The following is a 288,358-nucleotide window of genomic DNA, read 5'->3' on the forward strand; positions in this document are numbered from 1 at the left end:
ATCTTAAGGTTCATGAGGCATGTTTCTGCCAATGTGATTTATTTTAGATGCTTATATGCTGCATGAAGTCTGAGATGTCATGCAATGGGTTTCCTAGGAGATTTCCAATCTAGGTCCTAATCAGCTCCATATCTGTTTAGCTCAGAAACATTGCTACAATTAGATTTAAGCAGTTTTTCAGTAATCTGGGGAAGATTTGAGTTTTTGTCAGAACAAACATATATATATTTACTATTCAATGAGTTCTGCAGAGTTCAACAGGTCTTACTACAGCATAATTGGTTAGTGGATTACTATCTGAAGTGCTTATCCTTATATGTGTTATGCCCATTGTTGTTGTTTTTTAAATTCTGGAAATAATATATTTTGGGTCCCTTTCCTATATTTCAAGGGCTTTGATATTTTGTAAGTTATTCTGAGAGCCTTTTGGGTCAAGAGGGGTGGAAATGCTTTAACGCCAAGGACTTCCGGGGAGGCGCCTCCGGCAATGGCTGGATTCCTCTGATCGGGAGGAATCAGCTCCGTGAAAATCTGGGTCTGGCCGCCACGGCGAAGGCGGAGACCCATTAAAAATCACAGGAGGGAGAAGCCTGTGAGTGTGGGATTCGGCGGGTACCTTTTGTGCCTCCCCCACTCGTGGAGAAACCCGGTTTCGGGGATCCGGAGCGACGTGGGGTGAGCGGCACGATGCTTCAAATCATTGCTTCTTCCACGGAGCGAAGCCGCATAGCTGTTGTCGGAGAGCGCTGACTTTTTCCTGTGGGCAATTTGACTCTAAAGTAACTACCCGTGAGTAGAGCTTAATCGGGAAAATTGGATTTTTAAAACGTCTAATTTGGCATCGAAACGGGGAAGGTTCAATACAGGAAGTCCGCCTTCCCCTTTTGTAAATAGACTGAAGCAATTGAGGCTGCAAGCTGAAGTCTTGGAAAACTTTTTGTAAAAGACTAAATTTTCATAAGTAAAGAATATAATCCCCCCTTGGAGGCAGGAGAAGGGGGGGGGGAGTTGTGGACTGAGTTTGCCTGCGGAAGAGACCAAGAGAGGTAAAATACCGCCGCTCGGACCCTGGGAATGGGCTGCTAGTAGGTCCGGCGTTTGGTGGGATATTTATTGACAGCGTCTGGATCGTTCATTGACAGTTAGCATAAGAGAAGACACATTGTTTCTACTGTCTCCAGCAGTGAAAGTAACTGAAAATTGAAATTAGTTTTGGGTCGTTTGAACTGTGCCTATAAGAGGATATTATTTATCAATACAAATAGAAACTGTTTCCTTCTAGTGGAAGTTCTTGAAACTGGCGGCTATATAAGATCTGGGCTGGGAAATTTCCAGCTGTAAGATAAAAACCGTGAGACTGTGAGACTGACCTTGAATCTATTGAGTGTTATGGCAGATGGGAAAGACGGAATGTCGCCAGAAGAGGCCTTAGTGGTTGTATTAGTGAAAATAAATGACTCGCTGGAACAGCTTCACAAGAAAACGGATGTGATAAATATGAAAGTGGATGCTGTAAATATTAAAATTGACTTAATGGCAGAAAGTTTAAATAACCTGGGACAAAAGGTGAATACCAATACAGAAACCATCCAGAAATTGATACAGGAATCTACCCTGATACGGCAAACTGCGGATGACGTTAAGGAGGAAACCCTTGCTGCTGAAGTTAAAGTAATTCAACTGGAGAGAGAGAGAGTCCCATCCATACAAGGACAACTTGATGAATACAAGCTGACACTTGTTATGACTGAACTTAAAGAGAAACAGATGAAATTGAGGATCAGAGCCCTACCTGAGGAAAAGGAAAGCTTGATAGAGTTTCAGGAGGAGATAAGACTAACATTGGTTGAGAAAGAGAGGTATTTGGGGGTTAGTATGACCGCCAGAAATGTGAATCTATTCAAGGGCAACTGTGAAGGACGTTGGCTTGAAGAGAAGGGGGATTTGGAAATAGGGTTAAATTGGAAGTTGTTATTGTTGGGCCGAATTGCTGTGGTGGGGACGAGGGTTGCTGTGATGTCGGGGATGTTGCTTTTGTTTAAAACATTGCAAGCTTTGAATGGGAGGGATTGTCTCAGGAGGTGGCAGAGGGACGTCTCTAAATTTGGTTGGCAGGGCAGGAAGCCTTGAGTAAAATTTAAGATATTAACGGATGCTAAAGAAGGAGGTGGACTTGCCCTGCCAGACCCCTAAATTTTGTTGTGAATCATCTGCTTTTTGCTGGCTGAGAGAATCGGCAGAATCCGAGACCAGGGAGAAGAGCTGGTGGAAGAAGACTGGAAGTTTAAAGAATATTTATAGAAATATTGCAAAATTAATGAATGTTAGAACAAAGTTGGAATGGAGTTATATGGCTTTAGCAGAAATGTTATACGGAATTAAGTATAAATAGAGCATTAAAGGGAACAAAAGAAGGTTAGAATGTGTTAAGATAATTATAGGATAGAAAACAGAGGAAGATGGAAAGGAATTGCTGAAATAATTAATTGATGTGGAATACAAAAAGGGAGGTGCAAGGAAGTCGTGGAAATAAGCGAACGAAAGATATAAAATTGAAATTGTTTAATGTGCTTTAAATGGTCTTTGTTTTGTTTTATTTGTCTTATGTGTTAGTGTTTTGTAGTGTTTTTGTATTGTATTGTGTTGTTTTTTGTTTGTTTTTTCTTTTTGCTTTTTTGTTTGTAGTGTTAAAATTTTTGGAAACTCAATAAATATTATTTTTTTAAAAAAGGAAATGCTTTAACTCCAGGATAATTATTGTGGTGCCCTGCAGGTTTTGTCAGCTACAATTTCCAGGGAGCCCTGGCCAATAGTCAGGGATGATGGGAGTTGTAGTCCAAAACATTTGAAGGGCACCATGTTGGCTACCCCGCTTTAAATAAATTAAAAATTATTTGTAGACACACAAACATATTTGCCACTGTTGCTTCCTGTGGAAGCATAGTGGTTTAACTGGTCAGCTAAATACCCTAGAAGCTTTTGAATGTAGCCTGAGTGTTATTGTAACTTAAAAAAAGATGGTACTTTTTTCAGGCATGCTATTTTCATCCCAATGTGGCCATTATGACCACATTAGTAATTATGACCACAACAGTGCCTGTTGTTGGTAATCAGTTGTAGGAGTGACCACATCATTTTTTCAGTTTAACAAGCGTTTATCACACTTTCTCACAGAGAAGAGCTTAAAGTGAGGAAGAACCAAGAGTATGTGGTCCCCTTTAAAGGACTACATTTATTTAGAAACAGTAAGTGTGCGATAGGTTTATTTAACTGAATACAATCTTCTTCACAAGTCAGAAATGTTTTCCTATATATAGTGTGTGACTGAACAACACAGAAGACACATCTTCCTGAATAAACTACACAGTGCTATAGCAGCCATAGTTTCCAACATCAATCACTGGATGATTTCAGTTTTGTTATTGACAAAAGTGTTCAGAAACAATGATCAGTGAATTTTATATAAGTTTATTCAGAAGTAAGTCCCTTTGATTTCAATGGAACTTACTTCCAGGTAAGTGCATACAGGATTGCAATCTCAAGAGTCTCTTGTCATCTTTAAAAAGAACAAAATTGATTATAGACCAGGAAAGTATATGCCATAATCAAAGTTGTTAGTTTTTATGTGCCGCAAGGCTTATTGTTTTTGCTGAAATGGTTGAACATACTGTACTTATCCTTCTGAAAAAGAATTCAGTATGCTAATTCACCATTGAACTACACTGAACACACTGTATCTCTAATCTCCTCTGATCAGTAGGCTAAAAACTTTAATCAAGAAATTTTAAGGTACAATGAGATCTACATACAGTGGTGCCTTGGTTCTCAAATGCCTTGGTTCCCAAACGCCGAAAACCCAGAAGTAAGTGTTCCAGTTTTCGAACGTTTTTCAGAAGGTGAACATCCGCTGTGGCTGTCGGCGATTGTTTCCAGAGCGCTCACATTAATCAGAAGCTGTGCCTTGGTTTTTGAACATTTCAGAAGTCAAATGGACTTCTGGAACAGATTAAGTTTGGCATGTTTGTTATTGTTATTTATTTTATGCTTTTGTTTTTGAGGCTTTTTTGGTTAATTTGTTTTTGTGACTGTGTGGAACCCAGTTCAGCTACTGATTGATTGATTGATTGATTGATTGTGTGACTGCGGAAATGGATAAAAGCCCCCCATCCAAACAATGACTATCATCTGTGCAGGTAAGAAAAAAACCTAATTTTAATTTTTATCATCTACAATACTGTCTTATTTATTTTATAGTACAGTACATTGATTATTGCTTTCATTTTATGGATCAATGGTCTCGTTAGAAAGCAAAATTCATGTCAAATTCCTGTTTCAGGGGTTGTTTTTAAAAGTTTGGAACAGATTAATGCATTTTGTAATACTTTCTATGGGAAAGCGCGCCTTGGTTTTGAAGCGCTTTGGTTTTGGAACAGACTTTGTATGTGTGATGGACCTCCATGGCATTTGATCATCTCTGAGATTCAGTGCTACATTATTTACCTGAATTATTTACCTGAAGAGCAAAACTAATGTATCCAACTGAGTAGATTAAAGGTATGTGTGTGGGATTTTACATGACACTGTAAAAATACATCATAAAATTTGATTTCAGGAATAGATAATGGCAGCATTGTAAACATTTAAGTTCCCAACTTTTGTAAAATAATATTTGTTTTTGTCTATCAGATATTAAAAACTATTATTTGAGGCAACTTATCTCCTCTAAATCCAAGATCAAAATTTGATTTGAGAATCTAGAGATTGAAATATTCCCATTCTTTGCTTAGATATCTTTTTAGCATGTTTCTATGTTCTGTATAAAGGAATGTTGCATGTGGTTTTGTCATTGAAGAGATGATGGAGAAAACACTTCTGTCATCTAAAGTCCTTATTTCAACAATCATAGGCTTCTACTGAACATAGTACACAACAAAGCAGCTGATAGCATAAGGCACAATATTTGGTTATTCCAAGAGGGGTTTATTTAAAAAACATGTTTTTGGCTTGCTAGATCAGAGTGTATGAAACATTTTGTTAGTTCTGAAATAATGGTGTTCCAGTAGACATTTTTTCAACCATCTTTCCATACAGTGGAAACCACTAGAAACTTGAGATTAAAGCACTATAACACTTGAAATCTGGAATTCAAGGCTTTCAAATGATATCAGCATTCATTTCTTTTGCTGACAGTTCTTAAGTTTTCTTACCTTAAAAAACTGTCACTTTGGGGCAGAGTAGGAAGGGGAAAGGAGTTTCCTGGCTCTGTTCCAAGACAGGAATGACTATCAACAAACCAACCAGCTATAGACCTCAAGCCACAGCAGTTCCTTTCCCAGAGGAGAGGTCTTCATGGCTCCTGTAATGAAATGAACCACTAAATGTTATATGTGAAAGGTCTCTTAGAAGTTCTGCTATTAAGCTTTGTTATGAACTGGAAGCCTGGCTTAATTGCTCAAGGGCACATACTTGTGAAGAACTATGTTTGTCAACTAGGTTGATAAATGTATAGACCTTAAAAGAGCCCAACAGGTTCAAATTGTTTTACAAGTTGAACCTAGTAGTCAAAAGTACAACTGCGGCTGTCAGGCCCACTGGACAGCTCAGTCAGTAGAACATGAGACTATTACTCTCAGGTGGACGTGAGCCCCACCTTGGGCATCGCAGGGGTTGGACTAGATGACCCTCGAGGTCCCTTCCAGCTCTACAATGTGGACAGGTCTGGAAACGATGCCTTATGAGGAACGGCTAAGGGAGCTGGGCATGTTTAGCCTGGAGAAGAGGAGGTTAAGGGGTGATATGATAGCCATGTTCAAATATATAAAAGGATATCACATAGAGGAGGGAGAAAGGTTGTTTTCTGCTGCTCCAGAGAAGCGGACACGGAGCAATGGATCCAAACTACAAGAAAGAAGATTCCACCTAAACATTAGGAAGAACTTCCTGACAGTAAGAGCTGTTTGACAGTGGAATTTGCTGCCAAGGAGTGTGGTGGCGTCTCCTACTTTGGAGGTCTTTAAGCAGAGGCTTGACAACCATATGTCAGGAGTGCTCTGATGGTGTTTCCTGCTTGGCAGGGGGTTGGACTCGATGGCCCTTGTGGTCTATTCCAACTCTATGATTCTAGGTGCCCTGCCATTGGCAAGGATATGGTACAACAGTGATTTATCTGAGATGCTGAAGTCACTGAAGCCATCAAGGAACAATGCCTAGAAGTACTTTGTCAGAATAGGCTCCAGGCAGGGAGCAACCCAGCACCTACTTTGCCCTCCCAAACATGTGAGAGGCAAGTTTAACCTTTAATTGCAAGTTATTGGGCATAGCCCTGTTCGGTGCGCAGATATAGGCTAAACACCCATTTTGCACGTATGGTAAGTTTCTTCAATGTGTTTTGCTTTGATTTTGTTATGTTGTATTGGTTAGATTTTGTACACTGCATAGATATTTTTAATGAGTTTGAGGTACAGAAAAGAATGAAACGAGCACCACTGGGTTAGCAGACATTACTTCCAGGAAACTATGCACAGGATTGCGGTCGTGTTAGGAATCATGGTATGTACTGCTGCTCTTTAGAATTCAGTGTGTTCACATTTTGTAGAGGAAGTCCACACAGCTGCCTCCATCCTGGACTGTCCTTGGAGCGTGAACATGGGAGCTCTCCTGAGGAACGACAGACAAATGGATTAATATTGAAAATGCTTCTAACATTTAATTTCTGCATCTTGTTTTAGATGAGAGAACTTGTACGTCCTCTGCCAGGCATAGGCAAACTTGGCCCTCCAGATGTTTTGGGACTACAACTCCCATCATCCCAGGACCAGTGGTCAGGGTCCCAAAACAGCTGGAGGGCCGAGTTTGCCTATGCCTGTCCTCTGCCTTCCACAGCGATTTGTCAAATTGTCACATCTATACCCCATCTTTCTGCCAAGAACCTCCAGGCTCAAGGTCATCCTGAGAGCCTGATGGCAGGTTCAGAATTTGAACCCGGGCCTCCCTCTTTTATCCCACTCTCCACACCCAATATCCTTGACCAGTCAATATGTGTCCGCCAGGCCTCTGAGAGTGAGAAAGCAGTTTTATGCCTCAAGTGTAAACTTTGCTTGAGGATGTGGGTGGCAGTTCAACAGGTCTGGCTTTCCGACACTTCCTTGCCCAGCTGCTTTCCTGTGAGCTTTGGAGCTTAGGCAGGGAACACAGGAGCAGCTGCGCTTCAAGTGGCCTCCAGTGTCCTGCCCCCGGCACACGCGGAGCGGGGCGGCCCTGGGCTGGCCAGGCCCTCGCGAAGGCCACACTGGCATGCAGCAGCTGGCCAGGCGCCCGGCCGGCGGGCGCCCATGGCAAAGAGCAGGCAGCCTGAGGGAGTGCTGGCCTCGCTCCAGCTCAGGCCATGGGCAGCCGCTCTCCCTCGGCACCGGCCGCTTTTCTCGGGGCTCCAGAGAGGGGTCTCCTCCAGGCAGGGCCGGATTTATGTATCGGCTAAGTAGGCTGAAGCCTAGGGCCTCCAGATCTAGGGGGCCTCGCCAGCCTGCCCGCTCCCCAGCACTGCAGCCTCCCCTCTCCCAAAATTGCAAACCCATGACTTCATGCGAGGGCATTTCTCCCCCATTTCAATGACATTTTGCTTCAAAGGGAAAGGCGGACTTGGACATCATCTTCCTCCATAATCCTCTAAGGGAGAGGTCACGTACTCAACTTGGATACCACCCTCCCCCATGATCCTTGGGATATACAGTCAAGTACACAGCACCCCTCCCTTGAGGGGAACAATGAACATCCCCTGATGGGTTTCCTGAGGTTGGTGTTCCCACAGCCCATCCTGGGGAAGCCAGAAGGCAAGGATATGCAGTGATAGTTGTCTTGTTCTTTAGGTGGCGGGTACTTAAGGTGTTGGGAAGCTGATCTGATATCCAGGGCAAGTTGATGAACTTGGGTAACCTCACGACTCCCCCCGCTCCTTGCGACATGATGAAGATGTATCAGCGATGTATAAATTATGGTTCTGGATAGGGAGGGAAGGTAGGGAGGGAAGGTCTTCAAAGAGCTTGTAACCCATGTTCGGGGTTCTTACTCTGTGTGGAGACCTGTTGCGCAACAATAAAGATTGTGGTCTACTGACCGCTGTTTTGCTCCTGTATTTGGCTTCTTCTGCTAACCGCAGAAACCTGTGGGGACTTTCACCCTGTCGAGTATCCTCGCACCCCAGAATTTTCCATCTCAGAATCCAGAGCCAGCAGGCCCAGAGAGTCAACAACCAGCTGCACAGCCTTCCTCAGCTCAAGGGTCAGTCAGTAGTGGTACGTGCTACACTTTAATCAGTGGAAGGCTGCATGGAGCAGATAAGACTAGGCAAGCAAGCTCTCCCAAGTCTCTTCCATTCCTTCCCTCGTCCTTGGCTTGAACAGAGCAAGGCAAGCACACATGACTGGCACTGGCCTCACCCCTCCCAGGCAGAGAAGTCTATCTTTCACACTGCACAGAGCCCTGTTGGTGCCTGCAGCATGCACTGCAGATTGCCCACAGGCAGAGAGAGGCCTTGGGGACCAGGGAAGGCAGCAGTGGGAAGGGATCCTCGGAGGGATCCAGAACTACCTGTAGAAGGCAGGAGGCCAGGCTGAAGGTTGGTAACTGGACCTCATCCTGAGGGCGGACAGAAGTATAGGGATCAGTTCAGAGTCAGAGGAACTGTGTCTTATTTGATTTGTGCCCAGTGGTGTTTTCCTTTTCCGTGTTTAATTTAAAGGGCCTTTTGTGTTTAAAATCCTGTTACTTGTAGATGGTCAAGAAAATATTTGTTCTTTGTTTAAAAGCCCAGTCTAGTGCTGTGCCTACAGAGTCTCACCCGCTCTGCCCACTACCAGTGCCTTAAGAAGGGTCCTGGGAGGGAAAAAGCCCCAAAATGTGCAGGTGCCAACCCTCCAGGAGAAACCCAAAGTTCGGGGTTTTCATCTCCAAACCCCAGGAGTCAGCCCGAGGGGTCTCACTGCCCCTCAAGAAAGGCATAGGGAAGTCAGGGAGTGGCGGCAGCTACTGAAGAGGGACAGAAGCCCAAGTTGACCCAGTTGAAGATTAAATTTTATTCTTATTTTTCTATTTTAGATTCTTATTTTTAGATTCTAATCTAATCATGAGTAAAAGATTTGAAGATGGTGCTAGCAAGCGCAAGAGACAGAGACTCGGAAATGCTATGATAATGAAGTTAAGACCAATCACTGCTTTTGTGCATCAACCACTCAGTGAAGCAACAAGAGTCAGCAGTGAAGCAATTCAGTCTGAACCAGCTACAAGCATTCAACCAGACAAAAACCTCCCTGAAAGAGAAACAGTGAAGCAGGATGTGGAACAGCAAGACGATTATGAGGAAGCAGCCATGAAAATATAGAACTAATTCAACAGTCACTTACTGGGCAGGGAGAGGTTAAAGAGCCACAAGAAAAGAATGTGAATAGTCAGATTTTGCAGTTCACACCTGATATGATAGTAGGCCAAGTCCAAGGTGTTCCAGATGCAAGAGAAAGATGATGCCAAACGTAGATCTACCGTACCAGATGTTGGTTTGTGGTCAGAATAATCACATGAGGAAGTATCCTACTGGGTGGAGGGGGTCCCTCTCACGGTCTGCATCATCGTGGACCATTTTCAAATTCCAAATCAGTGTACAAAAAGCAGTCCAGGTTTTGCACAAAAGCTTTTTTTTATCCAACAAAAGTAAATGGGGAAACATATAGCCGAGAGTGGCTTGCATATTCTCCCTCAAAAGGGCAGATTTTTTGCTTTGTTTGTAAACTCTTTCCAGACCTTGCATCTTCTTCCACAGCTTTGGCTACCGAAGGGTTTGAGGACTGGCACAACCCCCATCTTATCCAAAGCAATGAAAACTCAGAGAAGCATAGGAATGCCATGTTGGCCTACCTAACAAAGAAGTGCAGGCAAACGTTTACTTCCAAGCTAGAGGAAGAAATAAAAGCAGTACAGCAATACTGGCAGCATGTCATGGAGAGAATCATTGCTGTAATATGCACTCTTGTAGAATGAGGCTTACCATTCAGGGGAAACGATGAACACTTTGGCTCACCAAATAATGGTCTTTTACAACTAGTGGCAAAATTTGATCCATTTTTACATGCTCATATCAATCGGTATGGACATTCTGGATCAGGCAATCCCTCTTATTTGTCAAAAACTGTATCTGAGGAAATTTTTCAGCTCATGGCAAAAAAAGTTAAGGATGCAATTCTGGCTGATGTGAGAAAGGCTGGATATTTCAGCTTTTCAGTAGATTCCACTCCTGACATTTCACATACTAATCAGTTGACTTTATTTATCAGATATGTATCACCTGAAGATGGTTTGCCAACTGAGAGATTTTTAACTTTCCTTGGGCTGAAAGACTACTCAGGGGAAAGCATGGCTGATTTGGTGTTCAACTATTTTACTACTGAGCTTGAAATTGACTTTAGAAAATGCCATGGGCAGTCTTATGACAATGCTGCCAACATGGCTGGCAAGTACAATGGTATGCAGCAAAAAATCATTAAAAAAAATTCTTTTCATCCTCCACAAAGAGATGGGCAGTTCTAAAATCATTTTTGCCACCTCAGTCTAAAGTGCCTTAATATTTGTCAGACACTAGGTGGGATGTACACACAAAAGCCACAGAAGCTGTTTTGTAAAGTTACAGTGCTATCACCGATGCCCTCAGTCATTTGTACTCTGATGTTAAGGGGAAGGGCGAGACCAGGCTTCAAGCTAACAATCTTTTGCAGAAAATGGAAGAACTGGAATTTGTGTTTATGCTGCATTTTTGGACCTGTGTGCTTGGTCATTTTCACATGGTCAGCAAAGCCCTTCAGAAATCAGACCTGTTATTGAGTTCTTGTGCAAGTTTGTACAGTTCACTCCTAGATTTTAAAGGAAAATTAGACTTGTTTTTGATGAGCTTGAGAAACAAGCAAAAGCCACCTTGCCAAATGTCAACTACAAAACAAGGAGACAAAGAGTGAGGGAACGGCAAAGAAATGACAGAAGTGCACCTGATGCGCTATCCAAGAGATAGGTTTAGAAGAAAATCCTTTATTAGATGCACTTGAAGCCAATTTAAAAAGAAGTAGTGTGTTTAGTGATACTGCACAATTGTTTGCCATTCTTGCTAATTTGACAGCATCTAAGCAAGAATTTCAGCAAGGTGTTGAACTGTTGATGAAAGCATACCCAGAAGATCTTGACCTGAAACCTATTGATGAACTTTTGCACTTTCACCTGTTCATGAGACAAAGCCATAGGCTTACAGCAGAGCACTCTCTGTCTCATACAGACCTTTATCAAATTATATACAAGGAAAAAATTCAGATAGCCTTTCCTAACGTGGAAGCAATCTTGTGGCTATTTCTTAGCTTTATGGTCACTAACTGCTCAGGAGAAAGGAGTTTTTCAAGACTCAAAAGAATTAAAAATGAATTAAGGGCCACAATGTCTCAAGAGAGGTTGTCCACACTGAGCATTCTGTACATTGAAAGCGACAAACTTAGACAGACAAATTTTGATGAAGTTTTGGATGATTTTGCTATGAGGAAGGCTAGGAAAAAAACATTTTAGCCTTACTGTATTTGATGGTTGTAGTTTACTTCCATTTTAAAACTGACTTTTTAATAACAGCATAAAGTAGATTCTAAAAGTGCCACACTGTCAGGTAATCATAATCATATTATTTACACTTCCCAGGCAATATAATTTGTAATCTCAAGGTGTGTTTTTTAAGGATAACATTACAACTTCATTTTCCTAAAACATACTTATTCCACATCAGGTTTACAAAGTTTAGTAAAGTGGTACCTCGGGATAAGAACTTAATTCATTCTGGAGGTCTGTTCTTAACCCGAGGTACCACTGTAATTGCAAAAGTTTTTCAGTGTTAGTTCTATGCATTTTTAAAAATCACCATGGTATTTAAGGTCACAATAACATCTTAGGTCCTTTATGAGAATTGCAGAATTTTAAATCTCTTCTCTTCACGCAATCTTGTTTCGAACACTTCCATTGCCTTCTAGTCCGGAGGGGGGGGGCTGGGGGGGCCTCTCTCCATCCCGGCCAGGCTGAGGGGAAGGCCGGCCGGCCGCCCTCTTCTCCCCGGCCCCTTCCGGGGCCCTTGGCCTCTCCTCTGCCCAGGCCTGCGGGCGACCCAAGCGGCGGCGGCCGCCTCCTCCTCCTCCTCCTCCTCCTCGGCGGATGCCTTGGCGAGCGGCCACTCGGGGCGCCGCCGCCTCCTCTTTGGGGGCCGAGCCTGCGGAGCGAGCGCGGGCGGGCGGAGCGGAGGGCGGAGCGGAGGGCGGGCGGGCGAGGCGCTGGCCGGGAGGCTGCGGAGCCGAGCCGGGGAGGAGCCGGAGGAGGAAGATGGTGGAGCGCGAGGCCGGGCGAGCGGCTCCGCGGAAAGCTGCTTTCCAGGTGGGCCGCCCAGCCCAGCGCCGCCGCCGCCTCGGCCTCCGCTGGGCGCCCTGAGTGCGGCGGGCGCCGCGGCTCCCCAGACAGGTAAGGGCCGGGCGGGCGGGGGCGCGGGAGAGATGCGCGGCTCCCTCGGGGCCGGGAAGGGGCTGAGGGGGAGCAGGCGCCGCCCGCCCGCCCGCCCGCCCGCCCGGGAGCCAGAGCCGCCGGGTCTCCTCAGCCGCGGCGCGGGAATGGCTTCTCGGAGGCTCCTGGCTGGCGCGTCGGGCTGCGGGCATCTCGGCGGCGGGGGCGCGGCCGGGTCTCCTCCTCGCCTGAGGCTGCGGGGCCCGCCAGGTGCCGCATCGGAGGGGAAGCCGACCTTCCTCCGTCGGAGCCGCGGGTGCGCCCGCAGCGCCCCGCAGCCTCCTCCTCCCGGCTCCGCCCGGGCGCCTCCCTGGGGCTGCAGCGGGGAGCTCCCGCGAGCGCCTTCTCCCCTTTCCTAAAGGCTCGTCTTGAGAAGACTTGGCGCAGCTCTCCCATGGCTGCAACGTCAGGTTTTTAAAAATGCTTCTCGACCATCTTATCTCCAAAGGAACGGTACCCACCGCCAAGAATGAACGGAAGGCTCGCCCTTTTCCTGCCTCCGAACAATCCTTCATATTAAATGTATGCAAATGCAGGGGTGAGGGGCAGATCAGACATGTGACATTAATTTCTCGCCTCAAAGTATGCGGCTTATTTTGGTATGGATGTGCACATCCATCAATATGCATTTAGGCATCCCTTTGTTTATGTATTTCCAGAGACCCAACTACATCATCTGAACAATATCTGAGTCACAGTACGTTGCATTCTACTGCACTGCTGTCAAAATGCGAAGTGTTTTTTCTGTGTTTCCAGAAGCACACATACAATGCCATATTTATTGCAGGCTGAGAAATGGAGAAAAAAAGCACAGTATTGTATTTTTGTTGCTGCATTAACAATAACACAAAACAGGAGCAATTTCTGCTTAGTCTTAAATCTGAAAGTCATTCCAGAAACTTAGTCTATCCAGCATATCCCTAGTGACTTTTTTGGGGGTATTTTTTTTGGGGGGGGGAGCTGTGGAGGGGCAGATCTGCATAACATCCATGCATCTCCATCCCTAAACATATTAAGACCAAAATCCTACGCATGCTGTCTTGGAAATAAGTCCCGTGGGTTTTGCTTATGAGTGAGCAATGACAGGATTGTGCTGCACAGCTGTGGTCCTTCATACACCAAGTTTCACATAAGCAACAGAAACCACAGTGTGGCTTACTTTTGAGTAAATATACAGCGGGTAGGACTATGTATGACCAGTTAAAGAAAGTACAGTTAAATCCATGGGGGATATTTCCAGTTGCGTGATTGACCATGGCCTCAAATTAAGTCAATCTTTGTAATAATACTGTCCAAGATTTGATTGTCTTTTAATTCTAACTTATATACAGTGCTATTTTTCTAGAAAAAGGGGTGCTGGAACCCACCATGAACACCTCACTTGTTCTCTTATAATGGCAATGGTGCCCAACTGAGAGGTGCCAGAACTGAGTTCAGGTGAGTTCCAGCTGAAAAAAAGCCCTGGGTATATATTTATTCTAAATAGGCAATCTAGGGTTCCTCATCACCACTGAAAATCGTGCTGTTAGCCTGTTTTAAAGCACAGCATACTAGCCAATAGTATTTAGAAAATGAAAGCAAAATAGGAGTACTGTGTGCTGTATATAGCTTTATTATAGCACTACATTTTCTGTATATGCCTCTGTTGCAGCTTTTTTGAGAGCAGTTTTGCTTATAAGTTTGAAATCTAGAAAGTATGTACACGTCAGCTTCTTTTTGTCCTGCTGCGTTGTACCTTTAATAACTATGACTAGCAGAAATTCAGCAGGTGACTTTCTTTATGGTTTGTAGGTTCTGCATTGGGGAATACTGCTACATTTCTCTTTGTCTCTTAGCTGTAAACGTTTTAGGAATCCCATCACTAAAAAGTGGGCAAGCTTAATAGAAAGTTGGGTTTTGTTGTGGGAGATAATCAAATACTATGGAGGTAGCTGAGTGGCTTTGGGCTAATCATGTTAACTTACTTCCGATGGTGTTTATGAGACTATACAGTACATTGTGATAAAGTTGAGAGCCAGGTTGATTGAAAATATCTATTGTGTTTGCTATAAAATGATTGAAGAATGGTTGCAGTAATCTGAATTTAAAAGTGCCATAAACATCAGATTTGAACTGGTTTGGCCAAGTAATAGTAGTACTAGACATGTATCCTATAATTCATGGAGGTATAATGCCTCTTTTGTAGCTGTTCTAGCTTGCAGCTACATTTTTGTTATGCACTAATGCGCCTGGCTTGATTTGAAATAGGAGTAATGTCTTTTGACTGTTGTTTTGTCTTCAATGTAAAGCCTCACATTTTAGAAAGCTGGTATAGAAAAGATATTTGTAGTTTGAGTCATTGGTTGATTCATTGAAAGATTGCCAGGGGAGGTAGACTCTAAGAGAGTGCTTCTTTAGAGAAGCAGAAATGTTTTTCATATTGCATGCTGAAAATTTATTTTGTATTAGCTCAAAATGAATTCTGCTGTTTGAAAAATGTACTGTTCTTAAAGCTATGATCCGAAGCATACTTGCTTGAAATCAGTGGAATATCTAAATGGATGCATTTAATACTGAGTTATAAACTTAATTTTTTTGAAGCTTCTAAGTGGTTTTTTAAAAATTGCAAAAATTGCAAAACCAGCAATAAGTAAAAAAAAAGAAGCAATAAAATTCATTGGGAAAAACCCTCTAAACCTTCTAAATATGAATATGTAAAGTGGAAGGCAGCGATGTTACTTTTGCTTTTGTAATAATTGTTTTTTATTTGCTGGGATTAAAATAAAATTTAAAAATATGTAATGCATTAAATCATCAAGAATAAGTATTTAAAGAGCTGAACTGTTTGATCATTGTCATTCTCAGTTCAACCCTTAATTGACATAGCTGCCTCTCTGATGTCTGATATCTTATAAAAGAAGCCTTAAGAATGAAAGGTGATACAAGCAAGAGACATTACACATACTTCTGAAAATCAAGAAAATATTTAATAAAAATACAAAAGAAGAATGAAAGGTGTTGTCTGTGACCTTCAAGGAAATGTACAAAGGTATCGTTGACTAAATGTGGGGAACTGACCAAAAGCAGGCCGGCCAGCTTGCCTATCATGGAAAGGCAGGAGATGAAGGTCTTCCTTCCCCTCAAGGTTTCACAGAAGGTTGTTCTGACTCACAATCACTGAATTAATTTGAACTCTGCATTTAAGAAATTACAACAGTGCACCATTGTAACATTTTAGATATAATACCTCTTCATTCTTCCCCTTCCAGTTCCATCCTGTGGTAGTACAAAATGAAATTTAGGTCTCTTCTACATAAACTCAGGCCACATATTACAGAGTTCTTTCTGTGTGCAGTTGTACCTTTTTCAAAAAACCAGAGCAAGACCAGATGGAAATGGAGGTTATGCGGACCTTTCCCATCTGGTCCCCAGAGGACCCCATATGTTTTCTCTCATATATATAAATGGTAGAAGCAGCTTCAAAAGGTTGCTTTAGAGCTGAAAAAAATGATCAGAGGGGAGAGGATTAAGCACGCTCTCTACTTTCAGTCTTTCTCTGCTTAGACTGATTTTGGTTTTAAAAAGAAGAAAAAAACAGGTAGAAAGAACCTCATGGAGTTAGACAGAATCTTTAATCAATGCTTGTGTATTTTCTTAAGATTGCAGAAATATCTCAGCCTGCCATTCTTTGTGTTGTGTGATGTACGGCACACAGTTTTGCTTAAATTTCACTTGTGCTGGTATGGTTCCCTTCCACCTTCCTCTTGGTTTAGTCTACAGTTGGTTTCCCTGGCCTCTCCAGATGTTGATGACTACATCATCCCTGCTGGAAGCAGGAGTCCAACAGCATGGGGAGGGCCCTAGTGTACCTGCCTTGATTTAAATAGAACAAGGAACAGGATCTGGGAGACCCTGGAAGCACACATTTTCTTATTTCAGTGTGAGAGCTTGTTTGTGGTGTTTTCAGGAGTTTCACAAGAATGTATGTGAGGAAAAATATGTGGAATCATATATGTGTGTATATATACATACATACATACATACATACATACATACATACAGTTTTATACATTTTATTATGACCTTGTTCAAATGTGATACCAGGTCTTCAAGAAGAACTGAACCTAATGGGACACTGAAGGCGCTCAGATTCTTTTGTTAAACAGATCCCTTGACCATGATTAATAAAATATTGGCCTGCCAACACCTGGGCTACAAGTTTTTGGTCCGCTCACAATGCACATACTGGCAAGGCTAACTGGTTTTGAATGAAACACCAGGCATGTATTAACACTGTGTGGGTAAGCTATTCTTGATCACCCAGAAACTTAATTAAATCAGGGCCAGACCAAGTTTGGTGTCAGTCTTCGTAAAAAAAAGCTGGAAATGTCAGATTCGGCCGCTGGACTAAAATCTATGGGAAAACAAGAGTGTACCCCTTGACAACCAATTGATAGGTTTGTGCTTACTGGTGGGTTATAATAATGGCTGAAAAGCATTACTAGGGTGTTGGAATGATGACACTTGACTATGACTTGACTGGGTAGACAATGTCACTGTGCTCAAGAGTTGCTTCCTCCAGTGTCTGTAAATACTGCAGTGAAGCAACACCCTCTAGTGCCCATTAATTCTTGCTTCCAGACTAAAATATGTGAGAAAACAAGGGGCTCACACATTAGAGCTCACAGGTTTGGCAGACTCTTAGCAAATACATTCTTGTCAGCCACTGTGAGGTGAAACCCATCACAAGTGGGGTCTGCAGGGTTATGTCCTGGGTCCTTTGTTGTTCAACATTATAAAATACTTGGATGAAGGTCTTGAGATGCTTGGGAAGTTTTTGAGGTTTGACGTTTTCTTATGTTTGTATATGTGCTGGAAGCTGCCAGGGTAGCTGGGGAAACTGATGGGTGGAGTATTGTTGTTGCTGCTGCTATTATCATCATCATCATCATCATCATCGTTGTCATCATCATCATCATTATTATTAAATTTGCAGATAACACCAAACTGGGAGGGGTAACTAATGCTGCAGAAGACAGAATCAGAATTCAAAATGACCATATAACAGATTGGAGAACTGGGCCCAAGTTAACAAAATGAATTTCAATAGGGACAAATGTAAAGTTCTGCACTGAGGCAGGAAGAACCAGATGCACAAATATACTGGATTTCCAGTAGTACATGTGTAAAGGATTTAGGGGTCTTAGTAGACCACAAGCTTAACATGAGTCAACTGTGTGATGCAGCAGCAAAAAAACTAATGCTATTCATAGAATCATAGAGTTGGAAGAGACCACAAGGGCCATCGAGTCCAACCCCCTGCCAAGCAGGAAACACCATCAGAGCACTCCTGACATATGGTTGTCAAGCCTCTGCTTAAAGACCTCCAAAGGAGGAGACTCCACCACACTCCTTGGCAGCAAATTCCACTGTCAAACAGCTCTTACTGTCAGGAAGTTCTTCCTAATGTTTAGGTGGAATCTTCTTTCTTGTAGTTTGGATCCATTGCTCCGTGTCCGCTTCTCTGGAGCAGCAGAAAACAACCTTTCTCCCTCCTCTATGTGACATCTTTTTATATATTTGAACATGGCTATCATATCACCCCTTAACCTCCTCTTCTCCAGGCTAAACATGCCCAGCTCCCTTAGCCGTTCCTCATAAGGCATCGTTTCCAGGCCTTTGACCATTTTGGTTGCCCTCCTCTGGACACGTTCCAGTTTCTCAGTGTCCTTCTTGAATTGTGGTGCCCAGAACTGGACACCGTACTCCAGGTGTGGTCTGACCAGAGCAGAATACAGTGGCACTATTACTTCCCTTGATCTAGATGCTATACTCCTATTGATGCAGCCCAGAATTGCATTGGCTTTTTTAGCTGCCGCGTCACACTGTTGGCTCATGTCAAGTTTGTGGTCAACCAAGACTCCTAGATCCTTTTCACATGTACTGCTCTCAAGCCAGGTGTCCCCCATCTTGTATTTGTGCCTCTCATTTTTTTTGCCCAAGTGCAATACTTTACATTTCTCCCTGTTAAAATTCATCTTGTTTGTTTTGGCCCAGTTCTCTAATCTGTCAAGGTCGTTTTGAAGTGTGATCCTGTCCTCTGGGGTGTTAGCCACCCCTCCCAGTTTGGTGTCATCTGCAAATTTGATCAGGATGCCCTTGAGTCCATCATCCAAGTCATTGATAAAGATGTTGAATAAGACCGGGGCCAAGACAGAACCCTGTGGCACCCCACTAGTCACTCTTCTCCAGGATGAAGAGGAACCATTGATGAGCACCCTTTGGGTTCGGTCAGCCAGCCAGTTACAAATCCACTGAGTGGTAGCATAGTCAAGACCACATTTTACCAGCTTCTTTACAAGAATATCATGGGGCACCTTGTCAAATGCCTTGCTGAAATCAAGGTAGGCTACATCCACTGCGTTCCCTTCATCTACCAGGCTTGTAATTCTGTCAAAAAATGAGATCATATTCTAGGCTGCATCAACAGAAGTCTAGTGTCCAGGTCAAGGGAAGTAATAGTCCCACTCTATTCAGTTTTGCTCAGACCACACCTAGAATACTGTGTCCAATTTTGGGCACCACAATTTAAGAAGGATGTTGACAAGCTGGAAGGTGTGCAGAGCAGGGCAACCAAGATAGTCAAGGGTCTGGAAACCAAGCCCTACGAGGAGCGCTTGAAGGAACTGGGTATGTTTAGCCTGGAAAAGAGGAGACTGGGAGGAGATGGCGTCAGTAGGATAGCTCAGTTGGATAGAGCATGTTAATAATAATAATAATAATAATAATAATAATAATAATAATGATAATAATACATTTATTATTTATACCCCGCCCTTCTGGCTCAGTTTCCCCAGCTACTCTGGGCGGCTTCCAATCAAGTGTTAAAAACAACACAGCATTAAATATTAAAAACTTCCCTAAAGAGGGCTGCCTTCAGATGCCTTTTAAAGATAAGACAGCTGCTCATTTCCTTCGCATCTGAAGGGATGGTGTTCCACAGGGCGGGTGCCACTACCGAGAAGGCCCCCTGTCTGGTTCCCTGTAACCTCACTTCTCGCAATGAGGGAACCGCCAGAAGGCCCTCTGCGCTGGATAACACCAAGGTTGCAGGTTCAGTTCCCGTCTGGGACAGCTGCCTATTCCTGCCTTGCAGGGGGTTGGACTAGATGACCCTCAGGGTTCCTTCCAACTCTATGATTCTGTATTATAACTGTCTTCAAATATCTAAAGGAATGTCGCATGGACGATGGAACAAGCTTGTTTTCTCGTGCTCTGTAGGCTAGAACCCAAACCAATGGCTTCAAGTTACAAGAAGGATGATTCTGACTAAACATCTGGAAGAACTTTCTGAGGGTAAGAGCTATTCAACAGGGGAATGGACTCCTTTGAGAGGTGGTGGACTCTCCTTCCTTGGAGGTTTTTAAGCAGAGGTTGGATGTCATTTATGTTCTAGTTGAGATTCCTGCAGGATCCCTCTCCTTAGCAAAGATCTTAGCAGGAGCGGGGCGGGGATCTCTCAGCTGGGAAGGGAGGCTTTGCCCTCCCCAGCTGAGCTGCCGCGAGAGATCCCTGCCCCTGCTCCTGCTTGCACAGGAGTAGGAGCTGGATCGGGCTGCTCAGCTGGGGAGGTGCAGGCTCCATCGCACTTTCCATTGAGGGGTTCCCGCTGGGAAGGGAGGCTTTGTGCTCCCCAGCTGAGCTGCCCCGATCCAGCTCCTCCACCTTTGCAAGCAGGAGCGGGGGCACTCAAAACAGAAGTGTGGCACTGAAAAATGAAGTGTAACACTCAAAACGGAACAGTTCGGATTCTGAAAAAAGTTCACAAACTGGAATACCTACTTCCGGGTTTGCAGCGTTCGATTTCCAAGTTGTTCATGAATTAAGCTGTTCGAAAACCTAGGTACCACTGTATATTTCAGTGGGCAGAGAGGCAGACAGGATGCGGTGGACACCCCAACAGAGCTATAATGGCTTGAGTGTGCTTCCTTGGGCAACTTCCTTATTGCCCATCTGAAAAAAAGAAGGGAACTTCCTAGGGGAATGTTACAATGCCTAGGGGATTGTAACATGCATTGCTCTGGAAATGGGCCAGGGCTAGATCTCTGGGTGTTCTTCAGTAAATCAGCAAATGTTTCTAAATTCCAATAGTTTAATAGAAAATTATAATATATGTGTATGTGTCAGAGTTGCTCCCCGATCCTAGCTCACAGAGGATCACGCTAGCCAGCGATCATTAAGTAAAAGTCTTTATTGAGTTACAGTTCCCATTCTCAAGCTGCTGCGTGCAACTCTACGTCTTATGGTTAGATCGGCGAAGCTCTGTCTGGGTCCCCGCCTCCTGTACACCAACTTAATATCCTAGCCCTGCTCCACCTTTTCCGCCTGACTGTTCTCCTCTGGGTCCCTCTGCCCCCCGGGGTCTCCTCCCTCCGGGACTCCTCCGACGCCGACCCCCCGGACCCTTCTGTCTCCTTGCGCCGGGCTTTAGGACCTGGCTCCCTCTCCGGGCTGCCTACTGCGTCACTTCCCTGTGCATTTGAACTTGGCGCGCGCGCCCAACCTTCCACTTTCCGTCTGACCGTTTCTTCGCTCCCTGATGGAGGTGTGGCCACTCCTGACTCGTGCCCTCCCTCCTGTTGTGAGCTGCCAGCGCTTGATCCCTGGCCCCCTTCCTCTTCCCTGCTCTCTGGCGGTGACGCTGGTCCCGATCTCCAACTGCTCCCCTCTGAGTCCCCTCTGGCTCTATCTTCCTGGGGTGTCCCCCTAGGCTCCCCCCTTGCCCTGGCCACTGGTGCTCCTTTCTGTGAATCTTGTGATTCACTGGAAAGACTCGGAGATCTCGGGTCGTCGTCATCACTCATCTTTTCTTCTGCCTCCTCCTCCTCGCTCTCTGTTTCCTCCCTTGCCCTTGCCTCTGCTCCTGAACCCCTGACAGTATGCTATAGCTGGATGGCTTGGTGCTGATCTCTTAACCTTCATGTTCCCACCTGGTTTCCTTGACTGTGTCTTACACACCCCAGTGCCATGACTCAAAATTTCCCAGAACATCTGCCTCAGTGAGATTGCTGTTGAAATGAGAAACAGGTAATAAACATTTTAAATATGTGCTTAAAAGTTGTACAATGTGGCTTTTACAGATGTGTAGTCTGTATTGATGGTGATTGGAAAAAATGGTGGGGTTTTTTGGGGGGGGGCGATACAGATCATTGATCAACATAATAAACCAGAAACTCAAAGCAGTACAAAGGCATTTTTAATAGCCACTAAAAAGAAGTATTCCCATTCAAGTCTGATTATTGCCAATGGACTCTACAAAATGATATGCTGTTTTCAAAAAGGAAATCAATTGGTGTTTTCACCTGCACTTTTCAGTCGCAGCTTGCAGGAAACACCATCAGAGCACTCCTGACATATGGTTGTCAAGCCTCTGCTTAAAGACCTCCAACTACCTGATAAGCATATGTTAGGATACTGAAGATAATCATTCTTTTATTTTTAATAGAGCTAAACCCAGTCTTTATGCTAGAGTTCGTATCGGTTCAATTAATGCTCATTTGAATAATCTGAATGTAGATACAGTGCTATTTGATAAATAAAATTATAGGAATTAATTCGCTGAATTTCATGTGAGAAAAAAAAGTTTTCCTGACTGAAGCTATTCCATAAGTGTTTATGATACATGGAAAGAAAATGAATTGGGTTGTTTGAAATATTTATATATTTAAGCTAAATAAGTTTGGAAAATACAGGCCTGCAAAATTTTCAGCAGCTCCAAAAGTTCAAATATTATTCACCTAATGAAAGGCTTGGGCTTCCTTTGCCAAACGCTTGGTATTTTACAAAAGTGGTAAGGGGATAAATTCTTTATTATGAGATGACAAATTATTTTATTATTTTATTAGCAATAGAGAAGGAGAATCATAGAATCATAGAATAGAATCATAGAATCATAGAGTTGGAAGAGACCACAAGGGCCATCGAGTCCAACCCCCTGCCAAGCAGGAAACACCATCAGAGCACTCCTGACATATGGTTGTCAAGCCTCTGCTTAAAGACCTCCAAAGTAGGAGACTCCACCACACACCTTGGCAGCAAATTCCACTGTCGAACAGCTCTTACTGTCAGGAAGTTCTTCCTAATGTTTAGGTGGAATCTTCTTTCTTGTAGTTTGGATCCATTGCTCCGTGTCCGCTTCTCTGGAGCAGCAGCAAACAACCTTTCTTCCTCCTCTATGTGACATCCTTTTATATATTTGAACATGGCTATCATATCACTCCTTAACCTCTTCTTCTCCAGGCTAAACATGCCCAGATCCCTTAGCCATTCCTCATAAGGCATCGTTTCCAGGCCTTTGACCATTTTGGTTGCCCTCCTCTGGACACGTTCCAGTTTGTCAGTGTCCTTCTTGAACTGTGGTGCCCAGAACTGGACACAGTACTCCAGGTGTGGTCTGACCAGAGCAGAATACAGTGGCACTATTACTTCCCTTGATCTAGATGCTATACTATTGATGCAGCCCATCAATAGATGAGTAAATTAGTCTGCCTAACTGCCAGCGTAAAATTTTATTTTAGAGAAGAAAGGTTTTTAAACTTTTCTATGGAATTACTCAAAAATGTAATGAAAATATTGGCCTCGTTCAGATTACCATATCTTGGTGGAATACTAAGGTAAGCCAGAGCCTTTTGTCCCCCCCCAGCCCCCTCTCTCCTTTATTAGCCATGCACAGTAATGAAACCTGCAAGTCTCCAATTTGAACTACTCAATGATTTAAACCACTGTTTGAAGCTGTTGCTTCTGATAAACATAGTTTCCTGGTTTCGACAAAATGGAAACTTCTGAGTCAAATTGCTGCATGCTGCAAAAAGAGGAGAGAAGGGCAAATGCCCATAAGGCTCAAGCTGAGATATAATTTGTTCGAGTGGGGCTGCCCTATTTGAGCATTTTGTGTCTGTATACATGGAAAGTGAATACTCTACAGTGATACCTTGGTTCTCAAACATAATCCATTCCAGAAGTCCGTTCCAAAGCCAAAGCATTCCAAAACCAAGGTGCGCTTTCCCATAGAAAGTAAGGCAAAACGGATTAATCCATTCCAGACAATTAAAAACAACCCCTAAAGCAGGAATCTAAAATTAAATTTAACAGAAATTTTAGTACAGTGGTGCCCCGCAAGACGAATGCCTCGCAAGATGGAAAACCCGCTAGACGAAAGGGTTTTCCGTTTTTGAGCTGCTTCACAAGACGATTTTCCCTATGGGCTTGCTTTGCAAGATGAAAACGGCTTGCGAGTGTTCCGATTTTTTTTCGCTCCCCCCCTTTTTCTAAGCTGCTAAGCTGCTAATAGCCTTTTAGCCGCTAATCCGCTAAGCCTTTAATAGCCACTAAGCCTTTAACAGCTGCTAAACCGCTAATAGTGCTAATCCGCTAAACTGCTAATAGGGTTGCTTCGCAAGACGAAAAAACCGCTAGACGAAGAGACTAGCGGAACGGATTAATTTTGTCTTGCGAGGCACCACTGTATCTAATGAGACAATTGATCCATAAAATGCAAGCGATAAACAATGTTAACGGTTGTCTTGCCTTTGCTGCTTTTATCCATTTCTGCAGTAGCACAATCATTCAGTAGCTGAACTGGGTTCTACACAGTCACAAAAACAAAAAACCCGCACAAACAAAAACACAAAAAATAGCAAAAACAAAAGCACCAAATATAAGCTCCAAATATCACCTCAGAACACTGCAATCAGAAATGAAATGGTAGGATGCAAATTAGCAGCGAAACAGTAAAATTAGAAGAGGAACTTATCAGTTACAAGTGTACGATGCAAATTGGCAGTGCAAGACTCAAAACGGAAGCTCAGGACTCAAAATGGAGCCTATTCAGCTTCCCAAACAAAGTTCGAAAACTGGAACACTCACTTCCGGGTATTCAGCGTTCGGGTTCCAAGTACCGTATTTTTTGCTCGGTGAGATGCACTTTTTTCCTCCTTAAAAATAAGGGGAAATGTTTGTGCGTCTTATAGAGTGAATGCCTACGGACGGCGGTGGGATCCCGCTGCAGTTGCGAGCGGAGGATCCATGGCTCCCCTTCCTTCCCTCCTCTGAGGCTCGCTTTAAAGCAACAAAGCAGACAGGAGCTGCCCGCTTTGCTGCTTTAAATAGTTTAGTACAACATTTGATTCAGAATATTTTTTTGTGTGTTTTCCTCATCTAAAAACTAGGTGTGTCTTATGGTCAGGTGCGTCTTATGGAGTGAAAAATACGGTAGATACTCAAGTGCTTCCATCAGGGTTAGTTTGTGTCTTTATAAGGACGGATCGGGTACAACCTTTTCAGGTGGTTCAAAATTGACTACTTCAACCCCTCATTAACCTATTTGCAGAGAAACAACATTTTAGGAGGTTCTTGTTCAGAGTTCAAATGGTGGTAGTAGTGATGTGAGGTGAGAATATTCTCCAGAGAATATTCTCTGCTAGAAAATTCTCCAGAGAATATTCTCTACAAACTGTAAATTCTAATGTAAGAACCAGTTTTACAACCCACATTAAAAAAATCTTGTAAGCTTTGTTACCAGTGGAAATGAAGATGGTGACATCCTCTTCAGATGTTTGAGTCAATATAAATTTATAAACATTGTTACTTAAAGCCTATTTTTAAAATAAATTTCTTTCTTGTGTCAATTTATCAGTTATAATTTAAATATGTTGTGTGTCGCCTTACTTGTCTAAGCAGATAGTAATTTGTATTTCTGATTTATATAACTTGTCATTACTGATTGTGTTTTATTTTCTGGAAATAATAGCATATATTTTAAACTTTATATTGATTTTATTAGTGTTGCACTGAAAATACTGTACCATGTAGATATGCTTATTAAAGAACATACTCATGTAGCAGACCTGAGTTTCTTTTATATTCCTTTTACTTTTAAAGCTACATTTCATACATATACAACATAATTAGAATTCAAAGTTGATGGTAAATATACGGTTAGTAGCAGGCTTAGTGATTAACGTGAGTCATTCATGTTGAATTTTCAATTTCAAGTTTGGTGCAAAAAAATAAAAGAATGTGAATTCACTTCATTGCCCCATTGAATAAAAGTATCTGTACAGATTTTGGTTGCCATCTGAACAAGTTTATCCATGAATAAACATTTATATTAACTAATAATATTTTCAATTCATTAAAATGAATAATTTCCTATTTTAAATGAAAATTCTCTAATATTCTCATTAATCGTGAATATTCTCGAGAATATTCTCCAAAAAAATATTCTCGATAATTTAATATCACTAGGTGGTAGTAGCAATTGCTTATATTTTCCTTGGCAATCGTGATACAGACCAACTCACCTAGAAAGGAATACTGTGATCACCAATAGTCAGCATGGATTTCTGAAAAATAAGTCATGTCAGACTAACCTGATCTCGTTTTTTGACAGAATTACAAGCCTGGTAAATGAAGGGAACGCAGTGGATGTAGCCTACCTTGATTTCAGCAAGGCATTTGACAAGGTGCCCCATGATATTCTTGTAAAGAAGCTGGTAAAATGCGGTCTTGACTATGCTACCACTCAGTGGATTTGTAACTGGCTGACTGCCCGAACCCAAAGGGTGCTCATCAATGGTTCCTCTTCATCCTGGAGAAGAGTGACTAGTAGGGTGCCACAGGGTTCTGTCTTGGGCCCGGTCTTATTCAACATCTTTATCAACGACTTGGATGATGGACTCAAGGGCATCCTGATCAAATTTGCAGATGACACCAAACTGGGAGGGGTGGCTAACACCCCAGAGGACAGGATCACACTTCAAAACGACCTTGACAGATTAGAGAACTGGGCCAAAACAAACAAGATGAATTTTAACAGGGAGAAATGTAAAGTATTGCACTTGGGCAAAAAAAATGAGAGGCACAAATACAAGATGGGTGACACCTGGCTTGAGAGCAGTACATGTGAAAAGGATCTAGGAGTCTTGGTTGACCACAAACTTGACATGAGCCAACAGTGTGACGCAGCAGCTAAAAAAGCCAATGCAATTCTGGGCTGCATCAATAGGAGTATAGCATCTAGATCAAGGGAAGTAATAGTGCCACTGTATTCTGCTCTGGTCAGACCACACCTGGAGTACTGTGTCCAGTTCTGGGCACCACAATTCAAGAAGGACACTGACAAACTGGAACGTGTCCAGAGGAGGGCAACCAAAATGGTCAAAGGCCTGGAAACGATGTCTTATGAGGAACGGCTAAGGGAGCTGGGCATGTTTAGCCTGGAGAAGAGGAGGTTAAGGGGTGATATGATAGCCATGTTCAAATATATAAAAGGATGTCACATAGAGGAGGGAGAAAGGTTGTTTTCTGCTGCTCCAGAGAAGCGGACACGGAGCAATGGATCCAAACTACAAGAAAGAAGATTCCACCTAAACATTCGGAAGAACTTCCTGACAGTAAGAGCTGTTCGACAGTGGAATTTGCTGCCAAGGAGTGTGGTGGAGTCTCCTACTTTGGAGGTCTTTAAGCAGAGGCTTGACAACCATATGTCAGGAGTGCTCTGATGGTGTTTCCTGCTTGGCAGGGGGTTGGACTCGATGGCCCTTGTGGTCTCTTCCAACTCTATGATTCTATGATTCTATGATTCTATGATTCTATGATTCACTGTTCGTAGAATTTGGCAATAACTCCAAGTTTCTGTGTTTCTCCAGCTAATATGAAAACATAGGCAGTACAGTCATACCTCGGGTTAAAGTCTCTTAAGGTTGAGCGTTTTCAAGTTGCGTTCCGCGGCAACCCAGAAGTAACGGAACAGGTTATTTCTAGGTTTTATTTTGGGCATGTGCAGACGCTCAAAATGACGTCATGTGCATGTGCAGAAGCGGCGAATCGCGACTTGCGCACGTGCAGACGTGGGTTGCGTTCTGCTCAGGATGCAAACGGGGCTCCGGAACGGATCCTGTTCGCATCTAGAGGTACCACTGTATTGCTGTAGGTTCAAATATTACGGTTATCTAGGGTTACCTGCCAACCACTTGGTGATGTTGTTTGCTTAGCATCTCTTTACACATCTGCATTGATTTGTCATGCATTTCTGCACAGTATTCCAAGATGGCAAGAAGGGCAACATTGCCTGACTGAATACAATAGTGTTTCGGGACTTTAATAATTGGTTAGAAATAGTTGGTTCCTTGCACACACTGGCTGCGATGAACACTTGCTGGGCCTTCTGGTCACATTTTGGCACTTAGTTGTGAAATTATGTATTCCAGTTTCTACAGATGCTGGAGACAGTTGCAACAGCTTTTTATACATAGCAGCGGTAAGTTATGATTATTTTTCATCAGCAAAGAAACAGGTATCTGGTAGAGTTTTATGATGAGAAGTTGCAGGTATGGCTGAGTGAGAGCAAGAGAATATTTATTTCCCCCCATATAGAAAATGCACTCTTTCTTCTGAAGCAGAAATTATAAAGCATAGTGGAGAGTGTGATTAAAAAGGGGGAAATATTATAGCAGAATATACAGGCAAAACTGCTACAAGAAAGAAATTGAGATCTTTACTGGATAGCATAAATGGTCCTTTCTTATTTTTGTAGCTGATATTTTGGGACTATGATTAAACTAATCACATTTTAAAGAAATCTTTTATTCCAAAGCATTTGTGATATTATGTAAGAGGTATAGGTTGGTTGCTCGAGAGCAATCAGGCAGTATGCTCCAGTAGTCTGTTTTAAAGTTTTCTTATCGGTGGTAAAAACCTTTGGAATGCAGAGTGCCTCTATTCGGTGTCTTGCTCATTCACTGGCAGAATCTGAGAGTGGGCGGTCCTTAAACCTTCCCCAACAGAGTAGTTTCTTGGTGTCCAGTCTGCGCCTCCCCTCTTGGCGCGGAAGCCTGCTGCACAAAGAAGGCGTGGGTAACAGGGGACCTCTCTCCTCCCCGCTTTGCTCAGGCAAGGTGTCCTGGCACTGCCTCGCTTCCTCTGAGCCCTGCATTTCCTCTCCACTAGAGGCGTGGCTACTCTCCTCCGCTGAGGAGGTGCTGCTTCCCACGATCTTTGGGGGCTCTCTGTAATCCATCTGGCTTTCCCCCTCTCGCCCCTGACCCGATGGCAGTTCCCTGACATATTATTTCCAGTTACAGATAGGTAGCCGTGTTGGTCTGCCATAGTCAAAATAAAAAAATTCCTTCCAGTAGCACCTTAAAGACCAACTAAGTTAGTTCTTGGTATGAGCTTTTGTGTGCATGTATCTGAAGAAGTGTGCATGCACACGAAAGCTCATACCAAGAACTAACTTAGTTGGTCTTTAAGGTGCTACTGGAAGGAATATTATTTCCACTGTCTTTTTCCAATTAACTTTCCCATCCTGCATCATGTAATTCAACATTTGTAGTTTCAATATATTCACTTTCACAGCTGGCGTTGACGGGGTCTGGATCTGACATGACCAGGTGGATCCTTGAGTTACTGACCCTGGATGGGTTTTTAGGATTGGACTCACCAGAACAGTCTGAGAGTGGGAATTAGCATATTAAAATTTGTATCCTGTAGGTATTGCAATAAATGGTGCTTGCAACTGCTGTTCTGTGCATGTCCATGTTTGCCTACCCAGGTTCCTTTTCCTTCGGGTGATAGGTCCCAAGAAAAAAAGAAAAACATGAAGGAGGGAGATGACTTTTTAAATTTGTGAAGAAGTTACAGAGGTGGTAGAAAGGTGTTTGGAAGGTTACAAACACAGCTTCGATCAGAAGGGTACAAGCACAGCCTCAAGCCACTTCATGGCTATTTTTAATTTCTTGCGTTCCACAAAACAGATTAAAGGCACTGTAATTTGCCTAAGAAAATAGTTAGCAGCTGGTGCACTTTCAAAAGAAATAAATGCCTCACAACTGACATCATTCTGACTTAAATATTTGGTTTCTTCTTCTGTTTATTTCTGTTTACGTTTTCACTAATTGCTTTCTTTAGGCACCCTCTGAGAAATGCCCCATAAGCACTGAGTGCATTGGCATTCCTAGAGTAATGAATAGGCCTTCCGAATGGCAGCTGAGATGGTGCTTTTAAGCGATGACATCCAAGCCACTGGAGTGGAAACTGGTAAAAGGAAAAGACATTATTTTCTGTGTTCATTCTGCTTCAAGTTAAGGGGTTTCCCCTGCTACTGTTGACAAACTTAGGAACCGATCAGCAATGGCATAGAGCAGATTGAAGCATTAAGAAAAAAATACGTGGTATATCCTTCCTGGAACCATATGGTCAAAATCCTTTGCACATGGAAAGCCAGCCCAGTTTTGTCTTTGGTGTTCTTTTTTATGTATAGGGAAGGTTTTATTTGGGAGAGCATTCAAATATACAACATTCCACTGGCAGAATAGGATGCCAGGATGGAGCAAAGGGAGATTGCAGTGTGAAATTGCTGAATTAGGCATTGAGGTTCAATGCCATTGCTTTTGGACTGAACCAAGGCAAAGGATTTTTAGCAGATTATATGTGTTAATTGGCTTACTAGCATCAGGCTGTCTGTGTTATCAGTAGGGGGCGAGGATCTGTCCATTTCTGCTCTTTCAGTTTCTCATTTTTCTAACCTTAAATTTAGTTTTCCACACTTCTACAGCAATTTGTGAATGTTGTGTTTTTTAAAATCCTCATTCAATATTTTAGTACAAAGTTCTAATAAACACTTTTGTAGGCAGTTTTGACAAATGTGCACATTTTTGCAAGCTATTTCTAATAAAATGCATTTTTGCATGCTATTTTCACAAATATCTTTACTGGTTGGTTGGAAAACTACAGTGCAAAATTTGGAGAACAATGTGAATTTTGAAGAATGGCCATGTTTCGGGTCTCATATTATTTCAAAAAGTGCAAATATGATAGATTAGACCAAGAGTCTTCCATGAACACAGTCTTTAACAGTGAGTCTGTAAGTGACTGTGGAGGCCAATTCTGGATCCACATGTCCTTCCACAATGAGGACAGAAGCAGCGGCGGAGGAAGCCACTCAGGCGCCTGGGGCGGTTTGAACCTCCCATAGGGGTGGGGCGCACCACGGGGCCTCTGAGGTCTGGCTGCCTCCTCCCACTCAGGCGCCCTACAGCTGGGGGAAGGCAGCGGACGGACCATTTGGACAGCGTGGAGGCTGCACACCCCCAAGCCTCTCCCAGGCGTACTGCAGGCACTGTGGTGAGTGCTGCCTGCCATTTTGTCACCCGCCCCCAGTGGTGACACCTGGGGCAGCCCGCACTCACTGCTCTCCCCTTCCTCCTCCCCTGGACATAGGTTTCCAAGTGGGAGTTGATCACGGTGAGGGTTTGCCATGCGTGCCTTTTCTCCTTTTCGCCCTGAGTTCATGCTTCTTCAAAGTCCACAGCACCTTTGGTAAAGGCTGTTCTCCAATTGGAGCGCTCGCAGGCCAGTGTTTCCCAGTTAACAGTGCTGATACTACTGTTTTTAGATTTGCCTTGAGAGCATCTTTAAACCTCCTTTGTTGTCCTGCTGAAGTTGTAGTTGTACTTCAGTTGGCATATTAATGCATAGCAGGTTTGATTTGCTATGTTGTTGTTGTTGTTGTTGTTGTTTAGTTGTGTCCCATGGACCAGAGCACACCAGGCACTTCTGTCCTCCACTGCCTCCCGCAATTTGGTCAAACTCATGCTGGTAGCTTCAAGAACACTGTCCAACCATCTCGTCCTTTGTCGTCCCCTTCTCCTTGGGCCCTCAATCTTCCCCAACATGAGGGTCTTTTCCAGAGAGTCTTCTCTTCTCATGAGGTGGCCAAAGTCTTGGAGCTTCAACTTCACAATCTGTCCTTCCAGTGAGCACTCAGGGCTGATTTCCTTCAGAATGGAGAGGTTTGATCTTCTTGCAGTCCATGGGACTCCAGAGTCTCCTCCAGCACCATAATTCAAAAGCATCAATTCTTTGGCGATCAGCCTTCTTTATGGTCCAGCTCTCACTTCCATACATCACTACTGGGAAAACCATAGCTTTAACTATATGGACCTTTGTTGGTAAGGTGATGTCTCTGCTTTTTAAGATGCTGTCTAGGTTTGTCATTGCTTTTCTCCCAAGAAGCAGGCGTCTTTTAATTTCGTGGCTCCTGTCACCATCTGCAGTGATCATGGAGTCCAAGAAAGTAAAATCTCTCACTGCCTCCATTTCTTCCCCTTCCATTTGCCAGGAGGTGATGGGACCAGTGGCCATGATCTTGTTGTTTTTTTATGTTGAGCTTCCGACCATGTTTTGCGCTCTCCTCTTTCACCCTCATTAAAAGGTTCTTTAGAATCATAGAATCATAGAATCATAGAATCATAGAGTTGGAAGAGACCACAAGGGCCATCGAGTCCAACCCCCTGCCAAGCAGGAAACACCATCAGAGCACTCCTGACATATGGTTGTCAAGCCTCTGCTTAAAGACCTCCAAAGTAGGAGACTCCACCACACTCCTTGGCAGCAAATTCCACTGTCGAACAGCTCTTACTGTCAGGAAGTTCTTCCTAATGTTTAGGTGGAATCTTCTTTCTTGTAGTTTGGATCCATTGCTCCGTGTCCGCTTCTCTGGAGCAGCAGAAAACAACCTTTCTCCCTCCTCTATGTGACATCCTTTTATATATTTGAACATGGCTATCATATCACCCCTTAACCTCCTCTTCTCCAGGCTAAACATGCCCAGCTCCCTTAGCCGCTCCTCATAAGGCATTGTTTCCAGGCCTTTGACCGTTTTGGTTGCCCTCCTCTGGACACGTTCCAGTTTGTCAGTGTCCTTCTTGAATTGTGGTGCCCAGAACTGGACACAGTACTCCAGGTGTGGTCTGACCAGAGCAGAATACAGTGGCACTATTACCTCCCTTGATCTAGATGCTATGCTCCTATTGATGCAGCCCAGAATTGCATTGGCTTTTTTAGCTGCCGCGTCACACTGTTGGCTCATGTCAAGTTTGTGGTCAACCAAGACTCCTAGATCCTTTTCACATGTACTGCTCTCAAGCCAGGTGTCACCCATCTTGTATTTGTGCCTCTCATTTTTTTTGCCCAAGTGCAATACTTTACATTTCTCCCTGTTAAAATTCATCTTGTTTCTTTTTGCCCAGTTCTCTAATCTGTCAAGGTCGTTTTGAAGTGTGATCCTGTCCTCTGGGGTGTTAGCCACCCCTCCCAGTTTGGTGTCATCTGCAAATTTGATCAGGATGCCCTTGAGTCCATCATCCAAGTCGTTGATAAAGATGTTGAATAAGACCGGGCCCAAGACAGAACCCTGTGGCACCCCACTAGTCACTCTTCTCCAGGATGAAGAGGAACCATTGATGAGCACCCTTTGGGTTCGGTCAGTCAGCCAGTTACAAATCCACTGAGTGGTAGCATAGTCAAGACCACATTTTACCAGCTTCTTTACAAGAATATCATGAGGCACCTTGTCAAATGCCTTGCTGAAATCAAGGTAGGCTACATCCACTGCGTTCCCTTCATCTACCAGGCTTGTAATTCTGTCAAAAAACGAGATCAGGTTAGTCTGACATGACTTATTTTTCAGAAATCCATGCTGACTATTGGTGATCACAGCATTCCTTTCTAGGTGCTCACAGACTGTTTGCTTAATGATCTGCTCCAGAATCTTCCCTGCTATTGATGTCAGACTGACTGGGCGGTAATTATTTGGGTCCTCTCTTTTCCCCTTTTTGAAAATAGGGACAACATTTGCCCTCCTCCAGTCTGCCGGGACTTCGCCTGTTCTCCAGGAATTCTCAAAGATGACTGCCAGTGGTTCTGAGATCACATCTGCCAGTTCTTTTAATACTCTTGGATGCAGTTCATCTGGCCCTGGAGACTTGAATACATCTAAACTAGCCAAATATTCTTGTACTATCTCCTTAGTTATTCTGGGCTGTGTTTCCTTTGCTGAAACATTTGCTCCAAATTCTTCAGGTCGGGCATTGTTTTCTTTATTGGAGAAGACTGAGGCAAAGAAGGCATTGAGGAGTTCAGCCCTTTCTGTGTCCCCTGTTTGCATTTCACCATCTTCTCCTCTGAGTGACCCCACTGTTTCTTTGTTCTTCCTTTTGCTACGAACATACCCATAAAAGCCTTTTTTGTTGCTTTTAACCTCTCTAGCAAGCCTGAGTTCATTCTGTGCTTTAGCTTTTCTGACTTTGTGTCTACACGTGCTGGCTATTTGTTTGAATTCCTCTTTGGTGGTTTCCCCCCTTTTCCATTTTTTGTACACATCCTTTTTTAATCTTAATTCAGTTAAAAGTTCTTTCGATAGCCACCCTGGCTTCTTTAGGCACCTTCCATGTTTCCGTCTCATTGGTATTGCCTGACGTTGTGCTTTTACTATCTCCCTCTTAACAAACTCCCAGCCATCATGAACTCCCTTTCCTTTTAGTATTGCTGTCCATGGGATCTCACCCAGCACTTCCCTAAGTTTTATGAAGTCGGCTTTCTTAAAGTCAAGAAATTGAGCCCTAGTATGCTTGGCTGCTTCTTTCCACTGTATAGTAAACTTCAGAAGAGCATGATCACTCGCGCCTAATGATCCTTCCACATCTACCCCACTAACCAGGTCATCAACATTGGTTAGGACCAGATCTAAAATGGCTGTTCCTCTTGTTGCTTCTCCCACTTTCTGGACAATGAAGTTGTCTGCAAGGCCAGTGAGGAATCTGTTTGACCTTATGCTCTTGGCTGAGTTTGACGTCCAACAAATATCCGGGTAATTGAAGTCCCCCATTACTACTATCTCCCTTCCTTTTGCATGCTTGGCCATCTGTTCCAGGAAGGCATCATCTATGTCCTCCGTTTGGCTTGGGGATCTATAGTAAACTCCCACAATGAGGTCTCTGTTATTCTTCTCTCCCTTAATTTTGACCCAAATGCTCTCACTTTGGCTTCGAGGTTCTAAATCTTGGATCTCTTCACAGGTATACACATCCCTGACATATAACGCCACTCCTCCTCCTTTTTTGTCTGGTCTGTTTCTCTGAAATAGATTGTATCCCCCCATTATTACATTCCAATCGTGGGACTTATCCCACCAGGTTTCAGTGATGCCTATTATGTCATATTTAGTTTGCTGTACCAAGAGCTCAAGCTCATCTTGTTTATTTCCCATGCTTTGCGCATTAGTGTACAGACATTGAAGTCCATTAATCATTCCCCCGTGTCTCTTATTTAAGGATTTTTTCCTCCCACCACTAGGTCCGCGTGCTGTTTGCTCCATTTGGTCTATGACATTTGGATGATCATCTTCATTAATTGATAGACTCCTACCTTCAGGAGCACTGTCTCCCTCCCCCACATTAGTCAGTTTAAAGCCCTCCTGATGAGGTTTCTGAGATTTTTGGCAAAAACATTTCTCCCAACCGTTGTGAGGTGCAGCCCATCACTTGCCAGAAGTCCATCTTCAAGAAACTGCAGTCCGTGATCTAAGAATCCAAACCGTTCCTGTTTACACCATTTGCGAAGCCAGCTGTTCACTTCCACTATTTTCCCCTCTCTCCCTGGGCCACGTCGTTCAACTGGGAGGACAGACGAGATGACAATTTGTGCATTTAGTTGCTTCAATTTCCTGCCGAGAGCCTCGTAGTCTCTTTTGATCTTCTGGAGGCTATTGCTTGCAGTGTCATTGGTTCCCACATGAACCAAGAGGAAGGGGTATTTGTCAGTGGGTTTTATGATTCCTTGCAGTCTTTCAGTTACATCTTGGATCTTAGCCCCAGGGAGACAGCACACTTCCCGAGACATCTTGTCAGGCCCACAGATCACTGCTTCTGTTCCCCTCAGTAGGGAATCCCCTATCACCACTACACGCCTCCTCTTGGGTTTGGTCGGGGTTCTTCCGTGAGCTGTCCGTTCCAAGGTCGCCTGCACATTCCCTGAGGACTGACTTTGCTGCTCGTCTTCATATACCTGATCGACTGTAATGAGGGAGAGATCCTCAAATGGAGTCTGCTCTTCGTCTTCCATGCTAGGGGAAAGGACCTCAAAGCGATTGTGTATTTCTAAACAATCAGAGTGAACCCTGGGCCTCCTACTTCTTTGAGTCACGTTTCTCCATATATCTGGCTCCTGAGTTGGTGAATTAGCCTCCTTCTCAGGGGAGTCCCCTGTCTCCTCCTTGGTGGGGACGGTGTGCTCTGTTGCTTCCAAGAAGAGCTCCAGCTCTCTAATTCTTTGGAGCGTAGCTACACGTTCCTCCAGTTGCTGGACTTTGTCTTTTAAAAGGGCAATCAACATGCAATTGCTGCAGGTAAAGCTGCCTGCAACCTTTGGCAAGATGGCAAACATTGCGCAGGAATCGCAGGCGACTGCAGCTGTTCCCTCCCCTTCCATCTTGAGATTGTGTCGTTGGGGGTGGCTACAGAGGTCCTCCATCATAAAAAGCTTGAAGACAGGACAAATAACTTCCCCCACAAAAAAAACCTAGGTCTCCCCCAACAAACGTTTGAGACTAGCTCCCCTAAATCTAAAAGATGGGTTGAACTGCGCGCGCCGCTAGGCGCGCGCCGCTGCCCTACAAACTCTGATAAGCTCCTCCCACAGCTAATCCCCTGCCTCAACAGAAACCCTGCCCCCTCTGACCTTTACACAGGGAAAACAGCTAATCAGCCACAAGGAAACACACACACACAAGAAAACCCTTTTTGCTCCTTCAACTGCTGCCCTTTAATTCCTCCTCACTTTCTGCCATCACGGTTGTGTCATCTGCATATCTGAGGTTGTTGATATTTCTTCCAGCAATCTTAATACCAGCTTGGGATTCATCCAGTCCAGCCTTTTGCATGATGAATTCTGCATATAAATTAAGTAAGCAGGGAGACAATATACAGCCTTGTCGTACTCCTTTCCCAATTTTGTTTTTTTTTTTATAAGATTTTTATTGGTTTTACAAAGTTTTTTTAAAACAAACACACACATAAAAAGACATACAAACACGTATAGTTTCATAACAATTTTTTCATAAACCTCTCTTCTCGGACTTCCCCATACCTCCCCTTTCTGCATCCCAATGTCCATAGTTTTTTAACAACTTCTAAATATTTCTTTCCAACCTCTGTCATCTTAATCTTTTCTTTAATCTAATCTTATATCACTGTAACCCTTTCTTTCTGAAAACCTTGACATTCTAGCATTCATCAAGTTTATAGTGGTCCTTAAGATAAATTTTAAATTTCTTCCATTCCTCTTCTGCTGTCTCTTTTCCCTGATCACGGATTCTGCCAGTCATCTCGCCCAATGTCATATAGTCCATCACTTTCATCTGCCATTCTTCCAGGGTGGGTAGCTCTTGTGTCTTCCAGTACTTTGCGATAAGTATTCTTGCTGCTGTTGTAGCATACATAAAGAAAGTTCTATCTTTCTTTGACACCAATTGGCCGACAATGCCCAAGAGAAAGGCCTCTGGTTTCTTAGGGAAAGTACATTTAAGTACCTTTTTCATTTCATTATATATCATTTCCCAGAAAGCCTTAATCCTCGGGCATGTCCACCAAAGGTGATAGAAAGTACCTTCAGTTTCTTTACATTTCCAACACTTATTATCAGGCAAATGGTAAATTTTTGCAAGCTTGACTGGGGTCATGTACCACCTGTAAATCATTTTCATAATATTTTCCTTTAAGGCATTACATGCCGTAAATTTAATACCGGTGTTCCACAACCATTCCCAGTCAGCAGACATGATGTCATGACCAATATCCTGTGCCCACTTAATCATAGCCGATTTAACTGTTTCATCTTGTGTATTCCATTTCAGCAGCAAATTATACATTCTTGACAAGTTCTTAGTATTGGGTTCTAACAATTCAGTTTCTAATTTTGATTTCTCCACCTGGAAGCCAATTTTCTTGTCTTGTTTATAAACCTCCATTATTTGATAATAATGGAGCCAATCTCGTACTTTAGGTTTCAATTTCTCATGACTCTGTAATTTCAATTTATCTCCATCTTGTTCCAGAATTTCCCAATACTTTGGCCATCTGGCCTCCATATTGAGCTTTTTCACTGCCTTAGCCTCCAAGGGTGACAACCATCTAGGGGTTTTGTTTTCCAACAGATCTTTGTATCTTATCCAAACATTATATAAAGCTTTCCTAACAATATGGTTTTTGAAGGCCCTTTGCACCTTGATTTTATCATACCATAAATATGCATGCCAACCAAATTCATTGTTAAAACCTTCCAGATCCAAAATGTCTGTGTTCTCGAGGAGCATCCATTCTTTCAACCAGCAAAACGCTGCTGCTTCATAATACAGTTTTAAGTCCGGCAGGGCAAATCCCCCTCTTTCTTTTGCATCTGTAAGTACTTTAAATTTTATTCTGGGCTTTTTGCCCTGCCAGACAAATTTCGCAATATCTTTCTGCCACCTCTTGAAACAGTCCATCTTGTCAAGAATCTGCAAAGTCTGAAACAAAAATAACATTCTAGGCAATACATTCATCTTAATAACTGCAATTCGGCCTAACATTGACAGTTTCAAATTTGACCATATTTCTAGATCTTTTTTAATTTCTGACCAACATTTTTCATAGTTGTCTTTATACAGGTTCAAATTTTTAGATGTCAAATGAACCCCTAGGTATTTGACCTTCTTAACCACTGTCAAACCTGTCTCTTCTTGAAATCTCTCCTTCTCCATGACTGTTAAGTTTTTTCCCCTAAAACTTTAGTTTTTTGTTTGTTCAATTTAAATCCGGCTACCTGGCCAAATTGTTGAATTATCTCCAACACCCTTTTCGTACTAGTGTTTGGCTCTTGTAAGGTCAGTACTAGGTCATCTGCAAATGCCCTTAACTTGTAATGTTTAGCTCCGACCTGTACACCTTTAACCTGCTGGTCATTTCTAATCATATTCAGCAACACCTCCAGAACCAAAATAAAAAGCAGTGGGGAAATTGGGCACCCCTGTCGTGTTCCTTTTTCTATCTTAAGTTCCTCAGTTATCACATTATTTACAATCAGCTTGGCTTTTTGTTCAGAATATATCGCACCCATACCATTCTCAAATCCTTGGCCTACCCCCATCCCATGAAGATTCTTTTTCATAAAACTCCAAGAAATATTGTCAAAGGCTTTCTCCGCATCCACAAAAATCAGCACTGCTTTGGTGTTTATATTCACCTCTAGCAATTCCAGAATGTCTATTATATTCCTTACATTGTCTGATAAATGCCTTTTAGGGAGAAAGCCTGCTTGGTCCTTATGAATCTTCTCCATCAACACTCTTTTAAGTCTTTTTGCTAAAATGTCTGCAAAAATTTTGTAATCCACATTAAGTAATGATATTGGGCGGTAGTTCTTAAGTTGAGTCTTTTCAGTCTCTGTCTTTGGTATGAGTGAAATATACGCTTCTTTCCATGATTCTGGTGCCTTCTTTCCCTCTAGGATCTCGTTGCAGACTTCCTTTAACGGTTGAACCAACCACTCCTTCAATGATTTATAATATCTGGAAGTCAGTCCATCTGGCCCTGGAGATTTGCCCAATTGCATGTCCTGAATGGCACCCTCTATCTCTTGTTCTGTTATTCTCTGGTTTAAATCCACCTTGCTTTGATGAGAGATTTTTTGTAATCCATATTTGTTAAGGAATTTATCTATGTCCTCTTCGTTTTGTGATCCTTGAGAATAAAGTTTGTTGAAATAACTCAAAAAGCAATTTCTAATCTCATTAGTTTTAGATATATTCTTTCCGTCCACTTCTAGGCTTGTAACTGTATTTAATTTCTGCCTTTTCTTCAATTGCCATGCCAGAAGTTTACCACATTTATTTGCCGATTCAAATGTCTTTTGTTTCATTTGCTTTATCTTCCATTCAATCTCTTGATTCATCAATTCCATATATTGTGTTTGATATAACTTAATCTCTCTCAGAATCTCCTGGGACTTTGGTTTTAATCTTAATTTTTTCTCTCCTTCTTTTATCTTTTCCAAAATCTTTTCCTTCTTCTCATTCTGCTTTCTCTTCTTTATTGAATTTTGTTGAATCAAAAATCCTCGCATCACAGCTTTACTTGCGTCCCAGATCACTCTTTTTTCCACATCGGCCTTTAGATTTATTTCAAAATAGTCCTTTAAAGTTTTTTGGGCCTTCATGTGGATCTCCTTGTCTCGAAACAGGGTGTCATTCATCCTCCATCTAAATTGACCAGTTGTTGTAAGTTTCATTTCCATCTTCACGGCGCTATGGTAGGAGCAAGTTTTTGGGCAGATTTCTACCTTCTTAATCTTTGGAGCCATCCCACTAGTGATCCAGATTTGATCAATTCTGGTCCAGGTCATCATTGCTTGAGAGAAAAAAGTTCCCTCTCTCTCAAGAGGGTTCCTTGTTCTCCATATGTCTATTAAGTCCATATTTTCCGTCATTTCAAAGAAGGTCTTCGGAAGTCTCCCTTCCTTGGAGATTGTCAGTCTTTGTGCCTTGTCCATATTTGTAGAAACCACACCGTTCATATCACCCATAATTATCATATTATAATCCAAATAGTCCATCAGAGTTTCATGGAGTTTCTTGAAGAATTCCGCCTTGCCTTCATTTGGTGCATAAATTCCAACTATTAAAAATTTTTCTCCTTGTATTTGTATCTCAACTGCCAGGTATCTTCCTTGTTCATCTTTAAACATCATTTTTGGAGCCCACTTCTCTTTTACATAGATCACAACTCCTCTTTTTTTAACTTTGTCTGATGAAATAAATTCTTGTCCTAATCTTTTGTTTATGAGTAATCTCCTGTGGGCTCTGGTTATATGAGTTTCTTGCAAGCATATCAAATCCAGTTGTTCTCTGTTCAAAATATGAAAAACTTGTCGTCTCCTCAAAGGCATGTTGAGCCCATTACAATTCCAACTAAGGAATTGCAGGGCCATCTTGTTATTTTTCTAATACTCCTCCAACAGCTCCAAGTTGTTGCTCTTCCTCTGATGGTGGTGGGTTATGTCCAAACGATAGGTTCAAGATGTCTATTGCCCTCCTCTGTTCTGCAATTGGGTCCACAGTTCCCTTCTGTAGGTCCTCTCGGTTTCTTTCCAAGAATCTCTCTTTATCTTGTATCGTCTTTATTTTCACCTTCTTTCCCTTGTAATCAAAAGACAGTCCCTGTGGGAATTCCCACCTGAAAAGGATAGTGTTCTTCTTTAGCAGATACACCAAATCCTTGTAGAAAGCTCTCAGATCCAAAATATGTTTAGGGATATCTTTGAAAATCTGTATAGATGAGTTTTCAATTTGCAAGGGCTTTTCAAAATGTAGTCTTAATATTTTATCTCTTTCTTCCTTGGATCTAAGAGTAATCAAGCAGTCCCTCGGAGTCTTTCTACTCTGTCTTTTACCCAGTCTGAACGCTGTTGTAATTTTAAATTCGTCCTCCTCCAGGGACGCGGACTTATAAAAAATATTGGGGGGCCCCGGGAAAGCTCATGAATAATAAATAAGCTCATGAATATGCAAATAAAGTGGCTCCGGCCCTAAATAGGGCAAGCCACGCCCCCAGCCAGCCGATTGGCTTGCTGGGAGGTGTGGCCAGTCGGGATTACCCTGTTCTCGCGGGGGCTGAAATTCCCCCTGGCAGTGCCTTGGCAGTGGCGGTGGTGCTGCGAAGCAGCGAGGCAGGAGCCCCCGCCCCCGGGGATTCCCTAATCTCGCGGGGGACGGCCGGGGCTCTCTGACTAGGGCGCGCGGCTGGCTGGCTGGCGAGGGAGCAGGTGGGGAGGAGGCGGGGGACGGCGGCGGCGCTCTGCTGGAAGGGCGCCCGAGATTATTGGGGGGGCTGAGCCCCCCCAAAATTTTTTTTGAGGGGGCTCAAGCCCCCTCAGGCCCCATGGAGTCGGCACCTATGTCCTCCTCCAAATCTTCCCAGCAATCAGCGAACTCTTGTGTTAAAAACTCCACGAGGTTGTCTCCTTCGTTCTCTGGAATTAGTCTCAATTTCAAATTTCTCTCTTTTCTCTGTAATTCCCACAAAGCCAGGGTTGCATCATGTTCATGCACCTTTTTAGCAATCGGTTCTAAATTCTCTTGGGTCTCTCCAGCAATGGTTCTAGCTTCTTCTGCAATTTTACGTGTAGCAGAGTTTTCCTGAACCAGCTTGTTTATAGATTGTGTGTTCAAGTCCAGTCTTGCTGTTAATTCTGTTAATTTCTGTGTATTTTCTGAACTCTGCTTTGTTAGAGTCTCCAGGGATTGGTTTATCTTAAGTAGAGCTTGTGTCACTGCATCCATGGAAGCGGCTGTCACTTTTTCTTGTCCTGTTGTTCCTGTTGTTCCTATAGGAGTTACTCCTGTAATCGAGCCTCTCTTCTTTTGTTGCTGTTGCTGGTGCTGGTGCTGTTGTTGTTGTTTAGCCTTAGCTCTTGTGGTTATCTCTTCTGTTGGAGCACTCATATCCCAAGGTCGTTTCCCACGGGAACAGTCTCCTGATGAAAAATTCCACTGTCCTGGGCTGTAACAACCTTTGCTTTGCCCTCTAGGGGGAGCAAATCAAAATGTCCAAGTACGGAGACAAAGAAAGTTTAAAACAAGTATATCAGGAGGCTTGTAAATATGTATTTCAACACTTTTCCAATAGATACTGTCTCAGCCTACTCTAATATACTGTAGCAGCAAAAGTCCAAGAACTTTGTAACAAGCAAAACTTCCACCTTGTAACTTTCACAGAAGTTTAGAGTCAGTTCAGTGCCCTATTGTCTTATTTAGCAGTCCGTTTCAGGTTATTGAGGCAGCAGAAGACTTTTTTCTTTTAAATAAATCATGCAGTTCTTAATGTCTCTTTTTCCTCCCCTCTGCCCTGCTAGCAAGAGGGGGGTCCGAAGTCCAAATGTCAGATTTAGATAGTCAAAAACAATGTCTCTTGCGGATGCAGTTTTAAAATTTCGTTGCTTTAGTTGTCATGCAGTCGGGGGAAGGCAGACTTCCTTAATTTTCCCCTTCCCCGTTTTCAGCCAAATTTCAAATGTAGGATTTAATTTCAGATAGATGTTCAATCTTACTCACGGGTTTTTTCAGTCCAGAATTTACAGGAAGGAATCGGCGCTCTCCGCTAATGGCGACGCGGCTTCACCCTGCGGGCTGGGTAGCGATTCTCAGCACCGCGCTCCCCCGATGTCGTTCCGGAGCCTTTAAAAAGGCTCTTTCTGCGGTAAAGAGGGGCGCTTCTGGTGCCCACCAAATCTCCTTGTTCACAGGCTTCCACGCCTGTGATTTTAGGGGTCCCCCGCTTGCGTTGCGGGTCAGACCCGAACTCGCAGAGCAGTCCTCCTCCGGAGCTCGGAAAGAGGACCGCCATTAGCGCTGGCGCCGACCGGAAGTCCCACTCCTTTCCCAATTTTGAACCAATCAGTTGTTCCATATCCAGTTCTAACTGTAGCTTCTTGTCCCACATAGAGATTTCTCAGGAGACAGATGAGGTGATCAGGCACTCCCATTTCTTTAAGAACTTGACACTTCTGGAAATGTTTATTGGGAACAGTCTCTCCAAATGGAAGTCTCCTTGAGCCATCAAAGCCATCAGGTATTGCCTGTCTTTCTCCTCTCCCCCTCCGCCCCATTTCTTTTTGTAATGTCTACGAGTACTATAGGGCTTCCTAGAGGAGATTTTGTGCTGTTTGGCTCCTTTACATTGAAAAAAATGGCTCAGACAATTCATATTTTTTCCTTAGTGCTTTTAAATATTTTGGTACATGTTTGAATATCCAGTAAAATAGTACAGAGAAGACTTTGCAGTTGATTACATGCAGAGTATTCAATTCACCACTTTATATGTTAACTAGTAATTCATTCTTTTTAGCAGTTTTCACTTGTTTCAACACTTCTGTTTTTACTGTTGAGTTGCTAGTTTTTATCTGGGTGATAAGAAAAAAATGGCAAAAGCAATGCTACATTTTTTTCATTCTTCTCTAAGTAAAGAACCTTGCCACTTTAGATAAGGGCTCCATCAAGACTGAGGCAGGCACATCACTCATGTATGGAGTGATCCCTCATAGACACAGAGGCTTCAGGGGGACCTTGGGCCCCACAACAGGCACAGATCCCTGGCAGCTGAGGCGCAGGTGGGTTTGTCTAGTGGGTAGGTGGATGGAGGCAGCAGCAGGTGAGGACCCTGCTGGAGGTAGGCTCTGTTCACCCTCCAGGTACCCTCTGCCATGTGCCCCCACCCCAGCTGCCCAGTCCTCCAGGGAGCGCAACACTTGCCCTGCCCTGGGCACATCATGGGGCAACTGATAGGACACGAGAGAGGCTGGTTCTCCCCTCCCCCACCACATGGAAGCCGCCTTCCCTTGGTCCAGTTCACTCAGCATTATCTCCATTGACTGGCAGCGGCTCTGCAGAATTTCAGGGTGTCTCTCCCAGCCCTGCCTGGAGATGCTGGACATTGAACCCAGGACCTTCTGCATGCAAAGCAGATTCTCAGTTATAAAATTCATATCCCGTGGGTCTCGCTTGCTCAAGCGCCAAGGAGTCTCAGTCCCGGCAGTGCCTGGAGCAGGACCTGCCATGGGCCTCCAAATTGCTATTTAGTAGAACGGAGTAAGAAGCAGATCCACCAGTAAAAGTTTTAGAACTGTTGTGTTGATTACAGAAAATGAAAAAAACTTCCCCATTTACTAAGTAATAGTAATAGTAGCTTAATTACTGATTTATATCACTTGTTAAAATATTTTTTGCCTTCACGGCACTGTTCTAGGATACATTACAATTACAGTGGTGCCTCGCAAGACGAAATTAATCCGTTCCACGAGTCTTTTCACCTTGTGGTTTTTTCGTCTTGCGAAGCACGGCTATTAGCGGCTATTAACGGCTTAGCGGCTTTAAGAAAAAGGAAACAAACTCGCAAGAACTTGCAAGACGTTTCGTCTTGCGAAGCAAGCCCATAGGGAAATTCGTCTTGCGGAACGACTCAAAAAACGGAAAACTCTTTCGTCTTGCGTGTTTTTCGTCTTGCGAGGCATTCGTCTTGCGAGGTACCACTGTAAGTATAAAGCATTCAGTAAAGTATACTTCTTATTATTTCAAAATACCAGCAACTGGAGTACCTGAAAACAAAAGGGAATGGCTTAAGTGTCAAGAAGTTTATTGATCTATGTAGGATTCATGTTTTTACATTGATACAATGTGCATTTCTTTTAAGTTGTGTGTGGGGGGTGTTTAACTGTAAGCTTAGTACTCTTGTTCAACCACTTTGGGGTTACCAGCTTCCTAGCTGGTAAGTAAAACATGTTTTTACACCAGATAATTTGTAATTATCTTCCCATAATGTGTATGGTTTGGGAAGCAGAAAAGGTACTGGAGCTGTTTGAATTCTATAATGGCAAAGTAGCACAGATTAGTGAGATATGTACATTCATCCAGGTCAAAACTATTTCAGTGGTATTTTGAGCTTTTGTATGAACTCTTTGTATGTTCAGTTCTGCAAATAGGTTCTGTAGTTTAACAGATGAGACAAAAGGCAGTAATTTATCGTATTCATAATGTGAACAACCTTTAACTTGTTTTAAGAAAATGTGAGGACTGCATTTGTTGATACAAACCCAAAAAGTGTATATTTCTACAGTAATATTTAGAATATTAAAATGATGAGTAATGTTGTTAATGCTTATTTAATTTTGCAATGTTGGATTTAATTTGGAAAGGAGAATCTCTTTCTGTTTTTGTTTTTGTGCAACCAATTTGAAACTAACACATGCCAAAGAAAGTTGTTCATGGCCCTTGGGAAATCTTTGTTCAAATAGCATCCCTTTTTGAAAATGCCTGCCAATAAACTGTCACTCAAAATTCACACACCTGCCAATTACAACTCTGCTCTAAACATTCTCTTCTTTATGACGGGAGAACTCTCTGGATACAAGTTGGATTCTGCCAGAATTGTATCATATATAGTCATACCTTGGTTCTCAAATGCCTTGTGACTCGAACGTTTTGGCTCCTGAATGCCGCAAACCTGGAAGTAAGTTTTCCGGTTTGCGAACTTTTTTTGGAAGCTGAATGTCTGAAGCGGCTTCTGTGGCTTCCCCTTGAGTGCAGGAAGCTCCTGCAGCCAATCGGAAACCGCACCTTGGTTTTTGAACGTTTTGAACGTTTACAGAAGTCGAACAGACTTCTGGAACGGATTCCGTTTGAGAACCAAGATATATCCAAGGTATTTGGATATGCTTGTTCTCAATAAAGGAAAAAATACCAGCAGTCTGGGCTAATATAACTTGTGATTTCTGTTGTCTATGTTCCAGTAACCTCTAGGCAGGACCACTGGAATGTGTTATATATTGGGCTGCCTTTGAAGACAGTTCAGAAACTGCAGCTAGTGCAGATTTAGTGGTCAGATTGTTGAACATGACAGGATGGTCTGAACATATAACACAAACTATAACACCACTTCTGGCACAGAAGTGACAGTTTAAAGGTAGGAAAACCAAGTTTTGTTTGTTAATAGGAATCTGGAATCACCAAACGTTCAAGATAATGTGTGGTGACCTTCTGCCATTAGAATTTGCAGCACTACCTGAAAGTTGTTTTGCCTTTGCTTTTTTGCTTTGACTCAAGAAACTTGGAGTGGAAGGAGAGTAATTTATTGGTGTAGTTTTGTTATGTCTGAGTGGAGGGCTTCTTGCAGAACAGCTCTGGAACATATTGGAGTTTGTATTGCATTATGAGGAACATGGTAAATCCAGAAGATCCAAGAGACTCTACCATATAATCTTGAGAGTTTAATGGGTCATTAAAAGGTCTTGAAAGGGAGTTGTTCAAATTCTTGCATGTTAGTTTGTGCAAATGGAAAGAACAATGTTAAACAACAATTGATGACCTCCTTCTACCGGTCCACAGTAGAAAGTATCCTCTCATATTGTACCACAGTGTGGTACGCTGGCTTGACAGCCGCAGACAGAAAGTCTTTACAGAGCGTGGTGAACACAGCACATGATATAATGGGCTGTCCCCTCAGCCTGCTAGATGACATCGCAAGGGATCATTGCCTTAGGAGAGCAAGAAAAATTCTCAGGGACGATTCACATCCTGGCCAGCACCTCTTTAATCTTCTACCCTTGGGCAGGAGATATAGAAGTATAATCATACCAACAGGCCTAAAAAACAGTTTCTATCCGTGGGCTGTTAGGCTGCTGAACGGAAAATAATATAGTGCAACTGACTTTTGGGGTTGGTGTGTTGTGCGACAAGAACACAGAGTGAAATGAGACTGAGTGTTTGGGGGGGAGGCTCGGTTAATTTCATTGTACACAGGTTGTACATTGACGATAAAGGTATTATTATTATTATTATTATTATTATTATTATTTTTCTGGTTTTGGAGTCACTTTTGTCACACAGTGATCTTCAGGTAAGTTAGAACCACCTTTCCGGGGGTAGGAGTTTTTCACTAGCCACTGCTGGATTCAAGCTGTCATTTTGTACAAGTGTGGAACAACATGTTGGAGGGCATGTACCACAGACTACTGTTGGATGGTTAAGTAACCAACAAACAAAATACTTTTAGGCCAAAATTATTACTATTTATAAAGCATCAACAGTGTATTTATTTAAATGATGTTGAAGCCGTCCATTGGTAAAATTATCTGGGACATGATTAAAAATAGGAAAAACAATATAGAATAGCAATAAAATAAAGTAAATGAGAACCAGTGTAGAAGAAAGTCAGCATAAAAATTCAGCAGAGCAGATGAAATTTAACCAGCCAGTTCACATTCCATGGCCCAAAGCCTGGACTAATAAAAACATATTTATCAGGCCCTGAAGAAACAACACCGGCTGCCTATGTAACATGGGCAATTTAGCTCCATTGGACTCTATATGATTTACTTTTGAGTATGGATTGTATGAATGGTGCCTGGTGAGCCATCCTGGAGAGGGAATTCCATGAACCTGGTGCCATGACGTTTCACTACACGCCAGATGATGAGAGGGAAACTGGAGGTGAACATCAGATGTTGCGCATACTCCTGTTGAGGAAGGTAGTCCCCTGGTTCCCACCACACATGATGTTTTACAGCATATGCAAAAAACATGCATCTGCAGTGGCTCCCCACTTGCGGGATGCTCTCCCCGGGGAGGTTGGCTGGTGCCTTCATTAAGCGCCTCTAAGTGCCAGGAGAAAACATTGCTTTTTAACCACGTCTTTGGCTGATTGACATCCAGTGCCTTTTTAAATGTGTTGTGGAAGGGGGATTCTTGGGTGGTTGTTGCTTTTATTTTTATTGTGCATATTGTGTCTTTTATGTTGTAGTTTTATGTTGTTAACTGTCCTGAGATCTATGTGCATAGAGTGGATGATGATGATGATCCCAAACAATTTATACTCTGAAATCTCAGAGAGGGAAGAGAACAAAAGGAGGGAAAAGGCAAGGATAATAAAGGATATTTGTGAACCAATGCCAATACTTGTACAGACTTGTACATAGTAAATGTTTTCATACATGATTAAGATTTAATTGATTTTTTAAACAATATTTGATTGATATCCATAACTCTGGAGCATCTATATGCACAGCTTTAGTTGTGACCTATTGTCAATACAAAACAAATTACTGCTCCTACTACTACATTGTGCCTGGGGATTCACAGATGGGATTCATTTTGAGGTCAGGATTTGAAGGAAGAAGAGAGGTAACCCCTTTATATTCTTATAACTTGAATTGAAACAGCTTTTGAAGACTATGAGAACTACTTTTTTGGACAAAATAAAAAAATTCCTTCCAATAGCACCTTAAAGACCAACTAAGTTAGTTCTTGGTATGAGCTTTCGTGTGCATGCACACTTCTTCAGATACACTGAAACAGAAGTTGCCAGATCCTTCTATATAGTGAGAAGGTGGGGAGGGGTATTACTCAGAAGGGTGGTGGGAATGGGAGATTGGCAGATAGCTGAGATGAGCCTGTTGACGACTCTTAACGACTGTAATAGGTCTTACAGGAAAAGGCAAGGGGTGAGAAGGTGAGAAATGGCTTAGTCATGTATAATGGGATAAGAATCCAATGTCTTTGTTCAAACCAGGTCTCTCCATGGTTTTAAGTTTGGTAATGAGTTGCAATTCAGCAGCTTCTCTTTCCAGTCTATTTCTGAAATTCCTTTGTAGTAAAACAGCTACTTTGAGATCTTGTATAGAATGTCCTGGGAGATTGAAGTGTTCTCCTACTGGTTTCTCTGTTTTGTAATTCTTGATGTCAGATTTATGTCCGTTTATTCTTTGGCATAAGGTTTGGCCTGTTTGTCCAATATACAGAGCTGAAGGACACTGTTGGCATTTGATGGCATACACAATGTTAGACGATGAGCAATTGAATAGTCCCGAGATGATATGTGTGATGTTGTTGGGGCCAGTAATGGTGTTGTCCGGGTGTATGTGGCAGCAAAGTTGGCATCTGGGTTTATTGCAGGCTCTGGTGCCAGTGTCCGTGTTAAGTCTGGTTGTAGTATTATTGTGGGTTAGGAGTTGTTTAAGATTGGGTGGCTGTCTGTAGGCAATGAAAGGTCTTCCTCCCAGAGCTTGAGAAAGAGAACTGTCATTGTCCAGGAGAGGTTGTAGATCTCTGATGATACTTTTTTGGAGTCAGTTTTGTGACATGTACATAACATAAGTGACATGTACTGCCTCCCTTAAATTTTCACGTTGGAAAAAAATCTTGCTCCTTTGCCAAGAACATGTTTGTATTTTTTGTTTATTTCAAGATAAATTTGTAGATATAAACAAGTAATGGTGTTAATAAGTAAGCCACCTGTCACTGTGAGAATGCAACTGATCCTGTTAGAGATTGCTACTACAGCCATTCTGTGCTTAGCAAAGGAGGGGAGCTTTATAACTCCGTGTTCTGTTCCTGGTACTTGTAGTACACAGATATTTGATGGAGTGAAAAATTTAGTGGCAGAATTAAGACAACGGAGACAAATGACAGAAGTTACATGTGGTTCTTATTATCAACCAGTGTCTGAGTTTTACAAAATCTGTTTACAAGTTTAGGGAACTGTTTCTTGCTTAAGGAGGAAAGTCATGAAACCAGCAGAAACAGCCAGATGGCACCTAGTGGGAGATGCAGTATTTTCCTCACGAATTGGGCTGTCTGTGCTTGGAAACAATCATGTTAATTATACTGAGAAATTGACAAATTTTGTACTTCCTTCTCTAACAGCAGTAAGTGAAAGGTGAAGTCTTTAAAAGCAGGTTACCCATTTTCAAAGCATTGCGTGTTTACCCAGTTTATGCAACTTAACCAGTGTTCCTCTCTTTTGGCTGCCCAGAGGATAGGTGTAGCTGAAATGGAGAGGAAGTCAAGAATCAGCACTTACTATAAACCAGGCTCCCTCAACCTCTGCCCTCCAGATGTTTTGAGACTACAATTCCCATCATCCCTGACCACTGGTCCTGCTAGCTAGGGATCATGGGAGTTGTAGGCCAAAAACATCTCTGGAGGGCCGAGGTTGAGGAAGCTTGCTATAAATGGTAAAATGGTTAATTACTTAGAGGGCTTTTGTTATACTCTTCATAGAAGACAAGACACAAAGGTATGGTGGCAGAGAATCTTGAGCTACCTAAGGCAGCAAAAGTACTGTGCACAAAAAGGAGACAGTAGCTCCTCATTCCCCGCAGTTTGCCATTATGAATTTGCTAAAATTCCAAAGTTTCTTGGAATGGTACGAATAATAATAATAATAATAATAATAATAATAATAATAATAATAATAATTACTTATACCCTGCCCATCTGACCAGGCCTCCCCAGCCACTCTAGGAAAGCTTTGACTTGATATTATGATATTATAGAGTGTGACACATAGGAAAGATGGCCCTCTAGGACCTTGGGAGATCTAATGAGGCAAAGATCTTCACCATGCTGCTGATGGCTGAGAGTCAAGCCATCCATCAGATGCTTACTGCTTAGAGGTCTTTTGCTGTGAGCAATCTTCTGTAAATGTTGCTGTTCATTTTTGGGTCTAAGCCAATTTCATTTCTTTCTTGCTTACTTTGGTTGATGCAGCTGCTTGTCATGTATTTGACGTGTCCTTTTGATGTTGGTGACACGGACGGTTCCCCCCTCCAACAGTGTTTGTACTTCTTAAGTGGAGCTTGTAGCTTGGAGCTCCACCTTTGTTAGACTTTATAAAAGTCATCCTTCATTGTTTCCTAACATATACTGGGGCACCACACTGAGGTTGTCTGCTCATAGTTGGTTCACACTTTGCCAGACAAATATGAAAACTGCCGGTTTTTGGGGAACAGTATGTATACATGGCAGGAGTGGGGACAAACAATGACACGATGACTGTGATCTGGGGAATACAGTGGTACCTCGGGTTAAGTACTTAATTCATTCCGGAGGCCCGTTCTTAACCTGAAACTGTTCTTAACCTGAAGCACCACTTTAGCTAATGGGGCCTCCCACTGCCATTGCACCGCCAGAGCACGATTTCTGTTCACGTCCTGAAGCAAAGTTCATAACCTGAAGCACTATTTCTGGGTTAGCGGAGTCTGTAACCTGAAGCGTATGTAACCTGAGGTACCACTGTACAAACTTTCTTTGTTGCATTGCTACATCATCTCTATGTAGCAGTAAGCATAGAGATCTTTTCATCATGAAGGGCTCTTTTTGCATTTAGAATCATAGAATCATAGAATCATAGAATCATAGAATCATAGAGTTGGAAGAGACCACAAGGGCCATCGAGTCCAACCCCCTGCCAAGCAGGAAACACCATCAGAGCACTCCTGACATATGGTTGTCAAGCCTCTGCTTAAAGACCTCCAAAGTAGGAGACTCCACCACACTCCTTGGCAGCAAATTCCACTGTCGAACAGCTCTTACTGTCAGGAAGTTCTTCCTAAGGTTTAGGTGGAATCTTCTTTCTTGTAGTTTGGATCCATTGCTCCGTGTCCGCTTCTCTGGAGCAGCAGAAAACAACCTTTCTCCCTCCTCTATGTGACATCCTTTTATATATTTGAACATGGCTATCATATCACCCCCTAACCTCCTCTTCTCCAGGCTAAACATGCCCAGCTCCCTTAGCCGTTCCTCATAAGGCATCGTTTCCAGGCCTTTGACCATTTTGGTTGCCCTCTTCTGGACACGTTCCAGTTTGTCAGTGTCCTTCTTGAATTGTGGTGCCCAGAACTGGACACAGTACTCCAGGTGTGGTCTGACCAGAGCAGAATACAGTGGCACTATTACTTCCCTTGATCTAGATGCTATACTCCTATTGATGCAGCCCAGAATTGCATTGGCTTTTTTAGCTGCCGCGTCACACTGTTGGCTCATGTCAAGTTTGTGGTCAACCAAGACTCCTAGATCCTTTTCACATGTACTGCTCTCAAGCCAGGTGTCCCCCATCTTGTATTTGTGCCTCTCATTTTTTTTGCCCAAGTGCAATACTTTACATTTCTCCCTGTTAAAATTCATCTTGTTTGTTTTTGCCCAGTTCTCTAATCTGTCAAGGTCGTTTTGAAGTGTGATCCTGTCCTCTGGGGTGTTAGCCACCCCTCCCAGTTTGGTGTCATCTGCAAATTTGATCAGGATGCCCTTGAGTCCATCATCCAAGTCGTTGATAAAGATGTTGAATAAGACCGGGCCCAAGACAGAACCCTGTGGCACCCCACTAGTCACTCTTCTCCAGGATGAAGAGGAACCATTGATGAGCACCCTTTGGGTTCGGTCAGTCAGCCAGTTACAAATCCACTGAGTGGTAGCATAGTCAAGACCGCATTTTACCAGCTTCTTTACAAGAATATCATGGGGCACCTTGTCAAATGCTTTGCTGAAATCAAGGTAGGCTACATCCACTGCGTTCCCTTCATCTACCAGGCTTGTAATTCTGTCAAAAAACGAGATCAGGTTAGTCTGACATGACTTATTTTTCAGAAATCCATGCTGACTATTGGTGATCACAGCATTCCTTTCTAGGTGCTCACAGACTGTTTGCTTAATGATCTGCTCCAGAATCTTCCCTGCTATTGATGTCAGACTGACTGGGCGGTAATTATTTGGGTCCTCTCTTTTCCCCTTTTTGAAAATAGGAACAACATTTGCCCTCCTCCAGTCTGCCGGGACTTCGCCTGTTCTCCAGGAATTCTCAAAGATGACTGCCAGTGGTTCTGAGATCACATCTGCCAGTTCTTTTAATACTCTTGGATGCAGTTCATCTGGCCCTGGAGACTTGAATACATCTAATCTAGCCAAATATTCTTGTACTATCTCCTTAGTTATTCTGGGCTGTGTTTCCTTTGCTGAATCATTTGCTTCAAATTCTTCAGGTCGGGCATTGTCTTCTTTATCGGAGAAGACTGAGGCAAAGAAGGCATTGAGGAGTTCAGCCCTTTCTGTGTCCCCTGTTTGCATTTCACCATCTTCTCCTCTGAGTGACCCCACTGTTTCTTTGTTCTTCCTTTTCCTACGAACATACCCATAAAAGCCTTTTTTGTTGCTTTTAACCTCTCTAGCAAGCCTGAGTTCATTCTGTGCTTTAGCTTTTCTGACTTTGTGTCTACACGTGCTGGCTATTTGTTTGAATTCCTCTTTGGTGGTTTCCCCCCTTTTCCATTTTTTGTACACATCCTTTTTTAATCTTAATTCAGTTAAAAGTTCTTTAGATAGCCACCCTGGTTTCTTTAGGCACCTTCCATGTTTTCATCTCATTGGTATTGCCTGACGTTGTGCTTTTACTATCTCCGTCTTAACAAACTCCCAGCCATCATGAACTCCCTTTCCTTTTAGTATTGCTGTCCATGGGATCTCACCCAGCACTTCCCTAAGTTTTATGAAGTCGGCTTTCTTAAAGTCAAGAAATTGAGTCCTAGTATGCTTGGCTGCTACTGTCCGCTGTATAGTAAACTTCAGAAGAGCATGATCACTCGCGCCTAATGATCCTTCCACATCTACCCCACTAACCAGGTCATCAACATTGGTTAGGACCAGGTCTAAAATGGCTGTTCCTCTTGTTGCTTCTCCCACTTTCTGGACAATGAAGTTGTCTGCAAGGCCAGTGAGGAATCTGTTTGACCTTATGCTCTTGGCTGAGTTTGACGTCCAACAAATATCCGGGTAATTGAAGTCCCCCATTACTACTATCTCCCTTCCTTTTGCATGCTTGGCCATCTGTTCCAGGAAGGCATCATCTATGTCCTCCGTTTGGCTTGGGGATCTATAGTAAACTCCCACAATGAGGTCTCTGTTATTCTTCTCTCCCTTAATTTTGACCCAAATGCTCTCACTTTGGCTTTGAGGTTCTAAATCTTGGATCTCTTCACAGGTATACACACCCCTGACATATAACGCCACTCCTCCTCCTTTCTTGTCTGGTCTGTTTCTCTGAAATAGATTGTATCCCTCCATTATTACATTCCAATCGTGGGACTTATCCCACCAGGTTTCAGTGATGCCTATTATGTCATATTTAGTTTGCTGTACCAAGAGCTCAAGCTCATCTTGTTTATTTCCCATGCTTTGCGCATTAGTGTACAGACATTGAAGTCCATTAATCATTCCCCCGTGTCTCTTATTTAAGGATTTTTTCCTCCCTCCACATTTTCCTCCCTCCATATTTCCCGAATATTGCAGAGTGTAGAGCATCCCTCTCTTCCAACCTTTCTCTTCCATCTCTCACTTGATGGTTCTCACTTTGGGAGACCAGGAGGGTTCTGTGAGGGCACATCTTCAAAGCAGTTTTGTGTGCTTGGATTTTTGCATTGTACAAACATCTGGCTGTTACTCTTTCCTAGTGTGGACATGCAGACTTATGTTTCCAGGTTCAGATATGCATAAAAGGCACTGCTGAACCCTTCTAAGCTCTCCATTGATTCCTGTTTAATATCTTCCGCAGAACTGGAAGTATTCCTGTTGCTGTAATTATTTAGGTAATTTCTGTACTTGATAAAAAGAGTTTCCCATAGGTAACGTTTTTCAAGCTTGACATTTTTCTATCTATCGCTCTTTCTCTTCTGAACCTTGAGGGAATGGCTACCTAACGGCTCCTTATGCAGTGCTTGCCCCTTTTCTCTTCTATTTCATACTTCAGAAGTTGCCTTCTAAGGAGCAGTTTTTGCTCCATGTTTCCAGATGATCTGCAGTTGACATGCAGCAGTCTTTGCTACACTAGACATGAGACCTTTCATGCAACAGCAATTGCACAGTTTATTTGTTTTTTAAGTAAAAAAGTAAAAGATCAGTAAAAGTAGTCAGTTCCTACCCTCTTACACCAGCTGTTTTCCTGGTCAGTATTCAGGATGGAAGCTCCTGCACTTGATATTTGGCAAGAACCCTCCCATTGGCACTAATGGAAGCTTTCCTTGCAGTGCAAATAGTAGATGCTGGAGGGCAATTCAAATAATAATAATAATAATAATAATAATAATAATAATAATAATAATTTATTATTTATACCCCGCCCATCTGGCTGAGCTTCCCCAGCCACTCTGGGCAGCTTCCAAAAAAATATTAAAATACTATAATACATCAAACATTAAAAACTTCCCGAAACAGGGCTGCCTTCAGATGTCTTCTAAAAGTCTGGTAGTTGTTGTTCTCTTTGACATCTGGTGGGAGGGCGTTCCACAGGGAGGGCGCCACTACTGAGAAGGCCCTCTGCCTGGTTCCCTGTAACTTGGCTTCTCGCAGTGAGGGAACCGCCAGAAGGCCCTCAGAGCTGGACCTCAGTGTCCGGGTAGAATGATGGGGGTGGAGACGCTCCTTCAGATATACTGGACCAAGGGCGTTTAGGGCTTTAAAGGTCAGCACCAACACTTTGAATTGTGCTCGGAAATGTACTGGGAGACAATGTAGGTCTTTCAAGACCGGTGTTATGTGGACTACAGTGGAAGAGTCAAAGAGTTAAAGCCTGCTTCCTCTCTCCAAGTTCATAGTCTGGATCAGGGCCCCTGCACCTATTTGCTTTAAAAACAAAACAAAACAAAACAATTTAAATTGCTGATTGTATGAAATTGTGTCACATTTAGTTTGGTACTTGGTTCTGCTTGTATCCTCCAAGAGCTGCAGAAGGTTTGGCTCGATTATTCTCTGATGAGGAGCCATCAAAATGGTAAATGATATTTGGTCTGCATCAGCCATAAAAGAGGAGGAGAGTGACAGAATTTTAATATTTCCTGTGACTGGGACTTGTCCAGACAAGGATCCTCTCTTCAGCACCAGCTACATGTTAACTGAATTGAATTCCAGGGCCAAATGCTGGAATTGAGTCAGGAAGTACCGTATTTTTCGCCCTATAGGACGCACTTTTCCCCCTCCAAAAATGAAGGGGAAATGTGTGTGTGTGTCCTATGGGGCGAATGCAGGCTTTCGCTGAAGCCTGGAGAGTGAGAGGGGTCAGTGCGCACCAACCCCTCTCGCTCTCCAGGCTTCAGGAGAGCCCCACCGCCAGCCCCACAAGCTCGGGGGACAGCGGGGAGGCGGAATGCCGCCACCCCACTGTTTCCCGACGTGGTTTGGAGGCTGGTGGCGGGGAGAAGCCCGCTTCTCCCTGCCGCCAACCCTGATAGCTCGGGGGACAGCGGGGAGGTGCAGCGCGCCATCCTGCTGTCTCCCGACGTGGTTTGGAGGCTGGCGGCGGGCTTCCCCCTCCCCCAGCCCCGCAAGCTCCCAGAGCGATGCTGAAGCTTCGCGCAGCTTCGGGATCGCTCTGGGTCCCGTTCTGGAGGCTGGGGACGGGGGAAGCCTGCTTCCCCCTCCCCAAGCCCTGCAAGCTCCCAGAGCGATCACGAAGCTGCGCGCAGCTTTGCAATCGCTCTGGGACCCGTTCTATAGGCTGGGGATGGGGGAAGCAAAGCTTCCCCCTCCCCCAGCCCCGCATGCTCCCAGAGCGGGCTTCGTGCAGTTCTCCGCGAGCTGTGGGAGCCCGGCGCGACTTCGAAGTGGCCTCCAACGGCTTGCGGAGAGCTTCCTGTTCTGGGGGCTTGGGTGGGGGATGCTCGGACCTCCCCCGCCCCAGCCCCGTGCCTGGGGGGGTAATTTCCCCCCTTTATTTCCCCCCCCAAAAAAATATCTAGGTGCGTCCTATGGGCCGGTGCATCCTATAGGGCAAAAAATACGGTAAATTTCTGTGCAGAGCAGCCACGGTGTGGCTCTAAGCATAATAATTTGATTTTAAAAGCTATACAAGCCTGACCCTTGTAGACTTCGATCTGGAGCCTATTTCCCTGCAATTATAAAGGTAAAAACAGCATTGGAACTATATATAAGTGATAAAGCGTCGTGGAGGCAGCAGCAAAAGCATTTCCCTTTCCTCCAGTGTTTTAAACAAAATTGCAACCTTAGATATTCTCCTCAGTCCAGGAGTCATGTAATTTCCTGAGCTCGATTATTACCTGCCAGACTTTCCAGTGGTAAAGAGCCATGGCCAGCATTTAAGGTCGTCTTGGTCTTTTGGCTCCCTTCACAGACACCTTTCGTTTATGGAGGTGAAAGACCCTTGAAGTTGTGCAGACTATATTTTCATACAAGTCATTATCACTACAAAAACAAAAAAGCTTGCTGTTTTGTCTTTATATTCTGAGCATGTCTTAATTTCTATAGACTACCACTCATTTTCTATTATCCGAATTTCCCCCCTGAATTAAATATGTCCTGTAGTTGGTAATATTGCAGCCAACTAGTACAGTAATCTCTAACTTCTTTGTAAGGTTTCAGTTTCAATTGACCATCCTCCTCTATTAGGAGCTGTTTGTATGTTGCCCAATTTCCCCCCATATTCCTTTTTTAAACTGAAAACGCTTCCAGTGGTGACACTGTCTTGGGCTCTAACAAACTTTGGTATTTTATCCACACTTTATATAGTGCATTCCTAATTATGTGATTAGTAAACCCTTTGTGTGTTTTGGCCTTGTTATACCCAAGATATGCATGCCAGATGTGCATTTTATTCCAGCCCTCTAAATCCAAAATATCTGTATTGTCTAATAACATCCAGTCCCTAATCCAACATAAGCATGAGGCTTCATAATAGATTCTTAGGCCTGGAAGTGCAAAGCTCCCCCTTTCTTTTTTGTCTGTTAATAATTTGTATCTTATGTGTGGCTTCTTTCCCTGCCAAATGAATTTAGTTAAATATTTCCTCCATGTTTCAAAACACTCCATTTCCCCTATAATAGGGATCATTTGAAAAGAAGTAGCATTTTTGGGAGTATATTCATTTTAATGACAGAGATTCTGCCCCATAATGTCAATTGTAACCTAAACTAGATATCCATGTCATTTTTTATTTCTTTCCAAATTCTTTTATAGTTGTCTTCAAACAGATTGATATTCTTAATAGTGATGTCAATTCCTAAATATTTGGCTTTCTTGACGATTAGTAGGCCCATTTTTTCTTGTAATTCCCTTTTCTCAGGATCCAGCATGTTTTTGACCATTAATTTCATTTTAGATTTATTAAGTTTGAACCTTGAGACCTTACCAAATTCCATCATTTTTTCTAAGGTTTTTGGAATACTTTCTTCTGGCTGTTCCACCATTAATATTAAATCGTCCGCGAAAGCTTTCAACGTGAAGGCTTTCCCCCCAATGTTATCCCTTGTATACCTTGGTCTTTCCTTATGTCCAGTGTGAGTATTTCCAGGACTGTAATAAACAGTAAGGGGGAAAGTGGACAGCCCTGCCTGGTCCCTTTTTCTATTTGGATCTCTCTCTCTCTCTCTCTCTCTCTCTCTCTCTCTCTCTCTCTTTCTGTCTGAATATAATACAGAGCAATTTTCTTGAATGCCACAAAACTTCAGGTCTCTGTGCTTTATGTGTTGGCAGTGAGAGGTTGGGGAGAGAACTCTTAGTGCTGGAGGGAGCTGATACTGTTAACTCGTGTGTTGTTGCATTTCTTCAAACTGAAATGTCTTTCTAGCCCGTGGCATTTTGTGCTCGGTAATGGACATAGTTGGGGGTGCTGGGAATATTTGCCAGCCTTTATTTATTGGTTCAGATCCTTATTCTTTAGGGAGGCAGGTTAGTTTTTTATTTTTCTTTTGGAACAGAATGATTTCTTCCAGTCTCTTGCTCAGCGAGGAAAGGCACCTTCTAATACAGCCATTTTCACTTCCTCAGTGTCTTAGAAAGATTTTGGCAGTAGGTTAATTATATCAGTAACAGTTCATACGAATTAGGAAATGGATTTTTTATTTGTAAATCAATAGTTTTGTATATAGCAATAGCATTTTGACCACAGAGACCTAATGGATAGAATGTTGTATTGATGCCACGAGGCCCTTGCTTCCTACAGCATGTGATAGACTCAAACATCCATGGGAGGAGGTACCTGTCAGGGACAGGGCTGAGGAGGAATGGTGGGGGCCACTTCTCCTGAACCTTCCCGAGAACAGGAGGACAGTATAGATTTAGAAGAGTGGTTTGCAGACGGACATAGTTCTGAGACTGCAGAGGGGGAAAGCTGGGAAATATTGGAAGAGAAACAGCAGGAAGAAAAAACACTGGGGGAGAGATAGCTGACAGACTCTGGGTCTGTGGAGAGCATTCCTGACCTCCACCCCCAGGACTAGGCATGCATTGAGGGTAGTAGAACCGAAAGCTCAGAGGCAGAAAGCCCAGATCATCCGGTGCAGGGATGACATACAGGTGAAACTGGAAAAATTAGAATATTGTGGAAAAGTTCATTTATTTCAGTAATTCAACTTAAAAGGTGAAACTAATATATGAGATAGACTCATGACATGCAAAGCGAGATATGTCAAGCCTTTATTTGTTATAACTGTGATGCTTATGGTGTACAGCTGATGAAAACCCCAAATTAACAATCTCAGGAAATTATAATATTGTGAAAAGGTGCAGTAGCTATTCAATCCATAACACCTGCAATGGGATCCTGAGCCTTGAAATGGTCTCTCAGTCTGGTTCAGTAGGAAGCACAATCATGCTGACCTGACAGTTGTGCAGAAAGCCACCATTGAGACCCTCCAAAAGGAGGGAAGGCCTCAAAAGGTAATTGCAGAAGAAGTTGGATGTTCCCAAACTGCTGTATCAAAGCACATTAATGGAAAGTTATGCGGAAGGGAAAAGTGTGGAAGAAAAAGGTGCACAAGCAGCAGGGATGGCCGCAGCCTGGAGAGGATTGTCAGGAAAAGACCATTCAAACGTGTTGGGGACTTTCACAAGGAGTGGACTGAGGCTGGAGTTAGTGCATCAAGAGCCACCACACACAGACAGATCCTGGAGATGGGCTTCAAATGTTGTATTCCTCTTGTCAAGCCACTCCTGAACAAGAAACAATGTCAGAAGCGTCCTACCTGGGCTAAAGAAAAAAAGAAGTGGTCTATTGCTCAGTGGTCCCATGTTCTCTTTTCTGATGAGAGCAACTTTTGCATCTCATTTGGAAACCAAGGACCCAAAGTCTGGAGGAAGAATGGTGAGGCACGCAATGCCAGATGCTTGAAGTCCAGTGTGAAGTTTCCACAGTCTGTGTTGATTTGGGGAGCCATGTCATCAGCTGGTGTTAGTCCACTGTACTTCATTAAGTCCAGGGTCAACACAGCTGTCTACCAAGAAGAGAAGAAGAAGAGTTTGGATTTGATATTCCGCCTTTCACTCCCCTTCAGGAGTCTCAAAGCGGCTAACATTCTCCTTTCCCTTCCTCCCCCACAACAAACACTCTGTGAGGTGAGTGGGGCTGAGAGACTTCAAAGAAGTGCGACTAGCCCAAGGTCACCCAGCAGCTGCATGTGGAGGAGCGGAGACACGAACCCGGATCCCCAGATTACGAGACTACCGCTCTTAACCACTACACCACACCAGAAGATTTTGGAGCACTTCATGCTTCCTTCTGCAGACGAGCTTTATGGGGATGCTGATTTCATTTTCCAGCAGGACTTGGCACCTGCCCACACTGCCAAAAGTACCAAAACCTGGTTCAGTGCCCGTAAGATTACTGTGCTTCATTGGCCAGCAAACTCGCCTGACCTGAACCCCATAGAGAATCTATGGGGCATTGCCAAGAGAAAGATGAGAGACATGAGACCGAGCAATGCAGAAGAGCTGAAGGCTGCTATTGAAGCATCTTGGTCTTACGTAACACCTCAGCAGTGCCACAGGCTGATAGCATCCATGCCACGCCGCATTGAGGCAGTAATTGATGCAAAAGGGGCCCAAACCAAGTACTGAGTACATGTGCATGCTTCTACTTCTCAGAGGTCCAATATTGGTCTATTTGCAGTCCTTGTTTTGCTGATTTCATTTAATATTCTAATTTTCTGAGATTGTTAATTTGGGTTATTCATCAGCTGTATGCCATAACTATTATCATTATTACCGTATTTTTCGCTCTATAGGACGCACCTTTTCCCCTCCAAAAATGAAGGGGAAATGTGTGTGTGCGTCCTATGGGGCGAATGCAGGCTTTCGCTGAAGCCTGGAGAGCGAGAGGGGTCGGTGTGCACCGACCCCTCTTGCTCTCCAGGCTTCAGGAAGCTATCCGCAAGCCGTGGGAGCCTGCAGGAATCCCCCCCCCCGGGCTCCCACGGCTTGCGCAGCCCTGCCTGCACCTCGAAGCCCCGGCGTGCTGAGCAGTCGCACCGGGGCTTCGGGTAGCTCTGCGCAAGCCGCGGGGGCTTGCGGAGAGCAGCCTGTTCTGGGGGCTGGGGTTGGGGGAAGCTCAGGCTTCCCCCGCCCCAGCCTAGCGCCTTGGGGGGGGAATAATTTTTTTTCTTTATTTCCCCCCCCCCAAAAAAAAACTAGTTGCGTCTTATGGGCCGGTGCGCCCTATGGGGCAAAGAATATGGTATTATTATTTATTATTTATACCCCGCCCATCTGGCTGGGCTTCCCCAGCCACTCTGGGCAGCTTCCAAAAGAATATTAAAGTACTGTGATACATTAAAAGATTAAATTATAACAAATAAAGGCTTGACATATCTCACTTTGCATGCCATGAGTCTATCTCATATCTTAGTTTCACCTTTTAAGTTGAATTACTGAAATAAATGAACTTTCCCACAATATTCAAATTTTCCAAGTTTCACTTGTAGGACAGGGATGCCCAACCAGTAGATTGTGATCTACTGGTAGATCCCTGGCTGATCCTGGTAGATCACAGGATCCTTATTGTGTACAAAAAGTTACCGGGGGAGAGCTAAAAAACTCTTTGCAATACTCCCCCTGAAAAGCTCAACAACTCTGGGCAATCCACCCATCTCACACATGCTCCTCCTCCCTCCAATGACAGTGGGTAGATCACTGCCAGTTTTTTTATGCCAGGAGTAGATCACAGTCTCTTGGGAGCTGGACATTCCTGGCATAGGATAAGAGAGACGGAGAAGGTTGGGCTTTACTCGGAACAACGCCATTGCACCGTTACCCCGGTTTTCGAACAGCTAGTTCACAAACAACTTGGAACCCAAATGCTGCAAAACCGGTTTTTAAACTTTGTTCCGGTTTTTAAACTTTGCCTCGGAAGCTGAATGTGCTCCGTTTCCATGTTTCCTGTTGCGCTGCTAATTTGCGTCCCCCTCATAGTAATTCAGACTTTCCGTTTCCAACTGCAGTGTTCTGAGGTGATATTTCAAGCTTATATTTGGTGCTTTTGTTTTTGCTTTTTATTTTGCGTTTTTTTTTTAAGGCTTTTTCCGTTAATTTGTTTTTGTGACTGTGTGGATCCCAGTTCAGCTACTGTTGGATTGATTGATTGATTGATTGATTGATTGACTGCGGAAATGGATAAAAGCCCCCCATCCAAACAATGACTATCATCAGTGCAGGTATGATTTTTTAAAACTTTTTTTATCATCTACAATACTATTTTATCTATTTTATAGTACTGTGCAGTACATTAATTATTGCTTTCATTTTATGGATCAATGGTCTCGTTAGATGGTAAAATTCATGTTGAATTTTACTATTTTAGGGGTTGTTTTTAAAAGTCTGGAATGGATTAATCTGTTTTGCATTACTTTCTATGGGAAAGCATGTCTTGATTTTGGAACGCTTTGGTTTTCAAACAGACTTCCGGAACAGATTAAGTTTGAGAACCAAGGTACCACTGTATTGAATAAGGACTACATTCCTTTGTCTCTCTGTGTGAATATTGAATAAATTATGTGGCAAGGACTCTTCGTGTTATCTGCTTCTTTGGCTGCTACTAGGGGAGCGATAGGATTCCCTGAACCTTGACAGTACCCTGTCCTGTAAAAGGAGGTACTTGCTTCTCCTGAAAATAGCTAAATCCATGCCTAAACACAGCCAACTCCATATGCATAAGATCAACTTAGCATCCGCACCCAGTATGATAAGGCAAATGCTGAGGACTTGCAAGAGTTGTCATTGCTAGCCTTTTCCTGAAGATGTGTTTTCATAGAATCATGGAATCATAGAGTTGGAAGAGACCACAAGGGCCATCGAGTCCAACCCCCTGCCAAGCAGGAAACACCATCAGAGCACTCCTGACATATGGTTGTCAAGCCTCTGCTTAAAGACCTCCAAAGAAGGAGACTCCACCACACTCCTGGGCAGCAAATTCCACTGTCGAACAGCTCTTACTGTCAGGAAGTTCTTCCTAATGTTTAGGTGGAATCTTCTTTCTTGTAGTTTGGATCCATTGCTCCGTGTCCGCTTCTCTGGAGCAGCAGAAAACAACCTTTCTCCCTCCTCTATGTGACATCCTTTTATATATTTGAACATGGCTATCATATCACCCCTTAACCTCCTCTTCTCCAGGCTAAACATGCCCAGCTCCCTTAGCCGTTCCTCATAAGGCAGCTTGGCACTTGCCATGGAAATGATAAGCAAAGGAGATTCAGCTGCCTCGTGTTCTTTGCTTTAAGTCCACCTTTCTGAAGCACGCTAGCTCTGAAATGTGTAGCACACCCATAGGTTTTCCCAGGGTGAGGCTCATCCATTGCACAGTGCGGGTGTGCTGACCCCTGCGATATCCCCCCCAAAAAAGAATGAAATATTTAGCATACCTATATTCATTTGAAGTAACTTCTGTGTTCCATTTGCTGTCCATTAGGGCTGGGTGATACCTGGTTTTCAACATTGTGATATATCACCAGCTAAACATCACAATATACTGATATATCATGATGGAGGATGGAGCTATGGAGAGGCATTAGCTGGCTTCACAGTTTTTCCTGCATCGTGATTTTTGCTGGTGCCTGCTCTTGTGATTCCTGCAGGAGCCGGCTAAGCTGGCAGAGTTAATGGGCTGCAGGAATTGAGAGAAGCGTTGGCTGGCTTCACAGTTTTTCCTACATTGTGATTTTTCCATAGCACACCCACACACCATGATTTGCGATACATTGCCAGGTCAAAAATTATGAAACCAATACAGTCGTACCTTAGAAGTCGAACAGAAGTAGAATTCCGGAAGTCCATTCGACTTCCAAAACGTTCAGAAACCAAAGTGCGGCTTCTGATTGGCTGTAGGAAGCTCAGAAGCCGCGGAAGCCCTGTCAGATGTTTGGCTTCCAAAAATAGTTTGCAAACCGGAACAGTCACTTCCAGGTTTGTGATGTTTGGGAGCCAAAACGTTTGAGAACTAAGCTGTTCGAAAACCAAGCTGTATCACAATATGGACTTCAAAATGTTTTTGGACAATATGTTCATCTATTGCCCAGCCCCATTGTTCATTTTACAAAAGGTTTGGTGATGCAGCTGCTGTTTTTGATTGTGCTGTGGAAATCAGATGACCCCCTTCTTCTTTTTTTCTCTTACTAGTAAAGAATGCAGATTGTGAAAGCCAGGCACAAATGTGATTAGCTGTGTCCATTCTGCTTGCTAGAGGAAAAGGTCAAGAAATCTAAAAGACCTTTCTGGATAGACTTGCATTAAGGGCATTGAAAAGTATTGGGGAACAGACTTCTATGACTCTTGAGCAACTCTTAAGCTGTGACTTCTCTTGATTGTTTTGAATTGAAACCCTCCATGTGTTCTTCTTTATGTTTGTAAGATAGTTTGCACTGCTTGCGGAGAATTAACTGGCCCACAGAAGTCACATAAGCATTTATTATTTGTGTGGCAGAGTGTAGCCAGCAGAGGGAGTGCAAGTTAACAAACAGCCCCCATTTGAAAACTCCATACTAATAAATTTTCATACTTCAGAAATATTTGCCTGCTTGCAAGGAACTGATGGAGCTGTAGTGAAGCAATTGAGAGGCGAGATAGCAGTGTTTTAAAATAATTTTGGTAACTCTGGCTAGGTGAGTGAAGTATGCTCTTGGATCCCTGGGGCATTGTAACTTTTGGTGGTGTTTCCAGACTCTGAAAAGAAATTGTTGCACTGTTGATTATGATGCACCACAAAATTTATTTTCCCAGCCAACCCCAAACAATTACATATACATGTATTTTTCGTTTATTCACCTCTCAATTTCTGTCCCATTTCTTAGTCTTCTTTCCAGTTCCTTTATAAGGGAGGTGCATTTTGAGTTCTCATATCCGTTCCCTCGAGACATGACAGCAATTCCCTTATCACACTGAGAGCTCTTGTTCACACATGAAACAATGATCAGAATTGAAGATTTTGGGTGTGGGAGCTGCTGCCATCTTTGGGGTACTTAGTGTGTATTAGTAAAATTAAGAATCCACTTTAATTTGAGCGCGTGAGATCTGTAAAACAGCACAAACAGGAGAGGCCTGGTGCTTAAATGGGGCAATAAGGACACCAGGCCCTCAGCAGTACAGGAAACACAACAGACAGTAATTGTGAGGAGCGGTACAGACAACTCCCCATTTGCGTTCCAAGGACCTGCACATGTCAGTGGGGCGCATGTAAGCCTGTTCCACCTCCACCCTGCCCCCTATTTGTGCCACTTCTGGGTTCTTGGCGATGCATGTGTGCATGGTTGCATGTGACTTGCATAAACGGGGAGTTGCCTGTATGTTAAATCCCTTCTTTGGAAAGAGAGTTGTCTGTCTATCTATTTCGCTCTCACAACGATCCTGTGGTGTAGGTTAGGCTGAGAGATTGTTCATGGCCCAAGGTCATCCATTGAGCTTCATGGAGATTTGAACCCTGGTCTGCCAGGTTCTAGTCAAACACTAATAGCTACACCACTCTCACTGTGTTTATTCTGCAGTTATGCAGTTGTATTTTAAGGAATCTTTTGGAAGGAGAGGGTGGTGTCTACGCTATTTGACACACTCACATACACAGAGAAATAGACCATGCCTGCACTAAACGCTGGACCTGTGTAGAATGCTTCCATATATGGATGGGTTAGTGCTCCATCCATTGGTTTCCCCCCTCAATTGACAAACGTTTTTATGTTTATAGCAGAGCAAAATGTAAGAAAACATTAGAGCTGGTACATATTCAGGGCTTAACCATCAAGCCTCATGTATTTGGAATGTGAGTTGGAAAAGCTACAAGTTAGAAATTGTATTAATCTCTTAGGTTGAAATGTTAACAGATTTCTGTTAAATCCGAGTTTTCTAGGGCAGTTTTCATAGAGACCTCTTAAACGAATCCCTTGTGAATTCTGAACTGTTTTCAAAGGCCAATGCATGCTTGCTGATTTTGTTAGAAAACTAAGAACATAAATACAGTAAAGGCAATTTTTTGAATGGCAAAACCTATTTGGAATGTGTCCTCAGTTGAAGGTTAATTATTTAAAAGTTAGGACAAAATAGTTTCTCAATATCAGCTTTGAAGAGAGGCAAATTGCCCCTCTTCATATCAGTAAACTGCCCCTGAAGAATACAGATTTAAAACTTTTAGTAGTGGATTTAAATTTGCAGCTGTAAAAGTAAGAATGATCCTTTTCTTGGAATAGAAACAGATACTGGTCCATGGGGTCACGAAGAGTCGGACATGACTAAATGACTAAACAACAACAAAACAACAAAAAGTGAAATGCCATAAATTATCTATTATCCCAGGTTTACAGTATCCTCCTACATAAACTTCATGGAACTGTTTTAAGATATTTCTCTGTCTAATAATTCAGGCTATATTCACATGCCTTCCCTTGTTACAATCCATGTTAACCTTTTTATTACTATTTTTAATATTTTATTAAGCAATTTTCATTTATAAGAAGATAGAGTGAGAAAAAAGAAAGAAAAAAGTGAATGAGAATGAAAAAAAGAAACAATACCATACATTAATATACAGATGTGTATATTCTTATTCTCCTAATTCTGCTATTCTCCTAATCCACATACATATATAATGGTCAATAATCTAATATACTCTCTGTAAACTAATTCCAAATATCATTGTATTTATCCAATATAAGCTGTCAGTTCATATGTTGCTAATGTTGTCATGTCGTCAAGACATTGGTTAAGGGGAAATGTATCTCTATTCTCCCTATTCATCAGTATCATTCTCTTGGCCACCATTAGGGTGCATAGAATCCATTTTCACTTTCCTGTTGTCCGTTTCCATACAGTGGGTATATAGTCCAAGAGCATATTCACCTCTGAAAAGCCTATTTTTTTCCATAGAGTCTTGCTCATATAGTCCAGTTGTTATTGCTGTTTAGTCGTGTCCGACTCTTCGTGACCCCATGGACCAGAGCATGCCAGGCGCTCCTGTCTTCCACTGCCTCCCGCAGCTTGGTCAGACTCATGCTGGTAGCTTCGAGAACACTGTCCCACCATCTTGTCTGTTATCCCCTTCTCCTTGTGCCCTCCATCTTTCCCAGCATCAGGGTATTTTCCAGGGAGTCTTCTCTTCTCATGAGGTGGCCAAAGTATTGGAGCCTCAGCTTCACGACCTGTCCTTCCAGTGAGCACTCAGGGCTAATTTCCTTCAGAATGGATAGGTTTGATCTTCTTGCATTCCATGGGACTCTCGAGAGTCTCCTCCAGCACCATAATTCAAAAGCATCAATTCTTCGGTGATCCGCCTTCTTTATGGTCCAGCTCTCACTTCCATACATCACTACTGGGAAAACCATAGCTTTAACTATACGGACCTTTGTTGGCAAGGTGATATCTCTACTTTTTAAGATGCTGTCTAGGTTTGTCATTGCTTTTCTCCCAAGAAGCAGGCGTCTTTTAATTTCGTGGCTGCTGTCACCATCTGCAGTGATCATGGAGCCCCAGAAAGTAAAATCTCTCACTGCCTCCATTTCTTCCCCTTCCATTTGCCAGGAGGTGATGGGACCAGTGGCCATGATCTTCGTTTTTTTTATGTTGAGCTTCAGACCATATTTTGCGCTCTCCTCTTTCACCCTCATTAAAAGGTTCTTTAATTCCTCCTCACTTTCTGCCATCAAGGTTGTGTCATCTGCATAGTAACTGTGGGACACAGTAAAAGTATATGTTTCAAAGAAGCATTGTCCATATTACATTTCCAACAAAAAGCTACATTAGGCAGTTCTTTCTTATACTAACGTTGGGGAGTCCAGTAGATCTATAAAAAGTAACCGCTGGCTTTTTACTTTCAAATGAATTATCCAATTGCTCCAAAATTCATGTTAACTTAGGCAGTGCAAGATGTTCTCAAGGTATTGTGAACTCCTTTCAGCAGTTATGTAGAAATTGTAAATTAATTTTGGTCATAAATAATTTTAACATAATTTTCCATCATGAAAGGCTGACTTTCAATGCAAAGCAAACAGAACAAGACCCCACCCCTTCAGTTGTTTCAGCTTATATATAATTACTCCCTGTGCATTTCATATCTTAAAACATCTTTCTTTGTAATATTCAGTTATTCTTGGCAAATTAAAATGCAAGCATTTCCTTGCTGGAATAAAGATCAATCTAGTTCAGTAACAGAATTGCAGTACCATATTTTTCGCTCTATAGGACGCACCTTGTTTTAGAGGGGGAGAACAAGAAAGAAAAAATCTCCCCCTCTCTGCTCAGCGCCCCTTCAGCAAAGCGGCAGGAGAAACGGAGCCCCTTCCATTTCTCCTCCCGCTTCGCTGAAGGGGCGCTGCGCAGCTCACCCTCTCTGCTGAAGCCAGGAGAGTCTTGCTCTCCTGGCTTCAGCGAAAGCAACGCGAAGCCTCCGGAGTGCAGAGGGACCTCCCGCTGCACTCCGGAGGCTTCAGGCGGCTATCCCTGAAGCCTGGAGAGCAAGAGGGGTCGGTGCGCACCAACCCCTCTTGCTCTCCAGGCTTTAGCGAAAGCAACGCGAAGCCTCCGGAGCGCAGAGGAAGCGTTCCCTCTGCACTTCGGAGGCTTCGCGTTGCTATCGCTGAAGCCAAGGAGCCTGCATTCGCTCCATAAGATGCACACACATTTCCCCTTAATTTTTGGAGGGGGGAAAGTGCGTCTTATAGAGTGAAAAATATGATAACTTTTTCTTTCTTTCTTTCTTTCTTTTAGTTTTGAACTCTGCTGGTCCCCAAAATGTCTAATTACAAAGGTAAGAGAGAAGGCCTGGTCTATTACCTCTTGCTAGCTAGGGTTGCCATATTTTGAAGAGCAAAAACAAGGACACCTTTGCTGACTTCTACTTTTAACTATGGATCGCTATGACGAGACTCATTTTACATACGCATGAAAAAAGGGCATGTCCTGGAAAAGGAGGACATATGGCAACCGTTATAGCCCCCTTAGCGACTGCTTTGGGAAAAGTATAGAAGGCATGATTTGGTTGGTTGTAATTTTTTTATTATTATAAAATTATTTAAATACCACATTTACAGGCATAGCACTCCCAAGAAAGCTCACAATATGCAGTTGCAATTGAAATTATTCAACCCCCATTGCAAATCAGGTTTATTATCAAAATTTACAGACTTTTAGTTGCTTGCAATGAGCAAATCAAACAAAAGCAATTGAAATAGCTCAGCACAACAAATGCTTCAAGCTGTTTCCCCAATTTAGCTGAAATTGCAGCTCATTTTTGTATTAGTTCCTACACAATAAGGTGAAATGCCCATTTTTATAAAACTATGAATGTCTTTCTTAACTTTGTCCCTGACCATTTCTTTCTTGCATCCCTGACTGTTTCTTTTCTTGGATAGGTTTTAAAGATCTAAAACATTTTAAGTTTATTTTCATTTTGTTCACCTTTTTCTAATCAGCTAGCTTTAATTCTGTATAATTTTCCATTTGCAGTTACATCCCTCCTCCAGGGCATGATCAATCTGTATTTGAAGTGGGGGTGGGGAGGGGAAAGAGCTGTGGCATCATTCGGACATGGCATCCTTAGAAAACACATTCCTCTTTCTGCTTGGAGATGTAGATTCAGAGACTGCCATTCTTCATTAGGGTTTTAATTATGTTTAGAAAGCAAGCTGAATGTTTGCTCAGTTGTCCCTGATCAGCAAATTCAAGAAACAGAAAGCCACCCACTGCTTGAATGAAAGAGGAATGTGTCCTCAAGAGATGAACATAAGATGCCCAGCTCCAGATGCACTTTGTAACGGCAAGAGAAGCAAAAGAGCCCCGCCATGGGAACATGTTCTGCGCTTTGAAGCTCTGGCTCCTTTTGCTGCTCTTTGGAAATGCACATGTGGATTGCTTCACATATTAGACATATTTGAACAATTATATGAAGAAACTCCCCCTCCCCCCTGCCCTCTGATCAACCATAGTTTACCGCTTTTGTCTGAACTTAGAAATTACAGTTCCTTGTTCCAAAATAAGCCACAATCGTTCTATTATTATTAATTAATTTTTATACTGCCTTTTATTGAAAGATCACAGGTGTACAGCATAAAAAACCAAAATGCATAACAACAATACAAAATTTAACACACACCCCTGACACATTTTAAAAGCCATAAAAGGATCTTAAACCTACTTCAGATTGTGGTTTATTCTGAAACTGGCTTCCGTACTTTCCTGGAATGGGGAACTATGGTTAATTGGAGGGTTACTGGTTTGATCACTCGTGCTGTGAAGAGAAGAGCAAGGGGGCTTCGCAGGGGTGGGGTGAGGAGCAGAGCAAAAACATCATTCCTATCTCAGCTTAAGATTCTCCAAACCAGGGCATCATCTTCTCAGTCTTCTTGATTTCTTTCCCAAAAGAAGGTCTATTAGCAACCAGTAAGTAGATTAGTTGGTCCAGAGTGGGTTTTGTAAAGGAGCAGTTGCCAGACCGCTTCTTTCCAAGCACCAGCCACTTTCTCCCACATTCATGGCAACTTAGGCCTACCCAGTCTATGTTTCCTGAATGTGAGATCATCCCTGCCCATGATGAGTATCTGGAACAGTTGTCAAATTGTCTCTTCCACCACCTTCCCACAGCCAGTCTGGACTAATTTCCTTTGCAGGGATGGTTAGACCGGTGTGCAGTGCTCCACTGAATTGTTGCATTCTGGTCAGGACTCGAAGGAAGCCCTCCAGCTGTGTTGTTGAACTTTCACCAGAGGACATTGCAATGTCAGCTCAAGACATAGCCCTAAACAGGAGAACCTTCTGCATAGAGATCTTGCAATGTGTGAAGCAACCCTAGATGCTTTTTTTTATTCCGGCCTAGAGGGGTGGATAATGTATCTTAATGGAAGATGTGCATGCCATGAACACTGTTCTGATCATTGCTGGTCTGGAGCTGCTGTCACAAAAGCTGATGCACAAGTGTCTGTTTCTGGGATGAAATCTGTTGGATGATATCCTGTGTTGTGAGATGGGGAAGCTAAACAAATTCATCTTCCAGACAAATGCAGGAAAAAAAGTATTTTATGTATTCAGTATTTTTTGTAATGTCCAAACCCTTAACATGTGGAATATGTTATGTACCAGAATCAGAACTGTAGAGTTGAGAGGGACTGCAAGGGACATCTGGTCCACCTCCTGCAATGCAAGAATCTTAGCTAAAGCATTGGTGACAAACGGCCATCCAGCTTGAAGCCATGGGTTCAAGTCCCACCCTCCAGAGCAGGAGAAAACAAGCTTGCTCCAATTAATGGAGAAATTGTGGTGGGTCGGAGGATAGTATGGAAAGGTGCAGGATATTTAATAGCTTCTGGATGCTGCTGAGAATGTTGCTTATAACTCAACATTAATGGTAGTGAAAGTTTTGACCCTCATTCTCTCCAAGGAGTAATATCATTCCCTTTTAATACTATTTGTGGATGAAGTATGCTTGGGCCTCTGAGGAATACTGGCAGCTGGAACTGGAAGAAGCTGTTGGGATTAACGCCTGCCTCTTGACAGCATTATTTTCAAACAAATGTCAAATCCTTTAAACCTAGCAACAGGGAGGTGCTCTCTCTTTCGTCTGAGGGATAAGGGAGCAAGGGAAAAAGAAGAATGTGCTGATCCCTAATCCATTGCTTTCCACTAAAGCTCTGCTTTCTGGAAAGAGCCAGTATCACCTCTCCCCTCAAATAATATATTAGCAACCTAATTCTAAAATTAATAATCAGAACATCAGCATTAATGTTGCTGCCCTTTGGGGCTGTTGTTTTTAATGTAAACATTCACAGCAATGTTAACATTTTAAAGGTATTTTTAATTTTCAAAATGGTCTGCTTTTGACCATACAAAAAGTTGTAGCAGCTTTTGTCACCCTGATGCATGATGCATGTTCTTACGCCATTTGCATGCTTGCTTTTATTTTTTTTCAACAGATATTAGACTGCTTATGATGACATAACTCACATTTGAAATATTGTTTGAAATATGAAAGATACAAAATTTGAATGCTAAAATTCATTTCCTTGTTTTCATTGGGTTGCATTCAACAACTTCATAGTCAAAATAAACCCAATCCAATCTATGTAGAGTCCATTGATAACAGTGAGTATTCTGAGTGGGACTTTGCTGGACACATTCCAGTAAATCCTAAGTGATTCCCCCAGGAGTGACGTTATTTTAAACATTCTGAAAAGCAAAGAGGGTGGATTCAGTTCTCCAAATGCAACTTAGAAGCATAGAATCACATGATGTGTAAGATTTTTCTTATTTATGGATTAAATTTGTATACCACCCTTTCTCTGCCTGTAGATCCCAGAGTGGTTCACAACCGGCCACCCTTGGACTGCTGCTCTGGATTTCTGATCAGATGCCAAAGTGTGGATAAGACTTCTGTCCACCATTTGGCAGGAGAGCACAGTGGTCATAAATTACTGTTTGTGAATGTTTATCTACCTCCTCTACAGCGTCTAAAGTATTCTTACTTCTGATTGAATTGCTGTTATTGAAAGGAGTGTCAAAAAGACATGTTTTCATGAAGGGCCACTTCACATGGTAGTTTTGTTTAGCATGTACATCCTAAAAACAAGTGAAAGGGACAAATGGATGTTTTGAAAGAAATGTACATATGCTGACATAAAAGATGTGTACAGATAGCAAAAAAGCTAGAATTTGTTGTGTATACAACATTCATTTGCACTGAATTGCATTTGCCGTTTTACTGCTCTTTTCCAGAGTTTAAAGAGCTCTTTTTACACTACTTCATCCGCCTGCCAAGGCGCGCCATCGCTCCCTGAAAGAATCCCAGGGCTGGGTTGCATCCATCTCTTTTTCATATCTTTGGTTCTCCTGTGGCTTTAGGCCTAGTGGTTGGTGTGTGTTACTAAAACAGGAAATTAACAGTGCACCAGCAAGACCCACTGAAGTCACAACTAACTTGCCCCATGCAGTTTTTAGTTATTAAATTGTAAGTTACTTTACAGTTCCTTCAGTATCATAAACGAGCCCTATATATTGAATCCTTGGCAGTTAGCAAATGTATAATTCAGTTTCTTAAAAGGCAGGCAATATATTGATTAAATTATGTATATGTATATGTAAATTATGTATATATATTTGCATATATTTTAAAATTGTTCTTTTTAAAGTTTATCCTAGCTTTATGGTAACTGAATTTTGGCCATTGGTTACAGCTGTATCTTAAGCCCACTGCCTCATCCACAGGGAAAAGGCTGAGGCTCAGTGGGACAGCTTGTGATTTTTTTTCAATTCATAAGTTCAATCTTTGGAGTTTCCAGCTGGAAAGCTGGAAAAGGCTTTTGTCTGACATCATGAAGAGCTTCAGCTTACCTTGGAGGTAAGATGAAATATTCACTTGCAGTGATAAGCTGAAAGATGGGAGCATGGGGGTGGTGGCCAAGGAAGCCCCACAGATTGGTTTCTTAATCTTCAGGGGTTTGGATATGTTTCTTAATGTGCTGAAGGCAGAGAGTTACCACTGCAGATATGAGGCAGCAAAAGGTTGTAGCTGGTCTCTCCTGAATTGTTTTTAACAAGCTTTGCTGCATCTTCTGTACTCAGCAGTTGCCTGGCAGCATTCCTCATGGAGAATGGCCCAGTAGGAATGGCAGTGTTAGGACATAGCATTGTTCCCAGGGGACATCTTTGATAGGGGGCAGGTTTTTTTATTTCTTTATAAAGAATGCCCCTGGAAGGGCACTGCAGCATGATGTAGCATTCCCATTGCTCCATGCTCAATGAGGAACACTGCCCTGTAGCAGCTGACACTTTTTGTCATGGTGTCACAGCTTGAAGCAAATCTTTTTTTTAAGAAAGACCAGCTGCAGCCCTCTGTCGCTTCAATATCTACAATACTGAGCTCCCATGAAAAATTAAAGAAATCCCCCACCCGCTCTGGCCCTTCCCCCCCACTCTTTGGTGGGTAGAGCTGTCCTGCTCTCTATCCTGGTTTTGTTGCAACCATACTTCAGTATGATGGCAGCAAATTGTGATTATTGTTAACCAAGAATGGTCAGCCCTGGTGAATGCTAAACATTAGGTTGTCTGTTTTGGATGTGAAAGTTGCATATGATTAGAGCAGGGGTCTCCAGCATACTGCCCTCTAGATATTACTGGACTCCCATAAGCTTCAGCTAGCCTGATGGGATGATGGGTGTTGTGGTTCAACATTATCTGGTGGTGCAATGGCTTCCTCTGGGTTAGAGCAAATCTGAAGGAATGCTGGGAATCCATGCGGGAGAAAAGGAGAAGGGGACAGAGTCTGTGGCACATTTTAGTCATGGTTTGAACCCTGAGAAGTGTGACGTCTGAATGGAGACATTCTGCTGCCTGTGCCTCCCTAAGCATAGGCAAATTGGAAATGGATGGTTCAGTTTGTCTTGTCCAGGGCCTGAGAAAAAATGGAAGCAGGAGGGAAGGAAACAAAGGCTGTGATGAAAAAATGCCCAGAAACTCCAGAAGACGTGAAGCAAATAGCTTTATTTTGTTACTGTCCTGGTTTAAAAGAGGAAAGTTAACAGTCTGCTTTTTGCCCTCAAACTATACTGTCCTATCAAGAAAGGCTGTGGTGACTGTGAGGGCCAATGAATGAATACTGATTTTAATCTCTGGAATACAGATTTTAGCTGAGGGAGTGTTATTTTTAATGTAAATAAGTTTATAGGGAATTTTTAATTACATACACTTCTTCATGCAGAGGTGGCATATGTTGCTGTTGTTCACTTTGCTGTCTGGTCTTTGACTGCAAGATAGATAGATAGATAGATAGATAGATAGATAGATAGATAGATAGATAGATAGAGTCTGCCCTACCTTTTGAGCCCTATTGTTGGTCTTTGCTGGATGGTAATAGAACATGTGTGGAATGTGGAATGATGTCACAAACTGACAATACCATAGTTTTTTTAAGTTATGTAGAACTCCCACTAGAAGCTTCGTAGGAGATTGCTCGGCATATATCATCCTAAGATTCCACATGGAAAAAAAGAGATGGTAGGCAGAGGCTTATATTCAAATCCTTTTTACATTTGCTAAAATATGCAAACAGATGTCATTATATAGACATCTTGTGGACTTGAAGATGGTACATTTAAGACTGAATTTATTAGTTTTGTCTGTCATGTTTTGTCTTTAAGTTGGACACTTTGAATGCTGGATTTGGTAGAAATGTGTGAGTACCTTTATTCAATCATATACATGTGAACTACAGAAATTATTTGAAAGCCTTAACCAAAATAGCCACCTTGGGGCATCTTTGTACAGAGTGACAGGATAGGAATACTTCAGCTAATAACGACTTTTCTTTATGAAGAGTTGCTGTATGAAATTCCTTGATCTTTAAAGTAAAAAATAATTCTCCTTAACCTGGTTAACATGACTGCTTTTGTAATGAGCTTTATACATGAAGGTCGTTAACTATATGCACTAGAAATAGTATCGTGAATGAAAGGCAGATGGTGAGATTTTGCTCTCCATCAAAAGGACAACAATAATACATATACAATATTTGAAAGCCTATGTGTTATCCCCCCCCCCCATGAAGGAAATTGTTTTCATGCAAGAGCAAGAAAAATTGTATATGGGAGCAATGGAGGAGTGTGGAACACAATTAAAAATTCTACCTTTGAAAATGTATTTCCCCACATGTTGGATTCATTCATCACTCCATGTCTGTGCTGCTCCCATTACAAAAGTAATTGAGGTTGTTCCTTTGCAACAAGAGAGCTACATATCTGTGCTAATTCCTTTTACCAAATAGCATTTGTCACAGACCATCAGAGGAATAAATTGAATTTCAGACAAACCTAGATTCCCTGTGAAATAGTTCCATACAGACGCTTTCAAACTACAAAAATATGTACAAGCAAATACAAATAATGTATGTTTGTGAAATTAGGCAGAAAAGCGATCACTTGTGTCTTGGAGCTCTCTTAGCCATTGGCTGGGCTGCTTTGATTTCACAGTATGCCACATTTGCCAAATCCTTATACAGTGGTGCCTCGCAAAACGAAATTAATTCGTTCCGCGAGTTTTTTCGTCAAGCGAATTTTTCGTCTTGCGAAGCACGGTGTCGGAAAAGTTTTGGGAAAGCTTCAAAAATCACCAAAAACCTCAAAAAAGGCTACCACACCGCGTTCTATGAGTTGCTCCTCGAAGTCAAGTCGCAACTGTATTAACGGTGTTAAAAAAAAGGAAATAGTGGATATAGCCTACCTTGATTTCAGCAAGGCATTTGACAAGGTGCCCCATGGTATTCAGAAATGATATCTAAAGAAGTGGAAGAGACTAAACAAGAAAAAGAGAAAGTAAAGTTGGAAAGTACCAACCAGAAGCTGACATCTGTGGAATACAAGCAAGGAGACTTTTGGATCATATTTACCACAAATCTGCGAAAGATGCAAAAGACGAAGGAGGAGGTCCCGGGAGTTTATGGAATACAGGAACTTAAAATAAAGAAATATGATTGGGGCCTCCACTCTGACTTTGACTCTGAAGATGCAGGCTTTGTGGAAATTTTCCAGCAGCTGTTTGCAAATGTCCTTGTGGGAAGAGAAGATGGTCTGATGGTGACAGAACTCTTTCCAGATTTGATGACCGACATAAAGGACTACCAACAAGACCGGCGGAGAGGGACTGAAAGAGACTTGAAAGCCTCGGACGTGAGGAACCCAGGCTAAGAGCTGCTATTCTGGACATGTATTGGGAAGGGACGAAAACCGGGGATGGGAGGGAGGGAAGAATAGAATTTTAAAAACACTCAAGACTTTTGGGTTTAGTTAATACGACCTTTAACTAAGATAAAATGAGAAATCGATGGAAGAGAATTTGAGTCCAACTTAGGAAAAATTTATTTTCTTTATAAAAGAGGTAATATTAAGATGGTTAAGAGGAGAAATACCAATTTGCTGACACAATTTTGGGAATTGGGATGCATGAGGGTGGGTGGGGGGAAGTCAGGGAACAGGGTTAGGAAAGTAGGATTTTCTGAAATTATACATGTTTTTGTCTTTTGTCTTTTCTGTGTGTGTTTTGTCTTTATAAAAGGTGAAAAACCAATAAAAATTTTATATATATATAAAAAAGAATAAGAGAGACCTCATTGTGGAGTTTACTATAGATCCCCAAGCCAAACGGAGGACATAGATGATGCCTTCCTGGAACAGATGGCCAAGTATGCAAAAGGAAGGGAGATAGTAGTAATGGGGGACTTCAATTACCCGGATATTTGTTGGACGTCAAACTCAGCCAAGAGCATAAGGTCAAACAGATTCCTCACTGGCCTTGCAGACAACTTCATTGTCCAGAAAGTGGGAGAAGCAATAAGAGGAACAGCCATTTTAGATCTGGTCCTAACCAATGTCGATGACCTGGTTAGTGGGGTAGATGTAGAAGGATCATTAGGCGCGAGTGATCATGCTCTTCTGAAGTTTACTATACAGCGGAAAGGAGCAGCCAAGCATACTAGGACTCAATTTCTTGACTTTAAGAAAGCCGACTTCATAAAACTTAGGGAAGTGCTGGGTGAGATCCCATGGACAGCAATACTAAAAGGAAAGGGAGTTCATGATGGCTGGGAGTTTGTTAAGAGGGAGATAGTAAAAGCACAACGTCAGGCAATACCAATGAGACGGAAACATGGAAGGTGCCTAAAGAAGCCAGGGTGGCTATCTAAAGAACTTTTAACTGAATTAAGATTTAAAAAGGATGTGTACAAAAAATGGAAAAGGGGGGAAACCACCAAAGAGGAATTCAAACAAATAGCCAGCACGTGTAGACACAAAGTCAGAAAAGCTGAAGCACAGAATGAACTCAGGCTTGCTAGAGAGGTTAAAAGCAACAAAAAAGGCTTTTATGGGTATGTTCGTAGCAAAAGGAAGAACAAAGAAACAGTGGGGTCACTCAGAGGAGAAGATGGTGAAATGCAAACAGGGGACACAGAAAGGGCTGAACTCCTCAATGCCTTCTTTGCCTCAGTCTTCTCCGATAAAGAAAACAATGCCCGACCTGAAGAATTTGGAGCAAATGATTCAGCAAAGGAAACACAGCCCAGAATAACTAAGGAGATAGTACAAGAATATTTGGCTAGTTTAGATGTATTCAAGTCTCCAGGGCCAGATGAACTGCATCCAAGAGTATTAAAAGAACTGGCAGATGTGATCTCAGAACCACTGGCAGTCATCTTTGAGAATTCCTGGAGAACAGGCGAAGTCCCGGCAGACTGGAGGAGGGCAAATGTTGTCCCTATTTTCAAAAAGGGGAAAAGAGAGGACCCAAATAATTACCGCCCAGTCAGTCTGACATCAATACCAGGGAAGATTCTGGAGCAGATCATTAAGCAAACAGTCTGTCAGCACCTAGAAAGGAATGCTGTGATCACCAATAGTCAGCATGGATTTCTGAAAAATAAGTCATGTCAGACTAACCTGATCTCATTTTTTGACAGAATTACAAGCCTGTTAGATGAAGGGAACGCAGTGGATGTAGCCTACCTTGATTTCAGCAAGGCATTTGACAAGGTGCCCCATGATATTCTTGTAAAGAAGCTGGTAAAATGCGGTCTTGACTATGCTACCACTCAGTGGATTTGTAACTGGCTGACTGACCGAACCCAAAGGGTGCTCATCAATGGTTCCTCTTCATCCTGGAGAAGAGTGACTAGTGGGGTGCCACAGGGTTCTGTCTTGGGCCCGGTCTTATTCAACATCTTTATCAACGACTTGGATGATGGACTCAAGGGCATCCTGATCAAATTTGCAGATGACACCAAACTGGGAGGGGTGGCTAACACCCCAGAGGACAGGATCACACTTCAAAACGACCTTGACAGATTAGAGAACTGGGCCAAAACAAACAAGATGAATTTTAACAGGGAGAAATGTAAAGTATTGCACTTGGGCAAAAAAAATGAGAGGCACAAATACAAGATGGGGGACACCTGGCTTGAGAGCAGTACATGTGAAAAGGATCTAGGAGTCTTGGTTGACCACAAACTTGACATGAGCCAACAGTGTGACGCGGCAGCTAAAAAAGCCAATGCAATTCTGGGCTGCATCAATAGGAGTATAGCATCTAGATCAAGGGAAGTAATAGTGCCACTGTATTCTGCTCTGGTCAGACCACACCTGGAGTACTGTGTCCAGTTCTGGGCACCACAGTTCAAGAAGGACACTGACAAACTGGAACGTGTCCAGAGGAGGGCAACCAAAATGGTCAAAGGCCTGGAAACGATGCCTTATGAGGAACGGCTAAGGGAGCTGGGCATGTTTAGCCTGGAGAAGAGGAGGTTAAGGGGTGATATGATAGCCATGTTCAAATATATAAAAGGATGTCACATAGAGGAGGGAGAAAGGTTGTTTTCTGCTGCTCCAGAGAAGCGGACACGGAGCAATGGATCCAAACTACAAGAAAGAAGATTCCACCTAAACATTAGGAAGAACTTCCTGACAGTAAGAGCTGTTTGACAGTGGAATTTGCTGCCAAGGAGTGTGGTGGAGTCTCCTACTTTGGAGGTCTTTAAGCAGAGGCTTGACAACCATATGTCAGGAGTGCTCTGATGGTGTTTCCTGCTTGGCAGGGGGTTGGACCCGATGGCCCTTGTGGTCTCTTCCAACTCTATGATTCTATGAAACAAACTTGCAAGACGTTTTCGTCTTGCGAAGCAAGCCCATAGGGAAATTCGTCTTGCGAAGCAGCTCAAAAACCGCAAAACCATTTCGTCTAGTGAGTTTTTTGTCTTGCGAGGCATTCGTCTTGCGGGGCACCACTGTAGTTGCTGAAGGGGAAGGGTCAGTTATCACATTTTCCTGAACACTGACAAGGAAGAGTATTTTCCAAAGACTAGCAATCAGAGTCAATTGGTATAAGGAAAGTAAAAGTTCGGTTGGACTAAGCAATAAATAACAATCAATCAGCAAGCAAGCAAGCAAGCAAGCAAGCAAGCAATAAATGTCATGTATAGACATTGGAGAAATAAAACCTTGAGAGCTTTGGTGGGGGGGGGTCACAGGGGCAGGGGGAGGTGACTGTAGGATGTTGGTTTGGAAAAAACCCTGTCCGAATTATGAATTGTTCTTGTGCAGTCACTAGAGAAGTTCTGCAAGAAGCCAGGAACGCCAGAGGCCAAGCCATCCATCAGGGTCTGAGCTCAGAGCCAGGAGTGCTTAGAAAGCCCTTCCTGCTATGTGCCGTCAGCAAATATTGGGAGAGAGAGCTACATTTTCCTGCAATGTTGTTTGTCTTTATTTGCAAAGCCATGTGATACCTAATACTTCTCTTGTCGATGGAAAATTACAGGAAGGCATTTGAATATAATTTTATATGTGTTTAGGAGAGAGGAGAGCATCTCATAGAAATACGATGCCTGCAGCAAGACTACTTTTTGTGACCATTTGAATGATTAATCTGTGTCCTTTAATTTAGTCCTCTTGTAAAAATGGGTTTCACTCTTTTACATTTGTTAGGGTAAACCTCTGTATTAAGCAGCCATTGCCAGAAAAGCTTTCTATAAGGTTTCACACCAGGTTCCCCCTAAAATAGTTTAGTGTCAGACTTCGTGATATAAAATATTTTATCAAATTATTGACTTTCTGCTCTTCCCCATTGAAGCCAGAGGCTGGGATTGGCGCATCTAGTGACAAATGTCTGCTTCTCTCATGGGCTTGTTGCCTGGCCTGGGATTTTTTCCCTTATTGTAAAATGGGAATAAGTATGCTGTATCTCACATTATTCTGAATGCAGTAAAGATGCTAAAATGCTCTAGGAGCTAAAAACATCATAAAGTTAATAGTAGTTTGGTGAGAAACAGTACTTTGAAAGATGTCTACCATTTAACTTCTTGTCCTAGGGTGGCGTGCAGGCCGTGGCCTAATTGCAAAAGCTCTGCAGAGCTCTCAGTTCAGGCCTTGGGCAGGGGCTGCTCCCTGGATGGGCTGGGGGGGGGAGAGGAAAAAGGGGGGGTCCTCCTCTGGCCCCTCTCACGGCTGACATTAGCTCTGCCCACAGAGGAATGTGACTCTCAACAGAAAACAGGTTGCCCACCCCTGATTTAAATTAAGATGTATTACACTTGATCTTAGCCAAAAGGCCGAGAAGCCTTTATAAGATGGAAGCAAAATCCTGTGTTCAGTCCTGGGCACTTCTTACATATGATTGTGCATATGACTGCTTGTTGGATTGCTCTCTCTCTTGCTACTTTTTCATTTGTAGCTGCTTCTACTTAATATCTGGTTTTGAGGTGGGAAGCTTTCATGCCTGCTTATATCCTTCTGCGTAGCTTCTTTACAGAATTTGTATGGAACAAATGGTACTCTTGAGTCACAGAAGCCTCTTGATAGCTGATTAAAATCAAGTTGGACATTATGCATGTGTGTATGTTTTACAATGCATACTCAAGGTGATACTGCTTATTTTCATTTTAATTCAGCATTAAGACAGCTCTGTTGCATATATTAAAGTATGCATTCCTAAGTTTAACATTTTAATTAGCCATGACTTGAAAATAGTGTTGGTATGTTTGGATGAATTAGGTTGTTTTCAGGTGTCTAACCAAGGACTCTTCACACAACCTGGCTCACTGGATGGTATTCTTCTAATGAGTTTCATCAGTGCAAGGATTTCCAGTTGTGCAACAAGGCCTCTCCTTGTGTGGGCCCTCTGCCACCCCCAAATCAGCTCTAGAAGGTGGGGGAAACTCCTAGAACTGATTTAGGGGGTGCACAGAGGGAGGGGGAAAACATCTTCTTGCACTAGGAGAAATCCTTGCACTGAAAGAATGTTCACCTTAGCACAGTGTTGGATTTTACCCATTATTTCTTCTAGGCTCCAAATGACTGGCGTTGATTCCTTCAGATGTGTCAAATACACTGTTTAAAAGATTTATATCCTGCCTTTCCGCTATTACTGTACAGTACTCATTTGAGATCACAAAGCATACATACATCAAGTGATGTTATAAATCCCAGCTGCTCTTGGATGTCAATTTCAATTAAATTTAGAGGACGTGAAAGTGCTATGTAAAAAGCCCCTTGAAGTCTACTCAGGTGCCAGTATCATGAGACATTTATGAAAATTACAGACCTTTCCCTGGATCCAAGTTGACCAATTTGTTACTGAAGGTGTTTGTATGTGGAGACATCATAATAAATACCACAGCTGCCTTAAAGTGCAGAGACATAAGTGAATGTGAACATTCAGTGCAAATACAGAAACTTTGAGTGTGCATATTTTTAATTTGTGAATTTTGCAAAATTATTTTGATGGCAGCTATTTCCTAAAGTTGATTTTAGCTGAAGTGTGCTTATTCTTTTTTTTTAATGGGATGGGATTGCCTTTGCCCACACAATTGCTAAAGTTAGTTTGCAGTTATTCTTGGTCTGTGGAATGAATTTATGGGGTACACACGACCACATTTTCACTCAGTGTTCCCTGAGATGTGATTATGATGGAAGAGGAAATAAAAACCATCTTTCGACTTCCTTCAGTGAGACCAAAAGTGCCTTGCCCCTCTGCTTATGCTCTCGTATCCTCCTTCTCTCTCGATTGAAAGGCTGGTAGCTAATATATAGATGGGGGGGGGGAGAGAGAGAGAGAGAACACCCTCTTATTGACCTCTGCCCATGCCCAGGGAATCCTCAGAGCCTGGCAGTGGTGACCTGTCTAAGATGCACACCTTGGCTAGGAAGCTCTCTCCCATCCCAGCCTTGGAATTTGGTCCCACCATTTTGAAATTGTTTTTCTTATCTCTGTAATGAATTATCCTGGCAGCTGCTTAGAGATGGTTGTTGCCGCTTCTTCGTACAGTAACCGAGGGATCAAATATAGTGTGTGCTTCCAGACTATCCAGTGCTAACAAAATTCCCCCCCCCATGACATAGCAGGAGCATTTAAGTGTTAGATTCACAGATTTCTGGCTCTACATCAGTGCTATCGGTGTGCTAAATATTTATTGGCATAGCACATCCATTTATAGTCATTTCAAGTTATAAATGTTCCTGTTTGACAAACACCTTCCCCCCTTTCTCTAAATGGCCATAAACCAAAAGCTGTAATTTTTACTTCCCCTTGAGTGTATGGCATGATGACTCTTTGTGTTCCTCATTTATAATGCTGCATATCAGAGACTTCAGCTTTGCTCAGAAAAGCAACATGGCTTCCAGCAGCTTGCCGGGGGGGGGGGGGAGAGAGAGAAGAGCCCATTTATTTTCTTATGCCTCTTTGTGGGGCTCTCTTAACAGATCTGAGGTGGAGTTCTTTACTTCAGTGCGGAGAAAAGAAAAGGCTCAGGGCAGGCCATTAAGTTTTTAGAGACAAGAACTGTTCATTGCATGTACTTCTCTGGCATTTTCTTCCCCTCGGATTTATTCAGTGGGTCAGAGTCGGACCATTGAAATGGCTTGTCAGTGGTTTCAGTGGGCCTCCTCAAAAGAGTGGCTTAGTTGGCTACCAGCTAGTGAGCTCAGTTTTCACTTCCCTGTTTTTTTTTCTTTCTGTTTCTGTCTGATCACTTTTGTATAATCTTTTGTTCTGTTATTCTCCACATCTGCCTACTTAGAGCATTTCCCAATTGTTCTGTTAACCATATTACCCCAGGCGGCCTCTGTCCTCCCTGTGCTCTTCTTCTCTTTTGCCCTCCTCCTCCGGTCTCTTATTCTGAGCACGTCTCCTTGGCAGAAGAGGCCTCACGCTGTCCATCTTGTCTGCTTGTCTGTTAAATTCTGGCTAGTCAAATACATTCTCTCCATTCTTGCTAATATCTTAAATTAATTTTTGGTAACACTTTACTTAAATTTTCAGCTTATCAGAACTCACATGTCTGATTCTTTACAGCATATAAGGCAACAGTTGATGTGAACCGCCCAGAGACCTTTGGGTATAGGGCTGTATAGAAATCAATCAATCAAATGAATAAATAACAGTTTATTTTATGTAAAATCAAAAAAGCCAACTGATACTGTATTGTTATATTAATTCTACAGGGCTTTAAGAAGCTCCTTCCTTGTTCCTGTGTAATAAGAGGTGTTCATTTTTTGTCCTTCTTTACAGCCTCAACACACAAAATGTCAAGAGAATAAGTGAGGCTCCCTCGAGAACCTGCCATGAACCATTTTGAGGGACCAGCTGGAGGAGAGGGGAATGATGAACTCGGGAGTAGAGTGGTGAATGAATCTGTGGAGGCTGACCTGGAACATTCGGAGGTAGAGGATGAGCAGCCCCAGTATGCCAGCCATCACCCGAGATGTGCCAACAGCAGCCTTGAAGGACGTTCTCGACAGGAAGAGGAGGAGGGCACGTTGGCCCGCTCAGCTAGCACGGAGAGCGGCTTTCACAACCACACGGATACTGCTGAGGGAGATGTCATAGCCCCAGTGGAGGATGCCTATGAAGGCGACCGCGTGCTGGACAATGAGGATGAGAGTGCCTATGCAGTGCAGTACAGGCCCGAGGCAGAGGAGTACACAGAAAATGCGGAGGCCGAACATGCGGAGACGATTCGTAACCGAACTCTCCCCAACCACTTGCACTTCCACTCCATTGAGCACGAGGAAGCCATGAATGCTGCTTATTCAGGCTATGTGTACACCCACCGGCTCTTCCACCGGGGGGAAGATGAGCAGTACGCCGAGCCCTATGCCGACTATGGGCTGCAGGAACATGTCTATGAGGAGATAGGCGACACGCCTGACCTGGATGTTCGGGAAGGCCTTAGACTCTACGAGCAAGAGAGGGAGGAAGCTGACAACTATCGGAAGGAAGCTCTCGGTGCCCGACTCCACCACTATGATGAGCGCTCTGATGGAGAGTCTGACAGCCCTGAGAAAGAGGCAGAGTTTGCTCCCTATCCAAGGATGGACAGTTATGAACAAGAGGAAGACATTGACCAAATTGTGGCTGAAGTCAAGCAGAGCATGAGTTCTCAGAGCCTGGACAAAGCTGCTGAAGACATGCCAGAAGCAGAGCAGAATGTGGACCCTGGTGATGCTCCTGCTCATGTTCACCATGAAAGCAACCGTCCGCTGTCTGTTGGCGCTAGACCTACAGTTAATGTGGGAGATCCAGTGCAGAGATACAGCAAGGAGAAAAGGGATGCAATATCCCTGGCTATCAAAGACATTAAGGAAGCTATTGAGGAAGTGAAGACTAGGACCATCCGTTCTCCTTATACCCCCGATGAACCCAAAGAGCCCATTTGGGTGATGAGACAGGACATCAGCCCAACCAGGGATAGGGAGGATCAGGGTCCACTAGAGGGAGATGTGAGTATACCAAACAGCTCACATAATAAGAAAACCAAATGTTAAGGCTATGCAGTCAAAATCGCACAAAACTGCATAGCCTAAACATTCGGTTTTCTTATTGTGCTTTTAACTACTTGCGGGGGATGACGACACATAGTTAAATGTTATTTTTCCTTATTAATTGTGTTTGGAAATCAGAATTATTACACTACAAATTCTCCTTTGGCCTTAATAACCTTCATTATTAAGCATTGGCAAAAAAAGGAAAAGAAATATAAAAATAATATTTACATGTGGCTTTGGTAAGATATGTCCCCTCACAGGTTAATTTCTAAATATTTGCGTTGATGCATTTGCTTCTAATAGAAGCTGTGTGTTGCTGAGCACAAACATAGTGTCATGTGGAACTGCGATGGTGTCATGGTCAATATTCTTTTGAATTCTTGTTAGTTTTTCAGTCATCCAGGCAGCAGACTTGTTTTCTTCCACTGCTCATGATCAGCCTGTGTTGATTAGTAGATTCAGAAACTGCGTTCTTGTTTTCAGTTGCCATGCAAAGGAGGTGTTCCTCCTTCTCCCATTAATGTTTTTGTGTTTGGTGTTTCCTAAAGCACCACTGGATGCCTCAGAATATTTGCTGTGGGAATTCAATCCAGTGAATGGCAAGGCTTTAATGAATGTTTTAGGTTGTTGATTGCCAACTACTTAGCGACTTTCTGTTGAGTAAATGCTGTATACATTTTGTTAAATAAAATAATAATAAACAAATCAGGCTAAAATCCTGTACAGTTGACTTTAGTGGAATTATAGCAGCCTAAATGTGCTGCTGCCCCAGCACTTTATCAGATTTGAATTTATTACTTTGTCATCTATTGGGTTTTTTTGGAGCCTCAAAATATACTAAACTTTTGATGAAGCCAGAAGCCAGCTATTCTTTGCGCTTCAGCCTGTACTAGGGTTACTATCTCTAGGGAGTTCTTATTTTGCAGAGTCATTTGCCTGGTTGCACGCCTGCTTCGTAGATATAATCTCGCAGGCTGCATCCCCATCATTTTCTGTTAGGGTATTTGATAGGAAGGATGGGTTGAGAAAGATAAAGCCCTGTTAACTGATATTTTCTCAATCAACAGAGATTTTTAAAATCCTGCACTTTCTGATTGATACTGGAAATGAATGTCAGCAAGGCTTTGGGCGTCGCTATGCAAAAGAAGTGGGGGAAGCAGGCGCCTTGCTCTTCCTGTCCCGTCCCCCGTCCCCCCATCTCCCTGCTATCCAGAAACGAGGCTTAAACTCCCAATGCAAGGACAGGACACAACATTTTCCACAGGGAGAGATGCAAGAATTGCCTTTCAAATGAGATAGAAATAGGGTGTGACAGGTAGTGCAAGACCTCTGCAGGTCTTGTTTTCCGCACAGCCACATCCCATGTGAAGCTGGTTTTGATTTTCAGCTGTAGTGGACAGTAATATTGAAGTTTTGTTTACTTGCAGCATAATTTCTGAGATACTTGTATAGATTCAGTTGCTCCCAAATGTGGGGGTTTTGAGTATTGAGTATATTTGCTAACCTAAACAAATATATTCAGGCTTTTGTCAGAATTCTGAGAACCCCAACTTTCATATTTTTTTTAAAAAAATCATTTTCTATTCCACATGAATAGCCAAGGGCAGCCTTCATAATAAAATATAGTAGCAAAAATATTAAAGTAATGGAAACAAGTAGGACATCCCAAACTTAGTACATTGTTCAACTTCTCTAACTTGATGCATGATGATGATGGAGAAATATTTTGGAGAAATAATAATAGCTTGCAGCTTCTATTCTCATAGGAGAATTTCCCTTAGCAAAAGTTTAGAAACCACTAACTTAAAGAGAGGGTCTTAATTAAGAGCACTTCATGGTTTCCCCAAAAGAAGTGTTTTTTGACAATTATGAGTTGTCTCAATAAAAGGTATCCTTTCCCAACTTTGCATGTCCATCCCATGCAATGCATGTCCATCCCATGCAATGCCTTTTTATTTACACCAAATGCTTTTTGCTCAGTGGTGCAGAAGGACAGTTTGTGACAGCTCTTCCCTGGCTTGCAAACCTCAGACTTTGTGGATTTGTTTTCATTATGTTTAGTAAATGATGCACATGGATGGTCTGGTTTTGTAAGTGGAATGTAACATTTCTGAGGAACACGTTTCTCTTTTCCGCCTCCCTTAGGGGTAATATCCTTTGTTTTCTTTTCGCTTGCCTTTGGGTCCACAGGTTTCCTTTGTTCTCTGCCTGGTGCTGTGCAGCTTTGCAGAGCCTCAGTTTTTCCACAGCAGGGCTCATCTATCATTAACGAAGGGAATAGCAAAGGCGCCTTGAATAATGGAGCAGCTTTCAGGTGCTTCAGGAGCCTGAAATAATGTCACCGGAAGGGATGATACTGTGCCTGACATTTGCACAGCCAAAGTTTTAGAGCTGCTCTTTGGAGCACAGATGGAATTCCATTGGACCTTTGGTGGATAGAATTAACTTCCAAAATTATGCTGTGGCCCAAGTAATTTTTAGTTTTTTTACATGCTTGAATACTTAGACTTTTGCTGACTAAGATACCACTGTTAAAAGGGGGGGGGGTATATTTTTTCCAAATAACGATGAAAGGCTTGATTCAGAATTCTTTGGAGTTGTATTCTTTGGAGTTGTAACACCCCAGAGGACAGGATCACACTTCAAAACGACCTTGACAGATTAGAGAACTGGGCAAAAATAAACAAGATGAATTTTAACAGGGAGAAATGTAAAGTATTGCACTTGGGCAAAAAAAATGAGAGGCACAAATACAAGATGGGTGACACCTGGCTTGAGAGCAGTACATGTGAAAAGGATCTAGGAGTCTTGGTTGACCACAAACTTGACATGAGCCAACAGTGTGACGCGGCAGCTAAAAAAGCCAATGCAATTCTGGGCTGCATCAATAGGAGTATAGCATCTAGATCAAGGGAAGTAATAGTGCCACTGTATTCTGCTCTGGTCAGACCACACCTGGAGTACTGTGTCCAGTTCTGGGCACCACAGTTCAAGAAGGACACTGACAGACTGGAACGTGTCCAGAGGAGGGCAACCAAAATGGTCAAAGGCCTGGAAACGATGCCTTATGAGGAACGGCTAAGGGAGCTGGGCATGTTTAGCCTGGAGAAGAGGAGGTTAAGGGGTGATATGATAGCCATGTTCAAATATATAAAAGGATGTCACATAGAGGAGGGAGAAAGGTTGTTTTCTGCTGCTCTGGAGAAGCGGACACGGAGCAATGGATCCAAACTACAAGAAAGAATATTCCACCTAAACATTAGGAAGAACTTCCTGACAGTAAGAGCTGTTTGACAGTGGAATTTGCTGCCAAGGAGTGTGGTGGAGTCTCCTCCTTTGGAGGTCTTTAAGCAGAGGCTTGACAACCATATGTCTGGAGTGCTCTGATGGTGTTTCCTGCTTGGCAGGAGGTTGGACTCGATGGCCCTCGTGGTCTCTTCCAACTATGATTCTATGATTCTATGATTCTATGTATTTGTGCACTGCATTTAAGACTGAGATGTCAAATACATATATATCAGTTCATAGAATTCAGAATCAAGTAATATATGGAAAGATAAAATGTATGTTCACTATTTTCCTGCTTGCACCAAGTCCTCATGGCTTGTTCACCAAAATGGAAAAGTGAAATAGACTCGAGTACAAGAGGTTCCTAGCCTAGGTAATTTCCCTTTAAATGGAAACCTGAAAAAAGAAGACATCGTCTTGAATGCGGGGACATAGCTAGGAGGAAGATTCATATTACAAAAGTACAGATCTGAAGGATAGCTTTAGGTTTTCCATTTTTTTTATTTTTATATGTATAAAGCTTTATCAGAAGCCCAGTTTAATCAAAGACCAGGGTTGGACATACAAACAAAGGAACATTTTTACTATAGACAATTTATTCTAACTTTGTGAAAAATGCAAGAAGGGGAAAAAGGAAATATTATGACTATGCCTCCTAAGGGCCTTCACTAGCCAGAAGACAGAAATGGGGACTTTCTTACTCTGCAGGGACTAAAGAACCCTTATTCTTAGTCTGATCTACTCCAAAGGCTCAGGGCTTGTAATAAAAGCTTTAAATCTGCTTGAAAAACTGAATTCTATCACATTTGCCAGTAACCCTGAACTATGGTAGCACTTTGTCCTTGTGGCTATTCCATCATCAGATGAAATGTCTAGGATCAGGCTGTGCATTGGGTTGGATCTGGACTTAGTCAAACTTTGAGGGGAAACAATGAGACACTCTAGTCATTATTAACTTCAGGTCCAATTATAATTATGCTTTACTTTCAGTTATAAACTTTTTTTCTGGGGGGGGGATTGCATAACTATAATAGCTCTTAAATTATGCTTGCTTTTTAAAAAAATCTTTGTACTTTAACCACCTAACTGTACATTAATATCATTTATTACTTATTCAGAAGATACCAATAGTACTGCAATTCTGCTAGAAATGTATGTCTTCAAGGCAATAAATGAAAGGAATAGCTGCTTGCTAAGGAAGAATGACCTTCTTATGTATGGGTGTTTGACAACCATTCAGTATCAAATAAGATTAATCTACATAGATAGGATACTAGCAGCATCTCTTGTTACAGGCTTCAATTTCAAGTTCCAGGCACATAACACCACTGGAAAAAGTAATTTGGTGGCACTTGATTGTTAGCAATTAGCAGACAACTCTGAAGTTGAGCAGAACAGCAGCAAAATCAAAATGGAGAATTTTTGGATGTATCAGGCTGAGTATCTTAGGAGAATGGTAAGTGAATTGTAGCAAGAGAGTAACTGTCAATTTAGGATTTTTTTTACTTAACCCCTGAAGGTGTTCTGTCTGCACAATTCCAAACTTTTAATAAGGTTAATGTTGTGTTGCTCTGACATTTCTATGTATGGATGATGTAGGAGCATCCAGAAGCATCTTGGATATTTTCTTTTGAAATTTGGATCTGTTCTGGTGTTTTGGTTCTTACCATAACAACAATTATGATAGGGAAAACAGAATATTTTTGAATTTATTTTTTTAAGTTATGAACAATAAGTATATTCAAGTGGTGCTTAATATTCATTTTTCTGATGCAAAGGTTGCAGTGTACAAAGGATACTGCATTAGAAATCCAAGCAACATACTTGCGAAGAATACAGCCCTTGCTACTGAATATAGCCGTTGTTCTAGAATGTTGTGAATGATACAGAAGAATAGAATAATTTTTCAAAATAAAACTCTGCACCTGTGGTGTATTTTTTTAAAATGGTTGTAGGTTGTAGAGAACTGCTATTTGTGAGATTTTTAAGTGACTGTGGAGGGAGAGTTTGCTTTTCACAATGTGTAACCACATTTATTTTGTCCCGTTGTCACTTCTGGTTAGTCGCTGCAAACTTATGGAGTGATACTGATCTCTTCAGCACTCTCTCCTCCGGCTTTTCTTTTAGCAAATAGAAAGAAGGCATTGGCAAGAGGGAAGTAAGATGAACTGCAATGGACATGGGAAGGGAACTCCCACCCCCACCCCCGTTTTCCTGAAAAAGCAGTGTTTGGTGGGAGGGGAGGACAGACTCTCCTCCTCCTGTGCTTAGAGGTCGGCAGCAGCTGGTCCCCAGACCAGGCCTTTGCTCCAAAGATGTCTTGTGTGAGCAGGCTCCTGCCAGCTGCCCTTCAGCCTCTGGCACAGCTGCGGCAGCGCTGGTGATGGCTAGCCAGGAAATCCCCATGGCTCAGGCTTTCTCCCAAAAAGGCATTTATCAGACAATGTAAGGAATATAATAGACATTTTGGAATTGCTAGAGGTGAACATAAACACCAAAGCAGTGCTGATTTTTGTGGACGCGGAGAAAGCCTTTGACAATATTTCTTGGAGTTTTATGAAAAAGAATCTTCATGGGATGGGGGTAGGCCAAGGATTTGAGAATGGTATGGGTGCGATATATTCTGAACAAAAAGCCAAGCTGATTGTAAATAATGTGATAACTGAGGAACTTAAGATAGAAAAAGGAACACGACAGGGGTGCCCAATTTCCCCATTGCTTTTCATTTCTGTTCTAGAGGTGTTGCTGAATATGATTAGAAATGACCAGCAGGTTAAAGGTGTACAGGTCGGAGCTAAACATTACAAGTTAAGGGCTTTTGCAGATGACTTAGTATTGACCTTACAAGAGCCAAACACTAGCACGAAAAGGGTGTTGGAGATAATTCAACAATTTGGCCAGGTAGCCGGATTCAAACTGAACAAACAAAAAACTAAAGTCTTAGAAAAAAATTTAACAGTCATGGAGAAGGAGAAATTTCAGGAAGAGACAGGTTTGACAGTGGTTAAGAAGGTGAAATACCTAGGGGTTCATCTGACATCTAAAAATTTGAACTTGTATAAAGACAACTATGAAAAATGTTGGTCAGAAATTAGTAAAGATCTAGAAATATGGTCAAATTTGAAACTGTCAATGTTAGGCCGAATTGCAGTTATTAAGATGAATGTATTGCCTAGAATGCTATTTTTGTTTCAAACTTTGCAGATTCTCGACAAGATGGACTGTTTCAAGAGGTGGCAGAAAGACATTGCGAAATTCATCTGGCAGGGCAAAAAGCCCAGAATAAAATTTAAAGTACTTACAGATGCAAAAGAAAGAGGGGGATTTGCCCTGCCGGACTTAAAACTGTACTATGAAGCAGCAGCGTTTTGCTGGCTGAAAGAGTGGATGCTCCTCGAGAACACAGATATCTTGGATTTAGAAGGTTTCAATAACACATTTGGTTGGCATGCATATCTATGGTATGATAAAATCAAAGTGCATAGGTCCTTTAAAAATCACATTGTCAGAAAAGCGTTGTTTAATGTTTGGATAAGATATAAAGACTTGTTGGAAAACAAAACCCCTAGATGGTTGTCACCCTTGGAGGCTAAAGCACTGAAGAAACTCAATATGGAGGCCGGATGGCCAAAGTATTGGGAAATTCTGGAACAAGATGGAGATAAATTGAAATTACAGAGTCATGAGAAATTGAAACCTAAAGTACGAGATTGGCTCCATTATTATCAAATAATGGAGGTTTACAAACAAGACAGGAAAATTGGCTTCCAGGTGGAGAAATCAAAATTAGAAACTGAATTGTTAGAACCCAATACCAAGAACTTGTCAAGAATGTATAATTTGCTGCTGAAATGGAATACACAAGATGAAACAGTTAAATCGGCTATGATTAAGTGGGCACAGGACATTGGTCATAACATTATGTTTGCTGACTGGGAATGGTTGTGGAACACCGGTATTAAATTTACGGCATGTAATGCCTTAAAGGAAAATATTATGAAAATGATCTACAGGTGGTACATGACCCCAGTCAAGCTAGCAAAAATTTATCATTTGCCTGACAATAAGTGTTGGAAGTGTAAAGAAACTGAAGGTACTTTTTATCACCTTTGGTGGACGTGCCCGAAGATTAAGGCTTTCTGGGAAATGATATATAATGAAATGAAAAAGGTACTTAAATGTACTTTCCCTAAGAAACCAGAGGCCTTTCTCTTGGGCATTGTTGGCCAATTGGTGTCAAAGAAAGATAGAACTTTCTTTATGTATGCTACAACAGCAGCAAGAATACTCATCGCAAAGTATTGGAAGACACAAGATCTACCCACTCTGGAAGAATGGCAGATGAAAGTGATGGACTATATGACACTGGCTGAGATGACTGGCAGAATCCGCGACCAGGGGAAGGAGACGGCAGAAGAAGAATGGAAGAAATTTAAAATCTATCTTAAGGACTATTATAAACTTGATGAATGTTAGAATGTCGAGGTTTTGAGAAAGAAAGGGTTACAGCGATATAAGATTAGACTGAAGGAAAGACTAAGAGGACATATGTTTGACAGAACTATTTAGAGGTTGCTGGGAAATTTTGGACATTGGGATGCAGAAAGGGGAGGTATGGGGGAGTCCGAGAAACAAGGTTTATGAAAAAAAAAAAGTTATGAAATTATACGTGTTTGTATGTCTTTTTTATGTTTGTATTGTTTTAAAAAAATTTGTAAAACCAATAAAAATTTATTTTTTAAAAAAAAAGGAAATCCCCATGGCTTCAGCCCTGGAGGTTTTGAGAGTGGGTTCAAGGGGCTTCTCTGCATCTCCAAGAAGTGCTTGGTTCCTCTGAATTGTTGCCCCCTTGACTGGGGGGTGGGAGGGACACGAGGCGGGGCAAAGGGGAAAGAGGAGGAGAGCTGCAGCCTGGAAGGACTCCGCATGGTAAAAGAAATAAGAACCGAGTTGGTTTGATTTGTCACCTATAATGTAATTTCTGTTGTTTTACTGATATTTGTAAGCTGCTGTCAGAGTTCTTTCCCCCAACCAAAGAGCAAGATAAAAAGGCTTTAAATACTAATAGTAATAATTTTCAAAAATCTTTCTCTGCTTCCATACTTCTGATTACACTGAGCGCTGCACCCCGTAGTCACCTTTGCCGGGACTTCACTGTCCATGGGGTCCTTTACTTTTTTTACCTTTTACTTCTGATTACATTGTATAAACTAGAACTCAGTTTTGTATTACATGGTTGTCCTCATATTTTCAATGTAAGCTTGGCTCTCTGATTTTACTTTCTATTGAATTTGACCAGAAGTAAAGATTTAAAGAAGAAAAAGATATCCAGCCACAAAAGTGCTGTTTATACAAACAGCCTGATAAACAGCTTTCTCTCAGGCATGACTTGGGAGGGTTTTAATGTCTGGATTTGTTGTTGCCTCAGTCATGGGCTTTAATTTAATTTGCTGCTTAATTACATATTTATCAGCAGTATTAAGCCAAAACTCACTACAGGCGGGTTGAAAATCATATGTCCCACTTCTTACTAATGTACTTTTTCCTAATGTACTTATTAATGTACAGTTTTCTTGCATTGTCTTTTGCCCATATCTGCAGCTCCCCCCCCAAAAAAAAATTAGTGGTTCAACAATAATTTTATTATTTACATTTATGCAGACCTAAAATTAATAGGACTTGCTTCTAAGAAAATATAAATCTGAATATAATTCCATGAAATGCTGCATGTTTAATTTTGCTGGAACCCTTTGCCCAGTCCTCAATCTCAAAGCAACAAATACCATTTATTGTTCTGTCAGCATTTTATTTCATTGTGTATCTTTTCTCTGTCTAGTCTCCATCTCCTGATTCATCTTCCCCACGAGGCGCTGAATCATCAGGTCTGCAGCATCACCAAGATGTCTGTGGAACAGCAGAAACCCCCACCAAGAAGGAGGTAGAGTTCAAGTCTTTTTAAAAGCAGTAGTTTTACTGGAAATGTTCCCCATATTTAGGACTCCTTAATTGTGTTCTGTGCATTAAACAATCTTTTAAAAAATGATTTATTTATAGTAAGCAATAAGCTTTTTAGATTTAGGCTGCAGTCTGCAATACATGTATTCACCAGTAGATTTGAATCCAATCTGATTTAGGAATGCAGCTTTTATTAGGTAGTGTTATGTTTAATAGACTGGAGGCCTTGGATGTAAGCACTGCTGGAATCACTGATAACTATTCCTAAATTTAGTATATTAGAGATATTCCCACAGTTCTTTTTTAACAAACAGCAGCACCTTCCTCAGGGGAGAAATGAGAATTGCCACAACACTTTCCAAATGGCTTTCCTCAAAGCAGAGTCCAATTTCCATAGTACTACAATCCGCTGCCCAAAGACATGCCCGTTACTTTACTTTGAAATGCTTTGTCCTAATAGGTTAACAGTAGAATTCTTTATAGTGTCTGCTTACTAGTAATATTTGATGTGGGTTTTTTGAGGGGTGGGCATCTTTTCCAAAGAGCACATAAAATGTGCTCCTTAAAGGCAGCAGTGATACTGATTCCTTGGAATTCATTGGCACTAGACTTTCTAGCTGTGCAAAGTCAGAACTGAATCATTTCTGCTTCACCTGCCTGGACACACTATGGAGACATGAACCTCAGGAATCTCTCTTCTAAAAGTGGAAATGCAGATGTCCCACCCCCTCAGGCTCAGTTGACCAAGATGTTAAAGTTGGGGTACTTCCCTCTCAAAATTTCCAGGCATTTGGACATATTTGCTCTTTTCCTGAAATCTGAAGGATATATCAGTGTCAGCCAAACCTAAGAGCTATATTCTGAATAACTGCACACAGTTATTCTGTCCATTTGGGGAAATAGCTTTCTTAAGAATAATTTTTAATTAAAAAATACCAATCACAGTTTCTCAGGGCAGGCTGACACTTATCGTGTTAAGGAATGTGCCAGTATGAAGTTACTCTCAAAAGGTATCATGTACTCTCTCTCTCCTCCTTTCTCCAGCCATTTAGTGAGATATGAAATGTTTCGCTTCTGCACAGATTTTTTTCTATAAAGCCAAATGCCTAAATGGAGGGAGTATCAGTCAGGAGATTACACAAATGTATTTGTAACAAATATTTGTTCTGAAGGATAATAGATATTTGTAAAAACTACTCTCTCTGAAGGAAAGAATCAAGATTTATAGTAATAATGATAGCTATAATAATAGTAAAGCTTTTATATCAGTTAATTGAAGGCTGTGTGTTTTATACCACTAAGCTTTTCTCAGAAATGCTCTTTGTTGTTCTGCTGCTTTATTATCTCTGCTTACTTGAATCCAGAAGATAAACCACTTTAATCTGCTCATGGCAATTGGATGAATTATTTAAAAGGATATTGGAGTCGGAGTATCAAAAATAGAGGCATTGCAATAGATCAAATGGCTGCAGAAGCAGGTTCCCTGGTGGAAATAAATGTCACAATCTCACACCAGTACTTAATTTCCTGAAAGTGTCTTGTCAGCAAGAGGTCTTCCGTTATTTGGTAGTAATTGATACTTCTATTTGACATTTTTCTCTTTACTAGTTATTTTCTTGTTCCAAGATGCTGTTCTATAGGACCTAATCAAACTGTAGCTTCAGTTTTATTGTATTTTATGGATTTTAAACATTTCCTGTGTTTACTTGGAAGTAAGTCCCATTGTGTTTCTTTGTGTGTTTAGGGATTGTTTGTGTTCAATCAAAGTGGATTAATTTTTACCTTAAAACTACCAGTTTATCTAAACTTCAGAAATGAGCGAGATTACTAAGAAGTTATTTCGCATAAATGTAAGCCTAAGACCCTGAAGACATTGCCAGAGTCTCTTTAGTTTTTTTGTTTCTGTTCATGACATGATAAATGTTTGTGACATCTTTGGAACTTTAAAAATCTGTCATTCGTAGGAAAGGCAGCCTGGAAATGCTTTATTGATGCTAATGGTCTAGACTACACTCTAGGATAACTTCTTAATAATTAACCGATCCTTTGAAATATGTATACATATTTCTTACTAGGCTGTCCACAGAGATCGGGTAACAACTGGCAGTGTGTGATGAATAACTTTGCCAGTTCTGCATGAAAGGCTTTTTAATGCATACCTCAGCATGCTTAGCTTAGTTTGATATCCTGTTTGTCTTAATTACAGTCAAGAAAAAGCTTGGCTTCTTTCCCAACCTATGTTGAAGGTAAGCTATCAAAATCTCTCTCTCTTTCTTTAAGTTTTAAAACCTTTTCATATAAGTGCAATGTGAGTTAAAAACAGGTGTTAATCCGTTCACACAATCTGTTTAGTAACTTTCTCAAGTGCTTGTTCTCCAGGGAGAACAACTTTCTCAAGTGCTTGTTCTCTGCACACAGAGCAGAATGTAGGGCCTCTGCTGCTTTTGCCAGCACTCGGTGGAGAAGCTTTGTCACATTAGAAACAAAACTTGCAAGTTTAAGAAAGACAACCCAGGCACACCAGGGAGAAGGTTCTAGCGTAGCTTGTTCCTCTTGCTCCTACTGTAGTCACAAACTGGATCTCTCCCTACACACTGCAACTGATATTTGCCTCAGGAGAAAAGCCCTCATTGATGTCTGTCTGGATGACAATGATAATTCAGAGTCCTCCATGTAGGGACAATGGCATGGGCAAAGTTCTTTTTTTAAAAAAAGTGTCTTCTCCCATGCTGTAGTCCTGGGGCTGCTATTTCGTAAAGAAAAATCCTTGTACTCATCATGTCTACCTTGGTCCATGTGGACCTCCTCTAAGAGAAACCCCACCTCCTCTTTTAAGCTTTGCATTGGGTTCAGCTTCTCATTGCCTCCAGGCCAAATTCAGCCAGAGGAAGATGACCCAATGTCACAGAAGGGCATTCAATTCAGTGAAGACAAGGTGAGAGCCACATTTTGCCAATTTCTTCCTCTTCCCCTCCCTGCTCCAAGCTTCCTGTATCCCCTTCGACACACCAGGCTGTTTTGAAGGGCTCCCAACTCTATGGAATCAATTGTTTTGCTGTGCTGGAAACTGCAAGGAGGGAAGGGAAATAAGCAGAAATGGATCTTCGTCCCTCCCTCCACTGGGAGCCCTTCTGGAAGGGCCAGGACACCACTTGGATTTGGGGTTAATACATCCAGTTTGCTAACATGCTTGTGTTGGTGCACTATGTCCAACATGGATTGGGGCCTAAAAGCATTTTCAGGCAGTTTTGTTTGTGAATATTAATAATCACAATTAAAACTAATAGTGACAATAATGTTGTCTGCATGCTTTTGACTATATGCTCGATTCTGTCCTAATGTCTTGTGCGAACAAGCTCTCTGGGGGCTTTTATATGCCGATGTTAATGGTCACCTGAATATTAGCCTTCAGTTGCACAACCAGTAAACCAGTAACCAGTAAACTACTTAATGAGTACGTAAATTTGTATTTTGTTTAACCAAAGGTTGGATAACCTTTGGCCCTCCAAATATTGCTCCCATCTTCCCTGACTGTTGGCCATGCTGATTGGGTTTGATAGAACTTGATGTCCAACAACAGGTTAGCCCACCCCTGGTTTAGGTACATTAAAATTTATTTAGTTATTGCATTTATATCCTACCTTTCCTCCAAAGAGCTTAGGAGAGGGTCCCTGGGTCTTCTCCCACCCTCAAAAACCCTGTGAGGCAAGTTAGGTGGAGAGTGTCTGCCCCTGGTGTAAGATTCTTGGCTCAGTGGAGGTTGGGTCAGTCTTAGTCCAACACTGTGCAGTTCTGACTTTTGTTCAGAACATTATTCTTTATATTCTGATGTCTCTACTATTGCCCGAAAATATATCCTCTGTGAACATTATAAATTGCCTTAGGTTGCAGACCTATAACGTCCTTAGCAACAAATAAATCCCATTAAGCCCACTGGAAACATGGATAGTATTGGACTAACTTATGGACTATTTATAATTGTGTGCATGCAGCTGAATTGGTTAACGGATTGCATCATTAAAATTATGTTTTATTGAATACTAATTTGTTTATTGATGGTTGTTGTTTTTCAGTTGACAGTGTTTTGTCTCAACCCCCACAAATTCTTCTTGTATTGTGGAATTATCTATTACACACTCTATGCTTTTACATTTTTCAGCATAAATCATTTTTTAAGATTTTTGGTTGGATTTGTAGCTGGTTAACTGACAGAACTCAAAGAGTGCTCATTCATGGTTCCTCACCACCCTGGCAAGAAGTGGCGGGGGGGCGGGGGGGGGCACAGGGTTCTGTCCTGGGTCCATTGTTGTTCAATGCTTTTATAAATGACTTGGATGAGGGAATTGAGGGGATGCTCATCAGATTTGCAGATAACGCCAAACTGGGAGGGGTGGCTAGTTCTGCAGAAGACAGAATCAGAATTCAAAATGACCTTAACAGGTTGGAGAACTAGGCCAAAACTAACAAGATAAATTTCAGCAAGGTCAAACGTAAGGCTCTGCACTTGGACAGAAAGAACCAGATACACAAATATAGGATGGGGGACACCTGGCTTACTTGCCATACATGTGAAAAGGATCTAGGGATTTTGGTGGACCACAAGCTTAACATGTCAACAGTGTGAAGTAGCAGCAAAAAAACTAATGCTATTCTAGGCTGCATCAACAGAAGTCTAGTGTCCAGGTCAAGGGAAGTAATAGTCCCACTCTATTCTGTCTTGCTCAGACCACACCTAGAATACTGTGTCCAATTTTGGGCACCACAATTTAAGAAGGATGTTGACAAGCTGGAAGGTGTGCAGAGCAGGGCAACCAAGATAGTCAAGGGTCTGGAAACCAAGCCCTATGACATGGAAGAGGGAACAAGCTTGTTTTCTCCTGCCCTGGTAGGTAGGACTTGAACCAATGGCTTCAAGTTACAAGGATGAAATTCCAACTAAACAGGAAGAATTTTCTGACTGTAAGAGCTGTTTGATAGTAGAATTGTCTCCCTTGGGAAGTTGTGGACCCTCCTTCCTCGGAGGTTTCAGCTGATTCCTACATTGCAGAGGGTTGGACTGGATGACCCTTGGGTCCCTTCCAACTCTACAGTTCTATGATTCATACAATCTGAGCAAGGGCGTTGAACATTTAAAGCACAAACATGATTTACAATAAGCCAGGTTTCCAATTTGAATTCCTGCTTTCAAAGATGTCAAGTAGACTATGATTTAGAGTGCTCAACCTAATTGTAAATCTATTCTCAAAGAGAGAAGTTGCATTGTGTTGAAGATCATCTGGCTTGGAATGCCAGAAAAGGCTAGAATCCGTAACCTGCATGGGAGAGAACAATGATAACATTTGTTTTCTCTTTTTGCGACTGTACTTCTGCTTGTAACACTGGGTTATTGGCAGTGGGAACACCTAAAGTGGAAAGTGAATACAGAAGTCCCACAGTTATCTCTCACACACATGCATATCCTTTCTTTTGATTCTTCTCATATTTGAGTTATAATGTACCCTTTTTTCCTCTGGGGGCAGTGGAAGCAAAAAAGATCTCATTGGCCTGCAGATCAAGCTGTGTTGTTTGTTAGCCAGACTGTTGTATTTTCTCTTCCCTGCACCAGGACTATATGACTAAGCTGGAATATTCTGTCCAAAGGAGTACACTGTGTTGCTGTCATGTGCAAAACTGTATGTACTTTGTAGGAACAAGCCAGTTAATTTAACACAAAAAACAAATCATCTGTCAAATAATTTTAGGAACTAGTCATAGACTTGTAGTTAGTCCAGCTAAACTGAGTTAAGGCTAAGGTAGTTTTTTAACAGGTTATGGATACCTTTTAGGATCTCCTGAGTTGAGAGCTATTTGGTCAGGGGCAGCTGCTGGGACTTGTAGGGAAGAAGTCCCTCTGCTAAGTGGAGCGAGAGCCAATTAATTTTAGTTTTCCCCCATCTTCCTCCTCCTGTGTTCTACAAGGGCAACACCAATATGATTCTCCCAGGACCGGTTGTAAGGCAGGTCGGGGGGGGGGGCTAGCCTGAGGTTGGTGGGGCAGTTTGACATTCACTGGCATGGACCAGTCTCCACTGCATTTGGGGCAAGGTGTGGGTCTAGGTTAATGTTTTCTTTCTAGGATTGCCTTTGCTGGGTACATATCAGTGTCTGGCCTTTGTTATTGCAGAGAAAACCTTGGAAAGATGCAGGTGATATCTGGGGAAAGGAGACATTGCTTCCACAAAGAAGCTGGGCAGAGCTTCCGTTGGTAAAGCCACAATTGCTCAGCAAATAGGTGGCTGCAGAGAAACCCTGCCTGTGCTGCCTCATTGACACCAGAAAGGCGACTGGATGCGTCCTCATCACAGGAGAAACTGAGCTTCCCGTATGCTTCTGCACATGCACAGAAAGCTGCATTTTCAGCTGTGTGTCATTTTGCACCTTGTTTTTAGCCTATCTGATGTTATATAACCCTGGTTGTAGGTGGGGTTGGGGCCAAGCCAGTGCTTTGTGCCTTTCTGACAAGGAAAGAGAAAAATCCATTGAGATTATTTTGCTTCAGGGTGAACTTTTGTTTCAACTGAATGAGCAAATGTAAGAGTCAGGTTGGATTATCAAGTGCTGTCTCTGTGACAGAGAGGCTGGTCGCTCTTTGTCTCCTCTCATTGTATCTGATCTTTTGCTATCGTGATGAATTTCAACCAGTCCAAAGCCTTTGCTTCTGGCACCAGAAGTGGAGTGTTCTCTCTCTTTCCCATTAGCAGCATCATTTTGCTCAGTAATTCAATTTTTCCATCCTGTAGTTCCTGGACCCTGTGATCCTGAAGATTTAATTGATGGAATCATATTTGCTGCCAATTACCTTGGCTCTACTCAGCTTCTTTCAGACAAAACTCCGTCCAAGAATGTGAGGATGATGCAAGCTCAGGAAGCTGTGAGCCGAATCAAGGTGAGGAATCTTTCTTGCTGTCTGTCTCTATGGAAGAGTCAAAGCTCAATCTAGGAATGGTGCATGCCGAAACTCCCTTCTGAAATGCACGCTAGTAGTAATTTGTGTTTGGACCCCAAAATTTGCCAGGTCATTTTTTCATATACAATAAGTTGTTTTCATGCTCTGCGGGTGACATCATACAGCAGTGGACGTTATTACATAATCCTTATAATCTGAACAAAAGGGGTCTCTGGAGGGAAATTAATATTTCCACCGTTATTCTAGGCACAGATTATCCAACCCATCCACAGTGTTCAGCCCTGTAGGCCGACTTCCGAATAGTTTGGAGAGGCCTGTGGGGGGTGCGGTGGGTTGGAGGGTGAAGGAAGGATGGTTTGGGAGACTGAATACACCGTCTTGCTGTTTTAACATATATTGCATTGCGATCAAGCCCAAGAAGAATGCTCACACGAACATGATGACCATGGAATGGGTATTGAGGATTTACTATGCAGGGAGGAAAAAAATACTGATATACAGTAGTGCTAAGTTGAATCTATGCAGCCTTTTCAAAAATGTGCTGGTAAGATTGAAGAAGTTTTAAATGGCATTTTGTGTATTTTCTGGTAGATATCTGACATAAACACAGAATTTGTAAGAAGTATAGATACGTACAGTATATTTTGTATTTTTAAAAATGTATTTTAATAGTATTTTAAATCCATCCTGTGTATTATCCAGCACAAACTGCCAAAACTGTTATCTTTGTACTGGTGCCAGTAACTGGGAGCACTGCTGCCCCTGTGCCTCAGCCCCTGGCCCATTGAGTGGCTGGGGAGGCCTGGATGGTTCTGGCCCATTAGTGGTTCATTGAAGTCTTTAACCACCTTCACAGCTTCAAGGGTGCTGGGTGTTCCTGACCTTGCCCTTCCCCTCTGGCCCAGCAGGGGTGGGCAGCAACAGTACTGGTGTCAGGAGGGGGTCACTGCACCAGCTTGGTTCATTGGGATTGTTCAGTCTCCTGTTTGGTGCCTCAGAATGGCCATTCCCCAAAGGAGTGTGTGTCTCTAGAGCACAGCATGGAAGGGACACAACAGAAATACTTCTGTCTAGACCCACATCTTTGTGTTCTTTCTAGCCATCTGTACAATCACTCCTCCTAGATTATGCCTCAGCTCCACATTCAGGGTTTCTGTGTTTACCATTTGTAGCAGTAGAGCTGCTGAGATTTTCTGGATTTTTTTGGCATGCATTCACATGTTATCATTGTTCAGTTAGAAATAATGTAAACCCCCCCCCCAAAAAAAAAAATCCTGCCACACAAACAAAAATCAACTTTTGTGAAAGATCTGGAATGAATTCTCAATATTTTTGTTAGTGTGGCACCTAAGTCTCTGTGTGGAAGGTTGATGGGCCTGGTTTGGGAGACAGCCGCTTTGTGCCACGTCTCTGATCAGTTTTCAAGTCAGTTTTGTGTCAAAACATCTCCTCCTTGTGGGCCCAAATGGCTGCTAGCCATTCATATAGTACACAATACCTGGAATCCTAGACAGTTGGCCTTGGTCGTAGGCATCCTCCTTATGGTGTGATCCTTTAGCACATACACATCGAAGACCCAGTATAGGAGTTGACAGAGGCACACCATTTCCTCGCAGTGCTGCTCATCTGGCGGGGGACGATTTTTTAAAAAATCTGCCATGCTCATGCCAATTGCCACCAGGAGGCTGTGGGGGCTCAGGAGCCCTCCAGTAGAATAGCCATTTGTCAGTTGCCCAAAGGCTGGTTTACAGTTGCAGCTGCCAAGTGGAGGTGGCTTGCAACATCCTCTGCAGGACAACTACTCTGTGTGTGTAGAGCAGGGGGCAAGCTGAAGGGTGAGCATCTTTTTCTCCTTGGAAGTGGAGGCCAAGGATCTACATGGCAAACCATCTGGCTGAGGATGTTTTCAAGCAGCCTCCACAAAAATAAGACTCATTTGTTTATATTGAGTTCTAGTACCATGTTTAGGATTGGATGGAGTTTGGCTGTATTGGAGTGCCAGGGCTGGATAACTTTTCTCTTGTGGATTTAAGAAATGATGTTTCATATGTATTCAGTAGCAACAGCTGAATTTGCTCTTTAGCAGAATTATTTCTCTCTCAACAGTAGATTCTCCTTTAAGACAGCTAGTCTTTTTTTAAAAAAAAAAGTTACTGAGCATAATGTTTTCCTTTTTCTGTCTGTCTGTCTGCCTTCCTCTCTCGACTGGTGTCTATGTACAGGGTTATTTTATAAAACTTTACTCTCCTGTGTGAAATTTGAATTATGAAGCAGAACTTAATTTGGCTAGATGGCAGTCCTAGTCCTGATGTTCTAGATCCCTCCTTGACTTGGAGTCTCTGAAAGTACCTCTCTAACTATTCTCCTGTCTCTGTTTATTACATGCTAAGCAGATGGCCCAGAAATTAGCCAAAAGCAGAAAGAAGGTGCAGTACAAACTCATCAGCTTGATGTTTTTCCTGTTTTTTTGTTTTTGTTTTTTGTTTTGTTTTTGCATTTCTTACTTTTGATTTTCACATTTTATTTTAAAAAATTCTGTATCCAGCAAACCTTTTCTTACAATTTGTTTGAACCCCCATAAATTGACATTTTTCAAATAACCGGTAGCATGGTTTACTCTTTGTTGTTTACCATTAGCCATTTCATGTTAGTAGAGTAATGCAAAGTAGGGTAATGGAAAGGTTTAATTAAATGGAAAATAGGCTTTCCCCAAAACTATCTTCCAACTATAGAGCTGACTGAGAAAGGTTTTAAATATATCAAATGATATGCTTCTAAAACTGTGTATTTCAGCTTGTGTTTAAACGGTAGTTTCATGTGATTTCATGGAGGTTATTAAATTGCTGGATGCAAAAAAACCCAAACCTTTATAGACATAAAGTTATATACTATACTAAGATTACTAAATACATATCATTGTGGGATTTAAATGGAATTTTTAGGTGCTTTTCTAAAAATTTGGCCAATTTTTACTGTACGAAATTGTGCTCCTAGCCGTTTAGCCTCTAGTGACCACAAGGACTCTTCTACCAGAACTGCATCATACATTCCTGTATTATACATCACAGACTCTGATCTTTGGGGTGTGTTGGGCGTTTTTGTTTTCCATTTTTTCCATTTTTGCAGGCTTTGTGACATGCTCTTTTTGCCAGAACAACCATGAGTGGGGAAAAATGTAAACGGGCATGTGTGAAAAGGAGTGTTTTTGGACTGTCTCAGAATACAATAAGAGGGCCCCATTTGTATAATCATCAAAGGAGAGAAGAGCTCGGCACTTTGGGGTCATGACCTTGCAATTACCTGTCCCATTCTTCTGGGGTACTGAGGACAAGGTTATTCCTTCATTCACTTATTAAATACAATTTATAAATAGATATATACAAAAGGTCCAAATTTTCCTAATGCAAAATTATTATTCAAATATAAAAAGGCTGCCATTGAGAAAAGGTCACTGTATATATCCTTGTCCATTTCTTCTCTGTGCCACCTTCCTTAACTCTGTTAAATAACCACTCTGCAATAGAGAGCTAACCAACATGGTGCTCCCCAGACCTGCTTGGGCTTCAGCTCCCATCCTGCCTGACTGTAGGCTGTGTTGGCTGGCAGCTTGCATGGGAGTTGGACTCCCATAACATCTGGAGGGCACCACGCTGACTACTCCTCTAACAGAGATGGGATTATAGAGTTCCCCCCACTGCCGGTGAAGGACATGATTGCAACATTAGGAAGTTAACAATCAAGACAAATACCAGAGGTTTGTGTATACTCAGGCTCTCCTTGAACCCACTAAGCATCTCTTGGTCACTTCATAGGCTCAGGGAGCTCCCAGTTATGGCAGTGAACATCACAGTACTTTCTTTCTATGTGTGGGAAAGCGGAGGAGGGATATGTGCAAGAGCGCAAGTCTAGCTTCCCCTTAAAGGAACAGGGATAATGGGCAAGAGATTTGTAGGGAATTAACACTTTTGTGCACAGTACTGACTTGAGCTCGTAACTCACATTTCGTACCCCTATAGACAGCTTCCGTACCTCTATGCATAACATTAGCTTCTGCTATCTTAATGCTACATATTGCATTGCTCTTCTGATGACTGTGTCCTAAGGCTTTTTTGAATTGTGATCTAACACACTTCTGTTCACGGATTCTCCTCAAATGCTTGTTTGTTGTTGCTGTTACTGATTAACTCTGACCTTAATTGCAGGCCCCTGAAGGTGAATCTCAGCCCATGACAGAAGTTGACCTCTTCATTTCAACGCAGAGAATAAAAGTGCTGAATGCAGACACTCAGGTACAGCAAATACCCATCACTTTATCAAGATAAGACAGTGTTGTCTTATCATCATTGATTCATCACCCATTTCTTTATTTGCATTTGTTCCTTTTATTAACCTGAAGGTAGCATGTTTTAGATCATTTATTAGGGGGTGAAGTGAGGCAGGAAGATCATTGCACCCTGAATGTTTTATAAAAGGAGCTATCAACATAGTTTTGTTTTATTTTTGTCATTCATTTCACAAAGGTTATTTCTCCACTTTTTTGAGCTAAATATTTTTGCAGATGCTTACTCTAAGAAAGGTCAAAAATAAAAGTTATGCCGAGAAATATCAGTTTGACAAGGAAGAATAAAATGCTAGATTTGTAAACGCCTTCTAGCATTTTAGGTTTAAATAAGTATTATGGGGGAGGGAGCATAGGGCTACAAATATAACTCAAAAGTACTGCTAGATTGCTGTAGTCCAAAATCAGATGAGCTTATGCCTTCTGCAAAGAGGTATAGATATCCTGACCTCATACTGCTGCAATTCGAGATCTTGCAAGTGGGAACTTCTACTGTTCTTTGCTTTTAGGAGGTGATGAAAATTCCCTTTAATGTGGAAAACGTAAGTGTTTGTGTGCACTGAATGCCAGTGTTTTTTAAATTCTTATGTGTTAGTGCTAAAGAACACTAATGGAAGGGTTTGTCTTCTCTAGGAAACTATGATGGATCATCCTCTGAGGACCATTTCCTACATTGCAGATATTGGGAATATAGTCGTCTTGATGGCTCGCAGGCGAATGCCAAGATCTAATTCCCAGGATAATGTGGAGGCATCTCATCCCTCCCAGGATGGGAAGAGACAGTATAAAATGATCTGCCATGTCTTTGAATCTGAGGATGTAAGGAGCTTTATTGTTTCTGCATTGAAAATGAGCAAAGAGTTGTTCCTCTCACTTTCAAATGCAAGCACTACTGATCACAGTGCAAGAGAAGGCTCTTCTTCAGTCATCTGGGGAGTGGGCAGTGACTGATGACTGGAGTGACCAGCCAGATGGGGAGAGCTGACCCAGATGATCCCAGCTGGATATGGGTTGAGATGGAAACAAGGACAACAGAGGAAGAGAGCAAAGAGAGGAAGAAGAAATGCTTCCTTTCTTTCAGGACAGGCAGTCATTGTGGTGCCCTCCAGATGTTGGTAGACCACAACTCCCATCATCCCTGACCTTTGGCCATGATGGCTGGGGCTGAAGTGATAGTCCATGACAGGGGTCAGCAAACTTTTTGATCAGGGGGCCAGTCAACTGTTCCTCAGACCTTGTCGGGGGCCAGACTATATTTAGAAAAATATAAATACCTGCAGGCCGGTCCCGCAGCTGCCTCAGGACCTGGAGGAGGAACACCCTCTGCATGCACTCAGGAGCACATCTCAATGACGCCTGCTCACTGGCATTGTTGACGAGCAGCAGCCGCTCCATTGGCCCGTCCTCAGAGCTCCCAGGCAGTGTGCACCACATGCTGCAGCCCATTATCCGAGGCCAGGTCGGCAGGCAGGCTGCGCGCGCAGAGCGCCGAGCAGGCGGCACGCAGCTTGCCCTCCAGCTGCTCCAGTGCTGCCACTGAGCTCGCCGCCAGCAGCAGCGCCGAGATGGGCGCCAAGCTCCTGCTGAAGCCCTGTGACACACCTGCCACCATGCCCATGGCGTGGCCCAGACCCCCCGCCCGCAGGCCTCTCCGTCCATGGCTGCGCCGGGTTTACCTAAGCGCACAGGCGGTGAGGCTTTGGATTAGCTGCGGGAACTTCCTGCCGCCAATCCGAAGCTGCGTCAGCATCGCAGAAGTCAGTCTCTGCGCAGCGAGGCGTCCTTTGCTTCTTTTCAAGGAAATGCCACAGCGATTTAGCCCAGTGCAGGGACTGACTGAGCGGGCAGCAGGGTCCGCAGGCCAGATTTACGAGCCTGGTGGGCCGCATCCAGCCCCTGGGCCGTAGTTCGCTGACCCCTGTTCCATGACATTTGGAAGGTGCCATCCAGACTACTCTTGGGGTATGAGTAGGTGAGAATAAGAACTGGTAAGAATACAGAGCAGACCCAGAAACACAAATTGCAAGTATGACCCAAATTAGGAATGATCTTTTTCTCTTATGCAGTGATGTACTTGAGGAGACCCTAGGCAAGTGAGGAACAAGAGGTTAATTTTTATGATGGCCCTCACTATATTTTGCCCACCTCATGGCCCTTAGTGAGCCAAATGACTCAGCAACCACTAATAAAAAAGAATCATTTTGTTGTGTGTTCTGTAGTTGCATCATTTTTAAAGCTTTTCCAGCTTCCACTTGATTTTGTGAGCTAATTTGGTATGTCTGATTTTGTTCCTGTTTCATTCCCCTTCCCCTTTGGCAACTTCTACAGGCACAGCTAATTGCACAGTCCATAGGTCAGGCATTTAGTGTGGCCTACCAGGAATTCTTGAGGGCCAATGGGATAAATCCAGAAGACCTGAGCCAGAAGGAATACAGTGACCTGCTCAACACCCAAGACATGTACAATGATGACCTGATCCACTTCTCTAAGTCTGAAAATTGCAAAGATGTATGTACCCTTTCTAATAACAAAGCCATTGAGCTAATAACCCCCTGAGCAGCCCAATTCTAGTAACAATTATACAGCCATTGGAGTTCCTCAAGAATGACTTCTGTCCCTGCTTCTCCACTCATGGGATATCAGCAGCGTCTTTCCTCCTCTCACACCCCACTTTTCTATATTTTTAGGATAGTGCTAAATTCATCAAGATTGAATTGATTACCATCTGCCATGTTTTTTTTTTTTTTTTAAGGAACAGCTTTCAAATATTTGGCCTGCTGTGTTAATGCATTCAGAATTTTCACTTATGTAGGCGCCAAGGATGTATATTGGCTCCCTGCCTATTCAATCTATTCATCAGCGACATGCGAGCACCCCTAGTCAACGCATCTCCAAGTACACATGCGCCTAGACTAGCGGATTACCGCTGTCCACTCCTTTTATATGCGGACGACGCGGTAATTCTATCTTATACACGTGTTGGACTAACCAGAGCTCTGAAGATCTTTGCCACGTATTGTCAACTCAACCAATTAACCATCAACCATGCTAAATCTAAGATTCTGATTTTCGCCAGAAGTCGGAGATTATACGAATGGAAGCTTGGTGGAGCAAAAATAGAGCAAGTCCTAAAATTTCAATACCTAGGAGTTATTTTTCAGTATAATTTGGGGTGGAAAGCGCATATTTAACACCTCCTTAACAAGGCCAAAACTCTGTCATATGCGCTCCTCCGATTTTTCTTTTCGGATGGAGCTTTGCATGTTCCCTCGGCCCTAAAGGTGTTCAAGGCAAAAATGGTACCCGTGCTTGCTTATGCTGCCCCGCTCTGGGCCGTGATGTCAGACCTTGCTCCTCTTGAGACTCTGCAAAGCCAATTCCTACGTCGGCTCCTAATGCTCCCCCCGTGCGTAAGCAACGCAGCCATGCGACTAGAATTGAAGATCGCATCCTTAGAAACTTGCCTGTGGAAGCAAGTCTTCAATTATTGGTTATCATTGTGGCATAGATTACCAGACCAGTACCTTGTCCAATGCTTATGGCGAGATGAATTCTCCAGCCTTTGGACTAGTAGAATTCATGCCAAACTCCTGAGCTATGGAATCTCTCCCTTAGATTCCCTAAAACTAGATCAAATCACTGCTCAAAGACTGATCTGCCAAAGACTGGATGACATCGATTTACAGCGAAATTATATGCTGGGGGGAGGTGTTTGTTCGCCCCAGAACATTGGTATCACTTTAACTCACCGCGTTCCATCATACCTCTCCTCTCTTTCGACTGTTGCCCATAGGCTGGCCTTCACCAAAGCGAGGTTTAACGTTTTTCCCTCCAATGTCCTGAGACATAGATTCTCAAAGGGCCAAGCCTCCGCCATGTGCGAATGTGATAAGGAGACGCCGGAGTCGCTTCAGCACATTATGTTCACTTGCCCCTTATTCAAGGTGCCACGGGCAAATTTGTTGGGATCAATCATACAGAAACTAGAGGGTACCCCACCAAAATTCCACCTTGCCCAAATCTTGCAGGATAAGGATACCCATACGACCCTGAAAGTGGCTAGGTTCCTGGTCGCTGTCCTTACCCAAAAGCGTTGCCAAGGAGCACCACAAGCTAATTAAGGCGTAGTATGCCATTCCATCTTATAGTATTTTATTGTTATAGTAGTGTTTTAGCAGCTGTTTGTTCCCACGTGCACAAGCTGTTATTTATGTCTTGTTTTTATCTGTATGGGCCTATGGCCGTAATAAATTATTATTATTATTATTATTATTATTATTATTATTATTATTATCACTTATGTAGTTGTAACATGGGGTTGCAAGAGCTCGTTTCAAAAACGCTATGTTTGAAACTGGCTTGAGAGATACAGTGCTAAACTTTGTAGAAAAATAACTTTATGAAGATGTAATTCGTAGTCATTTAAACCCATAATAATAATCCTGCTGAGTTCCTTTGCTTTATTCCACTCCACTGTTGCACAGATAATAATGTTATACATATTTTTATTGATGTAAATCTTCCAGATGCCTTCACTGATTTAGTTGCAAGAGAGAAGTGTGTGTGCTTGAAGGCAGTTTCATTTATTCTGTAGGTTTCATAGAGGAGAAAGGTTTCAGGTTGTTCTCGTTTTTTGTTCTCCTCATTCAGGTTTTCATTGAGAAGCAGAAGGGAGAAATTCTGGGTGTGGTAATTGTAGAGTCCGGATGGGGATCCATCCTGCCTACTGTTATCATTGCAAATATGATGCATGGAGGACCAGCTGAGAAATCGGGGAAGCTGAACATAGGGGACCAAATCATGTCCATCAACGGGACCAGTCTGGTTGGCCTGCCACTCTCTACCTGTCAGAGTATCATAAAGGTACAGAAAATAGACTTCGTCTCGAAAGGGCTCCTGACTGTGGGTGTAGCAGGGAAGAAGGCTGTTGGCTCCTTGGCAGGTTAAAGTGGGACGATGCTTTGGTGTGGTCACACGTGGAAAGCCTTGCACCATGAAAGCAAGCTGTTAAGATGATGACATTCTAGAGCATGAAAGGATGACCCAGAGGAGCCTGTGTGCAAATGGGTGTTGTGACCAATTAATGCATAGACATTAGCTGTTACCTTCTGCATTTGGGTTCGCCATTACCTGTTCAGGTGTACCATGGCCCAGGTATTTTACATGTTAATCAAATCTGCATTCCAGTCCATACATGTCAATCATTTTTCTCACACCACCCAGTACCAACTTACGGCTTATAGGATAGCTGTCATCAAAATGAAATATATGAACTCTCAACTTTTTAAAAAACAAAAGCATAATGTGCCATGGGGCACTTGCTAGAAGCTCAGCGGCCTTTTCTGATTCTTTGTGGAACGACTGCATGTATATACACAACCTTGGGACATTTTCTGACTGGGAAGGCGAAGGGGTGGGCATGTGCAACACAGACGATGTTTGGGTCTGGATTGTCTGGTGCTTTTCCATGTATCAATAAAGCCAACCAACCACCCCAAATGTGGAAGCTATAAAACAGAATGAAAATCTCTTGCAACCTTGTGTGTCTTTGCACACCAGATGGCTGCTGAATAGCCTTTTCCTAGAAGGATGTTCTGCTCATTATAGGGGATTGGAATGCTAAAGTAGGGAATCAAGAGATAAAAGGAACAACTGGCAAGTTTGGCCTTGGAGATCAAAACGAAGCAGGGCAAAGGCTAATAGAGTTCTGTCAAGAGAACAAGCTGGTCATCACAAACACGCTTTTCCAACAACACAAGAGACGACTCTACACATGGACATCCCCAGATGGGCAACATCGAAATCAGATTGATTATATTCTCTGCAGCCAAAGATGGAGAAGCTCTATACAGTCAGCAAAAACAAGACCTGGAGCTGACTGTGGCTCAGATCATCAGCTCCTTATAGCAAAATTCAAGCTTAAACTGAAGAAAGTAGGAAAAACCACTGGACAGGTAAGATACATCTAAACCAAATCCCTTATGAATACACAGTGGAAGTGAGGAACAGGTTTAAGGATTTAGATTTGCTGGACAGAGTGCCTGAAGAACTATGGATGGAGGCTCGCAACATTATACAGGAGGCAGCAACTAAAACCATCCCAATGAAAAAGAAATGCAAGAAAGCAAAGTGGCTGTCCAACGAGGCCTTACAAATAGCGGAGGAGAGAAGGCAAGCAAAATGCGAGGGAGATAGTGAAAGATACAGGAAATTGAATGCAGATTTCCAAAGAACAGCAAGGAGAGACAAGAAGGCCTTCTTAAACGAGCAATGCAAAGAAATAGAGGAAAGCAACAGAATGGGAAGAACCAGAGATCTGTTCAAGAAAATTGGAAATATGAAAGGAACATTTCGTACAAAGATTACCATAATAAAGGACAAAAGTGGTAAAGATCTAACTGAAGCAGAAGACATCAAGAAGAGGTGGCAAGAATACACAGAGGAATTATACCAGAAAGATATGGATGTCTCATACACCCCAGATAGTGTGGTTGCTGACCTTGAGCCAGACATCCTGGAGAGTGAAGTCAAATGGGCCTTAGAAAGCACTGCAAATAACAAGGCCAGTGGAAGTGATGGTATTCCAGCTGAACTGTTTAAAATTTTAAAAGATGATGCTGTTAAGGTGCTACACTCAATATGCCAGCAAGTTTGGAAAACTCAGCAGTGGCCAGAGGATTGGAGAAGATCAGTCTACATTCCAATCCCAAAGAAAGGCAGTGCCAAAGAATGCTCCAACTACCGCACAATTTCACTCATTTCACATGCTAGCAAGGTTATGCTTAAAATTCTACAAGGAAGGCTTAAGCAGTATGTGGACCGAGAACTCCCAGAAGTGCAAGCTGGATTTAGAAGAGGCAGAGGAACCAGAGACCAAATTGCAAACATGCGCTGGATTATGGAGAAAGCCAGAGAGTTCCAGAAAGACATCTACTTCTGCTTCATTGACTATGCAAAAGCCTTTGACTGTGTTGACCACAGCAAACTATGGCAAGTTCTTAAAGAAATGGGAGTGCCGGATCACCTCATCTGTCTCCTGCGAAATCTCTATGTGGGACAAGAAGCTACAGTTAGAACTGGATATGGAACAACTGATTGGTTCCAAATTGGGAAAGGAGTACGGCAAGGCTGTATATTGTCTCCCTGCTTATTTAACTTATATGCAGAATTCATCATGCGAAAGGCTGGGCTGGATGAATCCCAAGCCGGAATTAAGATTGCCGGAAGAAATATCAACAACCTCAGATATGCAGATGACACAACCTTGATGGCAGAAAGTGAAGAGGAATTAAAGAACCTTTTAATGAGGGTGAAAGAGGAGAGCGCAAAATATGGTCTGAAGCTCAACATCAAAAAAACGAAGATCATGGCCACTGGGCCCATCACCTCCTGGCAAATAGATGGGGAAGAAATGGAGGCAGTGAGAGATTTTACTTTCTTGGGCTCCATGATCAGTGCAGATGGTGACAGCAGTCACGAAATTAAAAGACGCCTGCTCCTTGGGAGAAAGGCGATGGCAAACCTAGACAACATCTTAAAAAGCAGAGACATCACCTTGCCAACAAAGGTCCGTATAGTAAAAGCCATGGTTTTCCCAGTAGTGATGTATGGAAGTGAGAGCTGGACCATAAAGAAGGCTGATCGCCGAAGAATTGATGCTTTTGAATTATGGTGCTGGAGGAGACTCTTGAGAGTCCCATGGACTGCAAGAAGATCAAACCTCTCCATTCTGAAGGAAATCAGCCCTGAGTGCTCACTGGAAGGACAGATCGTGAAGCTGAGGCTCCAATACTTTGGCCACCTCATGAGAAGAGAGGACTCCCTGGAAAAGACCCTGATGTTGGGAAAGATGGAGGGCACAAGGAGAAGGGGACGACAGAGAATGAGATGGTTGGATGGTGTTCTTGAAGCTACTAGCATGAGTTTGATCAAACTGCGGGAGGCAGTGGAGGACAGAAGTGCCTGGCGTGCTCTGGTCCATGGGGTCACGAAGAGTCGGACACGACTAAACGACTAAACAACAACAACTGTCAGAGTTTTAGTTTTATTTACCTTCTTGTCTTCCCACATCTATGTGCATGTATCTTTGCTTGATTAACAAGCAGAGATTGGATGGCCATCTGTCCTGGGTGTTTCAGCTGAGATTCCTACACTGCAGAGGGTGGGCTAGATGACTCTTGGAGTCCCTTCCAGCTCTACAATTCTATGAAATGAAGTGGCTTAAAGTAAATTCCAATTTTTCCAAAGTGGTGTGAGAGCCACTCCTGTGTGGCTGAATCCCTTTCCACTGCAGCAACTTTTCTTGGATGAAGTTGTGCAGCTACACTTTATTGTGTGGCTACTCTTTGCATTAGTTATCATTCAAGTTCTGTAACATGAGCTGGTATTTCTGCTGTGCATGTTCTTAAATTGTGATGATGGAGCAAATGGTACCATAGTGCACATCGAGTTGAACTAAAGTGTAATGTTCCAGCACAAATTAAGATTAATTTTAAATTTTATTTGCCATATTGTTTTCAAGGGGTTGAAAAACCAGGCTAGAGTTAAGCTGAATATAGTCAGATGCCCTCCAGTAACTACTGTCCTTATCAGAAGACCAGACCTCAGATATCAACTTGGCTTCAGTGTTCAGAATGGCATTGTAAGTAGCATTTGACATTCTTAACTGTTTATAAACCTAGCACTATTGATATTTTCTTTAATAAAAAAGGAAGTTGATTTCAAAAGCACTTAATATACAAGTGTATTGAATTTTGCAAGGGACGCGGGTGGCGCTGTGGGTAAAACCTCAGTGCCTAGGACTTGCCAATCGCATGGTCGGCGGTTCGAATCCCCGCAGCGGGGTGAGCTCCCGTCTTTCGGTCCCAGCTCCTGCCTACCTAGCAGTTCAAAAGCACCTATAAGTGCAAGTAGATAAATATAGCGGGAAGGTAAACAGTGTTTCCGTGCGCTGCGCTGGTGCTGGCTCGCCAGAGCAGCTTCGTCACGCTGGCCACGTGACCCGGAAGTGTCTCCGGACAGCGCTGGCCTCCGGCCTCTTAAGTGAAATGGGCGCACAACCCTAGAGTCGGACACGACTGGCCCGTACGGGCAGGGGTACCTTTACCTTTATTGAATTTTAGCCAAAGCATTATTATCTGCATAAATATTAAGGACCTGATAGTTAAGCAAATGAATGAAGGAGCGTCTCTACCCCCATCGTTCTGCCCGGACACCGAGGTCCAGCTCCAAGGTTCTTCTGGTGGTCCCCTCACTGTGAGAAGCCAAGTTACAGGGAACCAGGCAGAGGGCCTTCTTGGTAGTGGTGCCCACCCTGTGGAACGCCCTCCCGTCAGATGTCAAAGAGAAAAACAACTACCAGACTTTTAGAAGACATCTGAAGGCAGTCCTGTTTAAGGAAGCTTTTAATGTTTGATGCTTTATTATATTTTATATATTCTATAAGCTACCAAGTGCCTGGGGAAACCCGTCCAGAGGGATGGGGTATAAATAAATAAAAAAAAATAATGATTATGATTGATTGAAGGAATAATATCTAGTAATTAAATAACGGAAAGTGAGATGTTAATAATATTGCTTGTGGATTGGGGTAGTGTAACTGAAGGGGATTGCAGAGTGCACATTGTTGCTTTTCCAGCGGCGGGATATGTGGTAGAAATATTCCCATGTTTAATTGGTAAAGCCAGAAGCATGGCAGCTAAAATCTGTTGACATGTGAGGGTGTGGCTGTAGTTAGTGAGGAGTAAGTTCAGGGTGCCAGGATAACACTGAAGCTGCTAGTGATTCTGTAAATATCATCCCTAATACTGAATAGTACAGTGGTATCTCAGGTTACATATGCTTCAGGTTACATACGCTTCAGGTTACAGACTCTGCTAACCCAGAAATAGTGCTTCAGGTTAAGAACTTTGCTTCAGGATGAGAACAGAAATTGTGCTCCGGCGGCGCAGCAGCAGCAGGAGGCCCCATTAGCTAAAGTGGTGCTTCAGGTTAAGAACAGTTTCAGGTTAAGAACGGACCTCCGGAATGAATTAAGTACTTAACCTGAGGTACCACTGTATTAGGAACCAGGCAAAGGGCCTTCTCGGTAGTGGCGCCCATCCTGTAGAACGCCCTCCCATCGGATGTCAAGGAAATAAACAAATACCCGACTTTTAGAAGACATCTAAAGGCAGCCCTGTTTAGGGAAGTTTTTAATGTCTGATGTGTGAATTCAACGTTGGTCTAATGGCAGTTCCTGGGCCTCACATGGTGTGCTGTCATTCTTTTGCATCTTCTCTTTCCAGATCTGTAGCCTTATGCGAGGAGGCATTGCAGAGCGAGGAGGCGTACGAGTGGGTCACCGAATCATTGAAATAAATGGGCAAAGTGTTGTAGCAACACCTCATGAAAAGATTGTTCACATTCTTTCAAATGCTGTTGGTGAGGTAGGAGCTGGCAATTTTCACTCCCCCCCCCCCGGCCATTTTGGCACCAAAGAAGATCACAGGTGTGGGCAGGTCAGCCCTTCCTGCTGTGTGTGGCTTTCTCAGAAAGTACACTGAATGGCCATGGATCTAGTTGTACAAACATTTACCTCTGTATGTTTTCTTTTTTCCTTCCAGCAACTTGGGGCTTATCCTCACATCAAATGGATTAGATAAGTTGGGCTAAGGGGTAAGGCACTGGGCTCAGGCGAGCCCTTGGCTTCCTTCCCTCAAGAGCCCCCACCATTCTGGCTTACCTCACAGGAATCAGCTGAATGGAAGCCAAGGGCCTTCTGCACTCCAGTCAGAGCCAAGTGACCCTCCTTCTTACCCCACAGGTGTCAGGCATTGAGTACCTGCTCTGGTCCCTTCCAGCCAGTGAAGAAGGGGCAAGGGGCAGCAGGGGCCCAGCAGGCAAGGCGTTTGCTTCCGGGGCTCATGGTGCTTCCTAATGCTAGACCTAGGTTAACAAACCTAGTGAGCTTTTTCACTGAGAAGGCATTTTCATTTGGCTCTCCCTGGTCCAGCTCTCTAGTGCCATGGTCAGATGGTCAGTTCCCTGGTGCAACTGGACTTCTCTGCGACCCTTCCCCTCTGCAGGGAGGTGGACCAATTTGAAGGTCTTCCCCCCGCCACTTAATGGATACCCAAAAGGTTTCCAGAGAGTGGTAGGGGATGCATTATCCCAAGCTGATGGCCTTTCAGCTGATTCCCTGGTGGCCCGCTGGAATGTGGAGTTAACCAGGACTATCGACTGTCTGGCTCCGAAGCCGAAGCTCTGATTGCATGGAGCCAAGACAGCCCATGGTTTTCCCTGGAGCTAAGGGTGAAGAAACAATCGCTGAGACGGCTAGAGCGCCGGTGGCAGAAAACCCATTTTGAATCGGACTGGACACAGGTTAGAGCTCAACATCGAGCCTACCAAGTGGCGATAGCGAATACAAAGAGGACTTTCTTCACCGCCTCTATTGCATCTGCAGAAAATAGTAGCAGGAGACTCTTTAAAGTGGTTCGCAATTTAACGGAACCACCTTTTCCATCGGGGCCTGGTAACAATTTTGCAAAGTTTTTTTGCAGATAAAGTCGCTCAGATTTGGAAAGAGGTAGACTCCACCGTGAGAGCTGGGCCAGGGTGGGAGAGTACTAGAGTCCTGTCTAGTAAAGTTGCGTGGGATCAATTCCAATCTGTTACCTCCGAGGATGTGGACAGGCTGTTTGGACACGTGAAACCAACCACCTGTCTCCTTGATCCTTGCCCATCCTGGCTCATAAAAGCGAGCCGGGAAGGTCTAGGCCTGGCTTCCTCAACCTCGGCCCTACAGATGTTTTGAGACTACAATTCCCATCATCCCTGACCACTGGTCCTGCTAGCTAGGGATCATCGGAATTGTAGGCCAAAACAATCTGGAGGGCTGAGGTTGAGGAAACCTGGTCTAGTTAATGGGCTCTGTGGAGTGGTGAATGCTTCTCTCTGTGAGGGAGCCTTCCCAGACCCGCCAAAAGCGGCGGTTATCAAACCGCTTCTTAAAAAACATCTATAGACACGGCCAATATGGCCAGCTATTGCCCAGTCTCAAATCTTCCATTCTTGGGCAAGGTGATTGAGTGGGTGGTTGCTGAACAACTCCAAGCATGCTTGGAGGATGTGGACCATTTGGATCCCTTCCAGTCGGGATTTAGGCCTCATCATGGGACTGAAACTGCTTTGGTTGCACTGGTCGATGATCTCCGGCGGGCAAGGGACAAAGGTGAAAGCTGTTTCCTAGTTCTGCTGAATCTCTCAGCGGCCTTAGATACCATCAACCATGACATCCTTCTGGACCATCTAGAGGGGCTGGTAGCTGGGAGCACTGTTATACAGTGGTTCCACTCCTTCCTCCAGGGTCATGTCCAGAAAGTGGTGTTGGGGGATGAGTGTTCAGACCCCTGGGCTCTCACTTGTGACCCCACAAGCTTCAGAGTTCTGTCCTCTTGCCTTTTAACAACTATATAAAGCCGCTGGTGGAGATCAGGGGGTTTGATACCCAGCTCAACCTCTCTTTTAAATAAGAACCAGTGAAGGTGGTGAAGGTCCTGTTTGAGTGTCTGGAGGCGGTTGGAGGATGGATCACGGCTAACCGATTGAGGTTGAATCCTGACAAGAGAAGTACTATTTTGGGGACAGAGGTGGGCTGGTGTGGAGGACTCACTGGTTCTGAATGGGGTAACTGTGCCCCTGAAGGACCAGGTGCACAGCCTGGGAGTCATTTTGGACTCCCAGCTGTCCATGGAGGCACAGGTCAAATCTGTGTCCAGGGCAGCTGTTTACCAGCTCCATCTGGTACGCAGGCTGAGACCCTACCAGCCTGCAGACTGTCTTGCCAGAGTGGTGTATGCTCTATCTCCCGCTTGGATTACTGCAATGCTCTCTACGTGGGGCTACCTTTGAAGGTGACCCGGAAACTACAACTAACCCAGAATGTGGCAGCTAGACTGGTGACTGCGAAAGGCCACCGAGACCACATAACACTGGTCTTGAAAGACCTACATTGGCTCCCAGTACATTTCCTTCTGGTGTTTCCCTCACTGTGAGAAGTGAGGTTACAGGGAACCAGGCAGAGGGCCTTCTTGGTGGTGGCGCCCGCCCTGTGGAACGCCATCCCACCAGATGTGGAACACCCTCCCACCAGATATCAAGGAAATAAACAACTAGCTGACTTTTTGAAGACATCTGAAGGCAGCCCTGTTTAGGGAAGTTTTTAATGTTTGATGTTTATCTTGTTTTTAATCTTTTGTTGGAAGCCGCCCATAGTGGATGGCGAAACACAGCCAGATGGGCGGGGTAGAAATTTATTTTATTATTATTATTATTATTATTATTATTATTATTATTATTATTAATTTTATTATTCACTACAGCTGTGGAGGTAGGTTGCATCCCACAATTTGATAATATCGCAATTTAAAATTGCTTGAACTAGCCCCCATGCTACCATAGTGTTTTCTTTTTGTTGATGTATTAAAGATGGAGATGAAGAAATACAGATCATAGAATCCTAGAGTTGGAAGAGACCACAAGGGCCATCGAGTCCAATCCCCTGCCAAGCAGGAAACACCATCAGAGCACTCCTGACATATGGTTGTCAAGCCTCTGCTTAAAGGAGGAGGAAAAAATAAATGATTATTATAAAATATAATTTATAAAATAAATTAATAAACATGCTTAGAGATGTGTCCTGGGTCTGAAAAGACTGAAGATAACTGTAGCACACTTGTTCCCATTTGGTTAATGTTTGCATCTGCTGATGATGTCAATATTTACTTGAACTCAGTAAGTCCCACTTAGTTCGGTGGGACTTCTAACTTAGACGACATGGATGGTGTTGCAGTCTTTGCAAAAATGTAGAAACTCAAGTACTGTACGTTAATTTAGGATACACTCTTTCTTTCCTTTCCCCTTTTGTTGAACATCTCCCTCATTCCTGAACACAAAGGGTTGCAGGAAGTATTTCCATAAGCAGAACTCCATTCACGGGATTTTCCTTCTCCCTGCAAGCCCCACAAATCTGTTCTAGAGGCATGGGAAACCCTCCACAACAGTGTGTGAAGCTGGCAAGCTGCCAAGGGAAGGAGTCCAGCTAAGCTAAAATCCCGTTCTTCCACCTCCAATGGGAACCTCTGCTAGGTCTCAATCCCTTGCGCAGATGGAAGGAGCCCTTCGATTTTCAGAAGGCTAACTGTGAATGTTTGGAAAACGCATATATGAAACTGACGCCAGTCTTTCTTTCCTTTGTCCAGATTCATATGAAGACCATGCCAGCTGCCATGTACAGACTCTTGACCGCACAGGAACAACCGGTTTACATCTAAAGTTGTCGCACCCAGTGTGCAGGGGAGACACTTTCCCTCGTTAGTGGAGTTTTCTTGTGCTGCATTTTTATTTCTGCAGCAACATGTCTCACTCTTGTTCCTCAGCTTTTATCATTCTGTGTACAAGATGACATTTTGGGTTGCACCTTTTTACTACTAGTTTTATGTAATTCTTCACAAAACAGAAAACTAACCAAGAATTTCTTGTTCACGCACGCACGCGCGCACACGCACACACACACACACACACACACACACACACACACACACACTTGTTCTAGCTACATCATTTTATGCCTCTCTGGCTGTTAGGATAGAAAATAAAGTTAGAAAGCTCTTTTTACCAAATAGGTAAAATTCTCTTCTTTGAGTGACAGAAAGGATGCAGATTTGTTCTATCCTACATAGCTACTGTTAGGTGTATGTTAGCAACAAGCTGACAATTTTGCCCTAAAGAAAAAGTTGTGATGTGTTTGAAAAAGGAAATGGGATGACACTTTGTCTTTCTAATGTAGCTCAAGACCTGTCTATGAGGAGGGGGCTGCTGCTGGGTTCTGCTCACCCCATGCTGAAAATCCTCTGGGAATAAACTGTACATTGTCTAGAGATGCTGCTGCAAGGTCTTTCTCCACCACCTCACACACTCCCAAAAGTCTCCTATTTGTCATAAGTAGCATGATTTTTCTTGCAATGGCTTTTCTGTTCTGTACTTTCTAAGATTGAGTGGTCCACCAGAAACAGTGTGGGGTGTGTGGACAATACTGCTGTCAGATCTTAACTTTCTAACTTTTTTTCCATTTGTGTATGTATGAATGTGTCTGTGGGCTGATAGGCTGTCACATTTTAAAACTGTATGCTTGATATTTATGTATTTCAGCAAGTCTACATGCAGTTCCAAATGGTTTTGTTTTGAGCCAGTTTACTTCTAACATATCTTTGGTCCAAAAGTTTGTATTTAATTTTTTTTTTAAAAGAAAATTTCTCATTAATTTTGGACCATAGCAAAATAGTGGAAGGTATAAACTTAATTTATTTTGTAATATATATATATACATAAATATATATATAAATATATATAAAGTTAATCCCATGCCTGGGATACTAAAAGGGTATGCTCACTTACTGTAGATGCTCGTGCAATGAAAGAGCATTCCAAAAGGTTTTGGTCATAATATTTAAAATCAAAGGAGTCCATAGACTGTAATATGCTCCTGTGGCACCTTAAACACTTAAAAATTTATTATGGCATGATCCTTTTTGGGGCAGAGCCCACAAAAGATTGTGTCATTCACAATACATGTGTTGCTCTTCAAGGGGTCCCAGTATTCTTTGTAGGAAAGAGAGCTGCATTTCTGGAACCTAATATTGTGTGTAGGGGGTAGGAAATCTGGAATACTACTGATAAAGTGGTAGCCCAATTTACTGTCCTGGGCAACACTGATGTATCAGGGGAAGGGGTTGGGGGTGTTTGCATGTTGCATGGATATGCACACATGTTGCAGATTCTGATGGGATTCAGTGGCCTCATGGGTGTTACATGTGGATCCTACTTCCCACTACAGCCATGGAAGTTCTAGGAAGGAAAAGAGCTGGTTGTGTAACAGATGCTTGAGCCACAACCAAGCCCTGCGATACAGACAAGTTGTTAGGGAGGCTAAGGAATGGAATGTTAATTCCCTTTCTTTATTCACAAACGAATTGTTCATGTACAGTTGCATAATATTGCCTATATACAGGGTGAGTCCTTTAGAAGAAGCCCTGTGGATACAGAGTACACATTTTCCACGGGGCCTCTTTTAAAAGACTCACTCTGTAGTAGTCTTAGAGGAGATAATAAGAGAGAGAGAGAAGTATTTCAACCTGGACAAGTCTAGCAACCATATCTTCTTCACTTGGCTAACCCCTCGGCCCACGGAAACCAAGAGGCAACTCTGCACTGGAGGGCCCAGGACTTGTGCATATTTGGCTGCATGTTTTGGCCAGCTTTATTGCACCACTGCAAAGTGGTGTGGACCTGGACAGCATGCTAGTTAAGAAACCATTAGCAAATGTATGTAAGCAAAGTCTTTTTCCAAAAAAATTGGCCACATTTTTTCCAAAGCAAAACCAGAAGAATTATTTTCAGCTGTAGGATTTACAGCCTATTGAAGTTAATTAGCTGTGATGCAGGGGGAGTGAGGTGTAAATGAACAAAAAGTTGGAGAGGGGGAAAAAGCCGCCCTGTGTCTCAAAAATGGCCTTGAAAAATGTGGATTTTGTGTATGTCATTACAGCTTTTCTACCGGGACAATGGGAAGCATGCAAGGATTGCATTTTCACTTCTGAAATAGGGAGTTGCAGTAGAAAAGAGAACTATCAGTATCCTTTTGACTAGGCCAAATAATGATGCAAAGAAATATAGGAATTGAATATCTTCAGAATAACAACACTGCACAACTCTTTTATTAAATTAAAGGGATTCTAAGCCACGGGATCTCTAAAGATAGTAATGCTGGTATTCCAGATTAACAGCCATAGTTTGTACTTAGTCTGAGGCTACCTAGATTCAGTAGGATGTTTTGAATGGACTTTACACAACAGCACACAACCCCTAAGTTCCTTAACTAAATGCAAAAGTAGCAAATGTAGAGAACATATAAAATTAAATTATACATAGTGTTGTTCACCATTTTTTCCTACCAACTCCAACTAACCTATAGCCCTTTCTTCCCGCTTCCCACAAGGAAACACACTTTCTTCCTCCTAAGCCAGGCATACACAAACTCGCCCTCCAGATGTTTTGGGACTACAACTCCCATCATCCCTAGCTAACAGGACCAGTTGTCAGGGATGATGGGAACAGTCTCAAGACATCTGGAGGGCCGAGTTTGCCTATGCCTGTCCTAAGCCATTATTCATCTTATCGACACCCAGTCAGGAAAATCTTGTTTCTCTATATACAGAACAGCTTTTCCAGAAAATCCCTGAATGAAAAGCTGGTCTTGAAAGCCCAACCACTCAACCATGTTGACTCACAGAATAGATCTCTTTCTTTTTCAGGTTTAGCCAAGAGGCATCTTTTCACAGCTGTTATTAAGAAACATCCAAGATACTAGGATATAAATGGGACTGGAATGGATATATATACCGTATTTTTCGCTCTATAACACGCAGATTTTTTCTCCTAAAAAGGAAGGGGAAATGTCTGTGCGTGTTATGGAGCGAATGTGTGGTCCCTGGAGCCGAAAAATGAGGCAAAAATCAAACCGCGCTTCAGGGAGAAGGGAAGCCTGAAGAGAGGAAGTGGCAGCTTTCCTGCATTCTGCCTCAGGGTCTTACTGCCCGCCCTCTCTGTTTCGTTACTGTGTTTGCTCAAACGGAACAAAGAGCAGGGGAAGCCCCTCCCCTCCAGGCAAGTAGAGGGGAAATCAGAGCGTTCGTCCTTCTATCCTCTCCCTGCTCCGGAGGAACAATGTTTGTGAAGGGAAGAGAGATTACAGGTTCGGCTTAAAATTCTGATTTGACTTCCTGCTTTTTGTTTTTGGAGACACACAGCATTCAAATATGCTTTCTTCCATTTAAAGAGGGAGAGAGAGAGAGAGAGAGCACACGCTGGCTGGCTTGTGTGGGTGGGCGGGGGGAAACTTTTGCCTTCCTTTCCTCACGTTATAGCCCTCTCCTGCATTCTTAGCCTTCTGTGTTTTTCCTTCCCTCCCCACTTAAAATGTGGTTACAAAGCATGGATCCACATGGATCCTCAGGATCTTTGCATTGGGTCACCCCAAATTCACCATCAGAGCACATAGCATGTCCATGGCTACAGCCTGTCCCCCCCCAAAAAAAATCACGCACCCACTGTTGCCTGGGGCTGCAATGGTGCAAAAACGTGGTTACAAAGCATGGATCCACATGGATCCTCAGGATCTTTGCATTGGGTCAGCCAAAATTCACCATCAGAGCACATAGCATGTCCATGGCTACAGCCTGTCCCCCCCCCAAAAAAAAAATCACGCACCCACTGTTGCCTGGGGCTGCAATGGTGCAAAAACATGGTTACAAAGCATGGATCCACATGGATCCTCAGGATCTTTGCATTGGGTCAGCCAAAATTCCCCATCAGAGCACATAGCATGTCCATGACTACAGCCTGTCCCCCCCAAAAAAAATCACGCACCCACTGTTGCCTGGGGCTGCAATGGTGCAAAAACTTGGTTAAAAAGTATGGGTCCACATGGATCCTCAGGATCTTTGCATTGGGTCAGCCAAAATTCACCATCAGAGCACATAGCATGTCCATGGCTACAGCCTGCCCCCCCCCAAAAAAAATCACGCACCCACTGTTGCCTGGGGCTGCAATGGTGCAAAAACATGGTTACAAAGCATGGATCCACATGGATCCTCAGGATCTTTGCATTGGGTCAGCCAAAATTCCCCATCAGAGCACATAGCATGTCCATGACTACAGCCTGTCCCCCCCAAAAAAAATCACGCACCCACTGTTGCCTGGGGCTGCAATGGTGCAAAAACGTGGTTGAAAAGTATGGGTCCACATGGATCCTCAGGATCTTTGCATTGGGTCAGCCAAAATTCACCATCAGAGCACATAGCATGTCCATGGCTACAGCCTGCCCCCCCCCCCCAAATCACGCACCCACTGTTGCCTGGGGCTGCAATGGTGCAAAAACGTGGTTACAAAGCATGGATCCACAGAGATTCTCAGGATTTTTGCATTGGGTCACCCCAAATTCACCATCAGATCACATGTCTGTGGCCACAGCATGAAGCACAAAAATGATACGTCCACTGTTTCATTCAGAATATTTTTTCCCTTGTTTTCCTCCTCTAAAAACGATGTGCGTGTTATGGTCAGGTGCGTGTTATAGAGCGAAAAATACGGTATAAAAAATCAGACCATTACTGGTGGAAACTTAACCATGTCCTTAACTCGATGTCTTTCAAATTATTACATGGGAGTAAAATTATCAATGTCCTAAACCTCTTTGCTCTTTATTGCTCCATCATAAGTTTCACATTGCTTTCACACAGAGACAGGGGTATCGCACACAGGGCCTCACAGGTGCAATGGAAAGGGGAGCCAGACATGGAGACAAACCGCTGCTGCTGCTGCTTAGAACTGCAGAAGTTTGGGAGAGTGCTGTCACAATTACAAAAAACATTGTCAACTGTGTTCACATACAACCTGGTTCATGTGGACATTTCTCAGCACGGTTGCAGTGTTGTGCTGCTTGTACATAGGGAATCTGACTTGTGACCTGATTTCCAGCTCTAGACCTCTCAATGTTAAAGAACTATATGGACTGAAAGGTTATGTTAAAATTGATGTTTTAACAGCTTGTTAAGAAATTCTAGTAAGCATTACGTACTGTATTGGGATCAAAGGAAGAATTTATTTTATACTTCAAGTTTGCTAAACTCAGCAAGAATGATAGTTGCCTACTTGTATACTTTATTAATTCTTCCATGTTTACAAAACAATTGAAATTGCCTCTTGATTTACCATTTTTCTATGTGTGTGTCTGAATTGCATTATAATTTGCAATATGTTTTGGGATTTTTCAAGTACAAGCTTTTGGGGAGAGGGAGGGGAGGTCTTTGTACTTCTGGGAATAAAAAGAAATCTGTGTCTGAAGCTGGCAAGCGTGTTTGTCTGTGTGTGTGTGTGTGTGTGTGTGTGTGTGTACATGGGGACTGAGCACAGTACTAAAGAATATGAAATTTATACTACTGTTCTGTAAAGAGGGTGAATAGAACTCATTGAAATGCGTCAGGAGAAGTATAGTATTGTATTTGTAACAATATTGTTCTTGTAAACACTAAACTTGATGAGCGCTCTCTCTCTCTCTCTCTCTCTCTACATATAAATGTGAACCTGGAATGTTGGTACTGCACATTTACTGAATGTAATTTCTCAGACTCTTATCACAGGTTTCTGGCCCCATTCTCTGTAATGCAGCTTGTGGGTGGGATGGGGCGGTTATTTTTTTACTTTATTTTTAATTTTTTGGCCTCTGTTTTGTTGTGATGTATTCATGTGTGCTACATTCCTTTACTTAACAGAGTGCTAATGTCTGTAAGATTTGCAACAATAAAAAATGAAACAAACCAAAAAAGGCATTAGATTATAGCCAAAACTTCATTAATGCTGAACTAGGAAGGTTTATTCTGATTGAACTACCTTGTTATTAATGGATTTCCATTTCCACAACCTTCCAGAACTCCATAAATATTTGTATCCATGTTGGGCAGAGAACTCTCCATGGTCATAACAACTCCCACTTTTACAAGAAGCTGCAATTAATGATTCAGCCCTCCATTTTTTTGACATAAAAGAATATTGGTGAAAATCACTAGATTAACTTGCTTTACCCTTACAAATATGCACAGAGTGAAGAATAACATTATGAAGCATAATTTACTTTTAACATCTAAAGAAGATGAGTATAATTGTACTTTGAAATAATTGAAATAGTTATGTCTCACAAACAACTTAAAAGGAGTGCTTTACATAAGATTAAGAAATTTATTATTTCTACCCTGCCCATCTGGCTGGGTTTCCCCAGGCACTCTTGGCGGCTTCCAACAAAAGATTAAAATACAATATTCCTTCAGATATTAAAAGCTTCACTAAACAGAGCTGCCTTCAGATGTCTTCTAAAAGTTTGGTGGTTTTTTCGTTTGACATCTGGTGGGAGGGTGTTCCATAGGGCGGGTGCCATTACCAAGAAGGCCCTCTGTCTGGTTCCCTGTGAATTCGCTTCTCTCAGTGAAGGAACCACCAGAAAGCCCTCGGCACTGCACCTCAGTGTCTGGGCTGAACGATGGGGGTGGAGACACTCCTTCAGTGTGAGCCAGTGTGGTGTAGTGGTTAAGAGCGGTAGTCTCGTAATCTGGGGAACCGGGTTCGCGTCTCCGCTCCTCCACCTGCAGCTGCTGGGTGACCTTGGGCCAGTCACACTTCTCTGAAGTCTCTCAGCCCCACTCACCTCACAGAGTGTTTGTTGTGGGGGAGGAAGGGAAAGGAGAATGTTAGCCGCTTTGAGACTCCTTAAAGGGAATGAAAGGCGGGATATCAAATCCAAACTCCTCCTCTTCTTCTTCTTCTTCTTCTTCTTCTTCTTCTTCTTCTTCAGGTATACTGGGCTTTCAATGTTAGCATCAACACTTTGAATTGTGCTCAGGAACGTACTGGGAGCCAATGTAGGTCTTTCAAGACCGGTGTAATGTGGTCTCGGTGGCCGCTCCCAGTCACCAGTCTAGCTGCTGCATTCTGGATTAGTTGTGGTTTCCGGGTCACCTTCATAGAGCGCATTGCAGTAGTCCAAGCAAGAGATAACTGGAGCGTGTACCACCAGTCTGGCGAGAGAGTCTGCAGGCAGGTAGGGTCTCAGCCTGCGTACCAGATGGAGCTGGTAGACAGCTGCCCTGGACACAGAATTGACCTGCTCCTCCATGACTCCCAGGCTGTGCACCTGGTCCTTCAGGGCACAGTTACCCCATTCAGGACCAGGGAGTCCTTCACACCTGTCTGCCCCGTTCCCCCAAAACAGTACATCTGTCTTGTCAGGATTCAACCACAATCTGTTAGCCGCCATCCATCCTCCAACCGCCTCCAGGCACTCACACAGGACCTCCACTGGTTGATTTGAAAGAGAGGTAGAGCTGGGTAGCATCTGCATACTGACCCAGCCCAACCCCCCCCCCCGATGATCTCTCTCAGCGGCTTCATGTAGATGTTGAAAAGCATGGGGGAGAGGACAGAACCCAGAGGCACCCCCCAAGTGAGAGCCCAGGGGTCTGAACACTCATCCCCCAACACCACTTTCTGGATATGACCCAGGAATAAGGAGCGGAACCACTGTATTAACAGTGCCTTCAGCTCCCAGCCCCTCTAGGCGGTCCAGAAGGATGTTATGGTCAATGGTTTCAAAAGCCGCTGAGAGATCCAGCAGAACTAGGAAACTGCTCTCACCTTTGTCTCTAGCCTGCCGAAGATCATTGACCAGCGTGACCAAGGCAGTTTCAGTCCCATGATGAAGTCTGAATCCTGACTGGAAGGGATCTAAATTGTCCACATCCTCCAAGCATGCTTGAAGTTGTTCAGCAACCACCCGCTCAATCACCTTGCCCTAGAATGGAAGATTTGAGAATGGGCGATAGTTGGCCATATTGGCCTGGTCTATAGATGTTTTTTTTAGAAGCGGTTTAATAACCGCCTCTTTCAGCAGGTCTGGGAAAGCTCCCTCACGGAGGGAAGCATTCATCACTGCGTGGAGCCCAGCCCTTCCCGGCTCACTTTATGAACCAGGATGGGCAAGGATCAAGGAGACAGGTGGTTGGTTTCACTCGTCCAAGCAGCCTGTCCACATCCTCAGAGGTAACAGATTGAAATTGATTCCATGCAACCAGCACTCTCCTGCCCCAGCCCTGCTCCCACAGTGGAGTCATTCTGCATCTGAACGACTTTATCTGCAAAAAACCGCAAAATAATTGCAGGAGATCATGTGACCCATACCGGGCCCCAATGGTTCCTTTAAATTGTGAACCACCTGAGTCTCCTGCTGCTGTTTTCTGTAGATGCAATAGAGGCGGTGAAGGTCTTCGCTGTTGCTATAGTTACTTGGTAGGCTCAACGTTGACCTCTATCCTGTGTCCGGTCCCATTCAGAATGAGTTTTCCGCCACTGGCACTCTAGCTGTCTCAATGATTGTTTCATTGCCCTCAGCTCTGGGGAAAACCACGGGGCTGTCCGGGCTCCAATGCAATCAGAGAGGGCACTTCAGAGCCAGACAGTCAATAGCCCTGGTTAACTCTATATTCCAGCGGGCCACCAGGGAACCAGTTGAAAGGCCATCAACATGGGATAAAGCATCCCCTACCACTCTCTGGAAACCATTTGGATCCATTAAGTGGCAGCGGGGCAGATCATCTGAATTGGTCTTACCTCCCTGCAGAGGGGTAGGGTTGCGGAGAAGTCCAGTTGCACCAGGAAGTGATCTGAGCATGGCACTTCTTTAGTTTCGCTGTTACTTAGTGTCAGATCATCCACATCCAACACCAGGTCTAAGGCATGTCCGCGAGTATGAGTTGGGCCCATGTCCATGGGACAGCCCCATGGAGGCCATGCTTTCCACAAAGTCCTGAGCAGCCCCTTGTAAGGTGGTGTCGGCGTGGATGTTAAAATCCCCCAGGATAACCAAACTGTCTCCAGGAGAACATCTGCTGTGACTGCTAGAATTACAGTACTAAATGTATACTTATGTTTAAGATTTGAGCTTGTTGCACACTTAGCTACATCATCTGAATAGGCCATTTAGTTTATGTTTATGTGCAATCCCACACTGATTTTATGTTTCCATAGAACCATTTTTGGGCATGTTCTAGAGCTGTAGCCGAGGTCCTGGCTCTCTCATGGGGCAGGGCAAATGCTTGTCCACTGTTTTCTTTTGACTCTTAGTCATGGAACTTTTTCACCTACCATCCTTTCACTTTTATTTTTTATTAGTTTGGAGGGAAATGTGCATTATTTAGCAGTGATAGAAGAGCCAGCAATAACAGTATTCTAGTATTGTGGGCAAGGGAAGCACTGCTGCTATCTCTTAACTAGATTATAGGAACCGTCTTAGTCTACTGGACACCCATGAGAAGTGAGAAAAACCTTGGAAGCGGATGACTTCTCCAGGAGCTCCATTTTCCAAACAGAACCCCACTCCAAGACCTAGCAATAGCAGTAATTCTCAATGCATTGCCAGCTCTCCTGCTTTCACATTCACTTTCCAAACAATCAAAGGAAGGGAGCTTACAAGTGCTGTTTGGTTCTACTACTGACACTGGTGCAAGACCTGCTTACAAGGCTGTGGTTCCTCAATGATCCTTGAAGAACCCATTACTATCCTTCAATGACGTCGTGCATGAGTAAATAGAGTTGGTTTTTATGCCTAATAACATTAATTGAATATGTTCTTTAAACTCTGCATACTGTATTTTTCGCTCGATTGGACGCACCGGACCATAGGAGGGGGAGAATGGGGGGGGGATTTCCCTTGTTCTCCCCTTCAAAAACAAGGTGCGTTCAGGGGGGCCCGCTAGGGGCGCCTTGAAAGATGGCGGATATTAACATCTATCCAGCCCGCACAAGGTAATTAGAGGCTGATTATGGGGAGTAAATCAGTCTCCCTTCATCTCTCCTGGGGGGAGATATGCAGTTTTCACCCACTGTTGCCATAAATTACCCCCGAGTTCGGAAGAAGGAGGGGGTGAGGCACTGGGTGCATAACCCTCGGCGGGCCTCAGAACTCCTCCGAAGCTGCTTCCAGGAGCGAAACTAGTTGCGTTACTGAAAAGGGGGGGGAAAATGGTGAAAGATAACGCACATGCTTCAAGAGAGGCAGGAGGAAAATTACATCAAGTACTACAGACAAGCTGGTATGTGGATTGGAGTGCAACAGAACTGAATTTAATCCGTCACAGCAACTAATTGGCAAATGGGACTGAAAACAAACAGTGTGGGAATAATAAGATAAAGGTTTTACTCTGTAAAGGGCTTGGAAAGAAGAAGGGCTCTCTTTTGTGACGCAGTTAAAATGGAGATTCGATATGAGACCTGTGTTGCAGGAAGGTTTGGTCTTGGGGAAGGGCGAGCTGAAGATTTATTATTTTTGACGAGATTGCGATCTGGAAGGGGCAGCCTTCCTGGAAAAAGACTAATTTACGATGCAACAGGTCGGGAAAGCTAAAGAGCGAGCTTTTGGACTGTATTTCATCGGAAGACAAGATGGCGATTGCTTGTTCGAGCGGAACTGTTCGGACTATTGGGATTTACGAGAGAGCAGTATAAAGTCCACACAGAAATACAAACAAGACTCTTTTTTTTTTTCAACCCACTTGCGGAGCAATTTGGAGGTGAAAGGAAAGGAAAATGAGGAATGACAAGCATTGAGAAGAGGGGTCTGGAAATATCATTCTTAATATGAAAGTAGCAGAAAACAGTTGAGGATTGGACTCCTGCTGATCAAAAAGCATGGGTACCCCCCACAAAAATTTATAATTTGGAAAATAATTGGACTACATGATATGTATTGTTATAATTTGGACTAACTGATTTGATGCGTTTAATTTGGTAATATGAAACTTAATAAAAATTATTTTAAAAAACAAACAAAAACAAGGTGCGTTCAAGAGCAGGCCTTGCTGCTGCCCCCCGAGCTTGTGGGGCTGGCGGTGGGGGGGGGGAAGCGCTGCTTCCCCCCACCGCCAGCCTCAAAGAACACTGAAGCCTTTGGAGCGCAGCTGTCTGCAAGCCTGCAGAGCCAGTTGGGAACTCCCGCTGGGCTCCAAAGGCTTGCGGATAGCTGCCCAAAGCCCGGGGTGCGCAGCGCTGCGCTCCCAGGGATTCAGGCTTCTGCCTGCTATCCGCAAGCCTGTGGAGCCTGGCGAGAGAGCTGCCTCTCCAGGCTTCAGCGAAAGCCTGCAATCGCCCCATAGGACGCACACACTTTCCCCCTTCATTTTTGGAGGGGGAAAAATGTGTCCTATAGAGCGAAAAATACGGTATATTGTTCAACCAAGGGTAGTGAAAACACTCAGAGGTGCAGTCCTTCCTTGCTAGAGTGTCTTGTACTTTCACCTTAGCATTTTTCCTGAATGGGACAGCAATGTACGCTCTTCTGAGGGCTCCCCTTATCTCCTTAACACTTTCAGGTGGCATGTTCAAAAAATTAAAGCCAGGTTCATTCAATGGCTGAGAGGCCCATTGTAAACTCTTTATATTAATTTTGTTTTTACTCTTAACACAGTACATGTGGACAACATTGGTGTTTTCCATTACATATTTATCCAGCTGAATAGTTGTGATTGAGGGTCTGATTCATCTGCTATAGCACCAGTTGATCTCCAGAGAAGGGTGGAGGAGAGAGAACACTTTTAGTTTGACATCAATTCCAATGGCTAACTCTATCACATATTTCCTTGGAGACAAAACACAAGCAATTAACTGCAGATCGTAAGTGAAACCACAGCTACTGGAGGCATAAAGCCCTTCTACAGAAGTTTTAAGTAGAATGAATCAATTGCTTCCAAACATCTTCAAACACATGCTCTTATTTCTTCCCAACACCCAATAAAAAGTGCTTCTCATATACACAAATTGCACCTGAATATACTTGGTTTAAAGACAGCTTCAACATTGGAACATTCTGAGGTTTTCCTAGAAGTAACCTCTTCCAACAGTGTCCTCAAGTATTGTTTCCAAAAGCAGCAATAAGTATGAAATACAGATTAACTTGTTTTTTTCACAGAGTGGTTTTCTGGTCTGTTCATTGCATCTGATAAAAGTACTCATAGCTATTAGTTCAGAGCACTGTTTCGCGTACAACTCCAATGAGACTATGTGGCCGTTCAGGCTCTGACCTCTGTGTTCTCTCCAGCCGCCGGGTTTCTGCTGTAGTAAAAGTACTCACATCCCCACAGCTCTCCAAGTGCAGGAGTCCCGGGTGCCTTCTAAAAGGCAGCGTATATGCCTTTGATGCAGATGAACACGCAGGGATCATTACCTTCAAAAAAAAAGGGGGGAGTACAGTTTTGTTTACCTTATAACACCTTCCATTCACATTTTTATATCAAGGGAGGAAAACAGTTACTTCTCATTATGAAAATCCCAACAATCTTAAAACACTAAAATGGGCCATTCAGTATGTTGAAAAAGAGTCAAGTCACATGTGAATTTGACCCTGTACATAAGTTTATTTATTTGGAATCCTACCTAAAAAGACTCTAATTTAGTCTTTTATTGATGGGTCTATAGCACTTACTCCTAACGATAGCAAAACTATTCAGTAATCCAGACAAATGAGTTGTATCCACTTTGCTTTTTTAAAAAAAAATTTTTTAGGATAAAAGCAACAAGAGGCATATGGCAAACAGGTTGGTTTCAAAACTTGAGCCATTTCCACTCCTTTCCTAGTTCAGTATGGAATTGGACAAGCAGGAAATAATCTCGTATGAGACAGTAACCTAGCAAACCAAAGCAGATATATTAAGAGACGATCCATTCCCCCAGCACATACTCTTCTTCCCCTGTTTGTGGTGTTAGACTTATCCGCCTCCCAGCTCCAGACTTTAAAGGGCTGCAGATAATCGAAGGGGCTGGTCCATATTTTTATGTTGTGCTAAATGAGTTTGGAGGCTTCATTGACAAGTATCATAGTTCTTTTGGTTATTTTCCAAGTGAGTAAAATATTATTCCATACTTGTCAGTAGTACTACATCAGTATATAATGAGTTTTTCCCCCTGAATTAACATGATCACTACCTCCACATGAAGTTAGCATATGTTTATCCTTCTTGCTGTTTCACTCTGCCATAGGGATGAATTTTATAAATTTTATAAATTCAGAGGTGAAAAGTTAATAAATAAAAAATATTGACACAGATTCACCACTTATTATCACTAGCTCCGGGATTGGAGAAATGTGAAGAGAATTGTGACTAGATTTTTCCATCACCACATTTAGTATCTAGCATAAAAAGAATCCTAAACTGTTTGATTCTGACTGAACTATTATTTTTCCTTTCAAAACCACGTTGACACAGGCCAGCAAGACTTCCAAAACTGCAGCTACAAAATGAATCTGCATCCTGAAAGCCAGATATGTCAACTGCAGTGAAGGAACATAGGAGTTCAGCTGCAATAATCAATTACCTGCTCAAGGAAGCTGGCACTGTGGATGGCTTCCTCCATGTGCTCCTCATCTGATTTTAAAACACATTTTATGTCTTCCACTAGCTCGTGTATGTCAGGGGTCATGGTGCAGGACGACTGCTCTAGAAACCTTGCCACGAGCAGTTTAGTATCCATGTAGGATTTGTAGTCTATCAAAGACCGAGGCCGTGAGCGCAAGGCCTTTGCTCTCAGACTCTTTCGCAAAGTGACAGTGGCTAGTTCTGGTTTTAATTCTGTTTGGGTAGCAGCTTCACAACTCAGCACTGGACCTGAAAAGAAAAAGGAAATGCTTCTGGGTAGCATATACGTAGGCTTGCATCCAGCACTTCGAATTGTGCACAGCAGAGCATATGATGTTTGCCAAACCCTCCTACCTCCCAAAAGAATAAGGCAGATCACCTGTCTCTAGCTATAAAAAAGGGAACCTGATAATCATAGGTCTTACAAAAGTGTAGAGTCAATCAGTATTAAGGATATATATATTTCAGAGAAGTATATGTTTTTATTATGACTTACTATGGTCATCCACACTCAACCCTACTACTTGCAACTTGCACAATATTGCTTTGATTGCATGATAGCAGTCTTGACTGCTTACTAGATGCAGAAAACTTAGTTGGCGTGAAATTTAATGGTGGCTTCAAATAATTCTAAATATTAGTATTGTATAGAATAGGCATACAACAGACTGGAACAGTTGCTTAAGAAGTTATTAGTATTTTCTAGCTCTGTTCCAGAAACTTGATCTGGCTTTGGCCCCAAAAGACTTCAATTCAAATCCTGTATTTGCCAAAAATTCATTGAATGGGCTTTAACTCTGCCACTAGACCAGCAACTCATAACCAGAAAATAAGATGGTAAAACTGTTTGTGATAGTACTACTATAAGGCGACCCCTATTATTTTGAACCCAAAATTAAGAAATCAGTATTTTAAACATCAAACAGAACAACTTTGAGCTTTTGGGGGGAGGTCACCCCAAGTTGCTGAGCTTTTTTGAGGGAAGTTGCCTTAAGTTCCTGAGCTGCTTCTTTCTTTTCTTTCTTTCTTTCTTTTTTTGCAGCAGTTGGCCCAAGTTAGGGTTGCCATATTTCAAGAACCAGAACCCGGGCACCTGCACCAGGCCCAAGCCCAAGCCATGTGCATTCACCATGTCTGTATAAGATGACCCCCATTTTTGGACTAAACAAATTTAGCAAACAGCAGTGTCAGACACAGAAAAATACAGTATCTGAATGGTAAAGTGCAAATACAGGCCTAACACTTCATCTACTATTTGTAGTAGTATGCAAAATGACATCCCTGAAGATGTATTTTACAAAATTGTTGCTAGGATTAAGAAACTACTAAGGAATACACACTAACAAGACAGACAGACAGACAGAATGTTTACATTAGTTAACTTGCTCCTCCAAGGCATCAGTCCAATTACAGATCAAAAAGTCTTAAATGCAAATACAGTGGTACCTCAGGTTAAGTATTTAATTCGTTCTGGAGGTCCGTTCTTAACCTGAAACTGTTCTTAACCTGAAGCACCACTTTAGCTAATGGGGCCTCCTGTTGCCGGAGCACGATTTCTGTTCTCATCCTGAAGCAAAGTTCTTAACCTGAAGCACTATTTCTGGGTTAGCGGGGTGTGTAACCTGAAGCATATGTAACCAGAAGCGTACGTAAGCTAAGGTACCACTGCAGACCTCTTTTATTTTGCAGCCTGAAATGGCTGCTTACCTGGCTCTTGGGTGGGCAGCAGTTGCGGCCTAGCACGGCTTCCCCTCTTCCACCAGGGGGCAAAAAGCCTATTTGTCATGACTGGCGACTGGGACCTCCTTTGCCACTGTGGATGGCAAGATAACCTGCTAACACCAAAATTTGAACTGCCCAATTGGGCAAAAACAGGGTCAGAGTCTAGGTCTTCACTCCCGTCCACTGGCTGAAAATAAAAGTGAATGGGTCAACAACTGAAAGCTATAGTAAATTTCCTTAGGGGAAAACCCCAGTCACCTCTTGGTGGAAATCCATGCAGCACAGGATCACTTTCTGATCGTTTCCTGAGAGGCTTGAGGACTGTCTTGGAGGTTCCTGCAGGGACTAAACTGGCATCCGGATGCAAGGTGGTCTCTCTAGTTATAGAATTACGTTCATCACCACCTACTGCAAAAACAAAGTAACAACTCAGAAGGGAAAAGAAAATCAGTTAGAATACGCTTGCGTGTAATGAAGTGCGTAGAAAAAAAGATCCTCGGGACATGTATTAATATTTATTTCAAACAGATTTCTATGACTATTTTTAAATCAAATATTGGCTCCCAAGCAATTTTTTTTTAAAAAAACCTATGTATTACACTAAGTTATTTGTAAAAGAGAAAAAATACTCCTTGTCACAGGTAGCACCAACAGAGCTTTCTAGAGCAACATCCAAAAACATTTTTACTGTGTGTGTGTGTGTGTGTCACATCTGGCAAAATTATGTTCACATTACTCAAGGAACCAAAGTTTAAGCAAAACATCTTAGAAATGTTAGGGCATTATTCAGTCATTTCATGAAGCAGCTGGTACCACAGGTGACAACGTTCACATCTACAAGGCTTCCAAAGCCCTACTAGATACATTCTTATCATGGTGAGCTGGTTCCCTATCCTCACCCTCTACCCCCCCCATCCAACAGCAAGCGTCCTCCTACCATTGCAGGTTTCTTGGGATGGACCCTCCACATGGTCTGAGTAGACCACAGGAGACTTCTATAGGCTGAATGACCTGCCAGGTAACACAGGGCTACATCTCAGTCCTGTGCACAAAGGCTCACTTAATCTGGGATGTCTGAATCTGACATCACCCAAGTTGAACAGCTGGGTCCATAGAAAAAGGAGTTAATTCAGAAAGACAAAATAAAACAATTAAAAATTAGGAGTACCATCTCAAATCTGTCAAACACAAAGAAGCAAAGATTGTGGACAAAAAGAAAAGGCCAAGGTCATTCCTTCAGTAATACAGTGGAACCTTGGTTTTCAAATGTAATCTGTTCCAGAAGACTCTTTGACTTCTGAAACTTTCAAAAACTGAGGATCAAAGGGCGGTTGGCAAAATGCATTGAAAAAGTGGAGAAGCAAAGTGGAAGCTGTTCAAGCTCCGAGGAAGCAATTGCTTCTGGGTTTTTGGCTTTCAGGTTCCAAATTGTTCGGCTTCTGAGAAGCTCAAGAACCAAGGTTCAACTGTAATACAAAAATGGTATAAGGCCCCATTCTTGCTGAAATATTTGCAGATATAACGGATCATGGCCTGACACATGGAACTTGGAAAAGCACACACATCATAGTGCTACCAAAACCAAATAAAGACTTGGAGTCGGTTGAGTCCTTCAAAATTTGGAAAAGCTTAATTTTTGTCCAATGATCCGAGAGATTAGACAAAAATTGAAAACTTGGAGCAAGGGTTTGCTGTCATGGTTGGGCCAAATCGCCACTATAAAAATGATGGTGCCTCTTCAGATTCTTACCAATAACCATAGAAGACAAAAAATTACAAAATTGGCAAAACATGCTTCTAAAATTTATACACCAGAATAAAAGGCCAAGGTTACCATATAAAGCATTATATAAACCAGCCAAAGGAGGTGGCAGTACCTAATATCATGTATGCAGCTGCCCATCTACATAGCATTTTTCTGGTAATTCAAGGATCTCAACAAATAGCTTGGCTAAATATAAAAAACCCAAATGAACAGAATTCAGTAAGAGGGGTCCCATTTTGGCAAATTAGTAAAAAAAAATTATTGAGATAGAAAACCCCTCTTTATTATCTAATCTAAAAGTGTGGAAGAAATGGTTCCCAAGGATGGCCTCTCAACTTTCTCCTGTAATACCATTGGCATTTCACCCTACTTTCTATAATAGAGATAGAACATTCCTCTTTGAAAAATGGGAAAATGTGGGCCTGTTTTGGCTTAAAGACTTTTACAAAGAAAACACCCCTTTGTCTGGATTAATACTACAAGAAATGGTTTAAAACTTTTCCCACAATCCATCAAGTCATCCATTTTATAAGTAGCACAGAAATCTGCAAACAAGGGACAAAGTCACTAACTACATTTGAAAATATTTTATATACCACAGACCCTAGAGGTAATGGTCTAATTGCTTTAATCTATAAAGTGTTTGCAAATTTTTCAACCTCAAAGCCCTCCATGTTGAAGACTAGATGGGAAAGACTTGGGAGAAGGGATTGATGATGGATTGTGGGAAGGAATGTGGCAAAAAGCCCCCTTTCGAGCTATTTCTGCCCAAATAAGAGAAAACACCATAAAACTAACCCACAGATGGTACTTGCATTCCACATTGCTGAGCAAAATAGACAAAAATATTTCTCCGCAATGTGGGAATGAAGGAACATTTATACACATGTGGTGGAAATGCCCATTGATTAAAAACTTCTGGTGAAAAATATTTCAGGAAATGGAACAAATTACATCTCAATTGATCAATTTAGATCCCAAAATAGCATTGCTTTCTATATTTGCAGATGAAGCACAAAATCTTAGAGACAAAGACTTAATTGTGCATCTTATAACTGCAGCACGTCTTGCTCTTGCTAGACACTGGAGGACATTAAACGTGAACCTATATGAAGTCTGGTATGCTTATGTCTGGGAATTAATTTTGATGGAAAAGTTAACAGAAAGGGTATGTGAAACAAAACAACGTGAGAAACTACATAACTTTTACATAACATGGTCCTCCTTTATTACATATGCATCAAAGAAAGAACATGCATTTAAACCACCTAAGACACATGGAAGCATGTGGAATATTTTTTAAACCAGCAACTGTAGAAATATTTTTTTATTTGATTATATTACTAATGTAATTACCTGGACGTAGTTGGGGCTGTTTTTTGGGGGGAGGGGTTAGGGGAAAACTGTATTTGATTGCTTGTATTTGATTATATGTTGTTCTTATATTCAACTAATAAAATATTCAAATAAATAAATGATATAATTAGCTTTGGAAACAAATGTTTTGGGTACATGTGTGATCATCTTGGCCCAGTTCCTAGTGAAATGAAAATAAGTTAGATGATGATAATTTTATTTCTACCCTGCCCGTCTGGGTGTAGACAAAAGCTTGCTGAACCACAGACTCAATTCAATTCAAGATCAGCTTGAATTGCTAAAACCATCTGCTAACCTCTTTAGCTGCTGCCTGCAAAGGACAAATCAACAGGAGAACTGCAAAGATGGGGTGAGTGGCAGACAAAGTCTTGTTCAGGGGTCAAGAGCTGGTTGGCTAGCACAGGAACTGTGATGGCTCCTCCCATGAAAAAGCCATGTTTCAGGATTTCTGCCAGAGATGCACAAAGTTAGCATCATCCAGCTGCTCTGCAGTTAGACAACCAATACCGTTCTTTGCCACCAACATTTCTAAAAGCATTATATTAACAATAATCTACCATAAGTCAGCTCGAATCTGTTTGTCCTCATCCATCTAGTGATACAAAGCCATAAACTTTATTCTATCAGGGTTCCTGAATTCAACATTTCCCTGATAGAATATAATATTTCTGCAAAAAAGTTTAAATAAACCAAATGCATTTATTCAAAACCTATTTAAAACTTTTTTCACAGACCAACCTTGGTAGAACTGCATACTGTTTTTTTGTTTGCTCTTATCTGAAGCTACACTGTAATTTTTTAAAATTATAAAGTACTGTTGAACAATCTGGTGAATCTTCTATGAATCTGTTTGAAGCTTAAAAGCAGAGGGTGCTTTCTCCCATAATTTAGATAAAAATGGTTAGTCACCCCTTATTCCTGATGTGGGGTTCTAGGAACACGTTTTGCAGGTGAATCACCTTTAATACTCTTAACTGTGGTCAATTGTTCTAATGAAATCCCATGTCAGATGCTGCACTGTTGAAAACAATAGGAGGAAACATTTGTTACAGAGGTGCATCCGCTTGCTGCTTATTCATTCAGCATCAACTCCACCACAACACTTCCAAAGGCCTTTTTTTCAAGTACTTAAAATCAAGCCCAATTCTTTACCTGGAGATACTTGTGCCTCATTCTGTCCTGGTGAGCCAATCACTGCTTCTGAAGCATCTGAAATTTGAAATGTGTTTCCCTAAATAAAAAATTAACATTATCCACATAAATATTAATAGGGAATTCATAGAAAGGACAATTCAAGAGCTCTTCAGTATCTTGGTAAAACCAACACCTATCCTCCCATTCAAAGACCAATAAATATTAAGGAGCTAGCAAGCAAGCATATAATCCTTGGGCCATAGGTGGGGGTGGGGTATAAGAAGCTGGGCAAAAAGCAAGACAAACCATATTATGCTTGGTTTTTCAAACTAATTATTATCAAAATGAGTTATGCAAATGGAAAGTAGCTTATCCCTCAGGGAAAACTTCATTATTATTTTTAAACCCTGCTTTGAACAGCAAAACATGTTATACCGTATTTTTAATCCTATAGGACGCTCCATCCCATAGGACGCACCTAGTTTTTTGGGGGGGAAAGAAAGAAAATTTTCCCCTTTATTTCCCCCCCCCCAAAACCAGGTGGGGGAACAGCGGTATGGCAGCGCTCCGCCTCCCCGCTGTCCCCCGAGCTTGTGGGGCTGGCCGATGTCTGCCCGGCACGAGGGGCGCTCTGCTTCAGGGTGCCCTGCCCGCCGGGCAGCAGGCTGCTATCCGCAGCGTGGGGAGCCCTACGGGAACTCCTGCAGCTTGCGGATAGCTTCCTGAAGCCTGGAGAGTGAGAGGGGTCGATGCGCACTGACCCCCCTCGCTCTCCAGGCTTCAGCGAAAGCCTGCATTCGCCCCATAGGGCGCGCACACATTTCCCCTTCATTTTTGGAGGGGAAAAAGTGCGTCCTATAGGGCAAAAAATATGGTATATATTTTAAAATTCAGATTACCAGTGAAATTGAAGATACTATTTATGCCTTTTCAGCTTCTAGTATTACACTCAGGTTTAGGGATTGGACTCTGATTCTCACTATACATGGAGTAGATTCACTGAAAATCAATGAGGTTGAGTTCCACTTATTTAAATGGGTCTACTCAGTGCATGACTATGTTTGGATCCAATACTAGGATACTACAAAAACCAAAAGTATATAGTCAAGATACATATAATCTAATACTAGGATACTACAAAAAACAACACTACAAAAGAAGCAAAAGTATATACTCAAGAGATATAAAATCCAAACTAGCTAAATATCTTTCATTCCCAATTTAGCAAATTCCAGTTAAAACCTGAACGTATTTAGCTACTTATTCCTAAGCAGAAAAATGAAAATTGAATAACCTGCTGTGAAAGCACATCAAGTTGGTGGAATCCAATGGACAGTACCTGTGCATTATTCTGGCCAACCACAGCTTCATAAGGAGGTGGGGAATCAAGCGGACAAAAAACCTCAACTCCTTTAATTCTGGCTCCATAAATATGTGGTAGTGGGATGACATCAGAACCCAGCATCCTAGGAGAAAAAGGTTGTATCAGCTATAAAGTTCCCTCGACTCTTCTATGGAAAGTGGTCCCACAGAATTCAGTGACCACAGCAGATATCATTCTTTTGTGGAAGAGCAATTTGTAGGATACTCTCTCAAGAATCTTCACAGGGCCTCTAACATAACCCAGACGGTTATCTGAAAGTGGCATAAGCAGCTGGAGATGCTGTTATATTTTAAGCCAAGCTGCACAGCTGACTCCTAGGTAAGAGGTTGGCAGGAAAGGCCTCTCTGGTGCCCCAGAAGGATCCTCTCTCACATTGCTAGGTGCTATTAATGTTTCCTTACATTCTTCAGTTCCTTTTTCATGCTTAGGCTGCAGCTCTAGAAAACCTTCACAGCTAATTCTAGATCAGGCTGTGTGAAAATTCAGCGCCATGATCATGAAATGTAAATTGAATTTCTCCCTCATCCCTTAGACAGCAAACTGTTATACTCTGAATCCCAAGCCATTCAAATTTCCTAATTAACAGACATATTTTTATTTGGTGCATAATGTGCCTATATATTTAAACTCCCCATACTTAAATGGCCTATTATGCTATGCTTTACTTGACTTTATATGAAAATTTGAAACTGATACCTACAGGATTTAAGTAAAGAGCAATAATTACCATTCCAGTTTTTTGAGATTATTTTTTTTAGGGGAACCAGCAGGGGGTAAAAAGCCTGCTTGAGTCCAATGTGTCTCAACATCCTACTATTTTACTGTGAGTGAAGAGAGGTGCACCAATCTGGGACTAGGGAAAAGACTTCTCTTTCCACTCTTTCCATGAGCTCTGCTTCACTTAGTTTTGTTTCACACTTCTTGCTTTCTATTTTTTATTTTGACGAAGGGAATCTGCATAATAATGACTCTATAGATCAGGCAGACTACAGGAGGTGGCAGGGATGGCCAGGATTTGATTAGTATTTTATCCTGCACAATCAATTTATTTTCCATTAGTCCAAGCCATTTCTATTTGCAAGACACTATCAGCTGCCGCCGCCTCATACTATAAAGGGCTGCGAACAGATTGTCTCTAGGCTCTTCATAAAACTGTCGTGTGCAAGGAGGAAAGATGCAGAGAAAACTGGACTGCTCTAAGAGTCTAGCTATGTTACATAGTCAAGCATTGGCACGGGGACATTCCCAGGGGAACTGAAGGAAGCAGTGGTGTGTCCACTCTTAAAACTTCACTAGATCCTTTAGACCTATCCAATTACCGCCCAGTTTCAAATCTTCCATATCTGGGTAAGGTAATTGAGAGAGCAGTTGCTGAATAGCTTGGTAGGTTTCTGGAGGAAACATCGGCTTTAGATCCATTTCAGTCCAGGTTCCATCCTGGTTTGGGGACCGAGACGGCTCTGGTTGCCCTAACAGATGATCTCCGTTGACAACTGGATCGAGACGTGTGAAGACTGCTGATTCTTTTAGATTTGTCAGCAGCCTTTGACATGGTCGATCATGATCTTCTGGACCACCGCCTTGCCGACGTGGGGATACAGGGCAAAGCCCGTAAATGGCTGTGCTCTTTTATCTCTAGTCGGGGACAGAGGGTGGTGCTAGGGAGAGAGATGTCGCGCCACTCCTTGGTGTGTGGAGTGCCGCAGGGCGCAATCCTCTCCCCGATGCTTTTTAACATCTTTATGCGCCCCCTTGCCCAGATTATCCGGAGCTTTGGGCTGGGCTGTCACCAATATGCTGATGACACCCAGCTCTATCTGTGTGATGGCCTGGGATTCGGACTCGGAGGCTGAACCTGAGGAATCCCAGCCTGCCCAGGATCCCCCATCTCCAGAACCAGCTGAGCAGGGGCTGGGGCATGAGCCTGAAGGCTCTTCACCTGTGCTGGATCCTCAGGTGCAGGCGTCAGCTGAGTCTGCTCTGGCCCCTGAAGTGATGGAGGACCCATTGCCTGCAGGTGCTCCACTCTCAGCCCCGTCAGGGGAAGGTGAGGTTGCCTCTGGGTCTGGTAACCCTCCAGCCTCTCCAGAGCTGCAGAGGCTCAGGGCAGAGAGGCGGAGGGAACTAAGTTCCCGCAGGAGGAGTGCTCGCCTCCAGGCCAGGAAAGGCGAGTCACCTGTGGACCGCAGCCGCCCTATGCCTCGGGGCAGATAAAAGCCAGTCAGCCCCAGGCCCACGTTGTTGCTAGCCTGTTCCTGCCTGCACCCTGACCTGCTCTTCTGCCAGAGTTCCTGATCCCACCCGACTCCCCGCCTTGGACCCAGCTACAGCTTTGACGGACAACCTTCATACCGCACCACTGACCTCAGACTGGACTCGGACCTCGGCTCACAGTTAGCCCCCGGGACCAGCACAATCTGCTGATGGATGGCCAAACCAACTCGGCCCCGGACACACTGACCAGATGCTTGGAAGCTATGGCTGGATGGTTTCATGGGAGCCAATTGAAACTAAATCCTTCGAAGACAGAGGTCCTATGGCTGGGTCAGGATGGCATGGGGATGAGGGACCAACTCCCTTCTCTTGCGGGGGCCCAATTAGTGCCATTGCCTTCCGTTAAGAGTTTGGGTGTAATCCTTGACGCCTCCCTTTCCATGGAGGCGCAGGTTACAACAGCCAAGGCGACATTTTTCCACCTTCGCTGCATCAAGCAGTTGGTCCCTTACCTCTCCCGCCCCGACCTGGCCACAGTGATCCATGCAACGGTCATCTCCAGGCTTGACTACTGTAATTCGCTCTACGCGGGGCTGCCCTTGAAGCTGTCCCAGAAACTCCAGCGGGTGCAGAATGCTGCAGTGAGGCTCATCACGGGGTCTCTGCCATGGGAACAGTGCTTTTCCAGCTGCACTGGCTCCCAGTGGAGTACAGGGTCAGATTTAAGGTGCTGCTTTTGACCTTTAAAGCCCTTCACGGCCTAGGACCCTCGTACCTACGGGACCGCCTCTCCTGGTATGCCCCACAGAGAGCCTCAAGGTCCATAAATAGCAACACCCTAGAGGTCCCGGGCCCTAAGGAAGTTAGATTAGCCTAACCAGAGCCAGGGCCTTTTCAACTCTGGCTCCGGCCTGGTGGAACGCTCTGTCTCATGAGACCAGGGCCCTGCAGGATCTGATTTTTTCCCGCAGGGCCTGTAAGACAGAGTTGTTCCGCCTGGCCTTTGGCTTAGAGCCAATTTGATTCCCTCCCCCTCTTTCTTCTTTCTCCTCCTGTGATGAAGCTGCATTTTAATGTTTCAATGTTGTATTTTAATCTTGTTTTTAAGTTGTATTCATTCAACTTGTTTTTATTATTGCTTGTTAGCCGCCCTGAGCCCAGCCTTGGCTGGGGAGGGCAGGGTACAAATAAAGAATATTATTATTATTATTCTAGAGGTCATGGCTCTTTCCACCGAAGAGCCTAGCTTTCTGATGGTTTACTATGAGGCTACAGTCACAACGGATGCAGTCTTTGGCATGCAGTCAGAAAGCAAGAGAGGGCTGAATTCAATCCGTTCATCATCTTGCTAGTCAGCAGCAGCAACCTCTGTGCCTGTCAGAGGACAGAAATGCTAACACAAGAGGAACCCAGACTGATCCATTTTGGGTTTGTTTTCAGCTTCTTTGGTCTATGAACAACAATAATCACATATGGTATAGACTTATCAAAGGGGAGGGAAAGTATGCGTGCACACACAAATTATGCCTTTTGAAATAATAATACAAAATCCATAAACAATAATGGTTAAAAATGCAGACAATTTTGACTCAAAACATCTTCCCATCAATAATTGTGGCCTAGTTTTGATAGCTATAGCAAAAAACTTCCTAAGACTGTTAATGATCTTTGGGTTAGAATCTGCCATTAAAATGGAGACCAAACTTATCTGTGCTCCCAAATGTACACAAAAAGTACTTGTGAAATTGCAGGTTTTTCTGGTTAATTCAAGTACCGTATTTTTCGCTCTATAACACGCAGATTTTTTCTCCTAAAAAGGAAGGGGAAATGTCTGTGCGTGTTATGCAGCGAATGTGTGGTCTCTGGAGCCGAAAAATAAGGCAAAAATCAAACCGCGCTTCAGGGAGAAGGGAGCTCCGTGAGACAGGAAGTTGCTGCTTTCCTGCATTCTGCCTCAGGGTCTTACTGCCCGCCCTCTCTGTTTCGTTGCTGTGTTTGCTCAAACGGAACAAAGAGCAGGCAAATCCCATCCCCTCCCCTCCAGGCAAGCAGAGGGGAAAAGCAGAGCGTCGCTCTATCCTGTCCCTGCTCCGGAGGGAACAATGTATGTGAAGGGAAGAGAGATTACAGGTTCGGCTTAAAATTCTGATTTGACTTCCTGCTTTTTGTTTTTGGAGACACACAGCATTCAAATATGCTTTCTTCCATTTAAAAGGATGAAATCCTTAAACAGTGGCTGGCTTGTGTGGGTGGGTGGGGGGAAACTTTTGCCTTCCTTTCCTCACGTTATAGCCCTCTCCTGCATTCTTAGCCTTCTGTGTTTTTCCTTCCCTCCCCACTTAAAATGTGGTTACAAAGCATGGATCCACATGGATCCTCAGGATCCTTGCATTGGGTCACCCCAAATTCACCATCAGAGCACACAGCAGGTCCATGGCTACAGCCTGCCCCCCCAAAATCACACACCCATTGTTGCCTGGGGCTGCAATGGTGCAAAAACGTGGTTACAAAGCATGGATCCACATGGATCCTCAGGATCTTTGCATTGGGTCAGCCAAAATTCACCATCAGAGCACATAGCATGTCCATGGCTACAGCCTGTCCCCCCCAAAAAAAATCACGCACCCACTGTTGCCTGGGGCTGCAATGGTGCAAAAACGTGGTTACAAAGCATGGATCCACATGGATCCTCAGGATCTTTGCATTGGGTCAGCCAAAATTCACCATCAGAGAACATAGCATGTCCATGGCTACAGCCTGTCCCCCCCCAAAAAAAAAATCACGCACCCACTGTTGCCTGGGGCTGCAATGGTGCAAAAACGTGGTTAAAAAGTATGGGTCCACATGGATCCTCAGGATCTTTGCATTGGGTCAGCCAAAATTCCCCATCAGAGCACATAGCATGTCCATGGCTACAGCCTGTCCCCCCCAAAAAAAATCACGCACCCACTGTTGCCTGGGGCTGCAATGGTGCAAAAACGTGGTTAAAAAGTATGGGTCCACATGGATCCTCAGGATCTTTGCATTGGGTCAGCCAAAATTCACCATCAGAGCACATAGCATGTCCATGGCTACAGCCTGCCCCCCCCCAAAAAAAATCACGCACCCACTGTTGCCTGGGGCTGCAATGGTGCAAAAACATGGTTACAAAGCATGGATCCACATGGATCCTCAGGATCTTTGCATTGGGTCAGCCAAAATTCCCCATCAGAGCACATAGCATGTCCATGACTACAGCCTGTCCCCCCCAAAAAAAATCACGCACCCACTGTTGCCTGGGGCTGCAATGGTGCAAAAACGTGGTTACAAAGCATGGGTCCACATGGATCCTCAGGATCTTTGCATTGGGTCAGCCAAAATTCACCATCAGAGCACATAGCATGTCCATGGCTACAGCCTGCCCCCCCCCCAATCACGCACCCACTGTTGCCTGGGGCTGCAATGGTGCAAAAACGTGGTTACAAAGCATGGATCCACAGGGATTCTCAGGATTTTTGCATTGGGTCACCCCAAATTCACCATCAGAGCACATAGCATGTCCATGGCTACAGCCTGCCCCCCCCCCAAAAAAATCACGCACCCACTGTTGCCTGGGGCTGCAATGGTGCAAAAACGTGGTTACAAAGCATGGATCCACAGGGATTCTCAGGATTTTTGCATTGGGTCACCCCAAATTCACCATCAGAGCACATAGCATGTCCATGGCTACAGCCTGCCCCCCCCAAAAAATCACGCACCCACTGTTGCCTGGGGCTGCAATGGTGCAAAAACGTGGTTACAAAGCATGGATCCACAGGGATTCTCAGGATTTTTGCATTGGGTCACCCCAAATTCACCACCAGATCACATGTCTGTGGCCACAGCATGAAGCACAAAAATGATACGTCCACTGTTTCATTCAGAATATTTTTTCCCTTGTTTTCCTCCTCTAAAAACGATGTGCGTGTTATGGTCAGGTGCGTGTTATAGAGCGAAAAATACGGTAGTTTGTGAATGCATTTTCCTTCTCCCTTAGCTGTTAGGTCTTGCTTCTTCCTTAGACCTTGAAGTTCTCTTTTGAGGGGCTCTCTTCTGGGCCTTAGAATCATAGAATCATAGAGTTGGAAGAGACCACAAGGGCCATCGAGTCCAACCCCCTGCCAAGCCTTAACAGGATGACCCATGCCAATTAATTTCTCTCTGTGATAGGAATGGTTGTGTCTGCTTTTTTGCATCTGGGTATTGATATAAGCACAAGAACTAAGGGAAAAGCAACAGTAAGGAAGAGAAGAGACGGAAACCCACTTGCTTCTTCATAGCTTACAGCCCATTTCTGTTACTCAGCCCTTTATAGGTTTTCTGCTTTCTGTGTGCCGTTAGCAATTCAGGACAGGCAAGAAAAGAACAGCTGCTGCTTTTCTTCTTCTCTCTGCTAGAGGAAAGCAGCAACTGTTCTGCCAGTTATACGGTTCTCAAGAGCTCTGCTTGCCAGCCCCCCGTTCCCCGACCCTCTTCCCTTCACCCTGCCGAACCTCCCCTTGACACCTCACCCATCCCCTCGCCTACTTGAGCCTAGTTGGTCCCAGTATCGTTTTCTGTTCATGCTTCCCTGCACCCCACCCAGCCATTGTCTCCTCCAGGACCAGATTCCTGCCTCCCAACTATTGGCTCCCTTTCTCATTTAGCCACTCTGGCTTCCGCCAACATCTGATACCCAGCAGCCATGTTCTCACCACCCTCCTTCCTCCAATTTTGTGTTAAATTAAATGCTGAAGTATTATTTACATCAAGGACTTTCAAATGACACACTGCATGTACACACTGGTTGCACAGTTTCAGAGTATTTCTTCAGAAACAGCTGATGGGGTTAGCACTTGCCATAACAATATTTCCTGAATTTGTACTTAGGATGAGTAAATATTTGGCAGTAATAATAAACAGAACCCACAGTATCTTTTTCTTCCCAAGCACATATTAGAGGCTGATCTCAAACATGAGTCCTACTCAAGAGTACACTTTATATCATTGGGTCTACTCTGGCTATGACCAACGTCACATATATATGTGTAGAGCAGACAATGTACCATATTTTTCGCTCCATAGGGCGCACCGGACCATAGGGCGCACCTAGGTTTTTTGGGGAGATTTATTCCCCCCCCCCCAGGCCCAAAGAGCAAAGAAGCCAAGACAGCGAGCGGGATCCATCCCGCTGGCTGTCTTGGCTTCCTCTTTAGCCACACACAACCTCTCCAGCTGGGGGAGGCCGCATGCGGCTTTGACAGAAGCCAAGACAGCAAGCGGGATGGATCCCACTCGCTGTCTTGGCTTCATTTTTAGCCGCGGGGCTGGGGAAGCCCGAGCTTCCCCCGACCCCAACCCCCAGAACAGGCTGCTATCCGCAAGCCTTCGGAGCCCAGCGGGAACTCCCGCTGCACTCAGAAGGCTTGCAGATAGCTGCCTGAAGCCCGGGGAGCGCAGTGGGAGTTCAAGCAAAAGCCTGCATTCGCCCCATAGGACGCACACACATCCCCCCTTCATTTTTGGAGGGGGGAAAGTGTGTCCTATAGAGCGAAAAATACGGTAATAGTGTTCCACCAAAACGTAAAACATACACTTCTCAAAGAAAGCTTATAATCCATACTACTTCAACACAAAATTGTGAACTTATCCTTGCTCTTAATGAAATATTCACTTGTTATCCTTCTTCCTTCTTCTCCTATGGAAGCCTTAACAGTTAATAGTGGTATCTCAATTAGCAATTACTTAATTAGTATTTTCATCACTGGGATGACAGCAAGATTGCAGGTAGCAGTGAAATGCTCAGCATGTATAAAGTACAGTGTTTGTGTGTAGCTTCCTTCCTTCAGTGCTTTAGAAGATAATTGATTTGGCTCCACAATCAGTTTAAGAAGATATATATGCAATGTATCTTCCTGTGATGTGCAGGAACAGTAGAAGAGGTAAAGCTAAGAGGTCTCAGTGTGTGGAAAGAGATAGGGGTGCTGGGAGGAGGAGTTTGGATTGGTTAGGCACTTGGGAATGTTTTGGGACAAGTCAGGCCTGTACAGAAGGGACAGGCTCCAGGGGAACCGTCCTGGAATCAGAATGCTGGTCTTTTAACATCTGAAAGGTTGCAGAGCAGCTTTCAAACTGCCTCCTTACAGAAAGATGAGATCCCTTCAGTTCAGGATGAAAGGGAAAACATCTCATATAATTCAAATGGGGATGGCACCATGTTATACTTGTATACAGAACTAGGTACAGTGGTGCCTCGCAAGACGAAATTAATCCGTTCCGCGAGTCTCTTCGTCTTGCGGTTTTTTCATCTTGCAAAGCACGGCTATTAGTGGCTTAGCGGCTATTAACGGCTTAGCGGCTATTAACAGCTTAGCGGCTTAAAGAAAAAGGAAACAAACTCGCAAGAACTCGCAAGACGTTTCATCTTGCGAAGCAAGCCCATAGGGAAATTCGTCTTGCGGAACGACTCAAAAAATGGAAAACTCTTTCGTTTTGGGCGTTTTTCGTCTTGCGAGGCATTCGTCTTGCGAGGTACCACTGTAATAAGCATGCATTATGATACGACAGCTTGCAAAAGAGGAGAATGTTCCATGGGGCAAAATACATATCCTAGATACATCTGTGAGGAATTCTATCTTTAGGCATTCAGATACCAATTCTAGAAGCCTCTGAGCCAATATGGTGAAAGTGGGCAGCAGCACCCAAACGTGACCCACAAGGGGGGGGAGGCGGTAACCATCTGGCCTCTTGGTCTGATCCAATTCCCCACCCTGGCTAAGATCCTCCAAACATCAGTAACAGAATGCCAAGATAATTAAAGTCTTTGCAAAAAAACACAATTTAAGGAGAAGGGTGTTAACTAACAAGGTTTCAAAGCAGACATTATAAATAGGATACAATTACTCATTTACTAAATTTATTATTATGGGATTGATATTGGGGACCAGGGTCTGGCAAATCATCATATGTATTAGTATCTAGTCACGGGTCCCAAGAGATGTCATCTAGTATCTCACTAGAGCAATCCACCAACCGATTACTATATTCCTGTTTTACACTTTTTATGCCTTCCTATTTACTCAGTTCCGAATTATAAAATAACTAAACAACATGAATATTTGCTCCCCATGGGAAAATATAGTTAAACTAGTAACTAGCATGGTATCTTCTGCAAATACAGTCCCTTGAATGAATATAGAGAACAGAACAACAGAACAGAAGCCTATATTTTGAAGTAAATTATGTGTACAAAGTACACAAATTGTTTTTATCTAATTAACACAAATAATGAAGAATATATCATCATATACCATTTGCTAAAATTCTAAAAGTGAAACATCTTCTAAAATTGCAAAAACCAGTTTTATTATTTCATATATAAAGGTAAAGGGACCCCTGACCATTAGGTCCAGTCGTGACTGACTCTGGGGTTGTGGCGCTCATCTCCTTTATTGGCCGAGGGAGTCGGTGTACAGCTTCCAGGTCATGTGGCCAGCATGACTAAGCCACTTCTGGTGAACCAGAGCAGCGCACAGAAACGTTGTTTACCTTCCCGCCAGAGCGGTACCTATTTACCTACTTGTACTTTGACGTGCTTTCAAACTGCTAGATGGGCAGGAGCAGGGACCGAGCAACGGGAGCTCACCCCGTTGCCGGGATTCGAACCGCCGACCTTCTGATTGGCAAGTCCTAGGCTCTGTGGTTTAACCCACAGCGCCACCTGCGTCCCTATTACATATATAAGAAAGTGTATATAGTTTACACTAGGAGAAAGTTACTTCTTTAAGTTCTATATGGATACTAATCGACGTCAGGGAAGTCTAAGACATTTTGCTGCACAAAATGGCACCACCTCTCATTCCACATTCACACACACACTTTATTTCAGTCCAAAGAACCTCAAAAACATTTTCAAAAGCAAAATAAATCAGAAATACAGGGAAAGGGTTCCAAGGCGGGAACATGTAGGTTTCTGTTTCTTAATACTTCTGAGAGGAACTTAGCCCCAGCCAGAATAGTATCATTTGACATATCTCCAAGGATAGGTGGAAGGTTTCAGATTTTCCAGTTACGTTTACCAACAGAGGTTTAATTAATTGATCCCTGGCTTGTTTGAACTGCTCACAATGTACAGTGGTGCCTTGGTTCTCAAACGCCTTGGCACTCAAAACACCTCAGTTCTCAAATGCTGAAAACCTGGAAGTAAGTGTTCCGGTTTTTGAACGTTTTTTGGAAGCTGAACGTCTGATGCGGCTGTTGGCTATTGTTTCCAGGGCACCTGCACCAATCAGAAGCTGTGCCTTGGTTTTCGAACATTTCAGAAGTCAAACGAACTTTCGGAACGGATTAAGTTTGATTCTTTTGTTTTTGCTATTTATTTTGCATTTTTGTTTTTGAGGCTTTTTCAGTTAATTTGTTTTTGTGACTGTGTGGAACCCAGTTCAGCTACTGACTGACTGACTGATTGACTGATTATGTGACTGCAGAAATGGATAAAAGGACTTACGAGAAAAATTTAACAGCGATTGAGAGAGAGAGGTTTCAGAATGAGACAGGTTTAACAGTGGTTAAGAAAGTGAAATACCTGGGGATTAACATGACAGCAAAAAATGGGCATTTATTCAAAGACAATTATGAAAAATGCTGGGCTGAAGTGAAAAAAGATTTAGAAATTTGGTCAAATTTGAAGCTTTCACTGCTAGGCTGTATTGCTGCGATAAAAATGAATGCATTGCCTAGAATGTTGTTTCTGTTTCAAACATTGCAAATTTTGGACAAAATGGATTGCTTCAAGAAGTGGCAGAGAGATACCGCTAGATTTGTCTGGCAGGGCAAGGAGCCTAGAATAAAATTTAAAATACTAACTGATGCAAAGGAAAGAGGTGGATTTGCCCTGCCAGACTTGAAACTTTACTGTGAATCAGTAGCTTTTTGCTGGCTGAAAGAATGGCTGCTTCTTGAAAACACAGACATTTTGGATTTAGAAGGTTTTAATAATGTATTTGGAAGGCATGCATATTTGTGGTATGATAAGGTCAAAGCACACAAAGCATTTAAAAATCATATTGTCAGGAAAGCATTGTTTAATGTCTGGATAAGATATAAGGATTTATTGGAAAACAAAACCCCAAGGTGGCTGTCACCGATCGAAGCGGAAGCCCAGAAAAAGCTCAATATGGAGGCCAAATGGCCGAAATATTGGGAAATTCTGGAACAAGAGGGAGATAGACTGAAACTGCAGAGTTTTGAGAAACTAAAAAATAAAGTGTGAGACTGGCTTCATTATTATCAGATAATGGAGGCATACAATTTGGACAAGAAAATTGGCTTCCAGGTGGAAAAATCAAAATTAGAAACAGAACTGTTAGAACCCAAAACTAAGATTTTGTCAAAGATGTATAACTTGCTGTTGAAATGGAATACTCAGGATGAAATGGTGAAATCTGTTATGATTAAATGGGCACAAGATGTTGGACATAACATAATGATGGCTGACTGGGAACAATTATGGACCACAGGTATGAAATTTACGGCATGTAATACCTTAAAAGAGAATATTATGAAAATGATATACAGGTGGTACATGACACCAGTCAAGCTTGCAAAAATCTATCATTTGCCCGATAATAAATGTTGGAAATGTAAAGAAGCTGAAGGTACATTCTTTCACCTTTGGTGGACATGCCCAAGGATTAAGGCTTTCTGGGAGATGATCTATAATGAAATGAAAAAGGTATATAAATATACCCTCCTGAAAAAACCTTTCTCCTGGGCATGGTCGGCCAATTGGTGCCAGAGAAAGACAGAACTTTTTTTATGTATGCCACAACAGCAGCAAGACTACTTATTGCAAAGTATTGGAAGACACAAGATTTACCCACTCTGGAAGAATGGCAGATGAAGGTGATGGACTATATGGAATTGGCGGAAATGACTGGCAGAATCCGAGACCAGGGAGAAGAGTCGGTGGAAGAAGATTGGAAGAAATTTAAAGACTATTTACAGAAATATTACAAAATTAATTAATGTTAGAATGATGTCTGAATGAAGTTAAGTGGTTTTAGCAGCAATGTTATTAAGGTGTATGTAAAAATGGATTATTAACAGATGAAAATTCAAAGTTATAATTTATTAAGTTAAAGGATTAAGATAAAAACAAAGAGGGAAAGGAATTGCTGAATTAATAGAACTGGAATACAAAAAAGGGAGGTGTGAGGAGGTCAGGGAAGTAAGGAAATGAAATGTAAGGTACGGAAAGATTGATGTGTTGTTTTTTAAAAAATGTTTATTATCTTTTTTCTGTATTTTGTATTTTTATTTCTTTCTTTTCTCTTTTTTTCTTTTTATGTAATCTTTTCTTTGAAACTTTAATAAATATCATATTAAAAAAAAACCAGAAATGGATAAAAGCCCCCCATCCAAACAATGACTATCATCAGTGCAAGTAAGGGGAAAAATGTAATTTTTATCATCTACAATACTATCTTTTTATTTTATAGTACAGTACATTGATTATTGCTTTCATTTTATGGATAATTGGTCTTGTTAGATAGTAAAATTCATGTTAAATTGCTGTTTTAGGGGTTGTTTTTAAATGTTTTAAAAGGATTGATCCATTTTGCATTACTTTCTATGGGAAAGCATGCCTTGGTTTGGGAACGCTTTGGTTTTGGAACGGACTTCCGGAACGGATTAAGTTTGGGAACCAAGGTAGTACCATTGTAGTAGAATATGCTTCATAGAGTCAACACCCTGACAGCATAAGCAGAGCCTATTCTGACAGGGTATACCAGACAGTCTGTCATTTAGTACTTCTGATGGAAATACATTTAGTCTGGCTTTGGTGAATAATTGGCGATAGTTAGGTACAGACAGATTCATGAAATATGATGGTAACTGAAGATCATGGCCAGAGTGGATTCTAGATGCAAACGGTCCACAGGTTACATAGAATTTTTTTTTTAATAATTTTTATTAACAGGCCAATCACATCACATTATCATATCACATTAGTTCCAAATTATACAGCCAAATTTTAAATTTTGTTGGGGGTACCCATACATCAAGCTCGGCTCAAGTCCGAAACAGCATCACTTATCTTACTGCTTTCATTAGACAGTTCTGTCCAGTTTGCGATCGTATGGTCGGCGGTTCGAATCCCCACGGCGGGGTGAGCTCCCGTCTTTCGGTCCTAGCTCCTGCCCACCTAGCAGTTCGAAAGCACCCTTAAGTGAAAGTAGATAAATAGGTACCGCTTTCTAGCGGGAAGGTAAACGGCGTTTCCATGTGCTGCGCTGGTGCTGGCTCCCCAGAGCAGCTTCGTCACGCTAGCCACGTGACCTGGAAGTGTCTCCGGACAGCGCTGGCCCCCAGCCTCTTAAGTGAGATGGGCACACAACCCTAGAGTCGGACACGACTGGCCCGTACGGGCAGGGGTACCTTTACCTTTACCTAAACAATGTGGGAGCCAAAATACAGCCCTGTCTCACTCCCCTAGCCATCTCAATCCAGTTCAAAAGTTGGCCCTGCAATCCACATCTAACCTGCAATTTGATTTCACTGTACAGAGCTTTAATAGGAAGAAGAGTCATTTATCCTGCAGTAACAGATGTAATTTGGTCCATAGTTTCAATCTGGAAACAGAGTCGAAAGCAGATTTCAAATCCATAAAGGCAACAGATAGTTTTCACTGCAGAGGTCTAGTGTATTTCTCTGCTAAGTGGAACATCACGTGGCAGTGATCTGATGTTGAAAAGTTATCACGAAAGGGAGCCTGGGCCTCAGACATTATATATTATAATTTTAAAAAGTTGTCAGAGAGGAAACAAGCATAAAGCTTTCCCATTATAGAAAGGAGACTAACTGGCCTATAATTTGAGGGCACATTAGATTGTCCTTTAACGCACAGACTTCTTTTGCTGTAACTGGCCTCCAAAGTGAGAGCTTTGTCAACTCTGCAAAATAATCGTCACATATGGTGGGAGGGAAATTCATATTGTCAGTAAATATTGTTTTATAATGGTTCTCCCATACATGGGCTGGAATAGCGCAGTTAGGGGCTGGGGAGTTACTTCTGAGCATACCAGAAACCAGTTGGCAAAAAAGTTTAACTTCATTATTTAGCGAAGCATTCAATAGCAGAGACCAAGAGTTGTGTTCAAACTGCCTTTTTTTCCACAGCCAATAAAGCTTTATACTCCTTTTTTATTTTGAAATAGGTTGGAGGCCAATAGTTTAGACCAGCATTTTTATTCCACATACAGAAGCCAACCTGGCTGCTGACTCTTATTTCAACAAGGGCAATGAAATAGCATCCTTCACCACACCTGAGGACAGCAAGCCAGATGAAGAGGTGCAAGGCAGGCAGCGCGACCAACCTCCCCCTAGCTTCTCCTGCCTGAGGCAGCCGTCTCACTCTGCCAAAGGGCAGCACCAGCCTGATCAATAGGCTTTAATGCTTAGAAAAATCAATTCATATGCACTTTATTTAGAAATATCTACAGTATAAATGGAATTTTTAAAATTTAAAATCAATTCACCCTTCTCTAAGCTATTTCAGAGAGTTTCTATGCTGAAGCAGTTGGGAGTCTAGCAATCAGTTTTTATGGTGGCTCAAGGCAGCAGCTTTATAATATCAAATTTCAACAAATCACTATATATCTTTTATCCAGAAACAAGTGTCAAGAAGTTTTTACATGAAAACCACAAAATTATAATCTAAAGTAAGTCAAAAATTACTGCAGGTAACACTTGTGCGAGAAGTTACATGTAAATCATGATTTCAATGAAAGTGCCAATAAGGCTGTTGCTTAAATCAGTTATTGGTGAACCAGAATATCCAGGGAAAGTTGAGTTTCAGCATTTTACCTGCGATTGATCCTAGGCGTACAAGAGTAAAATGTAGCAAAATATGAGGGAGGTGGTACTGGTGGCACAAAATCTTCTGGATCAGAAGTGTGGCCTTGTTCTTCAGCTTCTTCCACATAAACATGGGGCTCTTCCTGACAAGATAAATGTGTGTTTTGTAAAGACTTCTGCACTGAAACCACAAGCAGAATTCATGGAAGACTGACTTCCTTCTGCACTTTTAGAAAAGAAAACTGTGCCCTGCACTCACTTACTATGCAGGATCTTCTTGTGGCAAATATCTGCAAATAACGTAGGGCAGCAGCTACGAGGCATACAGTCGTGGTCAAGGCATTCAGAGCACAGAGAGCAAAAAGAACTTTCTGTAGTGCGACAAAAAGGGGAAAAAGACTACAAAAAATAATAAAGGTATGCAAAGGTGAGCCAACAGAACAGATGACAATAAGCATCATTTTAAAATGTGGACTTTTTTTATAAAGCACACTGAAACAAAATGGAAACATTTTAATTGCATCAGGTTGTGCTACATTCCACTCCCTGAAACACAGGTGTCTCTCCATTTATACGGGGGTTACGTTCCAAACTGTTGCACACCTCACTGAAATTCTGTAAAATTGGAAGTCACCTGCATTTCTTTTCAGGAAATTTAAGGAAGCTAGAAGCTCGCTGAGGCCACACACCTGACGCACAGGAAAACATTTCCTTGTGTCAAGTTGAGCAGCCTCAGCAAGCCTCTGGCTTGCCCAGAGACCCTCCCAGAGCTCCAAGAGGATAGCCACTCCAGGCTCCAGGGAGTGTCTCCTTGCGAGCCGCATAGCGGGTCTTTGCTGAGGAGCTCTTTGCGTCTCTGTCCCAACTTCCAGGATTCTGGGACCACACATATGCACAGTTGCACAGGAATTGAACATGCATAAATGGGGGGGGGGTGCCCATACTAGGATAATGGGATCGCTCTGTGTTAAAAAAGATCCATAACTATTCCAAGATCCATAACTACTACGGACAAGCTGCTTATATCATAACGGCAACCACTGCTTTGTAGATTGCGTCTACACCCTAGAAGTAAGGTGTCTTACGACTTTCAAGGGCTATCTCATTCTATAGGCCAAGAATTTATAGGTTAACCTCCTCTTTCATTCTGAGCAATGGGTTCTTTATGAAATTACAACATGATGCCAAAGTGCATTTTTCTTGCAGTTTATTCTTTGCCAATGCAGCCCATGTCACATGCTGACTTACCTTGAGTAGAAGGTGAACTGCACCACATGGTTGGACGGGATACAGCTTCAGCGCATTATCTTTCTCTGTGCATTTTTCTGGCAGAAATTCTTCACAACAGAAACAAAACTTACTTTCACCCACATCAGCCTTCAATATTGTGAAAAGTAAAGAGAAATTTGAATCAGTAAATTGAAAAATACTGCACTGAATGCAAAAGCGAAGTACAGAAGAATAAAAATCCATAAAGCAATTTCCGACTCTAATAAATGTATTGCTTGAGGAAAAATTGTGGGCCCAGTTGCACTGAGGCCATAGAAGGGTGTAAGGCCTGTAGGGTGTAAAGGGACCCCTGACCATTAGGTCCAGTCGTGACCGACTCTGGGGTTGCAGCACTCATCTCGCTTTACTGGCCGAGGGAGCCGGCGTACAGCTTCCGGGTCATGTGGCCAGCATGACTAAGCCGCTTCTGGCGAACCAGAGCAGCGCACGGAAACACCGTTTACCTTCCCGCTGGAGTGGTACCTATTTATCTACTTGCACTTTGACGTGCTTTCGAACTGCTAGGTTGGCAGGAGCTGGGACTGACAGTGCCACCTGCGTCCCGTACAGAAGGGTGTATGAACAGCAAATAAAACAGAAAACATACACTGGGTTCAAATTTGGCCACAACTTTATTGTTTACAGATGAACGCAGGTTTCCTGTAGGCACAGAGTCAGATGGGGTAGACTAATGTTAAGGAGTCCGCTTAGGATGTGAACCACATCCAGGGTATCCCCACTGCTCTCACCGGCCAAAGGTGCTGGGGTCCATCACAGACCCTCCAAGTGTCCCTATTTTCCAGGGACATTCCCAGATTCACAGAAGCCATCCCAGTTTCTGATGTGGTCCCAGAATGTCCCACTTTCCCTATTTTCATCAGAGAATGTTGGAGGGTTTGCCATCAGCCCCTGAGCTGGGCGTGGGGTTAAGAAGCACCAGCCTCCTATAACTCCGAAGTCCAAATGCACAACAGAAGAGCTCCCCCTTCTTCTCCTCCCATGAAGGACTTAGGGCTTCCTGAACTGCCATTATATTCAAAGCAGGAAATTATGGTTTGATGGAACTGGTTTGACCAGAACTGAAAGCCAATCCTTGTTCAAAGCAACTGCTCAAATCATAGCTTGCCAGTGTTCTTTGCCAGCTTTAGCCAAATATACATCATGCTGAGGCATTCTTCCATTAGACTATAAATGAGGATTATTTATAGGACACCAAACATGGTTCCTTCAGATCATCCCTTCTTCTCTTTGAGAAAGCTTTGTATCAACATCCTCATTACCAATGTAATGGACACCTACTGTGATCCAAATAATTTAGGGGCTGAACACCACGTGGGTATGTTCTTTTTAGTATTCTCCATGTTTTGCATAATGTGTATTTTTATGCTCAGGGAGATAAGGACTAAGCAAGTAAGCCAAAGGCTTATGGAAATAGGAGTACAGACTTGGTATCTGAACACAGATAATCTATAGATCCACGAATTAATCCGTTTATTATTTGATAATATGGTTACTGTTATTCCTTTTCTAAACCACTTTTTTGTTAAGAGAGCAAAACATAATACAGTGGTGCCCCGCAAGATGAATGCCTCGCAAGACGAAAAACTCGCTAGACGAAAGGGTTTTTCAGTTTTGCGTTGCTTCGCTAGGCGAATTTCCCTATGGGCTTGCTTCGCAAGACGAAAACGTCTTGCACTTTTTTCTTAAAGCCGCTTGAAGAGGCGCAGTTGCGACGGACTGTGCCTCACAAGACGAAAAACATCGCAAGACGAAAAGACTCGCGGAACGAATTATTTTCGTCTTGCGAGGCACCACTATAGAATATAATTAGACTGCAATCCGAACTCCACTTACCTGGCAGTAAGCCCTGTTAACTAAACTGACTTCTTACTTCTGAGAAAACAAACTCAGGACTGCAGCCTTAGTTAGTATTGGAGGGAGGTATAGTTTGCTTTATAGCTTGTATATACAATGCTTGCACCTCTAAGTTTCTTGGCACGGTAAAGCTTTATATGACAAGCACAGTCATCCACAGTCATGCTTCATAGAATCATAGAATCATAGAGTTGGAAGAGACCACAAGGGCCATCGAGTCCAACCCCCTGCCAAGCAGGAAACACAATCAGACACAATCAGGTAAATTGTCTCCTCACCAGATCACATCTAGGGAGACTGGATACAAATTGGGCACCTTGGCATCCCAGGATGAATCCCGCCAGGTTCAAGAGAACACAAATGACAGAAAGCAAAACAAACAGGTTGACCTAAAACAAAACAAAAAATACAAGAATTTTAAGCCACTTGGCATTCTATGTAAACACTATCAAAACACACTGTCCTGCATGTTACCTTTGCCATCTATGCCTAAGGTTTTAAAATACTGTGCTAAATTCATTGTCCACCAAAAGATTTGCCATTTGAAACATATTCCTACATATTCAGTTGTATTCTATCACTTATGAGCAATCATAAACTTGACAGGGTGGTATAGAAACTTCTAAATACTGCTTGCAGAATTTGATATTTCAGTCTGTTACATTATTTTTCACTGGATTCAATATTATGAAATCTGAAGAAGTATCTAATGATCACACTGCAATAAGGGAAAGAAAGCTGATGAAGCCGCTTTATAGTACAAACGCTGAACTGAAAACAGATTATTCCAGCAAAGGCACAGGCAAATTTGACAGATTACTTTACTTTCTCCTCTACTACAAAATATAATATAGAATATATTCTTGACATAACCCACATTTATTTTGCTGATACTCTCAATAGGAAAAATTACAGTCTGTTAAACAGATTACGCCTCCTTTATTATCACAAAGATCTCTGGGTGGAGGAAATAAAGACATCAGTCCCAGCTATGCCTGCCCTCTGATCCAGATAGGTACCAATTAATGACGGGGGGGGGATTCCATTTAGTTGGCATTTAAATGTGCACTGGGCGATCTCCGGTGCGGTGCTTTGAATATTTAATAAAAAATCAAAGTTGTTCTGTTTGATGTTTAAAAATATCGATTTCTTAATTTGGGGTTTAAAAAAACAGGGGTCATCTTATAGGGGCATCTTATATACGGAAAACACAGAAAACTATGGCATTATACAGTAGAAAAAGAATGATATAATAAGAAAACATACTAGTCAATATTAAATGAAACACAAACTTCTTGCAGTGCTTAAACCCTGAAAAATAGATACCGTATTTTTCGCGCTATAGGGCGCACCTGACCATAGGGTGCACCTAGTTTTCAGATGGGGAAATCAAGGGAAAAAATATGACACCCCCCCCAGCTCTAAGAGCAGCGAACAGTCTGCACCTTCTCCCTGCTATTGCGGGAGGTGGGGGAATTCCCCCATCTCCCGCAAAAGCCCACAGGAGGGAGAAGGATCTAAGAATCTTGGTTGACCACAAACTTGACATGAGCCAACAGTGTGACGCGGCAGCTAAAAAAGCCAATGCAATTCTGGGCTGCATCAATAGGAGTATAGCATCTAGATCAAGGGAAGTAATAGTGCCACTGTATTCTGCTCTGGTCAGACCTCACCTGGAGTACTGTGTCCAGTTCTGGGCACCACAATTCAAGAAGGACACTGACAAACTGGAACGTGTCCAGAGGAGGGCAACCAAAATGGTCAAAGGCCTGGAAACGATGCCTTATGAGGAACGGCTAAGGGAGCTGGGCATGTTTAGCCTGGAGAAGAGGAGGTTAAGGGGTGATATGATAGCCATGTTCAAATATATAAAAGGATGTCACATAGAGGAGGGAGAAAGGTTGTTTTCTGCTGCTCCAGAGAAGCGGACACGGAGCAATGGATCCAAACTACAAGAAAGAAGATTCCACCTAAACCTTAGGAAGAACTTCCTGACAGTAAGAGCTGTTCGACAGTGGAATTTGCTGCCAAGGAGTGTGGTGGAGTCTCCTACTTTGGAGGTCTTTAAGCAGAGGCTTGACAACCATATGTCAGGAGTGCTCTGATGGTGTTTCCTGCTTGGCAGGGGGTTGGACTCGATGGCCCTTGTGGTCTCTTCCAACTCTATGATTCTATGACTCGGTCAGTCCGTCCCTTATCCCTCCTTGGGGAAAAGCCCCCAAGAGCGGCGCGCTCTTTAAAGGCTGCGCGGCTCCTGCGGGAATTCCCCCATCTCCCGCAAAAGCCCACAGGAGCCGCACACCCTTTAAAGAGCGTGCGGCTCCTGCGGGCTTTTCTACCGAGCCTGTGGGGCTGGCGGTGAGGAGAAGTGCTGCTTTCCCCCACCGCCAGCCTCGAAACCAGGTCAGGAGCTGCACAAAGGTGTTGCGCGCCTTTCCACTGCCCCCTGAGCCTGTGGGGCTGGCGGTGAGGAGAAGTGCTACTTTCCCCCACCACCAGCCTCAAAGACCAGACTCTCCTGGCTTCAGCGAAAGCAACACGAAGCCTCCGGAGGCTTCGTGTTGCTATCGCTGAAGCCAAGGAGCCTGCATTCGCTCCATAGGATGCACACACATTTCCCCTTCAGGGGAAAAAGTGCGTCCTATAGAGCGAAAAGTACGGTAATTTGTTTTCAAGTATATTTCATGCTTATCTAAAAATTAGCAGACTAATATAATGTATAACATTGGATACAGATAGGGTTTTCTGTCAGTTTGCATTTCTTAGTGCAGAAAGTATTGATCTACTGTGTAGAGATCTTTCTTTTCTAATTAATTCAAGAGGGTTTTGTTCTTATTGCAAATAATCTTCTTGACACTACTCACAAGTAAGTGGATTCAATATTTCACCCACACAAATTCTATAGAACAGCATTAGTTGGACAATAAATTATTGTGCTATAACCAAACCAGAACATATTAACCAACACATACCAGAAGTATCATTGGTCTCTTCCATGTGGTTAATCCTATAATTCCCGATAAAATTACCTGCAACAATAAAAAGCAAATAGTTATTAAGAAGTGAGAGTTCATCACCCATCATTTGCATGTTGAATAGCTCTAACTCTGAAGCTCTAAAAGAGCACTGACAAAATTCTGATTAAAAAGGTAGGAGCTCAGGACCCACTGACTGGGTCACAATAGGAATACATATATGATCAATTCAGTGTGCTGCCTGTAACACACGTGTGCACCCTCCCAAACACACAACTCTTCACACCTGGATGGTCTATTGAAGAGGAATGGGGACAGTAGAGGACTCCCACTGTTCCCTTTAATTTCAAGGGTATTCCACACATTTTAAGCTCTACAGTGGTACCTCTAGATGCGAACGGGATCCGTTCCAGAGCCCCGTTTGCATCTAGAAGCAAACGTAACCCGTGTCCGCACGTCTGCGCGGGTCACGTTTCGGCGCTTCTGCGCATGAAGTCATTTTGAGCGTCTGTGCATGTGGTGAAACCCGGAAGTAACGTGCTCCGTTACTTCCGAATTGCCGCGGAGCGCAACTCGAACACGCTCATCCTGAAGCGCATTCAACCCGAGGTATGACTGTACTAGTAAAGTACAGAAAAGCAGTTCCAGTGCTGAACGTAGGATGCCAATTTTCCTGCTTTGCTAATAGAACCAAATTTTGTTCCACTATTTCTTTTGCTCAGTTGAGTAAGCATATACATGTAAAAAAAACAAAAAACATTTCCAAGCAGAGATTAAAACACACATTTAAAATTTAAATTTAAAATTAAACATAAAAGGATGTTCATCTAATTCTATCACGGAATGCTTTTAGCCAGGAAGCAAAAACAGGTGGTGGACTGGCAAACTTTTAGAGAATTTTATCTCTAACAGGCCTTTATGTTCTTTATGCTTTTTACACTTTACATTAGTCATTTTTGTTTGTTATTGATTTTGCACAATTTTCTATAAGTCTCATGCTCACAAAGAGAAAACTTCTCTATCAGTGTAGATTTTTTAAATAAAAACAAACACCATATTTTTATTAAAGATTCTTGGTTTACAAAAGTATGTCCAATGTCTCTTTTTTCAAGTTACATTTTCTACAGATCAGTTTCATTTGTTGAGACATTAGTGTTACAATAGAAAGAAAAGGGGGAAAGAGGAGTGTGGTTCAATGATAAATTCTGCCATCTGTGCTGTACTGATTTTCAAATCAATTTTGTTATCCATATTAAAATTAAGTTAGTTGCGCTTCCATTCTCTTGAAATCAATTTTTAAAACCAATGAGACAAGGAAGTGGTGACAAACTAATGCTTGCTTTCTAGATGATATAAGCAGAACTGAAATCTCTACTTTCATATATGAATCATAAACTTGCATAAATTTGAGAACTTTTAAATTTTCACTTTTTTCTTCTTGGTTATAAAAAAAGATACTAAGCCATCAGCTACAAAACGAACATCTAATATGGAACAAAGCATCAGTATTCAAATCACAGACCCCCACACCTGGTGGTTTAACATCAGAACAGAATAAAATAACTATACAGATGGGACAATTGCAGGCCTGGAGCCATAACATGAGCAATGATGTCCATCATCTGGGCAAGGGCAGCCCAATAAGGTCCCTGCTTATCCTTCTGCTCTTCCTTTATCAACATATTTGACCACATGACCTGTTCTTAAAACCAACTGCTGCATGAGGTGACACACAGCACCCATTTGCACATGTTTCTCATTTGACCAAGGTTATGTGCATAAGATATCTTCTTTGGTTGTGACCTTCCTCAATTGTTACCAGAAACTGAGTGTCTGACATATCTCAACAGGAATGTTGTTCCATAGAACAGGGGCAGCCACGCTAATAATGATAATGATGATAATAATAACATCCCTGCTCCTGAGAACCTTGGAATCTGCAGGTGAAACCGCAGTAATACTACAGACCGCAGTAATCTCCTGGGTGTATAAGAGACTACCCTGGTCCTGAGCTGTATGAGACATATCAAAATTTTCCCAAAAACTTTCATTTCCTACCTCTTCTGGTCTAGAGGTGGACAAGAAATTAGAAAGCACTTTCCCCTCTGTTCCAAGCCAAAGCCTCACCTCACGAGACTAACCCTTATCCATGAGCAACTATCCACATGGGCCCTGACCCACCTGCATATAAGCAGCTATAGACTGCTGCATTCACAGAGCATCAATCACTTGCTTTGAAGGTCTTTGATAGGATGCTGACTCCACACTCCCCCCACCTTCCCCAACTCTGCTATCTCTGCAAGAACAGGCACTTGCGTTTACTAACACTCCACAAAAATAAACATATATCTAAAAATGCCTTGCATTAACCCAAATTTATGACTAGAGCCTGAAATGATGCTCTGCAAGGTTTTAGCTCTCTGGTTACAAAAAAGGGGGCTAGGTGCCCCAATTATATCTTATTAATTGTGTGCCTTTGGTGTTTTTTAATAGCATGAAGAACAGTTGCTCTTGTGTTGAGATAATACAAGATGCCCAAAACTTAAAATGCCTTGCAGTGGGTCAGACCATTGGTGCGTATTGTCCACACTGTCTGGAAGTGCTTCTCCGGGGTATCAGGCAGGGTTTTTCATCCCCACCTGGGACTCCCTGCATGCTGAGCACATGCTCTACCCCAGGGGTCGGCAAAGTTTTTGTGGCTTGGGCCACTTCACAGTCCCGCAGACGGACCGTGTGTGTGTGCATAGCTGGAGTGTGTGTGTGCATAGCCAGCACATAACCAGGCACTTCATAATCAGCAGGGATAAAAATGGTTATATTTTAAAAATAAAAATAATATTTAAGTCATTATTTAAATAAAGAGAGATGCATAACCTGGAAAACTTTGGAGGTAATAATGAGGTTCCCATTATTTTCCTTGAGCACTGAAGATACATTACGTATGGGAGTACTGTATCTTCAGTTCTGAAAGTTAACATAATTTGCAACCCTCAGAGGCAGGGAGATGCAGCACATAGAAAAACAAATTCCATGGAAACCAATAAGAATTATTATTGTGCCTTGTGCATGGGATCAAATGTCATATGATAAATGATATTTATCAAGTGATATTTGAAAAACAAATCAACTGTTCTCCGCACGAGGAAGGTTCATGGAATGTCTCATATTAATACGTGCCTAGGTAAATAGGCGCAACCGAATCTTGCAGGGCTGACATCAACAGAGATCGGGAGTTATTCGAGAGGCGCTCGACCCCCGAGCTGCCTCTCGCTAAGGGCCGGGCGCTCCCGCCACCGGAGGGCGGAGAACCGAAAGGAGACAACCGGGGTCCACCAGGGAAGCTGGCCTCTGAGGGGCCTTGGCCCGGGCCGGGCACTTACCGAGGAGCCGGCCCAGAAGGGGCAGGAGTGCTTGACTTGCGGGGAGCTGCTGAGGGACAGCGCCCCGAAGCTGAGCGCCACCAGGCAGCAGCCCAGGATCAGCTGCAGCAGCCCCAGAGACAGCAGAGGGCGCGCCGGCAGCAGCCCCGGCCCAGACCCCGGCGGCGGCCTCCCCGCCCAGCGCCAGGCCCCGCCGGGGGAGAGCGCGGCCGAGCGCGGCCCAGGCCACCCGGAGCGGGACCAGGGCGGCGGCGGCGGCGGCGGCGGGGCGGGTCTGGGCGCCTCGGGCGCCGCCGAGAGCCGGGCCAGCGGGCAGCACGAGCCCGGCAGCACCACCGGCAGAGACATGGGCCGGAGGCAACAAGTGCGCGGCCGCAGCGGCCCCTTTAAGGCGCGCCAGGCCAGGCCCCGCCCTCCGCGCTCCCCCCGCAGGCGCGCCTCTCTCGCTGCGCGGGCGCCCCCCGGCGGCGGGAGGAAGGGCGCGGGCGAGGGGGCGGGGCGAGGCCGGTGGCTCCGCCCAGATGCGCGCGCGCGCCGCTTCCCAGCTGCCGCCGAACCCCGTCGGGAGCGAGCCTCTGGGGGCGTGGTCTCCCCTCGCGAGAACTAGCCTGGCGGCTGCCGGCCGAGAGGAAAAGGGGCTTCTTCTGCCACTCCGTTTGGTCCATCCAATTTGCCACATTACCAGGGCTGTCCCTGTCATCCTTCTAAAATGTTAATCTGCTTACAGTGATCTCCCAGATATAGTATAAATTCCCCCCCTTCCTCCTTGAAGTCCGGGTCTTCTAGTTCTGCCACTTCACACAATCCAGCCCCTTCCTTCGCCGCCGCCTTCTTCTTCTTCTCGGGGAGGAAGCGGGTCTTCTGTCCATCTCCGCCCGCAGCAGCCCCGTCCCTCTCCTCACGGGCATCGAAAGGCTTTCCTGCTCCTTTGGAATATTGGCACCTACAATTCCTAATAAAAAAGCTTCCGGTGTTTTTTTTTATAAAAGTTATTTTCAACATTTCCCCCCAATTCATTATATATCGTTTCCCAGAATGCTTTTATTACCTTACATGTCCACCATGTGATAAAAGGTACCTTCTTTTTCTTTACATTTCCAGAAGGTCCTTGTCCTGTACATTTTTGCCAACTTAGTAGGAGTCAAATACAACTAGTACATCATTTTCTTCTTCTTTTTTAATTAATTTTTATTATTAAAATAATTCAGCATTAATACATACGTTACGAATATACAAACATACATTTCACACAATCCTTAAAAATATTCCTACGTACCCACACTCAATCCCACAGATTGACCAGACGAATTTGGCCCAACCTCTGTTCCAATTATTAAAACATTTCTCTCCTCCTAGTACTGGGATACTTTGAAATAAAACACCAGCCTTGGTAGTATGTTCATCTTTATTACCGATATTTTCCCTAATAAGGAAAGATTTAATTTCCCCCATACTTGCAAATATTTTTTTATTTCACTCCATGTTTTCCCATAGTTCTCATTACTTAAATCCATAGTATTTGTTGTTAAATTTATTCCAAGATACCTTATTTTCTTTTTACTTTCCAATCCTGTAATTTCACTTTATCTTTTTCTTCCATATTTTTCACTAGTATTTTGGTTTTCCCATAATTTAATTTGAATCCTGCTAATCTACCGTATTCGTTTATACATTCCAATATTCTAGGTGTGCATTGTAAGGGATTTTCTGTTGTGATCATAACATCATCGGCAAAGGCTCTTAACTTAGATCTTTTTTCACCAACTGCTATTCCTCTTATTTGGTTGTCTGTGGGAAAATGATTGCTTGTACATGAGAGCATGAGCAAAGTTCTTATTGTTGCAGGGTGATTTCATAGCTAGAAGCATCCTTGGAGCATGAACAGCGCGTGAACAGCTCGTGCTGTCCTATATGATTGGCTAACGTAGCATGGCCTGATGCTCGCACGGTCTAGTGCGAAGGTCCTTATCTGCTGGCTGAGAACAAATTGCTTGGCTTGTATTTTGTATCTTTCTGATTTCACACAATAAAAGCTGTGCTGCATTAGCCCTAGGAGCAGCCATATTTCGGAACCTATCATGGTGTGAGACTGATTTTTCTTTGGATGCCGAGCTGCAACTCGACAATTGGTGCCCCGTGTGACTGCCTTCGGACTTCACGTTGTTTTTCATTATTCAGCACTCACCAACACGTCGTTCATCCACGTAGTGGATGCCTGGTGAGTGCTCCCGTGTGATTTCTTTTGGATTTCATGCTGTTTTACAACGTTCAGCCTCACCTCGCCAGGCAAGGGCTGCAGACGCGTCGTTCATCCACGTAGTGGATCCCTGGTGAGAGCTCCCGTGTGAATGTGATTCTGGACTACGTTACGGACTTATCAGCACTTATCTCCGCCCGGACAGGGCAAAAGGCGCCTCCCTCATCCTCCTAAGGATCCCTCCGGTAAGTGCTCCCTGCTCTTTTTGCAACTCTTGCAATCATGGGAAAGTCTCTCTCTGCACCACAGAAAAATTTTTTTAAAGACCTTAAATTCCTTTTGGCCAGTAACAACCTTGCTGTTCGGAAAGCTGACCTTAAGTCCCTTATAAAAGCCCTGGACACTCACTGTCCCTGGTTCCCCCAGGACGGAAATTGGGAGTTAGACGATTGGAAAAAAATTGGACACTTCTTTCAAAATCATCCTCAGATCGATGTCAAGGTTTTGCAGGCCTGGTGTAACGTCTACAAAGCTATGTCGTGCTTAACTCCTTCAAACATTCTTCTGGCTGCTGCAACAGCTTCTTCGCCCGCCCTCCCGGCTCCCGCTTTGCCTGCCTCAAACCTACCTCCTAAACCGCCGGACATTTTCCCTTCGGCTCCTCCTGTCACTCCCCTGCATTTTTCAAATTCTGCAGCACCCCCCGCTCTCCCACCTCCTCCACCCAAGGCATTTGGCACCGCTCCTACCATTCCTCTTCAAAAATCTCTCCGTGCCGCCGCTCCGTTGCTGCCTTTTGATGCTGATACTCCAAATCTCTTTCCTGTGATTGCTCCTGCACCACCACCACCACCCGTCATGTTAACCCAAGCTGATGTCCTCGATGGGTTAACGGGAGGAGGCAATTTTCTTACTGTTGCCCAACAGCTAACTCTCGATCCTCAATATTGGGAGGCCACTACGGCTGATGCTCAGGAGGCTTTGGCCTCTGTCCCTGATGACAAGAATGAGCGCAATGGCCGGTGGGGGAGCGTCAGACAGGGCCCTGCAAAGCTCTATGGACAATTTGTCGATCGCTTGTATAACACCCTTAAACGGCAAGTTCAGGACCTGGCAGCACAAGAACCGATTGTACGCCAGCTTGTGTTTGATAATGCAAATGAGCACTGTAAGCAAGAGCTGCGCCTTCTAATGGCAACATCAAATATAGCCATTGCTGATATGCTTAAAGCCTGCCAGTCAGTGGGCACTGCTAGCCACGGCCTGCTAGCCACGGCCTTGTCCTCCGCCGTGTCCCAAAATCCTGCTAAGGATAAAACCTGTTGGATTGACAATGGCTAAGGAAAAAATCCAGCGGACTTTACCCATTACGTACCTGGGACACAAGCTGACAGCATCTGCAGCCATTCCAGTTACGCCTCAACTACAGTTTCCTGATCATCTTAAACTGGTGGATTTACAACAAATTCTTGGACAGCTGAATTGGATAAAGAGTTATTTGGACCTGCCCACCTCCACTTTGTCTCCACTATTTTCTGCCCTTAAAGGACATAAGGATCCAGCGGACAAGATCACAATCACCTCTGCAATGGAAGAGGCTCTTCCACAGCTGTTCCAGTGTTTCCTGGCACGCTGAAAGGCCATCTTCACCCCTACTGCATTGGCCCCCCTTTTCCCTGGGAAGCCACTTCAACCACCAAACATCATTACAGTTTTGCTGCCTCCTAATAGCAACCATCCCATCTGTGTCATCACGTTTCGTTGGGCTTGGATTTTTGACTCAGCAGTACAAGGAGCAATACATCAGACCTATTTACAGCAAATGGGCTCCTGTATCTGCAGAAATGGTTGTGTGACTTCTTCTGGATTGTGGTTTTTACATGCCAATAATCGAGCCACGAAATATCACGCAGGTTGCTCGGAAACAGCCATTGGACTAATTTACCATTCTCATCCTTATTGGCATCACTTGGATTTTACCCCCCAGATATTTTTTTTTTCTCCTCCCTCAGGAGTCCTGCCTTATGATGTGTTTCCCTGAGCATGTACAGAGGGCTATCTTGGAACTATTGTGGACTCTTGGCAAGGGAGGGGGTGAGGGGATTTCAGTGTCTTCCAGTTGTTTCATTTTTGTGCTTTGGCATGGTTCCCGGACAGAAAGCGGGTTGCAATGTGGTTCTTTAGCAAGGCTTGCGAAGACAATGGGCTCTGTTCTCGACCTTGTTGCAATCTTTTTAGTTACAGCAAGCGGAATATGCTTGGCTATTGCCTTTTAGTTGCTGAGAAAAATGATTTTGAAAAGCTTTAAAAAGCTTTGAGCTTTTTTTTTTGGTGGTGGTATTCTAGCATTCCAGTAAATGCTTCATATAAGATTAGCAATAATATGAAGGATAATCGTATAAGTTCACCCCCAGTTTTTTTTATCGCTTGTAAAAATAGTGCCTTATTGTTTTCGTTTTAATCATAATAGCAAAAAAAAATGTAGGTCATTATCCATATTGTAATTGGACCTATGAATACATTAATGGATCTTCTTGTTTTCTTAATGTTACAACCATGAGTGGCAGACCAAAGGTTTTAATTAATAATGTCACAACTTACATGACCTATGAACAACAAGCTGCGTGTAGAGACTTTTATGTTTGGTTCGACTGGATGAGAAAGAGCAGCAGAACTACATGTTTGCTTCAATCTGATTTATGGTTATTTTGTGGCACACGTGCCTACAAAGAAATCCCCTCTGCCTTTTCTGGTACCTGCACGTTAGGTATAGTAGTACCCTTGGTGTATAAAATAGATAAGCTCCCAGCGGTCCGTTTGCGTAACAGAAGGGAAGTACAATCACCTATTTCTCAATATACAGGGACAGCCATCTCTAGGTCCCTTCTGCCTTCTTTAGGTGCAGCCATGAATTACCGTGATTTGCATAAATTGGCAAACTGGACAGAAAATTTGTTTAATTCCACCATTTTGGCTTTAAAAATGATTAACAAAGAAATATCAGAAATAAGAAATGTAGTTCTTCAACATCATTATGCTTTAGATGTGATCCTTGCTTCTAAAGGTGGAATTTGTGCCTTAATTCATTCTCATTGCTGCATGTATATAACTGATCAATCGACCAATATCTCTGCTACTATTGATCATATGGAACAAATGATAGCCCATAATCCTTTGAATCCACCTGAAGGTTTTGATCCATGGGAGTGGTTGTCTTCTTGGTTACCTAATGGATTATGGTTAAGAAAAATATTATTGATTGTAATTGCATGTATTGCTGGCTTCATTATGGTGTGTTGTTGCATTCAATGCATACCCTCTTTGATTTCCCAATGCACTGCATGGTGGTACCGACCACGGCCCACCACAGGGGTTACAAGAGGAATTTATGTTGCAAAGTGTAGACGCTTAGGCAATGAAGTGTACGATTTGGACTAATGGTCCCTCTTTTCCTCTAATAATATAAACAAGAAAAGGGGACATGTGGGAAAATGATTGCTTGTACATGAGAGCATGAGCAAAGTTCTTATTGTTGCAGGGTGATTTCATAGCTAGAAGCATCCTTGGAGCATGAACAGCGCGTGAACAGCTCGTGCTGTCCTATATGATTGGCTAACGTAGCATGGCCTGATGCTCGCACGGTCTAGTGCGAAGGTCCTTATCTGCTGGCTGAGAACAAATTGCTTGGCTTGTATTTTGTATCTTTCTGATTTCACACAATAAAAGCTGTGCTGCATTAGCCCTAGGAGCAGCCATATTTCGGAACCTATCATGGTGTGAGACTGATTTTTCTTTGGATGCCGAGCTGCAACTCGACAGTTGTCCTGTCTTATTTTCTTTAATAGAACCTCTAATACTATTATAAACAACATTGGGGATACGGGGGCATCCTTGTCTTGTACCTTTAAATATTAATTTCTTCTCCAAACTCTCCATTAATAATAATTTTTGCCTTCTGTTGGTTATATATTGCATTTATACCTTTTTGGAATTTTTCGCTGAGACACAATTCTTTTAATAGTTTTTTCATAAATTCCCATGAGATTTTATTGAAAGCCTTCTCCGCATCGATTGAAATCAGGGCTGCTTGTTTATCTCTTCTTACTTGTAAATATTCCATTATGTCTATTATATTTCTAATATCCTTTATTTGTCTTCCTTCCACAAATCCGGCCTGGTTTTTATGTACTATTTTTCCTATTATTGTTTTCAACCTATTAGCCAATAATCCTGCATAAATTTTATAATCTGAATTTGAGATAGATTCCAAGTCCATACCTTGTTTTGGCAGGAGCGTTTTATATGCTTGGGTCCAAGAGTCTGTAATATTCCCCTTCTCTACCGCTACCTCTATTCTTTTAGTAGGTAGATTAATTCATAGAATCATAGAATCATAGAATCATAGAGTTGGAAGAGACCACAAGGGCCATCGAGTCCAACCCCCTGCCAAGCAGGAAACACCATCAGAGCACTCCTGACATATGGTTGTCAAGCCTCTGCTTAAAGACCTCCAAAGTAGGAGACTCCACCACACTCCTTGGCAGCAAATTCCACTGTCAAACAGCTCTTACTGTCAGGAAGTTCTTCCTAATGTTTAGGTGGAATCTTCTTTCTTGTAGTTTGGATCCATTGCTCCGTGTCCGCTTCTCCGGAGCAGCAGAAAACAACCTTTCTCCCTCCTCTGTGTGACATCTTTTTATATATATGAACATGGCTATCATATCACCCCTTAACCTCCTCTTCTCCAGGCTAAACATGCCCAGCTCCCTTAGCCGTTCCTCATAAGGCATCGTTTCCAGGCCTTTGACCATTTTGGTTGCCCTCCTCTGGACACGTTCCAGTTTGTCAGTGTCCTTCTTGAATTGTGGTGCCCAGAACTGGACACAGTACTCCAGGTGTGGTCTGACCAGAGCAGAATACAGTGGCACTATTACTTCCCTTGATCTAGATGCTATACTCCTATTGATGCAGCCCAGAATTGCATTGGCTTTTTTAGCTGCCGCGTCACACTGTTGGCTCATGTCAAGTTTGTGGTCAACCAAGACTCCTAGATCCTTTTCACATGTACTGCTCTCAACCCAGGTGTCCCCCATCTTGCATTTGTGCCTCTCATTTTTTTTGCCCAAGTGCAATACTTTACATTTCTCCCTGTTAAAATTCATCTTGTTTGTTTTGGCCCAGTTCTCTAATCTGTTAAGGTCATTTTGAAGTGTGATCCTGTCCTCTGGGGTGTTAGCCACCCCTCCCAGTTTGGTGTCATCTGCAAATTTGATCAGGATGCCCTTGAGTCCATCATCCAAGTCGTTGATAAAGATGTTGAATAAGACCGGGCCCAAGACAGAACCCTGTGGCACCCCACTAGTCACTCTTCTCCAGGATGAAGAGGAACCATTGATGAGCACCCTTTGGGTTCGGTCAGTCAGCCAGTTACAAATCCACTGAGTGGTAGCATAGTCAAGACCGCATTTTACCAGCTTCTTTACAAGAATATCATGGGGCACCTTGTCAAATGCCTTGCTGAAATCAAGGTAGGCTACATCCACTGCGTTCCCTTCATCTACCAGGCTTGTAATTCTGTCAAAAAACGAGATCAGGTTAGTCTGACATGACTTATTTTTCAGAAATCCATGCTGACTATTGGTGATCACAGCATTCCTTTCTAGGTGCTCACAGACTGTTTGCTTAATGATCTGCTCCAGAATCTTCCCTGCTATTGATGTCAGACTGACTGGGCGGTAATTATTTGGGTCCTCTCTTTTCCCCTTTTTGAAAATAGGGACAACATTTGCCCTCCTCCAGTCTGCCGGGACTTCGCCTGTTCTCCAGGAATTCTCAAAGATGACTGCCAGTGGTTCTGAGATCACGTCTGCCAGTTCTTTTAATACTCTTGGATGCAGTTCATCTGGCCCTGGAGACTTGAATACATCTAAACTAGCCAAGTATTCTTGTACTATCTCCTTAGTTATTCTGGGCTGTGTTTCCTTTGCTGAATCATTTGCTCCAAATTCTTCAGGTCGGGCATTGTTTTCTTTATCGGAGAACACTGAGGCAAAGAAGGCATTGAGGAGTTCAGTCCTTTCTGTGTCCCCTGTTTGCATTTCACCATCTTCTCCTCTGAGTGACCCCACTGTTTCTTTGTTCTTCCTTTTGCTACGAACATACCCATAAAAGCCTTTTTTGTTGCTTTTAACCTCTCTAGCAAGCCTGAGTTCATTCTGTGCTTTAGCTTTTCTGACTTTGTGTCTACACGTGCTGGCTATTTGTTTGAATTCCTCTTTGGTGGTTTCCCCCCTTTTCCATTTTTTGTACACATCCTTTTTTAATCTTAATTCAGTTAAAAGTTCTTTAGAACAATTTAACAATTTAACATTTTTTTATAGTATTCTGCTGGTAAGCTGTCTGGGCCTGGGGATTTCCCTATTTGTAATTTTTGAATTAATTCCTTGATTTCTACGGTTGATATTGGTTCATTTAATAATTTATGGTCTTCTTCTGCTATCTCTATTAATTTATTTTTCTTTATTTATTCCTCTATTTCTTCTATTGACACTTCATCTTTCTTTCTTTTTAAATTTATGTAATATCCCTTATTGTCCTCTCTTCTGCTTTTATCTTATTTATTAATTTTTCATTTCTTTGTTTCTTTAATTGCCAGGCAAGGATCTTGCCTGGTTTATTTGCCCATTCAAAATTTTTATATTTCCAGAATTTAATTTGTTTTTCTATCTCCTGTTCTGTAATTTTATAATATTCTACTCTCAGTAATTTAATTTGATTTAATCTCTCTTTATTTTTGCTTGCATAGGCCAATTTTTCCTTCCTTTTAATTTCTTCTAAAAGCTCCCTTTTCTTTTTTCTTATATGCTATTGAGTTTTGTGGTATGAAATATCCCCTAACAACTGCCTTCCCAGCATCCCACACTGTTTTTACATCTGTCCCTTTCCTCCAATTGTTTTCAAAATATTCCTTCATCAACTTTCTGGCTCCTTGTATTACTCTTTGGTTTTTTAATAGGAAAACATTCATTCTCCACATTTCCCCCCCTTTCTTCTCTTTTCTTTTAAGAGTTAATGATACTAGATTATGATCTGTAAGTGTTTTTGGTAATATTTAGGCATTCTCTGCTTTAATTGTCATATCCTTAGTAATCCATGTACTGTCGATTCGGCTCTATGAATTTTTTGGTTCTGAGAAATAAGTGAATTCCTTTTCGACATGATATTTATATATACATATATCCACTAATTAAAAAATCCTTACCATTTCCACAAAACTTTTTGGTAGCTTCCCTTCATTTCCCCCTCTCTTCTGCGATCTGTCCAATTCTGGTTCCATTACTCCATTTAAATCGCCTAACACAATAATTCTCATATCTATATATTCCATTACTAATGATCTTACTTTAACATAGAATTCTGATTATCTTTTGTTTGATCCATAGATTCCCGCTACCACAACTGTTTCCCCTTCTAGTGATATTTTGACTTACAATCCTCCCCTTTTTATCTTCATATAGCAATTCTGGTTTGTATTTGCTTTTAACATACATTACAACCCCCCTCTTTTTTCTTACATCAGATGTGACGAATTCTTCCCCTAACTTTAGTTTTACCAATAATCTATTATGCTTAATATTAATGTGGGTTTCATGTAAACAAGCAAGGTCCCACTTCTGCCTCTCTAAGATACGTTCTATTTTCTGCCTTTTCCTCTTATTGTTTAAACCATTTACGTTCCAAGATAACAATTTAAATTTCATTCTTTGCCTTATGAGGAACGGCTAAGGGAGCTGGGCATGTTTAGCCTGGAGAAGAGGAGGTTAAGGGGTGATATGATAGCCATGTTCAAATATATAAAAGGACGTCACATAGAGGAGGGAGAAAGGTTGTTTTCTGCGGCTCCAGAGAAGCGGACACGGAGCAATGGATCCAAACTACAAGAAAGAAGATTCCACCTAAACATTAGGAAGAACTTCCTGACAGTAAGAGCTGTTTGACAGTGGAATTTGCTGCCAAGGAGTTTGGTGGAGTCTCCTTCTTTGGAGGTCTTTAAGCAGAGGCTTGACAACCATATGTCAGGAGTGCTCTGATGGTGTTTCCTGCTTGGCAGGGGGTTGGACTCGATGGCCCTTGTGGTCTCTTCCAACTCTATGATTCTATGATTCTAATTTTCTGTAAAATTCGGATTTATTATTATTTGGAGCATACACTCCTACCACTATTATCTTTTCTTGATTTATTTGTATTTGTATTTGTATTTGTACCCTCCTCATCTTGAAATATTAGTTGTGGACTTAACGCTGGTTTTACATAGATTACCACCCCTCTTTTCTTTTCCGCCGCTGCGGCTATAAGCTCCAGACCCAAGTTCTTGTTTTTTAGTACCCATATATGATCTTTAGATACATGGGTCATAGAATCATAGAATCATAGAGTTGGAAGAGACCACAAGGGCCATCGAGTCCAACCATCGAGTCCAGCCCCCTGCCAAGCAGGAAACACCATCAGAGCACTCCTATAGAATCATAGAATCATAGAGTTGGAAGAGACCACAAGGGCCATCGAGTCCAACCCCCTGCCAAACAGGTTACCCAATCAGAACCCAGGTTACCCAATCAGAACCCAGGTTACCCAATCAGAACCCAGGGGGTGGAGTCAGAGGGACTATAAAACTAGCTGGGGGGGGCAAGGGTGGAGTTCGTTGGGAGTTGGGTGATTGGTTGGAGTGGGAGTGAATTGGGATAGAGTCTGTGGGTAGTGCAGCGAAATAAGCTGTGTCAGGAACAGTTAGGAGCTAGGAAGACAAGTAGATATCTGAGAGGTGGGTTTAGTGAGTGAGTGAGCAGGTAGTGGAAGTTATAGGTCTGGATAGGCACCCCATGACTGTAATTGACCGATACAGTTTATGAAACCACACGCTTGTTAAACTGCAATAAATAAACAGAAGTTTATGTTCCAATTTAACCCCGACTGGACTCAGTATTGTACCAGGTAGGGGCTGGGTGGTAGCAGCGAGAAATAAAGTGTTGGCACAGGGATCAATAGACGGTGAAACGTCCGGGGACCTTGTGTGATCGCCACAGGGGGGACCCATGGTTTCTGGCAAGGCAAAACATTTAGGTGATTTTTTTCCATTATGGAGATCCAAGAGTGGTTGGGGGGGGGGAGGAGGCATGGCTCACATCTTATTGTAACATCAATGATAATAGATTGTATTCAATGTAATGTTACATACATGGTTCTGTCAATGCAAGGATTTCTCTTTGCTCAATGGCATGTTCTTCCCCTCTGTCCCCCACTGCACCCCATAAATCTGTTCAGGGCTTCCCCACAACCCTCTGGAGCAGTTCTGGGGACAGTGCAATGAAAGGACAATGTGGGGAAGGACAGGGGGGAAGAGGAATCTCACAGCGCTAGCCAGGGACATAGCTAAACATGTTTGACAACACTCAAACGATCATGCAGTGACCATTTGAAGGATATCTGTATGCTGTTTGCAATATTCAGAAAACATCCAGTGTGTGTGTGTGTGTTCATATCCAAATAGCAAAATTCTCAAAGGTCAATATTTGGGAGCAGATTTGCTTCATGTCTACAACAATACAGGTATTTTAAAAAGCACTGTGTTTTCAATGAGAAAACACTGAAAAGCAAGGTGAGTAATCCATGCTAACTTTAATTGCCGTGGCAAAGCACCTCTAAGGAAGCCTCCACCTGAGAATCCTCATGAAAAGAAGAGGCATTTAAGGAAATAACCTGCAACCCAACTTTCATTCCAGCTAAATCCAATCCATTTGGCAAGGGCAGCCGAGGAAAGCATGACTAAGTAAAGACACAGCAAACAGCGGAGCCTATAAGCAGAAGGCAAATATAAACAAATGGGCAAGGAGGATCAGGAGTGCTGGAAAAGTAAGCAGAAACAAGAGTTAAAGGAACCATCTCAAAAGCAAACACCTAGTAGCATAAGAGGGATTATTTCAAGCTAAATAATTTGCAGGAATCTGGCAAGGATGTTGCCATCAGATGAGACAGAAGAAACTGATCCACTAAAGACATTGATAGGTGTTACAGCCTAGTAATAAGAACAAATGTTAATTAGCTTTTAATACAGAGGACCAATTCCCAATGCATTAAGAGTACCATCACTCTTGTTTAAGATTATTGCCTATGTGTTGTCCGGTTGAGCTAGACTACATGAAATTTATTTGCTTATTTTCCCAACGAAGAGGGGTAAGCACTCAACACAAATAAAATGTATTGCCAAGTGCCTTCCATCACTACCTCTGGATCCTTCTGAAAGAGATGGAGATCTCCTCACTGCAGCTTCATATTTGGGATGTGAGTCACCACTGCTCTGATTTTCTCCATCCCTGCAATTTCCATGTTCGCAGCTTCAAGGAGCGTGACAATGGCCATTGTGGCAGCCTGCAATTATGAATCAAAGCTGCCCAGGTTTTAGGGTGGAGAGGGTTGGCCTGATGTACTTGGGTCTCTTGTAGACATATTATATCCCATTTTCCTTTCTTTAAGGTACATTCTACTTTGTTCCTTTTCAGTTTACTGTTCAAACCATTAATATTCCAGGAAATACACTTAAAGGCCATACAGTTTTATTAAATTTATATGAACTACTTTAAAATCGGGGGTAGCTGGTAAAGAAAAAGAAAAAGAAATAATAATATAAGGGCACGAAAGATAGAAGTCATTATAATAATTCTAACTTTATCTTGTTTCTTCTCGCTCTTGGAGCCTTTCTCCTCCCAGTACTTCCTCCAAAAAATTCTGGTCTCCTCCACCGATCTAAGGGTTCTTCTTCTCTCTTTATATGTAAAGGTAAGTCCTTCAGGAAATTCCCACCTAAACAGAATTTTATTCTTCTTCAGCACTGTTGTTAAGAATCTGTAATTGTCTCTCCTCTTCAACAACCTGGTCGGGATCTCCTTCATAATCTCAATTACTTTGCCCTCTATACACAAGGAATCAGTCCTATTCTTTAATAGGATTTTTTCCCTGAGTAGCCTCGAGTTCAGAAATACTAAACAATGTCCTGGTCCTTTTTGTTTCTTGACTTGTTAATCCTAAATATTTTTTCAATGTCCAAAAATAATTCATCTTATAGAATCATAGAATCATAGAATCATAGAGTTGGAAGAGACCACAAGGGCCATCGAGTCCAACCCCCTGCCAAGCAGGAAACACCATCAGAGCACTCCTGACATATGGTTGTCAAGCCTCTGCTTAAAGACCTCCAAAGTAGGAGACTCCACCACACTCCTTGGCAGCAAATTCCACTGTCAAACAGCTCTTACTGTTAGGAAGTTCTTCCTAATGTTTAGGTGGAATCCTCTTTCTTGTAGTTTGGATCCATTGTTCCGTGTCCGCTTCTCTGGAGCAGCAGAAAACAACCTTTCTCCCTCCTCTATGTGACATCCTTTTATATATTTGAACATGGCTATCATATCACCCCTTAACCTCCTCTTCTCCAGGCTAAACATGCCCAGCTCCCTTAGCCGTTCCTCATAAGGCATCGTTTCCAGGCCTTTGACCATTTTGGTTGCCCTCCTCTGGAGACGTTCCAGTTTGTTAGTGTCCTTCTTGAATTGTGGTGCCCAGAACTGGACACAGTACTCCAGGTGTGGTCTGACCAGAGCAGAATACAGTGGCACTATTACTTCCCTTGATCTAGATGCTATACTCCTATTGATGCAGCCCAGAATTGCATTGGCTTTTTTAGCTGCCGCGTCACACTGTTGGCTCATGTCAAGTTTGTGGTCAACCAAGACTCCTAGATCCTTTTCACATGTACTGCTCTCAACCCAGGTGTCCCCCATCTTGTATTTGTGCCTCTCATTTTTTTTGCCCTAGTGCAATACTTTACATTTCTCCCTGTTAAAATTCATCTTGTTTGTTTTGGCCCAGTTCTCTAATCTGTCAAGGTCGTTTTGAAGTGTGATCCTGTCCTCTGGGGTGTTAGCCACCCCTCCCAGTTTGGTGTCATCTGCAAATTTGATCAGGATGCCCTTGAGTCCATCATCCAAGTCGTTGATAAAGATGTTGAATAAGACCGGGCCCAAGACAGAACCCTGTGGCACCCCACTAGTCACTCTTCTCCAGGATGAAGAGGAACCATTGATGAGCACCCTTTGGGTTCGGTCAGTCAGCCAGTTACAAATCCACTGAGTGGTAGCATAGTCAAGACCGCATTTTACCAGCTTCTTTACAAGAATATCATGGGGCACCTTGTCAAATGCCTTGCTGAAATCAAGGTAGGCTACATCCACTGCGTTCCCTTCATCTACCAGGCTTGTAATTCTGTCAAAAAACGAGATCAGGTTAGTCTGACATGACTTATTTTTCAGAAATCCATGCTGACTATTGGTGATCACAGCATTCCTTTCTAGGTGCTCACAGACTGTTTGCTTAATGATCTGCTCCAGAATCTTCCCTGGTATTGATGTCAGACTGACTGGGCGGTAATTATTTGGGTCCTCTCTTTTCCCCTTTTTGAAAATAGGGACAACATTTGCCCTCCTCCAGTCTGCCGGGACTTCGCCTGTTCTCCAGGAATTCTCAAAGATGACTGCCAGTGGTTCTGAGATCACGTCTGCCAGTTCTTTTAATACTCTTGGATGCAGTTCATCTGGCCCTGGAGACTTGAATACATCTAAACTAGCCAAATATTCTTGTACTATCTCCTTAGTTATTCTGGGCTGTGTTTCCTTTGCTGAATCATTTGCTCCAAATTCTTCAGGTCGGGCATTGTTTTCTTTATCGGAGAAGACTGAGGCAAAGAAGGCATTGAGGAGTTCAGCCCTTTCTGTGTCCCCTGTTTGCATTTCACCATCTTCTCCTCTGAGTGACCCCACTGTTTCTTTGTTCTTCCTTTTGCTACGAACATACCCATAAAAGCCTTTTTTGTTGCTTTTAACCTCTTGTCAGGGGGTTGATTAGCTGCTTGTGCTTAAAAGTGTGCCCCTTCAGAGTTTGTGCGGCTCCACAAGCCTCTGTGTGTGACAGAGCTCATCAGACATGTCTGCTCTAGTCACTGGTGGAGTCCGACAGTGGCTGTTTGCGGAAACGCCTCCAACAAAGAAGTTCCTTAACGGAAACACGTCTCCTGGACTCACGACGTGACAGCTTCCGACGAAGCATGGGTCTCCCTGCAGTTGCTTCTGACACCTCCCCACTATTTTCGCTGGAAGTGTCTCTCACCCCTTTCTCTCCCCTGCTTCCTGCCTGCGTTGCTGCGTCTCTCTCAGTATTACTGAGATCCCCCTCCAGAGACCCCGTGCTCCCCCTGCTGGTCCCTGCTTTGGCTGTTGAGTCTCTCCCAGTCTCTGGGAGCCCTACCACCTCCTTTCCCTCTGATGTCAGTTCCCTGACATCCACCTCCCCTCCAGGGCCCCCTTCCCCCCCGCCCCCTCCCTCTCCTCTGGGCGGTGAGGAGCTGAAACCCCGAAACGAATCCTCTTCATCTTCAGACGTCTCGAACATTTCCCTCCATCGGTCTTCGTTCCGACTCGCTGAATCCTCCTCCACCTCGGAATCAGCGAACCCCTCCAACTCTTCTTCTTCGTCAGTGGTGGCGAAGTATTCCCTCCGGAACCTCGCCACTGGCTGGGGTTTACGAGGGAATCTCTGATGAAAGGCTTCAATCAGAACCTCGTCATCTACATCCTCTGCCCTGACCCAGGTGTTTTCCGACTCCGGTTCCCCTTCCCACATTACCAAGTACTCTACTTGCTCTCCCTTCCACCTGGAATCGAGAATCTCCGCTACATGGTAGCTTTGTTCTTTTTCCTCCATCGCTGGTCCCCTATTGACCCTCCCCTCTCTGTCCCCTATATACGGTGACAGCAACGATCTGTGGAATACTGGGTGCAACTTCATGTGGTTCGGTAACCGGAGTCTGAAAGCCACTGGGTTGACCTGTTGCGTGACTTCAAATGGACCCAGTCTTCTGGGTCTTAACTTCTTACAACCTCCTTTAAACGGTAACCCTTGGGTGGACAGCCACACCTGGTCCCCCACCCTAATGCTTTCCCCTTCCCTTCTGGTTTTGTCTGCCTGCCTCTTATATTCCTCCTTCGCCCGGTTTAAATTAAGTTGAAGTTGGCGGTGGATAGCTTCCATTTCTTCAACGAACTGTTCTGCGGCTGGAACGCTCCAGTTCTCCCCCTCCCCCCCTGGGAAGGCTCGGGGATGACACCCGTGATTGGCCAAAAAGGCGCTCATCCCCGTGGACACGTTCTCAGCATTGTTGTAGGCAAATTCTGCCAACGCCAGCTTCTCCACCCAATCATTCTCTCTGTCATTAACATAACACCTCAAATATTGCTGGAGGACACCATTGGCTCTTTCCGCCTGCCCATTGGTTTCGGGATGACGGGCAGTAGAGAAATTGACCTCTACATGCAATAAGCTCATGAGCCTCCTCCAGAACCTGGAAGTAAATTGTTTCCCTCGGTCCGAAACCACCCTCAAGGGGGCGCCATGCAACCTAAACACATTTTCCACAAACAATTTGGCGGTTTCTTCTGCTGTGACCGCATGTGAGCAGGCTATAAAGTGGGCCATCTTGGTTAACAGGTCTACCACCACCATGATGGCTGTTTTCCCTTTGGACCTGGGCAGATCAGTCATGAAATCTATTGCCACTGCCTCCCATGGCCTCTCCGGCGTGGGTAGTGGTTCTAATAAACCTGCCGGTGCCCGCCTCTCCCCTTTGGCTCGTTGGCATCTGTCACACCCTCTCACATATTCCCGCACATCTTCCCTGACCTTGGGCCACCAGAATTCCCTGGTGACCAGCCACATGGTTTTGTGTTGCCCAAAATGCCCTGCTGTGGGGTTATCGTGCAGTTGCTTGAGTACCTTTTCCCTCAATTCCCCTTCAGGTATGTATAACGCTCCCTTGTAGTACAATGCCCCATTTCTCTCCTCAAAACCCCCGGGTTTGTCTCCCTCCCTCCTGAGACTCCTGAGTTTGTCCTGGGCGTATTCATCCTGCACCGTTCCCTCTACCAGCTCCCTTTGCCCCACCAATGCCGCCCCACACACCCAGCGGTCCTCGGGAATGACATGGGTCTCCTCGGGTGCACCCTCTCCCTCCAAATATTCAGGTTTGCGTGAGAGAGCGTCAGCCCTAACGTTCTCCGGGCCTGGTACGTAACAAATCTCAAAGTTAAATTTGGAGAACTCCTGGGCCCATCTCAACTGCCGTTGGTTGAGCACTCGCGCAGTTCTCCAATACTCTAGATTCTTATGGTCCGTGCACACTTGCACCTTCTGTTGTGCACCAATTAGTAGATGCCTCCATCTCCTGAAGGCCTCATAAATGGCAAGAAGTTCCCGGTCGTACACCGTGTAGTTCCTCTCAGATTTGTTCAGCTTTCGCGAAAAGAAGGCACACGGTCGCCACTCTGACCCCTCCTTCCCCGGCTGCAGAAGAAGCACCGCCCCTATGGCTCTGTCCGACGCGTCTGTTTCGACCCTCAGCTTTTTTTGTAAATCCACATGTAGAAGTTGTTCGTCAGAGGCGAAGGCCTTTTTCAGTTCATCAAACGCTCTCTCCGCCTCCCCCGTCCAAACAAACTTCTTTTTGCCGCTGAGACAGTCCGTGATGGGCGCCGTCAGGTGGGCGAAGTTCCGGATGAACTTACGATAAAAGTTTCCAAACCCTAGGAACCTCTGCACATCCTTCTTGGTCTTGGGTGTTTTCCATTCCAGCACCGCTTGAACCTTGCTGGGGTCCATAGCCAACCCCTTATCGGACAAGCGGTACCCCAGGAATTCCACCTCCTTGGTATGAAACTGACACTTCTCCAGTTTCACCCACAGTCTGTTGGCTTGCAACCTGCTCAACACTTCCCTGACGTCTCTCACATGTTGCTCCTCGTTCTCCGAATACACCAACACGTCATCTAGGAAGGCCACGCAATTCTTGTAGAGCAAAGGCCCCAGCACGTGGTTCATAAAACTTTGAAAACACGCGGAGCCTGTTTGTAATCCAAAAGGCATCACGAGATATTCAAATGCCCCCAAAGGGGTGAACATGGTGGTCTTCCATTCATCCCCTTTCCTTATACGTATCAGGTTGTACGCCCCCCTCAGGTCCAGCTTTGTAAAAATCTTTCCTTTTCGCACCCTGGTCAAAATATCATCAATCCTGGGCATGGGAAAAGCCGCAGGCTCAGTCACTGCATTTAACTGTCGAAAGTCACATACCAGCCTCGGCTTGTCCGTGTTTTTTTTATCCACAAAAAACACTGGGCTACCCCCCGCTGCCTTAGACTCCCTGATGAAGCCTCTCTTCAGGTTCTTGTCAATGAACGCTCTCAACTCCTGCATCTCCCTGTCTGACATGGCATACAGCTTGCCTACAGGAAGCTGGGCTCCAGGGAGTAGATTAATCTGGCAATCAAAGGGCCTATGCGGGGGTAGTTGATCAGCTTCCTTCTCGCTGAACACGTCGTTGAAATCAGCATACTGTGGTGGCACCTTCCCTTTCTCCATTACTTCAGTCCCTGCCAGGGTGGCTTGGGCCCCTGCTGAACCCCTTTCCCCCCTGCAGTGTTCTAAGCAATGTGCTGAACCGAAGGAAACCACTCTTTGATGCCAGCCCACCAGCGGATCATGTAGGGCTAGCCAGCTCATTCCCAAAATAATGGGAGCGCCTCCCAAGGTGGCCACATTAAACGCTATCAGTTCTGTGTGCCTTGCCACCCTCATTATCATTGGGACAGTCTGCAAGCTGACTCCTCCTCCCAACAGCTCCCTGCCATCGATTGTGGTCACCTGCAGGGGGTTGCTTAAAGGGATAGTCTGTATCTGATGTTCAGCAGCAAACTCCTTGCTCATAAAATTGCAAGAGCTGCCGGAATCCAACAGCGCCTTTATTTGTAGGGGGTGTCCATTTTGCAGCTCTAGCGACACTTCAATCACTAGGGCAGGTCGAGGAGCTTCTGGTACGGGCACTTTCACTGCTCTTGAGCCTGGTTGCAGTGCCCTGACGGCAACCAGGCGTTGGCTTTTACTTGCTCCGTTTCTCCCTGCTCTCCTCCCTCCACTGCGCCCACCATCCCTTGCCATTCCTTCCTCTGGGGGCAGACTCTGGCAAAGTGGCCTGGCTGTTGGCAGAGATAGCATTTCCGGGCTCCCTTTCCCTCCTTCTTCGCCCCCTCACTGGGCTTTGAAACTGCGCGCGCGCGGGCTGTTCCGATTTCCATCGGCTCTGCCGGCGGGAAAGCTGGCTCAGGAATGTCTGGAATGCGTAACTCCTTCCAACGTTCCCCTCTCCCTTCCCGCCTCTCCAAGGCTCTTGCCTCCTGGCGCGCTCCAATGGTCAGCGCAGACTTGGTCAGCTGATCCATCGACACAGCCCTGGGGCTCCTGGACAGCTCGTCTTTCACAGCCGAAGAAAGACCTTCTTCAAACAGCATCTGAATGGGTGCTGCCGATAAATCCCACCCCAATCTGTGAATCAGCATGGTAAATTCAGTCCAGTACTCACGGACAGATCTGCTTCCCTGCTTGCAAGCCATCAGCTGTCTGCGCACTACCCCTTCCTCAATATCGCTGGAAAACATGATATCCATTGCACGAAAGAATTTCATAGTGTCCTTTAGGATATCGTTGTGCGTTGCCATCAGGGGCCGAACCCAATCACGCGCGCCCTTCTCAAGATGCCCAATTACGAAAGCAACTCGCGATTCCTCATCAGGGAACTCATCAAACTGCACATTCAGGGCATATTGCATCTCTGTCCTAAAGGCATGATAGTCCTTGGGGTCCCCCCCAAACTTCTGCACCAATCCTGGTACCTTTCTGGGGAACTGAGTGGTTCTCCCCTTCTTGTCAGCATCCTGCGCCCTCCTCTCCTCCAGCCTCGCCGTCTGCAGCGCAAGTTGGACTTCCAATGCTCGGTATCTTTCCTCCAAGCTTGGACCAGCTCCTCCGGCTCCGGCTCCTGCTGGGTCGCTCATGATGCTTTCTCCTGCACAGGCAGTGTACAAAGACTGTCGGACTGCTGTCAGGGGGTTGATTAGCTGCTTGTGCTTAAAAGTGTGCCCCTTCAGAGTTTGTGCGGCTCCACAAGCCTCTGTGTGTGACAGAGCTCATCAGACATGTCTGCTCTAGTCACTGGTGGAGTCCGACAGTGGCTGTTTGCGGAAACGCCTCCAACAAAGAAGTTCCTTAACGGAAACACGTCTCCTGGACTCACGACGTGACAGCTTCCGACGAAGCATGGGTCTCCCTGCAGTTGCTTCTGACACCTCCCCACTATTTTCGCTGGAAGTGTCTCTCACCCCTTTCTCTCCCCTGCTTCCTGCCTGCGTTGCTGCGTCTCTCTCAGTATTACTGAGATCCCCCTCCAGAGACCCCGTGCTCCCCCTGCTGGTCCCTGCTTTGGCTGTTGAGTCTCTCCCAGTCTCTGGGAGCCCTACCACCTCCTTTCCCTCTGATGTCAGTTCCCTGACACCTCTCTAGCAAGCCTGAGTTCATTCTGTGCTTTAGCTTTTCTGACTTTGTGTCTACACATGCTGGCTATTTGTTTGAATTCCTCTTTGGTGGTTTCCCCCCTTTTCCATTTTTTGTACACATCCTTTTTTAATCTTAATTCAGTTAAAAGTTCTTTAGATAGCCACCCTGGCTTCTTTAGGCACCTTCCATGTTTCCGTCTCATTGGTATTGCCTGACATTGTGCTTTTACTATCTCCCTCTTAACAAACTCCCAGCCATCATGAACTCCCTTTCCTTTTAGTATTGCTATCTTCCTCGACCCCTAGCCAATCCGCCAGTTCTTTAAATAGTTTTGTTGAAATTTCTTCCTCCTGGTTCTCTTTAACTCCTCTGAAGCGCAGCAACATCTCCTTTTGCTTCATCTCAAGGGCAGCAATTGTATCCAGGGTCTCTTCCTGAACCTTCCTCAGTTCCTCAGTTTCCTCTTTGTCTTTCTCTTGGAGTTTCCTTGAATCTCTGATCCGCCTGAATTCTTTTCATTGCTTCCTCTTGTTTTAATGACTTATTCTTTATCTTCTGCACCATCTTGTCTAGCTCTTTGTTCTTTATTGTCAGTTGGTTCACTTGATTAGAAAGGTTCATTATTAATGTGGAAATTTTCTCAATCTTTGTGCCCATACTCACCTTGTCTTTAATTTGTTCAAATGGTTTTAATTTAAAGCCTTCTTGGTCCTCCTTCAATAAATCAGAGTATCTCAACCATTTGTTTTCCATATTTCACTTTTTTGGGGCCGGTGCTTCCATTGGAGAGATCCATTTGGGTGAATGAATGAACTTTATTACGGTCACAGACCAGGATAAAAACCAAAAAAACACCAAGATATAAATAAAATAGCAGTTAGGGTTGTTGTTTTTTAACCAATAATTGTTAGAGCAAATAAGGACAAAGAAACAAGCATAGGATAAAACATCTGAATAAAATACAAGATTAAACACGGATACTGGATGGGTAAAAACTGATAATTAAAACAGATAAGAACTAAAAACAAATAAAAACATGCAGTTAAAACAATTGTAGGAGCATAAGAACTAAAAGATTTGCAGTTAAAACAACCATAAGGGGCTGCAGAGTAGAAGCCTCTGAAATAGAGGACACTCACAACATTAGAAACTGATGTGCAAATATGGTTAAAACAGACAATTAAAACAATTGTAAAACAATAATTTAGAAACAATGTACAACAATAAACTATCCCAGGGAGTTGACTCAGAGTCACCCATGGAACCGAGTTTGGGGCTTTGGGTGTTTTTCGTTGTATAAGATCTTTATATCTACTCCAAACATTGTATAACGTTTTCCTAATTATATGATTCTTGAAACCACTATGGGCCTTTATCTTATCATACCATAGATATGCATGCCAACCAAATCTATTATCCAGTCCCTCCAAATCCAGGATATCTTCATTGTCTAGTTGTATCCAATCTTTAATCCAGCAGAAGGCCGCAGCTTCAAAATATATAATCAAATCTGGCAGGGAAAACCCCCTCTTTCTCTCACATCTGTAAGCAATTTATATTTAATTCTAGTTTTTTCCCCCTGCCAGATAAACTTTGACAACTCCTTCTGCCATTCTTTAAAGCATTTAATATTATCAATAATTGGTAGGGTTTGAAACAAGAACATTTTCGGCAATACATTCATCTTAATAAGTGAGAGTTTTAGATTTGTCCATATCTCTAAATTTATTTTAATTTCATTCCATACTTTTACATAATTGTCCTTATATAAGTTCAAATTCTTTGCAGTTAAATTCACCCCTAAATACTTAACTTTTTTCAAAAAGGTCAGGCCTGTCTTTTCAATAAAAATTCTCCTTTCATTATTTAAATTTTTATCTAAAAATTTGGTTTTGCTCTTATTTAATTTGAATCCTGCCACCTGCTCAAACTCCTGAATCATCTCCAGTGCTTTTATTGCACTGGTTTCTGGATCCTGTAAAGTTAAAACCAAATCATCAGCAAAGGCTTTAAATTGATACTGTTTGGATCCTACTACAATGCCCTTAACCTCCTCTTCTTTCCTTAACTTATTTAGCAAAACTTTCAGAACCGAAATAAATAACAGAGGGGAGAGTGGACACCCTTGCCTGGTTCATTTCTCAATTCTAATTTCCTCTGATACCACATTGTTGACAATAATTTAAGCTTTCTGCTCAAAAAAGATCACCTTGATGCTATTTAAGAATTCTTGACCAACCTCAATTCTTTCTAAATTTCTTTCCATAAAAAGCCAAGAAATATTATGAAAGACCTTTTCCGCATCAATAAACATTAATAAAACTTTACAATTTCTTTGTAGTTGTACCGGATAATCTTGTAATTTCTTATAATACTTTGCTGATAAATCATCTGGCCCTGGCTTTTACCTACTTTTACCTACTTAATTGCATCATGCACCTCCAGCGCCGTTATTAGCACATTTAAATATTTTTTTCTTTTGGAATTTTTGGTAGTTTATTTTGTTATAAATAATCTTCAATTTTCTCCTTATTTTCATTACACTGGGCAACAATTTTTTACTTTTTGAATGTTGTCTAGATTTCTACAAAAAACGGAGGTACTCTTGATGCCTGTTGCGCAAGAAGCTGATGCGAGCACTGTCAGAGAGGAGGTGTTTTTGCCTCAATCTGGATGCCAACAGTTTGGCAGAGTCCTTTGAGAAGCTGAGGTCACGAACTAGATCATTCAACTCCTTTTGGGAAAATGGATGTGGAGCATGTTTAGCCTGGAGAAGAGGAGGTTAAGGGGTGATATGATAGCCATGTTCAAATATATAAAAGGATGTCACATGGAGGAGGGAGAAAGGTTGTTTTCTGCTGCTCCGGAGAAGCGGACACGGAGCAATGGATCCAAACTACAAGAAAGAAGATTCCACCTAAACATTAGGAAGAACTTCCTGACAGTGAGAGCTGTTCGACAGTGGAATTTGCTGCCAAGGAGTGTGGTGGAGTCTCCTTCTTTGGAGGTCTTTAAGCAGAGGCTTGACAACCATATGTCAGGAGTGCTCTGATGGTGTTTCCTGCTTGGCAGGGGGTTGGACTCGATGGCCCTTGTGGTCTCTTCCAACTCTAGGATTCCATGATTCTATCATCTTCAAGAACCACTTCTTCTTCATGTCCTTCAACACTGGAGTCATCTTTGTCACTAATGTCAGGAAGTTCTCCGAAGATAGGCACTGAAATTTCATCACAATGAGCTACAGGACGATGTGCTGATTGAAGATCAGGATACTTCGTGGGGCGGCTGCCCCATTAACTTAGTTTTGATCCCCCAACTTTATGCTTTGCTGGACCAATTTATGGAAGATTTCGAGGTTTTATGACTTCAAGCTGATCCCTTTTTGACATAATCACCCAGAACTATCGGACCTGAATACTTCTTGTCATTAACATAATCATTTCCAATCAAAACAATTATTTGACAAGGCATTTTATCCCCACCAACTTCTTCTAAAATGCTCCACACAAGCGTACATGTGAACAAAAACGTAAAAAAAGACATGTGGCCATAGCTCAAAAACTTGACCTGATTGAGCAAAACCAATGTTATTTTTGGATTCAGCGCATCACATTCATCCTAAATCAGCTGAAAAAATGCAGACAACAAATTTGTTGTTGACCAGTGTTATCAGCTCAGTATACAGTTCTGTATGGTATCTTACAAATTGCCTCATGTCTTTCGGATTGTCTATCACTTTCCCTTCTATATTTAATTTATGCCCTGTTTTTTCCTTAACTGCCATGCCAATAATTTACCTGGCCTGTTGGCATATTCAAAATTTTTCTGCTTCATCCTTTTTATTTTCCACTCTATTTCCTGGTTTACTATCATTGAACATTGTTTGTTTTATTGACTCCTTTCCAGGTTTTTAAAACCAACATTTTAAATCAATTCTTTCAGTACCCCCCCCAATCTTTTTTCTGATAGGCTTATTGTTGTATGAAGAAACCTCTCATTACTGCTTTACTGGCATCCCAGACCATCTTTCTATCTGTTCCTTGATTTAAATTTAACTCAATGTAATCCCTCAGGGCTTTTCCTGCTTTTTGTAAAATATTTTGGTAATCTAAAATTCCTTCATTTAATCTCCATCTAAATGAGGTATTTTTTTCTCCTGTTATTCGAGTAATACTGGATGGTGATCCGAAAATGTTCTTGGTAATATCTCTACTTTCAGGGCATACAGTGATACCTTGGGTTAAGTACTTAATTTGTTCCGGAGGTCCGTTCTTAACCTGAAACTGTTCTTAACCTGAAGCACCACTTTAGCTAATGGGGCCTCCTGCTGCTGCCGCACCACCGGAGCAAGATTTCTATTCTCATCCTGAAGCAAAGTTCTTACCCAGAAGTACTATTTCTGGGTTAACCTGAAGCGTATGTAACCCAAGGTACCACTGTATATAGTTCTCTAGAGATCCATACCAAGTCAAATCTTCTGCTAGACAGATGTGGTTCTGAGAACATAGGTGTTTAAATCTCCATGTCAATCTGTCAGGAAACTGACATCAGAGCAACAGGAGAAGGAGAGGCTCTCTGATTCTGCAGGGGAAGGAACAAGCACTAGGGGGAGAGGCAGCTTGATGGAGGGGGAAGAAAATCAGCGTAACACCAAGGAGCCAGGAGAGCAAATGGGAGAAGAGGTGGAAGGGCTCCGGGATTCTGCCTTGGAAAGCAGTGAGGAGAGCCCTGAGTCCTGCACTACCCACGCCCTCCTTGCGCAGGAGACTCCCACGCAATGAGAGGCGGAGACGATTGGGAGTCAAACAACTCTTATGCTGGCAACGGTTTAAGAAACGCCCACAGACAGACTCTGCGAGCGACTGAGGCATCCACGCTGAGATGGGCTGTGCAGTCAGGACGGTTTAACCCAGGCAGCCAAGCTCCAAAAGGGGACAGTTTACGCACGAGTAACTCCAAACTACTACACAATCAGATTAAAGTTTTCTACCATTTTGAAAAGTTCTAGGTAGTCTCCCTTTCTTGAGTCATTTTTTAAATTGTCCTGTCCATCTCTAGGGATACTACCCCACTTGTGTCTGATTATTATCTTCTGATCCATATATTTTGTCTTCTAACATTTTGTAAAATTCCAACTTTTTCTCATTTGGTGCATATATTCCAACTATTACTATTTTCTCACCTTGTGCTGTTATCTGTACTGCAATCATTATTCCCTTCTCATCCTCAAATAATTGTTTCGGGTCGAATTTGGGTTTTATGTATAATACCACCCCTCTTATTTGTTTTATCTAAATTTACAAAGTCAATCCAATTCTTTTATCAAGACTCCTGTAAGCAAGACTTATTGTAAGCAAATTAATATCTAAATTGTTTCTGTAACACGTTCTATCTTGTTTCTTTTTACTTTGTTGTTCAGCCCATTTACATTCCATGTTAATATTTTTAAGCTCACCATTCTAATTTATTCATTTTTTATTATATCTAATTATGAGTCTTGTTCCTTTTCTTCCTCATTTTCCCTCTTTATCCTCAGATATTTCTCCTCCCTCTCCTGCTGGCAAAGGCTTCGCACCTCCTGTTTTTTATATTTTCTCCAAAATTTCTCCTCTGCTGTGTCTCTGCAGCCAACCCAAATTTCACCAAGGAGTCATCTACCTATGACAATGGGGGACAGTCACCTCCCCTCCCCCAGCTAGTCTGATCAGCCTGCACTGGCTGCCCAGGAGTCCTATGTCTCAGCCAGATGCCCCCCCCAGCAGTCTGGGGGGGGAGGCTTTTTGTCATCCCTTTCCCACCTCACCAGAAGCCTGAACTCTTTTGCCAGTTTTTCAGTTATGAACAAAAGCACTTCCCTTAGGGAGTAGATATAGTGCAACGTTTTCTTGCAGATCTCACTTGCATCCTTTAAAAAACAAGATGGCTGACAGGCCAGATCCATGGCTTTCCCTTACAGAGCCCCGCAGAGTAGCACAGATTGCCTGCACTAAAGAGGGCTGAAGATTCCCCAACTCCTGCCTGCCTCCTCACAGCATCCTAGCTGCAACAGTTCTTCAAAAGGCACAGATACTCCCCCCAAAACACACTCTTGACCAGGTGCAGAGTTGACTCTCTGTCTGAAAAGCATTTCCGAACTGTGGAGGATGCACACAGGTTCAAGAGGAAATACACTGTCCATAATAGCATGGATGGGATTGGCACAAAAATGGGTATTACACCACCACTGTGATCTCTTCATATTTCCCTTGCTTGTGGACTGCACCACTTGAAGAGGCCAAATTTTAATTTCCTAACATTCTTCTGCAAGACCTCCAAATAATGAAAAAGTAAGCTTTGTAGACCAAAACAAAATAAGGAATATCTTCAATAATGACTTCATTCCATTCAAACATCTGATATTAATCAACAACTCAATATTCAAGGCATTATTAAAATATTTAATTTTAAATTTGAAAGGAAAAAGGCAACTGTTTGTAGAATATATCCCTTTATTTTATGACTCACAAAATGGTTTAAGACACAGATCATCTGATTTATTTTCTACGTAATTTTCTCAGTTTTGAGGCATCCTTGCCTTGTGGCAGGCAGCTAACAAAGTTACCTTTCGTATGTACAGCAATTGCTTATGAAAATTTTTATGCTGATCTATTTAAAGTAGAAAAATAACATCCAAAGGGAAAATGTTAGCCATGAAACGTACAAAAGTTAGGCAACAGAAACATGATGGCTTTGCAGAAGCATCAGATGTCAGAGATCAGCTCAGGACAGTTTTTGTTAGAAAGGCACTTTTTTGTTTTTCTTGCATTAAAACTGTTTTTCATCATGCTTCCATCATGTCACAATAATTAAAACAATAGTTAAAAAGGCAATGTAAATAAAGAAGAGAGTGAGTTAAAAAGACATAAATGCCAGGAATTAATGCAAATATTAAAAATAAATTTTTGGTCCTTTTATAAAATAGGCCACAGCGTTCAGGCAACAGTGATTCACTCCCTCCAATACTTATATTGGCAATTCCAGTGTGCAGCTACATCTTGAGTTCATCAGTAGCTCCAAATATACATATACTTTTTGAAAGTTACCAGGGCTTCAGTTTGGCCATGCAGGTGTGTCCCAATACAATGGTTCTGGTAGCCAAGAAATCTATAATTCCGTATCCCTGTATCGAGCTGCTTGTCCATAGTATCCACGTTTAGAATTGTCTGCTAGCTGTCGTCGATAGTCCTCCTCTTCTGCATCGCTGCCGTAACTTCCTTGCTTATCTAGGTAAGGCCTACCTGCTGCTTTCTGCGGCTCTGGAGGTCTGGAACTAACATCAAAGCACATTGTGTGAATTTAGATACAGCTGGTGCTCAGAAAGAGAGTGTTTCAAGCAGCTCTATAACCAGTTTAAAAGCAGTCTTATGACTACTTCCAAGGCTGTTTCAAGCTTTATCCCCACCATATAAAATGCTGGCATGGTGCCCACATGGTTGTGCTTTGCACAAATAACAGTTCTGTTTAAAAGTTCCCTACTGCAAAAATTGGAACTTGACCAGCAGGTGCCTGCCAGGGCCCCATTTACCTTTTGGCACATGAGGAGGAAAATTAAGAGTCAATCCAACATCCCATTGTGACAAAAAAAGGCCAACTGTTTACATTATTTGTTTTGTATCAGCAGTCCATTTGCTCGTAAATGGTTGACCATTCACTGCCATTTCACAGGACTCCTAAATCTACTCCTTGAGCTGAGCTGCTCCGTCCTGCCTAATGGAGCAGGCAGCCTTGCCCAGGACTGCTGCCACGGGGCAACCGTGAATCCAGGCAGTTGCCCTGGACAACAGCTTGAAGCCATTACTACTTGCACAGGGAATAGCTTTCGGGTTGCAAACATTAAATCAGTGTTAACTAAGAAACAATTCTTCAGCATTTTATACACTCCCACTCCTTTAGGTCTCTGCAAATATACAGCCCAATCCTATGGATGCCTACGCAGAAATAATGACCCACTGTGTTGAACAAAGCTTCCAGAGCAGTGTGCAAAGGACTGCCGTTGTGCATATGTCAACTTGTACATTTCGGTTACTGTGAACAACAGTCAGTCCAGCCGTCCTCTTCTTTCTCTGTCATACTATCAGAATCTTTTCCTCTAGAGTTATCAGTAGTAAAATTAGTTAAGTTAACATACTGTTGTGTTGTGTTACTTATTTATTTAGTCCTTCCGTGTGCATGACATTTTACAGTGTTACACAGTTGTGGTAGAGCTGATAAGCCACCCTCTTTATTCCAGCTTTGCTGCGGCTTCCCTACGTGGGACTGGGACTGGGTTAAGACCACACAACTGAATGAGTAGAAGCCTCACCACTGCATGGTTCCCGTCAGTGCATCTGTGTGAAATGGCCTCCACCTTCCACCACCACCACTGTTCAGGTGAGCAGCAGTGACCCCCGTCTTGAGAGGGAGGCTCTGTGGCTCTGCTCTACCTTAAGCTCTGCTACTGGCCAAAGTCAACATTAATCAAAAGAGTTTTGATCTTCCGGTTGGTCGCCCGGTAATGACAGTCAGGAGTTCTTTCAGCTAAAAGAGCCCCAGCGCTTTGAAGTAGGGGGAAGAGGGGGGGAAAAGATTTTAAAGCCTACAATCCCTGCAAGACTGTGTTAAACAACAATTGGGCTCCTTCATTTTGCAGCAGACCTTCCGGGAGGAAACATTTAATCTCAATGGAAGAGGAAACATTTAATCTCCATTCCTACTGTCTTTGTTACTTTGTATCCTGTAGCTGCCCTGAAATATTCTAAACTGGGGAAAAAGTGTCTTCTTTCTTCAGAACTGATTTTAAATGTCAAAAAACATTTAAGAATTTTCTCAGCCTGTTTTTAATTATGGCTTTGAGAATCTATTATTGGAACATCAATGGTTTAAATTCACTTCAGAAAAGGAGACAGGTTTTTCATGTATTGGAAAAACAGAATTTGGATGCAATTTGTTTATAGGAAACCCATATCATGAGATTACATAGAAAAATTTTAATAAATAAAAGACTTGGACAAGAATTCATTTCCTTGGACAAAGTGAAAAAAAAGAGGAGTGGTTTTTTATATAAAGGAAAAATGGAATCCAAAATTGATTTTTAAAGATGAGGAGGGAAGATACATAGCAGTGGAAATTATAGCACAAGGTGAAAAAAATTTGTTACTAGGAATCTACGCACCTAATGATGACAAAGCAGAATTCTTTAAGAACTTGGAAACAAGTCTTTTGGAACACTTGGATTATAAATTAATTTTAATGGGAGACTTGAATGGAGTTGCATCTACTTTGATGGACAGGACTCAGAGACAAAAGAATTTGAATACTGGCAGATTACCTAAGACTTTTTTATATATATATAACTGACAAGTTTGATTTGTCAGACATATGGAGAGTTAGAAATCCAACTGAAAAAGACTTCACTTTTTTCTCAGATGCAAACCAATCATTTTTGAGAATCGACTACCTATCCAGAGACTTGGTTTCTAAAGTATTAAAAATGGAAATTTGCCCTAAAACTTGCTCCGATCATAATGCAGTTTTTATGGACTTGAAAATGTTTGTAGAGGGTTCCTTCAGATGGAGAATGAATGATGATTTGTTGAGAAGTACTTCAATTGTGAATAAAGCCCAAAAAACCCTAAAAGATTATTTTGAACTTAATATGGATCTGGGAACGGAAATGGGTTATTTGGGATGCCAGCAAAGCAGTGATGAGAGGATTTCGGATACAGCAAAATTCCATCAGGAGAATGTCACAGAATGAGAGAAAAGATAAAATTATGGAGCAATTGAAAGATAAAGAGAAGATGCTTAGAGGAAACCCAAAGAATCTGCAGATACAAAAAGAAATTAAGGCTTTACAGATTCAATATTCACAGTTAGTAAATCAAGAAATAGAATGGAATATAAGCATGAGACAAAGAAATTTTGAATCTGCAAATAAATGTGGGAAATTATTAGCCTGGCAGTTAAACAAGAGACAAAAGCAAAGTACTATCACAAACATAGTAACAGAAGGAAAATCTGTAGAGAATCCTGCAAGACATAAGAAAATGTTTTTACAAATACTACAAACAGCTGTATAAAAAACAAAGATTTGGCAAAAATTGAGCAATTTATCAAGCTTAATGGTTTGCAGCAGATTCCGGATGATAAAAAGATCCTACTAAAAGGTTTAATTACAAGACAGGAAGTTGAACAGGCAATAAATTCAATGCAACTTGGCAAGACACCGGGACCTGATGGTCTATCAGCGAAATACTATAAGACATTGAAAGATTGGCTTATTCAACCACTGGTAGAAGTAACCAATTTAATTCTGCGAGGGGGCAAAGCACCTGAAACCTGGAAGGAAGCGTATATTACTCAGATTCCTAAACAGGGTCAAGATAGATCAAATGTTAAAAACCAATCTCCTTACTCAATGTGGATTATAAAATTTTTGCAAATATATTGGCTAACAGGCTAAATAAGGTTTTATTGAAATATCTCCACAAGAACCAGGCAGGATTTCTGCCTGGAAGACATATGAAAGAGAATATTAGGAATGCTGCGGATATTTTGGAAAAATTAGAAGCAAAACAGAGTTGTAAAGCAATGTTAATGTTTATTGACGCAAAGAAGGCCTTTGACAATGTATCTTGCAGATTTATGCTATATAATTTTGAGAGTATGGGGGTTGGTCAAGATTTTTTAAATGGTATTAAAGTGATCTATCAAGAACAAAAAGCTAAAATTATTGTAAATAATGTGGTCTCGGAGGAAATTAGAATTGAGAAATGAACCAGGCAAGGGTGCCCACTTTCCCCTCTGCTGTTTATTTCAGTCCTGCTAAGTATGATTAGAAAAGATGAACAAATCAAAGGTATTACAGTAGGATCCAAACAATATAAATTAAAAGCCTTTGCTGACGATCTAGTACTGACATTACAAGATCCAGACTCCAGTGCAGTAAAAGCACTGGAGTTGATACAATAATATGGGCAGGTAGCAGGATTCAAGTTAAATAAGAGCAAAACCAAAGTGTTAGAGAAAAATCTGGACAATGAGGAAAGAAAACTACTACAAGAAAAGACGGGCCTAGATTTTGTGAAAAAAGTTAAGTATCTGGGTGTGAATCTGTCTGGGAAAAATCTGAATTTATATAAAGATAACTATGAGAAACTATGGAATGAAGTTAATCGAGATTTAGAGATATGGTCAAATTTAAAATTGTCATTAATGGGCCGGATTTCAGTGGTTAAGATGAATGTACTGCCAAAGATGCTTTTTCTGTTTCAAGCCCTCCCAATTATTGACAATGTGAAATGTTTTAAAGAATGGCAGAAAGCTTTATCTAGATTTATCAGGCGGGGGGGGGGGGGACCCAGAATTAAATACAAACTACTTACAGACTCTAAGGAAAGAGGGGGATTCTCCCTGCCAGATCTAAAAATTTACTTTGAAGCAGCAGCTCTCTGCTGGATTAAAGAATGGATACAATTGGAAGATACTGATGTTTTAGACTTAGAGGGATTTGACAATGTATTTGGATGGCATGCATATTTATGGTATGATAAAGTAAGGGCCCATAATGCATTTAAAAATCATGTAATTAGGAAATCTCTATATAATGTATGGATAAAATATAAAGATCTTAGAAAGGAAGACACCCAGATGGCTTTCACCAATGGAGGCGAAGGCCCAGAAAAAGTTAAATATGGACATCAAGTGGTTGAGATACTCAGATTTGTTATTGGATGATAAAGAAGGTTATTGTCAGGGCTGCCTCAGGTCTCAGCTCACAAAAGACCAACGCCAAGTTCTTCTTATATACAAGGATGTTTATTGCAGTTCATTATTGGTTCCACAATCGAGGCGTGCAGCCCCACGTCTCTTAGCCTTAGACCGTTGAAGTCCCCTCTGAATCAGTCCCTCCCCTGCACCAGTTTAAGAGGCTTACGCTGCTCCACCTCTTTCTCTCTTTCCTTTTCCGCAGGGTCTTTCTGCCCGCCGGGGTTCCGCCCCTCCTGGATTCCCCTGACGCGGAATCCCCAGACTGCTCTTCCCCCCTCCTGCGGGCTTTGGGACCTGGCTCCTCCTCCGGGCTCCCTGTTCTTCCGCGCGCCTCCACATTTGAACTTGGCGCGCGCGCCCAACCTCTAACCTTCCTTTTGACAGTTATACTGCTTCCTCCACTACTCCCCTCCCCTTCCGGGAGAGTGGCTTGCTCCGACCCCCCTTCCTTCTCTGCTGCCAGAGCTGCTTCCTCTGATACACTGGAACCTCCACCCCCTTCGCTGCGTGCTGGCGGGGAGGCTGGTCCTGACGCCCAGCTGCCACTTTGGGATCCCCTGCTGGCCCCCCGCTCCTGACACTTTCCCCCTGGGGCTCCCCTTGCCTTGACCACCGGCGCCCCCTTCTGGGAATCCTCTGATTCACTGGAGAGACTCATAGAATCCCTTGCGTCATTGTGATCCTCTTCCTCGCTGTCCTGGGATTCATCTCCATCGCTCTCCATTTCCTGCCTCCCCTGTGCCTCTCTCCCTGAACCCCTGACAGTTATAAACTAAAACCATTTGATCAAGTAAAAGTTAAGATAAAGTGGTTACATTACCACCAGATTAATGAATTGTACAAAGTAGACAAGAAAAATGGTTTTGCTTTGGAAAAATGGAGTTGGAAATGGAGTTGTTGGATTCTAAAGTTAAAAATTTGTCTAAAATATATAATTTTTTGTTGGAGTGGCATACAAAGGATGAACAAGTCAAATCAGTGATGATAGATTGGGCAAGAGATGTGGGACATAATCTAATGTTTGAGGACTGGGGGAAATTGTGGCAGAAAGGGATCAGGTTCACTGCATGTTAAAGGAAAATACAATGAAAATGATGTACAGATGGTATTTGACTCCGGTAAAACTAGCGAAGATTTACCATAACAGTGATAATTTTTGTTGGAAATGTAAAGAAAAAGAGGGTACGTTTTATCATATGTGGTGGACCTGCCCCAAGGTGAAAGACTTCTGGGAAAAGATTTATAATGAATTGAAAAAAATGTTGAAATATACATTTACTAAGAAACCAGAGGCCTTTCTTCTTGGAATAACAAGTTTGGACTTGCCCAAGAAAGATGTTAAATTATTTTTGTATGCCACAACTGCTGCTCAAATTTTATTAGCTAAGAACTGGAAAGCACAAGAAGTACCAACAGTGGAAGATTGGCAGATGAAGATGATGGATGGACTTTTCGGAGCTGGCTGACCTGACTGGAAGAGTTCGCAATCAGAAAGAGGAGGAGTATCAGGAAGAATGGTTGAAGTTTAAAGACTATTTAGTTAAATATGTTAAGTTAACTTAATTGGAAATGCTTGCAAATACCAGATAGGCTTAGGAGTGAAATATGTAATGCGATGAAATAATTTGTTTAATGCTAAATTGGAAAGAAAGAAAGAAAGAAAGAAAGAAAGAAAGAAAGAAAGAAAGAAAGAAAGATGTTAAGTGATTAACTTAATTTTATAAGAATATTGGTTTTGGAAAACCGTTAAAATGATATACACTGAAATTCAACCAAGGGGATACGTGGAAATTGCTTAACAATGTTAATAAGATTAATTTTAATAAGGTTGGGATTTATGTTTGTTTATTTGTGTGTTTATAAATTTTATGGAAAATCAATAAAAAAATTGAAGGGAAAAAAAGAGTTTTGAGGAAGGGTGGAGAGAAAGGGGTGGCGGCGACACCATGAACATGGAGGGAGTACTTCCATGTCTAGGGACCAGCAAAGGGGAATGGTGGAGCCAGTTAAGGAAGCAGAAAATCTTTGGTTGACTAAGGGCAGGAGGTCACAGCCAAGAATATAAGAAGAAACAAGTTAAGATGGAGGAAGGGCTGTGGGCAAGTGGCTGGTGATGGATGCAGACAGGATTCCATTCAGAACCACAATGAGCAATAGGAAAGAGGAGCAATTCTGGCATTGAGCAGTCTGAAAAGGAGGTAATAAACTTAGTTACTTGTAGATGTATATCAGTTATTATTTTTGGCAGCAAGTAAATTTTGCCAGCTTGTAGACCTCTATCATAACTGAATCCCTAACCCAAAGACACAAAACCAGTAACATTCACAAATAATTCCATTATTTTATTGTAATCCACTTTGGGATTAGTAATGATGAAGAACAGGCTTGAGATATATTGAACATATACCTGAACATGCAACATTTTACCTGGCAGCCTGGGTCCAGTCTGGTTTTTGTGTCTTGATTGGGACAGCATAAATGTCTGGGTGTCTCTGAGCTATTTCCACCTGTAAAAGGAGAGTGTATGATCAAAACATTTTGAAGTTTCCCTTAATAGGTGACTAAACCCAGTGTAACTGTGACATGATAACAAGTTTCATTTCCTCAATTTACAGATTGTCACAGTATTCAAAAAGCATACAAAGCAGCAGAGAATAAAGCTATTAGTACACTGCTACTAGTACCTAAAAACCTACTTGTTATTGGGAAAGATTAAAATATTTCTCTCTTTACCAACAAATCAGCCTAGCCTTCCCACAAGTGGCTGTGCCTCTAGAGTTTGCCGCTGACAGAAGGAGAGGCCGTTTGCTCCAGTTCATCCTTCTCAGCAATCTCCAGCTCCACACTCTTCTGGAGAGTCCTTCAACCCCATAGCAGCTAGTCAAGGGGAATCAGCCAAAATCACCTCTATTACTCTTTCTGCAAATGGAACTGTGGCTTGTAGCCAACTAACTTCTTCTCAGAGTAAATGAATGAAGATAGCCATTTCTATTAATTTCAACAGGTCTACTCTGTGATGCACTAGCATTGGGTACAATCCTCTGCTCACAGGATCTCTAGATCTAATCCACTGTTTTTATGATGTTTCAATAGTTTGAGTGGCAATAATTTCTAAAACAGACACAAATGCAAAAAATTGGTTTGTGGTTCACTTCATACCCTGGCATTTTGTGCTTCTTGTAGTTCTTGCATTCGTTGAAGTCTTGCTTTGTGGTCCATTTTCTCAAATATTTTAACTTTCCCCAGCACAGATTTTGGTGTGTTCCCTGGTTCTTCTATCCCCTCCTCTGATTTCTCCTCCACCTCCGTTGATGGGACAGGTGGCTGAGATGATTTCAATATGGGGCGCCCAAAAGTAGGTTTGATGGCTATTGGGGGAGGGGCCACTTTCATTGGTACTCCGTAAGTTTCACTGCTAGAAGCATTAGGGCTGCCTGTTCTGGCTTCGTAATTCTTAGGGATATCATAGGGATCTTCTCTGTTTTGCAGTTTACCCTGAAAGCAGAAGGCAACAGCCAGTACAGCATTAGTATTTACATAGAAGTAGCAGTTTTGGTCTGGAAATGATCAGCCATGAGAAACTGGTTAATATAGTTTGTAAAGCCTAAACTGGTTACTGATATTTTGAGCTAAGGAAAAACAGGTAGTTGAGGCACCACACTGGGAAAAAGTTTAGCTAAGATGAAAATGTGGAGCTGTGAATCAAGCAGGGAATGTTGAGAGGCCTTCTGAGGAAAACACTCTTAATAAGTAACCCTTATTAGCAAATGCAACACTCGACCCCAGTTAGTTGTTCTCTTCCTCTCCAATTACCTTTGGGGGTTCAGGCTTGAATGCTGGAGGTGGGCTGGGATCTCTCAGAACTTCCCTGCTACCAGCTCTTCTCATTTGAGTTCTTGGTTCTGGGCTGGATTTCCTTAAACTCTATGGACAAGTAATAGTAGCTCGTTATGCATACAGTCACACAGTTCTTGACTTGTGGGAGGCATAGTTACAGTCTGCAACTGCTGGGGAAAGTGTTTTGTTTTCCGTTTTTTCTTCCTTTAAATATAATTCACCAGCAGCACTGCTCTTGTACAGTACAGCCATTTTACCACAAGGTAATTTGAAGCAGGGAACCCCCCCCCTTTGTTAGAGCAATAAAACCTCTTCCTTTCTACATAGGAGTGCACACAATAGACACCAACAACTCAAAATGCCACTCAATTTCCCACCCACATCACTTCAGTGAGCATGTGTTGTCAATGTTTTACCACCTAATGCTCTGAGAGAAAAACAGCAGTCTTCTTCTGGATCTCTCACCTCCTCCTGCTGCTGCTGCACGGGCTCGGAGGACCGACTAATGGAGGAAACTCTGGGCTCGTTGATTGGCTCATCAAGTTCGTTGTCTGTGTAAGCCCCGCCTTCTCCATCGGTGTCTTCCATGTCACTGACCAGTCGGCTGTCACAGCTCAGATAGTCAGCGCCCATCGCTGTTAAGTATGACATACGGTCTTCCAGGTCATCATCCATTCCTTCCAGCTGTAAAGGGATTTTGTGAAGAGGTTACACTCTCCTTGTCACATCAGGGCTCACCTTATGTAACACAGTAAGACACAGTATAAAGTAGCTTCAATAGCTGGGACTACCATGTACCATTAAACGCAATGATAGCACTCCATTTTCATTACTAATAGCAACATGAGATACTGGAAGTTTTCATTAGGTTGCAATTCTCACTGGCAAAGTTTTTTGCCATTTTCCCCCAGTTAATAATAATAACAATAACAACAACAATAATAATTTTATTATTTATACCCTGCCCATCTGGCGGGGTTTCCCCAGCCACTCTGGACGGCTCCCAACAGAATATCAAAAACACGATAAAACATTGTGCAGAAGAGTCAATCGTGAAGAAGTGGGGGGGGGGGGATGCCTGTGCTCTGCCTGCAATCTTGGTTGCAGTCTCCTTCTGAATTCCTGTTGCTGGGAGGCCTGCTCTTGTGCCCAGGTCCTGCTTATGAGCCTCCGATGGGCATCTGACTGGCCACTGTGAGAAGAAGATGCTGGCTTTACCCAAAAGGGCTGCCACATTCTTATGACCACCTACCTTTCCTTCGGAGACCCACACGGCTTCGCCTTGTTGTTGCTGAATAGTATCTTTTAGGCTGCCATACCAACCATCATTGGCTGAATTTAGATCAATAGTAGCTGCAGATATTTTTTTAAATAAAAAATGGTTATATTTTCAAAGCGTTAGTCTCATACATGACACTATATTACTTCAGTCATTTTCAAAACAATGGAAACACTCCATATAACACTCCATAGTGTTAATGTTCTCCACTGATTATATACCGTATTTTTTGCCCCATAAGACGCATCGGCCCATAAGACGCACCTAGTTTTTTGGGGGGGAAATAAAGGGGGGGAAAATTATTTCCCCCCCAGGTGCGCTGCGCTACACCAGCAGCTTGGGGCGTGCGGAGCTCAGCGCGCCCCAAGCTTCTGCGTGCCGGTAAGGTATCCGCTAGCGTGGGAGAGCCGGGCGCCTCTCCCAGGGCTAGCGGACCCCTGCGCTACACCAGAAGCTTGGGGCGTGCTGAGGTCAGCGCGCCCCAAGCTTCTGCGTGCGCGCAAGCAGTCCGCTGCCGCCCCAAGCCTCGCGCACCCGGTGGGACCTCCTGCCGGGTGCGCGAGGCTTGCAGACACTCGCCCGAAGCAGGGGGAGCCCTCCCGAGGTCTCCCCGTGCTTCAGGCGACAGGCTGCCGCCCCAAGCCTCGCGCACCCGGTGGGACCTCCTGCTGGGAGCGCGAGGCTTGCAGACACTCGCCCGAAGCAGGGGGAGCCCTCCCGAGGTCTCCCCGTGCTTCGGGCGACAGGCTGCCGCCCCAAGCCTCGCGCACCCGGTGGGACCTCCTGCCGGGAGCGCGAGGCTTGCTGACACTCGCCTGAAGCAGGGGAAGCCCTCCGGAGGGCTCCCCGTGCTTCGGGCGACAGGCTGCTGCCCCAAGCCTCGCGCACCCGGTGGGACCTCCTGCCGGGCGCGCGAGGCTTGCAGGCATTCTCCCCATAAGACGCACCCCGATTTCCCCTTCATTTTTGGAGGGGAAAAAGTGCGTCTTATGGGGTGAAAAATACGGTAGTTATTCCAGACTCCCGAAGAAATCATTAATAAGCTTTGCTGCTGTTGCTTTTAACTGATGAGAATGCCAAGACTATTTTTTATTTTCCTATCACTTCAAACCATTGCTTCTTATCCTGATTTCAGAAGGAACTGTTTTTTTATAGCATCTTTAAAATATTTTGGAAACATGATTGTATATTCTGCTATCTACTGGAAAGATGGAGCAACAGATTCTACCAGTTATGTATTTAATGTGGTGGGCAAGTTGAGAAGGTAAACTAAAAACCTTATTGTATGGATGCTTTAGCTGAGATCCTTGCATTGCAGGGGGTCCCTTCCATTATTCCGTGATGAAAGGAAGTACAGGAAAAAAGCAAGAAAGATATTTCATGCATGGGACTAAGTGACCAGCATATTTAAAAAGCATGGGTCACACACCATCCAATACATAATTCCTACTCAACCTCCACTGAAATAAGACTTGCTCCGTGCAGTGAGAAGGGCTGTCATGTTAAATTCACTCTGCACCTAGAGATGCTTTCAAAGAAAACCAAACAAAGAAGCAAGCAACCTATTTCCACCTACCTGTGAAAAGATAAGAGCAGGTCCTCTTCAGCTTATTTGCTTGGTCATACAACTTCCGTGCACTCTTGTTGGAGGTGGGAATTAGCCTGTGCCTCATGACTTTCACACCCTGCTTGCTATCTGGGTTGAAAAAAACTACAATTGGGAACCACTGGGTGTAGTTTAACAGATCCACGGCTTTTGGGGTCACATCCAATAGAGCATGTTTATCCTGTTAAAAGTGCAGCAATAGGAAGGTTACAGGTACAAAAAGGACAGCAAAATAACAGCATCCCCATCCCCAGTATCTGCTACTTGGCTTCCCAACGTGATAAAAAGCTAAGAGAAACGGCCCGGGGGTGGGTGGGTGGAGTGAATAGGTGTACCTGCTCAATGATTTGCCTCACAGTATTCAAACGCACAACGCCGGTGGACTTTTCTGAGCCTGCATCTTTAGGCTCGGTTTCTGCAAGAATAATACAGCTGTCGTCATGTCCTTAATAATGTTTCCGTGGATCACTAAATGCTGAAGGATTGTGTTAAGAGAGGAGCACTGAAAGACTTACTGGCAGCATGATACATCTCAGGCAAGTCATTGCAAAGTTTCTCCATTGCTACGTCTGCAATGGGACCAAAGATCACCACAGGGCGCCTAAAACCAGCTGAAAATAGAAAGCTGCATATGACTAGTTTCTATTTTATAATGACCAAAACAAAAAACTGTTCCCTCTAAAATACAGAAATGAATATCCCCAAAATCATCCAATCATCATAATCATCTGTAAAATACGTGAGGACATTTTGTCCTCACAAAGGGAAAAGTTCCTCACAATTCAGACATACTTTCACTGGAAATTGGCAGAGGCCAACAAACAGCAGCTGACACACTTAAGAGACAATTACTTGCAGATACCCTTCACACAATATGGCTCTGTGAAACATCTCTCACACGAGTCAGTACAGCAAATGTTCTGTTCTAACACAGTCCAAAATAATTATTAACTCTACATCTTAGCAGCTATTGCTTCAGTGTGTTTGCTTTTGTTGAAACAATCCCTACATGTCTTTTAAATGTTATTTTAAAATAACATGTCCCTTAACACTTTTGTGCAGTCACAGGTGTGTCATGCTGAGATGCTAACTCACATTTAACCAGAATAAAGTTGGCACACTCCTTGCTAAGCTTTCCACAAGAGATATTGAAAAGAGGTCTCTTGAAAAGTTATTCAGATTTGAAGGGCATCATCACTATTTTGTTCCAACAAAGAATATTCAAAGCCTGTTTTTTTAAAAAAATACCTATTTATTATCCTAACATATACAATAATCCACACTTATCTATGAAAATGGACTGTATTCTAGCCAATGTAATACTAGCATGACAGCAGATAAGCTACACTTAGAGAAAAAAATTAAGCATACATTTTCACAACACAGTTCAAGAAAAGGGTGTGCACAGCAGCACTGAAGGAGAGAGTGCCTTGCCCTGAGTATTTACTAAGTGTATCTCCAAATGAGCCAGCCTGACTTTGAAAACTGACTCACACATTACAGTTATAACAGCAGCACAACAGAAGCTCAATTGTAATGTCTGAAATGCTTACATGTCTTTTTTTAACTTCTCAAAACACTATGAACACACTGTGCGTTAGTATAGTTTGTGTTTCCATATTTTGTATTGTGGACTATTCCATTATTTGGCAGCCCGCAATATTCATAGGAGGGGCATGCAGAGGAACTGGTTACTGAAGGGGGGGGGACCCCTCATCTAAACAAATTTAATGTGATGTTTTGGACAGGCCACAACATGGTTGTGACCAGAGACAGACTTTACCACTTGCAGTTAGCCTAGAGATAAAAGCCAATTGGCTTGATTTGTTTAAGCTGCCAGAAAAAATCGCTGTAGCTGTCTTTTACAAATGAGGAAATGAGCTGTCAGTTTTTATATGCTGTCACTCACTCACCCTCCCGGAGCATGACTCGCTCATAGGCTGGAAATTTTGTGCTAACAGATGCAATTGCTGTCAAATCTTCACGGCTCTTCTTTAGATTCTTTTTCATTCCAGACCGTTGGCCACGCATCCGCCAGAAGTCTGCCCTGTCACTGGAGCCATCTCTCTGAGCATTTTGAACACTGGCCATCTGCTCAGCCCTGAAAAAGAAACAGCATTTAGTCCATTTGTAAAAGTCAGCAAGTCAACTTGTGTGCATTTCTGCAGGCAGAAAAGCATCATAGACACAACTGATGCTATAAAATAGTACAGGACGGCCCCCTTCACTATATTCCTATGTATGTACATGTATGTATAGGTAACATATCGAAGTCTTTGGCTGCTTCCCCTAATACCTCCTGACATCAGGAGCAGGGACAGCAGTGTGACGCAAAAGCCCCTTTACATGTTAGATGCATGAAGTACCGTAGGTCTTTGCCTCTAAATGTGTAGCTTTCCTCTTCTACAAAAGAGTAAAACACAACCATTTATTTATATGAGACCAAATAAAGGGGTGTAACCCAAGGACACCACTGGGGAAGAGGATCCCAAGTGACCCTTGTAAATAAGAATTGAGTTCTGCATGTACTTATTTACATGCTCCATCTGTTTTTGATAACACTAGACAGAGATGGAATAAACTACAAGAGAGAGTAACATCAATTAACATCATGATCTACAGGTTATTAAGATACCTGCTTTTGTTTGGAATCAGGCCCTTCTCCAACTCGCTCTCAATCCGCACAGCCAGCCAGTGACCCAGTTTTCCATCGTACAGTGTATCGACCACTCGGAAGACCTCCCCTCTGGTGAAGGCTAAGCTTTGTGGCATTTCCTTTTCACATTCAAAATGTGTCCTTATGAAGAAAGAATCTCCTCTGCCGCAGGCCATTATATCTCTGTAAACTAGTGAGAAAGACCACATCTAGTTCAATTATTTTTCGCAGTAGGTCTATAGCAGGGCTTTGGGGACTCTCTTAGAAGACTGCTGCAGTCAGCACAAAGAAACTACCAGACACTGTAGATTTGCAAATATTTTCCATAAGAATCTGCTGTGTGCAAATGACTGAAGAGCCATTAATACACGTCATTTTGACTTAAAATCTGCATGGAAATGAGAAGCTTTAATTATTTCTACTAACCCACTTTCTCCAATAAGATGCAGTAAAATCAGAGCAAAATGCCGCAGCTGACTACTGCTATATTTGCTGTTCACCTGCTACACTGAGACACAGCTTGAGCTATAGATAAAAGCAGGAAGTACATAAACAAAAATTACATGCCAGGTGCCTACCATCGTATTTGCTCTGGGCCAGAATTGTCACAATATCTCCTTTCGGAATTTCCAACAGGTACAGAACAGCATCCTCTCGAATAATACCTCTGAAATCTTGAGTGTTTACCTGATACAAAACCACCAAACAGATTTTAAGAGAAGATTCCTTTGATACAGACCACCAAAGAGGAAGAAGCTGGTTTTGCCTTTGTGCAAAATATTAATTTTAGCCAACCAACTTTACACATTTCTGGGTTATATTCACTGAGGGCAGGAACATGTCAATCTCCCTCTCTGAACTGACTCAGAACCAACCATTTTTCTACTAGCAAGTACAACCAACTTTTAACCACTATACTTCTCCTAAAAATAATGTTTTAGATGTGTAATTCGGGGTGATCAGACACCCTTATTTGTTTCAGAACAGTTTGCCTGTTACAAGAGCTAAGTGAATACTGCATTGGATGAGGCTAAAACCGTTGGATTGTATCCAGAGTGGACCCCATGAATCAATGGACATGGCTAACAGGTTCATTTATTGCAATGGGTCTTCTTTGAGAAGGATTTCATGGGATACTTAACCATGGTCAGCAGCTGCATGCTTTAGAACAGAGGTCGGCAACCTAAGGCCCGTGGGCTGGTTCCGGCCCAAATGGGTTCTGAATCCGGCCCACGGACGGTCCAGAAATCGCTGCATGGTTCTGATTCATATCGTTTGGGCTGCGCCATTTTTCTCTCTCTCTCCCTGATGGCGGCGCCTCCTCCCTCCCTCCTTCCTCCTGGCTTCTCCCCCGCCCTGCGGAAGGAGGGGGCTAGCCTTTGATTGGTGCCAGCAGCATTGTTTCCTTCTCATTGGTTGCAGCTTCCTTTCCTCCTCCCTCCCTCCCTCCCTCCCTCCCTCCCTCCCTCCCTCCCTCTAGAGCCGAGAGGAAGGGGCCTGGGCTTTGTTTGTGCCAGCGTGATTTAAGGCAGCCCCTCTCTGGCTCTCCCCTGGCTCGCTGCTCCTTCTGCCACCGCCGCGAGTAGTTCTGTTCTGAGACACCCTCCCAGGGTTCTGGGGTGTATGAAGCCTTGTTTCACCCGTTTTTAACTCCGCTACCGGATGCGTCTCCCCCTCCAAGACAGGAGAGAGGCGAACACGTGTCCTTCTGCAGAAGGAACTGCTCGCTGCAGGACACATGTTCTCCGCTTTCTCGTCTTGGAGGGGGAGACACGTTCGGTAGCAGAGTTAAAAATGGGGAAACAAAACTTCGCACACCCCAGAACCCTGGGAGGGTGTCTCAGAACGGAACAGATATGCTGTGGCATGGAACTGAGACCTTTGGAACTTTATTATTGTTTTTTGATGGAATCTTTGGATCCTGTAGTAACGAGAGAGTGTGCATGCGCATGCGCGCTCTGGCCTGCGGCAAGGTTTGAGGGACAGTGATCTGGCCCTCTACTTTAAAAGGTTGCTGACCCCTGTTTTAGAATGCCTGAAGAAGGCTTAAAGTTCTTTTAAAACAAGGGATGCCCAGGAGGCTGCTGGGAGGAACGTGAGCTCAGAAATCAATCAGTTCAGATCAGAAGGAATACAGTGGTACCTCGGGTTACAAACACTTCAGGTTACAGACGCTTCAGGTTACAGACTCTGCTAACCCAGAAATAGTACCTCGGGTTAAGAACTTTGCTTCAGGATGAGAACAGAAATCACACGGCAGCAGCAGCAGGAGGCCCCATTAGCTAAAGTGGTACTTCAGGCTAAGAACAGTTTTAGGTTAAGAATGGACCTCCGGAACAAATTAAGTTCTTAACCCAAGGTACCACTGTAGTACAGTGGTGCCCCGCAAGACGAATGCCTCGCAAGACGGAAAACCCGCTAAACGAAAGGGTTTTCTGTTTTTGAGCTGCTTCGCAAGACAATTTTCCCTATGGGCTTGCTTTGCAAGACGAAAACGTCTTGCGAGTGTTCTGATTTTCCCCCCGCTCCCCCCCCTTTTTCTAAGCCGCTAATAGCATTTTAGCCGCTAAGCCGCTACGACTTTAATAGCCACTAATCCGCTAAACCGCTAATAGCGCTAATCCACTAAGTGGGTTGCTTCGCAAGACGAAAAAACCGCTAGACGAAGAGACTTGCGGAATGGATTAATTTCGTCTTGCGAGGCACCACTGTACTATTCTGCACTGTAAGCCTTCACAAAGATTGGTGGAAAACACAACAGAATGATAACTAGGTAACAATTGCCTCAGCTGGGTTGTCAAGATGCTGCCAGAGGTTTTAACGTAACAAGTTGCTTCAGCAACTGTTTTTAAATTAGAAATCCCATCCAAGGTTTTGAAACAAACACATTTACTAAAATATTATTTTAAAAGAACTTTCATAGCTACTTATATTGAAATACAGCCGTTTCTCCACCGAACCGTGCAAGAAAAGAGCGCCCTGCAGAACCACGTGTACCTTCAGAATCTGGTCTCCCTCTTGTAGGCCTTCCTGCTCCGCAGAGGTGCCTCCTTGAATTCCAGCAACAAATATTCCCACGTCATTCCCACCTGCCAGCCTGATGCCCACGCTGTCACCTTTCTTGAACTTCACCATCTTTGTACCAGGACTTGAGAAAGAAAAGGAGTTTTAGAGATGATTTGAGTCGTGTAACAGCATTTCATGTGTAAGCACATGATAGCTGAGGCAACGTAGTCCCCATGTGAAGACATCAGCATCGCAAACTTACACATTTAAAGCAGCCATGGGATTACAAAAGTACAGGGATTTCCACCACACTTATTTCATGTGCTGTATACTGAAACATAGTGGTAGGGGGAAGGTTGACATAAAACAGTGCACACCATGAGCTGGTAGTCAACTCTGTGGTCACCAATGGAAAAAAGGCAGCCACAATAATGGGAACAACTCTGGCTCCCTGTGAACACAGTCCGTTGCATCCTAGCCTCGTTTTACACAATTGTGTATTCACAGGTGTGAGCACTTGGTGGGACTGGACATTGTGAGCAGACACATGAGATCCCAGGCTGCAGTGACCTGTATCTACAGATCTGATCAGAAGCAGATGCCAAGAACTGACCGTCTACTGCAGTGCCGCTGCTGCATTTCTTAACATGGTTAGGAGACTAGAAGTGCCTCAGAGCCTCCTTCCCAACTCAGGTGTGCAAATTCCGTTTTTATGTATCTCCCACTAAGAGATAATTATGAATTAATATTATAGCTACTCCTGCAATTTCAACTACCATAGGGCTGGTACCAAACCACAGTTTGCAACCCTCTTTGGAAGTTAATTTCACAAATTGTGGCTTTGGCTAAACTATGATTACACCTAATTTTGATGCATACATGTAACGATGTTGGGAAATCTTAGCAAGTTAAAACTTTGGCTCATGAAAAAGAAGAGCATTATGGGAGAGCCAAATGCTGTAGAATCCTGGGAAAGTGTATCTGGTTCTTTAATTGCCGAATTCTTGTCTTCAGAAGTGTAAATTGGGTGTCTCCTTCCTCTGTAGGAAAGGGAGTTTCTAGTTGATTTGTTGTTCTTGACACCTGGGTGTTATCTGGCTAATTTACAACTCAAAGAATCTGGTCTGTGTCTGGGAATGCTTTAATCTTCAAGGTCTTTTGATAAACAGGATTCAGCTGTCTCCTAACAAGCCTGAGCTATTGTTCCTCCATGTAACCATTGGCGAATTGCTAATTAATCTAAAGACCTGATTGGATTAAGTTTTGAATCCCCCTGGGTTCCAGAGGGATAAAACCTTAGGAAACTAGCTTGCAAAATGCAGACCTTTTCGCAGCCCATCTTGCCTGGCACACCTTGCCATGTGAGACCATCCTCATGCAAAGGGCCTGCCCTGATGCTGGAGGTGCAGAGCCAGCTGAGAACTTCTTTGAACTACTCTGTTCTGTAATTTCGTTCTCGTTGTATGTTCTGTAGTTAGTGATACTAAATAAAGTTTTTATTTTTTGTTTGGGATTTGTAAGAGATGTGCCAACTTTTATGTTCTGAATCATCTTTCTTTTTAATAAATTCTGGGGAAAGGGTTGCTTTTGTCTTTTGTCCCTTTCTGCCGGGGAAGCTGAACCAGCACCTGACCACGTAGCTGCCTCCCAGCGCCTGTTGGATTTCTGTCTGCCTCTGGTACACAGAGGGGGGCAGCCTGGTCAAGCTGAAGAGTAATCACCTTTCTTAGGTTACTTTTTGGGGGCTGTTCTGAGATAAGGAAGTGGTGGTAGCAAACTACTGTTCTGTTTTTTGTGTTCTGAAAAAGCTTTCGCGTGCCGGTCTCTCTTCCTGCCGGTCCTGCCGGATTTGGAGGACGGCTTGGAGAGGTGGAGAGGGCGCGTGAATGCTACAATATATATTTAAGGTATGAAAGTAATAGGTGAAATATAAAACACATACCCATATATTGCTAGGTCTTCAGGACTTGGCTGAAGGAACGTTCTTGGGGCTGGCTTGGGCTGAACAACTGTATGTATTAAAAAACAACATGATGCACACAGAATCACAGAACTAGCTTCCATTTTGTTTCTAAATAACACAAAAGACAGAAATGAGTAAAAAGAAGAACGATCAGGGTATCTAAATCTTTTTATTTAGAAATAACTTTCACTTTCTTCCTATTAGTCTGTTTAAGATTGTAATCTATAGGCAGTCAGACCAAAAGTATTCAATACCAAGAGACAGCTGAACTATAAATTCCAGGTAAAGGTAAAGGTAAAGGTACCCCTGCCCGAACGGGCCAGTCTTGACAGACTGTGGGGTTTGTGCGCCCATCTCACATTTATTGGCCGGGGGCCAGCGCTGTCCGGGGACACTTCCGGGTCACGTGGCCAGCGTGACATCGCTGCTCTGGCGAGCCAGAGCCGCACACGGAACGCCGTTTACCTTCCCGCTGGTAAGCGGTACCTATTTATCTACTTGCCCCCGGGGGTGCTTTCGAACTGCTAGGTGGGCAGGCGCTGGGACCAAACAGCGGGAGCGCACCCCGCCTTGGGGATTCGAACCGCCGACCTTTCGATCGGCAAGCCCTAGGCGTTGAGGCTTTAGCCCACAGCGCCACCCGCGTCCCACGCGCCACCCGCGTCCCACGCGCCACCCGAGTCCCACGCGCCACCCGCGTCCCACATAAATTCCAAGGTGATACTAAATATGGCTAAACAATTATTTTCCAACTATGTAATCCCCTCAACTAGGATTCTCTTTTAAGTTTGTTTACCTGAATATCACAAGTCAGATCTCAAAGGCCAACCAGTCTTTTCTGGTACAAGGCTTTAAATGTCTCTATGTTTAATACATTCTGCCAATATTAATTCTATTATAACAGAGGAAGGAAAATATTTTTTTTACATTTGCATTTATTTCACAAGCTCAGTTTGCTGTAGTGCCCCTCTTTTACGTTTACACGAAGTTTACCAGTAAAAAACAAAAAACGTGTGAAACGCATACAGTTTTATTGGGCTGCCTCGAATGTCTCAGCTTATTTTCTGTTTTAAAACAACAATTGCTAACAGACAAACTGAAAGATAATTTGGTATGCAGTTGGTGTGCTGAAAAAGACAAGCGGTCCTCTCTCCCGTCTATAAAAGTAGCTTAGGGGAAGGATTCTTAATGCACCAGAGTAGATTATTAGAAGGGAAAGCCTGGAGCAGCAGAAATGAAATGTACTTCCTAAAAATCATCTGCGTTAACAACTGATCAGGTTTTATATTTCTATGAATGAAACAAGGCTGCTCCTCCTATTGAAATTAAAGCATTTCAAAGTCGAGAGAGAGTGAAACTGACCTGGAGGATGATCTTGGTACTTGGGTTCACTATTTGTCTCTGGGATTAAAGCAGCAGTGAGATCACCGGTTGATCTAAAAGGCGTAGGCGTTGCTCCCATTTTGGATAGTCTGCTGGCTGGATCTTCTTTTGCACTTAAAACAAAATCCACAAAGTTAATAGAAAAGTTGAGGATCTAGTAACCGTAACAGATGTAAGTGACACCACGTCCTTCCTACCTCTGTTTTTCCTTTAGCTTTTCGTTGGAAGAATGAGAATCTAAATCTGAATGGTGCAGCCTCCTATCTTCCTGAGGGGAGCAAGACCTGTTGGACTCTATTTCAGAAATATCTGTTGAGAGAGGAGAGCATAAATTTAGCTGCACAATAAACATTTGAACATCCGTGTTGGTTTTATTGACATACTGGAGTGCTCCTCTCCCTTCACAAAGAAGAGCGAGCTTTGGCTTGGTTAAAGCAGGACCTGTGAACTTAAGGCAGCCCACAAGAGGTAGATGGGAGCATGAAAGGAACCTGCAGGACCAGCGCTCGTGCCCAGTTACATAAACCATCATTAGGAAGCTGGGAAAGTTACATGCAAAGTGGCCTTCTAGCCACCAGATCCATGACCTCATGATCACTTCATATCTGGCACTGAATACAGTTTTTCCTTCCCAGGAAAAATGCCATGTAAGAAGTGACCTTTAGTGGGCAGCCTGCACATGCTCAGAGGTAGTCTCCTTCCCAGCCAGCCTATGGATACAACAGAACAGTATGACCAATGAATGCAATGGAAGTGAAGAAACCTGGTAGGAAAAACACATTCTGTGGCATATTCTTCGCTCACATTGGCCTTGGCTTGGGGTACAGGAACTCGCCCACATGCTTTGCCTTGACTCAAGAAATTTGGTCACACTTCAGACCAGTTACTGGTACAGATTTCCAAGTCTCAAAATCTGTACTACAAAAAACACACAAGCTTTTACACTTAGCAACTTTTGTTGTGTGTCTAATTGAGTACATTTCTGTGAGGGTATATTTTTATTTATTGTCACATACTGCAAATAAATACTTAAATAGGAAAGTGACTTTCTCACCTTCTATTTCTGACTCGCTGTCATGCATGGAAGGGATGTTGATTAGGGTTTGTTTTCTGTCCCTCAGGACAACCAACTGGAGTTTTCCTCTTGATTTCTCAATCAATTTTCTGGCATCAAATAAAGACATATTCTCTGTCACTGTACCATTGATCTGGATGTGTGAGACAAACATATTTACTTACACTTTCAGCACAAACGGTTCTGATAGATCAGTTCAGAGCTGAATCTCCATTCACTAATTGCAAATGGACAGGAAAACTTGCAAAGTGTCCATCTCCCCAAAACCATAAGAAATTAAGGGCCCTTAATACAAAAACGTACTTTGAGAATGATGTCCCCTTCGTGCAAATTGCCATCCTTGGTTGCCAGCCCCGTGCTGGTCATTTCTTTGATGAAAATCTGGCTTCCAAGTCGAAGGCCATATTCTGCAAGTGGAACAGTAAGAGACAGTTTTGCAACTTGACACATGAAGCATGCTACATGCCACTGGATTCCAATATATGCATGTGGAGGGAGCCATCAATGGTACTTTGTCTTTCTCAGTGGCTTGGAGGACAAAGGGGGACCTGAGCAATGCAGCTGTGGCACATCAGGCCAAATAGACTCTACTGGTCAGGTAGGGAGGGTCACCAAGATTCTACATATAGCTACTAATCTGGCTGACTGCCTGGGATGCAAAAATAAGGAAGTATCAAGTGCCAGGGCAAGGTACCACACAGGGCTGGCAGGCAAGTTCAGCTTCATGGGTTCCTGGTCTGACCGAGTTCCATGCTAGCTTGTGGCCTCCTAACGTTGAGAAAAAGAAGTGGATCAAATTGCTTGCCCTATATTCTGTAAACCAAGGTATACATTTAAATTTAAGGCATCTTTGGGTCCTTCTCAGTAGTTTTGACACCGTGGAGTGTGTACCATACGTTCCTCTAGGACGTTTACATGGCACTTTGTCCACAATATATTTGTAAGGTATCCTAAAATTTTTGTCTCGTTTAATTCTTTGTGCTTGTGTAAATTTCAGAAAACAATAAGGAAAAAAATAAAAACTGTGAGGTGCCAAGCAAACAGAGGTTTGCAATCAATGGGTTAAACGGCCAAGGGGAGAGGAGGTAAAAGCAAGGAGGAGGCATTCCTTTCAACCTCCCACCCAAAGATGCTGGGCACTTGCCTTCATTTGATCTGCTTTTTGTGAGGAGAACATTAACTGGCCCACTGGGGTCCTGATGTGCTCCATAGTCATACTGAGGCTGCAATTCAGGGGAAGGGCTGCGGGAATTAAGCCGGTCTCTGCTCCCGCTCTTGGCTTCCCTCTCACGAGGGGCTTCAAGACGGATTCTCCAGTCGTAGTCTCGGGGCACACTCCGACCGCCACCATAGCGCCGGTCATATTCATCCTCTCTATCCACGCTCCTGCCTCTGCTTCGGGGTCTTTGGTATTCGTGGTCGAAGCTCCTCTCTCTGTCCATGCTCCGGCCGCGATTTTGATCGCGACTGTAGCTGCGCTCTCTGCTGTGCTGGCGCCCCCGGTCACGGCCAGTCCTGTAGCCCTGGTCCAGGTGGTCTCCCCAGCTCTGGCTCCGGCCCCCATTCCCACTATACCAGCTCCTTTCACTGTAGCCACTTCGAGTGCTTCTGCCATCAAACTCGGCACGACTATCCATAACTTCAAAGGCCCGGTAGTCATAGTCCAGAGAGGGGCTTCTTCTCACAGCTGGGAGCTGCACTTGGCGAGGTCTTTTAACTATCTGTTTGCAAAAATGAGAACAATTTTGTATTTCCTTGTAAAAGCCACAATCATTTTACATTCAGCTGCCAAAAATTTATCACTATGTTTATAAAACCCAACTTAGACGCAATGTAGCAGAGCACTTCAGCCAAGCTGGCATTCCATGCAGCTGCTCCACAGTTAAGATGCCAGCAGAATGCCCACCTAAACAGCAGGTCACTGGTGCAGAAAAAAGCCTGTGCACTCACTGAGCACCTTTAAACATGGAAATCAGCTTCGCAGGTAAATGCTTTTTACAAGACATCAGCATCTCTACAGCAGGCCTGAAAAATCTCCTCCTTTCCCTCCCTTTCCATTTAAAATATTACAGTTTTTGTCTACCAAAGATCAGGTCTTTATACTTGAGACGTATTAATACTTATTTTAAGTGCAGAGTGGCATTAACTTCTCCTTAATGATAGAATGCAAATATTTCTGCAAATACTTGTTAACTTACAATGGTAGCCACTTTCCCACTTTTCCTTAACTGCTGCACGGCAAAAGAATGGGCCACATTTTCCATGGGTGTATTATTAACCATAACCACTCTATCGTTCTCTCTGCAAAACAGAAGCATGTTGTCAATTAGAAAATACTAACATTGATAAAAAGGGTGGAGTTTGTTTATTTATTGCCTTCATATCCCTCCTTTTTCTCCATGGAACTCAAAGTGACTTACGTTATTCTCCCCCTCCTCATTTATTCCCCACAACCGCCCTGTGAGGGAGGTTAGGCTGAGCGTGAGCGACTGGCCCCAGGTCACCCAGGGAGCCTTCTGGTTGAGTGGGGACTGGGGTCAGTCCAGCCCTACTGCAGGGGCAGAGATCTCCACATGCTCCCCCACCTCAATCCATTATGGGGAACTGGTTGCCTGCGTTTGCCTCCTCTGCCCCCACCCAGCCCCCTCTACTTAGCTCAGTCGAGAAATGGGGACACGGAAGCCATGAACAGGCCCCCCAGGCCTTTTCCTATGCTGCCATTCTTAGTTCCTGAGCACATAAGGGGAGAAGACGGGGCTCTGCAATGCCCCATGGAGATCCCTTTGTGTTCAGGCACTGCAGCCAGAGTAGTACTGAACTGAGCTCGTTTATCTCTACAGTAACATTATGTTCCGTTAAATTCAGTATAAGACAAATGATATTTGCTTAATAACATAAGCAATGTCTCATTATAATTTTAGGTCAACATTGCTGGAAAGTTGAAGATTTCCTCCCTTTGTTGTTTTACATTTAATTGTCCTCACAACATATTCCCAGAGCCTAATCCCATAGACATCAATTTCCAATGACCAAAACACAAGCAAAGAAATGGAACACATGAGGCCTGTCAACATCCTCCCAGTCCTAATGCCCAGGCTCCTTGTTCAGTCTTCACCACTACGGGGCGGAGAATGACATTTTCATTAGCACACCCTAGGGAAGCAGCTGGGGCCACGGTCCAGCATGAACCAACATGCAGCTCCCGTACGGCATTCCCCTGCCCCCGAGATGCTCTTACCTGGACGCATCCCACAGCTGAGCAGGGATTTTGGTCAGGGTCTAGTGTGCTAGCCACTATCCAAGGCTGCCTAAAAGTAAAGCTATCTAGGCTGGATACAGCCTCATAGATAAAAATGGCAGGATCAAATAATTACACAAATTTTGTGAAATCTATGCCTTCCCAATTACCGTATTTTTTGCTCTATAGGACGCACTTTCCCCCTCCTAAAAAGTAAGGAGAAATGTGTGTGTGTCTTATGGAGCAAATACAGGCTGCGCGGCTAAGCCAGGAGCCAGAACAGCTAGAGGGAGCTCCCTTTAAATAATTTTTTTCCCTTGCATTCCCCCTCTAAAAACTACATGCGTCTTTTGGTCAGGTGCATCTTATGGAGTGAAAAATACGCTATATTTGTGTTTTGCAAACAAATTATCAGAGCAAAGAGAGACAGGCGCTACTGCTACAAGCATGTTAACTTACTGAAGTAATCCATCTGCTGGGCCACCTGCAAGGACATCTGACACAACTATGGATGTTTCGCCATTTTCAAAATGAGGGTTGTCTCTGCCACCAGAAACTGCAATCCCAAACCCTCGCTTTGAGTCCTAAAGGGAAAAGAGGGAGGAAAAACGCTCTTTTTAAAAAAACAAAACAAAAATTAGAGCCACAATAGAATTTGAAATTGTTAGAACACCAAAATAGAGGCATAGTTAGACCAGTGATTCCCAAACTCCCACCACCGCCGACTTGACCTCTTGAAAATTGCTCAGGGACCTCTGGGAGAGAGGAATGGTGATTGGGCTGTCTTTCTGTTAGTTGCCACTGACAGAAGATAATTATGTGGTGATTGATAATAGTCAGACAGATAGTCTGGCCATTAAATCACTCTGGAGATAAGGGTGACCTGGGAGTTAACCTCAAAATGCTTGGGTCCAAGCTGCTTTTCTGCTGCCTGAGCCTCGCACCTTGGATGGGAGTGAGAACAAACTGGCAAGCTGAGGAGTAATGCCATCATACCCAAACACCACGTAATCACCTTTTTAAACAAACAGTAAGTAAGGTAAAGAATCACACATTTCCTTTTCAAAACATCTCTGGGACAAGGAAACTGTAACGAGACACCCCCTCCCATCTGCTGGGGAAAATGTACAATGAGAAAACCTGTAAGTATCACCTCCTGTTGTTGAGAAAATAGAAAGGAAACTAATTGTTAGAGTGTCTAAAGCAAAGTGAAAGGCCTGATTTATGGTGGACAAGAAGGATTAAAATGGATGATAGGAATCAATATGTGAAAAATCTTTAATCCTTTTTCTGCTTCCTGTCACTAAAGAACTGGAAAAACTGAAAGTTAAGCAGCCGTCATGAGGAAGGTGCTTTGAGACACAGTTGCAGTAATGGCGGTCCTCTTTGCGTTGCGAAGAGGGGCTCCGCAGGAAAGGGTCGTTCGCTGCGGCAAAGCGACGACCCACTAAGATAAACCACGAGCAGAGTGAGCTCGTGGCCGTGGGATCCGGCGGGCACCCAGAGCGACCCCCAAAACGAAGAAGGAACCCCGTAAGGGGCTCCGGAAGCGCGGAGGGGAAGCGGTGCTGTGGATTCATCGCTCTTTCTGCGGGAGTGAAGCCGCGCGGCTGTTACGGATGAGCGCCGACCTTTCTTCTTTAATATTGGATTACAAATCAACTACTCGTGAGTAAGAGTTGTTTGAAATTGGATTACAAATTTATGAATTTGGCTGAAAGCGGGAGACGAGAAAAAGGAAGTCCGTCTCCCGGTGGTGCTTAGTGATCAAAGGCAAAGGAACTGACAAGCTGGAAGCAATATAAAAGGGTTTTAAAACGGGAAGTATCATACGTCTGGTGAAGTTGGAAACTGAAGGGAAAGGCAAGTTATCTTTATTCTTCTTGCTATTGTGCTCATTCTACTTGGGGACCCTCTCCTTTGCTGGACTTTAAAAACTCTAAAAACCCCAGTCCCGGGCTTGCAGGGGGCAAAAGGCTGTTTTGCGGATACATATACAAGTTGAAATGGATACTTAGAGGCATTACTGGTGGATACAACTAAATATCTGTATCTTGCACCTCCAGAGAAACTATTGTGGCAATATTGAGAGGGCTCTGCCAGAGGGAAAAGGTCTTCTCTAAGGACTATTGTTAATTAATTTAACTGCAGGAACTTTAATGGCGACTGAAACTTTGTTTCTTCTTTCCTGAACTGTAACAATACTCCCCCTAGTGGAGTTTGGGATTTACAATTTCCTGAGAACCAACTTTGTTTTGACTCTCTGTGGTTTGGTTATTTACTCTGAGGCCTGTCTTTCCCATGGAATTCTTGACAGCCTGACCTTGAATCCAAAGACAGGTGTGGAATGAGTGGCCCACCAAAAACAAGAGCTGCGTCGAAAGCAGGGAAAGGCCAATTGGTAGATCTTCAGTCCCTGCTGTTTTACAGGGAGTTGTACCATCAACAACAACCCCATCTAAGGCTCGTAGATCTTCAGTCCCTGCTGTTTTACAGGGAGTTGTATCATCAACAACAACCCCATCTAAGGAAGCTGAACAGTCAACAACTGAGGATATGGCAGCTGGGGGTTCTAGCACTCTTTTAGAGGAAATGTTACAACAATTTGCAATTTTGAATAAAAAAGTGGATGACCAAACGGCTAAAATTGACTTAGCCACATCTTCAATTACCAAACTTTCTGAACAGGTGGCTAAGCATGCACAAGACATTGGGAATCTAAAGGACGCTACATCTGAAAATCGGAAATTGGCCGAGGCTGCGAATGAAAAAGCAGGTCAAGCAATTCAGAAAGTGGATGAATTGAAAGGAGAGGTAAGGCCGCTCCATAAACATATCAGCGACCAGCAGGCCTACCTGTCTTTGGTGGAACTGAGAAACAGGGAAAATAATTTAAGATTACGCTCTATCCCAGAGATTGAGAAAGAGGATTTGACCGGCTTCTTGACAGCAGAATTTTCTAAATTCTGGGGTATAAAGGAAGACAAAGATTTTAAAATAACAACTGCATTCAGACTGGGAAGAGTTACCAGGAAAGACAGGCCTAGAGACTGTTTGATTATTTTAAGGACTAAGCAGGAGAGAGACAAGCTACTTGACCTACATTTTAACAAAGCACTTGAGATCCAGGACAGAAGAGCACAAATTTACAAGGATATCCCTAAACAACTATTGGATCTCAGATCTAACTACACTGACCTAGCTGGACTTTTGAGAGGCAACGGAATACCGTACAGGTGGGAATTTCCACAAGGCTTATCATTCAACTACAAAGGAAAGAAGATTAAAATCAAAACGAAAGAGGACAGCCAGAAGTTTCTACACGACCACGGAGAAGATTTGCAGAAAGGAGCAGCAGCTCTTTGGCCTCCACCAGAGCTTGGAAAAGAGCCAGCACCCTCGGATTTGGATAAAAAAGAAGACGCCCCATAAAGAGCAACAACAGATTGATACAGGATGTCTCTACAGCTGTACAGTTGGAACATTAATGGCGCAAATTCCCCGGAAAAACGCAAAAGGATTTTTCATATTTTAAAGAAAGAAAATTTGGACATAATTTGTTTGCAAGAAACACATGTGACCAGGCTCCACAGGAAGGTGTTAATAAACAAAAGACTAGGCCAAGAATTTATTTCATCAGACAGAGTTAAAAAGAGAGGCGTGGTGATCTACGCTAAGGAGAATTTATCACCAAAATTTTTGTTCAAAGATGAACAAGGAAGAATCCTGGCTATTGAAATACAGACTCAAGGAGAAAAAGTTTTGATATTAGGAATCTATGCACCGAATGAGGGGAAATCAGAATTTTACAAGAAGCTACATGAGACACTACTGGACCATCTGGACTATTCTAACATCATTATGATGGGAGACATGAATGGGGTCGTCTCTACCCTTATGGATAAGTCACAGAACCAGAATTTGACCAAAGATGGAAGACTACCAAAAACTTTCTTCGAACTAACTGACAATATGGATTTAATTGATTTATGGAGGACGAGAAACCCCCTAGGTAAAGAAGGAACTTTCTTCTCTGAGGCCCACCTGTCATGGACAAGAATCGACCAAATTTGGACAACTAGAGGGCTGGCACCTAAGACCACAAAAGTAGAAATCTGCCCAAAGACTTGCTCCGACCACAACGCTCTGAAAATGGAAATGAGATTTACTACTGCCGACTCCTTCAGATGGAAAATGAATGACAACCTGTTAAGAGATCAAGAGATTGTAAGGAAGGCCCAAAAAGCTTTAAAGGACTATTTTGAAATTAACTTGAATACCTCGGTGGAAAAAAGAATAATCTGGGACGCAAGCAAAGCTGTTATGAGAGGGTTTCTGATACAACAGAATACGATTAAGAAAAAATTCTGGAATGGGAAAAAGGATAAGATATTAGAGAAGATAAGAGAAGGAGAGAAAAAACTAAGATTGAATCCAAAATCAAAAGAGACTCTAAGAGAAATCAAATTCCACCAATCACAATATTTGAAATTGATTAACCAAGAAGTGGAATGGAAAATTAAACAAATGAAACAAAGATCTTTTGAATCTGCGAACAAATGTGGGAAACTGCTAGCTTGGCAGTTGAAAAAGAGACAAAAATTAAACTATGTTACCAATCTAGAAGTTGAAGGGAAAAATATTCAGAAACCGGGAGAAATTAGAAAGTGTTTCCAGAAATATTTTAAAAAACTCTATACACAAGGACCCGAGGAAGCAATTGAGATAGAACAATTCCTGAAAGACAATGGCCTACCAGAACTATCACAAGAGAAGAGGTCAATCTTGAATTGTAAAATAACACAACAGGAAATTGAGGATGCCATTCAGAACATGCAGCTAGGCAAATCTCCAGGCCCGGATGGACTCACCTCCAAATATTACAGAACGTTAAAAGATTTCTTGATACAACCATTAATGGAGGTTTGCAATCAGATTATGGGGGGAGGGAAGGCACCAGATACGTGGAAAGAAGCATTCATCACATTGATACCCAAAGTGGAAACTGAAAAGACCCAACTCAAGAACTATCGTCCCATCTCACTCCTAAATGTGGATTATAAAATATTTGCAGATATGTTGGCTAATAGATTTAAAAAAGTTCTAAACGAAGTAATACACAAGGACCAAGCTGGCTTTCTCCCAGGTAGACATTTGTTTGATAACACTAGGAATATTATCGATATTCTGGAACTTTTACAAACAAATATTAACACCAAAGCAGTTTTAATTTTTATTGATGCGGAGAAGGCCTTTGATAATATTTCTTGGAAATTTATGAAGAAAAATTTGGAAGGGATGGGAGTGGGAAGGGGGTTTGAGAATGGAATAGAAGCAATCTATTCAGAACAAAAAGCTAAGTTGATAGTGAACAATGTGGTGACAGAAGAACTTCATATTGAAAAAGGAACACGTCAGGGGTGCCCCCTTTCCCCTTTATTGTTTATTTCGGTCCTGGAGGTTTTGCTGAACATGATAAGGAAGGATCGGCTGGTGCAAGGAATCCGGGTCGGAGCGAAACAATATAAACTGAAAGCATTTGCAGATGACTTGGTTTTAACATTACAGGAGCCAGAATCCAGTACAAAAAGAGTTTTGGAATTGATTCAGAAATTTGGTCGGGTGGCGGGTTTTAAGTTGAATAAACAAAAAACTAAGGTGTTAGGGAAAAATCTGACAGTTAATGAAGCAGAGGGGTTTCAGAAGGAAACAGAACTAAATATTGTTAAAAAAGTGAAATACCTGGGGGTCAATCTTTCTTCCAAGAACTTGAATTTATTTAAAGATAATTATGAGAAATGTTGGTCAGAAGTGAAAAAAGATCTAGAAATTTGGTCAAGATTGAAATTATCCTTGTTAGGCCGAATTGCAGCTATAAAAATGAACGTTTTGCCAAAAATGTTGTTTTTGTTCCAAGCCTTGCAGATTGTGGACAGAGTGGATTGTTTTGGAAAGTGGCAGAAGGATATCTCTAAATTTGTCTGGCAGGGCAAAAAGCCCCGAATAAAGTTTAAAATACTAACTGATGCAAAGGAGAGAGGGGGGTTTGCCCTGCCGGACTTAAGGTTATACTATGAAGCTGCGGCCTTCTGCTGGATGAAAGATTGGATTCTGTTAGAAAACACTGATGTCCTAGATCTGGAAGGCTTTAATAATTCGCTAGGTTGGCATGCGTACTTGTGGTATGACAAGGCAAAAACATTTGGAATGTTTAAAAACCATATTGTCAGAAAAGCAATATTTATGGTCTGGAAAAAATATAAGGACTTATTGGAAAGTAAAACTCCGAGGTGGATATCACCAATAGAGGCCAAAGCTCGGAAAAAACCCAATATGGAGGCCTACTGGCCGAAGTATTGGGAAATAATAGAAAACATTGGAGGTAATTGGAGGTTGCAGAGCTTTGAAAAATTAAAAGGTAAGGTGCAAGATTGGCTACACTATGCCCAAATTAATGAGGTTTTTAAGTTAGACAAAAAAATAGGATTCCAGGTGGAAAAATCGAAACTTGAGACAGAGTTGTTAGAACCAAAGACCAAGTTATTATCGAGAATGTATAACTTGCTGCTTAAATGGAACACTCAGGATGAGACTGTTAAATCAGCCATGATAAAATGGGCTCAGGACATTGGTTATAACATTATGTCTGAGGACTGGGAAAGGTTATGGACCACCGGTATGAAGTTTACGGCATGTAATGCCTTGAAAGAAAACATTATGAAAATGGTATACAGGTGGTACATGACCCCAGTCAAGCTTGCTAAGATTTACCATTTGTCCGATAATAAATGTTGGAAATGTAAGGAGGCTGAAGGGACATTTTTTCATCTTTGGTGGACCTGCCCAAGAGTGAAGGCTTTCTGGGAAATGATCTATAACGAGTTAAAAAAGGTGTTTAAATACACCTTTCCCAAGAAACCGGAGGCCTTTCTTCTGGGCATTGTCGGCCAGAAGGTGTTAAAAAAGGATAGAACCTTTTTTATGTATGCTACAACAGCAGCAAGAATCATCATCGCCAAGCATTGGAAGACTCAAGATTTGCCCACACTGGAAGACTGGCAGACGCAACTGATGAACTACATGGAATTAGCTGAGATGACTGCAAGGATCCGAGATTTGGGAGAAGAAGCAATGGAGGAGGACTGGAAAAAATTTAAGGACTATTTGCAAAAGTATTATAAATTATATGAATCTTAAGATGCCGTATGATTTGGAATGTCAGCCCCAGCAACATAAGTGGAATGCATATGAAAGTGGATAATATTTATGAAAGAATCAAAGTTTAAATGGGTTAAAAAAAAATATTATGTTATATTTGTAGAGTAATTGGAAAATAAGAGATTTAAACTTAAACTGCAATTGAAAGTATAAAAAAAAAACACATGAAACAAGGTTATAACTTGCTGAAAATTTTATTGTTAAGAATGCATTATGGGGGAGATGTGGGGAAGTCCGTTAGAAATTTGAAATAAGTTGTTGAAACGGTTCTGATTTTTTGTTTTTTTCCCTTCTTTTTCTTTATTTTTTCTGTTATATCTGTAATGTGGAAAAAGATGCAATAAAAATTATTATAAAAAAAAAAGAGACACAGTTGCAGCTGCAGTTTTAAAGGGGAAATTTTAAAGTGGATTGAGGGGCTACTAATATGCAGAACATCAAAAGCATCCAGCATGGCAAAGGTATTGTTGGATCTCCCAGTGATGGTTGGTATTGTTCAACAGTTGATGGCTGAACAATAAAAAATGATTGGATCAATGTTTGAGCAAGAAAATGAGCCAGAGGGATCTGAAGTGGAAAATGGAAATGGGGAATATTCAAAGGCTTCAGAACAAATGGATAAAATGTTGGCAGGACTAGATCAAGAAATAATTAAATTGAAGGAAGCAGTTGCTGCTGCTGAAATGGAAATGACTTCCATACAAGAATTTGGAGAAGGAGAAGATAAAATCACAAATGGTGATATGGAGAATTATTTTGATATGGTGCTGATGGAGTTGAAAGCAAAAAAAAGCTTGGGGAAAACTTCAGTCCTGGCCTTTCTTTAACTCTAGCAGAGAGAAAGTATTTTGCATACAATCTGGAGCAAATTCACAGAAGGATGCTATTAAAATTATGGTGCTGTCTCTGGAAAAAAGAAAAAGAAAATGGAAGGTCCTAGAGGAGATCGCAAACGCAACAGGAAATGAAACTGAAGAAGTGGAACTGGACATGAACCAGTGGCTATACAGTGGTACCTCGGGTTACATACTGTCAGGGGTTCAGGAGCAGAGGCAAGGGCAAGGGAGGAAACAGAGAGCGAGGGGGAGGAGGCAGAAGAAAAGATGAGTGATGACGACGACCCGAGATCTCCGAGTCTTTCCAGTGAATCAGAAGATTCACAGAAAGGAGCACCAGTGGCCAGGGCAAGGGGGGAGCCTAGGGGGACACCCCAGGAAGATAGAGCCAGAGGGGACTCAGAGGGGAGCAGTTGGAAATCGGGACCAGCGTCACCGCCAGAGAGCAGGGAAGAGGAAGGGCGCCAGGGATCAAGCACTGGCAGCTCACAACAGGGGGGAGGGCACGAGTCAGGAGTGGCCACACCTCCATGAGGGAGCGAAGAAACGGTCAGACGGAAAGTGGAAGGTTGGGCGCGCGCGCCAAGTTCAAATGCACAGGAAAGTGACGCAGCAGGCAGCCCGGAAAGGGAGCCAGGTCCTAAAGCCCGGCGCAAGGAGACAGGAGGGTCCGGGGGGTCGGCGTCAGAAGAATCCCGGAAGGAAGAGACCCCGGGGGGGCAGAGGGACCCAGAGGAGAACAGTCAGGCGGAAAAGGTGGAGCAGGGCTAGGATATTAAGTTGGTGTACAAGGGGCGGAGACTCAGACGGAGCTTCGCCGATCTAACGCATAAGACGTAGAGTTGCACGCAGCAGCTTGAGAATGGAAACTGTAACTCAATAAAGACTTTTACTTAATGATCGCTGGCTAGCGTGATCCTCTGTGAGCTAGGATCTGGGAGCAGCTCTGACAGTAAGCTCCGTCTCTTAAATTGTGGGCATCTACGGCCTCACGGAGAGGAGAGAAAGCGGGTGCCTACTAGCGAGCTCACGAACGGCAGACAACATGACGGCCGAACAGCAGATAGCGGAACTCAGAGAAGCAGTGACACGACTGAATACCGAGGCTCTTGCATCCAGGAAGAGAGAGGAGGACGCAGCTGCCGCCTACAGGGATCTCCAAGTCAGGTTGGAAGTGCTTACGAAGCAAGGGCAACTGACACCCAAACCGGAGGGGATTGGGTTGGGGAGACGAACAGGCGGTCTGGTCTCTCACTTCGATGGGAATTTGCAGCAGTACCCCAACTTTAGGGCAGATGTAATGTGTGCACTGCAACTGCTGAACAAAGACTTTAGAGATGAGCAAGAGAAGGTGGGATTCATCATGTCCCATTTGCATGGAGATGCTAAAGCATGGCTGCGCAATTTGTGGAGAGATAAGGATCCGGCGCTCCAAAATGCGGATGCCTTTATTAAAGCAATGGATGGGTGCTTTTTATCAAGCATAGACGTGGATCTTGCTCGGAAGCAGATACATGGACTGAAGCAAGGGAGGGCCAGCGTAAGGCAGTACCATGCCCGCTTTTTCGCTTTGGTCAGTGCCCTGGAATGGGACAGAGATTCGGCTCCAGTAAGAGACCTGTTTTGGGAGGGATTGCACAGCACGGTTAAAGATGAAATTGCGAGGGGGGAGAGACCCCGGACCACGCAGGAGATTGTTCAGAGGGCGCTGGCGGTAGGGGTGCGGCTGGAAGAACGTCCGTGGAGCAGGGACGAAGGGCGTGGAGGGGGCGAACCAGCCAGGGGCTACTCCTTCCTTCCCAGAGAATCAGCGCGTGCGCAATCCACGCCTCCGCCAGCAGGAGGAGCTGAACCTATGGAGGTTGGAGGTGCAAGGGCTCAGTCAGCAGCCAGAGCCCTAGCACCGGCAGCAGTGAAAGCGAAGCCTCCTAGAGGGACCAGGAAGTGTTACATCTGCGATGATCCACAGCATATGGCGAAAGAGTGTCCCCAGAGGCTCCACAAGCACACTGCAGCCTCAGCAATGGTAACTGCAGCAACGCAGCAAGGAGAACCACAGCAGGGAAACGACGGAGTCTGGCTGGAGAAAGAGGCACTGGGGCCCAGCCAGACGTGTCAGTGAAGCAGTCCCCAGAGATTTTACAGCCCATGGACCCCCTCCCGCCCAGGCCAGTAGTGAGGCTCACTGCATCGCTCCAGCTACCCAATGGAATCACCATGGACGTGCCAATCACCATTGACTCGGGAAGCAATGCGGACTTTATAGGGCAAGACTTTGTCGACCGGCACGCTATACAGTTGCTGCCTGCCACGCTGCCCCTGCAGGTTGTCACGGTGGATGGCAGGGAGCTGCTAGGGGGGCAAGTGGTGAAGCAGACGCCACCGATGGTGATGCGACTTGGGAATCACAGGGAAGTCATCAGCTTCAACGTCACTCAACTATCGGACACGCCCATTGTATTGGGAATGAGTTGGCTGGACAAGCACAGCCCGACGCTGGCTTGGTACCAGAGGCAGCTGACCTTCGGCTCTTCCTTTTGTGCTGAACACTGCATAGTGCCCCGGCAGGAAGGAGAGGAAGAGGAGTCACAGTTGCAGCTAGGCACGCTGCAAGCGGTTCCCCACAAGTACGCAGAATTTTTGGAGGTTTTCTGCGAGAAGGAGGCAGACAGGCTACCCCCCCACAGACCATATGACTGCAAATTTGACCTACTGCCGGGGGCGGCGCTGCCCAAAGGGAAGCTGTACTCCATGTCTGAGGACGAACTGCAGGAACTCAAAGAGTTCATAGATCATAATTTGGAGCGCGGTTTCATACGAGAGTCCAAGGCAGCGGGGGGGCAGTCCTGTATTCTTTGTTAAGAAGCGGGACACGCCCCAAAAAAGACTTGTAGTGGATTATCGCGCCTTGAACAGTGTGACCAAGCCATCGGACTTCCCCATGCCCCGAATCGACAACCTCCTCGCAAAGGTACGGAAGGGCAGCGTGTTCACCAAGTTGGACCTGCGAGGGGCGTACAACCTCATTCGCATGCGGGAGGGAGATGAGTGGAAGACAGCCATGTTCACGCCACTGGGCACCTACGAATATAGAGTTATGCCTTTTGGATTGCAAAATGGCTCCCACGTTTTTCAAGCTTTTATGCATCACGTGCTGGCGGGGCTCCTCTACAAGACGTGCGTCTGTTTCTTGGATGACATCCTGATCTTTTCGGAATCGCAGCAGGAGCATGACAGACACGTCAAGGAAGTGCTGAGCAGGCTACAGCAGCATAGGCTTTACGCCAAGCTGGAGAAGTGCCAATTCGACATGACGGAGGTGGATTTCCTGGGCTACAAGTTGTCTGACAAGGGGCTCGCCATGGACAGCGCCAAGGTTCGAGCAGTGTTGGATTGGAAAAGCCCACGCAACCGGAAGGAGGTCCAACGGTTTGTTGGCTTCGCGAACTTCTATCGCAAGTTTATCAAAGGCTTTGCTATGCAGACAGCGGCCATCACGGACACGCTCAGCTCCAAGAAAAAGAAGTTCATCTGGACAGAGCAGGCGGAGCAGTCCTTTCAGGCACTCAAGCATCTCTTCGCGTCGGAAGAGCAGCTGCTTCATGTCAACCCCAGCAGGCCGATGAGGGTGGAGACAGACGCTTCGGACAGAGCCGTGGGAGCAGTCCTGCTGCAGAAAGACCCGCAGGGGGCTTGGAGGCCGGGAGCGTTTTACTCCAGGAAGCTCAGCAAGTCCGAACAGAACTACACCATCTGGGACAGGGAGTTGCTGGCCATTCATGCAGCATTCAAAGCGTGGAGGCACTTCCTGATCGGCGCCAAGCACACGGTGCAGGTCTGCACGGACCACAAGAATCTGGAGCACTGGTGCACGGCACAGTTCCTGAACCAGAGGCAGATACGTTGGGCTGAGTTCTTTGCGAACTTCGACTTCCGAATAGAGTATGTCCCGAGGGACACCAACATCATGGCGGATGCTCTCTCCCGTAAGCCACAGTATCTGGAGGAGGCAACACCTGCGGCCGCCATGCACATCTTCGCACCGACGGTGTGGGCGTGCACTGCGGCAACAGTTGACCTGGAGGCGGTGCGACGAGCGTTGCAGGATGACTCCTTCGCGCAAGCAAAGATGGCAGAGGTGCACAGGGGCACGGCAGCGACCGACGAGTTCCAGCTGCGAGATGGATTGCTCATCCGTAAAGGGGCCATCTACGTGCCGGGAGACGAACTTCGCGCCAAGGTACTGCAGCAGCTGCACGACGCGCCCACTGCCGGGCACTTTGGCAAGGAGAAGACGGTGGAATTGGTCGCCAGAGACTTCTGGTGGCCCGGAATGAGAGGGGAAGTCGCGGACTACGTGGCGAGGTGTGACACCTGCCAGAGGGCCAAACCAGTGCACAGACCGCCGGCCGGACTGTTGGAACCGCTGCAAACTCCGTTCGAACCATGGGAGAGAGTGGCCCTGGACTTTGTTACGGATCTGCCCAGCTCGAGGGGCAAGACGGCTATGCTGGTGGTGGTGGACTTGTTCTCCAAGATGGCACATTTCATTCCGTGTGCGAAGGTGGCCACGGCGGAACAAACCGCCAAACTGTTCATAGACCACGTGTTCAAGGTTCACGGTCTGCCGCGGTCTATTCTGTCCGACCGAGGGCGACAGTTCATCTCGAACTTCTGGCAGAAGCTGATGGGCTTCCTGAACGTCAAGATCAACCTGGCGTCGGCTAGACACCCGCAGACCAACGGGCAAGTGGAGCGGGTCAATGCCATCATGCAGCAGTACCTGAGATGTTATGCGAATGAACAGCCTGCGACGTGGGTGGATTACCTGCCTCTCGCCGAGTTCGCCTACAACAACACGAAGCACGTGTCCACGGGGGTCACGCCGTTCTTCGCCAACAACGGGAGGCACCCCAGAACCTTCCCGGGACTGGAAAGAATGGGGGAGGGGGAGCCGCAGACAGCAGATGCGTTCGCGTCGGAGTTGCAGGAGGTCCACGATCAGCTGCGGCGGCACCTGGAGCTGGCTAAACACGCATACAAGGTACAAGCGGACAAACACAGAAGGGTTGGCGAAGAGATCCAGGTGGGAGACTGGGTCTGGTTAGCAGCCCACGCAGTGCCGGCCAGGTCGTTGGCGAAGAAGAAACTAGGGCATAAACAACTGGGGCCCTACCAAGTCGAAGAGCAGGTCAACCCGGTGGCTTTCAGGCTGGCGCTTCCGGAGGGTTCCAGGATGCATCCGGTGTTCCACAGATCGGTGCTCACTCCCTACAAGGCACCTCACAGGTTTCAGGAACCAGGAACGGCACCGAGTCCGCTCCGAGAGAGAACCAGGCAAGCGGGAGTAGCACAGGAGGAGCGCATCAACGAAGTCACAGAGATTTTGGACTCCAGATGGGGGGAAGAGGGGGTAGAATACCTTCTCGCCAAGGAGGGCACCCCGGCCAGGGCCAACAGCTGGGTGCCGGGCTAGGCTTTAGACGAACCTCTGCTCAAAGAAGAGTTTCATGCCCTCTTCCCACATAGGCCAATGCCAGCAGACTTTTTCGACGACTGGCTTTTCACGCCCACGCTTTCAGCCAGCACGTTCCGGGGGTTCGACTTGGACGAGGAACCGACACGAGACGCCCGTTCCCCGGAGGGGTCACCCTCGGGATCTGCTTCAGAACCCTCGTATTGGTGGGATGATCGACCAGAGGAGCAGTTCCGCAGAAAGTGGCTGGAGGGTCCAGGACGAGCAACGTCTCCAGACGGAAGCGAGGGAGAGACGGACATGGACGTTTTCGGGGACGACCCGGGTTTCGAGCACGGCGGCACAGAGATGGAAGCGGAGGTGACCGTCGTCGACGAGAGCAGGGAGGAAGAACCGGAAGACTTCAGATGGAGGCCCGCCACGGGAAGCGAACGGTATCCGACATTCGTCCCCCTGACACGGCAGCACCCAGCTCCCGCACCCGAAGGAGGGGAGGGGGGAAGAGGGGGCTTCGAGGGGGGGATGGATGTCAGGGGTTCAGGAGCAGAGGCAAGGGCAAGGGAGGAAACAGAGAGCGAGGGGGAGGAGGCAGAAGAAAAGATGAGTGATGACGACGACCCGAGATCTCCGAGTCTTTCCAGTGAATCAGAAGATTCACAGAAAGGAGCACCAGTGGCCAGGGCAAGGGGGGAGCCTAGGGGGACACCCCAGGAAGATAGAGCCAGAGGGGACTCAGAGGGGAGCAGTTGGAAATCGGGACCAGCGTCACCGCCAGAGAGCAGGGAAGAGGAAGGGCGCCAGGGATCAAGCGCTGGCAGCTCACAACAGGGGGGAGGGCACGAGTTAGGAGTGGCCACACCTCCATCAGGGAGCGAAGAAACGGTCAGACGGAAAGTGGAAGGTTGGGCGCGCGCGCCAAGTTCAAATGCACAGGAAAGTGACGCAGTAGGCAGCCCGGAAAGGGAGCCAGGTCCTAAAGCCCGGCGCAAGGAGACAGGAGGGTCCGGGGGGTCGGCGTCAGAAGAATCCCGGAAGGAAGAGACCCCGGGGGGCAGAGGGACCCAGAGGAGAACAGTCAGGCGGAAAAGGTGGAGCAGGGCTAGGATATTAAGTTGGTGTACAAGGGGCGGAGACTCAGACGGAGCTTCGCCGATCTAACGCATAAGACGTAGAGTTGCACGCAGCAGCTTGAGAATGGAAACTGTAACTCAATAAAGACTTTTACTTAATGATCGCTGGCTAGCGTGATCCTCTGTGAGCTAGGATCTGGGAGCAGCTCTGACACATACGCTTCAGGTTACAGACTCCGCTAACCCAGAAATAGTGTTTCGGGTTAAGAACTTTGCTTCAGGATGAGAACAGAAATCGTGCTCCGGCGGCATGGCAGCAGCAGGAGGCCCCATTAGCTAAAGTGGTGCTTCAGGTTAAGAACAGTTTCAGGTTAAGTACGGACCTCCGGAACGAATTACCGTATTTTTCTTTCTATAACACGCAGATTTTTTCTCCTAAAAAGGAAGGGGAAATGTCTGTGCGTGTTATGGAGCGAATGTGTGGTCCCTGGAGCCGAAAAATTGGGCAAAAATCAAACCGTGCTTCACAGAGAAGGGAAACCTGGAAAGAGGAAGTTTCTGCTTTCCTGCATTCTGCCTCAGGGTCTTACTGCCCACCCCCTCTGTTTCGTTGCTGTGTTTGCTGAAACGGAACAAAGAGCAGGGAAAGCCCCTCCCCTCCAGGCAAGAAGAGGGGAAAGCAGAGTGCCGTTCCTTCCTCTCTGTGCTCCGGTGCTGCTGAAAACATGCAGGTGGGAGACACACACACACACACAGAGAGAGAGAGAGAGAGAGAGAGAGAGAGAGAGCGCGCTGGCTGGCTTGGGTAGGTGCGTGGGGGAAACTTTTGCCTTCCTTTCCTCCCTCCCGTTATAACCCACTCCTGCATTCTTAGCCCTTCTGTGTTTTTCCTTCCCTCCCCACTTAAAATGTGGTTAAAAAGCATGGATCCACATGGATCCTCAGGATTTTTGCACTGGGTCACCCCAAATTCACCATCAGAGCACATAGCATGTCCATGGCTACAGCCTGCCCCCCAAAAATCATGTACCCACTGTTGCCTGGGGCTGCAATGGTGCAAAAATGTGGTTAAAAAGCATGGATCCACATGGATCTTTGCATTGGGTCACCCCAAAATTCACCATCAGAGCACATAACATGTCCATGGCTACAGCCTGCCCCCCCAAAATCATGCACCCACTGTTGCTTGGGGCTGCAATGGTGCAAAAATGTGGCTAAAAAGCATGGATCCACATGGATCCTCAGGATCTTTGCATTAGGTCACCCCCAAATTCACCACCAGAGAACATAGCATGTCCATGGCTACAGCCTGCCCCCCCCAAATCACGCACCCACTGTTGTCTGGGGCTGCAATGGTGCAAAAACATGATTACAAAGCATGGATCCACATGGATCCTCAGGATCTTTGCATTGGGTCAGCCCAAATTCACCATCAGATCACATGTCTGTGGCCACAGCATGAAGCACAAAAATGATACATCCACTGTTTCATTCAGAATGTTTTTTCCCTTGTTTTCCTCCTCTAAAAATGATGTGCGTGTTATGGTCAGGTGCGTGTTATAGAGCGAAAAATACGGTAAGTACAGGTACCACTGTATAATGAAAAGAAAAATCATGCAACATTGGCCCAATGTAGAGTAGAGAGACTTGTCAAGGATGTAAGGATTTATTATTATTCAATATGGAGTAATTATGGGAATTAATGGAGGTAAATTTAAAATAAAAAATATGGTTGACATTTAATACCACCACCACCTCCACCTGGGACCTAGGGGTGGGCAATGTATCAATACATTAACAAAAACTGATTGGATGTCCACATCCTGGTAAAAGTTTCATAATTTTCGACATGGTGTGATACATCACGAATCATGATGTGCACATGTGCTATGTAAGAAATTGTGATGTGGGGAAAACCGTGAAGCCAGTCATCGCTTCTCTCATGATTCCTGCCACCCTTGTTCCTCTGTACTATATACAGCTGTAACAATATGTTAAAGGTAAGTAAAAATGTATCAGTTTTAGACCCCGAAGGACATTACCCTGGTAACATTACATGGTTACGCCCTTATTTTAGACATTGTTATATATTAGTATATCATAGTGATTAGCTGGTGATATAGCGGGATGTTGAAAACCAGACATCGTTCAGCCCTTCTGAATGTGATGTTGATGTGAGCTCTGGAATTTTAAATATTTTAATAGTTATGCAGAAATGTATTGCTGTGAATTTAAATACACTGCTGGCACAAAAATAAAAATGTATGGGTGGAACAAAACTATTTAGCATAGTTTAACAGTTCTAATTAACAAATTTTAAAATGTTTCACAAGGAAAATTGATCAATAAGGTTAACGGGTTATGTCAGATTTACTAACACAATGGCACATGCAAAAAGGGGGAAAGGGACTATTAGGAAAAAAAAAGACCAGAAATAACCTCTCACCCTTTGTAAGGTCACTGTATACTGTTCCCATATCAGCTCTTCCATGCCTGGGGCCTGTTGGACAATGAAAAGCAATAATCAATAGAACATCACAACAGAAGACAGTCCTCACAAAATTAAGAACAGACCCTTTTCAAAGTCAGTATCAAACAGCAGTAATGTTTTGCAGTTATCACACTGCAGTGCTTTTAAAAATGGACATTAATTAGCCAGAATCTGAATAAAAAAATAAACACGCTTGAAGAACAAAATTTTAGTTGGAAAAGCCTTTTCCGTGTTTTATATCTGTATGCACAAAAAGGAAACCACACTTGAGAGAAAAAGCTCACACCCAGATCTTTATATATTTGTGCCTGTGGTACTTGCTGCCTGACAAAGGACCAAATCTCAGTAGCACATGCCTGAATGTAGATCACTTGGATTAAATTCCTTCCAGTAGCACCTTAAAGACCAACTAAGTTAGTTCTTGGTATGAGCTTTCGTGTGCATGCACACTTCTTCAGATCTGACTTAGTTGGTCTTTAAGGTGCTACTGGAAGGATTTTTTTTTATTTTGACTATGGCAGACCAACACGGCTACCTATCTGTAACTTGGATTAAATTGATCATGATGGAAAACCCTAAGAGACCAGAGACCTTGAATAAACTGCTATCAAAATAGATAGATCACCATTGCCACTCTGGGAAGAGGGGAGGGACAGAAGTTTAATAAATAAACAATATATGCAATGTAATAAAATAAAAATATTTAATTAATATTATTGACATGAAATTTTCATGGCTTTTGGCTAGAACAATAAACTTGTTGACTGACTGAGTAATAAATGAGATGGCCAGATCTGACACATCCAATGAATGTCCCTGAAAAGGTCCTGCCCAAGTCACCCCCGTCCTGTCTGCAGTGAAGGCAGCTCAATAATGCAAGGTCTCACTCAATGACTAGAAAGCTCATGTAGGAGGTGATCTTTAAGATGTCTAAGCCCATACCATATAGGGCTTTAAAATGCAATTAGTAACTACCACATTGAATTGTACCCAAAAATTAATCTTAAGCCCCCCTCAAAACCTGGCCACCGCGTTCCGTACCAGTGCTGATTTCCAAATGCTTTTGGAGACAGCTCCATGCACATAAGACAGCATGTATAGGAGAGAAGGTCTGGATTATATGCATGCACCAAATATTGTAAATTACATTTTCAAGCATTTAGAAGACCTGATGCCTAAAGCCAGCTGCTTTGCAGGTGCCTGCACAAAACTCTAGTGCAAGCCCCTTACTCTAAATGAAACTCCGGCATTGTTTGAAGCTCTAGCCCTCTTCATGCACTTACTCTGCTAACTTCACCAGAGGGACAATAGGGCTGCGTGTGCTGGCACCCTGCCCCCTCCACTCCTGACCTTCTGCATCAGCCTGGTCTGCATAGCACATTAAATCATAGTTTTAAACTAGCTATGGTTTAATGTGAGCTAGAGGGCATGCTGTTCAAAAGTTCTCTAGGTGCTCCCCCTAATCCTGCTGCAGCCACGCTGTGGACAACACACATCAGAGTCCAGCTTATTTCATGCCATCCCAACCCAGGTTCAGGGTTTGTTTCTCTCCAAATGAAACCAAAGTTTAAAACAAACTATAGCTTAATGTGATATGTGAAGGTCTGAAAGGGAATCGCAAGTGCATTTGATCGAACACACTTATAGTCCTCCACACACAATCAGGGTTTCCAACTGCAGGGATGATGGTAAAACATTCTGCTAAGCCATCTCACGATTCTCCTTCAGACCACCCTTCTCAATGTGGGAAGACTGAAGGAGATAAGACATGTAACCCCGCATCCCCTCCCTCACAGATAGTGCTCTCATCCTTACTACGTGCAGCATAACCGAATGCTGCCATGATAGTCTCTTGATGTGCTCCTACAACAGGACCACCATCTATGGCGCCTGGTGAACCACAGGGCAGTCAATCGGATGATTTCTAAGAGCCAAGATGCTGCTCACTTGGACTACTGCCATGCGCTCCACGTGGAGCGACCTTTGAAGGTGCCTCAGAAACAACAACTAATTCAGAGTGCGGCAGCTAGACTGGTGACTGGGAGCAGCTGTCAGAACCATACAGCACTGCTCCTGGGATGTTTCTGAGCACAATTCAAAGTGTTGGTGCTGACCTTGAAAGCCTCAAATGGCCTTGGCCCAGGAGACCTGAAGGAGGGTCTCCACCCCCATTCTCCAACCCAGACACTGAGATCCAGCTCTGAGGGCATTATGGCAGTTCCTTTTTGGCAGCAGTAGTAATAGTAGTAGTAGTAATAATTGTAATACAGTGGTACCTTGGGTTACGAACTTAACTCATTCCAGAGGTCCGTTCTTAACCTGAAACCACTCTTAACCTGAGGTACCACTTTAGCTAATGGGGCCTCCTGCTGCCACTACCGCGCAATTTCTGTTCTCATCCTGAGGTAAAGTTCTTAACCCAAGGTACTACTTCTGGGTTAGCGGAGTCTGTAATCCAAAGTGTTTGCAACCCAAGGTACGACTGTAATAATAATTTATTTATTACTTATACCCTGCCCATTTAGCTTGGCTTCCTCAGCCACTCTGGGCAGCTTACAGTGCATATAGAAAATGTCAAACATGCTGTGGAAAGCCCTCTCATTAGGTGTTACGGAGAGAACTACAACTTTTAAGACATCTGAAGGCAGCCCTGTATTGGGAGGTTTTTAATGTCTGATGTTTTATTAGGTTTTTATATCTGTTAGAAACTGCCCAAAGTGCCTGGGGCATGGTTCAAATAATAAAGATGGTAGTGATACAAATAAAATCATCATCATCATCATTTCAATCTGATCAGAGTTCAGATCCTCAGCAGATTGATTGATGCAATAAAAAAGTCATGCCTCAAGATAAAAAAACCCCTACATAAATTACAAGTTCAATATATTCTATCTCACACACAGAGCTACTAAAAACATTTCAGAGATCTTTTTAATTACTATAATTACTACTACTATATGGCAGCTAAAGGTAAAGGGACCCCTGACAATTATGTCCAGTCGCGGCAGCTACATATATACTAATAGGATATTTTCAGTAAGAAAAATGTTTTATTGTACTGGAAATGAAATGAAAAAATTTCTCCTCATGTTCAGCTACTTGCAGAATTTAAGAAGTGCAGATTGATGAATACAATGTTGAAATACTTTTATTTTTTACTTGTGAATAAAACTACAAATTATTTGAAAATTAGTTTGAACTACAGTGGTACCTCAGGTTACATACGCTTCAGGTTACAGACTCCGCTAACCTAGAAATAGTGCTTCAGGTTAAGAACTTTGCTTCAGGATAAGAACAGAAATCATGCTCCGGTGGCACGGCGACAGCAGGAGGCCCCATTAGCTAAAGTGGTGCTTCAGGTTAAGAACAGTTTCAGGTTAAGAATGGACCTCCGGAACAAATTAAGTACTTAACCTGAGGTACCACTGTATCTGTGCCTCAGAAGAAAACCGGAAAGTCAAATGTTCCTTGGAATGGCATGCCTCAAATTGTTACAAAGTGTATGCTTGGCTTTTGCATGCTGGTATAATCAAGCCAAGAGGAAGCAGCTCTTAAGGTCACATTCTGTAGGATATAAAGTACTGGAAGTTCACCTTGGGAGTTCACAAGGCACAAAAGCCATCTGCTCTGTCCTAAATCTCTAACTCATAATCTCTTTAACATTATAAAATTTACAGCTGTTTGTTGTTGCAGAGATACTAACCAATGCTGACAGATTAATGGAAGGAGCAAAATGAGTGTGGGGGCTGGGTAAGACCACAGATGTTGAAAGTCACCATCTGAAGACTTCAGACTGTACCAGAGAGGGGATTAAATTCTGTCAGAGCAAGCACGAAACTCCAACTACATCAGGCGCCAGTGAACCTGGTACGCATTGCACTAGTGCTGCAAATGCATCAAGAGACAGGGTTAAGGTAAGTGTCACCTATTCCTGAGGAGTAATGAGTGTATTATTTTAGGAAATGGCAAGAAATGTAATATGAATACATTAATTGATTGCACTGTCACACAATTAAACAGGTGATGATATTACCAGTAGCTCACTTAGCACATTCTATTAAGCCTACATTAAAAGAAGAATTATTTAATAAACAATCTTCTCAAGCACAATTTTACAGATTTCATGCTAATTCATTCTAATTAGAAGACTAATGTGATGATGAGATCCTAGCGAGACTTGAATGACACAGCAAGCCGGCAAGCTTCCCCCAGACACTCGGAAGGCATGGAAATCAGGGAGCCATTTAATGCTAAACTATTTGAGACTAAAATAAAGTACAACAATGTTGAAGACAGTCAAGAATCATGTCTTCTTCCTCGTTTTAAAACACAAAATCTTAGTATGGATGAGACAATAGGAAATACTAATGGTATATATTTTTCAAAAATTAACTCACATGCCATTTTAAAATCCTCAACTTTTTCACAGCATGTAGCCACATTCGTTGCAGAGCTTGAGCTGTCTTCATTGTGGCACACTATAATCTGTTAAGGGACTCTAACATCCCCGTCTTTTCATCAGTTTCCACCACTCAAACATTGTTATGTAATTCTAATACAATTGTGCCCTACATACTCAGCCAATCCTGCCTTCATTTCACACAATGACATATTAAAACCCACAGATGTACAAATGGCAACACATCTACTCCCAAAACAAATGTCCCTATCTTAAAACAGAAAATAAATGACCCAGTACCTCAATTTAATTCCTATTTAAGTAACTTGCTGGTGTCACCACTAGGCAAGCATCAACATACAGTCTCCTCCTCATTCCCAAAGAATATGCAGAAACGTGAGGAATTCGCAGTTACAGGAGAAGTGTTTGCCTGATCTGTAAGCAGCATTTAGGACACAGACTTTGCGTATTGGGGCATATGCCATTTGACTGGCTTCTGCAATCACAGCGGTAAAGCTACTGGGGGAAAGAAATGAGAAAAGGACAACTCTGTACTGTAAACAGTCTCAGCTCCCCCATGTCTTGCTGCTCAGTCCATCCCAGGCTTCCTCGTCTGACCTTCTCCCATCAGAGGTGAGGCAGAGGGGATGCAAACACCTCCAGTATCTTCCTCTCTCCACAAGAGGCTCCCACAGCTGCTGTGCAAACCTATAGCTCAATGATGCCACCTCCTGGCTTTCAAAGCAGGAAGGGGAAGAATGCTGCCTTGCTTACCGCACTAGGTGGCATGAAGAGGAGAAATCTGCATTTCTCACAAAAAAAGTCACAGAGCGAGAGACAGCCTGCCGAATGGTATAGAAACTACTTCAGATAATATACCACTTGGCAGGCTGTCTCTTGCTCTGTGACTTTTTGTATTTTGTGACACATGCCTGAGGAGAAGAGCAAATGAGGCCGCTCAGGAAAAAGGGGAAAGTGTCTGAATGAAAGGTGTTCAGAATCCCCGATCTTTGGCAAGTTCCTTCCAGAGCTTCATCACGCAGGTGAGCCACTGACCCAAGTGGCCTCATTTGATGGGCTACTGCTCATATGAGACAACGGTTTGGAATAGTTAACTGTTCATAGAATCATAGAAGAGTTGGAAGAGACCACAAGGGCCATCGAGTCCAACCCCCTGTTCCCGAGAGCAGACTGAGGCAATGCAAGAGCTTGGTTGTAATGATGAAACAACCAAATGGAAACGGTCAAGAATCTCTCATACAAGACAACTGCAAGCAACTCAAGGTGGGAGGAGAAAGAGGTTAGTCCAGTTTACTTGTGCATGTGCTTATTCATAAAGACAGGCTTATAGCAACACTCTGTTACACCGAGGGCAGGTTGCATTTCATGCACTTGCAGCCTAAGCATCTGAGTCAGAATGGGTCCTGAAGTCACCCTTATATTCCAAGCTTTCAGAATTTATTCTTAATGTAAAATTTACGTTGTCTTGGTACACACACAGTTTCCACTTTCCAACCCCCTCAAGCCCCAGGCTAGAAGTATGAGAGTATGAACACATTCCTGGATGCAGCAAGGTGTACCCCCCCCAGGCTGTGTTTTGTTGAATTTGCACAGTGTTGTACCCAGCATTATGCTTTGATGCATTTATTTATATTGATTTTATTTACTACATTTATATCCCAGCTTTTTCTCCAAAGAGCTCCCTGCAACAGCCCCATGAGGGAGGTTAGGCTGAGAGATTGTGACTGGCCCAAGGCCACCCAGTGAGCTTCCTGGCTGAGTGGGGATTTGAACCCTGGTCTCCAGGTCCTAGTCTGACACACTAACCACTAGGCCACTCTAAGGCTGCTAAACAAGGAAATATACTGGTGCACAAAAGGTGGAGACTTAACAGCTTCCCAGGAGGTAGCTCAGCTGACCAGTACTTTGCAGATGCTTTGCAGATAATTCCAGCTTTGTTTGCTCTCTCCCTCCTCAATTATAAGCCCTCACACAAACCAGGAAACTCCTTCAGCTTTACCAGTATCCTTCCACTTAGAGCTCAGCTAATTATGCAGCGCCTGCTAACAATCCAGGAGGGACCCCACCCCCATCAAAGATCCAGTGGCAAGTAAAGAACTGGAAAGCTCTTCTTTCTTCTCTCACCAGTGGAAAAGAGATGGAAGAGTTTTTGTTTTTGTTTTCTGGTGGTGTTTATGTTGTTAGTTCCCCCTAAATGGCTTTCCTCCATATTAAAAAGGAAAGGTTTTTTTTTAATTTAAAGGAGACTATCATTTTGCTTGCTTGCCCTCCCTCCTTCCCTTTGATAAAAAGGAAGAGACTGGTGAGATGAGGGCTTGGCGGGTGGGAAATGGAGGGGAGAAGATTTAGCTGCTGCCTTATGCCAAAATGGGAGGTTGGGTACTGTGTGAGAATGATGAGGAGGGTGTTTTCAGTAAGCAGTGAAAGCAAATGTGTGTCTACTCACAAGCAAGCCCTCCTGAATTTCATGGGGCTTACTCCCAAGAAAGTAGAAGTACCGTATTTTTCGCACCATAGGACACACTTTTTCCCTCCTAAAAAGCAAGGGGAAATGTGTGTGCGTCCTATGGAGCGAATGCAGGGGGGAGGCAGGCAGGAAAAGCCCCCAAGAGCCGCACACAAGCTCCGTGCGCTCTTGCGGGCTTTTCCACAGGAGGGAGAAGGGACTGACAGGCCGCACCAGTCCCTTCTCCCACCTCGTAGAAAAGCCCACAGGAGCCACGCACCCTTTAAAGAGTGCGGCTTCTGCGGGCTTTTGCGAGAGGTGAGGGAAACCCCCCACTTCCCAGAAAAGCCAGGAGAAGCCGCGAAGCCCTTTTAAAGAGAGCGTGGCTTCTGCGGGCTTTTGCGAGAGGTGAGGGAATCCCCCCACCTCCCAGGAAAGCCAGGAGAAGCTGCGTGCTCTTTAAAGGGGTTGTGCGGCTTCTGTGGGCTTTTGCGAGAGGTGAAGGAATCCGCTGCTCCCAGAGTTGGGGGGGGGATCATATTTTCCCCCTTGATTTCCCCCTCTGAAAACTAGGTGCGCCCTATGGTCAGGTGCGCCCTATGGTGGGGAAAAATACAGTAAGTTTAGTTGAACTCAGTGGGGCTTCTGCATGTAGGGATTCCACTTAGACTTCTGAGTGCGGAAGCAGATGCAACCTGACTAAATCACTTAAACTACTCATAAATTAGTTGAAAATGTATTAAATATAATGTATGGAAGTTTATTTAATATTTTTATTAAATCTACTACTTCCTTACATTTTAAGGCCCTCCACCACTGCAAGGAGCCCTGTCAAAGCCCCTAGCTGCTGCCCGGAAGCGCAGCGCAGGCTCCACTGCTGCGGGGAGGTATGGCCGGCACTGTGGGGAGGCCTGGCAAGGCGCACCAACACTGCAGATAGATATTGTGATATACTAAGATATAAGATATAAGACTAAGATATAAGAGGGACGCGGGTGGCGCTGTGGGTAAAACCCCAGTGCCTAGGACTTGCCGATCGTATGGTCGGTGGTTCGAATCCCCGCGGCAGGGTGAGCTCCCGTCTTTCGGTCCCAGCTCCAGCCCACCTAGCAGTTCGAAAGCACCCCTAAGTGCAAGTAGATAAATAGGTACCGCTTTATAGCGGGAAGGTAAACGGCGTTTCCATGTGCTGGCCATGTGACCCGGAAGTGTCTTTGGACAGCGCTGGCTCCCGGCCTCTTAAGTGAGATGAGCGCACAACCCTAGAGTCGGACACGACTGGCCCGTACGGGCAGGGGTACCTTTACCTTTAAGATATCACGATATTTAGCTGGTGATATATCGTGATGCTGAAAGCCAGATATCGCCCAGCCACCCGCTGTCTGTCCATGGTTTTCCCATCCTCCCCAACCCCTCCACCCACCCTCAACTCCTACGGGTGAAACTTTCATCCCTCTGTCCCATGGAAATCATCTCCCTGCAGCTGTCATCTGCAGCCACAATTCTATACATCTTCCAGATGCACTGGGATTTACTCCCAGTAAGAGAGAAATAGTCTAGGTGAAAGCATCCCTTTCCTGGTTATGTCCTTCTTAGCATTTCTTGCTCCTCCTTTGACACAAAGACACTTACAAAGCTTCTCCCCATCTCCATTTTAAAAGCTAGCAATAGTTGGTGGTGGGAGAGGGGGCCGCTTGTGCCTTCTGGGCTCTGAATTAGCTAGACTCTCTTAATTCTCTGCAGCAGTCTCTGCTCACTTTATCCTCCAGAGGCCTGCAGCTAGTTCACACTTGAAATAATCAAGGAGAGTGAGACAGATCCCCCCTTTTGTTGTTTGCAGATGCTGATGGACAGAGATGAGAATGGATCTCTCCTACTCTTCACCTCTTGTTTTAAGGCAGCAAAACTTGGAAGTCAGCCCTATTGAAATGAACAAGCCTTTGACTGCAATCCTAACCCGCTCACCAGGGAATTACGTCTGATCTGAAGAAGGGTGCATGCACACGAAAGCTCATTCCAATGACAAACTTAGTTGGTCTCTAAGGTACTACTGGAAGGATTTTTTTTTATTTTGTTTCGACTACGGCAGACCAACACGGCTACCTACCTGTAACTACTTCTGAACAGACATTGCTAGGTAGGATTGCAGCCTTAGTTTTGAATCAACGGGATCAGGACAAGTTGGCAGGTGGGAAGGGAGATGCTGCTCTGGGATACTGCCTCCCCCACCCCAAAGTTAGACATGTAGGACCACCCCCAATTGGCAAATGTGTCAATTACGCATCTCATGGCCCAAGGAGTCATCCTACAGTTCTCAAATGGGGTGAAGCTGGATTGGGGGAAACTGCATCAAAACACAAAAGATACCTGTGGATTGTAGGTAATATCCTATGTTAGGGGTCAGCAATCTTTTTCAGCAGGGGGCCGGTCCACCGTCCCTCAGACCATGTGGTGGGCTGGACTATATTTTGAGGGGGGAAATGAACAAATTCCTATGCCCCACAAATAACCCAAAGATGCATTTTAAATAAAAGGACATATTCTACTCATGTAAAAACACGCTGATTCCCAGACCGTTCACAGGCAGGCTTTAGAAGGCGATTGGACCGGATCCGGCCCCCAGGCCTTAGTTTCCCTACCCATGTCCTATGTACATGGATTCAAACAAATGGGGGTGGGGAAACACTGGAGCAGAGTAAACAGTCATGTGTCCACAGCCCTAATTTAAGACAAAATGCATTTTCACAAACTTTGCTTAGGAAGTGTGACAATAAGCTCAAGAAGTAATTGAGGCAATAAATCAAACAAAAGTAGGGAAATCCCCAGGGCCAGATGGAATAACAGCAAAATATTATAAAAAAATGAGTGAACAGCTTTTGAATCCCCTGAAAGTTACAATGAATGAGATTCTGAAAACAGGGGAAGTTCCAGAAACATGGAAAGAGGCCTATATAACTGTGATACCAAAACAGGATTCGGATGTGACATTAGTTAAAAACTATAGGCCGATTTCATTATTAAATAACGATTATAAACTATTTGTATTTGTCATGGCAAATAGAATGATTTTTTTTTAAAAAAAGAATTTATTCATCATGACCAAGCTGGATTCCTTCCAGGTAGACAAATTAAAGATAGTATTAGAAATGTACTGAATATTATAGAGTATCTGGAAATGAGAAATGAGAAAAAAGCAGCATTAATGTTTATAGATGCAGAGAAAGCATTTGATAATGTTCTTGGAGTTTTATGAAGAAGGTGATGGAGGAGATGGGATTTGGAGGAAATTTCAATAGGGGAATGCAAGCTGTTTACTCCGACCAAAATGCAAAAATAATCGTAAACCAGGTAATAACAGATAAATGTAGTATACAAAAAGGAACGAAACAAGGATGTCCCTTGTCACCATTGTTGTTTGTTCTGGTTCAGGAAGTCTTGACAAGAAAGATAAGACAAGATAGGGAAGTAGTAGGTATTAAAATTAAAAAGAATGAACATAAATTAAAAGCATTTGCAGATGATTTGGTAATAACGGTAGAGGATCCAAAGAATTCTCTTCCAAAAGTAATTAATATAATACAAGAATTTGGTCAAGTGGCAGGATTTAAATTAAATAAAAATATGACGAAATTGTTACTAAAAATATTAAAGAATCGAAAAAGAAAGAAATAACACAGATGGTAGGGATAGAGGCATATAAAAAAGTAAAATATTTAGGAATTTGGATAACATCAAAAAATATAAATATTTTTAAAGATAACTATGAAAAAATTTGGCAGGAAATTAAAAGAAATTTGGAAACATGGAATAGGATGAATCTCTCTTAAATGGGAACAATTGCAACTATAAAAATGAATGTTATTCCAAGGATGTTATTTCTCTTCCAAACTCTTCCAGTAATAACAAGGAGTGCATGCTTCAAAGAATGGCAGAGAGAAATATCAAGATTTGTTTGGAATGGGGAAAAACCAAGGATAAAAAACAAAATTTTAACAGATGTGAAAGAAAGAGGCAGATTCTCACTTCCAGATTTAAAATTGTATTATGAAGCTGCATCCCTAATATGGATCCGAGACTGGATCAAGTTAGACAGGGAGGAAATAACAGACTTGGAAGGACGTGATAATAGATTTGGATGGCATGCCTATCTTTGGTATGGAAAAGCAAAAGTACATAAAGGATTTCATAATAATTTAATTAGAAGATCACTGTTTAAAGTATGGGAGAAATATAAAGATTTATTAGAACCCAAAACACCATGGTGGCTATCACCTATTGAAGCACTATCAATTAAAATATTGGGGGGGGGGGAAGGAGAGTGGCCAACATATAGAGAACTGTTGGTGGAGCAAGAGGGAAAGTTAAAACTGAAAGAATACGATGAAATGAAAGAACATCTTCAAAGTTGGTTACATCATAGACAATTACAGGAGATATTTAAGGAGGATAACAAAAAAGGCTTCTCATATTCGGCTTCCAATTTCCAAAAGGAAGTGATAGAAGAAAACACAAAATTATTAAAAAACGCATATAACATCCTTTTGGGAGACCAAAGATGAAGAAGTAAAATAAGTAATGATTAAATGGGCGCAAGATGTAGGACATAATATACAATTTCAGGAATGGATAAAACTGTGGAAAGTAAATTTGAAATTTACAGATTGAATATTATTGAGAGAGAACTATATGAAAATGATGTACAGGTTGTATTTATCACTGGTTAAATTGGCAAAAATGCATAAAAATGAAAAGAAAGTGTTGGAGATGTGAAACAGAAGGTACATTCTATCATATGTGGTGGGATTGTAAGAAGGTAAAATCCTACTGGGAAATGATATACAGTGGTGCCTTGCAAGACGAAAAGAATCTGTTCTGTGATTCTCTTCGTCTAGCGGTTTTTTCGTCTTGCGAAGCAAGCCCATTGACGGATTAGCGGATTAGCGGCTTTTAGCGGCTTATCTGCTGATTGGATCAGCTGATAAGCGGCTTAGCGGCTTAGAAAAAGGGGGGAAAGGGAAAAAAACCAGCAGGAACTCGCAAGACATTGTCGTCTTGCGAAGCAAGCCCATAGGAGATTTGTTTTGCGAAGCACCTCCAAAACGGAAAACCCTTTTGTCTAGCGGGTTTTCCGTCTTGCGAGGCATTCGTCTTGCGGGGCACCACTGTACAATGAATTGAAGAAAATGTTAAAAATAACCTTTGTAAAAAAACTAGAAGCCTTTTTATTAGGTATTTTAGGTCAAGACATACCAAAAGAAATGAGGACTTTATTTATGTATGCCACTACAGCAGCAAGAATGTTGATTTCACAAAACTGGAAGACTGGAGATATACCAACTAAAGGACAATGGCAAGAGAAGTTGAGGAACTATGCAGAACCGGCAAAAATGACAGAAAGACTAAGAGAAAAAGACAACAGAGACTTTGAAAAAGAGTGGGAACCTTTCATATTATACTTTCAGAAACAAAGAAAGGCAACAGACTTGATGGCAGGATTTAAATAAACATTCACATTATCAGCATCAGAAAATGTTTGGAAGATAGTAAAATAAGATGATGTATTTAATTTATTTTTTATTTTTTTAAGGCTTGATGTTATGTTATTGATAACTTTTTCTGTTGAGAGACAGCAAAGCAGATGAAAATAGAAACAAACCAGAAACGCAAGTCGGGGGAAGTCTTGGAGGGGAGGGAGGGAGGAATATATAGCAAATGTTAAAAATTTGAGATTTATGTAATGAACGAAAATGAAAAAACTATGGGCTGGTTCACATGCCTGCACATCACTTGCACCACAATCCTATGGATGTTTACTCAGGAGCAAGTCTCTACTTTTGAGGTGATATGAAATCTTCGTGCTGCTTCAGCTGTAAGGTCTTTGACATCTGCAACTCACTCCTTGTTGAAGCTGCACATGGGAAGTGGCCGAAGTGCAGCTGAGACAGAACAAGTGGAAAGACAAGCCGAGGAGCAGGACCCGTCCTTACAGTGTGGAAGGCCAGCATTCAACTCCTAACGCTAGACTTCAAAAGAACATCTCTGCCTTTGGGCACATACATCTGAGCTAGAGTAAGTAAGATAAACCAAGTTACCCAAACCAATGACAGGCTTTTGAGCACTTTGACCTGATCCATCTCTCAGGTGCTGCAAGGGAATATTGACTATTCAATATCCAGTTACCTCCCTCCTGCTTAATATTTTCCTTTATTTCCTTCCACCCATTTTTTCTGGATCAAGTGAAGAAGCTTTATGCATATTGTTTGCTGCTGCTTTTTAACGATGCCTCATTTTCCTTCTGCCCTCAAGTTGCAGCTTCATAACTCATTGTTTCTGGTAATGGGATCTGAATGGCTCCTTAATTTAAGCAGCTTCTGAATTTACAGAAACACACTGAAAGGCAAGGAAACAGACACAAAAATAGATAAACCCTTTAAGTTGGTGCTGAATCACTCACTAATGGTCATATCGGCAGTTACTGTGAATTTGGAGTAATGCAAATGGCCAGTGTAAATTAAATTGATTGGTCGCAGCTGCTACAGAAGTGATGGGTGTTAAAACAGCAAATGACCTATAAACTAATTTCCCACTAGATGGTGGTATTAAGCAGCTATTTGACAAGACAGATGAAAGAAAGGAGCACACACGGCACACACACTGATAATTGGAAAGCAAAAAACCTTTTCCCATTCAAATTATTTTTACCAGATTCACTTAAGTCTTAATACAACAGGCAAACTTCTAAAAGCCACTAGTTTGTATACATTTCCTAGGATTTCTGCAGCTAAGTATCAAATTTAGAATGTTCCTGTAAGTTCTCTGGGGATTCTCTTTAAAATATGTGCGTGTCTGTGTAAAGCCACCATTTGCAGTGGCGTAGCGTGGGGGGTGCAGGGGGGGCCGGCCGCACCGGGCGCAACATCTGGGGGGGCGCTGGCACTCGCAGCTCTCTGCCTCCTGCTAAAATCCACGGGTTAGGGGGCGCAAATTACTTGCCTTGCCCCGGGTACTGACAACCCACGCTACGCCACTGACCATTTGTACAGTAGTATCACTGCCCACAGCAGATACTTTAGATGGACAAGGTAGATTTCTCCAAATCTTTCATTATTACATAAATAAAGCATGACTAAGCAGGGTCTAAAAACATGGGACAGAAGACTATTTTGTAACTACTACTACTCCTCATTTGAGGGACGCGGGTGGTGCTGTGGGTTAAACCACAGAGCCTAGGACTTGCTGATCAGAAGGTCGGTGGTTCGAATCCCCGCGACGGGGTGAGCTCCCCTTGCTCGGTCCCTGCTCCTGCCAACCTAGCAGTTGAAAAGCACGTCAAAGTGCAAGTAGATAAATAGGTACCGCTTCGGCAGGAAGGTAAACAGCGTTTCCGTGCATTGCTCTGGTTCACCAGAAGCGGCTTAGTCATGCTGGCCACATGCTGTATGCCGGCTCCCTCGGCCAATAAAGCGAGATGAGTGCCGCAACCCCAGAGTCGGTCATGACTGAACCTAATGGTCAGGGGTCCCTTTACCTTTTACTTTACTCCTCATTTGATGGGGCTTGTACAGGAAAATGTTTCAGAGAGGCTAATCCTAACACCATCATTCCTGGGACCAACACCTAGACAAGGCCGCCAATAGAGCTCTCTGAAAATATTAGAAGAGACCCATTTACTTGCAGCTCAAGACAACCTGCTACTTCAAAGCTAAGCATCTCTAAGTGCACCTACAGTCTTGGATGCTCCTTGGCTCAGAACTACTGGTCCTCTCTCACAACTCTCACCATGATGCCATCCCTGCAACTGGGAAGTCCTGGTGCTCAAGAGAAGCTGGCTAGTTCTGCCACTTGAAAGCAGAGGCATAAGGCTCAATCCTTTACAGGAGTGTTTCCCAAAGTGTGGTACATGTACCCTCAGCAGGACATGAATGGGGTTCAAAGGGTACACGGCAGAAATTTTGATTATAATTCATCATAGCTTTTTTAGCTGCATAAAACAAAATAATATTATTTTGTTAAATAAATAAATAGCTAAAATAGTATTATTAAAACTACTCCCCAATTATCTTCTTCTAAGAAGGGGAATGCCAGTAAGAATAAACTTTCAGAAGGAGTACATGTTCATTCAAAGTTTGGGAAACACAGCTTCACAGCATAACCAACAGGGATCCCTGCAGGTGCTGCAGGCCGAGCAGCAAGGGGTTGCAGTCCAACGGCCCCTGGAGGCACCCAGTTGGCTGCCCCTCCTTTACAGGCTCACACTTTGTCGCCCTGTTACTAGATGCAGCCAGCACTGTGGCACAGGAGGCGGCAGGGCTCCTTCAAATAGCTCCTCAAATTGATCTGGAACCATGAAGGGAAAGCTATTGCCATTGCCCAAGCTTTGTTTCACTGAAAAGCTTCAGCATCTAACATTAGAGGAGGGACTTTAAAAACAGCACCCAAACTTGTTAGTTACTGACTTTTGCATGCACATTATTTCTTGCAACCACAAAGAACACCAGTGACAATACATTCAAACTTCTCCAACAGGATATAACTAATTATTTAAAATTTGAGCCAGGAACAACTAAACTTATAAAACCACAGATTTATACTTTTCAAAGTAAGTGTCAGAAAACAAAAGCCATTTCTCTGCTCTTAGCAGCCCACCTCAAGTTCTGTTGCAATTATATACAGTGGTACCTCAGGTTAAGTACTTAATTCGTTCCGGAGGTCCGTTCTTAACCTGAAACTGTTCTTAACCTGAAGCACCACTTGAGCTAATGGGGCCTCCTCCTGCTGCCACACCGCCAGAGCACGATTCCTGTTCTTATCCTGAAGCAAAGTTCTTAACCTGAAACACTATTTCTGGGTTAGCATATGTAACCTGAAGCGTATGTAACCCGAGGTACCACTGTACTCACTTAAAGAGCAGGGTACACCATATAACAAGCTAACAACCTCTCCATGGAATTTGCTTATCTCTTCCAATGCACCTGGCCACTCCCTCAGCACTAATAATGATAATTTGATTTATTACCTGCCCAGGAGCAGGTCACAACAACTCTAAATACAACATTAAAATCAGTTTTTTTAAAAATTACAATCAAAAGAATATTGTGGTCCTCTCACAGCCCCCCCCCCCAATATTAAGTGAATATTTGTGTTGTGTAGGATGCATTCACACATTACAGCAGGCCATGGTTAATGCAGGGTTGGGGAATATTTTTCCACCTAAGGGTCAGACCAAGAACTGACCATGTGGGGCAGGTGGGCATGGGGAGGGAGAACCTGCACCTGCTCTGCTCCCTCCTCTGATGAGCAGCTTCAACAAATCATTATTCTTGGCTTATTTCAACTGGGGATTGTGGTTTGCTTTTTTGGTTATATTTCTGCTGTCACTTGTACTCATATCACCAGCAAAGCGAGGGTGACGCTGGGATCGAAGGGCATGTGGCCATTATTATTATTATTATTATTATTATTATACTGCCCTATAACTGGAGGTCTGTTGCATCTGGCTGTTGCGTTCTTCTCATGTCCTGAGCCGCTCTGTGAGACTGAGATTATCCCAGCCTTGCAAAGCAGATTGGGGCTGGCATCAACAAAGGGATGCGGGTGGCGCTGTGGGTTAAACCACAGAGCCTAGGGCTTGCCGATCAGAAGGTCGGCTGTTCGAATCCCCACGACGGGGTGAGCTCCCGTTGCTCGGTCCCTGCTCCTGCCAACCTAGCAGTTCAAAAGCACGTCAAAGTGCAAGTAGATAAACAGGTACCGCTCCGGCGGGAAGGTAAACAGCGTTTTCGTGCGCTGCTCTGGTTCACCAGTTAGTCATACTGTACGCCGGCTCCCTCGGCCAATAAAGCGAGATGAGCACCGCAACCCCAGAGTCGGTCACGACTGGACCTAATGGTCAGGGGTCCCTTTACCTTAAGTTTCTATTTGATTCTCAAGCCCATCCATTTAAATGACTACTCTCACTGATATATCCTTTGTCCTAGTTCTAATAAAACAATTGTTCACCACTTATTCACATACTACTTTTCACTGTATCTGTATCTCCCTGGATGATAAAATAGATTAATACACAATAGGAATTCTCTTCAAAGACAAATATATTTTAAGGTACTAGATTTTAGAAATATATGTGATATATTGCTAAAAGAAATAAAGGAAATAATTTCAACCTGAACTCATACGTTAACCTACTAAGAGACTTAGCAGTGTGAGCCTGACTTGTATGCATACTCTCTGACACCACCAATTAAAACTCAAATAAAGGCTTAAACTATATTCAGCCATTTAACTGAGAATTGAATTAGGACAATTACCACAAGAAACCTCTTTGCTTAATTCTGAGGATTTTTCCAGACACTGGAGTCTTTGTTCTACTGTATAATCCATTGTAAACTGTTTGTGCTGCAATTGTTAGGTCTCGGCAAGAAAATTCAGGATCTGAATGGAGAGAGTGATGCCCACTGACATAGGCATAACTTTCTTGATACATTTGCAAAAAGGCTTTTTAGTGGAACTGCTAGATGTCATTAGCTAGGGAACAAAGCATCAATTGATCAGCTACAAGGCCCCATTTAACTGATTTCTTTCCCAGAAAAACTTATCTCTTCCATGGCTTTCTTGTGATGATAACCCAGGAAAACAAGTTGTCCATATGAATCTCTCAGACCTTGCCCTACTTCTATAAAAGCAGCCTGTGCTGGCGTCAGATGCTCCTCCCGGGGCAACTCATTTCAATATTCTCTTTGCAAGTTCCGTCTTGCATGGGCAGCCTCCTGTCATTCAGGAACCCAAGGGAGGGAGGTCACTGGCTGCACGCTGGATAAAATGGGTGCACAGTTCCTGGGTGCAAACGCCAACATTTCCGGGCAGAGAAGTGTCTTACAGGTTTTCCTGCAATACCTGAACTCTTCACTTCTCTATAGTAAGCTTTAAGTGTTTTTGTAGGATGAAAATGTTGTAGAGGATGGGGGATAATTAACCAAACCAATCCTCCTGGCAAACTGGGAATATCCCTTCACTCACCCAAGTTTACACCTTTCCTACACCTTTCCTCAGCAGAGTTTATTTTTCTCTCAGAAAAATAAGTGGCTCACGTAAATGTAAACTAAGCTTTAATAATAAACTGAGAGAAAACTGTAACAAAATAACAGAATGAGAGAAACTAAATACAACAGACATGTTCAAGGCGTTGATCGCGATCTACCAGTCATTCCTGAGTCCCTCATGCCTGCGGGCACCCATGCCTACCCCGGCAGCACGCACGCCCTCCCTGCACCCACCCCTGGGTGGTAGATCACTGCCACTTTTACACTGGATCGTAGATCACCCCCTACTTCTTGGTCCCTCTGAACGGAACCACCCAGAAGGGAGGGGCTGGTTCTGGAGCAAAGACTCAAGCCCCGCCCACCAGGCCCCAAACATTCCACCACTCAAATTAGGCCCCAGGGTTTTTCTTACAGGGAACACATTATATTTTCACCTTTTGTGGATATTGGTTCAAATACCTCAGGATAATAATAATAATAATAATAATAATAATAATAATAATAATTTATTATTTATACCCCGCCCATCTGGCTGGGCCTCCCCAGCCACTCTGGGCGGCTTCCATAAAAACCAAAAATACAGTAAAATATCACACGTTAAAAACTTCCCTGAACAGGGCTGCCTTCAGATGTCTTCTGAATGTCAGGTAGTTGTTTATCGCTTTGACATCTGCTGGAAGGGCGTTCCACAGGGCGGGCGCCACTACCGAGAAGGCCCTCTGCCTGGTTCCCTGTAGCTTTGCTTCTCGCAATGAGGGAACCACCAGAAGGCCCTCGGCGCTGGACCTCAGCGTCCGGGCAGACTGATGGGGGTGGAGACGCTCCTTCAGGTATACTGGACCGAGGCCGTTTAGGGCTTTAAAGGTCAGCACCAACACTTTGAATTGTGCTCGGAAACGTACTGGGAGCCAATGTAGGTCTTTCAAGACCGGTGTTATATGGTCTCGGCGGCCGCCCCCAGTCACCAGTCTAGCTGCCGCATTCTGGATTAGTTGTAGTTTCCGAGTCACCTTCAAAGGTAGCCCCACGTAGAGCGCATTGCAGTAGTCCAAGCGGGAGATAACCAGAGCATGCACCACTCTGGCGAGCCAGTCCGCAGGCAGATAGGGTCTCACCTGCATACCAGATGGAGCTGGTAAACAGCTGCCCTGGACACAGATTTGACCTGTGCCTCCATGGACAGCTGTGAGTCCAAAATGACTCCCAGGCTGCGCACATGGTCCTTCAGGGGCACAGTTACCCCATTCAAGACCAGGGAATCCTCCACACCTGCCCGCCTCCTGTCCCCCAAAAACAGTACTTCTGCCTTGTCAGGATTCAACCTCAATATGTTAGCCGCCATCCATCCTCCAACCGCCTCCAGGCACTCACACAGGACCTTCACTGGTTCTGATTTAAAAGAGAGGTAGAGCTGGGTATCATCCGCATACTGATGAACACCCAGCCCAAACCTCCTGATGATCTCTCCCAGCGGCTGCATGTAAATGTTGAAAAGCATGGGGGAGAGGACAGAACCCTGAGGCACCCCACAAGTGAGAGCCCAGGGGTCTGAACACTCATCCCCCCCCCACTTTCTGAACACGGCCCAGGAGGAAGGAGCGGAACCACTGTATAACAGTGCCCCCAGCTCCCAGCCCCTCAAGACAGTCCAGAAGGATGTTATGGTCGATGGTATCAAACGCCGCTGAGAGATCCAGCAGAACTAGGAAACAGCTCTCACCTTTGTCCCTAGCCCGCCGGAGATCATCAACCAGTGTGACCAAGGCAGTTTCAGTCCCATGATGAGGCCTGAATCCCGACTGGAATGGATCCAAATGGTCCGCTTCTTCCAGGCGTGCCTGGAGTTGTTCGGCAACCGCTCGCTCAATCACCTTGCCCAGGAATGGAAGATTTGAGACTGGGCGATAGTTGGCTATCGTGGCCGCATCTAAAGATGGTTTTTTAAGAAGCAGTTTAATAACCGCCTCTTTCAGCGGGTCTGGGAAGGCTCCCTCACGGAGGGAGGCACTCACTACCCCACGAAGCCCATCGCCCAGTCCTTCCCGGTTAGCTTTTATAAGTCAGGATGGGCAAGGATCCAGGAGACAGGTGGTTGGTTTCACTCGTCCAAGCAGCCTGTCCACATCCTTGGAGGTAACAGATTGGAATTGATCCCACTCAACTTGACTAGACAGAACTCTAGCACTCTCCCGCCCCGGTCCTGCTCCCACGGTGGAGTCTACTTCTTCCCGAATCTGAGCGATTTTATCTGCAAAAAACTTTGCAAAATCATTGCTTCTCAGTTATGACTTCAGTTTAGCTAACAACATACTAGCTGTTCAGAGGGAACCAAAAGACAATAGAAGTGCAACATTTCCACACTCACACCCTTAAGAAAACAAGGACTGAGGAATGGGAAATTTAACTACAACCAGGCATTTGTTTCAACAGGCTGAAAGCTAAGATTTCAAGGGCTGCCCTCTTTCTTTTTAGTGTGAAAAGGACGAAAACAATGAGAAGACTCGGAATCCTCACAGAACTCTAGCCCAATGGTTGCCATTAATCTGATTTAAACTTATTTATAATGAAATGATTTTAGAATGTTGTATTATTTTATTGTTGTTAGCCGCTCTGAGCCCGGCTTCAGCTGGGGAGGGCAGGATATAAATAAATTATTATTATTATTATTAACCATTTTTCCTAGTGAAGCATGTAAGAGAGGAGGGTGCTTCAAAGTTCACTTCTGCTGCCAAATTCATATCTTTTCCACCTCTCTTCTGATATGTCACATTAAATATTTTTTTCCAGACAATCTTGTGACTGAAAGGGTTCAGTTCAGCAGTTGGCGCAATGGGTAGCTGCCTTGTTTGTGCCACCAAAGAGGGCGGCTAGCGTGCATAAAGAACAGATTTTCCTTTATTTTGGACGACATAAAGGAGAATAAAAACAGGAGGGTAGCCAAGGAGGCAGTTCTTCATACATTTGCCTTTGTAACGCTAAAGAAGATTATGATTTTCTACTGAAGTTGAATTTTACATGTGGATTTTTCTTTTTGTTTTAGCAAAAAGTATAAACAAATCTCATCAAAAGTTAATGACAAGCTTGGGAGCGGAACCATTGCCAGTCTTTTCAGTGTAAATCAATAAATACTTTTTGAGGGAGTTTTAAAAGATATGGCACTGCGTCAAACACACAGACACAGCAGTTTGGCCTAATATTGCTTCTGCTCTATCTACCTGCAAGACTGGCGCCACACTCTGGCAGTCCTTCCTCCCTGTCGGGGGAAATTATAGCGATGGCTGATGCTACTTTGTTTAGTCCTTATCTGCTGAGTGCGGTGCTCAGCTCCACCGCTCAAGCTTGCAAGCCCAGACGGCAGGTCTTGGGGTGGAGTTCAGGAGAGAAGCAGACACTATCTCTAGTACCCCAAAATTTTGCTGAGCCCAAAGTATACATGTCCACAGGAATTATGGGGATTATAAGAATTGTGGGGTTTAAGGCACCTCTCTCTGCTCGCTGCTTCAGAGTGAGGAGGAAGAAAAAAGAAAGAGGCAAACATATTTAAGGATAAGCCATAAGCCTCTCTGGGGCCTGTGAGTCCTGGTGTTTGTTGATACCAGGAAATAAATCAGCTTGAAGCAGTACATTCTTCTTCTTCTTCTTCTTCTTCTTCTTCTTCTTCTTCTTCTTCTTCTTCCCCCCACCATGGTAGGTACTCACACCAAGCTGATGAACTAGATATCCTGGTCGTCTCATAAAGTAGCCAAAATCTGGGTTTGTTCCAGCAGCTTAAGAATCCAATTCAACCTACAAAGACAATATCTTCCAATAACCATCTATGAGTCAAGATGTGGTTCCTGACCATGAGAAATTAGCAAGAAAGTCCCAGTTTGTATGGCAGATGTACCTGAGGTCTTGCTCACTAGCCTAAAAGTGACCCAACTCCCAAGGACACACAGTGTAAGGGGGTAGAAGCTTTTCCAAAATGGAGTATTTTCTGCTGCATTATTTTCTGCACACAAAGTAAAAAGGGGTTTCATAAGAATAGGTGCCAACTGCAAATTAGTATTAGACAAGCTGTCAGTTTCAAAGTTTTTAGCTTTGTTTACTAACTGCAAGTAAAATAAACATGCTAACATCATTTCCAAGGGCATCAGAAAATTTTCTGACACCAACTGAACATTTCCCACTGCAAATTACTTGGTTTTGCATAGGAATTTCCCCCCCCCCCAATTCAAACTTTTACATAAAACTGAAACCACTGCCAATGTCAAAGGTAGCTCAGAGGTGAAGTAAATGACCTTACTTAAAAGTCTTGGGAGTTTTGCCAAAACCAAGGCTTGCTCCTTTCCGTTTTTAGGCTGTAGTGGGAAAAGGTGTAGTGGTATTTCACATTTGGAGGGGGTCCAAATTCTGCTGGTACAATAAACCTCTCCTGAGAAGTTCCTAAACCCTCTCTAAGCTTTAGGTTTCTAACTCGCTTGCAGAGCTGCTTGTCCCAGGACAATCCATTGCTCTGCTACAGATCTCAACCTCCATCTAGCTAACAGACGATAACAGCTAGGGCAGGAAAATAACCAAGATTATCCAAGGTCAGAATTCCAGTACCAGTGCACCAGCACCTTCATTTCATAAGAAATATGGTGCTTGTCACCAGGAATTACTGGATAGGTATTTTTTTTTTATTATTATTATTATTATTATTATTATTATTATTATTATTATTATTATATTTATAGCCCGCCCATCTGACTCAAACTCAAGGAATACCAAGGGGGGGGGGGAATCTTATAGTGGAGATGTAGCTGCAATGAAGACATTCTAGGATACAGTCACACCTCATGTTACGGTTTTTCAGGTTGGGTCCCATGGCGACCCAGAAGTCCACATGCGCATGCATTCGCCGCATGCGCACAAGTGCCAAATTGTGCCGCGCACCTGCGCAGATACGGAGCTTCAGGTTGCGCGCTTTTCATGTTGCGAATGGGCCTCTGGAACGGATCCCGTTCGCAACCAGTAGTACCACTGTATTTCAAAAACTAATCATGGGGAAATTAGCATTTTGTTAACGGAACACTACCTTGTGTGAAGAAATCCAGAATAAGTAGGGACAAGACAAGAAAGAACATCAGGAAGAACTTTCTGACAGTAAGAGTTGTTTGACAGTGGGAACAGTCAGGAGGTGGTGAATTCTCCTTCCTTAGAGGTTTTTAAGCCAAGGTGGGGCGGCCATCTGTCATGGATGCTTTAGCTGAGATTCCCGCATTGCAGGGGGCTGGACTAGATGACCCTTGAAGTCCCTTCCAAGTCTACAATTCTATGACTCTAAGACTCAGGCTGATGAACAGGCTGCACCAACCACTTACAACATGAAAAACAGATGTTGTGGACATGCCCTAAGCCACTTTTTCCTAGTACATACACAACCATCACAGCAAAACAAATGCACATTATGCTTCTCTGACAAAGTTATTCTAGATGGCAAGTCCCCATGCTGCTCCATAATGAAACTAGTTTACCCATGGAAGTTACTTAGCTGGGCCCAATCCTGTATTTTGACAGAACAATCTTGGATGCTGAATACTTTCGCATAAGCCAGGAAGATAAGCCTTTTGCCAACATTCGAAAAGAGAACAGAGAAAGAGAAAATAAAGGCTTTTGAGAGGAGGGCAGGTCAAGTCCTGTTTATCACTGATCAGCAGCAGATGACCCGAAATGATGTTTCATTCGACACAATCATGTTAAAATCTAAAATGTTTGCATAATTCCACAAGCTCCAATGATCAACATTTTATTGGGTCTATACAAAGGCAACCAGTTCAGATTAAGTAAACTACATTATTTAAACTAAAAATGAATAATAGATATGCATAGCTAGAAGGAATTAGCAAGCAGTACTCTCAAAGGGCCTCTGCCGTAATTTTAAGACAACCAAGCAAAACAAACAACAGCTGTACTGTCAAAAGTTCAATACAGGTTTTTATAGCTATTTTTTGCCATCTGTAGCTCATGTCAAAGGAAACAAATAATACAAAAAGTAGCTGAAAACAAAAATAATCATTTGGCACTATTGTGTACAATTGGTTTCGCTGCCTCATACAGTTGGGCTGCATATCATATTTTTACTATATTATCTTGTTGAACAACATGCCAATTTTATGCTCAAAATTTAACTAAGTATTTTTAATATGTTAAATAAAACATCCGAGCTTTATACTACAGAAATTATGACAAAGGTTAGACACAAAAGTGATAAAGATAGAATGGCTAAAGGAATAAAGATAAGCTGCTTTATACCACAGACATTTTGACCAGCAGTAGCAGGTCCATCCTGGCCAGCAGATTTAACAAATTAATTTAATTTCTTATTCAATTCCTAGCTTAAATCAACCTGCAGCCTTTAACTTAAAAGTATCAGTAAGACTCCTTGTCTTTTAGCATTTTGGCTGGGACAGCTCAGTCAGTAGAACAGAAGACTCTTAATCTCATGGTCGTGAGTTCAAACCCCATGTTGGACAAAAGATTCCCACATTGGATTAATGACCCTCATAAGGTAAAGGTAAAGGGACCCCTGACCATTAGGTCCAGTCGTGACCGACTCTGGGGTTGCGGCGCTCATCTCGCTTTATTGGCCGAGAGAGCTGGCGTACAGCTTCCGGGTCACGCAGGGATTTGAACCGCCGACCTTCTGATCGGCAGGTCCTAGGCTCTGTGGTTTAACCCACAGCGCCACCCACGTCCCATAATGACCCTCATAGTTCCTTCTAAATTTAAGCTTATATGATCCCTACAATGACTTCAAACCCAGACTGCACTTTCTAGGGAGATTTTTCAACATGCACTTATGAAGTCGCCACACGCCCAGCAATTGAGAAATACGTAGTTCTCTTTGCAAGTTTTCCCAATGATTCTCTTTGTGGAGTCATCTCCATAAACTCAGACACACGGCAAGCTCAAGCGGAGTATGTGTTAAACCTGAATATGAATCATGGGGCTTGATGGACGGCCGCAGGCTTGTCACTGCATCTCGGCCTTCATTACTCATGTTATGCAATCCCAGTAATTGTTATCTCACTTTATGTTATTAGGATATCTGGGTATTAATATAAAGCATTTTTCTCAGTGAAACTCCTAGGTACAGCCAGCTAATGATCAAGGTGAACATAATCTACAGTCATGTTAAATTAATATAAGTGAAAGGAATAAAAACAGCATAAAGGAAGATACAAAGGATCTTATTCTTTTGTGGAAGTATGCCTTTTAAGTTAGTCCATAAAACCCCACCATTCTCAAACCAAACAAAGACGAAAGTTATACATAAAACTGATGCTTAAAAAAGAAAGTACATAAAATCAAAACAATGCAGCAAAGAGGACACACACCTCAGATTTTAAAACTGGATTTTCAGAGTATATGAAAAACGTAAACGGAGAGTCTTGGAGCATATTAAAGTTTAACAAACTGGTTGGGACATTCGCGCTCCCTTCCTCCGACTCATGACCTGTTCCTCTCCGCTGGCAAAGAGGAGGATGGAGAAAGAAAAGTGTCGGCCGGGGGCCAAGGGCCGCCAAGGCGGAGAAAGGTCCACAAAGCGAGTTGCGAAGGCGGCTCCGGGAAGGGCTTCCTCCGCCCGGAAGGCGAGCGCCGCTGCCGCCCGGCCCCCCCGCCCGCCCGCCCGCCCACTCACCCGAAGCCGCGGCGAGAGCAGGGCGGCCGCGCGCAGCAGAGAGCCCCCGCCGCCTCCTCTCACCGGCATCTCCGCGACGCTTCGCCCGGGACTGGCGGGCCCCCCTCGGAAGCGACGCGACTTCCCCGCCGGACTCCGCCCGCGCCCCGCCCCCGACGCGGCTCAGCCTCCGGCGCCTCCCCGGGAGCCGAGCGCGGGGCTCCGGCCCAGGCGGAGCGGCGGGAGAAGCCGAGAAGGAAGGCCCCGCCGGGCGGGGAAGAAGGGGGAAGAGGGACGCCTGGAAAGGAGACAGGGCGGCTTGAGGGCAGCCAGCCAAGCGGGCGTGGGAAGCCAGGTCGGCGGCTCGCTTTTCCTCGTTAAAAGAGACTTGACACCCTCGAAATCCACCAGAAAGTCTTTCAGATATCTTGTTTCGCGAGCCCTCACCCTGAAGAAGCCAAACAGTGGTCATTGTAACTACTGTACATTTGTTTTGTCTCCCTTTATGCAATAGATATACAGTGGCCAGAGCAATGCATATACACTGAACAATTGCAGTGCAGTAACTAAGACAACAAAGTGGTATTTTAGCACCTATCCAATGCATGCCCAACATATTTCCCTCCTAAAACCAATGTCAAGTTACTTTCAGAACAGGAAATCAGTATTAGAAGCCAATTATCAAGAAGGAAGTGTGTGAAAATACACACACAAATATGCACTTAATATAAAGTTCACCCACACATACAAGTTCAGCCCCGCTACATACTAAAAAGGCCTTATCCCACAAAGCTCAGTGGCCAATTGTAGAAGATGGGCATGGGGCACACCATTTCTATTCCCAGAATTGGAGACAATAGTTGCTTTAATTACACTTAACAGGAAATGCAGTAATTTTATTGTGTTGCAAGGTCAAGATCCCATCCTGCATTCTCCAGGGTCCTGGTCCCATTTCACTGCTGCAGCCACAGATCTCCGTGCTGCTGCCTCTCAGCCTCGGAGGCAGAGGTGCTTCTGGTTTCCGGCTTATCCCTACTACGCCGCTGCCCTCTTTCCCAATGGCCTAAGCTCAGGAAAGGGAGGACTAAAGGATAAGAGGAAGGGCTGACAAGTAGTAGGGGAGTTAGGGATATTATCTGGAGTCATCTTTCCTAAGAAAGACAATGAAGAAATCAAACTCAGAGATAGTATGGCTTCTTAGCTAATGAGGTTGTTTAGGAGAGATAACTCAAAATAACTCTTTTTCATTACTTGTCAACCCATCCTCTTATGCCATAGTCCTTCTTTCCTGCTCTCCCTGGGGTCATTCCACATCAAATCAACGCAAAAAACAAGGGTTTCACCACCCACGATCTCAGATTTTGATGAAACTTGGTGTACACCCTTCTCTTGTGGTTGACAGAAACCCCCTTAATTTTTCCCCTCTATCTCAAACGGTTTTAATTTCATAGCACTTCAAAGTTTCATGAAATCTGCGTTACCCTTGGCACATGTACATTTTACATGTATTAACATAATATCGCATCTGAATAAGTGTGCATGCACACGAAAGCTCATACCAAGAACAAACTTAGTTGGTCTCTAAGGTGCTACTGAACTTTTTTTTATTTTATATATATATTTCTAGCATAATATTTGCTGGAATGTGAGTGGCGCTGTGGGTTAAACCACAGAGCCTAGGCCTTGCCGATCAGAAGGTCGGTGGTTCGAATCCCCACGACGGGGTGAGCTCCCGTTGCTCGGTCCCTGCTCCTGCCAACCTAGCAGTTCGAAAGCACGTCAAAGTGCAAGTAGATAAACAGGTACCGCTCCGGCGGGAAGGTAAACAGCGTTTTCGTGCGCTGCTCTGGTTCACCAGAAGCGGGTTAGTCATACTGTACACCGGCTCCCTCGGCCAACAAAGCGAGATGAGCACCGCAACCCAGAAGCAGCTTAGTCATGCTGGCCACATGACCCAGAAGCTGTACACAGCTTCCCTCAGCCATTAAAGTGAGATGAGCGCTGCAACCCCAGAGTTGTCCGCGACTGGACCTAACAGTCAGGGGTCCCTTTACCCTTTTAACATAATATTGGATATTATAAGTTTCCCCCTGAAAGTGCATACTATTATGTTAATTTTTATGATGAACAACTTTGTTTCATTATATTTTTCTATTACAGCTATGGATTGTAGGAAAGTTGTACCCAGTAGCCATTTTTCCCCACGGTGTCCAAAAAAGGTAAAAAAAATGTTAACAGGGAATAAAAAACCCATAAATTTCATTCTTTGTCGAGAAAGAGTATATCTTTGTGATAATTTTCAACATCAAAAACTTTGAGTTCCATCATACCCACATGCTGAAAATTGAGGTTTTCTAAACCTAGATTTTCCACCAAAAAAGTACATTAATTATATATATATATATATGGCATTTATAAAATCTTTTGAATGGTGTATTTTTCCTGAAATCCTCATCCTCTTATTGAGCTCTGTGTAAAATTTCAAAGAGATCCGATCATTGGTTATGGAGAAGAAGAAAAGGGGGTACACCAAGTTTCATCAAAATCTGAGACGGTGGGTGACATGACCGTCTTGACATGACGTGGAATGACCCCCTGACCTCAATGGTGTCTCCGAGTATCTTCTATGAAATTGATATTTTGTGGTGCCCACAACAGAACAGCGTTTCAGTGCACTGCTCTGGGTCGCCAGAAGCAGCTTAGTCATGCTGGCCACATGACCCGGAAGCTCCCTCGGCCAATAAAGCGAAATGAGCACCACAACCCGAGTCGGTCACAACTGGACCTAATGGTCAGGGGTTCCTTTACCTTACAACAGTTTAAGTTTTATTCAGAGTAGGCCCACTGAAAATGAACATGATTAAATTAGGTCCATTACCGTATTTTTCATCCCATAGGACGCACCTAGTTTTTTTGGGGGGAAATAAAGGATTTTTTAAAAAGTTGCATGAGACCCTGATGGACTATCTGGATTATAATGTGATTTTGATGGGAGACATGAATGGAGTGGTATCTACACATATGGACAAAGCACAAAGACAGGTAGTCACTAAGGATGGTAGACTACCGAAAACTTTCTTTGAGATGACAGACAACTTGGACTTAGTTGATATTTGGAGAACAAAGAACCCCATGGCTAAAGAAGGAACCTTCTTTTCTGAAGCCAATATGACATGGACAAGAATTGACCAAATATGGGTAACTAGAGGAATGGCACCAAAGACAAGAAAAGTGGAAATCTGCCCAAAAACCTGCTCCGACCATAATGCTGTTAAGATGGAAATGAAACTAATACCAATTGGCTCCTTTAGATGGAGGATGAATGACACCTTATTCAGAGATGAAGAAGTGCTTAAGAAGGCTCAAAAAACCTTGAGAGACTATTTTGAGATAAATATGAACACCAATGTGGAAAAAAGAGTAATTTGGGACGCAAGTAAAGCGGTTATGAGAGGGTTCCTGATACAACAGAATGCATTAAAGAAGAGAATCCAAAATGAGAAGAAGGATAAAATTTTGGAGAAAATAAAGGAAAGTGGAAAAAAAAATGAGAGCAAAACCAAAGTCTCAAGAGATTTTGAGAGAAATAAAGTTATATCAAGTGCAATATATGAAAATGATGAATCAGGGGATAGAGTGGAAAATTAAACAAATGAGACAAAAGACATTCGAGTTGGCTAATAAATGTGGGAAATTGCTGGCTTGGCAAATGAAAAAAAGACAAAAATTAAATACAGTTACAAATTTAGAAGTGGAAGGAAGGAATATACAGAACCCAGCTGAGATTAGAAATTGTTTCCAGAGGTATTTTAAACAACTATATACACAAGGGTCACAGAAAGAAACTGACGTAGATCAATTTTTGAAAACAAATGGATTACAAAAAATCTCTCAAGAAAATAAATTAATGTTGAATTACAAAATAACTGAACAGGAGATAGAAGGTGCCATTCAGAATATGCAATTGGGTAAATCTCCAGGACCGGATGGACTGACTTCTAGATATTACAGATCTTTAAAAGAATGGCTAGTACAACCTTTGAAAGAGGTCTGTAATGAAATAATGGAGGGGAAAAGGGCACCAGAGTCGTGGAAAGAAGCATATATCACACTTGTACCGAAAACAGAGACTGAAAAGACGCAGCTTAAGAACTATCGCCCCATATCATTGCTTAATGTGGATTACAAAATTTTTGCAGATATTTTAGCTAAAAGACTAAAAAGAGTGTTAGTGGAAGAGATACATAAGGACCAAGCAGGCTTTCTCCCAGGAAGACATCTATCTGATAATGTGAGAAACATAATTAATATTTTAGAAAAATTACAAGTGAATATAAACACTAAGGCAGTTTTAATCTTTGTGGACGCGGAGAAAGCCTTTGACAACATTTCTTGGATTTTTATGGAAAAAAACTTACAGGGTATGGGGGTAGGTCAAGGCTTTGAAAATGGTATAAGTGCAATATATTCTGAACAAAAGGCTAAATTGATTGTAAATAATGTGGTGACAGAGGAATTTAAGATAGAAAAAGGGACACGACAAGGTTGCCCAATCTCCCTATTGCTTTTTATATCGGTCCTGGAGGTTTTGCTGAATATGATAAGAAGGGACCACTTGGTTAAAGGTATACAGGTCGGAGCCAAACAGTACAAATTGAGAGCATTTGCAGATGACTTAGTATTGACGTTACAGGAGCCAGAATCTAGTACTAAAAGAGTTTTAGAACTGATTCAAGAATTTGGTCAGGTTGCAGGGTTTAAACTGAATAAGTCAAAAACCAAGGTTTTAGAGAAAAATTTAACACCAATTGAGAGAGAGAGGTTTCAGAATGAGACAGGTTTAACAGTGGTTAAGAAAGTCAAATACTTGGGGATTAACATGACAGCAAAAACTGGGAATTTATTTAAAGACAACTATGAAAAATGCTGGGTTGAATTGAAAAAAGATTTAGAAATTTGGTCAAATTTGAAGCTTTCACTGCTAGGCCGTATTGATGCGATAAAAATGCATGTATTGCCTAGAATGTTGTTTTTGTTTCAAACATTGCAAATTGTGGACAAAATGGACTGTTTCAAGAAGTGGCAGAGAGATATTTCTAGATTTGTCTGGCAGGGCAAGAAGCCTAGAATAAAATTTAAAATACTAACTGATGCAAAGGAAAGAGGTGGATTTGCCCTGCCAGACTTGAAACTTTACTGTGAATCAGTAGCTTTTTGCTGGTTGAAAGAATGGCTGCTTCTTGAAAACGCAGACATTTTGGATTTAGAAGGTTTTAACAACGTATCTGGATGGCATGCATATTTGTGGTATGATAAGGTCAAAGGGCATAAAGCATTTAGAAACCATATTGTCAGGAAAGCATTGTTTAATGTTTGGATAAGATACAAGGACTTATTGGAAAATAAAACCCCAAGGTGGCTGTCACCGATCGAAGCGAAAGCTCTGAAAAAGCTCAATATGGAGGTCAAATGGCCGAAATATTGGGAAATTTTGGAACAAGATGGAGATAGATTGAAATTGCAGAGTTTTGAAAAACTAAAAAACAAAGTGCGTGATTGGCTTCATTATTATCAGATAATAGAGGCATAAAATTTGGATAAGAAAATCGGCTTCCAGGTGGAAAAATCAAAATTAGAAACAGAATTGTTAGAACCCAAAACTAAGACTTTGTCAAAGATGTATAACTTGCTGTTGAAATGGAATACTCAGGATGAAACGGTGAAATCTGCGATGATTAAATGGGCACAAGACGTTGGACAAAACATAATGATGGCTGACTGGGAACAGTTAAGGACCACAGGTATGAAGTTTACGGCATGCAATGCCTTAAGAGAGAATATTATGAAAATGATATACAGGTGGTACATAACCCCAGTCAAGCTTGCAAAAATCTACCATTTGCCCGATAACAAATGTTGGAAATGTAAAAAAACTGAAGGTACATTCTTTCACCTTTGGTGGATGTGCCCAAGGATTAAGGCTTTCTGGGAGATGATATATAATGAATTGAAAAAGGCATTTAAATATACGTTCTTGAAGAAACCAGAGGCCTTTCTCCTGGGCATAAGTCGGCCAATCGGTGTTAAAGAAGGACAGAACTTTCTTTATGTATGCTACAACAGCAGCAAGAATACTTATTGCAAAGTATTGGAAGACACAAGACTTACCCACTCTGGAAGAATGGCAGATGAAAATGATGGACTACATGGAATTGGCGGAAATGACTGGCAGAATCCGAGACCAGGGAGAAGAGTCAGTGGAAGAAGATTGGAAGAAATTTAAAGACTATTTACAGAAATATTGCAAAATTAATGAATGTTAGAATGATGTTTGATTGAAGTTAAGTGGTTTCTAGCTGTAATGGTATAAAAGAATATGGAAAAATTGGATTTTTAATAGGTAAAAATTTAATGCTACAATATATTAAGATTAAAGATCAGGATAATAAGGAGGGAAAGGAATTGCTGAACTAATAAATTGAACTGGAATACAAAAAAGGGAGGTATGAGGAGGTCCGGGAAACAAGTAAATGAAAGATAAGTGACGAAAAGATGGAATTATTTTTAAGTGTTTTTTATTTTTTATTTTTCATTATGTAATACTGTGAAAACTTTAATAAATATTTATTTTAAAAAAGGAAATAAAGGAAAACATTTTTTCCTTTATTTCCCCCCCCAAAACCAGGTCGGGGAACAGCGGTATGGCGGTGCTCCGCCTCCCCGCTGTCCCCCAAGCTTGTGGGGCTGGCCGATGTCTGCCCGGTACGAGGGGCGCTCTGCTTCAGGGCGCGCCGGGTGGCAGGCTGCTTTTCGCAGCCTGGGGAGCCCTGCGGAAACTCCCGCGGGCTCCCACGGCTTGCTGATAGCTTCCTGAAGCCTGGAGAGCGAGAGGGGTCAGTACGCAGCGACCCCTCTCGCTCTCCAAGCTTCAGCGAAAGCCTGTATTTGCCCCATAGGACGCACACAGATTTCCCCTTCATTTTTGGAGGGGGGAAAGTGCGTCCTATAGGGCGAAAAATACGGTAATTTCAGTGGCTTTCCTCTGAGTAAACATAGCTGAAAACCATCCTTTGATTTCTGAATGTCCCCCATGACCCAAAAGACTGGATTCCCTTGGTATAAACCTGTGAGGCCAAATGCATAAACAAAACAGAACCTAATACTAGTTGATAATGAATAGTTATTATTGTGGCTAAATCTGTGCTTACAATGAGCAACACTGGAAGAAAGAGTGTCAACACATCCAGTCTTGCCACAACTCTACATGCCTTATTTCCATTTCAAAATCACAGTAAATATAAATCAAATGTAAACTACTGCTTCTAAGTTATAGGTGAAGGTTCAGTTAATCCACCTGTGGAAGCCTCATGCCAGGTTGGATATGTTAAAACTGCAAACAGTGATTACCAGTTGGGAGGAAGTAACAATTTGCAAGTATGATGAAGAATACCATTTGCCCAGAGCTGTCCCCTGCAGATGGTACAGCTTTAAAATCCTTGGTAAGGTAAAGGTAAAGGGACCCCTGACCATTAGGTCCAGTCGTGACCGACTCTGGGGTTGCGGCGCTCATCTCGCTTTACTGGCCGAGGGAGCCGGCATACAGCTTCTGGGTCATGTGGCCAGCATGACTAAGCCACTTCTGGCGAACCAGAGCAGACACGGAAACGCTGGAGCGGGACCTATTTATCTACTTGCACTTTGACGTGCTTTCGAACTGCTAGGTTGGCAGGAGCAGGGACCGAGCAACGGGAGCTCACCCCGTCGCAGGGATTCAAACCACCGACCTTCTGATCAGCAAGTCCTAGGCTCTGTGGTTTAACCCACAGAGCCACCCGCGTCCCTACAATCCTTGGTAGTGGGTTCAAAAATAGAATTGACCAGACCTGCCTTCTGCAGGTATGCCTAACTGATAAGAGGACCTGCTGGGGACTGCTCCCATCTGACATCAAGACAACCTCTCATCATTGGTCAGTTGCCTGCTTTGAATGCAGTCCTACCCCCTGCCCCCACCAAAGGAGAAGGTTCATCGTCTGGGGGTGTTCTCCATTACCAGAGGCCCAGGTGACCTCAGTGGCTATGTGTGTCTTTTACCAGCTTCAGTGAGTGAGACAGCTATGGCCGATTCTGGATCAGGTTAGCTTGTCCAAAAGCTGCAATGTCCTCTCTGTGGGACTACTCTTGAGGCTGACCTAGACACTTCAGCTAGTTCAAAACATGGCAGCTTGACGTCTCACTGGGGCAGAATATCGCCACTGTATTATGCTACTGCTGAAAGAATTGCATGGGCTCCCAATTAGCTACCAGGCTAGGTTCAAAGTGCTGGTTTTGGTGTGCAAAGCCCTGTATAGCTTGGAACCAGGATACCTGTCCTGTACGGAGCTCTAGGTTCAGGCAGAACTATGTTCTGTGGCCAGGCCTCTCCTTCCACCCATGTCCAGGTTGGCATATTGACAAGCAAATCAGGGAGCAAGAGGAGAGATCCAGTGGAAAGTTTCTTATTTTGGAACAGCAAGATACAAAAAGGAATGGGGAGCTGCGGGGGGGAGAGAGCAAAGAGCAAAGCTTTATTCTGAAATAATGAGAAGTTTTTCAAACATTAGCAATATTATTCCCTCTGAGTCTTGCAATCCCTTGCAATAGAGGGATGTACCAGACCCACAATTAACTCGCGTTAAGCTGTCAAATATGCATTTAATTATTATAGTGATAATTAAGAAGTCAATATATATGTGTTCAACTAATACAGCAACCATTAAGGGTGACATTTTAAAACATCAACTAAGGCTTTATTACAATGCAGATTAAAATTAAAAAATTACCCAGTACCTGCTTCACATCTAAGAAAATTTGATTCTCTATTTCAAAACTAGGCAGCAGTATACATTTGCTATGATGCATGTTATTTCAAGGAAGAGATGCACATCCTGTTGATGAAATTACTCAAGTTACTCAAGTCTTTGAAAATGATTAATTCTTGTGCACTTGAAGATTAATGTAGTTCAGAATGTTCTAGGCTAGGCAACAGAGGAAGAGTTTAATGTTTTGAAATTACAATTGTGAAAAATCATTTAGGTGGGACAATTTTTTTATTTTATTTTAAAGAACTAAGTTAAAGCACAACAGTAATATTACAGAGTTCTCTCAAGAGCTGAGAGGACTACATACTCAAAGAAGAACAAAACATCCTGAAGAATGCTAGAAAAAAAATCTAGTTCGTACTAAAATTCATACCGATACAGTTACCAACTCATTCCATAATTGTTTGAATTGTAATGGAATAATCCCTCATTGATAAGTATGGCTCACATGAGATATAAAATTTTACTTAACATAGACAAAATATTCCGGATCTTCCAGGTTTTTCATTTACTCTAACTCAGTATGTTAACTACTCCATAGCTTGGCATACCAATTTGCAATGGCAAGACCTTCCTTTTTCCAATGCTGAGTAACTACAGGTCTCACAACCACCAACATAAACCTGAAGAGATCATTCTTCAGAAGAGGAGGAGAAGAGGTTAAAGGGTGATATGATAGCCATATTCAAATATATAAAAGGATGTCATATAGAGGAGGGAGAAAGGTTGTTTTCTGCTGCTCCAGAGAAGCGGACACGGAGCAATGGATCCAAACTACAAGAAAGAAGATTCCACCTAAACATTAGGAAGAACTTCCTGACAGTAAGAGCTGTTCGACAGTGGAATTTGCTGCCAAGGAGTGTGGTGGAGTCTCCTACTTTGGAGGTCTTTAAGCAGAGGCTTGACAACCATATGTCAGGAGTGCTCTGATGGTGTTTCCTGCTTGGCAGGGGGTTGGACTCGATGGCCCTTGTGGTCTCTTCCAACTCTAGGATTCTATGCTGTAGTCTCAGTGTTGCCTCCATCAAAGACAGAAAGCACACACAATTTTGGCTCTTTGAAAATAAAAAACCCGAAACAATGCACGAGTAACAGCCCAATCTACAATTCTTCAAAGCAGATTACAAAATAAAACAACAGTCATACTCAGAAAGCACAACGAAAAGACCACAGCACCCACGGAATTGCATGACAGACAATCTGCCACTCACCTAGCCAACCAGATCAAAAGCCTTGCAGCAGCCCTTTCTCAAAGAAAAGCTGTAGATCAAGCCTTCCTCAACCTGGAGTATGATGCCCATCTGCTTCAGCCAGCACAGCCACAGCTGACGGAAGTTGTAGTCCAAAAACCTCTGGCCTGAATATAAGACAAACTCCCCCCCCCCCAAATTCCAACTGTGAAAAGTTAAAAAGTGAGGCTTATATTCGGAACCGAGCGCTGCGCGCCCACCTCCTGGCACTCCCCCCTCCCGGCCCTACTTCCCCAAGCTGGTGCCGGCTGCCCCCATCCCCCGTTCAGGGCAGTAGTGCCGGGAGGCAGGCACACAGCGCTCACTTCCGGATATAAGCCTCACTTTAACCTTTCACAGTCAGAATTTGGGGGGAAAGTGCGGCTTATATTTGGGCCAATATGGTAGATCAATTTCTGCACCTTGCTGAGAAGAGCATTCCACAACTTTAAGTCAATCATAGGACTCCTCCCCATTTCCCTTTTCTTTCAGTTTATTTTAAATTTTAACTTGTAGAAATTTATAAGATTTTTATGGGCTAATGCTTTATAAGCAAACAGAAGAACACTGACATTTAGTATGAATGTCTGGCCCTAAGTAGGTCCATAAGGGAAAAGCTCCTCTAATTTTACATTCAACCGAAGACTGCTGTGCATTTCCCTCCAGGACCTCTTCCCAGGGATCTCCTGCATGGTGCAAGGCTTGGGCTACATCTAGGGAGAGGAGCCCCTAAACACATTCATTTGTAAATGCCAAATAATCTGAAGCACACCTGAGACCAGGGAACCTGTGGCCCTCCAGATGTTGTTGGACTACAACTCCCCTCACCCTGATCACTGGTCATGTTGGCTGTGGCTGATAGAAGCTGGAGCCCAACAACACCGGGAAGGCAGCAGGCTCTCCAGTGCCACTTCCACAAGCTCCTTTGCTCAGACGAAGGGTAGGCAGGAGCTCATCGTTTCAAACCATGGTTTGGTGTTGCATATGAATAGCCTCTGATACTAATTCCAGGGTTCCAATATTAAGCAGAGTTGAAATCAAGTTTTAAACCTTTCTTTAGAGGGCCTGTTGCTGACCTTAACCATGGTACATATCACTGGAGATGTAATGCTAAGCCATGGTTAAGGCTTACGAGAGAAGGGAGGAGCAATACATTTCCCCAATTCTGGCTTCCCGTTTGTAAAGCCTGCTTTACAGCAAATCAGCATTACATCTATAATCTGGAGAGTGACACACTTCAGTTCAAACCAAATGCACTGTAAGAACCAAATTCTATCTCAATGGTTTGTTGTTTTTGTTTTGCTTGATCTGCACAGCTAGTTTGCTGTGTTTCTTCTTCAAGGCTATTCAGCACTAGCTTCATTTAAGTGAAATTATGTTCTTTGGCTTTTATAAGCTCCCCTTGCCATCCTGTCATTTGGAGTCAAACTCCAATGACATCCAAATCTCTTCTTTCACAGTAATCAGGGGGTTTATTTAGGTCACAAGCAAAATAAGCAGACACTTTTCAGAACAGAAAAAGTCCTGTTCTCACAGATGTTTGCAAAGCAGTATAAGCATCAGCACATGACCTTGTCCATGAGCAAAACCCTGCTGGTAACAAAGAAATGTGTATCAAGGGGAAGATACAGGACCACACACACCATTTGCCACGGTGGCCTCTCTGTACCCACCAATTCTCCACCCCGCAGGAAGGGCTCACCGTGTGCCCTGGACCCTCCAGATTCCCAGTGACTGGTGCAGGAGGTGTGTGGAAGAGGCCTGCAACAAGATGGCCCCAATACACATGGCAAAAGCTTCTAAACAGTACACAGAGCGCTTCAGTCACCATGGAAAATGGGATGTGGGGGGTGGCATCGCCTCCATGTCAAACATCATGTGTGTCCCAGACCTACAACCAACTTAAATCTTGCACTTTTCATACCTTGGCCTGTGTTTCTCAAATACATCCAGCTGTTGCCTTCTTTCCCCAATCCTTCCATTTTCTGTGCCTGACTGACTCCTTAGACTTAAATGCATTCATATGCCTATCTACTCTGAAGAAATCCTACTGAGTTCAAAGGGGTTTAATTCCCAGGTGTGTACATAGAATTGCAGCCTGCATGCCTCTATCTCCCAGATTGTTTCTGTTAATCCCACCTGCCGCCCCCACTTATTAGTTTCTGCTTATTTCAGTCTCCAAGCCTCTGTCTCCTCCATAATCAATGCAATTCTCCAATGCAATTCTGGGTTGCATCAATAGGAGTATAGCATCTAGATCAAGGGAAGTAATAGTGCCACTGTATTCTGCTCTGGTCAGACCTCACCTGGAGTACTGTGTCCAGTTCTGGGCACCACAATTCAAGAAGGACACTGACAAACTGGAACGTGTCCAGAGGAGGGCAACCAAAATGGTCAAAGGCCTGGAAACGATGCCTTATGAGGAACGGCTAAGGGAGCTGGGCATGTTTAGCCTGGAGAAGAGGAGGTTAAGGGGTGATATGATAGCCATGTTCAAATATATAAAAGGATGTCATATAGAGGAGGGAGAAAGGTTGTTTTCTGCTGCTCCAGAGAAGCGGACACGAAGCAATGGATCCAAACTACAAGAAAGAAGATTCCACCTAAACATTAGGAAGAACTTCCTGACAGTAAGAGCTGTTTGACAGTGGAATTTGCTGCCAAGGAGTGTGGTGGAGTCTCCTTCTTTGGAGGTCTTTAAGCAGAGGCTTGACAACCATATGTCAGGAGTGCTCTGATGGTGTTTCCTGCTTGGCAGGGGGTTGGACTCGATGGCCCTTGTGGTCTATTCCAACTCTATGATTCCATGATTCTATGATTCTATAATCTGGACATGGGGCTGGAAATCTACCACAGGAGTTCAGGCCAGGCATCATACATCTCTAGAAAGGAGTGGAACTGATCCACTGACAGTTACAGGCTAGCAGTTTGTCCTTCACCTGGGGTGAGCCCCCCACCACAAATACAGAAGACCTACAAGCCCTTTTTCGTTTCAAGAAGATCAGCTCCTTATGCAGTGTTGCACACACAACCTGGGTTCTCTTAGTACTGAAAGAATGAAAGAAGAGAAGCAGAACCAGTGAGCAGCTATGACACTGCAGGTGACTGGAGCAGGCACACAACCCCCCAAAACCTGCTGAATGCCAACAAACTGCCATATATACTACTTTTGCACGTACACCAATCTGGCATATCTCAGGCAGCGTCTGCAAGAGACCACATGCCCCTTAAGCAGAGAACCTCAGAGAAAGCCTCACTTCAGATTTTCTCAATTACTATAAATACATTTTTGGAAGAACAAAATGCAACTTTTTGAGAGCAATGGCCCCAATACTGGGGAATATGTTGCGCCCAAGGAGACCCACCTCATCATGCTTTCATGAAACTGAGAAAGGCCACTCTGTTTCATAACCCCTTTGAGGGCTTCACTGCAATGCATTGGGCAAGGTAATCAAACAGAGATTTTGGCCTGTGCGAGGCCAAAATGTGGCAGCCCAGCCCTTGTGATGCTTTCCCAAAGGCAGCTAAGGAGGTGTCCATTTTGGGGAAGGAGGTGCGAGGCGAGATCCTAGAGCCCTCTTACCTCCTCCCCCAAACTGGGAAAGAACTAACTAGGCTTTGGGAAGGAGGCAGGAGGAGCCTCACGCCTCCTTTCCAAAGCCCAGCACCTCACCTGCCAGGTTTTGAGACTGTGCCCCTTGGCCCAGCACCCAGCGTCTGCTTGCATAGCCCTAAATTCACCCGTGCAAAAATTTTAAAGACCAGGGGTAATGCTTATGTGAGCTCTTTAGAGCAGGAGTGGGACAATCTTTGACTGTCTAGATGTTGTTGAACTACATCTCCCATCAGTCTTGACCATTGGCCATGCTGACTAGGGCTGATGGGAGCTCTAGTTTGGCAACATTTGGAGGGCCAAAGATTCCCCACCCCTGCTCTAGAGCAAACTTGCAACTAGATGGGAAATATACATGGAATGATAAATTGTTAGGGGCCAAGGATCTCACAGGATTGCTGGCAAAGCTGTGGAAGGAAAGGAGATTTCTTCCATCTTTGGTGGAAATGTCATTTTGTGAAAGATATCTGGGCTGCAGTATTCGCAAAAATATCGGTTATTACATGTCAAACTATTCCACCTAATCTGGCATCAGCTTTATTATTGATTCAACCTTCTAATGACTTTCAAATAATTAATAGAGAATTGTCAGAGTCTAGAAATACCACTGGGAGGCCACAGAGTTCACCATTCAAGGGTAGTTAGACCGAATATGGTGTTATCAGGGCGATTGGTGTATCACGGTTGATGGTTAGAGACATTGCCCCCCAATGACATAATATGGTGGCCCTTCATCTTATATGTAAACAAAGATAGACCCTTGCTCTGACCTCCATCAAATCAGCTGTCAGTGGGGAAGAGTTGCATTCAAAGGATCAATGCAGCGCGAGGAGATCTGTAAGTAACTTTTCTCTACACAATGCAGTATCTTTGCAATAGCTTGACTACAGTACCTTTTGTACAGTGGTATCTCAGTTTCCAAATGTCTCGGAAGTCGAACATTTCAGTTTCTGAACACAGAAAACCCAGAAGTAAATGCTTCCATTTTCGAACGCACTGAGGTCCGTCTCCCCATTTTCTCTATTGAATTTGCAGACTGCCCTTTGTGCCTTCATTTTTGAACGTTTTGGAAGTCGAAGTCTTCCAGAATGGATTACATTCGAAAACTGAGGTACCACTGTACTGTTCCCTTGTACCTTGCCACTTTTATTTTCTGTCTTTCTGTGGCAAAAATGTCACTAACATAATTTTTAAAATACATGGTCAAAGGTTAGTCACAACGTCTCAAGCATTTTAGCTTTACAGATCTGTTAGCACAAGTACCGGGTGAGGAAGGCCTCGCTTCAGTCCTCTCAGTCTCTTTCCTGCAGGATGTCTTGGGCTGGAGTTACAGCTCTGGTTCCAGTCCCAGTCACACGGGGAAGGCGGGATTGTTGTCTGTTCCCTGAGTTGAAAAGAAAAGGAAAGGAAAGGAAAGGGAAGGGTAAGTCTAATGCAAGTAACATTAAACCTGAAACACTAAAAGCTTAACTTAGTTACTTTTAAACTGCATGTGGCACATGCAAGGCAAGAGTTCTGCATGGCAACTGACATAGCAGACATTACTAGGTTTGATGGAGTCTGAACAAGTTATTTCACTGTACTTAGCACTATACAATCACTATACAATTCAGAAACCGGCAAATGAAATGATCAAAGGGATGGAGCGGCTCCCCTATGAGGAAAGGTTTTTAGTTTAGAGAAATGTAAGAGGTGACATGACGGAAGTTTATAAAATTATCAATGGCATGGAAAGGTTGATAGAGAAAAGTTTTTCTCCATCTCTCGTAACTTGTGGGCACCCCCTGCAGCTGCATGTTGGGAGACTCAGGGCAGATAAAATAAAGTCCTCCTTCCTGCGGGGTGCATGGTTCAACTATGGACTTTGCTTCCGCAGGAGACCAACTTGGATGGCTACAGAAGAGGGCTGGCTAAGGCGGTCTGTGGCTCTTTGCCATGATGGCTCTGCCCTGCCCTCCATGGCTGGGGGCACTCATGTTTCTGAGCTGCAGTTGCTGGAAGCCACAGGGGGAAGAGGGCTCTGGGGCTCCGTCCGGCTTGCCGCCTTCTCATCTGGCTGGCTACTGTAAGAACAGGATGCTGGACTATTGGCCGGATTCAGCAGGCTTGTCTTAGGCACCGTATTTTTCACTCTATAAGACGCACCAGACCACAAGACGCACCTAGTTTTTGGAGGAGGAAAACAAGAAAAAAATATTCTGAATCTCAGAAGCCAGAACAGCAAGAGGTATCGCTGCGCAGTGAAAGCAGCAATCCCTCTTGCTGTTCTGGCTTCTGGGATAGCTGTGCAGCCTGCATTCGCTCTATAAGACGCACACCCCTTAATTTTTAGGAGGGAAAAAGTGAGTCTTATAGAGCAAAAATACGGTACTTAAAGAGCAGAAACAGACTTAAAACTCAAACTTAAGCAAGCACTGAAAGAACTACCTGCTGAAAGAAATACCTGCATTGGCCACTGAAGGAAGGGGACTTGACTCTACTTGCACATGAATCAATATGTCTTCTCATTTTGTATTTTTATGTTGTGAACCACCCTGTGATCGTCAGATGAAGGTCAGTTTACGAATTTAATAATAAATAAAATGCTAGCCCTTGAACTTGCCTTGGAAGTCAACAGAGCCTGAACGCGGGGAAGATGAAGACGAGAAAACAGGCATTATGCCTCTAACGGCACCTCATATGCAGTCAGAAGAGTGACTATTACTTTGCTCTGCCACAGACTCTGGCACGGAAAACAGGTTCCAGAAATGAGCTTCATTTCAGAACCAGCTCTGCCACTCTGCCTGGCACATTCTGGAGCCTTGCCAGGCACTCTCTTCAGGGACAGAGTCACCTCTCCTTCGTGCAAGTAGGTCACATTTAATGATCTCGCAGGCAACTCCAAACTCACTAACCTATTCCCCTCAATCACCTAGTCCCCAAGTCCAGCAGGCGCTGCCCCCAGACAGATGTCATTTCATGCCAACCCATAATTAATTCCAAGGCGATGGAGCTTTGTTTTCATGGCCCATCCTGGCACACGGCGTCATTCCAAGGACCACTCACAGCCAGCTGAAAGACAGGCTGATGCACCCAGACCCCTCCTTGCCACACCCACCATCCAAGCACCTTGAAACAATAAGCCTTCCACCTTTATTCCTAGGGGAAACCCTGAGTAATCAGACATTTCTAAAATGGTTGTTCAACTCTCCCTTCTGCTTCAGAAGACTGCCAGAAATTAAAAGACAATGAAATTAGAGGGGAAACCTTTCAATGTTCTTTTATCTATTTGCTTTTCTAGAAATGATTCCTCTTTAACACCAGCCATGCTGTGAAGCAATCTCCCAAAAGAGAACCAAGTTCTATCCATAATGAATTCTAACTAGTTAATATAAATTCTAATTTTCTTATTCTTCGCATGCTTTATTCTGAAATGAGAATAAACAGAGTTTCTGTACATGTAAACATGACCATCAGAAATTCAACAGGCACCAATTTTCCATCACAACATCTCAGCATGGGGGAAGCTGCACCTGTTGAATTTCTGACTAAGCCTCTATAACTTGCTATTGAGCTGTTAAAAGACACAGAGATAGTAGCAGGAAAGAGGGTAGAAAGTGGAACATCACTGGAGAGCCAGAAAGAGAAAACAGACAAACATGCAAGCCCAGTTCTCCTACTTTCTGCACCTTGAATTCATCTGTAATCGCTATGTGCACACTCTTGAAACAGGCTGCAGAAGAGAAACTGCTAAAACTTGTTTTAGATAAAGTGAGATCAGAAACCAAACCTAGATTCTACATGCTCAGAACTGCACAAGACAAATATTATTTAAACTAATTTTGCCTTCTGTAGCAGCAAGACCAAGGTTGTGTTTTTTACAGTGGTTTTCAACCCGTGTGCCGCGGCCCCTGGGGTGCCTTGAATGGTGGTCAGGGGTGCCGTGGGCAACGCTGGCCTCTGTCCCTCTTTCCTTCCCTCTGTCCTCTGATGCCCTCCAACATCTCTGTCTCCCAGAGGATTGCACAGCTGTTTGTTGCACCGTCCCTGGCTACAAGCTCCCCAGACCATCGTTAGGCAAACTACGGTCCGGGGGCTGGATCTGACCCAATTGCCTTCTAAATCCAGCCCGCGGATGGGCTGGGAATCAGCGTGTTTTTACATGAGTAGAATGTGCCCTTTTATTTAAAATGCATCTCTGGGTTATTTGTGGGGCATAGGAATTTGTTCATATATTTTTTTCAAAATATAGTCCGGCCCCCAGACCTTAGTCTGAGGGACAGTGGACCAGTCCCCTGCTGAAAAAGTTTGCTGACCCCTGCCCCAGACGAATGGTGCCTCTGGGGCTGTCCGGGGGTGCTTCCTAGGCCCTGGGGGGGGCAGTGTGCGGAGGCACCTCTCTTTGGGGCGGGGGGGGGGGGTTTAGCTCAGAGACCAGGGGCGGCAGCTGTGGCTGCCCAGAGGACTCTCAAAGGAGAGCAGGATCCACAAGGGAGGGTGTTCAAAAAGGGGGGAGAGGCTGGCCACTCTGCAGGCAAGGGGTGACCTAACTGGGCTCCTGAGCCCCCCAGGGGTGCCGCAGAAAGAATGCAGTTGGTCAAGGGAGCTGTGGATCCAAAAAGGTTGAAAACCTTTGCCCTAAGCAAAGACATTCCATTTCAATGATGAGCAGGCTTCAACTAGGACACAACTGTGTATCAATGGTGTACCAGGGATGTCCAACCAGTAGACCGTGATCCAGCAGTAGATCCCTGGCTGACCCTGGTAGATCACAGGATCCTTATCATGTACAAAATGTTATTGGAGGGGGGAAGCTTAACAACCCCAAAAAAGCTCAACAACTCTGGGCAATCCACCCATCTCACACACGCTCCTCCTCCCTCCAATGACAGTGGGTAGATCACTGCCAGTATTTTTATCCTGGGAGTAGATCACAGTCTCTTGGGAATTGGACATGCCTTGTTTTCAAAGCACCTGTGACTATTATCAAAGACAATGTTAATGCAAACGTTTACTTAAATTAAACAGACAGTTACAGCATACAGTAGTGCTATCCATATGTGCCTCCTCAGAAGTGAGTCCCATTCAGTATAATGGGGCTTAGATCAAGGTAAGTGTGTTTAGGATCGCATTTGCAACCCAACACTCTGTCCACTGCAGCACACGGACTCTCTTGCTCCCTGTAAAAATGTTATTGATATTAAAACACAAAAACAGTGCAATTAACAGCAACAGAGTGGCAGTGTAGTGTAGTGGTTAGAGTGTCGGACTAGAACCTGGGAGGCCAGGGTTAAAACCCTCACTTAGCCACGAAGAACATCTGCTGACCTTGGGCCAGTCACTGCCTCTCAGCCTAACTGACCTCCCAGGGTTGTTAGGGGGATTAAATAAGAAATGGAGAAACAATGTACACCACCTTGAATTCCTTGGAGAAAAAAAGGTGGGATGGAAATGAAATAAACAAATAAAGTAAAAAAGTAATAAACAGATAAAAGACTACTCAGAAGTAAGACAAATTAGCTCCTCAAGCTTCTACATAACTAGCAAAACCAGAATAAAAATGACAGAAGTCTGCAAAATAATATTTATCTATTTATTTTTGCTTGGACTGCTTGAGCACAGAATTTTACTTTCAATTTAGCATGGAATACACTCCTTCCTTAATTAAATGGCTACATGCAGTGCAGCAGTTTGGCTGTTGGTCATGCTACTAGTTCTCAGCATGTTACTTCAGGGCTCTTAGGAAACAAGATTACTGCACAGTATCTGCAAATAACCTCATACAATGAGTCGTGTCCTGAACAAGGGGGGGGGGTGTCTCAGAAACACAGTAGTTTCTGTGTAGTTATCATTCACATTTCACAAAAGATGGAAGGATTGCTACCATTCTTTACACCAATGACGTTTCTCAGATGGCATGTTTACATTTTGGGTGTGTGGCTAAAAAAACAATATCATGGGTGGAGACTCTTCCTCTTCCACAGCCCACAGTTAGGCAACACTTAGCTGAACAGAGTCTATAAGGCATTTCAATATAGGAATTAAAGCAAGCAGCTCTGTTAAACTGGAAACTAATGTTTAATCTTTAAAAAAATCAACACTACTCTGGAAAATAATGTACTTCCTAAAATATCAGGCGAAAGTATGATTATAAAGGGGGAGCTAAAACCTGCCTCATCTATTTGTGGACGAATCAAACATCAAATTCAATGTAGTGCACATTGCAGAACTAGTGTGATGGGCCCTGTGGACTCACCTGGATTTGTTTTCCACAGACTCTCTTATACATGCTACCATCACAGCAACAGCCAGGCTGCAAGTTAAGCCATAGTGCATCTTGAGTTGCAGCTGAACAAGGTAACATTTCCTAGTTATGTATTTCAGCTGAAAGAGTCTTTACAGTAAACCCGCAGCTAAAATCTGAGCCATAAAATAGGACCAGATTGCCACACTACCATAGCCTGGGAGGTGGTTTTGGTTTGGTTTGGAATTTCATTTGAAGAGTACTGAACACATTAGACACTTAATAATGGTGATCAGAATCCAGATTGACATGCAGAATGTTCCATATACACACAGGGGCTTTTCATCCTCCCATTCTGGAGGGAGCCCCTTGCAACAAGTTCCTCCAAAACTGAGGTCCTTCTGAAGCAGCCTTCCCTGAGGCATGAGACGCTACTACCTGCAAGAACAAAAACCAGCCATGCTCATGCACACATGCACAGGCCTGCATTGCACAGAGGCGTGGGCATCTTTACAATCCAGCATAACACATGTTGCTTGCATGTCAGTTGTGCTCCTTGTTTTGCAGCAAAACTTAATTTCTTCTCCAGATTCATCAGCGTCATGAAGGTAAATATGCATGCTGAAGTGGCACATAAGCTTGATTTGGCTATAATAGAAAGGCTTCCTAAGTGACAAAACATATTCTCAGGTACTCTCTAGAGAAAACACTAAAGAGCAACATTTCTTGAAAATGAAAGCTAAGTAAATTCGCCATTTGCCTACTCTTATTGTCAGGCAGCTATGCTGAAAGAAGAATTTTTCCAAAGCCTTCTAGGGACATGATCAATATTCTTTCTGGTAGCCAGTTGACACTGGTGCACTACCAGCTCATCACCAGTGCAGGACTCCTAATCTGACAAAGGCAAAAACCTATTAAGTGTACCTTTGTGTACACTTTGTGAAGTGTCCTTTTGAAATGCCTGAAAGCAGAGATTAGGAAAAAGTGGGATCCTGTTTTATGAGATGCATGATCCAACCCAGCCCTGCACATATGGATGTGTTTTATGTGCTGGTTATTAATCACAACAATAAAGATTAAATATCTAGAATCTGTTGTTTGTGCTGTGAAGGGAAAATGAACTGAAAATCTTTTTTGAAGCTTGCCTGACATCAGGGTACTTAACCTGGGCTTTTTTTTCAGAAGGAACTCGCCAGAACTCAGTTCCAGAACATCTCAGGCAGGTTGCCATTCTAAGAGAATGAGGAAGGTGTTCATGGCGAGTTCTGGCACCTCTCTCTCTTTTTTTAAAGGATAGCATTGCTGGGGTCCATGAACTCGCAGCAAGGGAGAAAAAAACCCCATGCAATAAAATTAATTGTATGCAAAAATATGTGTCTGTCTGAATTTTTCTGGGGAGGGGGTCCATAGCTTTCAACAGATTCTCAAAGAGTTCTATGACCCCCAAAAGGTTAAGAACCACTGCCTTGCATTATCCCATTCAGTAAGAGTATTTAGTTGAAGAGGTTTTTTGGAAAAGGGAGGTAGAAAAAGGAATGCTAAGAATCTTGACTTTCTATTATTCAACAGCACAAAAATCTGTTAGGTTTCCAATACAATGTTAAGAAGTGTATTTTTGAAAATGAGAAGTGGGAAATGTGCTCAGGGAATATCCATTACGTTCCTACTTGATATGCTAATGCTCTAAGTCTGCATTGTCTTATCTACTAAGTTCTTGTCTCAAAAATTTAGACAGCGGCTTAAAATGCCATTCCTGACAATGCTTTCAATTTGTCGCAGCAACCCCTATGTTAGCCAAGGGCATCATGCACATGCCCCTCAGAGAACTACTTCAGCTTCTGCAACTTCCTAAATTAATCACTTCTCCCATTTGCAGACCATGCCTGCAGCTTTCTTGCACACAGCTAGAGAGTAAATATTTGCTTTTTACTGTTACTCATTTTCCCAATAAGCAACTTACCCTGGATGCTGCCAAAGGTTTGCATGTCGGACCACAGGGAGCAGTTCTCTCTTGTTAAGGGGAGTGATCCCAACTGCAGCTTCAAGAATGGTTATGTATTTCTTATACTTCATCCTGCCTCCTTCAATGCGCCACCAAATGAAGTGACAACCTGTGTTCGGCTACAGCCTTTAAAAGCATCTTGCTCCAGCAATCTGACTGAACTACATCCCTGTTTTTCAAAATGGATTTCACATGCTGCAAGCCAGAGTTATAAAAATAACTTTTGGTAAAAGTGTCTTTAAAAATCAAGAAAAGAATTCCTGACAGATTCTCCTGAAACGTCATCGTTACATAATTCCAGCGATATTTGAATAAAGCACTAATGAAAATGAATCAAGAGACAATCATGGTTCTAAGCCTAGCCTGATAATGTACACTCTCCAATTTACTAATCCTCAGCTAAATCTCCAAGGCTTATAATCTTCCAAGTACTAATGGAGTAGCAGGTGACTTGTCTCTCAAATCAAGTGAAAGGCTGCTGAAGATCGGCTTGCTAAACTTTATGTTGCCTTCAGTATTCCCAAATAAAAAACCTGATGTCCCCAATTTTTATGATCCAAAACGACAGCATCTTAAGGACCTAGTTGCAATTGACAGGGTGGGGAAGGAAGTGGTACATGGGACTCACATTTATTAAAGCAAAATACACAGATTTAGGAGGTACTAAAAAATTGCATTCCTTTCTACTGCATCTGATAAATGGAGAAGACTGTACAGAGTGTTGTCTCCAGTTGGGAAATGTGGGGAAAAACAATGGGTAACCTCCTCATCTCCACTTTCAGGAAGAGTGTGTCACAGACAACACAGACAGACAGAGGCAGGCTACTAGAAGGTTCTGTGAGCTAACCACATGGGGATTTTATTTGCTGCAGTGGTACCTCGGGTTACATACGCTTTAGGTTACATACGCTTCAGGTTACAGACTCCACTAACCCAGAAATAGTGTTTCAGGTTGAGAACTTTGCTTCAGGATGAGAAAAGAAATCGCGCGGCGGCAGCAGGAGGCCCCATTAGCTAAAGTGGTGCTTCACGTTAAGAACAGTTCCAGGTTAAGAACAAACCTCTGGAACGAATTAAGTACTTAACCCGAGATACCACTGTATTAAAAAATTCCTTCCAGTAGCACCTTAGAGACCAACAAAGTTTGTGATTGGTATGAGCTTTCGTGTGCATGCACACTTCTTCAGATACACTGAAACAGAAGGGTGAGAGGGTGGGGAGGGGTATTACTCAGAAGGGTGGTGGGAACAGGTGATTGGCTGGTAGGTGTGGTAAACCTGTTGACAACTGTTAACGACTGCAATTGGTCTTACAGGAAAAAGCAAGGGGTGAGATGGCTAAAAATAGCTTTATCATGTATAATGAGATAAGAATCCAATGTCTCTATTCAGACCAGGTCTCTCCATGGTTTTAAGTTTGGTAATAAGTTGCAATTCAGCAACTTCTCTTTCCAGTCCATTTCTGAAATTCTTTTGTAATAAGACAGATACTTTGAGATCTTGTATAGAATGTCCCGGGAGATTGAAGTGTTCTCCTACTGGTTTCTCTGTCTTGTGATTCCTGATGTCAGATTTATGTCCATTTATCCTTTGGCATAAGGTTTGGCCTGTTTGACCAATATAGAGAGCTGAAGGGCACCGTTGTCATTTGATGGCATACACAATGTTAGAAGATGAGCAATTAAATAGTCCTGAGATGGTATGTTTGATGTTGTTGGGGCCAGTAATGGTGTTGTCCTGGTGTATGTGGCAGCAAGGTTGGCAACTGGGTTTATTGCAGGCTCTGGTACCGGTGTCCATGTTAAGTCTGGTTGTTGTATTTTTGTGGGTGAGTTGTTTAAGATTGGGTGGCTGTCTGTAGGCAATGAAAGGTCTCCTCCCAGAGCTTGAGAAAGAGAACTGTCATTGTCTAGGAGAGGTTGTAGATCTCTGATGATGCGTTGTACTGTTTTAACTTGGGAGCTGTGATTACTAGTGGTGTTCTGTTATTTTCTTTTTTGGGTCTGTCTTGCAGCAAGTTCAGCCAATCACCCATTTCCACCACCCTTCTGATTAATACCCCTCCCCACCCTCTTACTGTATATAAGGCTCTGGTGACTTCTGTTTCAGTGTACAGTGTCTCTGAAGAAGTTTGCATGCAGACGAAAGCTCATACCAATAACTAACTTAGTTGGTCTCTAAGGTGCTACTGGAAGGATTTTTTTTTAATTTTGTTTCGACTACAGCAGACCAACATGGCTACCTACCTGTAACTGGGTTGATTATAGTTTAGTTTCAAAGTCTCAAACAGCAGTATCAGCAACCGAAGAGAATGCAGCCACTATGCTCCTCTTGTGGTCTTGCTGCTATGCTGCTATGATCTTAGCCATGGTTTGCCTTGTCATGCACACTGTGGTCATTGTTTGTCCCCTCCAGACAAATCATGAGCTGTAAATCAAGAACATACCTTGATGACAGCTTACGGCTTGTCTGGAGCAATACAAACCATAAGCACAGGTCCAGGTGACAAATTAAGCCAAACCATGACTTAGCTTACAGTTGTACAGCAGGACTTGAGCCACTGCCCCCACCCTGGGAGTCTGCATGGTGCACACAAGCATTTGCACTAAACCATGGTTTGGCTTAGCACTAGGCAGAAACAAGCTCACTCTCTAGAATTATTTCCCATCAACAGAATAGTTTAATCCAGTGTTTCCCAACCACTGTTCCACGGCACACTAGTGTGCCGCGAGATGTTGCCTGGTGTGCCGCGGGAAAAATTAAAAAATTCGAAAGATTTTTTTTTAAAGTCAAATTTTCGATTGGGGCACCGTCACTAGATGACCCCTGGGGTTCCCTCCCTCCCTCCCGCTCTGCGCCTCCCTCCTCCTCCTCCTCCGGGGAGGCCCTTCCTGGCTCTCGGCCAAGGCTTGGCGGCTGCCACTCACTCACTCGCTCGCCCACCCGTCCCTCCATCCCTGCACCCGGCCTCTCCCCCTCCGTCCCCGGCGCGGGGGCTGCCGGAATCCGTAGTCCCCTCGCCCTTGGGCTCCGCGCCCGCGCGGGGTGCGCGAACTACGTTTCCCAGCGTGGCCTGGCGGGCCGGGCGTTTTGTTTGAAGCGCTCTTCTCCCGGCCATGGAATGAGTGCAGCGGCGGCGGCAGGGCGGGCAGGGGCTCTTCCGCGCAGACCCTGCGCAGCCTGCCTGCGCCCCCGCGGAGATCGGGCGGCAGGATGGAGCCCGGGGATCCCCGCGGAGGCGGAGTGGCGGAGGCTGCCCCCCAGGTAGGGCTGCGTCGGGGGGTTTTTATTTTTGCAATGCTGCATCCGCGCCGGAGGGGACGCATCGGACCGCGGGGAGACCCCTTGGCGGGCGTGCAAGGCAATGCATGCGTGCAACTTCCACCGGCGCTCCGGACTTGGCAGGTGAGGGGGGTCCCCAGTGGGTGGCAGAGAGAGCCGGGAGGGCGAAGGGGAGCCGGGGGGGAGCAGCGCTGCTCCCCGAGCCGAGCCCGGGGGGAAACTTCGGCGTCGTTGCGCCGGGTGTTGGAAGCGGAGGCTGGCGGGGGCCCCTCACCTGCCAAACCTGGTCGCCTCTCATATATTTCGTGCATTGCATTCATCGCCCGCTTTCTCCTCCAAGGAGCTCCCGAGGGCGCGCGTGGTTCTCCCCGTGTTATTCTCGCAACAACAGCCCTGCAAGGTGGGTCAGGCGAGTGGCCCAAGGGAGCACCCAGGGATTGTCCTGGCCAGGTGGGGTGATTTGAACCCTGCTCTCTGCCCGGTCTTCATCCTCATTTAGCCCCCACATGTGCATGACTGTGCATGACTGAGGTTTTCCCCCCTCGTCTTGGCCATGGTGTGAGTCTGTGCTGTTAATTAATGGGGTTATGCCTTCGGAGAAGATGAGCCAGCCCTCAAGGAGGTGATTATGTAATTTGCTAGCAATTCATGTCCCTCCCGGCGTGACGCTGCGCGCTGACGTCACGGGGCTGTAACGTGGTGTGCCTCGAGATTTTTTTCATGAAACAAGTGTGCCTTTGCCCAAAAAAGGTTGGGAAACACTGGTTTAATCCTACCTTCTCCCCAGCCAATGTTAGGCTGGTAGAGGGACGGCTTCTCTGCACCAGCCTCTACTGCCAGAAAGCAGCATTGCTGGTGGTGCCACAGAAAACTACCACCGGAGGATGTCAGAGGAAAGCCCTGCAAAGGATATGGCAGTAACTTTAGATCCACTGGATCCAAGAACCTGTGGATCTCACAAGTTCAGGGCCCTCCAGGCTGACATAGAAAGAAACTAGAAAGAATCCTTCCCCACCTTCTGACCAGGCCAGCAGGAGCCAGCAGGGCTTGGGAGGCAGCAGTGGCCCAGTCCCTCCTTAGCACAGTCGTGGCGCTTTGAGGCCAAGTGAAAGGAAAGAAGTCAGAGGGCAGAAGGAGAACAGAGACGCTGAAGTTAGAAAGGTTCAGGATGAAGCTCAAACATGAATGTTTGTTTTGGAGCTCCCTCTCCTCTCCGGCTCCTCATTAGTCTCTCCTAATCACCATGATTGGCTTAGGATGCCAGGTAATCACCTAGCCTTTGCTTCTAGTACCAAGAGACAAAGAAAAAGACCCTGTGCACCACCAACCATTGTGTACTGGCACTTGCAAGTGTGTTGTTGTAAAAAATGACCAACACTGCTCAGACAAAGCAAATTGTGAAGGTTCTCAGGTTCAGGGCAAAGCCACTGAAACACAGTAAAGTCACACGGCCATGCTAGATATTTATCAGCATGATTTAATTAGGGCATAACTAATGCGTGCAGACATGTCGAGTGGGAAGAACAGCTTTGAAAGTCCAGGCCACAAACACAACTTTTAAGTACCTATGCAAAATATTGCAAGAAATTCGGGGGGGGGGTACCCAAAAATGTAGTAAAGATACTTTTGCACAATTGGAGTCTCCTTCCTTACTGACAGGACTGAGAAGCAACGGAAAGTGATTTCACTTGTTCTTACAAAATAAACAAAATGTAAAGGAACTCGGGTGGCCTATGTGGTTCTTTCCTCTTCTGTTTTATTTTTTTTTTTTTATAAAATTTTTATTGGGTTTTCACATTTTATATAGACAAAGACAAAAACACGAAAAACATAAAAACAAAAAAAAAAAATAAAACAACAAACATATATAGTTTCCAAAAAAAAACAAAAAACCTTATTTTCTAACCCTGGTCATTGACTTCCCCCCACCCCCTCCCTTGCATCCCTATTCCCAAATTTGTATCCGCAAATTGGCATTTCCTTATCCATCTTAATATTAGTCCTTTATATATATAAGAAAAGCAAAATTAAATTTATTCTAAGTTGGACCTCAGTTCCCTTCCAACGATTTCCCATTTTGTCCTAAATAATAATCTTGTTAGCTAAATCCCATAGTCTTAAGTGTTGTTGAAACTAGATTCTTCCCTC

At 43.5% G+C, this 288,358-nt stretch overlaps 3 protein-coding genes and 3 long non-coding RNA genes across 19 annotated transcripts in view; 3 read left to right on the top strand and 3 right to left on the bottom strand.

Annotated features, from left to right (window-relative positions):
• Positions 1-12,437: 12,437 nt before the first annotated feature.
• APBA1 (amyloid beta precursor protein binding family A member 1) lies at positions 12,438-123,292 on the top strand. Of its 9 annotated transcripts, XM_082241550.1 has the most exons (15): positions 62,140-62,220; positions 68,747-68,786; positions 84,068-85,278; positions 94,448-94,549; positions 96,773-96,812; positions 101,346-101,491; positions 103,906-103,938; positions 105,715-105,801; positions 106,361-106,393; positions 106,485-106,670; positions 108,180-108,359; positions 110,502-110,714; positions 114,373-114,492; positions 116,138-116,278; positions 120,095-123,292. In XM_082241550.1, the coding sequence occupies exons 3-15, from the start codon at positions 84,121-84,123 to the stop codon at positions 120,164-120,166; spliced, it is 2,511 nt and encodes an 836-aa protein (XP_082097676.1). In that variant the 5' UTR covers positions 62,140-62,220; positions 68,747-68,786; positions 84,068-84,120; the 3' UTR covers positions 120,167-123,292. The 9 variants fall into 9 exon arrangements, with proteins under 9 accessions (XP_082097679.1, XP_082097678.1, XP_082097677.1 ...); XM_082241553.1 differs by lacking the exons at positions 62,140-62,220; positions 68,747-68,786 and adding an exon at positions 12,438-12,519; XM_082241552.1 differs by lacking the exons at positions 62,140-62,220; positions 68,747-68,786 and adding an exon at positions 21,561-21,624.
• On the top strand, positions 12,742-13,867 carry LOC309514546. Its single transcript, XR_014212053.1, has 2 exons — positions 12,742-13,080; positions 13,218-13,867. It is a non-coding gene; the product is annotated as an uncharacterized lncRNA (long non-coding RNA).
• On the bottom strand, positions 72,011-74,866 carry LOC309542777. Its single transcript, XR_014224423.1, has 3 exons — positions 74,840-74,866; positions 72,493-72,586; positions 72,011-72,196 (listed from the first exon to the last, which is right to left on the bottom strand). It is a non-coding gene; the product is annotated as an uncharacterized lncRNA (long non-coding RNA).
• Positions 123,293-131,891: 8,599 nt separating the features above from the next.
• On the bottom strand, positions 131,892-166,201 carry ENTREP1 (endosomal transmembrane epsin interactor 1; the record flags this gene model as incomplete). 2 transcript variants are annotated; one of them, XM_082241586.1, is made up of 11 exons in its annotated part: positions 131,892-132,714; positions 133,863-134,152; positions 135,884-136,033; positions 139,920-139,998; positions 141,241-141,367; positions 156,364-156,497; positions 156,618-156,725; positions 157,603-157,731; positions 159,777-159,887; positions 162,471-162,527; positions 165,854-166,201. In XM_082241586.1, the coding sequence occupies 11 exons, from the start codon at positions 166,199-166,201 to the stop codon at positions 132,514-132,516; spliced, it is 1,734 nt and encodes a 577-aa protein (XP_082097712.1). In that variant the 3' UTR covers positions 131,892-132,513. The 2 variants fall into 2 exon arrangements, with proteins under 2 accessions (XP_082097712.1, XP_082097711.1); XM_082241585.1 differs by having other exon boundaries at positions 141,196-141,367.
• A 26,802-nt stretch (positions 166,202-193,003) lies between these two features.
• Positions 193,004-288,358, bottom strand: part of TJP2 (tight junction protein 2) — a 110,607-nt gene continuing 15,252 nt past the window's right edge. Inside the window, exons 1-24 of one of the 5 annotated variants that reach the window (XM_082241516.1) lie at positions 277,307-277,326; positions 275,968-276,088; positions 235,410-235,463; positions 218,823-218,947; positions 217,324-217,426; positions 216,270-216,846; positions 215,429-215,532; positions 215,105-215,258; positions 214,248-214,359; positions 214,030-214,163; positions 212,647-212,713; positions 210,696-210,846; positions 208,277-208,385; positions 207,678-207,888; positions 206,956-207,143; positions 205,558-205,653; positions 205,378-205,457; positions 205,013-205,223; positions 203,410-203,510; positions 202,623-202,841; positions 202,134-202,244; positions 201,480-201,815; positions 200,748-200,827; positions 193,004-193,842 (exon numbers count right to left, since the gene is read on the bottom strand). In XM_082241516.1, coding sequence (XP_082097642.1) covers positions 193,677-193,842; positions 200,748-200,827; positions 201,480-201,815; positions 202,134-202,244; positions 202,623-202,841; positions 203,410-203,510; positions 205,013-205,223; positions 205,378-205,457; positions 205,558-205,653; positions 206,956-207,143; positions 207,678-207,888; positions 208,277-208,385; positions 210,696-210,846; positions 212,647-212,713; positions 214,030-214,163; positions 214,248-214,359; positions 215,105-215,258; positions 215,429-215,532; positions 216,270-216,846; positions 217,324-217,426; positions 218,823-218,947; positions 235,410-235,454 — 3,480 coding nt within the window. In that variant the 5' untranslated portion in view covers positions 235,455-235,463; positions 275,968-276,088; positions 277,307-277,326 and the 3' untranslated portion in view covers positions 193,004-193,676. Of the gene's footprint in view, positions 193,843-200,747; positions 200,828-201,479; positions 201,816-202,133; positions 202,245-202,622; positions 202,842-203,409; positions 203,511-205,012; positions 205,224-205,377; positions 205,458-205,557; positions 205,654-206,955; positions 207,144-207,677; positions 207,889-208,276; positions 208,386-210,695; positions 210,847-212,646; positions 212,714-214,029; positions 214,164-214,247; positions 214,360-215,104; positions 215,259-215,428; positions 215,533-216,269; positions 216,847-217,323; positions 217,427-218,822; positions 218,948-235,409; positions 235,464-260,720; positions 260,746-261,025; positions 261,099-275,967; positions 276,089-277,306; positions 277,327-288,358 lie in introns of those variants that run through there. The other 4 variants (XM_082241517.1, XM_082241514.1, XM_082241515.1 and 1 more) reach the window with 4 other exon arrangements.
• Positions 237,531-247,997, top strand: LOC309542796. Its single transcript, XR_014224442.1, has 3 exons — positions 237,531-237,697; positions 239,148-239,374; positions 247,617-247,997. It is a non-coding gene; the product is annotated as an uncharacterized lncRNA (long non-coding RNA).

Source organism: Podarcis vaucheri (assembly GCF_965113315.1).
Source record: "Podarcis vaucheri genome assembly, chromosome: 11".
NCBI classification, from domain to species: domain Eukaryota; kingdom Metazoa; phylum Chordata; class Lepidosauria; order Squamata; family Lacertidae; genus Podarcis; species Podarcis vaucheri.

What these genes read in the sequence shown, in the direction of transcription:
- APBA1 (XM_082241553.1), top strand. Translation starts at nt 84,121, where the DNA reads ATGAACCATTTTGAGGGACCAGCTGGAGGAGAGGGGAATGATGAACTC. An exon ending in TTTCCCAACCTATGTTGAAG is followed by an intron (nt 96,813 to 101,345) that starts GTAAGCTATCAA and finishes TCCATCCTGTAG; the next exon opens with TTCCTGGACCCTGTGATCCT. An exon ending in TCAGTGTTCAGAATGGCATT is followed by an intron (nt 114,493 to 116,137) that starts GTAAGTAGCATT and finishes TTCTCTTTCCAG; the next exon opens with ATCTGTAGCCTTATGCGAGG.